The 288,358-nt window shown below is 44.0% G+C and overlaps 3 protein-coding genes and 2 long non-coding RNA genes across 5 annotated transcripts; 3 read left to right on the top strand and 2 right to left on the bottom strand.

Annotated features, from left to right (window-relative positions):
- Nucleotides 1-53,482: 53,482 nt before the first annotated feature.
- On the top strand, nucleotides 53,483-179,036 carry TMEFF2 (transmembrane protein with EGF like and two follistatin like domains 2). The gene is made up of 11 exons (XM_048309739.1): nucleotides 53,483-53,745; nucleotides 55,127-55,236; nucleotides 61,024-61,153; nucleotides 63,944-63,970; nucleotides 126,196-126,292; nucleotides 145,971-146,119; nucleotides 147,240-147,299; nucleotides 170,673-170,796; nucleotides 172,316-172,474; nucleotides 177,281-177,367; nucleotides 177,770-179,036. The coding sequence occupies exons 1-11, from the start codon at nucleotides 53,562-53,564 to the stop codon at nucleotides 177,864-177,866; spliced, it is 1,224 nt and encodes a 407-aa protein (XP_048165696.1). The 5' UTR covers nucleotides 53,483-53,561; the 3' UTR covers nucleotides 177,867-179,036.
- Nucleotides 179,037-205,332: 26,296 nt separating this feature from the next.
- Nucleotides 205,333-215,912, top strand: CAVIN2 (caveolae associated protein 2). Its single transcript, XM_048309738.1, has 2 exons — nucleotides 205,333-205,744; nucleotides 213,311-215,912. The coding sequence occupies exons 1-2, from the start codon at nucleotides 205,352-205,354 to the stop codon at nucleotides 214,103-214,105; spliced, it is 1,188 nt and encodes a 395-aa protein (XP_048165695.1). The 5' UTR covers nucleotides 205,333-205,351; the 3' UTR covers nucleotides 214,106-215,912.
- Nucleotides 205,739-230,703, bottom strand: LOC125328694. Its single transcript, XR_007204805.1, has 3 exons — nucleotides 230,454-230,703; nucleotides 227,572-227,732; nucleotides 205,739-208,362 (listed from the first exon to the last, which is right to left on the bottom strand). It is a non-coding gene; the product is annotated as an uncharacterized LOC125328694 (long non-coding RNA).
- A 27,763-nt stretch (nucleotides 230,704-258,466) lies between these two features.
- NABP1 (nucleic acid binding protein 1) lies at nucleotides 258,467-268,038 on the bottom strand. The gene is made up of 6 exons (XM_048309740.1): nucleotides 267,727-268,038; nucleotides 267,482-267,620; nucleotides 264,369-264,440; nucleotides 262,940-263,012; nucleotides 262,603-262,669; nucleotides 258,467-261,794 (listed from the first exon to the last, which is right to left on the bottom strand). Exons 1-6 carry the CDS (start codon nucleotides 267,815-267,817, stop codon nucleotides 261,607-261,609), a joined length of 630 nt encoding a protein of 209 aa, XP_048165697.1. The 5' UTR covers nucleotides 267,818-268,038; the 3' UTR covers nucleotides 258,467-261,606.
- A 12,514-nt stretch (nucleotides 268,039-280,552) lies between these two features.
- LOC125328776 lies at nucleotides 280,553-286,196 on the top strand. The gene is made up of 3 exons (XR_007204858.1): nucleotides 280,553-280,698; nucleotides 283,037-283,175; nucleotides 284,313-286,196. It is a non-coding gene; the product is annotated as an uncharacterized LOC125328776 (long non-coding RNA).
- The last annotated feature ends 2,162 nt before the right edge of the window (nucleotides 286,197-288,358 follow it).

Here is a 288,358-nt window from a genome sequence, read left to right as displayed (position 1 = left end):
CCCCCAAAAAACAACCCGCTCTCAAACAACCCAACCAACTAAAAGACCCACCAAATAGCCTGCTGATCAGTCACTTTCTAAAACTGTTTTACATCTGATTGCTCTAATTAATTGAAAAATGGAAACATGTTCTTAGCTTTGGGAAGCTATAATGCAGCAAGGAAAGTGGCTATAAAATCATATGCTCAAAATGCTTACACAAAGTAGCTGGCCCTTGTTAAATAGAAATTTTTGGGGTGGGTATGATAATATGATCTGAAAGGCAGATAATGACATAACCAGAGTAAAAAAGCCAGTCTGCAGAAAAGTGGCACAACAGGAAGGGTGACAGAGGGTGGCATAACACTTAGTTCACTGGGAAAGGAAAGGACAGAGGAGGAAAAAGGGATCAAGTGTCTGTATTTCCTACTACACTGTGACTCAGGGTGGGATTTAAGCCAAATGACCAGATTTAATGCTTCTAATCACTTTTTTATTCTGCGGTTCTTTTTTTCTCCTCCATGACTAGCACCATTTAAGAAAAGACTTAACAGGCCAATGTTCATCTTAATTATGCTCTTTCAGGTTTGTGCACACTCACAATGCCAAGTATTCAAGGCAATCCAAATTTTTCCTGCCTTTGGCAGAGGGAATTAGATGCCTGCTCCTAACACTTATATCCTATGTGCTGTATGTCACAGCCCCATTGAAGTAAGAGTGGAAATGTTAAAATGAGATTATGGCTTCTGAATATTCTAGATGTTTAGAATCACAAATAGAGGAAGGTAAAGCAGAGTTTGGCTGCCAGTTGAAAACTACTGATATGGATCCCTTCTATTTGAGAGTTGCTGGTTCTTGGCATGGTGGGTGCACAACTGCAGTGAGTCCTAAACACGCACACCTGTGTTATCTGCATTCAGAATTACACCAGGTGCCTCTTACAAAATAATTTTTAAATGAGCATCAATGCAAAGTGACAGCCACTGTTGTATTTGTTTGCTTTTAGAGTGTTCTAGGGACTTGGAGGTTTTTGTTGTAATGTGGTTCCCAAGAATTGAAGCTGCTGTTAGACCAATCACTGGCTCCTGTTATTTCTTTGCCTACCTGATTGGAAGACCCTTCCTCTGTTGTGTGCTTTGAGAGCTCTTTATTTGTGGCTTTTATGAACAGCAAACATAAAAATCCTAAAATTTTGCCACTAAAATTTGAATTAATTAAATAACTGGGCAATGTAATTAAAATATCCTAGGGTTTGTTGGGTTTTTTGTCACTGACTTTTATGATTTACTGTTATTTCCATATTCCTGAACTATGGCTAAACTGGAATGCAATATTTAGAAATATATTTCCCTTGCATGCCACTCAAGAGGACATAAGCCCCACTTATGTGCTTGAGCTCCTCTTGAACAAGTTAACTCTGATCCTTAAACACTCTAACTCATTTCATAGTTCCAGCCAGGATTTTTTTCCATATGGTTGTATTAAACATATTCTTGGATTATTGCCAGTTTACCAGGTCACTGTACTATCACCAGTTTACCTACTCACTTTTTCATCTTACTGCCGAAATAATCTTTGTGTGCGCAGCACTTTCACAAGTGTTTCCAGCTATACATGCCTCGTTATTGAATTGCATCAAACCTGATCCCTTCAGGACCCCACTGATTCAGATCTGGTTTGCTGATGTTGCCTATATCTGGTAGAAGCTGTACAACTGTTAAGTCTTTAAATTTAGAAAGGAATTGTTGAGTAGTTCATTAATGTGTCCATTATAAAGATCTTTAATTATGTTGTGAACATCTGAGTTGAGATAATCCCATGGCAAAAGGCTAGCTTGTATCATTATTTTTGCCCTTATTGGTCAGGTCTTTGGCCTTCTGTGCTTGAAAAGCAGAGGGAGATTTTTTCCAGCTCAAATGCACTTGTTATCAAATACTTTGATAATCCCATACTAACTTTGAAGTTATTTTGTCTTATGTTTATGTCAGACAATTACTTCCACAGGATCGTGGGATAATTCAGCTTCAAAGGGACCCGCTACTCCAACCTGCTCCAAGCAGTGTTAGATGTGAGACAAGGCTGCTCAGGGCATTAACCAGGCAGACCTTGAAAACTTTCAAGTGTGGAAACTGCACAGCCTGTCTGGGGCCCCCTTCCTCCATCTTCATGGTGAAAAGACTTCTCTTATCCCTTTCACCTTCACACAGTTTCTATAAATTTCTGCAGTGTTTGAAGTTAAGGGAATTTTTTCATAGTCTTTATTAAACTGCCCTAAGTTATTACTTTAAAAATTTTAGTAAGTGATGGGACAACATATAGTTATTAAATCAATGCAAATCTGAGCAGGAATGGTTCTGTACAAACTTTCTGCTTTGACACAGAAAAGAGTTTTGTTGCGAAAACATTTTCCATTCAAAACTGAAGAACTGTGATGTTTTCCAGATAAATGAAATGTTGTAATTGTTCTGTAACAAGATAATGTTCTGTATCTTCAGAACAGACATCTGAGTGGCTGAAGGTTGCTGCTGCTGCTGCTGGAAGTTGTCACTGTGCAGTGGGTAGATGCTCCAAGTCTAGTTATCACAAAAAGCATGCTGGGTTAGACAGCATGAGTTTGTGCTTCAGTTGGCAGAAAAGCTGTGCTGTCCCTGGGGACCCTGATCCAAGGCAGAAGGAAAGCTTTTCCAGAGCTGAGCTCTTTCTGTAGAGGAAATGGGATCTGCTTGCATTGTTTTATACCTGTTTTGAGAGTCTCTGCTGAACAGGCGTTTGCATTGGCATCTGAGGCTGCCAACCCAATGTGCCTCACAAGCACTGCAATTTCGCTGTGATCCCTCCCATGTGAATTGAGGTATACTCTGGGTGAATTACTGGGAAGAAGGATGGGAATTGTGTTGTTCTAGTGGAAGCACTTTAGGAGCAGACACCGAGTGTGGGGAATGATTCCTGCACTGATCATAACACAGTGCTCTAAAGTGCTGTCCCTTTGTCTCCCAGAGCAGACTTAAGGGAGTGCTTTGGTTTATTAAATGTCATTTATCCCTCAGCTCTTTTAGTTCTTCTCAATCTTCTCTTCCTTGTAGTGCTGAGGAAAACATAAATCCACACTGGACAATACTTGGTAGGTCATTTACTCAGCAAAAGTCCAGCAAAGTCACTAAGAGAGAGGGAGCCAAATTCCAAATAGCAGACAAGTGTTCATAATGATGGACTTCACGCTATTCAAGCTTCAAATTGCAATTACTATTTATAGCAACTTTAAATAACTGGTGTCCACATTTAAAACCCCAGCCCCACCTTAGGGTAGACAAGAGGTATTTCAATGTGGGCCTTTGTTAGGATATATGATGTCATAAGGATGGCTGAAATGGATCTGTAGGTTTGCTAGCTTGAGCACTCTGAAAGTCTTGGTGTAAAGCTCAGTGTCTTTTTTTGAAAACATGTGATTCCCAGCGCTGTTGCTGCACTTGGTCGGGTGAAGTGTCCATCCAACTTGTGTCTTCTTTCAAACTGTAGGCATTTGAGACTACTTAAGGAAAGAGCATTAAAAAAGGTGTGAAGCAGAGGTTGATATTTTTCCTAGTACACCTTCAATTTAAAGACTCCCTGAGGCAGTATGCATTAGCAAGTGTTCTGGAAGGTGGCAAGATGGCACACTGATGTGCCTAGGCTCATTTTGATCACTAGTTAGATAAATACGGTGTTAAAACTGAACTAGCATTTGTCATCTCTTCTACCCTAATAATTTCTTTCAAAATCTATCTGATAAATTGCATTCAATCTGGGAAATTCAGCCTGACAGTCAAACTGTAAAAATCACAAGAATGGGAGTGTTCACCTAAGTGGCACACATAACCTAAACCCAGTCCTTTGCCAACAGTACACATGAATTATTATTTAAGTACTTAAATATGGTCCTTGCTTGAATTAGCTGCAAAAAAATGCAGCTTGTTTTTGGAAGACTCATCCAGTTGTTCTTTTTTATTGTTTCCATCACTATAGGGCAGAGTTAAGGCTGTTTGGATGCCCTCAACTGTAATTATGCTATTGCAAGCAATTTATGAAATGTTTACATGCATATAATGCATTGTATATTAACTTCATTAACCCTAATGCGCTTTGGATCAGGTCCAACGTTGATGTGTTGCTGAATTTGTAAAATGCTTTGGGATACTTCAGATAAAAGGCACTGTGATAAAGTGGGAGTTAGTAATTACCATAAGCATGAGGAAGTGGTTATATTTGACTCTAGCCATTGACCCATAACTCTTGGAAAGAAATTGAAAACGAAATGATAGATACTGCAGAGTAGCATCCCATCAGAAAAGCTGTGCAATTTCCTAGGCTCTAATCTAACTACCCATTTCTGAAGGCAGAGGGTGAGACATTTTCTTCTGGTTACAGTTAAACAAACTGCTGGATGCTTCTTTTTCCAGCCTGCTCTTTGTGCTGAGCTGTAGGCTCGCCTGAAGTGTGTCGCAGCCTCCAAAGCATCAGCATGGCCAGCTGCACTGTTCTGAAGACAATTCCTTTCCACAGTGCCCTCCTTCCTCTCAGCTGTCGTGACCATCCTTTCCTGTATTGCCTTGGCACCGTGACACACGATGCACACGGCGCACAGTCTCTGTGATCAATCACCTTCTGGTGATCTGGTATTGGTGTTTACCTTCATGAAATTGCCCTGCTGAGTGTTGGCAAGGCTGCAGATCAACACGGTCAGATACCCAGCAGAACAGGAATCTGCCACGCTCCAGATCTCATGAAATCTGGGCATCATCCTTTTGGCTGCCAGAAGTGAAACTTGGTTAGCAAGAGACAAGGAGCAAATATCTGTGAATTTACAGTACAGCACGTCTCACTGAAGCCAGATTAGGAGGAATACAAGTGGTTGTAGTAAGTGTGTGCTTGCTGCAGCTGAGGGGGGACCTCATCCCAGTCTCCAACTTCCTCACGAGGGAAAGCAGAGGGGCAGGCACTGAGCTCTTCTCTGTGGTGACCAGTGACAGGCCCCAAGGGAATGGCCTGGAGCTGTGTCAGGGGAGGGTTAGGCTGGATATTAGGAAGAGGTGGATTTTTGGAGCTGTTCTGTGCAGAACCAGGATCTGAACTTTGATCCTAGTTGAGTCCCTTCCAGCCCAGGATATTCTGTGATGTCAGCATAAGGAGGGTGAGCACATTCCTTCTGAGGTGAGGTAAGGAAGGCAGCTTGCCTGTCTAGTTTGTACAGTCAGCAACTACTAAGCCCATCTTGTCCTTTTCTTGGGATTTATATTTGGGGGTTTAAGTTGTCTTTTTTTGCTTTTTGAACAGAAGATTGTTCAATCCCTGTATGTTTATATAGAAAATCCTATTGGAAGTGATCCCAGTGCTAACTGTCAATCACCAAATGTCACTATAGCATGGCCAAGAGCTCTCTGGGCAGTATGAAAAACATGGAAACATTTACAGAGACTTACATGAAAAAGATAAATAACTTTAAAACAATCATTGACTCTTCTATTGACAACAGATAATGGTGAAAGGAACTTGGGGATGAGGGCATGACCTCCAAGACTTGAGGAGGGCAGTGCACTTTCAAATGTAAAGTGAAACGTGCTACTGAAATCAGTCTATCTCTGCAAAGCCTGAAAATAAGGTCCTGGGGTGAGGTTTAGTTTTCATCCCTCTTGAAAGAATCATGCTATCCATGGCTCAGGAACATGAATTCATCAGCAGTGTGTTCTTTGTCCTGCTGAGGGGTGCCCCTCTTCTGGCAAGTGGTGGTTGGTATCCTGTGGATTGTAGTTCAGCTGTAGTGCTGTGTAGGGGCCTGAAGGCACGACAGACAAAAGGGCTGAACTTCCTCTCCATTTTCTGGTATTTAATGACTTTCACATTGTATTAGAAATATTATTTATTGTATTTCCTACATTGCATGGTAAATATTTGTCATGGTGAGTAATTAGCTTGTGTGTCATAGAAAAGGTCACAAAAAGTGTACCATTTGACAACAGAGTTGCAAACCATCGCTTTCTTCTGGTGCCAGTTTTTGTGTACAAAAGCTACTTCTCTCTGCTGCAGAGAGCACAGTGGAAGTCCCAAAAATGCAAATATCCTTAGAAGATGGATGTCAGAACCATCCCCATCATTTAGAGGGCAGCTTTGTTTCTGGACAGAAAACGTCCTTGATGTATTTAAAAACAAAATTAAAAAAACTCCTGGCAGCAAGGAGTCCAAACCCTCCTCTCCCAATGAGAAAGAAGTTACGTGTGCTGTGAGGCACTAGATATAATCTGCTTACAAAGAAGGCATATTTTTGCCAGTAAAGCAATTTATTTAGAAAAACAGACATATCAATCTAAGGTAATTACAAATTGCAACTGGAAAATTAAAGTAAGTACCTCAGAGGCACTTGTTGTGGAAGGAATTTTCAAATAGAAACATACTGGGTGGAAAAATACAATATGTATTGTTTCTGTCCACAGTCTAGATTAGTTGCTGCATTAATATGCACTAATGTACATTTATGCACTCCTGCTAATCATATCCAGAGCACTTCTGAAGTAAATAGACTCGCTGTGTTCCAGCTAGTCCTGTTGTACAAAGCACAGCACTAATCAAGCAAGTTATCTGTGCAATTAGGGAATAGAAATCACTGGGGACATCATGTATTATGATTTGTCTGCTCTATTTTTAAGATCCTGAAATGAAAATAGATAATAAATTGTGTTAGTGGTAAATTTTTATTATTCTGTCTTGAAATTAGTGTTAGACAGGCACCCAAATGGCACATGTTGTCAGAAATTGCTGCCTTCTTTCATCCCTTCCCCCCTCCCACTCCCCATGCATGACATGTTGTTGAAGCACCTAACTCTCCTTCCTTGCCAGAAAGGCAAGAATGGGGCTACTGTTAGGTCCTGAGCTATCCTAGAGGCAGATGCTTTTCTCTGCCTTGCAATACAGGGAAGGAAGGGACAGAGGGGAGAAATCAGAGGGAGTCAGGGAAGCAAGTGCTCTGATCTGTGCAAAACACTCTGAAATGCCCCTTCTGACAGAGAGTATCTTGGAGTCTGGGGGAGGGGAGGATGTCCTTGGGCTGGGCAGCAGGAACCAAGAATTTGCTCTTTTTGTTTGACTAATTACCATCAGGAAATTTCTGGCAGCCTGAGTGTGGACATTCCTGTTGGAGCTCCAAAAGCAGTGTCAAAAAAGACTGTGGCAGTGGATGCCATCAGTGCAGACTGAGCACACCCTGGCTCGGGTGGGCCAGGAGAGTGACAGCAGCCAAACAAACTGATTTTTACAAAGTAGGAAAGGCTTTGCACATAGGGAGCAATCATCTCTTCCACACGTTTGCCTGAAACATTCATATTTTGGCTCAAATTCCTGAAATTACTTGTTGTGGCTTCTTCTGCATTTCCATTTATAGCCTCAGAAAACTGCTGTTATAAAACCACGACTAAGGTATGTCATTTGGGAGGGTGCAGCACCACACTGGTTCTGGAAGTCAGTAACCAAAGATGGTCCATGAATATAGGAGCAGAGGAGATATGGTCTGAACCAGGAAGGAAACTCAGAGTTAATATTTTTTCAAGCAGAAGTTACTTAATGAAGAAATTTAATCAAACATCCTTGGTCCTTCGGACAAGTCAGTGCAAAGCTGTGATGGAAAAGTTGCAAATAGGATCGGAGGTCCTTTACCAAAGTCTTAGAGGAAGGTAAATGTACAAGCTGAGAAGGATATATTCAGGTTTTCTTTATCATAACATATCATTTCTTTCCCATAAAATAATGTGAAATTGTGTCAAGGGATAGGTGACCACTAGTAGTTTTTAACCTAAATGTTAGTATGAGGATGCAGATTGTACTGAGTTAACTGTTCCATCCCTCTGGAGAGTGGGGTAAATTTCTAAATATGAATAGTTTTGAAGACTGGATACATCCCACTTGTTTTTACAAGTTGAAAAATAACCTAAATATATTTGAAGGCACTTTATTTTCTCTGACTTGGTTGTTTATGTCCAAGTGATATAAGCCAAGCACATGTGAGGTCTTTCTGGGGGGCGGTGGAGGATTGGTGTCAGTGTGCCATAAATAGAGCTCTCAAATAGTCAGGCCTAGGGGCTCTGAATAAAGGGCAGTTGTTAGAGGGTGCCGAGGTGGATGTGGACAGCAGGAATTTATCCACAGTTAGCTCTGAAAGAAAGCACTCCTTGCACATGTGTATTGACCAGTGCATCCCAGGGGTGCCTGCTGCCAGGTAATCTATCGATTGCAGATGGATTGCAGCAAGATGTACAGCAGCTGGAGCTGACCAAAATTGTTAACTGCCAAAAAAGTAGCTGGCATGTTTGATCATCTCCCTCCACGCCTTCCTCAGATTCCTGAATATATGTGTATTCACATCTGGCTTTTTCAGGGTGTTTGAATAAAGCAGGTTTGTTTTTTACAGACTTGCAGTAGCAGATAAATCAATAGTTGTAGTCCTGAGGGGCAAGGAGGTGACACTGCCAGCCAGCCACGGGACCTGAGCCACAGCCTGTGGAAATCATCTCTTGAGAAAGGTAAAACACATTCAAGCTGCAGAGAAAGGGAAAATTGAGCAAAGAAACAAAGTTTAGTAAACTTAGTAGAAACCAGAAAGGAGGAAGGGCTGCAGATATTGGGCAGACTGAACAGGACAAACCATGCTGTCTGTTCAGTGCTTCTGTCTCTCCATATTTCTCATGTTTGCTGGTCTTTGGAATTTTATGGGAGGTTTGAATTCATTTTCTTACAAGATTTTATTTTCAAAATTAAAATCCTGGGGTTTGTTAAAATGAAAGGAAATAAATTTATTATTGGGTTTTCAATATTCCAGTGTTTTTGTTATTGAGGTGCTATAATTTATAACCAGCAACTTTTCTAGGCATCTCTTCATTGTTTGATGTTAACTAGATGAAAAATTCAAATTGCAAATATGGATCTGAATCACAGATGTTTTGAAAAGAGAAAAGACTTCCACGTTCCACATACAGACCTTATAGGTGGAATATCTTGTTTTGGAGGGAGGGAAATAAAAAAAACTAAAAACAAACCAACAACATAAAGCAAAAGCAAGCAAAAGCCAACCAACCCCCAAAAACTAAACCCACACCCTCCAGAGGGTTTCAAAAAAGTGTGCCCAGAGGCCCTGGCTCAGTGAAGTAGTGCAGTACCTGCTTGGTTTCCAGGAGCGGTGCCTCTTTCAGCATCAATAACAGAGCACTTAGAGCACTGATCAAGCAACTTGCTCATTTGGAGACAAGATTAGCTTCAGCTGATCATATCTGTACCAGCTTCTGTCTCCTTCAGACCTTTCTCCACTCCCTTGAACAGAAAACAAAAAGAATGTGTTTCTATACCTCCGTGGAAAATGGATTTGAGCTTCTCTGGAAATGTTACCCTTCTGTTTATACAGGACCCGCTTGCAGATGGGGCAATCAACAGCACTTTTGTGTGTGCTATTCTAATCATCAGTGTCAGAAGGTCATGTTCTTTTCTCTTAAAAAAGAGAGGAGGGGTTTTTAATAACTCTTAATTTTAAAAAAATCTGCTTTAGGAAACATCTACCAGTCAGTGTTGCTTTGTTATACAGTTCAGTATGCCCCTATAAAACTCAGTGCCAAAGCAAAAAATGGGATGGTGAAATCCTTTCAGTCCAGAAACACAGCTGGACTGCAGCTCTGGTGCTTTGCAGAGAATCTGAGCTCTCTGGAATACACACTTGAATTCTCATGTAGTCCCAAATACATGCCTTGGATGTGGGCCTCCATTTGATGGGATAAGCTTGGTAATTGTGGGTGAGAACATGGTGCCATCTGAGTGCTTGTCTGAATAGCACCTGCTCTGTCAAGGGGATCGTGTAAAATCTGTCTGGACCTTGGCGACTCCAGTGTTTCGGTACTCTGTCACAACATCAGAGCACATCCAGGTCCTCTGGGTCCCACTTTTGTTAATAGAATAACTTCACTTTTAATCTTCTTCTCACATCCTCTTCCTCCAGTTACCAGGTGAAAAGTTGCAAGGCTAATGAGGCATCCCTTTCCATGCTGGGCCCTCCCTGGTGTGTGTCAGTTTTGGTGTTAAGGGTAGAGGATAGAGGCCAGGGCAGGGTTCAGTGCCCAAGATTGCCTCAGGATCACTGTCAGTGTACTGCTAGTTCAAAAAAAAACTAAAAAAAGGGGCACTTTTTTGAGTAGCTGACAACAACTTATTTTTGCCAAAAACCTGTCTGTTCAGGCATTGAAGTCAATGGAAGTTTACAGGTGCTGTGGCTAAGTAAGTGCATTCCTTCCCACCTGAATCCAAACAATGTGGATCCCCATGTTCAAAAGCATGAAATATAATTGTAGGTAATGCTCACACAACACCTTGGATGCAGAAGGACAGCAATTTTTAGGTTCTGAGACACCTGGAGATGCGACTTTTGTCCCTGTAGTTGCCGAAGTTGTCTGTCTTATTTCTTGGATCCTCCCAGTACAATATTTCTAAATAAGCATCAGAGGATTTGCAAGGCAATGCAAAATGACATTGGAGATACCGGTCCCAAACAAAGACAGGTGAATATATGATAGATACCAAAAGGTCAAATTCTGCACTGACATTTACCAAGACGTCTCTGTAGGTCTTGATATTTTTTTCTATTATCCCTGTGCTTATGTTTTATATTCATGCTGTCTAGATTCTACAGTTCTGACCTCCAAGCACACCTCTTATTTTAACCATCTCTTTATACCTGTCCTCCTCTATGTGTGTCTAGATGTTAAAATAATTGCTATGTACCTTGCTATGCATTTATATGAAGTTATTTAAGTGTGATAAATTGGAGTGCTGCAAAAGCATGAATATGTTTATAGAATATAGGCTAAAACCCTGGTTTTCTAAGAAAACAAATCCAGTAAAGGTCTAGTATATAATTTGGGAGACCTTGAAAGAGGAAACTGTTGGGAGAATCCTACATTCCAGGCACAGCAAGTTACTAAATGCTAACAGTCATAGCTGTGGAGCAGAGAACAACATGATGGGAGAATTGCTGAGTTTAGGTTGCAATAGGAAGAAAGCATAGAAAGGTAGAGAACCTTTAAGTCTAGACTTGGTAGGAGCAATTTAAAAGTTCTTTGCAGGGCTTGTTTTACTTAAAGGCAAACAATAGAAGCAGAAGTAGGTGGTCTCATAAGTCTCATGTTACGGCCCTTTGTGGATACCATGAAGTTAAATGAAGTTTTGCCCCATTTTCTACGAGTAGCTAGGTAAAACCAAGATAATAACTGCAAAATAACCAGAAGACCAAACTTACCCTTAAATGAAGAATTTCTGAAGGCCAGGAAATAGTTGGTCTGAATCCTGAACTTTGCTCTTTGGATTTGTGAATGCATCAGTAACTTACATTTCTCATTGCTGCCTGCAGATCATGGGATGTGACAGTTTTGAGGGTCTCCATGTCCAGTGTGGTCTCATAGTGACTGTAACTTAAAAGGTGGTGTTTGAAGAACTTAAAGATGACAAAGTTAAGGTCTAATTTGTTTGGAAATGCTAAAGTTCTTTGTGCCACCTCGGTTCAACATCCTTGTTCATGCTCTAAAATACAATTTTAAGTACTTGATAATTTATATCAATGTGCTGCTTCTCTTTCTTTCTGAATTTGAGCATCTGCCATGGGTTGTAAAAGGATCTTGCAAAATAGAAGGGATTTCAGACTTAAAACTCTGTGCTGTTTAAGGTTGTGGAGGGGCACTCACCTTGTCAAAGCTTCCTCGGTGATGGGCAATTGCTTAACAGGGTCTTTTGTACAGGCAGTGTGTTGGAAGCATTGCTGTCACCTCGTGTATCTTCCCTTAAGTTAAATCAGAAGGACATAGCTGGCCATTAAAATGTAACATCTAAAAAAATGGTGTGAACTGCTTGTGAAGTTCCCTGTGAAGCAACTTCAGTTAAAGGTATTTCTGAGCTTTTTTCCTCTATTGTAAGCCCTAAGCCCTAACCCGCAACCAGAACATGATTGTAAATTAAATGTATTCATAGACGCTGCAAGACAAGACAATGCAAGACAAGACAATGAAGTGGGAATAATCCTGTGGTAATTGCATGGCTCATAGCAAGAAACTCAAATTTTCGTTTTTTTCTTTTCTACCCTTTTATACGTTAGTTGCTTCATCAGCAAAAATCTGGGTCACACGGGGTGGGTGTTCATGGGACTTTTAAAAACGTTCCAGAATTAACAGAGCCATAGAAATGTGAAGCATTCTTCTTGTAGTAATATTGCTAATCATAAAATGATATGTGATTAAGCGCAAATTAAGTAGTAAAACAAAATAACTGACTGAGTAAAAAGATCATTAAACTGAACAGAAGGTGATATTAGGAGCATAAAACCACTGAGAAACAAGTTTATATCAGAGTAACAAATAGGTTCTCTAATCTGAGATCTGTATCTCAGCTTGTACTCAAAAAGCACTTCCTCTCTTCTAAGGGAAACGGGTCTTTAAGTACTCAGAATGCAGGAGCAAGTTTCCCTTCTTGTCTGTCTGCATGAGGCAAACACGATCGGGAAAGAGATTACAAAGAAATAAAAGGACATTTGAAGTGTCAGTGATGACAAAGTATGATCCAATTCTGCTGCTGCTCTTTTTAAGTAGGGTGGTAAAACTGCATTTTTATGTAAAGTGACTTTCCCCTTTTGGTTCATCTCCCTATTTAAAGTGCATATGGAGAATAACTTGTTCCACTGCTGTTGCCTCCTTTCACGGGTGAGTTTTGATCAGAACTAAGCTTTTGATGTCAGGTAACGTTTATTCTATTTCATTGGAAACAGTTACGTGATCTCTGTCAAAGAGCAAGTGCTTTGCTTATCCTCCATCTGCAACCTTCCTTTTAGAATTAGCCCTGGGCGCTCACGAGTCACATCTCTGAACTGCTGCATCCCAACACGCTTTTTGTTTCACTGGTGAATTGTGCAAGTGCAAGCCTTTGTGTGCATAGAGCAGTTCTGTAGTTTTGTCTCCTGCTTCAGTGGATTCTTCGTGCCATTCCCAGGTTGCCTATTTTTTGTTGCTTTTGTGTGCAGTGCAGCTCGCTTCACTTGCAACATGCTGCAGCTTGTGTGTGTTTGCTGCTGGTTGGGAGAGTCAACATTTCTCTGATTTTAGTTTTCCGTGACTCCACATCATTCTTAAATAAGACTTTATTTGGCATGACACTGCATTTATTGTAAAAGGAAGAATAGGACAGGTAACACTCTTTAAAATTAGAAGTAACAAACTGTAATACAGAAAAGAAAAAAATGCAAGGTTGTTTAGGTATTTCAGTGAAACCAACAGTAGACTTTCCCAGTGATAACATATCAAATGTAAAAGTTGTGGACCAGTATTTTAGAGGAAAACTCTATTTTAGACTTTGGGTCACTAAAGAATATTATTGCTGAGGATTAGATTTGCAACAAAAAGGTACTAGAGTCCTGATGAGGGAAACAGAACTATAAAGCTCAAGTAGCTGTTAGCTACAGCACACTTCTGATCTAACCACTCAGCCAACATCCATATTGGAAATAGAAATAGTTTTCAGGAGAGGAATGAGGTTCATCCATTCTCTCTGAATAAACACAGTTGTCTTTGCTTGTCTCCCTCATTGTCCTCATCCTATGAACTTATATGTATGAGGCCCAGATTTTTTTTCTCTGTGTACAGAAGCAAGGCTTATTGCTGGCTTCTCTAACTTGGAAGCTTCTGTCTGTAACAATTTCACCAACAATGAGGATGTTTATTGAGTAGAAACCCACTAGAGGTTGGGCATTTCAATTAGAGAACCTCACTCCTTGCCAGGGCCTACCATAGCAGATGTCTCATTTTCTAATACAGTACTGAATTCTTCCTGACATTTAAATTTTTGTCATGGCAATGCTGTTCTGCAGATATGGAGGCAAACTAAATTAATCTGCTGTGCTTTAAGGGGAGGAGAAAGGGTTTGAGTCTTTGTGCATGTGTGTGTGAAGAAATGCCATGACAACTAGCAAAACTCTTGATGGCTTTGTTACGGCTGTTGTTTGTTTTTTAAGTAGTAGAAAAGTATTCTGAAGACATATGGAAATGCAAAACAGCCTAAGAAATGAGAACTATCTGATGGGATACATGACGAAAAGCAGGTGTACTGTGTGGGAGGGCAGTGGAATAGCCTCCAGGACTTTATTTATGAGAATGTCCTTTATCTCTGTCTTCCTACAGCAGACATGTGGCAAAACTGTCTTTTCAAAAGTGGATCAAAGAATGCTACCCATACATTCTTCTCATCTCCCATTTATCCTTCCATGTCTGTCATACAACCCATTTATTTTAGGCTCCAAGGAAAGTGGAGAATTAAATTTTCTGCCAACTTGATTTCAATGCCATCTTCCTTTGTTTCAGATTAATTGGTGCACAGTGTGATGTTCTTAAATAAGCTGTTCTCTAGCACAGTGAAAGTGATGGAGAGGCAAGGGGATACGTGATAGTGACAGTACAGCTGCTCCCTTATAGGAGTGCTGTGGCTTTTCAGAGGTGACTTGTGGTCTTCAGGTTCTCTTCAGTAAATCACTGATGGTCCCAAGACCAGATAAGTTCAGTGGATGTAGGCACAGAAACATAATGTCACTTCATACTAAAATTTGCCCAGAGTCATCAGAAAGACTAGTAACTTGCCAAGTACTGCTTAGGTGCCCTGTGCACCTTTAGGGTTATTTTCTCATGTCATGAGCATGCTGAGATGCATCTTGCAAATGAGTTGAGATGTGGGTTGTCCTTTCCTGAAGCTATTCAAGCACTGCCCTAAATGTTTCTTTTCTGATAATTTTTTCTAATAGAAGCATGTTAGAAAACGATTGGCTTCTGTTTACTTGAAGGTGAAGAGAAACAGCCATTAATTGGACATTTTCCCTCAAAAAGGAAACAGTCTCTTTTTTAAAATCACAATTAAAGCAGCCTTGCTATTATTAGCTCCTTTGGGCAAAACCTCAATTACCCTGTCTCTAGGAGGAACAGTGAGGGCGAGTCAGGGAGGAGAAGGGGGAAAGTAATGATGAGAGAACAGCTGGAAATTAAGGCCCACAGAAATGTGGGAGCTTAGTCTCATCCAGCTCTGCCTTTGGATCCATCTCTGTTCTCGCTGAAATCAGTGGCATGGCTCCCACTTCCTGCAAAGGCATGAGAAGCACTGCTGAACCCACAGTGCTGTTTTCTTAGGATACGTATTTTGGAGATGAAGAGAAATGGAAAATCATCAAACACACTGTCAGCAGTTGCATAATTGACTGTTTGTCCACTGCTGTGTGATAGCTGCAGATAAGAACATGGGGCCTAAGCTCACTGTAGGTCCATCACTGCCCTTCTGCACACCCCTTGGTAAAGATGTGGCGTGACTTTCCAAGACAGGTGTGCTAAAAGAAACAGAATAACTGGGATCATCTATATCCATGGATTTCATGAATGGTGTATTGGAAAGAACATTAAATACCAACACAAGTCCAAGTAAGAAGCTTGCATTCTGTTCCAAGCTCGCAGATGGATAATTCACTATGCAAGAGATTTTCATGACCAACATTTCAAGCAATCCTGTTTGGCTTGGACCAGCTTTCTTTAAAAAGGGAAAAAAAAAATCTTAACTTTTTGTGTCTGGAAGTTTTGATTTCTTTTGGATAGAGTGTAAAGAGAGGAAGCAAAGAAAAAAGCTGCCTGCGGATTCCGCCCCCCCACCCCCCACCCCCCTTTAAGCGACTGAGAGAACACAGGAATCTTTGTTAAATCCAGTTAAACTGGAAAGTGGTAACTGAAGGTTGGATGGCAATGAGTCTTTCATAAGATGTGTGCTATGCTATGAAAGGCAGTGCCACAAGATTTCATTCTAGCTAGAAATTTAATAAGAACCATGAAAGTGGTTGAAGTATTAATAATATTTTAAATACTTATTCAAAAGAGAAAGCTTTAAAAGACATCTAAGTCTTTGTGGTATAAGCTCTTTCTTAGACCATAGTGAAAGAACTTCTTGTACCATCCTTACTTCTCTCTTCCCTTCCTCTATTGCTTCCATCAGTTATCCTGCTTGCATTCTGAATCACAGAACTCTGTACCAAAATACTCTGGTTTTTCCCACTTTGAACAAACTGAGCCTGCTCATTATGAACAGCAGTCTCAAGCACATTGCTCCAGGAGACAGTGTTAAGTACTGCTCTCTGTTTGGCAAGCAACAAGCTGTGAGTTAATGCTCCTGGGTGCCCACCCTCCTATTTTTGTCTGATTTCTGTGTTTAGCACAGTGAAAGCAGAGTGCTGGTGATGATGATTTTGGTACAATTCATTGCACTGAGTTACAGTAACTGTCTGGCTAGAAGGATTCTACCTTAGCATGCTTGCTGATGCTCCCCTCACCTTACTGGGCAAAATTCCCTCTTGTAATTGGGCAAATGAGCCTTCCTAAGGGATGGTGCTTCGCCTGGTGCTTCAATGCCTGCGAAGCTGATGAGGACTTCTCATGTTCAATATCTGTGTGCGTGCACAAGTGCATACTGCTTTTTAGGTCTTAAAATGCAAGGCCACTCTGGGGAATGTTTTCCTTTCTCCCAGAGGGAAGCTTTTAAATATCTATATTTAAATAAATGTAAAAACCTCTGCTAATTAGCTCACAGTAATAAGTTTTACACGTTCATTTTCTTACCCATGTCCACTTAACATTGTGGATAATGAAGACAGGTGATGTGAGCAGCACTAAAATGTCTATCTAATCAACACCAAGATGAGGTGTATGCTTGCAAGAGTGAGGCAAAACACTGGCGTAAACACACACAAGATACCTTAAGCATTTTTCCCTCCAATTGCAAATGTTGTTGCAACAGAAAAGCAAATATTTTGCCCTCTATTTTGTCCCACAGTCATCACTGCTAAAGTTTAGAGGTTGCTTGCCCCTTTCAGCTGCAGCTTCCACATGCGAAAATGCAACATTGCTATGGTAACAAGCTGCTTCTCCCATCCATAAAAATAAAGGGCCAGCTTTTCTTCCCCAGTGATAACATCTTCTGTTTAACTGCCTTGAGCAATGCTGACAGGGGCAATCCCTGTTACAATAGCTGGTCCTTCTTGGTCAAACAAATTAGAAAGTACCTGCGGGAACGGACTGTGATGGACCCAGTCATAAATCCTTAACTCTGACTGATATTTAGTGCTCTAAACAAATGGATGAAGTATCTCTCTGGCCCTCCTTCCCTGCAAGGTGCAGAGCACTCGTGTTGGTTTCTTATTTGGAATAATATATGATGTTGAATTCCAAGTATTTTGTTGTTTGATTTTTAAAATAAGGTTTCAACCCAGAGTGCTTTAGGTTAGACACAGTCTGGTAACGAGTACCAGGGACTGCCATCTAAGACACTTCACAGGAGTAGAGGTAAAATATGGTAATTACAAAAATGTACACAGCCCCCTGGCCTAGGAGATCATTGTACTGTGTCCTCTGCTAGGATTCCTGGCCACCTCTTGCCAGCCTTTCTGCTGCTGTACCCACATGCCTCTCACGTGCCCTCTTGAAGGACAACACCGTTCTCAACATACAGTTGAAAAATGAAATGCAGAACAGGAAAGAAGAGTATTTTTACTCAAATGTATTTTCATATATTTATGATATATTATTTCTAGCCTGTGCTAGAAATTACAGGCAGATGCCTCACTGGGTTGTCGAATTTAGTCAAAGGTGTGGAGCTGAAAATCCAAGTGATCATACCTCTAAGTACCTAAATATACTAAGCTGGGGAGAAGGATGGTAGGACCTGTGCTGAAGTGACTTGCCACAATAGCCCAAGAAACTTATCCCACAGCAGTGAGATGGGCAAGGAGGGCAAATTGCTCCCACAAAGGGGAGAGGAAGATGGAGGAAAGGCATGGCATGGACATCCAGGGACTCAGGAGAAGTTTTGAGGGTTTTCTCTTTCCGTGGCTTGTAGGTGTGAACGGATGTGCCTGAGGCCAGACTGTGTTTCCTGGCATGCAGAGCTCAGCAGAACATGTACAGGGAAGGGTGCTGCCCCCCAACAGGACCATGCAGCCACACAGGCTCCAAGAGTCCACCTTTTTCATCCCTGCATAGGAAGTGACTCTCCATCCAATATCTTGAATGATGGAGCCAGGCATAGAAGACCAAAAAAGTCTTCAGGGTGATATTATTTGCTTTCGTAATAGAAGGAAACGAACAGCTGAGGGGGGCAGAACAGCAGTAAGTAATGAAGAATCAAGGGTACGCCTGTGTTTGATGGATTGTGTTGAGAATGAGCAATACCAGCTCAGTGCACTAGGGTCTGACTTTAGGAACATTTTCCTGATGAGCTCCCTGGTGGTAAAACTGTGTGTAGCTGTCATTTAGGGGCTTGTACTCCTAAAGTCAGTAAATGCAGTCTCATGGTTAGTGCAATGAGGCATTATATTCCTCTATTTTTTTAGCATTATCATTTTATTCCATTTGTTTCAGATTTCAAGGCATCCTAGTGTTCAGTTTTCCTTACTCTGAAATGTTTTCTCTGTTATTCAGGTGAAGTTGGGTACAGCAGGCTTAAAACTTGGTCCTCCCCAGCAGAGATGCTGTTTGGGATAAGGATGGTTTCGAAGTGTTGTCTGAAGTGACAGTACTTTGGAACTTGAGTGTACATCAATACCTGTTGCAATCTGTGTGTATTGCTCTTAAAACATAAACTATGAACAGACATCTAGAGCCTGAGACAGACTCCATAAAAGAAAATAATTACACTTAATGCTGAATATTCCCTGCAGGGCCTGCCACTGTGGGAAAATGTAAAGAATTGATACTTTAGGAGTGAACCAGAGTGTTCCAGTAATGTTCTAAAATGCATGTGTTGCCAATATGTCTGTATTTCACAGTGAAAGCTAATCCTTCCTAAGGTCTGAGGGCGTGAAGCCCTGTTACTCATTGGCTAATAGCAGGCTTCAGCCACTGACAAGTCAGCCCACTGATACACAGCATGGACTGGTAGCTGTTGCTGCAAATGGACAAAAAAATGTAGGTTTAAATAACTTACATGGCTTTTTGTGCACTTGGCGTACAAGCAATATCTTGTGCAAAGGTTATTCAGGGCCATTCCATCCCTTTCTGTACTTTGCTTAATTGGAGTCCAAAAGCATTTCATAGATAAAAAGATGCTTCTGCAAGCACATTTGAATTGAGGTCTTTGAGGTTTCAGAGAATTTTCCCCTGCCTTCACCAGTTTATAAGAGAAAGCACCTGGGGAGCAGTTTTCATTCCTGTAGCCATAGCTCGTGGGCTTGCTCAGCGGTGGGAGGGCAGGTCAGACAGTGTCTCCTCACGTTCGGCACAGCTCCCTTTGAAGCAATGATGTGATGCCATTCCGGGGTGATGGCAGTCCTTAGGAAGCCTATATTCTTCTCCCTTTTAAGAGACCAAAGGAAATAATTGGTTTGTAATGGTTGCCAACAGCGCAAACGCTGCGAGAGGGCTGGTATGTGTTTCTCTGCTAAGTGATCACTCCATGGGACCTCCTTTACCGATCCTGAACACACCCGAGGCAGCTCCGTACTCCTCCAAGGCACCCCTCTGCGTGTGCTCTGCTCAAGCTAAAAGGCACCATATCACTGCTAAAAAAACCTTGCAAAGTCTTAAGGCTGCGGCACTGCAGATGTGTGATGAGGGTCCACAATTTGTGTATCTGATCTGTGCGTCTCTTCTGCACTGACTGAGGGATTGACAATTGATTCTTAACTGTTAATATTGTTAGAAGTTTTTTTTCTTCAATGATGTTCAAGTAGAAAAGTCCACCAAACACTATCTTTTCTTAATATGAACGTTTTAAATAATATTGGTTACTTTCTCCCTCCTTGCTTTCTTACCTTGCTCAGTAAAAGCCTTTTCTCCAGTAGACAACACTGAAGCAGTGTATCTAAGTATAATTTTTGCCTTTGAATACAACAAATAATTAAAGAAAACTGCTCACTGCTGCATGTGCTACTTCCTGGAACTTTACCATCATTATCAGTTTGGAGTATAATTGCCTCTTTTTTTTTTTTTCCTGAGGAGGGAAGGAGGCATGCAGAAGTTTGATCAAATACTGTTAAGATTTAGGTGTTTGTTCTTGGTGTCCTCAATTTCATCACCCTGTAAAATTAGTCCTCCTCTACCCTTTCCTTGTTTGGTTTTTTTTCCTCCCTTACTGTTTTTGGTTTTGTTTTGGGTTTTCTTTTCCCTTTTTTTAAGGTAGTGGCAATATCTGTAAAATGACCCAACAGTACAGACTGCTTGAAGAAAGCTCTCAATCTTTATAGATCAGTCTTGAGAATTTGTGATAAATTTTATCACCCTTTAAATGAAAATGTTCTTCACTTCTGTGTGTTTCTTGCTCTTGTTGAAGTTTTAGTGTGAAACCCCAAAGACCTCAATGGGTGAATTCAGGCCAAGTACAATGGGTAGAGGAGTGTGTTTATCTTGGAACATTTCTCACTGTGGAGAAGAAGAGAAAAGGAAAGGGAGAATGACCTTTCCAACCCTGTCTTGGGCCTTACTTCTTGGAGACAGAATGAAAAAAAAGAAAAAGACATCTAGGTTTGCCAAAGAGCATTATTAGAATGAAAACAGGCAAAACTCAATAAACAAATGATCTTCCTGTAACTAGTCAGCTACAGGTGTAAATTTAGATCAAATCGTGCTTCTCTTAGGGCAGCAACATAGTTTGTGACAGTACAAAGTAATTTTGCTATTTAGATCATTTAATTGGAAATAGAGGGGGTTTGAGACTATGAGCAAAGCTCTGGGGGCTCCTTTTGTGCTTCTGGGGCATGGTGGCTTTTTGCCTGGGGGTCCTGTTCCTCTGCTGTAGAAGCACAGGACTGAAGATTTCGCCTCCCTGCCTGGCACTGCTGCGTTAAAACACAAAAGGAAAAAAAGATAATGAGGGTTTTTTCAGTTTATATCTGAAGGATGTGGAAGGTGGTGCAGAAGATAAATGCAAAATCAGGCTTCCTGTCCGTATAAAACAAGTAATAATTTATGCACTTTTAACTGGCTGCACCTCATTACACAGTAGTAAATGTTGATGCCAATATCTTACAGCTGGCTTGCATTTGAAAGCCCTGCACATTTAGTTGTAGGGTACCATTTAGAAGGGAAACTCTCCTCAATGACCACACAGGCATTACTGGAAAGGATATTGTGGTGTGCAAGAGACCCAGTGGTAGGCATCCAATGGTTTGCTTCTACCTGAACTTAATGGATGGTAATGCATCTTTTATGTCATGTATAATGATAAATCTACTACACTAATAGGTCCATATGCCATAAGAATAGACCACTTCTCCAGTAAGTTCCTCTCTTCTATGAAAAATTGCTTGTGTATTGAGAAGAGGTTGACAGGTAAATTGCTGGATGCTACCATCTTTGGTACAATGATGAACTATGTCTCCAACAAAAACTATTAAATCAAAGTCTGTTAATGAAAGAAGGAGGGGAAAACAAGAAATTAGGTAAGGAAGAGAATCACTTCAATTCTCTTAAGTAAACATACATAGAATAGGACTGCTTTAAAGAAGGGCTCTGCTGGACTGCTGAGCTGCAAAATAATTCTTTAAAATATTCAAATATTAACTTCAAGCAATATACTTCCAAGGCAGTTGCCAATCCTTTCTTTTTCTTATTACCTCAGCATTCAAAAAATATATGCAACTATCTATTCAAAATTTATTGAACTATCAATATATTGAACTATCAATCAAAAGATATTAAAATACTTTGGCTTTTTTTACAAATTCAGAATTACTTGGAAGAAATCTGTCACATACCTAAGATCTTTTTAAGTTCCCTCCTTTCTCTCCCCCATTTCCCTTTCTCCCTCCTACTCTCATCCTTCGTTTTACTTTCATCCCCAGTGTGCAGTATGACCTCAGCTTAGTGGCAACAGGGAAATACATTACAGAAGAAGTTAAAATCACCTCTTTAGACCCTAGATGCAGATGGTCTCCCTTAAAATGGGGCAGTAGGGCAGCTAGGGGATGTGAGAGTGCTGGCAGACAGGTGTGTTTGTGTTTTTGAAGGCAAATCTCCACTGGGTAGGTGAAGGATCTCTAACAGACACCAGGTGTGTCTGCAGTGGGAGGATCTCAAGTGCATCATTAGCACCCATTATTTTGGTTTAACTTTAGCTGAAATATTTTAACATAAATTAAAGGTAGCATTTCTTACTGGCAATCTCTTCAGCAGTGAGAAAAGCATAGAAAAAAATTAAGATTGCCATATTTCAGCAGATTGTTGCAAATTTGGGCCGAGTGGAACTGTGTCATCTGATCCTGCTGGAGGTCATGGCTCAGGCCTTTCCACAATGGGACTGGATGGAGAATGGATGACATTTGCCCAGAATCAAAAATAAACACAATCATCATTATCATTACAGTCTCATTGTTTGCTGCACCAAAGCGTGAATGTCACAACTGTGGGGGTTTTGTAAGGGCTATTATTAGATCTTGACCCTGAAAACATGTGCCAGAACTCTGCTAAAAAGAAAAAAAAAAAGGACATTTTATTTGAAAGAAATTCATTCTCCTTAAGCAAAATAAAAGCATGAATTTAACAGTCAGCTATCATCTTTGAAAAGCCACAGTAGAATTTCTTTTCTGTGAATAATGAGAGAAAATGGACAATTGCAAGCCAGTTTCTGCTCTAGGGTCTTAAAATCATCTCTGCCAGTGTCATAGAAAAAAATCCAATTAACTCCAGGAAGCATGGGGTCAGGCCCATATTTTGTAGGGTATCTTGCTAGTAGAGTCTATCCCAACGGTTCCAAACTCGTGGGGCAAAACAATTATCAGTGTCAGGCTGCAGTCTACAAGGGCTGCATATGCTTGCATCAAAACTCAATATGATCCCCCCTTTACTACTGCAGAAACATGTCAGCCTTCATTGTGCTGCTTTCCTGCACATTTGATTAAAGAATCATATAAAGTGAAGCTGTTTGAAAAAACACATATGGTACTTGAAGGATCTCAGATTTTTAATTATTAGTTTATCATGCCTTAAGTAACAGAGGGAAGAGTTGTGGTCAGGGCTGCGTGCATCTTGGATTTCCTTTCTAAGCAACTTCAGACAATGCTCTTGTACTCCATTAGCAGTGCAGATTTCTTCTCTGCTGAGGCCCAGGAAATGAAACCTTAAACGGGCCCAAGAGCTGGTAAACCAGTAACCCCAACGTCTTCATTGATTGGAAACCTCCGTAAGCAGAATGACCAGATTCATTATTTTCCCTTTGCTATTGACATGGCTGTAGTAGTAAGGCTACAACACAACAGCTCCTATGCAAACAGATTTTTTGGAGGCAGACCCAGCTCATAGTGATGACAAGTAAAGGCTTTTTGAGCTGCCGGGCCCAGTGCAGCACTCAGACTCTTGAGTGAGCTCCAACCTAGATACCCTGGGTACCAAAAGAAATGGTTTAGTGGCCGTAGTGTGAAGCCACCTTGCATTTTCTCTTTGGGTTTGAAGCCTGTTTTATTAGCCTAATTTTCGGTGACTCTGCCAATGGAATAAACACGTAAGGAAGAAAGCAAATATAAAAGCGAATGTTTATGAGATAGAGGTTGCACCCAGATCATTGTGAAGAGTAGAGACCTGCTGGAGGCTATTTCAGCACAGGACATTTTCTGGAGTGCACTTCTGGTCTCGGAAGCCTGTACTTTCAGTCCTCAGGCTTCCTCCATCAGCTCCTCTACATGTTTACTCTTTGCTTTTCCATCCATTACTCCAGCCTTTTGATGACCAAAATGACTCACTCTACCCTTCACAATCTGGGCAAATTTCACCTGTAACTGGGTTCTCACTCTGATATGTTATTTATCATTTGGAGTAATGCAAAATTCATCTCTTGGTTTTAAGCTGTGTTTACGTAACAGGGACACAGTTCCCAGTCATAACTGAGTTTTTATGATTATTGTGGCTATCCACTCCTACAGAGTGCTGGAACAGTAGCCAATGCACGTATTATTAAATGCATAGCCATTTCCCAAACATTTTCTGGCAAATCCCACTAAAATACTCTTGAAAATAAAAAGCTTAATTAATTATGCTGAATGTTTGGGCGTTGGATCCAAAATACCACAATAGAGAATTTAAGGGAGGAAAAATATTTGAAAAGAAATCTTGTTACGTTCCTGTTTATGCCAAAAGCCATATAATTTTTCAGCTTTATTTGTGAATATAAAAATGGAAGTTTTATCCCCATGATCATTTTAGCAAGGAAAATACAGATACTATTTGTCAACCGTAAACAACTAGTTCTAATGGGAAGTAAAGACTCTAAATTGATGAAGAAACGAGCATGAGATAGGAGTTTATCAAGGAATTGCAGGGGATCCTGTCTGGGACAACACAGAGAATTAATTTCACAGTGTCATTGCTAGCTAAAACAAACTGATGATTTAAAGAAAAAAAAAGAAAAAATAATTCCCACCTCAAAATATCTTACCAGTATTTCCTTAACTGTCTTGCTTTCAAGAAAATACTGTCCTCCTTTTCCCCTTCGGCTTGTACTCAGTTTCACGACATTTTCTCATGGCAGCCTCTCTTAGTTCTCTACCTGTGGCCTGATGCTACTGGAGCTGATGGTCACCAATATTCAGAATGTCTTGGTGGGAGTTTTTGGGTTCAGACAGCCATTTCTTCTGCAGTCCTTCCCTGTAAAAAGGCTGCTTTTCATGTAAGCAAAGAAACCTAATTGAAGTACAGGAGATCCTATTTTATGCTGTCTTCTAATTTATCCAGAAGAATAATCTCCTTGAGAAATGTAATAGTCCTTTAGTAGTTGTTCAGATTCTATCTAACATTTAAATATTATATCAGCATGGAAGCTTACATATCCATTGGTTTGACTCTTATATTAATAACACCAAGTCTCCAGTGTTTCCCATTAATTTTCTTTGGAAAGAACTTAGGCCGGATGCAGCTACTACACTGCATCTAGAGCAGACCTGGATGCCATATCTGCCTATATGATCCAGGCATCCACACTTGGAGACATGGAGGGAAAAAAAAACAATGAATCTTGCTATTAATAATAGAGTGATATTGTATTTTGTGGCCCTAGCTGAGGAGCAAGTATGTCACAGAAGAGTGAAATTTTTGTGTGAGTTAAAGTTCAAACCCATTCTTGAAAACAAACAGTGCTAAATTTAGCATGCTTTATCTACTCTGTTTCAAGCTCCCTCATTGCCACTTTTCACCCATTAGGCTGTGACATCCATCATCCTCTCAGTCCAAAGAGGCGAGGGATCTGATCACTTCAGCTGGAGGTGAGCAGAGAGTGCCCACCCAGGCAGAGTGCTCTGATCTCACTCCACTTTGAAATATTCAATTAAAATATGTGTAAAGGATTGACAAGACCCACCAAAAGTGGCTCAATATTTCAAAGAGAAGAACTTGTCATGCTGGGCTGCAGGGTGTGAGAATCTACATAGGAGGGCAAAGAGAAAAAGATTTTTAGTTATAAAATATTCAGGAATATCTTGGCTCAGCTGGGGAAAGAGGATAGGCATTTGCTGCTGGAAGATAAAGCTCACAAGAAGAGTATTTCAAATTTAAACATATCTGTATTATTCATCCTAGCTTGAAAGAGATCGGGCAGTCCCTGTGCTTGGAGAAGTTGATTTTTGTTCTTTTAAATCCTGGGTTTAAGTTATGGCCACTGTGGCCATTGTGACACCACTGGTTAGGCTGTTGTGAGATGGGTGCAAAGCCCCTTGAGTTTAAAAATGTGAATTTGCAACCCTAGTACAAAAAACACAACCAGCCTTTGCATTCTGTTTGGGCTAATTGCTGGCTTTTCAGCTATATTTTTCCACAGTGACTGGAGATTTGCTTTACTCAGGTTGAGTTTGAAATCTGGTTTACTCTGACAAAAGGAGGAATACTTTCTCCTCCTTTCTCAGCAGACTCACTGCAGGCTGATGCCTGGTTTTATGCTTCTGACTCCTTCCACTAAGAGTAAAACTGGATTGATAGCGAGCTTTTAATTACTCTTGTCACAAAATTATGCTTAATTCTCTCTGAGCCCACTAAAAATGCATTTAAAGTTTTGCAGATTTTGAGTAGGTGATGACAATTTCCTGAAACGACAAGAATCATGAATTTACAATCAACTTGGTATTCAGAGGAACAGCCACGAGCTGTGCTTGCTCTTGTGAAACGTAAGCGACGGCACTATGAGGATTCCCTTCAAATCTCAGTTCTCCTGGTGGTGCTTGAGCATCCTGAAGCAGTTATCTGTTTGTGACTTCCAGCAGCAGCTGCTCTTTTCTTACATACTGCAGGGGACAAGTTACTGTGAGAGAGGAGTGAGGAATAACCGGAGAATCCATGAGGAAGGGGATCCAGGAATGCAGCCCAGAAATGTCAGCAAGAGAACAGTGAGGATATGCTGTAGGTCCAGCATTCTCCTTCCTCACTGGCACAGCTCATAACTGAACAGACCCAGGCAGCTTCCTGGAGAGAAGTCTCAGCAAATGCAGCAGCTCTTCCTCACATCCCAACAAATCCACAAGGCTTGTTTCCTCCATAATTCTCCTGTCTAGTCTCACATGGAGAGCTCTGCTGCATTTACAAGGTGTTCAAGTTACCTTTTCTCCACCCAGCTCTATTCCAGGCCCCACCTCAAGTGCCAGCCCAGGGAGGTGAAATGTTGTTTCTTGATTACTTGCTCACAGCCAGCATGTACATGTCCTGCCGTAGAAATGATTTGCAGGAATTTTTTTGAAAATGTCATACACACATAAATCTTGAGATAATTCCTACTTGTGCTGGTTTGTGGGGCTTGTCTTTGTGAATTTATAGTTTACAGGAAACCAAATGTGCACTCTACTAGAAATTACAGGAAGAAAATGCTAGTCTTATTTAACTGGAATGGGGAAAGCAGTTTTTCTAGCACTTTTGCAGATACTCCTAAAAAAGCAGTAGGAAAATTATTGGTACTGTATTTCTTTCTTCTTCCCTCTGCATGTGGAGCACACAGCCTGCAGCCTCTGGAAATCTGTGATTTCTGGCTTCTCTTGTAAGAAGTGCTGGTCATCTCCAGCTTGGGCATCTTTCTGCGGGTTTGCATTTTAGGGGCTCCAGTGTTCTACACTAGGGAATTCAGGTACCCTCCACAGTCCAGTGGTGGGAATTTCAGGAAATCCCACACCTGTGGGTGTTCCTGTCACTTCTTTGAGTCACTTTGCTGAAAAACCACAGTGGCTGGAGGCTGTTGCCTCCTCCAGGAGGGCGGTTCCCTGTTCAGTGCCCCATGTGTCCGTAAACACCTCCACCTTCAGACAGTGTCCCTTAAGGCTGTACAATTCAAGATGCAGTGTGGAAACAAGGGGAGGGATCTGCTGGACACCTCCACTTAAGAGGAATATTAGGGATGTGCTGGTCCAAGCTTTCTCCTCAGACACCTTTCTGGCTGTGCTCCATATTAGGCTTAGCTGAGCTCAACTGAGTTCTTGTGATAGCCCTGCAGTGCTCTCCTTCCCTTTGTCCTTTTAGCATGAGGGCCAAAGGTAGCTCTCTTCCCCCTCTCAGGGAGGAACAGGCTGAGGGGGATCACTTGGTAAAATGCTGCAGCCCCTTCAATTCTGGAACAGGTAACTGTTCAAGAAAAGGTTCAGGCAAGACCTGAGGCTACTCTTTGGAGGGGAGAAGGTCAGTGAAGGAGAAGGTTGTGAACACGAGTTCACAAACATTGTCTCCCTCTGTTAGTTTTTTGCCTGTTGTTATATTCAGATCACAAACCCTCAAGTAACTGCATCTTTCCTTTTAATGAATGCTTTTTCACTCCAAAAATGTACACTGTTTAACAGCTGAAATACTTGAAGAATGTGTTCCTGCTATTTCTAAAGCACTCATATTTTGGCACCCCAATAGTCTTTGGGATGTTGCTAGCACTGTTCTGGGTGGGTCTGAGGGGTTTGGTGTTCATCACAGATCTGTGCCTGGCTTCCTCCCTATGGCTCATTCATAGAGTGGACACAAAGTAGATCTAAAGCTCTTGTTTTCTGTGGTAATTCAGAACGGCTTTATTCTTGACTATCCAGTGGAATTTGCAAATAAAGGAGCCTTACCCAGCTTTACAATCTAAACCTTTTGTATTTCCCAATATTAAGTGGAGGGCTTTGTTTCATTTTGCTGTTCGAAGAAGAAATGAGGTCTGGCATTCCATTAAGTGACAGATGAATTCATCCTGGACACATTTCCTTGTGTTTCAGGATGGAAAACAAGCAGCATGAATTGAACTCTGTGCCCACCCTCTCACCCTGAAATGTGTGTGGTGCCAGTGTGGTCTCCTGCAGCCCAGCAGTAGGGTTGTGGCTACTGCAGGGTCTAGAAAGAGTCTAGACCTTTGTTACTGCACAGAAAAAGAGATCCTGGTATTCTGGAAACCTTGGCAAAAACTGACATAAGGGGAGAAACAATTGCGTCATGGCAACTTCCTTGTCCAATAGTTAATAGTGGGAGTTCACACTCCTCAGCTCAACCCTGTCTCCTGGCAGGGACAAGAGATGACAGCTGGTCATATTCTGAAGTTCAAGATGGAATTTATTAGAGACTGCTGTTATTAGCTCTGGTATTTCCATTGACAAACAGGTATGGGAGTCTCTCTTGCCACCTCACTCTGTCACAGGAGAGCATTAAGTGTAATTAAGTCTTGAAGATAATTGTTAATTACAGTTGTGCCACATCTCAGAAAGTGCCAGTTACTCCTCTGCTGTGGAGCTGGTCTGTGCTCTGAGCACACAGCCCTGTTGCCTGAGGTGGATAAGGCTGTGTTCTGAGCTGGGGTAGCTGGCTCAGCTCCACCAAAGCAAGCAGAATAAGGGGATGCACATCCACTGATGTTCTGACGTTTACACAGGTCATTCCAAGTCTGGTCCCAAACGTGCCAGCTTCAGTGGACTTTGGCGCAGGCCATATAAGTACAAGAACATTGTTCTGTAACACAGAGTAATTTCCATAATGGTAAATTCCCGGGGAAGAAACAGGTTCTGTTTTCGTTACATTCACAGTTGTGTTTCAGTCCTAACAGCAAACTAGAAAAGTCTCAGAAATATTCCAGTCAATCTCATAGCATCTTAAAATATCTCTCCCTAATTAAACAATATCCAATTCATTCCTTGTGTGGAAACAGAATGAAGCAATTCATCTGTGTCATGGTTTTGAGGCCACGATAGACAGTGTTTTTTGCTATGTGGATTGAATAAAGACCTATGAAATAAATTATTTCAATTCTTCAAGCTTAATCCTTGCCAGCCTCTCAAAATGCAAAATTATGCAGTATTAAACATTGAACCCTTGTTTAGACTGCTGTATTTGCTATCATGCTGCTTTATTTTGATGGCTTTTGCTGCAATCTTGTGCAACTCTTTCAGAAACTTTTAGTATTGTCTGACACGTGATCTAACTTGACCAAGAAGATGCATATTCAACAATATAGATTCCACCAGGACAATCAGTATATTGGCATCAAATAAGGTTTGATCAGTATTTTGCTATCGAATCTAAGGATGAAGATGGCAACATAGACTAGTTTGCTGAAGCTGCATGCAACTCCACCAGAATGTATTCATACTGTAACAGTCTATGTTGTAATATTAATTATTTATCTTACTTTACAATTGTTGGAAATGATCATAAATCAGGAAACTATGAGGAAAAGTAGAGGAATTCCATATAACTACCCTTTCCTGACTTTTCTTCAAGATCTTTCTCCATCCTACTTGGTTCTGCAAGCAGTGCCTTAAAGTGAGCTTAGATTGCTACTAAACCCTCAGTGCTCCCCAGCTCTTATGGAAGCCAAATTTAAGGTAGTTTTCAAAACGTGTTCCGTAGCATTCACTTACATCAGGACAGTGGTGTTAAATTAAGCAAGACATAATATTTGAAAGGGTTTATTAGGTATGTATGACCGCTCCAGGAAATGCCAGGTGCAAAGATGCCATCTGGGGAAGTTCCTACCTACGTCTGAATGGGATGTGAGCAGTGAAGGTCACGAACAGAGTGGGGAAGAGGCACTAAACCTAAAGTGACTCCCTAACTCTATGATCCTTCAAAACTTGAGCTCTCCAGCAGCATTCAATTGAGCAGTTGTGTTAAATATAGTGTTCAGCTTCAGCTTTGCGTTTTGGCTGTGACTGTTTGAATTCTCATCCAGCCTCCTCCACTCTGTCTGTCTTGGTAGTTTTCCTGCTTCCTTTTCCCTGCTCTTGGCACTCTGTTCCCTGGCTCCCTTGCCAGCTTTCTTCCCTACCCACCTTGCCACGGAGCCTGAGAAGGAACTTGCTCCCCACCGTGGCCCTGTGAAATGGGACAGCAGGACCCTTCTCCCTGTGAGGCGTCAGACACGGCACAGGCTGCATCAGGTGCTTTCTCTTCGGATGGCTAAAGAGCAGCTCCTTCACAGCCTGCTTCATAGATTTGGGAAAGAGAGCAGAGAATGATAAGGGCTGCTGCTTTTTTCATTTTTTTCAGTCCTTCATCTCACAATGCACCTGCCTCCTATTTCTTTAAATCTGCAGCAGAAAGATAGGCAGGAGGCTGGAGGGGAAAAAAAAAGAAAGTTTTAAAACCATAACAACAGATCTCTAAGAAAAAGGCAAGTTTTATCTGCTTCAGCTGAGGCAGCCTGTGAGTTGAATTCTGCCAAATTCTTTGTCCATCTCCCTTTCCAATGCCCTTGTCTGCCCTGAGCACAGTCCTCACCTTCTCTTTTCTTTGACTATCCCCACACGTCAGAGAAATTCATGTTCTCATTTAAAATGCTAGTGTTGCTGGCTCTGACTTCTCATATTTTCTTTTCTTCAGACTCCTGTGATACTTGGATGTATTTTTCTAGACAGAGCTCAAGAATCTAAGGGTTATGTAAAAAGCTGTTTTTGTTTAAAGGAAGTATTTCTCTGGACTTCTTTTTGAATATGAAGAAAAGTTTGCAAGATAACTAAAATATTCTCTAGAGGTTTGAAAGTCGGCAAGAGTGCAATTCTCTGTTTATTGATATATTTTTGTTCAGCCTTTGTGGTTTTAGGCAATGTGACACAGGCTGGTTTAGAGCTGGAGGTCAGTAAAGCTGGATGAAGGGGCTGTTGTCTACGTCTACAAAGAACAAAATCAAGATCCCATGTCCAAACCTGCTGGAGTTAGGTGTGGATTCACTTTCCTGTGCAGAGCCACCTCTCACCTCAGTATCTATGTGATCTGAGGTACCACACATGTCCCTTGAAAATATGCATTTAGTCAAGGCTTCGTGTTCACTTTTGTGGGTCAAAGCCCAGAAAAGGCCAAAAAAATAATATTCCCTGTAGCAATATTCTCTTCCCATGGCAGTGCCTTAACTCTGCAGTAACAAGGACTAAAAGTAATCACCCCAATATAATAATTTCCCTTCTCTGGTAAGAAACAAAAGCTCTGACACATAGAACAGCTTTGCTGCTATTTAGGAGAGAAGCACGAGTATGGTGTTATGACATTTGTGCTGGGGAAACTGAAAAGAATGAAGACAGTATTCTTATTTTTATTGCCCTGACAGTTCTACATCAGTGGACTATATGAGTACATATTGAGCGGTGTTGTCAAGAGCTCCAGCAGTTTCTCTCCAAAGGGAGCTCACTGCTAGTGCTGTTGGTAGATTCTAACGTGGCCTCAGAGGTCACATAACATCATCCTGAAGACTTTCATGTCTCTGCCCTCTTCGTGATGGGTGGGAAATGGAAATCTCCAGGCAACGTGTATTCTCTGCATCTGAACTCAGGAAAGAACCAGAAAGATCTAGCTTTACTATCCCATCACAGAAGCTGAGGGACCAGAGTCACCACTGCTCTGTCTGAGCAGCACCACTGATCCACAGACTCAGTTCCCTCACAGCTAAAACGCAGCTTGATCCCATGACATTCAGGTGGATGGGGACACAGAGCACTTTACCTTCATGTCCTCCAGCAGTTTTCTGCGGAATGGTAAAAGCACATTGCTCTAGACCTGCCCAGGCCCCTTCTCACCACCCAGATCTTCACCCTAGCAGTGAAGATCAGTGGCAGTTCAGTCAGTACTGTGGAAGGGCTGAAGGGGGGCAGTGTGTTTTATTCTGTTTTAGAGGGTTTATGATGATCTTGGACCGAAAATTTTGAACTTTCCAGGCAATCTATTTAGTGATTGGTGTTGAAACAGTTACCCAATATTTTTACCTCAAAGCAGAGGTTGTGTATTTCTTTTTTATAACAGATTTGTGTAGACCTTAGGAAACAGAACCCAGATCTTTAGTTGCATTAATTCAGTGACTGACTTTTTTTTTTTAAATTTTGAGTACTCATAGTGGTTTGATGTACTAAGTCAGTCCAATGTTTATTAATAGCTTTCACTTTATATTTGCTTCCTTATCTTTTTAATAAAATGAGAATATTACTGAATAAACATGGTACAGTTTCACTGATATCACCAAAAATGGATGTGATGACTGAATCATGACCACAATTAAAAGAGAACAGATAAATCTGGAGACTCAACTGAGCAAATCACCAGATTAATATGGCAGATAACTTGTCAAGGGTTATGCAAAATGTATTTGCTTTGTGGTACTTTGGCATGAGGGGAAGTTGAAAGGGACTATTTTGTTTCAATCCAGGGCTCGAGCCTGTCCTAGGCAGCATGGTGTGGTGACCTAGACAGCAAAGACAACACCAGTCCCTTCTGGCCTTAGGCCCTTGCCAAGTGACACTGCCCAAAACAGATGGCAATCCATCCTGGTTTGTTTAATTTGCCCTCGGCAGCTCTCTGTGAATGCGCTCTCGTTAAATCTCACTGTTGTTGCAAGTTTCTAATTTATTGTTGGTTTTTGTTACTCCCTTCTGCACAGTAAGACAGAATCTGTCAGCCACATAAATGCTATTTAAATCCTATACATTAGCAGTTTTTAAATGACATTCCTCACTGACTGTGGACTGTACAGAACTGATGGTGGCAGACCCAGAAAGGGGCGCTTTTGGAAAATGAGAATAGCTAAGGAGTAAATATTATTAAAAGTTTCCTAAAATGTGTGTGTTCACATTCATTACTGGAACATGAAGACATTTTTTCATCATGATAAAAATAAAATGCCTTTGAAGTTTCTCAGCTGGTCCTTTTTTTACTTCAGTGTATGAATGTCCTGTGGTTGCTAGTAGCACCACAGCCAGTCTCTGCGGGAAGCTGTCTGTCAGGTTTTTGGGTGGCTTGACCAGGCAGGAGAGAAGTGGCAGGTGACATTGATGCTGGCCAGAGAACTGGTGCTTTTCCTTCCTTCTGCCCTGCCGTTTCCCACAGTCATTTCCCAATAAAGTGGTTTTGGGATCCTTTGTGTCCTGAGCAGTCTGGTGGGAAGGAGAGGACACACTCCCCTTGCACCCATCATGGGTGGACTCCATATCACAGTGGAAAATCCCATAGCCATTTGGATTAATAAGCATGGATGCTGCCTTTCTGCCTAGTTTGTCTGGTGTTTTTTTCCTGGAATTGCCTCACTCTCTTGTAGCCAGGTGTTCTTCCAGAAAAGCAGATTAGGGGGAGGTAGGGGTTTGGTGCCAGGAAGAAGGGTGTTAATGCTGCCACTTAGGTTAATGGACATTAGTTCTGCTGACTGTGGGTCTAATGATCTAATCTTCACAGTCACTGCCTTTTCCTTACAGTTGCTATTCCTCGATCTAAATTAGGAAATTAATAGTTGTAAGATCATAACTTGCTCTGATGACTTTTAACCTAGAATCAGAAGTTGCTTTCTCACGCCTCCAAATAGATTGCTTTTCTAACTAAACAATTAAAATTTTCCCAGCTCAGCTGGAAGCTGAGCCTGTGTCCCTCATGTGTAGTCTAAATTGTACGTAATTGCTATTTAATTTCCATTAGAATATGAAACAGCAGCCTAAGGTTCAAAAGAGACAAGACAAATCCTGTAACCTTTACAGGAGCAGCATTAGTTCCGTGTTTGGGTGGTATCAGATTGTGGTCACAAGGGCAATTCGTTAAGAAGTAGTTTTGCTGCTCTTTGCAAGGACTCCAACTTCTGCTTTTTCTCCAGAATAATTCCCATTTGCACAGAGTCGATCCTTGCTGCTGATGTAGAGGAAAAAAGCAACAGTAGGTGTCGGAGAGCAGAAACCATTCTGAAAGCAGGCAGGAGCTGAGCATGTACCCATCTGTAACGTGTGGGTTTCTATCACTGGAAAAATCCTTTTGCTTCAAGAAAAAACTCTCCCTTCCACTCCCACCTCCTTTGCCTCATCTCCTTACTGGGAGCAGTGCTTTAAAGTGCCACACCAGGGAGGGCAGATGGGCGAGGACAGCAGGTCACCAGCCCATTTCTCAGTTGTGGAGGCTGAGCCCAGGGAAGGGGCAGACCTGTCCCCAAGGCCATGTACAACTTCTTAGAAATATTTTCCTGTTTCACATCTTCCATCAAGAATTGCTGATTGGCAGTGCCCTGGGAGAAGAGTCGATCCAGTTTTTGTAGGTGTTGTGCTTGCCCTACATTATATTAATATTTGTCCCTCTCCTTAGCCAAGGAGAATTGGGGAATGGCTCATGTGTTGGCTCCTGTATTCAGCTTTTTACTGCAATTAAGTGTTTAAAATGTCTCCTTGTCTCCTGGTACTATAAATATTTAGATAGCTTATTGTATGATTATATTTGTGCATGCCTCCTGTGATACAGGCTGATGAGAATTTAAAGAAAAACAGAAAAAACAACTCTGAGAAAGTGGGGAAAACTGAAAAGGTCCATTTCTAGGCATATATTTGGGTTGTGTATAGCACTTTATGGCAGTTACTATAGAGCTAGAACATTTCAAAATTTTCTCTTCCTGCAACAATTAATAGCCTACTAATAGCCATTTTTCATTACTCAGACTGCAGTACCCTAGGTGTGCTATCTCTGTTCCAGAGACAGGAGCTGAGTCTCAGGGTCAGATAAAATCTGGAAAGAACAGAGGCACAGAAACACAAGACTGGGGGCAGGGGGGATGCAGAATCAAATGATCACAGCAAAGGCTGGGACAAATCTCATCATTTTAGATGCGTGATTGGTTTTCTGTGTTAAACACATTTATTTCCCCTTTTCCCATCACATAAAATCAAATCAGATAAATATACTGACAATTCATGCGGATTTATTAAACAGGCCTTAAAGTAATGTGAGCAAAAATACCTCTTCATGTCTCTCATAGGAAAAAGAATCCTGTTAAGGTTTTAGTTTAAGAAATATCAGTGGAGTGGTGTTGTTGGGGGTTTTTTTGCCATTTATTATTGTAGGGCCAGGATCCAAGTCAGCCCTTCATTTCAGAGTAAATATCATCCTTATTTAACTCCAAATATGGATACTGCATGTGTCTTGTATATTACTAGAAGCTCCAAACCAATAGCTCATGTTTTGCTATTTCAAAGCACTGGAGCTTTGTTTTGTCCCTGTTCTTCAGGGGACTGCCGGAATCATTTGACTGAGGTCAGGAGATACTGACACCAAGCCAGACTGAACGACAGATGACTCAAACCACATAGCTAACTCAGATATAGCTTATTCATTGCTTGAGTTGGGTATAGATTTTGTTTTTCTGATCTCTCTGCACACAGATGAAATTTGTTTCCAGCCGTCATCTGCTGGAAGAATAGAGATGCCGTATTTAGCACAATCTAACTCAAAGCTCAGTGAAGTGTGCTGAGACATTCCTGTTGATAGCTGAAATTTAGGTTGGACCCATACAGTTTTGAACAAAATTCACATTATATTGATTAATCAAACTTTCAAAAGCAAGTATGTTGTCACACCTTTCCAAATCACACAGCTGTTTGCAGAGGTGGCCTTCCAGCATTTGGGAAAAGTGGGATCTGTCCAGAATGCTCCTGCAAATGAATCACAAAGCCCAGAGATTGCCTCCAGTGAGCATCCTCTAACCAAGGAGAAGATAGCTAACTAAGAGCGCGTTTCCAGCTGACTCAGAGAAAACAGCTGCCACCAAAACAGCCCCGAGCACTCAGCACAACCTCAGCCAGGATTTTGAAGTGCTTTCTAGGTATAAAGCCAGAACTTAGCAACACAGCATTTGTAATTTGCAGGCATAGGTTTGTGTGTAAGGAATGGAGCCAGCGGGAAAGGGAAAAAAAAAAAAGAAAAAAAACCAACAAAATAGAACAAAACAAAGCAAAACCCCCCAAATTCAACATCAACAAAAAAAATCAAATTCTTCTTGCACAGTAGATGCAAAGAAGTGAGTTTATGTTCCAAGATGGGGAAGAAGCAGAATACCGCTTCTCGCTTTTGGGTGAGCATATATACAACAGCTGTTGTATCTGCAAAACTTTGTGAAAGATGTGGCCACTTTTCAGAAAGCAATTTACACCAGATGTCTTCAAGGAATGAGCAATTCAGAGGTGTAATTGGAACCAAGCTTTGTGAGCAGAGGAATGATCATTCAGTGGTCCATCTAGAGGTAGGTGATGTACTTTGTTTTGTCACCCAGAATTTTTCACTGGTTTGGTCTTCATTAATTTGGCAGTGTAATAGAGAGTGTTTCCCAGGGATAACACCAGGGAAGTTCTTCTAAGAACCACTTAGATATTTGGCATCTCTGTATTCTGTTGACCTGCTTAGGGATGAGATTGTGGGTAGTTCTATCATTGAGGATGCATTTAAGCAGAAGAAAAGTGATCTGGCAGTATGGGAGGGTCTTTGTTATCTTTCATCATCCTCTGCACAACAGTAAAATGACCCATGACTAGGCATAAAGAGATCTGTGGGAAGCCACTTAGTTTCTGGTTTTGTCCCAGAGTGCCTACTGTATATGAAATGGGTAATTTTCTTCTCATCTAGATAAAAGAAGTGACTTTACACTAGTATTTGACATGTCAGATTTGGGTGTTGTGGTTTTATGCTTGTTGCTTTTGGTGGGTGGTTTTTTTCCCCAGAAAGGGAGATGCTTTGAGAACCACAAAAAAAATCAAGAGAAAGTGAAATGATCCTAAGTAGAACAGAATTTCCACCAATTAAAAAAATGTGAGCTTTAAAGAAAAATTAAGTAATTAATTGGGAGGGGGAAAGAAAAACAAACCACCATGTGCACTATACTTATGAAAACGTAAGTTTGTAATGTGTGTGCCCCGTCAGAACGGCTACCTCTGTTCTGTTATTGTATTCCATCCCTGAAAAAAGAGTGCATGGAAAGTGAGTGTAGCTCTGAAAGGACACTGGGGCTTAGCTTGTCCACAAGTAATGACTTTTCTCCAGCTGTTGGGGATTAGTGGATTAGATGCCATTCCTTATGTCTGTGGCTCTTAATGGGTGATTACCACATATATATGTTTTTCCTACTTCTGATGCTTTTGTCTGGAGACCAGTCCAAATTTTTAAAATTTGGGATGCTAATTTTATAATTAAGTCTCAAGAGAAAAGTTACTGGGGATATATCATTGCAGTCAACAGAGGATGTAAATCAAACTGCAGGCAGAGTAGCAGTTCTCTGAAAATCCCAGCAATCCTGGAATGCTGCCTCTTCAGATGCTTTGGACTCTCTTCCTAAGGCCTCATTCTGAAGTTATGAGCAGTTCCTCTAGTGCTTCCCAGGCTGATTACATATTTTGAATCACTTGGAAGGAAACAGAGGGTGTCAGAGGGTAGGTGATCAGAAAAAAAAAAAAGTTACGAGAAACAAGGTATGTAAAAATAATGTGCCTAAAATCTAGAAGACAAGTTATGCATAAGTGTCAGAAAAGGAGGCCTTAATTTTCTCCAGGGTTAGGCATCTTGGTTTTGTCTTTGAGGTTCCCTCTTTGTGTCCCCACATTGTGTGAGTGCCTTACTATCTGTTGCATCTTTCTTTATAGAGACCACAGACATTATCCTCATTTTAGCATCATCATACAAATCCTCACCCATAATCACACAGAAGTGTGTGGCAGAGCACTAAGGTCTCTTCTAGTTTTAGGACAGTGTCCTAACTTTGGACTACACTTTCAACACATTGAGCATCCACGCCAATGCAAGGTATATGCAGCAGCTGATGGCAGCTGGCACAGATTCATCAGCACCACATTTGTGTCTACTGGTGTCTAATTTGTCTCTAAAGACCCTTTACACGGGTCAGAGTTTCACACAGATTTTACTTGTAGTCGGTATCATTAGTTGAATCTCCTCTTGAGGTCCTTTGGTGTCTATTAAAAAGGAGCTCAGTTCAGAGCATGTCTAGGGTCTCTGTCCTTTTCCTATTTGTCTGCTTCAATGAAACTTGTAGGAATTTAATTACTTTTGAGAAATCTGTGATTCTCTAGTTTGGCTGAAAGCAGCCAATTAAATAAATAATGTATGAGGGAGAAAAAAGTTGCATGCACATAATCAATGTAATCCCATAAGCCCTGTTTCCACTGGAAAGGAGGCTGGGACCTGACCTCCTCACCGTGCTGTGAAGCTTTTCACGTCTCTAACGGCGAGGATGTAGCAGGAGTTATCTGCACTAAAAATGAGCAATAACTGAAAATGATTAATACCTCCATAAAGAAAGCACACATAAGAACTTAGTACTTGGTTTTGTTTGAAGCTCTGTATGAAGCTTTTTTCCCCTAAAGTTTTCACAGTGAAGTTGTAGGAAATTATTTAGCCCAAATGGGCACATGCACTCAAAACAAAGGTTGCAGCTGCAGCCAGATTAAATAATTTCTCGTGACAAGTTAGTTTTGTTGTGGTTGTTCCTGTAGTTAGATGTGAACCAACTGTGATTTCATTAAGAGCTTGCAGTGTTCTTTTAGTTGTGGAAGTCCTGATCTAAGTGACTTAGCTTTTCGAGCAATAGAGAGATGATCTCATTATCATTCAATGAGCCAGGCAACTTTTGCTGGTTAGAACTGCTGAAACTGATGGGACAATGATTGTCACCGTTTTGAATGCTCCTGTGGTTGCTTCCGGAGGGTATTACCTGGGAAGACTCTCTTAACATCACACACCAGTGACTATTTTGTCCACTGTTGCATGATAAATAACAGCAAAGAGAAATCTGTAACCTTGCAAATCTACTCTTTGCCAAACCACACGTTTTATAAATAGGGCAAGAGGAAGACAAACCACTCCTTCCCATTTCTCAGCATAGATGAAGTGACAGAGTGGGAAGTGATTTCCTCTGTATTCCAAAGGTTTCATTACTTTTTATAAAATACCGTGTAGCCCATTAAGAGGAATGATAAATTATTAATTTTAAATTACAGTTCTCTAAATCAATACACAATATACATTTTGGTCACCGTATTTGTTTTCTCTCCTTCACTTACTTAGTAATTAACAAAATTCTGTAATGTGCTATGGGTCTCCTAGGTATTACTAACAGAGAGAGTATGTGGTAATTGCAGTTGAGAACCCCAAGCTGGCTATTTATTTAATGCTGATGTATCTCCATGCTTTGTCACTATCTATAGCAGTGCTGTAATTCTGTTTTTATTTCGTACATTTTCCAGAAGTTTTACTTCTAAGCCGTTTGAGGGTCTTTAGCAAACATATCATTTGCAGAATGCCGTTGAGCATTTGCCCCTGGAGCACCATCTCTCACGGGGGGGGGTTCTCTAGATGAGCAGTCTTGGCTCTGTCGCTGCTCCTCAGGCTCACACTTTCCCTTGGTTGTGGCTGGGCTGGGCACCCAGCCAGACACCAGCACCAGCCCTCATGGCCTTCACGCTGTGCTTGCTGCAGGACCTCCTGGCACAGGGGAGGGACAGGCCACATGCTCAATTCCTGCCGCAGTGGGAAGTCAGAAATACATTTGAACTCGGATTTGGGAAGCGCTCCTGAGCTTAGATCCAGCCACAGCTTCCCCACCTCTTTGGGTCAGCTGTAACCAGCAAATGTGCCTCGGGGGAGCCATGGTGGGCAGCTCAGGTCTGCCCTGGGCAGCTTTGCTAATCAGGCAGGGAGACTTTGTCTTTTAAGTCTGTACTGGGGCTGCTTTCCAGCACAGGACAAATTTCTGCAATAAAATGCTGGCATGTTGTCTTTAGGTACTGTATAGAAAGGTAGTAGTGCTTCTAAGAAACTGTTTTCTCTATATTTCAAGGTGCCAAGTTGGTTAAAAGTGCTTTTGAAGGTCAAACAAGAAAACGGTTGATTTTGATTCAGCAAAACAACCCAGATGCGTTTGTAACAAAAGTAAAGAGGATCTGACCAGGCAATCCAGAGCTTACTCCCCACATCTTCTGGGCCATTTTACATTCTCTGAATGACAGATATGTCATATGTATATTAGAACAGATTAATGTGACGGGGAGGAGGGTTTGGACTGGATCTGCCCCATCAGTATTACAGAAAAATGCGCTGTTATGGCAACACAAACCCTTAACAACAGCTAAGCCTGAGAGAAAAGAAACCAATATTATACACAAATAATCTGTGCTTGAAATAAGTATTATTGACACAAAAAAAGAGAAGCCCTCTTCTCTGGGAAAAAAAAGTTAATAGTTCTAACTAAAACTTGCTGCTTGAGGTGTGGAAAATCCCCAAGAGTGCCAGAAGGTCTGTGGTACCACACGTAGTACGTCACCTGGCCCTGAGCAGAGTTAGTCTCTGTTACAGCAAGAACATGTTCAGAATCCTCCATCTGGGTTCATGAGCTCCTGAGCGTTCACGTTTCCTCACAATGTGTAACGAACGGTGTGAGAGCAGCACTGCTGCTACCAATAGTTCTGCCTTTCTCACTCCTGAAAGCCTTGGATCTGGGATTATTTTGCTTCATTTGCTGAAGCCATTGGCACTAACCTTGACTCTGGAGACATGTGATGTTAAAGAATTTTGTATGCAGTGTTCACATCCAATCCAGATTGGTTTAGCTTTCTATTTGGACAGAGCTTGGAAGGTGCTAATCACCTTTCTATCTCCCAAATAGGGGCTTTGCCAGCACACAGCATTAACAGGCCCCACAGATTTGATTGTGCATGGTTGGAAAGCGTTCTGCCTCAGTATCAAAGAACATTTCAGGCAGCAGGCTATTAAGGCAGCCATAATTTAAATTGAAAAAGATGCTTTGGCTTAAGTGTGGGTAATAGACACTGTTCTCAAAACAAGGGCTGAAACTTCCTGATGCCACCTGGCAACAGAGATGGGGGCAATGTGAGGGAGTTCAAACCTCTCTGATCCCTAAACATTGCTCAAACAATTGTTTTCAAGTGTGTGAGGAATTTCTGCCTTCTGGTCACTCAAAAAGTGCTTGGGTTTTTTTTCCCCTCATGGTCCCATATCTGTTCAGGGGTGGATTCAGGAAGTACCAAGATAAATGAAAGGTTTTACTTGACTGCTTAGTAGGCTTTTCTAAATCTCCTATGCTGTACAGTTTGCATTAGTTTTAGATTAAGTTTATTTTTTAGATTATCCACACTGGTTCAGCAATCCCTTCTAAAGCCCAAACGATGTAATAAATAATAGCTGAGGAAATCGGGAACCAGGCTCCACGTGGAAGAATCTTTTTAAGGCACACCAGATGTTCAGAGTGGGAGATTGAATCAGGGCACAGGTCCATAAAAGGAGAAGCATAATAAGTGAAATTCATTTTATCAAATTTATCTTAAAAAATTTTCATCACCATTACCAGAACAGTTCTGTAGGGGAAGCCATGAATTCATTAGATAGCCTGTATTTGCAGAACCACCACCTTGTCTTCTACACTTCAAGGTGAGCTTTTCCTTAATAGTTTCTAGTGCCGTAATAAAAAGAAATGAGCACAAGATTCTCTAAAGTTCATAGGCAGATAATAGCATGTAAATCAAGGACTAACTATGTTAGTCATGAAAGCTGAGGGAAAAAAACCCCGGCTAACTAAAATAACTAACACACATTTATTTCAGTGGGATTGGAATGTTAGCCGACTTCTTTCCAATGCTAATACCAGCCTCCACTTCCTCATATGGGAGAAATATGGGGGGGGGGGGAAGAGGAATTATGACCTTGTGTGAGAATGGAAGCTTTTTTTACATGACTCATACAGCTTCTGGTACCCCTATTAATACCAGAAAGGTTACAGTTCACTGATGTAATTTATATTAACGTAGTTTAAGTTCAACAGTTCCTTCTCAAACCTGAGAGCAGAGTTCCATACCAGGCTTTGGAGAGTATCACAGATTGAGTGACACTCATCTTCTGTAAAGAGTTCAGGTTCATAAAACCAAAATAAAGCAGTATGTTCCCAGCTCAGCTCATCCCGACTTCTCAGTGAAAGTTCATCCTTTTTTATTTTTTTAAATAGTCTGAAATACTACATACTCTTCATGCAAAACAGGTAGCAGACCTAACTTACCTGACAAAACTTACCCAGCTACCTTCCTTAAATTCCCTCTGTAGCCTGTGGTTGGATTGGAGTGGGAGGAAGCAAGAGGAAAGACAAGAACACGCATGAACTCGGGAGCAGAGCTGGAAATTAGGAAGTGTTGTTCCACTGGAGGGCACGGAAGGAAGGCAGGTCACTCAGGACTCCTAACCTTTGCTGGTGCCAGTAAAAGCCCCCTGCCCTCACCCTTATTTTGCTTGTGGCTGGAAATGGTTTGGGCACACTGTGTATAACAATACTGTATTATGCTATTATCTTATTCTACCATATTACATAATACTGTAATATTCTACACGCTCACACTATTGCTTGATGGGGCTGAAATACTACAAGCCTGCATTTCTTCTTCCTATTATAATGGGAAGCAGCAGCTCTACACCTTCACTTCTACAGATGCCTTTATAGGGCAAGACTGAGAGAAAAAGGTATCATTAGTCTAATGAGTGTGTGAGATTCTAGCAATTACATTTTCTCCCTGCTTTGCTCCTGGAAACTGCCAGGTACCTATAGGGAAAGAGATTATGAAAGTTAGTTTTCTTTTCTCGCTAACCTAATGAGTATGGAAACACAGAGCTGGTGTTCCCTTGGCTAATTATTTAGTCAGAAATCACTCTGGCTGTCCCTGACATGAAACCAAGAAACAGAAGGAGTATAATAAATATAGACTGGGGTTGCTGACCAGGAAAATATATCACAGCTGAGTGGCTAAGGCCTCAGGACATGCTTTGTGAAAAAACTGCATTTAAAGTAACAATAAAATCAAATATAATTAAAATTTTAATAACATTTCCAGCAGAATTTCTAGTTTATATATTAAATGGCCAGGTGTGTGAATAAAGTTGTGGCGTACAAATCATCTTCCTTGTTTTAGGAGGGATTGAATAGCTAAAAGAATTTAACTGGTTTTGTTATCTACCTTTACTTAATTCACAAAATTTAGACTTGGGATATAAATCACTGCCTAAATTGACAATGAGATCTCTTCTCCTTCTCTTCTCTTCTCTTCTCTTCTCTTCTCTTCTCTTCTCTTCTCTTCTCTTCTCTTCTCTTCTCTTCTCTTCTCTTCTCTTCTCTCTTCTGCAATTAAATGTTATCTACTGTAGTTACACAGTACTAAAAATTCATTTCAATCCTCTGTAGAATTTCTAACTGTGAGCATCCCTCCTGGACCCCCTCCCCTTAGGGGTGTTAGTTCATGTATGCTTGAGAAAATCAACTCTAAATAGACATAGCTCAACTGTTTAGTTAAGAAAATCTGACTTATTAACTACATAACCCCGCTGGGACTGGCAGTACCTCTTCTTGCACGCTAACAGGGGTACTGCAGAAGCATAATCTCAGCTTTTCCCAGCCTACTTAAACAGCCCTTAAATCTCACTTAAAGAATTAAAGGGAGATTTCAAGCATGCTTTAGTGAGGAGTGCATTTTTGCCTTGAGTTATCAAAAACAACAAAGCTAAGAACTTTGCAATTTTTAGGCATGTCTGGGGAGAAGATGCCACAGTTCCATGCAATCCCTGTCCTGTCCCAAGGTGCAGTTGGAGGGGCTGCTTTGTTCCCGGCATGCAGCAGCAGCATTGCTCCCTAACCGAGAAGGTGTCTCAGCCCTGTGAAAGCCATAGGCCTCATATCTTGAGAGCCATCTACTGGCACCTTGTCTGTTATCAACCTATTGCATATCCACACACCCTGCTCGCTTTACAGAGCTGGCAGAGCACAGATTTTACATCCTCCTGCTATGACGGGAATAAGAACCATTTAGAGCAGTCTAAGCTCATAAATTACCTGCAGGGGATCTCTTGGAGTCCTTCTTGCACCAGACTCCTCCACGCCCTGTCTGCATCCTGCAGTGAGGCAGTGGCTAATGCAGGACAGGGGATTGCAGAGAACTTCTCATAATTTCTGTGTATTTCTCCTGCACAGAATTTAACGGTGATTGCCTTGCTCCAAAGCTGTGGCAAGTTCTAGGAAGTAAAGGAAAAACAAGTGGCAAGGCTCTGTTCTGGGCAGTGTGTGCCATTTCCATAGGAAGCCAAAGCCTTTGCCAGTCCTATCCTCATATCCTCACCCATCTGGGGTGGAGATCCTCCAGCAGAGCTGCAGCAGGAGGAGGGTAGACACTCAACCAAGACAACTTGTGCCAGAGGGTCCCACTTCTCCCAGCAGCGTGGGACTGCAGGAAAGCAGGGTGTGTGCTGTGCCTGGAAACCTCACTGCACAGCATCCGGGAGCAGAGTGGGGTCCGCAAAGACACGGATCACCAGCAGAGGAAAACACAGCTGGGTGGCTGTGGAGAGGGATGAGTAACTTTGTGGATGTCACAAGTGCAGAGGTGTCTTGCTCACCTTCAGTTTGGGTCTCCCAATATTAGATCCAAAATCCACTTCTCATGTATTGGGCAGCAAATACCCAGGATGCTTTCTGTTCATGTGTCACAGACCAATGAAAAATTACTCTGCCACTATTTGCAGAGTAGATGGGAGTGGTATTTAGGACTGCACTCTGCCTTTAATTCCTCTTTTTTTAAATGGAAGCTATTAAACTTTCTGGTTAAGGCAGCACGAGCTCTGTATTATTCCAGAGCTTTACTTGATGTACTTGACAAATGTTTTTTTTTTAATAAGTAACTATTTATATATATAATTTGACATCAATGTTTTAGCTAGTGAAGAATCTTCATTTGCATTTTTTACTGTTTGGAGTTGATATGCCTTCAAATAAAGGTAACTATTATTTAGAAATTGTCTGATCATAAAAAATGTTTCTATCATACACAAGCAATGACATTTTAAATTAAAATTTAATTACATGGAGTGAACTGTTTTCAAGTTTCAACAATATTTCACTGCATTGCTGTTTTGTTTCATTTAAGGTAAAGTTAAATACATGTGTGATAGCTTGCAAATCAGATAGGAGATTAGTGTGGCTTACTAAGATACTCTACCTGACTACTCCACCTGAAATATTGGTGGCATACATTAAACGGGAAGCAGCATTCGCTTCCCTTAGAACACCATCTCTGTGCGTGCTGTTGGTAGTCTGTTGTGTACAATGTCAGTATTGCCAAAACACCCCTTTCAGATCCTGAGATAGAAAGTGCCAAATGATGTTTTACAAAACTGCAGCTCTTCTGGGCCTCTCCCTTCTCAGATGTGGAATCTGATTTCATAATATCTAAAGCATCATGTTTCGTGCATGCGTGTGGGTATGAGTGTGTGTGTGTGTGTGTATGCAAAAATTTCTACGGATTTTGACTTCTGATCCAGGTGCAAATCCTTCTTATGAAAATCCTTCAAGAGCTTTTTCTGTTATACTTGATTTTCATTGATGCTCCGTTCCCAAGGACAACTGGAAATGCTCCCATGACCCTTCATTCTCTGACCTGAGACAGGCCAGCTGAAGGCTGTCCACCAGGCTCTCACTGAGTGCCACACAGAACCACACCACCACTCTGGTCACACTTTGGCATGATACCACGACAGAGCAGTTGAACTTATGCCTATATTTGCCTGGGGTGTACAAGTGCCCTTTAGATCCCAAACCCTTGTGTTTAACGGGTAGCAGTGTCTTTGGGCTCACACACTGTACCCATGCCATGTGCTCGGGACAGCAGGGACACTCTCAGGACTGTGGCAGGGACACGCATGCTGGCAATGCATGCAGTGGTCAGACACTGCCCATTGATGCCTCTCATGAGTAGGGGCACAGGTGCCAGGTCTCCATTCCTACGCAAAAGGAAAGCATGGGCAGGATGTTATCTGTTAGAATGATTTAGCAATATATCAGGAGGCACAGAGCAGAGCTTACAGATAAGGGCTGGCACAAGGTGCTGAATACAAAATGATTGTTTATTGTTTCATAATGCAAGAAGTAGGAGTATCAAATGATGTTAGCAGGTGCCAAGGTTAGGAAAGTTATCTTCTCACACAGCATGAAGCTTGTGACCAGAGGTCCTCCTGGCTGCCATATGTTTGCGTGGTTTGTGGGAAATTCATGGAAATAAAACCTATTGGGAACTATTAACCACAGAGACGCTCTCTGTCACCCCTGAGCAGTCCCATCTACCTGTCCTCAAGGCTCTGCTGGAGACAAGCCAGAAATGGCTCCAGTGACGAGCAGTGCTACATCTCTCCGTGGCTGGGCTCTCTGCTCTACAGACAGACACAGTTTCAGGTGTTTCTGTTGACAGTATTGCCAAGCAGAGACAGGACAGATAGGTCAGACTGCTTGGGATTTGTTCAGTTAAACTATGAATTCCCCTTGGTGGCTTGCAGGAATTGTATCTAGGTAGAAGGATCCTGTGTGGTCAGTTGAGGTGAGCTGAACTTAACTTCTGCAAGCTCCACTTTCATAGAGGGTGAAGCTAAAAGTTGACAGAGAAACACCATTTAAAAATGCTGGTTTATGTCTGAGTTGTTTTTCTTTTCCATTGAAACTGATTTATTACCTGCTAGGAAGAAAAGCAATCACTGCAATTCCAATGAGGTAAAGTAGCTAGAAAGACCAAAGATGTGCTAAGGCTGCACTTACTTTTACATTATAATTCTTTCAGGCCTGTTGTCTTAAAAACAACTCTGGGTAAAGGAGCCCAAAGATAGAAAATGAAAATAAGAAATTGGATGTTACATTTCATCAGACAGAAGAAATTGTTCACATGGCCAAGAAACTCATGTCACACAGAAATTATATCGGTGAATAGCTGCTCTGGGTTTTCTCCTTGCAGGCCCTGGTTCTGAATTTCCATTCAATACTGTGCTGGGAAAAGAGCTGCAAAAATAAAGCTCAAGTCTCTCTACAACAGTAAAGTTCTCACCATCCACCTCTTTCTCTATCTACTCTTTGAAAGGCTGTCAAACCATTGAATCCCTTGCAGTGCTGCCTGTCCTGAGAGAAGGAGGTGATTTCTACTGCTGGTAGCAAAATGTCCAGTGCTCCAAATGTGCTCATAAGAGTAAAGTTCTTTGTAAATTAATCATGAAAAAAGACTGTTAAGTTGGCTAACCCTGGTAGTAAACCAGAGTTATGAATTTCTTCTTCTCCCTTGAAGATGTTTTGTTGCTCTTCAGAAATAAACACTGCTGAATAACCATGACTTTTTATAAATAATACATCCCCTCCTACAAGCTGCATGAAACGTTAAAACTCCAGAATGGACTACAAACAGGTTCATAAACCTTTAGGATCCATGCATTTCAATCCATCTATTTAAAACTGAAGATAAAAGGATCACAGTATTTATTTGCGTTTTCCATGCCCATTGTGCACTTTTTCCTGACATCAATTTCATGTGTGGAACAGCACCAAATAGTGTTCCAGTATAAATTGCAATACTTTGTTCTGTCCCTTGGCATGTGCCAGCAAATTCAGTTGAAAGCAAAGAGTAACACAAGACAGCTTTTTTGGCACAACGGGTCACCGAAGTAGTGGAATGTTTCAGTCAAAACTCAAAGTGTGAGACATTGCTGAAAGGCAAGTTGTCTTTCAGGCAAAGCTGAGACCTTTCTTCATCTTTATACATGAGAAGTCTTGCTCTGAAGCAGTTAATTACAATGAAAAATGTGGCACTCTTTTCTCGTAAGTGTATATGAATTGCACTTGGATTCCATACTAGTTCCAGGGAACAACAAGCCATATTTCTCTCACAAGCAAGGGGGAGAAAAAGTCTGTCATGATATAGATGTATGTAATCTACTTGTTGTTTATAGACCCAAAGGATCCCTCAGAGCATTAAAAATCCATGTGATATCCAAGAGTGGCATACTTTGCATTGAGATATGTGATGTAGCTGAAAGCTGTATAAAATCTGTAAAACTGCATGTAGGTAAAGAGCTACTGCCTGTGCATTCGAGTGAAGCCATGTGTGCTTTTCCTGCACACATGAAAAATAGATGATCATAAAATCTGCTTGAGATTCACAAACTTCTGACAGAAACGCGTGTCTAGGCTAAGTATGCCAACTTTTGGTCAAAGCAGGCCTGAAAATATACAGAACTGGAATAAGCATTGTTTCTCCACAGTGAGGGGAGAAATTCCAGCTTCATACAGAGCAAGTGCATACAGGTTGTGTGTCCTTCACTGGTCTTTGCTGGAATAGGTAACATCCTTTCCTTCTGCGTTGGGTCTTTTGACTGGCAAGTGGGCTTCCAAGCCTTTTCTGGTGGGATCTTTTGAATCAGACCCATGCTTTTGTCAAGAGGCATTACCATTGAAAACAGGGGATCCCCGCACTCCATTCTCTTTAGGATTGGCTGGGACCATGTTTGGGCAAGTCTGTTGTAGGCTAAATAGATTTTTTCACTTTTTTTTCCTTAGGAACTGTAACTAGTGGCGGTAGCTTGCGTAGCCCACACACGTGTAGCTCTCAGTCTCTCAACAATTGTGCAGAGTGGGGTTTGGTTGGGGTTTTTTCAATTCTGTCAGTGTGTGTTTCATAAACAGGCTGTGATGTGGTGTCAGCAGGGAAGAGGCTAACTCAAATGTCCCTCGTACATTTGGTGGGATTTGTTCTTAGCAGCTGTGGAGCATTAGCCCATACTTTTAGTGCGGATTCAATGAAAACATTGTTTGTAAATATTAACTGAATGTAAAAACTTTTTTTTCACTGATATTCTTGGCCAAGGTTGCTTCCTAGGGCCTTCAGAGACATCAGAAACAGGCCATAAAGTGTTTTAAAGATAAGGATCCATGAACTTAGCTTCATAGTCTTTGGATAGACAGAGAAGAAAGAGAACGAGTGTTGTGTACCCAGAGCTTGTGTTTTTGAGGAGGTTTCGGTACACTCATCTTGTACCATTTGGCTTCTCCCAAGTTGTGGGAAACTTTTTGGAATCTGCAGCCTCCCAAGAGCAGCACAGCCAAGATATAACACAAGTGTGAATAACTGAGGTTGCGTAATTCCTCGCCAGTACAGCGTCTCCTGGCCAAGCACAGCAACAGAAGGCATTACTCACAGACCCGGCTACGTGGGACTGGGATCAGGTGCAGTCTGGCCCCTGGCCTCCTCTGCCAGCTGCTGCTGCCCAGTCCCAGCTCAAGGAGTGCAGTGCAGAGCCAGGACACACCCTGCCCTCGCTTTGAGATCTTTGAGGGCCTGAAACATCTCGAACAGCTGCTTGACAGCTGGGAGCTGATCTCCGAGCATGGGTACGCATGGCATGGCCACGTGTATTGGATAAATCTGCACCAGTATCAGCTGCCCTTGAAGCCTCTCATCGGCCTGTTTCTTGTAGCATAAGCACCTCAAAAATGTGCAGGCCTCAGTAAAGCTCTACAAGAGATGGGTCTAACACTCACGATGTAGCCTGCCCTCATCACTTTCTACAAGGGCTCTTCCAAGAAGGTTGATTATTTTTGCTGCTCATCTGGCATTAGAGTCAAACAGGTAGCTGCAAGGAACCCCACTGGTAGCTCAATAGCATGCCCTCAGTATTTCAGTGAGGAGATGCTGGTCACAATTTGTACCTCACACCAGCCTAGCGCTGCCTGCATGGTTTACAAGTAGTGGATTTTGTGCAGCGGTGAGATGGGATGGGCACATCAGGGAGTACAAGACTGTAGATGTCAACTAGCCTAAGTGTTGAAGTATAGCTGGGAATAATGTGTTACTGAGAGATGGTGTGTGCGGTGTCGCATTAAGAGGGTAGAATGCTTTGGAGCAAAGAACTACATGAAAAAATGATTGCATCTCAGTCTCCACAATTCAAAAAAAATTGCTAGAGAGCGTAATTGAGAAAAGGGGCTTGCGGGCCTAGCCATCCCTTTTGGAACAGACAGGCGTATTCTTCTCTTATAAAAATGTTTTTATAAGTAGAGTTTTCATATCAACAACAAAAATCTTTTTAAGGAGAGTACCAGTGCTAGTCAGAGCAAACACTGTTCTACTGTGCCGTAAGGAGATTGCCCTTCAGACAGTTTCAGGTTCACAGTTCAGGTGTCATGTTGCGGCAATTACAGGACCTCTGGTGAAACTTCCACATCCCAAAGTCTGAGAACCAGCATACAAACAGAGGGGCTTCTTCGTTGTTTCCAAGCAGTGCCTGTTGTGTGAGTAGCTGAAAATAAAGCAGGGTGATTGTTAGTCAGCACCGTGAGCCTGAAGCTCGGTGGCTGCAGTGTTATAAGGCACTCTGGGGACAACACGGGCCAGAGCCGGGTTCTGCTGCTGGATTTAATGGTACTCTGTGAAGGCTGGGTACACTCGTGGCATCATCTTGAGTGTGAGTTATTGTGGCAGGAGGGACACGTCAGAGAGGGTCTGGCTGCTCGTCTGGGAAAGACTGACCTAGCAGTTTCATTCCCTGTGTGGTCTGGCTAAAATGGTCCACAGATGAGGCCAGTGGTGCCTTTATGACCTGTAGCTACGTGGAAATGAAGGCAGGTTGGGGTGGAAGAAGGGAGGAGAGTAGAGGAAAAGAAGAAGAAGGGAATAGAAACTGCAGGCTTTGCTAATTGCAACCAGGAGAATGTAGAAAAGTGAGACCACACAGAAGAAGCAGGGAAGTGGGAAGAAGAAACAAGGGGGGAGCAGAAGGATAGGAAGGGAGAGAAGGACATTCCCCTGGAGAGGATGTGTGACTGTGATAACTGGCCAGCCAGGACATTTTTGATTTTTAAGCACCTCAGTGATCTGTCAAGCAGAAAGCTGAATTTTAGCAAGCAGTAATGAAAATGAGAAAGAAAAAAAAAAAAAAAGTTAAAAAGAAAGAGGGAAGAGGGGACAGGGGAAATAAAAGGAATGTGGTAGTATATGAAATAACCAAATGGCATAAAAAAGTGAAGTAAGGAGATAAAATGAAGGAAAAAAAATTATCTGGCACCAGGTGCTCAGCTGGCAGATGCTCTGTAAGCCCACAGAAGATGAAGCATAAGATTCAGTGCAACCACTAGCAGGCAGTAAAAATTAGTATTTTCTTTCTGCTTATGTCTTGATTAGTAAATAGGAAATTGTAGGCACGGATTTGTGTGAATCTTCATCAGAGTTTTAGAACACATTGGAATGTGCAAATTGATACCCTTTAATTGTAGCAAAGGCTTCTGGAGTACAGGTGGGCAGAAGAGGTCAGTACAGATAGCAGCAGGTGGGCAGAGCAGGGAGCAGACAGAGATGCACAGGGGAGAAAGGAGGCAGAAGAAAACCTGGTTTAGATCTTACAGAGAAGCTAGACGGGAATTAAAGGAGCATGAAGTATTCCTTGGCTCCCGCATACCATGCCCCTGTATGAAGGGATAACAAGCAGTAGTACTGGTGCAAGGATTTGTGTGGACTCATCAAAGCGTGGATGCATTGAACATGTCAGCCAGTGTTTTTAAGAAGTAAGTTCTAAATCTTTAACTTAGGGGTCGAAAAGGAGGTCATACTTTCGGGAACAGCAAATTTCCAGCAGAGTCTCCTCGGACACATTCGGGGGTCTCCAGGCCCAGAGGGAACCGTACCCTATTCCCGCCTGCAGCGCCCACTCTCGGGGCTCGGCCGTGCGCTGCCGGAGCCCTCGGAGATGCCGAGCTGCCCCCATGGGCGGAGGAGGGGCCGGAGGAGGGGCAGGAGCAGCCAGCCCAGCCCAGCCCGCCTGCCGAACGCCTGGCATCCTCCCGGCGGTCCTGCCCGGCCCGGCTGCTGCGCCGGCTGCTCCCACCGGCACGGGCGGCCGCGGGGTCCAGCGCCCGTGTTTAGAAAGCGCTCCCCTGCTGCCGTCTGCAGAAATCGATCCGATCTTTTTTTATTATTCTCCAGTCTAACGCGTCCTTGTCTCCCAAGCCGCCGGCCGCCCCATCCCGCCGGCAGCACGGCCGCACGTTAAGCGCCGGTCGGGGGGCAAGGGGTCCGATTTACCTGGCGGGTGTCTGTCGGCTTCGCTACGCCCGGGCGCCGATCGGCGACGGGCCCGGAGATGGGCGGAGGAGGGGGCGAACTTGGGCCGCCCCGAGCCCTGCGGCGGGGCCGGGGCAGGGGCTGGGCCGGCGGCTCCCAACACCGACCGCGGAGGGAGGGTGAGGGGGACACTGCTCCTGTGCTCCCGCCGCCCGGGGAGCGAGGGGAGTCCCCACCGACCGTCCTGGCAACCGCCTCCTAAAACTGAAGCCCCAGATAGGAGCAGGGGAGGAGGATCCGCGGCGCAGGGCGCAGCGGGGAGGCGGCTCCCGCAGCCCCGTGGCACATCGCCGGCTGGAGGCGGCGGGATGCTGCTACGGGGCTGCGCTCCGCCAGCGTGCCTGAGGTGTGGGGGGCAGAGCAGCCCTCCGTGCCAGCGTGATGGTGCATTTTCCTCCGGCTCCGTGGCGGGGATGGTGGGATGGTGCTGCAGCCCGAGAAAACCTTGGCCGCTGCCTGCCGAGGCTGGGCAAGATCTTTCCTCTCTCTCTTCTCCCTGTTTTCCCCGCAGTGCTCATTTCTTCCCCATGTCACCTCTCCGGCCCTCTGCCCTCTCCAGACCCTACAGCCGTGACCGCGTTTTATTTTCCTAACGTCGCATCCGCGCGTGATTAAATACCGGCACCCGGGCGCGCGGTTGGCAACTTCAGCAGCGCCCGAGCGTGTGCGGTGTGTGTGCGCGGAGGGTGTCACGGATGTCCCTGCCCGCGGGCGCGCTTGCCACCTGCGGCTCGGCGCCGGCCCGGGCCGTACGCGCACATGTCTGGGCGCGGAGGGGCGCGGAGAGGCGCGGAGAGGCGCGGCGCTGCCTGGCCCGCGCCCCGACGGGGCCGGCGCATCCCCGCAGCCGGCGGGACGGCGCCCCCGGGCGCAGGGGTGCGCAGCGCTGCCCGCGGCCCCGCTGGCCCGGCCCGGCCCGGCCCTGCCCCGGGCGCTGCCGCGGGGCGCAGCGGCACCGCCGGCCCCGCCCGCCGGGCCCCGCATCCCGCTCGGCCAATGGGGGCGGCGCGGCGGCGCACGTGACGCGGCGGGCCGGGACCTGCTGCTTCCCCCGCGCAGAGGGATGCGGGCGGCAGAGCGGGGCAGGCGGCGGCGGCGGCGGCTGCGCGGCGGCGGCCCCTCCGCGCCCTCCCCCCGCTCCCCGCCGCCCGGCCCCTATGGCAGCCGCTCCCCGCCCCGCCGCCGCCCGCACCCCCGCGCCGCCCCGCCGGGCTCCGCCGCTCGCCCCAGCGTAGCGCCCGGCCGCCGCTCGCTGACCCGCTGCCGCCGCCGGCCGGGGCCCCGGGATGCCCAGCGGCCCCGCCGCCCGTCCCTGCCGCCCGCCGCGCCGCCCGGGGGGCACGCCGCCGCCGGAGAGTTGAGTTAAGAAGTCATGGTGCCCTGGGAGCCCTCCCCGCCCCGGCAGTGCGGCGGCGGCGGCGGCTGGACGCTCTGCGACTGCTGCTGCTGGCTGCTGCTGCCCGCCGTGCTGCTCGTCCTCGCCCGCCCCGACAAGCTGGCGGCCTTCCCTACCTCCTTAAGTGACTGCCAGACGCCCACCGGCTGGAACTGCTCCGGTAAGCACCGGAGCACCCCGCGCCCGTCCCCGCCGAGCGTCCCGGCAGCCCCGCCGTGCCCCGCCGGGCGCTCGGAGTTGCGCGGACGAGCCCTGGGGAGGCAACTTCAGAGGGTGATGCCACGTCCCGTTGAATGCACGGGAGCAGCGAAGGCTAAAAGTCCCGGGCGTCGGGGCTCGCCGCCGCTCTCGGTGCGACCGCAGCCCCCGGGGCCCCGCTTGCCCCTCACTCCGCGGCGCCGGGCGCGGCAGCCGCGCCCTCCGCCGGTGCGGGCGGCTCCCCGGGCAGAGAGAGAGCCCCGGCTCTGCGCTGGAACGGGGCGCTCGGCTGCGGGAGCGGGGCGCGGGGATACGGCGCCGCGTGTGCGCAACCTGCGGGCGGCTGTTGCCGTGCGCACCGAACGGAGAGCGGATCGGGGTATGGGCGCCGCGACACCGGGAACCCGCTGCCTGTTCCTTAAAGTCGGGCTGACCTTTGTAACGGGTTTCCTATGTAGGTTAGGAGCTGGCCATTCTCCAGTGCGTAAATTAACTGGGAGATTAGACTGTAGTAGCCTTCTGAGGGGAAGAGCGTTATTTGGGGTACTGTGTGCATCGCACATGACGTGTTAGAGCGGGGGGAATTTGCGCTGTGAGCTCTTCGTTTTAAACATGTAGCGATATGGTTAAGAGCACTCGGATGTTTTTTAAAAAATCAATGGATTCAGATCTTAATGGGTTTGGAGTCGGATATAGCTGTTTTGTTTAGTGTCTTGCCACTCGCTGTTGGAGTGGGAAGTCAGCTAGCGAAATCTGAAATTCATGCTTGTATTCGTGAACTGAATCTTCAGTCAGATCTGTTGGTTTTTCCCGGAGAATATGAAGGCAAAGAGCTCGGTTCACTCATCGGCTCGTGGGGAACCTGGCACTTCTCCTGTTAACTTAGAGGTCATCAATCTTCATTGGGATCAGGCAGACCATCGCAGAAAACACACAGCCTGTTTGTCTTTATTATTGGGGGCTTTGTTGTGTCATGGGCTGGAGAAATTCCAATTTGGACTTTTGTCCAACAGATTTGTGATCGGATAGGGATAAGCTAATGACATTTCCAACCCAGAGCCATGAAATAGCATAATTACAGGGTGACTTTTGAGGAAACCCAATCTGTGAAATAGAAAAAAAAAGTCGGTGAGGTAGTGGGGAATAAGAACTGAGAGAAACACTGAGGGAGAAGCAAGAGGAAAAGTGAAAAGCTGAGGACAGGGAAGGACAAAAGAAAATCTGGACTCTATCACTTAATCAACAAGGTTGTTGTGCTATGTGCATTAAAATGCCATTATTCCGTATTGTTCCTCTTGCTAGACCAAAGCTGACTTTTTTTCTTTCCTCTCTTTACATTTGAGGTTACGATGACAGAGAAAATGATCTCTTTCTCTGCGACACCAATACCTGTAAATTTGATGGGGAGTGTTTAAGGATTGGAGACAGTGTGACTTGTGTCTGTCAGTTCAAGGTAAGAAGATTGATATTTCGTTCTCTAATTCACTAATGAGAATACAAAACAAGGGTCTCCCTTTATAACCTATCACTTGGCAATTTATTTCTCTATGTGCAGAGAAGTTAGAGGGAAAACCTGGCAGCGTGTATAAAAGCTGGCAGGAGAACCAACTGGTGTCAAGAAGACATAAGTTTCTCTGGGAAAATGCAGACGCTGTGGCTTTAAATGTCCATTCTGGTCTGCAGTTCCAGGTTGTACATTTCTGATTTTTCATCTCTGCCCTTTTAACAAGGATTTAGAGTCCTTTCTAAATTCATTTCTGATACAGATCATGGCTTATTGTGTTCGGAGTTCTGATCTAGTTAAAGAAATGGATCTGTAATGTGCTTATGCAATATTTTCAGGAAGGGCTGCATAGTGACAATGCTTCTGCCTGTTTATCTGCCCAGCTGATCAGATTAAGGAGCAATCCCTCTGTTCCAAAATAATGAACTTCCTTTAGGTTTTATATAGTTTTAGGAGAGCTATTACTGAGTAGTAGGGGGTTTTCCTTCTATTTCTTCTCTCTTTCTCTTGCAGCTACATCTAAACCTGAGCCATTCTCAAAGTCCGACGATTTCATTATGAACGATTCTATTTAATGTTTTAGCTAACTCTCAAAACAGCTGGTCTTTAAATAATGACCTGAATAGAAACCGCACAAATTAAAGGAGTTTAAAGCATGTACCAGCACAGGATTGTACGTGTGTTTACGCCCCAGTGTTTCTCTGCATTTTAATGTGGATTTGTGCAGTTGTGAAACTTAGAATGCTGATTTGAGTGTTTACAGTAGAGCAGGCCAAATAGTGCACAGCTCAAGATTGTGCACATCTGTAATGATTATGTTAATATTGAGCTTTGATAGACTATTCACTTTGAAGCATAGCAAGTATCGTTTATATTTCTGGAGCCAAATGTGCCTTCGGAGAAAAAACCCAAGTGATAATTTCCTTCATTTTAAACAAAGAAGGAATTTTCTCTAATGAGAGCAAGACAGTAGTTCCAAAATGCTTGTGTTTCCCATGTTGGAAGGGAATTCATATTGACCATGGGAGTCTTTTATTCCATTTGGAGTTTGCGTGCAATCAAAATTTCAGTGTGAGAATGCTGTTCTGAGCATTTGCCTTGGCTCAGCATATGCAATGGTATAAGGGTTATGGTCTGGTCTGTTTCCTCTTTCGAAGAAAAGTCTGTAAGGCAGTGAAACATCTGTGACTTGTCCCATTGCCTGGTGGTAAGCCAGGGCAGATGTTGTGCCATGAGCCTTGGGAACTTAGAGCAGCCACTGAGAGTGCTTGGGTCTTGTCTTTGGTCCCTGTGTGATGTTGCCATGTGGCATAAAGCAGTGAACTCATAGCCTGGAGGGTGCTAATTCAGATATTGCTGTCGGCGGGGAAGAAGGCATTGGGAGCACTGTTTTTCCAAGGCACGGTGCTGATGCCTGGTGATCTGGGGTAAATGAAGCTAAGTAAATCTCTCCAGGCTGTGTGGTCCCCTCTTTGAGAGGTGAACACTACAAGTATGCTGAGTTTAGCAGTTCTGTAGGGGGAAGTTGAAACAGATTTAAGGAAATCAGGTAGTTGGTATATGGATATGTAAATAAGATCAAAAGAATGAGTCAGGCAATTGTGGGCCCAATCACTGGGCAATAGGTTGAAATCAACAGCAATCTTTGGTTTCAGTGGCCTTTGGATCAGGCCCTGTAAACACTCAGAGCTCTTTGTCTTGCTGTGAGCCCTCTGTGGAGCCGCAGGGCTGACTGTGACCTTGGAGGGCAAATTACCTGTGGCTGATGCTGTGCCAGCGCTGCCCAGGGCGGTGTGGTGCCGGGCTTCTGTAGTCAAACTCGAGCACTTTGATACAGGCAGAGCTTGGGGGGATGTTAGCTTCTCTTGTAACATCAGTGGACAGTGTGACAAGCCAAAAAGATATGCCACTGGAGTAGAAAATTAATTTCTAGTGTGGTGTCTGAAGCTGGCTAAGTGAGGCAGAGCTGCGCAGGTAATTTATGTCATGAGTAAGGGGGCCCCCATCAGAATTCAGGGCTCCCATTTCAGTGACAACTCTTTGTGGTGATAGTGAGCAAATCAGTAGCAGACTCCTCATCACTGTAACTGTGTTTTGTTTTCTTCAGAAATTTGAGGGAATAGACAAGGATGGAGAGCTCATTTTGCTTCTGTACTGATGAAGAGTTCTGGGCTGACCAGCCTTTGCCTTGAGGGGCTGAGGAACACAAAAGTGGGGAGCAGAGCTTCTGCAGTCTTTCTTTGGGTTTGTTCAAACCAGAATCACAGATGCTTCATGTCTGTCCAAGTGGAGTTAAAATGAATTTGTTTTTATTTGAAGGGGTGAATATGATCAGACTGCTCCGGAACATCCAAGTTAGACTTCCAACTGGAGAGCCAGCAGGCATGTGCTGAGAAAGAGGTTCATATTGGCTGGTTCTCTTGTCACAGTCTGCTGTGACACCTCACAGCAGGACATGTATTTCATTGAGAAACACCATGTCCCACTCTGATCAGGAGATGCAGACCCATCCCCTGTGCAGGACAAGCCCAGACTTCGGTTCTGGCAGGCAGAGAAGGCACTGGCACAGTGCTGGCTCCAGCCGGAGGGCTGAGCGTGAGGGAAACCACCACCCCTCCCTCCCCTCAGGCTCAGTGGGTCCAACACAAGGTGTAGAGCTGTGCCAGCAGGCATGTGGTTGGAGACATGGCTTGGTGGGGTCTGTACCTCTTTGCCCAAAGCCACCAGTCTGGCAGCTGGGCTCTTCCCTCTTACATTTCATGAGCTATCAAAAAAATATTCCAGCTATTTCCATCAGTGTCTTTTCTCTTGAGTCAACGAGACTGTGGACAAGTCACTGTTTTTTATGGAAAGATGGAGTCCTGTTTTCATGCATGTTGAATCTTCCACGTGCTTCGGTGTTTGTGGAGCTGCAACATCACCTTTCTGACTTCCAGCTTTGTTATATTTCTGGAATATATTTTTGGGCTACTTGGTTCAAGAGTTGGGTGGCATTTTGGGAGTAGTTGATCCGTGAAAGTAGGAGAAGGTCAAGCTTTTAACGGTGTTACCAGGAGGACGAGTTACACAGGTTACCATTATCTTTAGGAAACAAATCACCTGCTTTCAGTGCTCAGTACTGGCCCAAAGGCTCCCAAAGCTGCTTTGTCCCTGGCTGTGGCAGTGGACACTCAAGGCTGCAGGTGCTGAGGAAGGCGGCAGCCTTTGCCTGACACTTGGCTGAATTGGATGGCATCTATTTCCCTGCTCTACAGCTGTATTTTAAAAACTGGCATGTATAAGAGAGAAGTGGACAGTGTGGCACTGTGCTGCTGGGTTTAGTTTTGACAGGGATTTCCCTAAGGGCTTGATCAGTCCTTACTTGGGGATGAAGAATCATTCCTACATCTAGGGCCTGGTCTATTGACCCCTAAACCAATGACAAAAGCATGTGTCTAGACTGAGGAAACTGACATTCAACACCTGATATTCTCCAGTAGTAGCAGCAAGTACTTTGTGATAGTGATGAGCTGTGAGTACAGGATTCAGCATGGGCAAGTACAAGAGTCTAGCTGTAGTGGGTTAGGAACCACCTGGTGACAAACATCACAACCCTCTCCTCAGTGGTCTTGTTTTCTTCCCTGGGTAACTTCCACTACAGTTTCCAGCTCAAAGCCAAGGCAGGATCCATCTGGAAGATAACCCTCCCTTGCTCCTTGTGGCTCCTGCCTTTTCCATCTGAATGCTAGTTTTTCAAAGGTGCTGGTGGGAAGAGTGGTCTCATACTTCCTGGGATTCTGGTGTCTCTCAAATGCATTTTAAAATTGCCAAGCTTTGGAAGAAGTTCCAGCCTAGCTCGTAGCACTCCTTTCCATGGATCAGGAATTCACCATTTATGTGGGGCTGTCTGGCCTTTCAGATCTGCAGCTGAGTCAGTGTGAAAGATCGTCCCCCACTCTGGGCAAAACCAGCAGAGGAGTTGCCTTTATGTTTCTCGGGCACAGAAGTTGCCGCTGTATTTCTTGGGCAAAGACTCCGACCTCGTTTCTGCATGTAACAAAGCCTGTTGAGATACTCCAGGCCAAATTCCTCACAAATCCTTGGGTGACAAGCAGATATTACACCTAAAGTAAGCATGATTTGACGCTTCATGCTTTAAAAAATAAGCACAATTGTGTTAATTGTCCTGGTTATGTATTCCAGATCGGCCTCCAGCAATTGCTGTTGAGCTTCTGGATGAAGTTGGCATTTTATGCTTGAAACATTGCTCAGATTTGGAACATAATGGTGAAAATAGCCTAGAAACATTTTTAATCAACAGTTTAAAATCTCTGCATGGAGCCCTTTGTGAGGAGCAGAAGGAGAGGATTTCTACTGTTGTGGCTGCTGTTTTTCTTCCTTGTTCTGAGGGAAGAGGGTGCTGGGGGTGGGCAACAGCTTGGGAAGATTTAAGAGAATACAATACAAAAGGAAAATGTCATTTGTTTTGGCCCAATCAAAATGTCACTCTGACCAACTATGAATAATTTCTTGGCAGCTGCTCTGTGTGGAGGCCTGCAATTAATGCAATCTATGCAATTGTTTGTGTTAATCACTTCTGTAGTCATTCAGTTTAAAGCATTTTTGACGTTAATATCCCTGATATTTCAGTTCTGTGTTTTACATTGTGCCCAACAAACACACCTCAGACTTTGTGGCATAATACAGCTAAATAGGATGTACGATTTCTTCTAAATTTTTACTTGGATTTAGGCAGAGGTGAGCATTTGTAAATAATAATTGTGATAATTCCATTTGTTCTAATTAAACAATGAGGCATACCAGGAGTAGGGTAATCACGAGATAATCATATCCCTGGTATAATTGCCATGTACAGGGCACATCCAAGTATTTCTAAGCCTCCAAGCATGATTATCTTGTGATAAATGCACCCGGTAGGTTGCCCAATTTCCAGTATAAAATGAAATGGTTATTTTTTTAAATGAACGAGAAGGGGAATAACTGTCTTCCAGTGGTAGAGGAAATCAAGCAGAGCTCAGCAGGAGTTTGAGCCAAAGCAGGAGTGCGTAGTGTGAGAAACTTGTGCACTGGCTGAGCTCTCTGCAGTGCTGCCGCCCCTGCCCACTGGCCACCGTGGGGAGAGCTTGGACCTTTGTGGAGCATCCCAGCTGCAGCTTGCCAGGAACGGGAATGTCTGTGCAGAAAGAGGGATGGACTTTGATCGTTGGTGTCTCAGAAATAATTTCCCTGTGTCCAGTCAGTACTTAAATAGCTAGACACACACTTGTATGTGTGCAGACCTCCGTAGCACTGAGGGCGTGTGTGTGCAGGAGGAGGGATGGAGAGAGCCTGTTCATGACCATTTGTCTGGAGCCGTCCGATGGAAACACAGGAGCTGTTACTGCAGATGTGAGGAGTCATTCACCTTGCCCATATTCCTTCCCTGGGAATGCCCCCTGCTCCTGCTGGCAGTGAGAGACCTCTCTGGGGTACTTACTGAACACTTTGCGCTGAACTTTCAGACTACCTTTCCCCTAATCTCTTCAAGTCTGATGTTTCTTTTTAAAAATACCCCTCCCTCTCTCTCTCTTAGTGGCTGTAAAGGTGAGGACAGGATTGTCAGTGTTTCCCTCTCAGTTGTTTTCCTAGGGTTTTAATGCTGGGAAGGAGCAGGGCGTGTGTGTGGGGACACCTGAATGGGCGCCATGCCCCCTGCTCGTGTGACTAACACTGCTGCTCTCTGTCCTTTCCCATCAGTGTAACAATGACTACGTGCCCGTGTGTGGCTCCAATGGTGACACCTACCAGAATGAGTGCTACTTGAAACAGGCTGCCTGCAAGCAGCAGAGTGAAATCCTGCTGGTGTCCGAGGGATCGTGTGCCACTGGTACGTATAACTCACTCCAGGCTGCCTGCCCACCTTGCCATGCCCCCCAGGAAAATGGCCTGTGGATGGCCATTTGAATTCTTGCTTTGGATTCATTACGGGTTAATTCTTTGCAGTTTGGGGCATGAGAAGTCGCTGCCATCATTCCCTTTAAAGTAACTTAATATAGGCTCACAGTCCATGATACACTGTACCCCTGGCACTGTTTGGAAGAGTTCAGCACAGAAGCAGATTTCTTTTTTAATTTGTATCTTGTGCTCCTGATCATCCTGTGCCCTGCGTACACTTCTGAGCTGTTATGACAAGTGAACTGGTAACAGATTAAGTGAGCAGATGTCTGATAAATGGGCATCTGGATTACCACAAACCTCTCCATAATCTGGAGAGAACTGGAGCATTATTGCCTGCAATCCAGTTTCTTAGGTTTTTCCTTAACCTTATAGGGCCAGATTCCTAGCTGGTACAGGAACCAGACCACTGGTTGTAATGAGTCCTCCCAATTTACACCAGCTGAAGATTTAGTCCAAAGCACACAAAACAAACAGGTCTGTGCCACCTTGTGAAAACTGACTGGCATATAAGGCAGCTTTGCTTAACTCTGAGCCTCGTGAGCTGTTTATATCTCAGCTTTTATGGAACAGGTAGAAAGGTGAATGAGCAAAATATGTCAGGAAAACCGAGTTGCTTATGTGCAGGAGTTCTTGATGTTTTTCTTTTGTGCTCAGTATCTGTTAGAGGTGGGCAGTGAAGTTGACTTGAAAAGAGCAGGAGTAAGCCTTTGTTCTTGAGAGAGTTCTTTAAACTTAAAGCAGAATTTTTTCTTGGCTGAGGATGGAGGAGTCAATAAAAAGTACATTAGACAAACTTTTTTCAGTTCAGTAATTTCATGTTTCATACACCTGAGAGAAAATAAACTCCTTTCCCTGGAAATGTTGTTCTTCTCTGAAGCTGTTACCTGACAATTTTCAAGAAGAAAAAAACATATGCTGCAATTTTTTTGTCCATAAATTGGTATTAAATGGAGTTCAGGCTGACAAAACCTACTGTGGTGTAGGATTTGTTCAACTTAGTAAATTCTCTCAGCACAGCAACTGGTCTTTTCTGGGTTCAAACGTTTTGATTAAAGGGATAATTTCCGCACATTGCTACAACTTTTCTGAAACTTGTTTGCCTGCTGGCAATGACTGTGTTGGCAGCATTCCTTTGAAATACATTGTGGATTTCAGAAACAGAGAAGGGAGAGGAAAAAAAGTTTTCCTGAAGTCTTGATCAAGGTCTTTGGCCTCTTTTTCCTTCTTTCAAGGAGGAGTTCAGTTGAGAGGGGAGCAGCCGTTTTCCTTAGGTTTTCCCTATGGGATGGGGCAGAGAGAGAGGGTGCTCAAGAACCTCCAGAAGAGACCTGGGCTTCTGGGAGAAGTGGCTGTGAGCAGCCCTTGTGGCCATGCCTGGCAGGGGTCTGGGCACTGAAGGGTGGGGCAGGAGGCAAAACACGAGGTCCTTTTCCTCCAGGGAGCCAGAGAACGTGGTTGCTCACTGTGGCAGGCAGGCGAGAGCAGATGTTCATTTCTTCTTCCATGCTGGGGAGATCTGTCACACCTGGAAAAGCAGCACTTCCCAGAGCCATGAGGGCTCTGCAATGCAGACACCTTTCTTTCCTCTTTCCTCAGCAGTTCATTTGGGAAGGAGCATCAGGACAAAAGATGAGATCGGGAAAATTCAGGACATGGTCGCTGGGAAAACACCATTATTTCTATTCCCCTTTTCAGCCACCTTTTGCATCTGTCCTTCGCAGCCTTGCTGGATAAATCTACCATTTGAAGCAATTCTTGCAACAAATTATTTAGCAAAGATTTTCTTTTTCTTTCTTAGTTTTGAGCAGTGATGGCATGTGCAAGTTCAGATCCACCAGACCTTGCTGTCAGTAAATGAGATCTAACAGTTCATCGGGTACTTTGATCCCAAAGCAGCTTTTCCAAACTCTTTCGCTTAATCGTGATGCTGATAAAGGCATAACTGTTGCACTAAGGGGAAGGATAGGATGGCAGCCACCCTCCCTTCCCTGCAGAAGAAACTACTCTTTGGTGTTATTTTTGGTAACCCTACATGAGTGCATTCCCTGCTTCGCCTTGCTTACAAAGTTTCTTACTGAAGCTCTGGCCTTGGCAATTTTGTGATGTTGCACTTTCTAAGTTTGTGACTCTCATCATTCCAGGCAACAAAATGTCGAGCAGAGGAAAAAGAAAGCACGCAGCAACAGTTTTGAAACTCAGCAACAACCTTGAGAAAAATGGCATTTTAATAATTTATCTGATGACTTTGAATAATAGTAATTTAATGGTTTATTCCAGCTAGTTATGATCTGATGTCACTGTTTTCTAAAGATAATGATATGAATTTACAATTGGTGTCTTCTCAAACAAATGGATTTTAAAATATTTCCTTGGTGAGGATTTGGTATTGACCAAGTGGAATAACTTTGCACAACTGTTGATAACAAAGATATATCGGTCTAAATACAACAAAACAAATTAGAGATTGCTAAGGACATTGCAGTATTCTATGGCTTACGTTATTTTCATCTGATACAGAGACTTTGAAGAAAAAAAAAGAAATGGAAACACGAGAAAGATGGCTTGAGTGAATTACATTCAGATTAGATCTCTATAATTTACCCAGGGATGCCATCTAACACGAGGTACACTGTAGTACACTTCACTGAAGCCTTGCTTTGCATGCTCACAGGACATACTGGAGCACATGAATGTAAATTTCTTTCTGTTCTTTTTTCAGATGCTGGCTCAGGATCTGGGGACGGAGGTAAGAGCCCTCTTTTAATATCTCTGTACTTTTGTGTACACACATTGTCTTCCACAATTTCAGATTCTGAGTGAATATGCTTTGCAATTTAGTTGTTGCACTACATATTGTCTTTCGTTCAGCTCTGTCTTTGAAAAAAGTGGTATTTTGCATTTCAGTCAAGCTGGAACCTAATCATGACATGCTGTTTTCTAGGGAAATTCAGAAAGCTGTGTTACTTCTAATAGGACTTGGAATTATTCATAGGTTGTGCTAGGAGCTCTATCTCCATCTACTGTTACAGTTGCACTCATTTGTTTTATGTTTAGGGTAATATTTCTTTTGTTTTTAAAACATGAGCCAAACCCTTGGCTCCTCCTCACTGGAGGATTCAAGCCAAATATTTTGTGGTAGCAGAGAGCATTGTTTCAAAGATATGAAGAAATGTCACAGGGAAGGAAGAATGTGTTTTTATAAGAACAGCAACAGCAAAACTGAATGTGGAAATAGCCTGAGCCCTTTGTGGCATATGGGGAATACTGTAAAATGTAGGTAAACTAGCATTTAAGTTGGGGTTTATTTTGGGTTTATTTTTTTTATTTCTTGCTGCAGTCATTAATGGATTTGCTTGCCTGACAGCAGTCCTTCTTGGAAGCACAAGTGTTGGGTCTGGGTAGTGCCCTGCCTCGGGGTAGGGAGTGTGACTTTTAGGGCTTGTAGGTCAGGCTTCCCTGGGAGGGCCAGGGCTAGTCTGGGTACCTGGGGAAGGTTGTCCTTGAGAGTTCCCTTCATTCTGCCCCAGCTCCCTGATAGGCTCAAGGAGCCCCATGGCAGGGCAAGGGCAAGGCCAGCATCAGGCGGGGAGGCTGCTGGGCTCCTCTGGCTGGGGCAGCCACCAGCAGCTGAGCCAGCTTTTGGCATGACACAGACAGCAGGGCTGGGCCCTGACCCAGTTTTGTGGCTGCTCCTGGTTGGGTTCAGGTTTTTCAAATGCAGTCACGTTACTTGGCAAAGTATCCCCTAGTCCTTGTTTAATTTTGGTAACCAGGATATCAGCAAGCACAATGTGCATGGAACATATTATTTTTACCTGTGAAAAGGTCAACAACATGAGCATGAGGCACTTCAAGGGGGCTGATTTTCTGACATCAGACTCAGGCTGTTTTCTGGAACTCAGGTCACTTCAAGATGCTTCAAGTCTGGCTCCCCAAAAACTGCAACATGAAATATTGCTAGTTTTTTCCAGCTATTCCTATTTTACTCTGATGTCCTTGTAAATTGTCTTTTTAAACCATTACACCAGAAAAATACCTTTTTCAGTGCTTATCAGAAATTTACAATTTGATTTATATGTATGATAGGATTTACACACCAATGGTCAATAAATTGGTTTTTGAATGAAGTTGTACGAAATTCATCACGCACGTATCAAGGAAGACAGATAAGGTTTTCACTTTGGTAACTGAGGAGGTGGGAAAACAAACTTGGCCACTTTCTGAAGGTAATGAATTCCATTCTCAGAAAGCATAGGAGTTAAAAAGCATGATTTCCAAACAGTTTCATTTTAGAAGTTAAGGTCGGCAGAAGATGAGCAGAGCAGGGCCTTGGGGCTGATTGCGCAGGTAGTAAGGAAGCAGATTTGTGAATGAGACGGAACCAAGTTGGGACATGTGTTTAAAGGTCTACAAAGCTGCCTTGTATTATTCAAGATTTAGTAGGCAGCTATGGCTGTTCTTGAAGTACAAAAGTATATTTATGTGCCCTAAGAAGCCAAAGAAGCTAAATCCAGACAAGTAAATACTGTCACTACATCACTCTTTACTAGACATGGTCTTGTTGTAAAAGCTGTAATAAATTTTGGATGTCATCACAGTAAGCCTTGTAAAATCCACTCCAGCAGTCATGAGTGGGGCATGTTCCCATAAGAAGCCTGAGGTCTTAGGCAATCTTGTGTTTCTGATTTTTCTTGAAAATTCTTTCTTTCTTGTGCTTCTCCAAGCAGTCTCAGTTAACAGAGTAACCAGTGCAGCATCTTTTTTATCAGAACTCCTGCCACAGGGACCCTGCCAGCCAGCCAGCTGGGAGATAAGGGAACCAAGTTTTCAACAGGCTTGTATCTCTTGGTTGGATTTCTTTGGTCTGATGAGGTACACATCCAGTAACAAATTAATTCAAGTTGTGTTTTTCTGGTTCTTAAAACATGGCAACTTTCCAGGTGGTTTCCCCCATGACTGACACCAGTTCAGCTCCCAATACTGCTGCTCCTTCAGTGGAGCTTTTCACATGAAGCTATAATTGCTAAAGGGCTCAGAAGAGCTGGAAAGGGGTTGGTGCAAGGGACAGATGCAGATAAGCACACCATGTGGTCATACAAGCCTCCTTTTCTCAGGACACTGGTCAGAGCATGAACAAAACAGCCAGAGGCTGTGTTTCCCATCTGGGTTTGCAGGGAAGTCTTCTCAATTTACTGTGTAGGATTTGGGGTTTTTTGCTCTCCTATCAGGGATGCTGACATCAGAGAGGTCCCAGCTTTTCAGCATTTTACTGATCTTGAGGGCTTTCCAGAGGTGATTTAATCCTCTTCTATGCAGCAATAACATATAAAAGTCCCCTTATTTGTAAAGTGATGAGGAGATCTTACTCTCATTTGATTACTGACCCTTCAGCATACACTTTTGGGGATACCCAGTAGATGGGTAGGACAGTAGGTGTTCGAGTTTCTTACTGCAGAAGACATTTTTCCCTGTAAATGAAGATGAAAAATGCAGAATCAAGAGCCATTTCAGTGTTTTGATTGCAGAAGCTGGGAGTATGGTGTGGAATTATTTAAAAACCCACATCCCAGAAAGATACTAATCAGAAAGCCAGAAAGGATGGATGTGAAAGACTTTATACAGAGAGTAATTTAAAGAGATTCCATTCATTTTCATCTATGCCGTTCTCTAGACAACTGGGTTTTTTTAGAACCCAATGATTCATGTTTTGGTCTTGAGCAGCTTTATAATGAATTCTTGCTCGTTTCCTGGCTTCCTTCTAACAGCAACAAACTCAAGATGCTGTATTTCATTATAGCTCTTAATGGGCTAAGAACATCTCTCCTTGGTTTCATTTTCACACTGAGCACTTCTTTGCCCTCCCTGCATTGTCTGCACTCCCAGCTCTGTTGACTGGCTTTCATTCACAGTCTGATGGATTCACTGGGGGTGACTGTCACAGTGGGTGTTGCTGTGACCCCCTCCATGGCAGTGCATAAGCACCTACCTTGAATTAGTTTCAGAATCTCCTTCAATTTCCGATCAAGTCCTGATGACTTCAGTGGGAATTCTATGGGGTCCTAGGTACACAGATCTTATCCTAGTTTGAATTTATGTTAATTCTTTATGATCTAGAATAAAGCAAAATTAAAATAAACCAACCAAACGAGTGATAATTCATCAATACCATCATCACCATTTATTTTACAGTAGCATCTAGATGCTAATTCTAAGATTAGGACTCCAGCATGGTACACCCTGACACTGTGAGGCACTTCTTCGCAGAGAGGGAGAGAAATAAAAACTGTGAAGCAGTCTGGATATCCAAGCTGGGCAAGGGCTGGAAGCTGCATCACGCTTCAGTGTCTGAATTGGGAATAGCACATGCTGCTTCAGAGCCAAGCCAGTGCTGGGGCTTTTGAACCCCAATGTTTGTCAGCAAACCCATATGACATCCAGAAAGATTCAGAGATTATACTGCTCTTAAATTTATTCCTGATCTGTTAGACAAACCTGAAAACCAACAACCTTACAAGCCACCTTCTTTTCCGCCTCTCTCTGCCTCTCTTGCTTTGTGTGTGTATTTTAAGGATGAGCGTGGCTTGTTTGTTTGTTCGTTCTTTCAATCTTAGCTGGAAAAAAAATGAAGTCCTGCAGCTCTTTGTAGGTGCCAACATGTAGATTTAATGATAGATTTGGTATTCTGGTCTGCCTTTCCTGTTGACTTAGAGATGTGTGAATAAACACATACATATTATAAATCTGTATGGAGCAGCAGTCATCTTGAGACACTAACCCAGAGAAAATAGGGAGGAAAAAATTAACACTTTGAAGCCTATGTTATTTTTTTTAAGGCAAACTGTAATGCAGCATGTATATACTTTTTTTTTCCTTTAATCAACAGGTAAATGGCTACTTTGACCCAGCTGCATTTGCATTTGTCTCCATGCTGTTTTTGTATGGCTTACTTGAATTCAGCAGCTCTGCTGCTTTTCCAGTGATTTCCCTTTCTGTTTTATTACAGTGTTGATTGATGGGCAGGCCTATGCAGAACACGGTGAATATTGCTGTAAACACTGTCCTAGCAATCACACTTGAGCCAAAATACACCATAAAACCTGGAGTGTATATTGGTTTGAATGAAGCACTATATAAAATGCAGTGCTGATAAACACACACATACACACATGTTCCCAATATACAGGAGAATACTCTGGCTGTTCTAGTTTAACCTTGGAAAGGTGTTCATATTTTGAGCTACAGATGCTTTTCCTGGGTTTAATAGGTGATTCAAGCTTCTCTCACGTGAATTTAGAATATTTGCTGACCCCATGTGCAATTGTCAACTGCAGTAAGGAAATAGGAAAGCTTCTTCTACCCTAATTTGATTTGGGAGATATAATTTAAAGCAGCATCAGAATGTCCAGAGTCAACTGTAAGCAACGTGCACTGACTGGGTAAATACCTCTGGAGGGAATGTTTAAATCTTAAATGATTGACCTAACTGTGGATGGTCAAATATGTCTCCTTTGTTAAACGGGTTTTTACCTTGTTAACCTCAGCATGGCACTGAGCCCAAACCAATAAGCTCTTTGAAAGGCCGGGTTTATTAGCTCAGGCTCTTCGCTGTCCTAACATGATTACATGACTTCCAGTTCAGGGCTGGTGCTCATCTGACCTATATAAGAGTTAGGTCAGGGAAAGGCAGTTCATGTCTCTTTGTGGCCTTTAAAAATCAGGAAAGGATGAAGTTCCCATATGTTTTTGTTGACTAGAAGAGAAGCACTTAGGCGTTCACAAGTGCCTGACTTCTAGACCCCTGCTCGGGGCATTTTGTGCTGGGTAGGGTGCAGTAACAGTTTCAGAAAATCCTAGGAAGGTATGGAGATGACCAGGATACCAGTTTTTGGGTTTCTCTTAGGCTCTCATTTGAGCTAAGTATTGAGCTCATTGACCCTGCTAGGCTGAGATGTTTGAGCAAATCCCCATATCTCCTAGAAGCTCTCCAAGGTTATAGATAATGTACCAGCCCTGGAAGATGTTGGGTTTGGATTTAGTTGCCTGGGTTCTTCCTGTGTTTTGCGTGCTGCTCCTGAAGCTAGAATGCAAAGACCCAATGAGAAGTCGTGCATTCTGTGCTTGCTGTGTTATTGATGGGCAGAAGTCCTTGCTGTGTTCCTGGTCCCATCAAGCAGGCTGTCGACACTGAGGAATGCCACGGGGAACAGCTGACGGGTAGTGAAAGAGTTGTGGCCCGTTTTCAGCCATTCATGCAAAACTGGAGAAAATGAATAGAAGATGCCATGAAGATCCCCAGACTTCTGTAGGCGAGAAGTATGAATGACGTTCATTCATAGCCTCTTTCCTGCATTATGCAATCCTTTAGGTTTTTGGCACTTTGTGTAAGTAGTTCAGAGCTACACAGGGATTCTATGAATGGAAGATGCTCACCTACATCAAAAAATACTGAGGATGCCCTGGTTTTGCTTTAGAAGTCAAAATTGCTTCTCTGCATAGAAACAGAGAAAAAAAATCCAAAATGTGCTGTCTAATCGCGCAATCTGTAAATCCATGAATAACTAAGTCATGAAATCATCAAACAAATCCTATGATACTCCAGCAAACAGATTAAAAAGGGAGCGCTCGATCACAAATACTCATTTATTGGTCTGTTCTTGTAAACACAGCAAGAGAGAGATGTCATGGTCTAGATTTGTCTGCTACATCTCTGTAAACCTGGATTAATTTTCCTTGTGACAACTGTGGAGTCACTAGAGATTAGCCATGATGACAGTGAGAGGCAAATCTAGCCCACTGTTCTGCTTTTTTATGCAGGGATTTCTTCCACAGAGAAAAGAAATTGGTTTTAACTTTCAAATGGCTCTTCCAAGCTTTCTACAAACACCTTATTTCATGGGGCAAGAGCATGTGTTCAAGCACGTGCCTCATTTCTATCACATGCTTAAATGCCATTGACTTTTGAATTTTCCTTCTGAATGTGGATGTTTTGCACAAGTGGGATCTGAGGCAGCCTAGGACTGACCAGAACCACTTCAGATCCTTATGCATCTCGTCATTATATATTCTGAGGTTTAGTGATTGAAGAAGCTGATTCACTGTGCACTTGCTTTGAACCGGTTTTGGTGTGACACGGGATTTTGTTAGATGCTCTCATGAGATCTTAAAAAATAACAAATGGGATGAGAACTGCCAAGTCTCTCTAAAGGTTCATGTATTTGCTTTCTGTGACTCCTGCATTTCAGACCTCAGCTGCATCTGGCAAATTTAATACATTCTGCACTGGATGTTTAAAATCCCTTTTGTCTAAGACGTTTTCTTTCCTTTCAGAGACTGGGAAATGAAACCAGAAATTTTGCCTGCTATTTTTGAAGTCAGTGGGAGCTTATCTGCAGGAAGGGCACAACTGATTCCTAGAGACTTAGCAAACTGGAGACAGCCACCTACTTTATGTAAATGCACACACACAGAGGACAAGCTTAATGAGTGTGGTGCAAGCCCAGGAATCCAGAGCAGCTCATAATCAAATCCAGATGAGTTAGAATTTTATGGGAGAGCATTACCAGTTCTTAAGATGTTGCCACGAGTCTTTTAGCCCAGGTTTTTTAATAGCTTTGTAGAAAATGCTTAGTTTCTAATTTAAAATAAACATTTTGCTTGTTGCTCAGGAGAATTCTTGAATAGAAGCCCAAAGTGTTTGACAGTAGGGAGATCTCTAAACTGAGGTACGAAAATGCCACAACTCAGGGAAGAAGAGTCAAAACCATTCCATGTTATTTCAGGTGAATTTTTTAATGCCTTGGACTTCTTGATCCCATTTGTTCTACCTGCATGAGAGTTAGATAATGATGGTGCCTATTTAAGCCCATTAAAAAAGCAGATACCAAAGCAGGTCTCTTTTTACCCCTGCAGCCCCATATATCTTGCAGGTAGCAGTGTAAAGAAAGCTAGTTGAGGAATTTTAATGTTGGTTATTCGTAAACCCAAGAACATGGGAAAGTTCTAAAGGTCTGAGAGAATGTACATGTGTAGATATTAAAAAGAGTAAAGGGGGGGAAAACGTCAGATATTTATAGGCCTGCCAATCTGACATTGATTGAGGTAGAACAGGGCATGCAGTCCCAGACCTGCTCAATAAAGAAATAAATGAGAATTAATGCTGAGCAATATGGGCTGATGTAATAGATTCTGTCAACTAATTGAAATGTTATTTATGAAGCTACAAGTTTGGTTGATATAGTGTACGTGGATGTCGGTGAAGCATTTGGCATGCTGCTACACGACACTATGATTAAGGAACAAGAATCATGCAAAATTGACGTGGTATGCAATTAGCGGAGTAAAAGCTGCCTTTCAGGATGTAATTACAAGTGGATTTATCATTGTTAGATGGACAGCAAAGCGATCAGCCTTATGCTCTTTATTTATTTGTTTGTTTTAGCAGTGGCCTAGGTGGGCACATACTTTTCTCACTGATCAGGTATCAAAAGGTATCTCTGGGGAAATAAGAAATGAGTGGTTCACTGTTTCAACCCGCTCTGATTTACACCACTTGTACTCTGGTACAAGTCCTTTAATGTGGCCAAACATAATGCCTCAACCACAGAGCAAAGACAAGAAAGCAGAAAGTGAGTGGGAAAACGCCACTGGGAACAGTGATGCTCCAAAGAAAGCTGAGTTTTGGTAGAGAGTGCTCTGCAAACGCAGCACGGCAAAGGGCCACTGGTATGTTTACGAATCAGACTCTTGAGCAGGAGTAAGGATGTCAGAGTACCTCCACCTTTACCAGAGGAGGTGGCTGCAGCTCCAAAGGCCCTGAGAAGGAGGGGAAGCAGGTGGTGTACAGTCAAGGGCGTGGCTGCCGAGCAAATGCAGCCCTGAAAGCTTTGATGCCTTAGGCTTTGTCAGGGGAAAGGAAAGGAAGGGGTTGCTTAGGTCACCATCAGTAAGTACCAGCATGGGGAACTCAAACGAGCAGCACGGCTCTTTAGGCTGACAGACAAAGGTCTAATGAGATGCTGGGCTGGCAATTAAAGCTAGACGAACTCTGAGTGAAGTTTATATGTGTGTTTTTAAAGGAAGGCAATAGCACAATGAAGTAAGTGATTAAAAGTTATGTAGGATTCTGCAGTGCTTGAGGTTTTGACCCTTGGATGTCTGCATTGCTCTGCTCAAATGAGAATGAATTTGAAAGTCCAGAGCCTCTGTCACATGGAAGAACATGCTCAGCAGACCCTTAGTTCTAGGTACCATAAATTAGTTTACACATGAAATAGGCAGAGTTTAGCCTATTTTGTTCAGCAGGATTGCTGTGCTAAGCAGTCCAGAAAGGGATTGATTATGTGGGCGTGTTTGCTCATTTCAGAATCCACACAAGTGTGTTTCTCTGCCCTCTCCCATCTCACTGTGTACATTTACATCTGCAGGTAGTGGAAGCAATGTGGGCTTTAGTAGCAAGTGGAAAACTTCATGCATAATGCTCTGCTAATTGCTCTGTATTAAAAAATAGGCCACACTACAGTGCATTTCATCCTAACACTTCTCTATGTTGCCAGGCACTGGATAACTTCAGTAGCTCCTGATCTCATCTGAGTTGTGATGGGCCCTTTTGGGCCTCTCTTTGTCCTGCACTGCTTCCCTGATTCCCAGTGTATTTACTGGTCTGCTCCAGCTGGTGCTTGGAGGGAGTCCTAAAGGGGAGGAGGATCACCAGATGTCTCTGGAGGATCTGTCCAGGATTTTTTTCCTCCTCATTTCTCCAGGGGAGGATCACACCCAAAGAGCTCTGAAGTTCCAACCAGTATTGATGATGATTAAATAGAATTTGATTTTTATCTGTTACTACAGAGAGCTTCCCTGTGTTTGATGTGGTGTGTGTGTGATTGGGAGGCAAGAGAGAAGGTACTGGGGCAGGCTGGAATTGCTTTGGCTCATATACCTTGTCCACTAGACTCAGACAGAGACATCTTCATATTTGTTATAATAGGGCCTTGATAAATAAATAGCTTATTCTTTTGTACAGTGCTTGAAATTTTCATCTAAAGAGGAGGAAGCCTCTTACATGAATCACAAGGCCAGTGCAGGACAGGTCTGTGCTGTAATTCATTTAGACAAATGTTGAAGTGATGTGATGGACTCAGGTTTGTTTAGATTAGTGGCCTTTTGAAAAATGAGTTGTCCCATGTATACAATTTTTCAATCTGTTTACATCTAATTAGCTGTTCAGATTGGCTAAAATTAAGCGGTGTCACTTGTAACGCATTCAGAGGTGAGGATATGATAAAAGAGGCTCTTTTATAATCTCTTCAAGTGGCTCGGAGCACTGGCGTAGTGTGAACTGAGGGCGTGTGGAAGATCAATCTGTAAGGTGGAAGCAAATATAATCAAGCTGCAATCTCACAAATGTAGTGAATTGTCTAAAGCACCCCTCTGGTACTGATTCAGAGAGAGAGCAAGTTTTCCTGTCATCCTCTCCCAGGACTTCTTTTTGGCAGATGTGCCTGGCTGGCTGGGGTGTGGTGTGGTGTTGGGGCGGCTGCCCTTGTACACTGGATCTTTACGTGTTCCACTATTGATTCCTGCATGCTGCATATTCCTCCCTGGAGACAAGTCATTTGAACAGCTTGAAATCTAAAAACTGATTGCTGCAATGTCAGGTTTCTAATTCTGCAGCGCAGCTGACAGCTCTGGAAAGTCCCTATCAAAGGCAGAAAATACAAAATTCTTCAGCAGACTTTGTTCTGCCACCATACGGCCCCAGTTCTATTTTACTGCTCCAAAGCCTACAGGCTTTCACGTGTTTCTGACCAAAAATTCTGCTATTAATATGGAAGCTTCTTGGCAATTAAGCTGTTCTTATTGCTGCATCAGTGCTTTTAGACCGTGACCAGCACGCAGCACCCTCTGCATGGCAGCAGCAATTCACTTCTCGTGCTTAGTAATGGATACACGTCCAAGGAGATTTTGGCACAGGTTCTCTCAAATATTTTTGAAAGATGTTGTTAGTCTTTTCTTTCTTCCTTGGCTCTCTGAAAGCTTTTGCTAGTAATGTGCAGAACAGTCCCCTGCCCTTGTATAGCAATCCCGGAGAAATGGAGCATTTGAGTGTTTGCAAAGCTGTGAGCTCTGCCATGGTGAGTATTGGGTGCTGTCACCTGGATCCTGCCTCCAGTGTCCTGTGGCATGGCAGAGCAGTGCTGTCCCCTCTCAGCTGGACACTCAGCCTCGTAGTACAGGACACCATGGGCTATGGACAAGTCTCCCCTGCCCCATTTGTGCAAGGAGTGTCCTGGTGTCCTGTCTCTCTTCGCAGGACCTGGTATGCTGGGATCAGTGGTGATGATGCACCTGTGTATCTGTGCTGGAAATGAAAGCTCAGCAAAGTGGCTCAGAACTTCAGGGGCAGGGTCCTGCCATTCCCTCAGATGGCACAGGAACAGCAGCAGGGGCCATTTAAAAGCTGGCAGGAGGAGTGCCCTGTGAAGCCTTTGCAGGCAGCACTGGAGAGGCTCAGCAGATGACACTGTGGCAGCACAGCTCATGGATAAGATGGCCTGGCTGAGCTGTCCGTGTGCCAGGGATCTACCTAGACAGCAGCATGGAAAAACTGACACTTGCCCAGGCACCTTTGTCATCACAAGCCCCTCCTGACCCAGCTCCCTTGGATACTGCCCATAGCTGCTTTTGCACCCCTTGTATTTCCCAAAAGGAGAGGGGAACTGAGGGCACCCAGCAAGTTACACAGTCAAAGCATGAGATGTCAGGGATCAGGCCCGTGCCGAGCCTGGCTCCATCCTTGCTGTTGGAGTTCTTTCTGGTTTCCTCCTGGGGTTTTTCTCCTCCTGCCCCTGTGGTGGTGACTGTTCCCTTGCTGTGGTAGCGTTTGGGCCAGGCCAGGTTCCATTGTGTCAACAGGGGAAGGTTGCATTTTCTTGTGGTGTGGGATCCTGGAAAAATGTGCTTCATCAGATCTGAGGCCCTCAATCTCAACGTTTCATCAATCTCCTAAAGGTAAGGGTGCCAAATGACTAAGCAGTGTCTATAGGCAGCAGCAATAATTTTGGGGTTTTTGTTGAAAAGAGAGCATTTTACACAGAGAGGAACTCTTTTAAAACCAGTAGAGTATATCTGTCTCTGAACCCATTAGTGTTACTTATGGGCTCAGGATACAAAGGTGCAGCATGCACTAGCACCTCTGCTATAAGGAACCCTTTTCTGGATGCTCTTAGCTGCATAACAGCTGCTTTTAGTCTGAAATTTTCCTTCTATTGTCAGGAAGATTTTCTTGGATTCCCTTTCTATTTGAAAACACTACCATGAGCCGCTTTTGAATTGACAATAATACGTATGAAGTAAAAAGTTTTGGGTTTTAGGCATTCATTCTTACTTGAAAAGAGCAGTTTTAACAGCCATGAGCTGGTACCGGGCAGTCTTCCACAGGATTTTCTGTTTTCTTTGTGCCTATCCATCTACCCTCTACCTGAGGTTTAGGTACCTCCTTTCCATCTCAACTCCTGTGCTACATTTGTTGGTTAAAAGAGAACCTCTTGATTTCCATGTGCAGTTATGTTAAGGTAAACCTGTTTTACAGAGATCAGCTACACTGAGAATAATCTAGGATTTGTTACAGTCCCAAGCCAGTGCTAGGGTGGACAAATAAATACTCTTAATTTGGAAGTAATGATGAGAAAATCTGTCAGTGATTTATGTATTGGAAAGAATATCTGAAGTAACTTTTGAGAGCATTACAGTTATCTGCAAACAATTACAAATGCAGAACACAAGAAGGCTTAAAGTTGATAAACAAATGGGAAGAAACCTCTACACATAGTACCCTGGGAATTCCCCAGGCTACTTCACCGTATTTTCCTGTCTTCATCTTTAGGTTTTCCTGCTAGATTGCTTTTCAACTTCATAGGAAGGAGGGATTTTGCTCTGTCTTAACTAGGGAATTAAACAGCTGCTAGGGGCAGAAAAAAATGGTGGCACAAGCAATCAATCTTTCATCGTATTACACAAGATGTATCTTCTTGAAGAGATTACTGGTGCAATCTATATAATTAGGAATATGCACCCCCATTTGTTTTAGATAATACGTGGTGGCTAGGCATATAATCTGCATTTTCTCCTTTCCCATAAAAGCGCTGTGCCTTCAGGATCAGGGCCTCAGTTGTCTCTGCTGTTTCTGTGTTTAATGGCATTGTAGAACTAACTGATGAAATGCTATTAATTTGGAGGGATGAAGAAGGAGCATAAGATCCCCAGCAGACTCTGATCTGACTGCAGTAAACTGCACAGGGAGCTGTCAGACTGCACAAGTTGCTAAGGTCAGGTTAAATTAGTGCCCGATTACTTGTACAATGGTAGTAGGTGCTAGCATGTATGGTACAAGTGTCACTGTATAAATCCCAGCAAATTCCAGTCTTAAATTAATGGCATGGAGAATTCATTTAGTCATGTCACTTGGCAGATGGCAGTGTCTCGGAGTGGGGCAGGCAGTGAAATTCTTTTTGTTTTTTAGGACTTAGTACAACTTTTAGCGTTATTCATAAGGGGTTGGACTGGCTCACCTTGGTGTCTCAGCTGAGCTTATAAGCAGTTCTCATCTTCCTTACCTCCCATGAGGGGGAAGAATGGTGGTGAAGGTGCCATCACCTTGTGGAGACAAAAGTAAGCGCACTGTCATGGTCATGTTTGTACATAAACAGGAGAGGCAGGGGACACTGCAGAGCACCCTGGCCTGGTGACCCTTTGGGACACATGCTGAATACATCCAAGAGAGGTGGTGAGGGAACACAGTGAAGCACAGAAGAAATAGCCAGTGGTGAGGAAGGGAAAGCTCTTCTGTTCTCATCCTTCTTGCTGTGGTTGCACTGTTATTGTCTGGAAAGATTTAGTGCCAGAGAGTTTCATAAAAGACAGTAATCCTGCAGGTTGTGTTACAGAACTTCTCTTCCTTTAAGGTAGGCGGTCACACAAGGCTGCTGGAACATGGCTCTCGGCAATAGCAGCCAGTTATGCCATAAACACCATTACGACAAATGTCTCGTTCACCAGAGGCAGCCACCAGATGATTTATCTAAACCTTAGTCTGCTGCTGGCCAGATTAATTTTTTGTATGTTTTACATTACACTGCCATTAAACAAATACTTTTAGAATTATAATCCTCTCCTAGCTTGAGTTTCATCAAAATGCTCAACAAAGATTCCCCTCTCTTTGGAGGAAGGACAAAATACGTGCTTTTTAAGAGCTCCTGTTGTAACCAGCGCCTCAATGTATAGTTTACAGGCATTGTAGAGGATTAGCTAGAGAGTACTCCAGAGGTGCTCTTCACTTGTCATCCTGCAGCTGACAATGTCAACTGAGGGAGAAGAATGTAGGTAAGAAATGCAAATAAGCCAAAGAGAGTGAAAATGTTGCTTTTTCCTTTAGCTTGTCTTTCAAAAACAGGTGGTGTAATTTCTGATCCTTTAAACCTACCCTTGAATGAAAGTGTGTTAGGGCGTGCTCCAAAACATTTCCCTACTAGTGCCTTCTGCGTAGAAACCATTCTGACTATGAAAAGCTGTGCCTCTGCTTTTACATTCAGAATTGCAATTTTGTAAAAAAAATTCAAGCTTTTAAGCCAACCACAGTATCCTTGTGAGAAAAAGAAGAGAAAGGTCAGTGAAGCCCATCCTTGATGAGAAGCAATCCCAACTGACATTCAGAAAACTGGGGTGGTAAACTGAGCCTAGCTCACGTGGGGCAAACATGATCAACCTTTTCACTCATTTCAGCTGCTGCTGGACAATAATTTTCATCTAGATTTAGTCTTCAGCTAGATTTAATTGAGAAGCTGGTTTTGCTAATGAATTTGTCGGAGTTTACTGGCCCTGGAAGTTTTTGCTGTAATGCAGTCAGTATATTAAAAATGTATACCACAACAGAAGCAGTTTTGTAAAACAAGCTTTAATGCAGCATCTGCTTATTTGTGCCTTGGGGATGTGAGACAACAGCAAACTGCTTACTGCTTGAGAAATCAGTACACCACCACAGGCGTTGCTCTGGTGTTAGAAGTCAGGGCAGTGCCTTAATCGGGATGCAGATCAAATTGCTGTGTTGATAATTAGAAGACAATAAGCTTGCATGAAATTGAACCAAGATGAATTGAAATCAGGTAGTAATTTTCCTTAATGCTGACTGGAAGTAAGCCATGTCAGAAGGTAACCAGGATGCAATATTGTTTGCTGTTATAAAAAGGTCCATTTAAATAGCTCTCTCTCACCGAAGGCTATTTAACCTTTTGTAGGTATGAGCATTACAAGGGAGCCTAATGCATATTTTGTGTGCATTATTCTGCCTAAATGCATGCCCACAATTTTTATGTTTCTATGTGCATATTCATCATGGATCAGGCTGGGGTCAGTGTATTTCCAAATCATGTCACTGGAGATAGCCAGGAGCAGCTGTTTCCAAAGAAGGTGAAAGAAGCTTCATCCTTGAGCTACCCTAGTGGGAAATGGCTCGCTGAAAACCACCAACAAATGCTTGGCTTGTGCACCAATATGGGAGTGTAAATGTGAACATGAGTGGTCTCATAAAAAATGTGTTTGTATGTGAGAACCAGCTGTGAATAAACGAAATGCTGGGGTCTGGTGATACGATAATGAGTTCAACAGCGATCCCCTTTGCTGGAGTGAAACCAATTTCACTGGATGTTCTGTTTTCCTTGGATTCTGAAAGCTGAACACAAGACCCTTCAGGATGCTGAGGACCTTTCCCTGTGCTGGCCCTTATCTTGTTTGCTTCTGTGTGCTCCTCTCAGCTTCAACTCCTTTGTAAAAGACATGTTGTTTTAGGGGAGCGCTGCTACTCTTGAGAGCATTTTCTTTCCCAGCATTTCAGCTTGTCCATTTCCTCCCCGTGCTCTTTGTGCACTGCTTTCTGTGCTAATAGGACATTACTAGTTATATCTTTATTGAGTTCTGTTACTAATTGTTTGGTGACTGACTGTGGCACATTCCCATAGCATGACATAACTGGTTTGTTGTATTTTTTCATAGCGCTTCTTTCAAAGCAGATGAGCTTGTGCTTATGTTGATCAGTAACTAAAAGGAAGGCAGCATTTGAAAGCTCATAGATACAGTACGGCTGTGAGCTTTGGCTTGCTCTCATCAGCAGCCTTATGGTGGGTTTAATTTGGAAATCATTATTTGGACAAAACTGGGGCAGAGCTGCATCTCAGCTGGTCCCGAATAACCTCGCAAACATCAGCCTCTCAGTGCCTGTGCAGCTCAGAGAGCAGATGCGCTGTTTATTTACAGACAGATGTAACTGGAAGCTCAGATCTACGCCTAATTTTGCACTGCTGCAGTGAGCAGTTCTAAAAAACTGTGTAGGCGCCTTGCCATCACTCAGGCAGCAGGACAGGAGACGTGCTGTGGAGCTTCGCCAAGGTAACATCCAGGAAACTTCCCATTGACTCCTCTCCTGCTCTCAGCTCCAGAGCACCACTTCAGGTGGTGATAGCAGTACAGAGCAGAGTATTAAGATGAAGTGTCGTTTCTGTGTATGGTGTTAATTCAACTATCAAAACCATCAGCAGAAGCCCTTGCTGAAACTGGAGGCATTACTATGCTGTTCATTTCGGCAGATATGAATAGGGAAGGGTTTTGATACCCTTTCTGCGCTCCATGCCGGAGCAGTCTGGGTGCAGGCAAGTAGAGATGACCAGTGACATTGGGTGGAGATTTATAATTCCCAAGACTGCAGCTGGAGGAGTGAATCTGGTGGTGGTATGGCTCTGCCTGAAGCCTGATAGCTAAATTAAACCATCCACGGCAGTGTGTAGGCATTTAATGCTTCCCCTAGTCATGTAATACTGCAGAAGGAAGTACAGGTGATCTGAAACTTTGCTTCCTGAAGTCTGGTGCCTCAGGAAGTGCCTTTGTTTCTGAAATGTCTGCCTCTAAGTATTTATTCAAGCACTTAAGGATTATTCAGTCAGATGCTTACAAAAGAAATAAATTCCTGAGAATACGTGAAATGTTTTTCATCTATCATGTCATGACAAAAAGCTGATGTAACTTCAGCAGATACAATGACTTGTGCCATTCCTGAAGGGGGTCAGGATTCAAAGAAGGTCTGAGTTTAGTGCCTTCTGCTTAAAGGCATTTAAATGGCCTTCAAGCCATTTTTAAGGATCATCCATCCTTTTTAAGGATCATTTTTAATGATCCTTTTCCTGCTTTGTTCTTTTGGAAGCTTGCTTTCTCTAAATCTGAAGGCATTTTGTGGCTATTCCTTAGACCAGAAAAGGAGAGAAGTGCTATGTGAGTGTCAGTGTTTGCATACGCATCATGTAATATATGGGCATATAATAAGCAAGAACAAGTTACTTATATTTTAAAAAAATCAAAATGATTGGTTCATTTATTTTTAAAGCCATGGAAAGCAGGATTGTCCCTTTTTTCTTTCTTTTTTTTTGAAAGGCCTGCAGCAGGCAGAGACTATGGAAACCTGCATTATTAAAATTGACAATCACAATAATGCTCTAAAATCCACAGGAAGAAGCTCTGATGATTGAAAAGCCAAGGAAATAATCAGTAGTCAAGGGCAGATAGGGTTCCTAAAGGGATTCCAGCTTGTAGAGAAGAAATAATACACCAGGAAGTAACAAATAGAATTAATTGGTTCTTCAAGTAGAACAGTTACAGAAGGAAGGAGGATTATACATATGTATTATTATTTAAATAAAGTGAATGAATAGAGGACTCCAGACCTGCGGGTAGCACACAAACACTACTAAGAGACCCTGGGCTGCAGAAATAAATCTGCATTACAGCTGAGCAAGGAAAGAGGATAACAAGGTGCAGCAGGTCCACTTGAACTTATTTTGGCGGGTGATGAATTTGTTAAAATGTTAGACTTTCAGGTTTTAAAATCACATTTTTGAACACCAAAAAGTTCCATTTGCTTTTCATTTGTTTGTATTTTCACGGGTCCTTGGTTGCTCCAAAATAAGCAGCTTCGGAGCTGGAATTCTGCAAGCCTGACATTTAAATGGCAGTTTCAGTTGTATGTAATTTTCTTCTTCAGTCCTTTTGGGAGTATTTTAGTGTCCTATTATGCAGTGACTGTACTACAAACTGGAGTTGTCTGTGTCCAGTGGATTGCATGTCCTCTTCCATTTCATCTCTGGCTCTAGGTGGGAGTTCTGTGTGGGAAGCTTACAAGATTTGAGAGATGTTGTTGTTTGTAGTTTGGCTGTGTGCTCTAAGTATGAAGGTACTGGATAAACATAAAATACTGTTCTAATTGTGAAGTGGAAAATCTTCAGCAAGTCTAAAGTCTGAAACTGGTCACAGCAGCTACACTGTTTCCATTAGTGGAAATCCCTATAGCATCTTTCAAATAGACTTCATGTGTTTCTCCTAAAAGGCATAAACCAACTTTTTGCTTTTCCCAGCTCTTATAATTACAAGGGATAAAAATGTTTAGGATTTCAACGAGCCTTTCTGCGTGAGTGCAGATGTGACTCTTGGTGACTCAACCATTTCCCAGAACTTAAGTCACCCTCTATGTAATTATTCCAAAGAATTATCCTTCCAAAATTAGAAGAAAAAAACATGTAATTACAACTGCAATATTAACATACTTAATGTCTGCCTAATGTCTGAGCATCAAGTCAGAGACCGTATTTTCAAGAAGTATATAAACTGTAAGCAAAATGAATTGGGCCCCGCAACATCTTCAACGACGATTCTAAATATATGAGCTCTGCGTCATTTATGCCATGATTGGCCATGGAAGCCAAAGAGAAACTGAGGAAAGTTACATTTCATTCTAAATGCTCTTTCTCTACCCTCTTTCTCCTTTACATATTGATCCGGCTGTTTTGTCAAGCGCAGCAATCTCAGCTCAGCTCGCCGTGGGCTGCCGAGGTCCTGCCCTGCCTTTTGCTGGCCTGGCGGTTTTCTCGGCCCCTTCCAGGACAACACCCAGCAGGGAACAGCTCCTGTGCCCGTGGCTTTGTCCTCTGCCGACTGTTGCAGTGCAGGGCCTCAGCAGAGGGCCAGGCATGGGCCAGGAGTGCCTCAGAGGAGGGACAGCAGAGGAGCTGGGGAGGATAAACCTCTGTGTGAAGCTACGTGGTTGGAGTGGTCCGCAAGGATCGTGGTTGTCAGTCCCACATTTCTCTTCCTTATGGAAGAATTCACTTTTTAAAAGGAGCGAGTGTCTGTTGTGGAAAATGGGGAGGAGGAGACAGATCAGGCCAGAGGTATGTGTGCAAGAGCAGTGGAAGAAGAGATGCTGTTGAAAGCCCTAGAGTTGTGTTTTGTTTAAGGGCTTAGTCAAATAGAAACACTAGAGCCTTAAGTAGAATCAGGTTGTGTGAAATGAGCATCATCTATGAGTTTTGGTGTTTGTTTTTTTCATAACACCTGGTTGAACTCCCTCTTTTTTTTCCAGAGGACTTTGTTTTGTGCTTTAGCAGCTGGTTTGACTCCACCTATTTAAAAAATGAGTTTTGAGATTTCTCACCCTGATTAAACCTTACTGGACTTCTGTTCACAAGGAGCTTTGAGAGCTGGAGTGTGGGAGAGGAAGGCAGCACTCTCACATAAGTGGTAGAAAATGTGACTTGCAGCACAGTGCTACATTTATGTGACGTGACATGCTCACGTGAATCAAATGTGCTATTTTTACGGCATGTATTAAATGTGAAATTGTGACTGGTGTTAGATCAGTGCCAGAACTCCTGCCAATGTGCCATGTAATTTTATTTTAAGAATGAAAGGTCTTGAATGAGAACGCTGTATTTCCAGCAAATTTATTCCATTTGTCTAGGGTCAGCTATGCCCATAGGTCGTTGCCCCCTTTATGTTTGATTTCTTCCTTACACGACATTTGATTTCATCTCAGAATATGAGCAGAGAAAGCCTAGGTGGCTTCTGCAGCTGTAAAATAATGTACAGTGCATGAGAACATCCCTTTTGTGTGAGGTGTGCTCCACATCTTCAGCCAATGTTGACTGAAGTCTCTGGAGCTGTGTTAGCACAGGTCAGCAGAGGAAGAGCATAACCCAAGAGGTGAAGAGTTGAAGCACCCTTGGCTGGGAAATAACCCCTCCCAAAAGTGGGGTGGAACACCAAAACCGTGGTACTATCTACAGCACAGACAGCCCAGGGGTCTGTTATTCATACAGAGATTATTCCAGAGCATGGTAAGTAGTTTGTGGATCCCTGGCTTGAGACATTTTGTTTTGCTACAAAAATGTGAGGTTTCAGAGGAGTTGGCTCCTTAAAGTCATGTCACGCTGTGCCAAGGAAAATGCCTGTCTGCTTTTAAAACATAGACGTGGCTTTGATCCCTCTGTGTCAGAAGGAGGTGATTAATGCCAGGGACAGACTGGCACTGGAGGAAAGGAGAGTCATGGTGGGCACCAGACTCCTGAGGAACCCCCCCAGCTGCAGCAGGGGCCTTTGAGGCGGTGGAAGAGCAGCAGTGAGTCACTGTTTTGGCTAATTGGGGTCTGTCAAGTTCAAGTACAACACTGGGGACAGAAGGAGGCAATACACAGATGAGTTTAGCAAAAATAAGAGTAGAGGGGGTTCTGATATTTACCTCTGAAGCGTTTCTCATCTCTCATTATGTTCAGCTAAGTTCACATCTCTAAAAATAAAATTAAAAAAAAAAAATCCCACAAATATAACATGATTTCAGGAAATTATTTTATAGTAATTATAGCTAATCCAATTAAAGGTGATTCGTAATGACTGCAAATTAATTACAGAAATACTGGATTTAATGAGTGGATTACTATTTGTTTTGATAAAAGAGAAAATGCAAATATCAAGCTAGACTATTTAGTTCACTTAGATCACACTGAGCTCAATACTGCTAGATTTACAGTACCATTTGTTTCCACAACGAGGGAGAGCATAGTCGCAGCTGAACACATGGAGACAAATATCAAGCCCTTTTCCTTTCAAGGAGTGTATTTGTACGACACGGTCAGACTTTCATGATTTTCCTATAATGGAAATCAGACGTGATGTCTGGGGTCAGAGCTTGGTGTGATGCATTGTTAAGTACAGAAGTATCTCTTTTTCTTTTTTCAGTCAGTTTCTATCTAATTTTCAGTATAAGCTTGCTGGCTTGTGCATGGGTTGCTGCTTGACAAGATGCTTCCACGTACACACAAGGTACGCACCACGTACCTGTTCTCCCATCCAGCAAGAAGCTGAGTCATTGCTGTCTTGGCTGATCCTGTAGTGGCCTGGTCCTGCAGCTGGGAGGATATGTGGAGAAATAAAGAGGTGTGTGTTTGTAGTCAGGCCAGGCAACTGGCAGCCTGGCAAACCCAGGGTGCGCTCAGGGGAACAGGCCTTGGTGGTACAATAAATGCATGGGCGTGGGAAGGGACGTGGGAGTGTTGCATCCTGCAGCTCTGAAGGGAAGCAAGGGCAAGTGCAGGGTTGAGATGTCCAGGGCTTTGATGGGTGGTGCTTTGTGTAGAGGTGCTGGCTGGGGGACACAAATCTGATACCACAGCTCTGCTTCTGCACCTTCCTGGTCACCAGTTGTGTGGTGTTATCCTGCTTGCCAGGGGTCTGAAACATGGGAGAATTTAAAAGCTGGCACCAAGGGCTGGCTGTGTGTGTTGAAGGTGGAAGAAACACGTGTTGATAAGGCTCAAGTCTTGGGAAGTCACCAGGTTTATAAAGCCAAGAGGACCTCCCATATCAGATAACGCAAGCGTCTTGAGGCTCTGATGGGGAACTTCCCAAGTTACCAAGCATTGCACGTGTAGAAATGCAGAGGCTTGTTCCAGAGAGGTGCACAGACCTTGGCCAGGTGGTTCCTTACTGGGCTTGCCACCTTCATCACTTCATAGAACTCTTCCTCTGCCTTTTTCTCATCTTGTCCAACCTGTCACTTCATTCTGACTGTCCATCAGCTTCTTATCTAAGTGCTACCACCATGCCAACCACTTGCTCCCCTGGACTCGCTGCATCATCGAAGATTTTGCAGCTCTAAGTCGCTCTTAAGGCCTTGATAATGCAGTTGTATTAGCAGTTTTTCTAAGAGTCTAACTCTGCTTTTGTCATCAAAGGTGATTGACTAAATAAATGGAAATGAGCTTCCTTCCCAGCAGCTCTTGCAGCAAATTAGCAATGGAACAAACTCTGGTTCCTAAGGAAGTCAGAAACTACTGAGCAACCTGTAATCAAGGTTCTCCTAATGTTGTGTTTTAAGTAGACCCATTATCATAGCAATGTCTTCCTGAAAGCATTTAGACTTCATTACCCTATTAGAGAAATTAACATATTTTAGCTGATAAGCTTCTGGCACATTCAAAAACTTGCAATAATGCTGGGTGTTGAAGCTACTCTAAAACATGCTTTCATTAACAGGGGCTTGTGCCACATAGGAAATGTATAAATAGAAAAACCACAATTAAAATGCCGCATTATCTTGTTCTAAACTTAGTGTGTCTTGAAATTTAAGTATACAACATTATCTTTAGAATTTTCCAGCAGAATTTTTCAATTTTATTAGTATCGAGGGAAAGAAACTGGATGTGGTTGGGGATTTTGTTGGTTGGTTGATTGTTTTGTTGGTTTTTTTTTTAAAAAGAGCTGAATTTCAAATATGACTGTAATAATTGTCTTTTTAATTAAAATTGGAATAAGTCTTTTTAGACCGGTCACTGATTCTAAGAGATAACTGATCATTGCTGTGGTATTCAGAGGAGAGATTGCACAGGAACACATCAGGAAGAAATGACAAGGAGGATCAGCAGGGTCAATGCAGAGCCCAGTGTGAGCATTGTGTGTAATTGCAAAGTCAACAGAGAAGAGCCGGTTTATGCCAGAATTTGATCTTGAACAAGAATGAAAAATAACAGAGTCCATAAATATGGATGGAAGGAGAGCTTCCTTTTTTGCTTCTTGCAAAAATAGCCAAAATTCAGATTTCTGAATGCTTTCATGGTCAGAAGAATGTATAAAGCCAGTTCCTGTGGTTTGGGTTCACAGCAACTCTCTCCTCCAAAGGTCCTTAATCCAGCATGATTTCCAGCACAGCCTTTCCATCAGTGGGAGCTCCGGCTGGGTATCTCATCTGAATGAAGCCGCTTATTCTCGTGAGGCTTGTAGGGAATTAGTATTCTTTTAAAATCTGATCCAAAAGTTGTGGGAGTCATGCAGAGATTGATGGAAAGAGAAAATCAAAAAGTTATTGTGCTTCTCTAGCAGTGATAGAAGTAGCATGTGATCTCTGGAGGGCAGATTTAACTATAGGAGAGCTAAAACATTTTTGTATTTGTGGTGCAGGGCTGCCCCACTCTGTTCCAAATCAGATTCAATCCCTGGCTGTAATGGAGTTGTGAAAGCTCAAGCTGCAGCCCATATGTAGAGCACTGCATGGGCCCTGGGGTAACAGGGAAAGCATCCAAGGAGAGGGGATCAATACAGCCACTTGATTAGCAGAAGGGTGATGCAGAGCGTAAGGCTGGATCAGTGGATGACTTCTGATTGTAATTACTGTCACCTCTTCCAGGTCATTTCATGGTCTTCCAGATCAGGGAGATTTTACAAGTTTTGTCTTTTCAAATAGTCTGTGTTTAAAACTAAAAATAAACAAACAAAAATTAAAAAGCCCTCCCTCATTCCTGGTTCATTCACAGAAATCTTAGACCCATTATTTTTTCACGTTTCCATAAGTTAGACGTTTTTCACCTTTTTAAGCGGGACTGCAAATGCATCCAAATGGGGGACTGAGAAATCTCACATGAGCAGGTGAAGGTTTGAGTGCTCATACTTCTTAATGGGCCCTGGATAATTGGCTGCCTTATTAGTCAATAAGTGACCTTCTGTATGCTTCTAGAAAATAATATCTTGATTGATTGTGGGCGTGTGTTTTTGTGTGTTTGTTTCTGCTGATGGGGAACACCCCAGCAGCGTGGTCAGAGGCAATCTAGGTGTCATTTCCTGGGCACAGCTTTGTGATATATTGGCCGAGCTCCACACAAAAGTAGCAAGCTCCCATTCATCAGACTGAGCTTCAAAAGCGTGGCAGGGAGAGAGGGTTGTCTCTGTACTAATGATCTAATACACACTGTTTGTATCAAAACTGTCATAGCAAGGACACTGGTGGGAGTAAGAATGCAGTCAACTCAAAGCTGTGCTTCTGGCGTTATCTGGCACATTTGCAAAATACATCCTCAAAAATGTAATTATGCAGCATTCACAGAGGTCTCATGGAAAATGTGTCAAGCTGGATGTTTATTCCGATGGTAAACCAACTCTGACATTGCTCTCTATGATGAAATGTGATCATGTGTGGGTGTGTAATGATGTGTATTCATGCACACATAGGTATCTGCATATTATATGCAGGCAGAACTTGCATGGCATTGCCTGGGTGCATATTTATGTATTTGCTCTCACACATGCAGCAAACGGGTGATTAGATGCCAAAAAAGGTACATTTTCACAGTAACGTTGTAAGGCCAACATGTAATTCTCTGATGCGGTGCCTTACATAAAAGTTGCCATGTGGCTTAGGCTTAAATCTGTCTTCCTCCTGTGCTCTAAAAGTAAGTTCTGTATTTCAAGTGGGGTTTTGAGGTCATGGGAGCCGCCTCACAAATGCATGGCTGCTGCGTTTCCTGTGGCGGGCAGGTCAGTGGGCAGCAGGGGCTCATCTCCTGCCCACGCCGGCAGTGCTGCACTGGGCAGGGAGCAGTCTGGGAACGTCCCAGATACAGCCAAGACACAGGTACAGGTAGTACAGGGACCAGGGAGTGCTTCCAAATGCTGCCTTTGGCCTCCCTCTCCCTGACTTTTAGCACAGCATTTGACTTTCATGGCCTCTGCTAAATTTATAGAGGTGGTTATGCCAGGAAACTCTGCTCTAAAAACGCTTATGGGCTCCGCAGAGAAGACAAGCAAGCGGGCAAGGAAAAAGTAGTAGCTCTCCTTCCATTTTACTGCTAAAGAACTGAGATGCAAGAGATTAATGGATGTGCCCAAGGTCATACTGGAAAGCTGCAGCAGAGCCAGGCGCTGAATCTAGATACTCTGCATCCTAGCCCAGTGCCGTAGCCATATTTTTTTTTCTGATAGTATTTAAAAGAAATACTGTTCCTGGAGAGTGGAACAAATCAGAAAAATAAGCTGCTGGTGTGCGAATGAGAAAAGGTCATTTGTTCTGTTTCATCACTTTGTTGTCCAAAGATCTAATTACTTTGGGAATTACCTCAATGGCTTTCAATCAGTGCCTGTCTGTCTTAGGTCATTCCACACACCTCACCTTGTCAGTTTAAGGTGCTTTGTAAAGATTTTTTTTCCCTCTTAATTAAAAAATAATGCTTCTGGCCAGCTCTTCTGCACATGTTTTTCAAACCTATGCATGAGGCTGAATACCAGTAGAGCCAAGCACTTGTACTCCTGACACCTCCTGATTGCCGTGTAAGAAGCGAAGTGCTTTTACCTGTAATATATCAGAGCTTTCCACAGATTGGAGATGACTTATAAATTGCATTGTGGAGCTTCTTCACCTGCAATTGAAAAGTAATCGCCGGGGTGCTGGGAGGTGTGGGCCATTCAAGAACACAGAATTTCTACACTGTGCAGTCCCTCACAGCACATTTTAAAATTAGGAATGACTCTAAATCAGCTTGTTTTAAAGTGTGTTTCAGTTCTGTTATTGCTTTTCAGTTTCAGGATCTTTAATGGGGCACTTATATTTTCGAGGTTTTTCTTCATTGCAGTCAGAGAGTCGGGCAAGACATCTCCTCAAACCTTCCCCCACCCACTCCATGGAATCACTTCTGTGTTTTCTTGGTTCCAACACCCAAGGCCTGAACAAAACGAGCAGGTATCATACGTATCACAGCAGAACCATGACAATAAGTGGGTCTCTGCAGATAGCAGGTTATGCCAGCACTGACCTGGAAGAAATAGAAAATCAAAAAGAATGTGCTCATTCTCAGTGAACAGCACTTTCAGCCTGAAAGATACTTGGGATCAGTCCCCGAGAGGTCCTCTCCCACTCAACTTTGTAACTCTTCCAATTCTTTTTTACACTGACCCAGATTCTGGATGACTGATTTTAGGGAGGACTGCAAGTATATCCCTGAGTTCTCAGGAAAAGCTTTTCCTGGCCTGGCTTCTGGTTCAGCTGATCTTTGCATGGAGAGGATGGTTGCCTATGCTAACGCCAGAGAAGCTGTGCTTTCATGGGAAGACTTGAGTGTTAGATTGAGGAGCCTTTCTCTCTTCTTTCCACTATAGCTCACAAATTTCAAAACCACATTTTGCCAGCTGCTAATTTCAAGGGAGAGGTCCAGAGGTCCTTCAGCAGCAGGCACAGCTCCTGGCACATGTCCAGTCAAGGCTGGCTCACCTTCATGCCATGGAGGATTAATATACTGGGGTCCAGGAGCTCTGGTCAGGGACACAGTCTGCATTTTGCAAGACAGGCAAGTACTGAGAATAAGTCTCTGCCCCTAGAAGTTTGAAATCTAAGTAGGCCAAATCTCAGTTAATGGCTTGAAAATAATTTTTACAAAGCTATAATTAGGTTAGATTGTACCTTACCTTACCCTCTTCTCTTTCCCCCTTCTATGAATGGAGACAGTGACCTAAAAGCTTTGTGCCTGACTCCATCCCTTTGCTTCTATAATTAACACTGTTTGCTTAGTATTTTCCTCACTGCTGAGAGGGACAAAAGCTTTTTTTGTTCCCCTTAGATGCAATTTGTATGATACTGTATTTATTTAGAATTAATGACAATAACCATGTCCATTCTGGACACTTACGCAATCAATCAATCTCCCTCAAATTCTGCACGCATTAATGAGCTCACTTGGGTGGCAGAGAAAACACAAGAGTGAAGTAGCCTCATTTCACAGCTTCCCCAAAAGTGTACCCTCGTTTTCTCTTCTCCTCTTCCTCCTCTCTCTGCCTTCTCTTGCTCCTTGTCAGTGCAGTCTGCTGAATCTGATCAGTGTAGTACAACCTGATCTTTACCTGAGAGCATAGTTGCAAATTCAACCCAGAATAAGCTTAAAGTGGCTTCTGAAAGGAAAGTAGAGAACAAGACACTTTTTCAGCTACATCTTACAGCATTTGTTCATCTGGAGACACAGAAGAATAAACTCTTCAATGGAAAAGGTTTGGCTGTTTTCTCAGACTTTTTTAGTGTTAGGACATTGGCTTTCATCAAAGATCTTGAAAGCAATGGACAAGCCAGTTCAGTGGTGACTAAGTAAAAGAGCAGCAGGTGAAGTGCAGCATTTTTGTAACAGCTTCTGTGGCTGTGAGAGGCCACAGATCTTTACTGCCCTTATTGTAGAGGTAAGCACCGTGGGCTAGGTTTTACAAGGCAGCACCCAGTTCACCTGAGCAAAAGAAATCGAAGAAAGGTCAGCCTGTGAAATGGAAGTCCACTCTTTGCAGAGCTCTGCAGAGTGCCATACACCTGTTATCACCCCAATGGGAGTTACCATGAAATGCTCGCACCGTTGGGGACAAAAGGTGTAAATCAGGGATTTTGGTAGTGCTCTGCTGAGGTTCTCTTATTTGCTGGCAGTGGTGGATCAGATTTACATCAAGTCCTAAACTAGCAAGCCCCAAATTGAATAAAGCTGTGTTACTCTGCAATTCCTTTTTCATGTCAGCAGCTAATCCAAGTTACTGTTGACCAAAAGTCCTTTCACAGTCACCTGGCAACTTCTACTGAATCACATTAATCATCCTCATAAAGATGTGCGAAGGTGAAAAAGCTTTTACCAGTTTCAGACTGAAAGTGTCTTTTGAAAGAATAAATGGAATAATTTTGTGGCATTTAAAATGCCACTGTGCCACATTTCAGTCTGCACATCCTTGGGTGAGTTTAAAATTGCCCTTGCGTTAAGCACAGCGAAAGGGTCTCTCCAATGTGCTTGTAACGCTCTGCTGCAGGTCACACAAAGGATTGCTTCTTTTCCCCAATGGCACAGGAGTAGCAACATCAGTTTTGAAACTTTTGGACTGATCCGTCAGCTTAGTCCATTACTCAGCATGACCTTTATCATCTCATATCTTGTTAGAGACAGAGATTAGTGATTTGTCTTTTGAAAGATCAAACTCATCATTTCTAGATGCTGTTTCATATCTGTATATTTTTATCATACTCTTCCTTGGCACTTCAGCACATGGTATGAAGCATTGGGTTTTAGCTCTAACAATTCTGAGAGGGGAAGAACGAGAACACTAGTGAAATGTCAGTATTATTATGGCTTAAAGAAGAATATTACAGTATTTGCAGTCAGTGTATGTCTTCTTGTGATGAAGCTAAGTTCCTCTCTGAGAAGAGTACAGTTTTTTTCATTTTACAGATAAGCAACTGAGATATAAATAAGCATAATAGTTTTACTAAGATCATAGAAGGAGCTTTGAGAGAGGCAGTTCATCTCTCAGAAATCTGACCAAATCAGCTGATGGAGAAAGATTTATGCAAGAACAGAGAAGACAGAAATCTCTGGGTGTGTGTAAGAAAACATCCACAACCACTCCAGACTTGTGCTTTTAGAATTGTTATTCTTTGTACCTGGAATTTGGTTTCTAAGTATTTCCTACAGTGAAGTAGAAAGCATTGGTGTTCATTAATGCTCTTCCTTGGTCAAAACTGAATGCTCAGCACAGTTATTCTCACAGTATATGGGGTAATATTTCAGTCAAGTGGTAAACCTAAAGACTGATAGGGAAAACCTATTTTGTTTTCCTTTTTGAGATTATGTTTTTTTTTAGCAAGAACCAAACTTTGTAGTATTTATTGAACAAAATGCATGAAAGTTTATTAAGCAAAATAAATAGAGGAAAATCAAAATATTTAATCATACAACTACAAAGGGAGGAATGAAACAGCTTGGCAAATTGCATTTGCAGCACAGTAAAATGTGTACTGTGTCTGCATAAGTAGTAAATCAGCATTTTTATAACACTGCTATGGGAAGCCTCAAACTAGAGATATGTAAATATTACAAAGTACAGATATGTTTGAATATGAGAATGAAAATACACCAAACCATAGACCAAAATTAGGCAATCACCTCCTAATAATTATTTGTAAACATCCTGTTAATCTTAGAACTCTGCATTTGATGTTTCAGTACTCTGCTCAGGGATGATACATTGCATGTTAGGCCTCATTCAAATAGTCATTAGTTTGGAAGTTTCTGTTGTTAGCAGGATACTGGGAAGATAAATGATGAATTGTGGTTTCCTGATTCCATCTTTTCTTTGCTCCCCATAGGCCTCGTGCTGTCTCCTCTTGATTTATGCCAGAATCAGAACTTGCTTTCAGTCTGACTGGTCTAGTCCAAGTACAGGCTTCCTTCTGGGTCTGCATGAGGGAAATCAAACCCGTTGGGAGCTGCCACACATCTTGTCCCTGGGGCCTGAGAAAACCTCCATCTCCACACTGCTGGTTTTCTCTTCCGTGGCTCGCAGACTGGCTATCTCTGGAGGCCTGCTCTGGAGATGCTTAAAAGCATTGGGAATGCTGATGTTGGCTTAATGGCTCCAGGTGTAGCTATATTTTGTCAAGAGAGCTGTTAATAAATGCTTTGGGAAGATGGCTTCTTTCCCAACTGTGCATAGCAAGGGGTGGCACTTGCCACCAAGTTTTGTGGTTTCGTCATGGGCTCTGTGGTCTTTTGAATTTATACACAAGCTTAGGATCCTCTACATGTGATTTGTTGAAGATCTGAGATTTCTTTGATTGCTTTTGAGGAGTTTCTCTTGCCCCTCTGTGGTAGAAAGCAAGCTGGAAATGCAATCTAGAAACCAAAGGGGGGAAAAGTGTGCTTCAGATTTATTATTTTTGATGAAAAGCGTTTTTTAAGCTGGATTCATGGTTCCTGGGTCCTCTCTCATCAGTTTGAATGCTTGTCCTTGTTTGCTGAACCCTTGCTCTGCAGCCATGCTGCTTTGCTTTCTCACTCCTCTTAACAGTGCTGGGTATGAAGGTGTTTTATCCTGTTCAGCCAGTTTACAGCCATCCAAGGTAACTACAAAGAGTGAAAGCACAAAAGAGGCTTAAAGAAAGCCTGTGATTAAAATGGAGAAGAGTATGGAAAGGCAGGTCCAGGATTTGGTCCAAATATCCAGCTCAACAGAAATCTTTTAATTGCAGATCAGACCCCGAACACAGATGTGCTGTTCCTGTTCTTTGAGTCTGAACCTTGATAAAGCACTTTGACATGAATGGATCCCTGGGAATAAACAGCAGGTTGCCCGCACAAGGCAGTTGCTCCAGCACTGCCCGAGCAGTGGATGAGCTGCTTATTGCTCAGGGCCTCTGCCAGCACTTTGACAAGAGAGTACAAGAGAGATGAAGAGCCAAAGGAGGGTGGAACCTGAAGAGGAACTTGCTCCAATTAGCAGAAGGCATCTCATCAGCCCGAGCTGAGCACAGAGCACACTTGGGGTTAGCTCCAGTCTCGCCTTTCCCCTTGAACAGTTACATAAGTATTTGGAAAAATAACTTTGCTTGGCAGAACACGGTGTACGGAAAATGAGCTCATTTCTCATGATGATTTAGATGCCACCGAGATTATGAAGCTAAGCCTTCTGTTTTAAAGGGTTGCAGGCTTTTAACAGAGATCACAAGGAACATCATGCTTTGGGATTTAACATTTATTCATTCAGTTCATCAAGTGCTGATATGCACATAGTACTTTGTTGCAGGCATCACAGTGCTGATAGTAGCCCGAGGTTATGAGCAAGGAATCTCTAGACAGTACAGAAAAGGTTGGCCTTGTGTAGTTCTAACCCAGTTGTCATATAATTTTCCCTTAGATCTGACTTGCACGTTTTGTACTTTGAACAAATACAAGCAGTGCTTTAGCTCACCTCCCCCTGCTTTCTGTTGATAAAGGGCTTTACCAATTGATTCTCGAAGGAGCAGTGAAATGGGTGATTTTTCTTTCCAGTGAGTTTCAGCCATACTGGGACTGTGATAAAATCACTGGAGCCTGTCTACTCTGAACACCAAAGTAATCAAAATGAACATACTACTAAATTTTTGCAGAAGCCTTTGAGTTGAAATTATTAAACACCTTGCATTTCCTTTGAAAACATTAACACTGCCTGGATCTCATCTTGCAGAGATCATGCAGTAATCAGAGCAGGGTGTCACTGAGTTCATGTCAAAATTTCACTGGCCCCATTCGGGAGGAGGGAAGGGGACATGATAAATACAGTGTAATGTTATTAAATCCAGTGTCCATTGATTTCAGTAAGGAATGATATTTCCATGTGCATTTCCTTCTCTCTTGTGCTTCATTTTCCCCCCATTTTGAAAGATGTTATTGCAGGCTTTAAAAGCTTACAAAAATGCTGTAATTTTTTCCAGAGAGGTGAGAAGTTTAACCTATAAATTCCAACAGAATAGTTGGATCTCATGGTAATTCCTGGGTTTGAATCTTCTTATCAGGAAAGAAGTTGTCCAAATTGACAGTCCAAATCTCCTCTGATGAGAGTCAGCTGAGTAGCTACGTACCGAAGTGGCAGAGACCAAATGGCTCATTGATCCCAGTTCTTTCCACCTCCTGACACATGTCCTCTATCTCCAAACCGCAGTAGCCACTGCACTTCTTCTCAGCCTCTGTCTTAGGTCAAACAGGCCACAGTCTTGTGCACCTTTTTTATTTCCCCTTATCTGCAGAAATTAGATTGAGAAATCAGAATTCCTTGAGCATGGCTACCTAGAGCTTAGCACAGCACTCCAATATTAGCAATGACAGTTTTTGTTTCTCCTGGTGGTGAAAACATGTCATCTCAGAAATTCTAAGCTTTTGCGCCTTTCTCACGGTGCCGTCAGATCTCACAGTCTGTCCCTCACTGCCTCATTACCCCTGTGGCATTGCCATATCTGCAGTGTTTCTCCTGACTAAGGGAGTTCTGGTCATTGCTGCTGCCACCTAAGCTTGGCTCTAAAGTCTGGATGCTCGGGTGCCACTGGAAGTTGATGCTGCAGGTGACTTTCCTGTTGACTTCCTGGAGAGGGTTTTATGCTCAGATGGTGTGTAGCAAGTTTATTAGTGCCTATCTACCGCTTCAGCTCGTGGCAACTTATCCTTCTGCGTCTCTCCTCTCCAAGGAGGCAAGGAATGCAGGTCAGGCATAGGGTCACACGTGGCAGGGGGTCTAAATTTATTCACAGATCCTTCCTGATGGGTAACATGAACAGCATCTGTGACTCGCTCACAGGAGCTTTTTCAGCGTTTTGCTGACTTGGAGTAGAACGATGGAGATGATGTTGGTTTTTCTAGTCGAGAAACTGATGATAGTTGATGAGCTGGATGCCATGAGGCTTGTTCTCCATTAATGCTCCCTGTAACTGCACAGCACAGCGCCAGGACCTGCTGTACACAATGTGTTTTCATTTGCACTAAGATGTTTGGGGTTTTTTTCCTCAGAACTCAGATCTCTCTATACTCACAGTAACTGTTACCCTAGAAATCTTCATGAAAGGTTATTGCAGTTGTAAGACAATTTGATGAAACAGCATTCTTAATGCAATTATTTGTAACAATGATGACAGAAATGAAGAAAATACATGTTAAAAAAACTTATAAGAAAAGTGGTAAAAGCAATATTGCCCACACTGTTGATTAACAGCATTCAGTTGCTTTGCGTTGCTCGTTACAGTGAAATCAATGGCCTTGTTCACTAGTGCCTTTTTTTCTCCATTTGTGTAAATACAATCTGTGTTAATGAATATGATGTTTGAGCACATCCAAACTGTTTGTCTTGGGGACTACAACAGTTTATTTATAACCTCATCGGAATCAGATCAACATCCAGGCCAAGCTTTATATCTCTCTCTTTATTAAGAGCATGGAATAACTTTCATACAGTTATATATATGTTGCTAGAGCTGAACTCATGTAGTGCGGGGAAGCTCATAGCACTGGATTATTTGCCGTGTCACTAATGTTTTCAGTAGCTGCAAGCTAACCCTTTAGAAATCAGTCAATGCTTTTACTAAATGGTAACATCTAATTTTTGAGTGCTTTTACAAAATCCACACAGTTGATGAAAGCAGATTAAAGGAGCATGAAATTAGTGGGGCTTGCATCTCTTTATGGTTTGTGAGCTGAACTATTATTGGTCTCCAGACCTGATTCAGAATCTCAATAAATGAAGGCCAAAGTTTCTTATATTTAGGTTTCCTAAATAGAAGAGCTTTTAAATTACCTTCTTCACACCAGATGAACACCAAATCTCTTGTACATTTGTGTATGAAATTACCCTCTGTTCTTCTCTTTAAGCTGTAACAAAAAAGAGCAAAATGTTGAATGAACTAACACTTTGGCATGAATTTAAGGGCCGATGGTGATTACTAGGGCCTAGGGAGAAGTGTTCCCTGGGGCCACATTATTGCCTTGATATCTAATGATGGGCTGGCACTGACTGCATTTGGAAATCAAATAATGCATCAGACTGTTAAACTCCCATTAAAATGGTGGTGTCTAATACGTCTGTGGACCAGAGCTTGCATTATTATGTAAACCCCAGTCCAGAGTTAAAGAAGAAATGCTCTTTGGGAGCACCTGGAAAAGGTTGGGGCTTGTCTACTGGTCTGGATGACTGTATTATATGACTATTTTATTATTTACTATGATAATATACATAATGTGTTAAAATCCTTCTGGCTGAAAAAGAAGACCCAGAGAGTTCAAATTCTTCAAGCAGAAAGGTGAGTAAGCAGAGACTGTTATTGCAAAAAGACTGCAGGATGCAGGCAAAGCTGTAAAAATTGATTGTGGTCACACCTTAACGTAGTAACTTCCCTCTTCCTTTTATGCTGATTTTGTTTCCCTTTTTGAGTATGATTCATGTCAGAAAATGATGGTCAGGAAAGTGTCATGAAGGTTTATTGACTTAATAGGTCTTCTATAAAAGCAAGAAAGCAATGGATGTATGGGTTTGAAATGTTTAAAAGAGCCAGAGAGATGGGCTGGACATCAGGAAGGTGCCAGGGATTCAAACACATGGTGGGGGAAGCAAGGGAAAAGTGTCGTGCTGCTGGAGGAGATGTAATGTTAAAGCAATACTGCACTGCTGGAAAGAGGAAGGCTGGTCAAAACACTGTTCTGAGAATGTTTCTACTGGCAGAGAGTCTTGCGTGTATTTGCAAGGTGCAAGAGTTAGGCTGTAAGATGGCATGGAAAGGAATCAAATCCCAGCTAAGGCAGACACCTTTTAGAAGCAAGAAATGTCAGGTGGAGGAAGATCCCCACTGTGTGATGCAAGACAGCAAGAGCTCAGTGGTGGGCTTGGGCAGGTGGTTTCTTTCCTCTGGGGAAGTGAGACATCCCTGGGATTTATTAAATTCTCTGTAATCTTAGCTTTTCCTGAAGTTGGTGTCTGAAGAACTGTTTAGCCAACTGACAGCTCCTTTTTGCATGCTGTTCGTGTATTGGGAAGCTCAGTTGACATTTTGTCATATTAATCTCACTTTATACACATGAATGTAAGGTACACACCCCTCAGCTTCTTCAAGTGACTGCTCGGGACGTGAGGGGATGGGCCACAGCAATTCCAGCCACATGTCTGAAAAAAAGTGCAGTGACAAAAATTTCTTGTTTGTGATGAGGTTTAAAACTCATGCTGCCAAAACCACTTCACTGTTTAGATCATCTGCTTTCATGCCAACATTAAGAAGAAGAAAAAAAATAAATGTTTCTGATACAATCAGAAGCAGAACAATCTGTGATTCCTAGAAAGCTCTGCTAAGCAAGATTTCCACAAACGTGAGAGTCTATTGCTTAGAAAAAAAAGGGGGGAAAGGAAAAATATTTTCAAGATGTAAAGTTACACTTACACTTTGACTTTTGGTATGGTTTTCATTTAAAAAAAATTATTCCAGTGGCTTGGTCACAAAAAAACTGGTTTTACATTTGATGTTCTTAATGAACATGGGTTCTCAGCTGTCCCCAGATACTTTTATTTTCTAAATACAAAGACTTATTCTTCTGCCTTGCTGTACTTCACACTTGTGTAATTATTTTCTTTTTAAGATAGTAAATACTGCTTCATCTTCACAGTCTGTAGGGATACAGAAGTGCAAGCCCTACTGGCATTGCCACACTAGGATAACATGTAGCACGGAATTGGATCCAGGTATCTCTAATAGAAGAAAAATGCCCAGTGAATGGCAGCTTATGCCCGTTCACCTGCTCTTAGCACAGAATGAGTGTGTTGTGGCAGGGTCTGCTGCCCCTGAGGAGAGGCCCTATAACAGCCAGGTGTTTGCAGTGAGCCTGCACCACTGTGTAATGTACAGTTAGAGTCACTGAAATAAAAATACAAGCTTGAGTTCTTGCACAAAAAAAAACCTGAAGGTTTTCATTGAAAGCAGAAACTTTTGCACTGAATGCTGCATTTGGGTTAAGAAGGACATTTTTTATTGGAGAAACATTAAATTTTCAGTGAAATTTAGTTTCTTATGGTTTCGTTTTTATCCATCTATTCACCAAGCACGCTAGGTGTGTCTGTGCTGCCTTTGGTTGGTTTGTTCAGGTCTGGGTTTGAGCACAGAGAGCCAAATGCCTGAAGACAGCTGTCAGTGCTGCTTTTAATGGGCAGAGCCTGAGTGTGATCCGTTCCCTCTCCCAGGCCTTGCACAGAGCTGGAGGGGGAACCAGCAAAGCAGACAAGCAATCTGCACAGCAGAGAGTTTCACCCGGAGCCTTTTGTGTGCTCCTTTTTTATGTGCTGGGTTATTACTGAGTTATTGCTCTCATACCAAGGTACATAAACGTTGTGGGGCTTGGGTTTTTTCCTTCTCCAAATGCACAGCTGTAAAACCCTCCTTGCTGAGAGAAAAGGCAGTGCTAACAACTACGTTTTCTTCGATGTCTCTTTGTTTCTGTTTGGTGTCTCTAGCTGAAAAATATTTTAGTCATCAAAGGTTTGATCCAAGCTAAGAGAATATGCACATCCCTCTGTTTTCAGCAGAAGCTTACATTCATAAACCAGTTTTGATTAATATTAACGCCAGGTTAAGATTCTCAGTTCAGATGACAGAAGAGACCTTTGAATATAGCTTGGCTGCATTGCCTGCATACTTAAACATCTTTGCATATTTCAAGACTGAGCAAAATCAGCCCTGTGCCTACAGTGGTACTTTTGAGGTGAGGACTCAGAGAAGGGCCAAGCAGTGACCTCTGAAGACATCTCACAAAAGAGACAAGGCACCGTGATATTATGCAATATCACAGGGAAAGAAATCAGAATGAATCCTTTTAATCAAATAAAGATCAGAGTATTAGGACCAGAAGATAGCTTTTTCATCTACAGGAAATGAAATCCCAGATGAAAAATTCTCACCAGATACTCACAAATACATGCTCACTTCCAGCTAGCATAAGAGCAAAAATCAGGTTTGCCATTTCACCTGTAAACAATTAAAGAAGTGAGAACTCAAAGAACTGACTACCAGCAACCTTAAAATATGTCAGAACCTGAGCTTTCTGGCAAACTTGATGTGAATCTCAGTCTCATTAAGTTCTCACTAGGCCTCTAAGCTAATTGTTGGCACCAAGAAAAAATAACTGTTGGCAAATGATGGTACAGTGTGCTAGGTGTTAAAAATAACAGTGAAGCTATTGTGTGGTTTTCTTATAATGTAATGAATTAAAACAAGATAGATCCTCTAGGATAGGTGCCCAGTTCACTGATGGCAGTAGAGATCTTCATGGCTGGCAGAGATGCTCTCTGAGAAATTGCCCCAACTTCTCTGAGCTGGATTTGTTTTGCCTTTGTTTGATTTAGAATACCATTATTTTTGAGACCAGGCAATCACAGGCTATTATGATTTCTTTATCTAATATCCTGCACAAGAAAAGCGTAGCCCGAAACTTTCTAGAGATCCAGTCATAATATCTCATTTACCTAATCAGATCAACACTCAACAGAGGGGCATGAGCCAATGAGCTGTGCAAATGCTGTTCTGCAGCTGATAAGGTGTTGTAATCTGCTACGTGAGGGTCAGAGCACAGAGAAATCAACCTAAAAACCTCTCTTGATTTTGGTAGATCACACCCTAGGGCTTACTGACACGTGCAGTTTTTATATCTGGCAGAAGAGAATGTTATGTATGTTCACCAACAAGTGATACCTGATGTTTTGGTCTGCATGGGCAATGTTCAAGACATGAATGGAAGATTATAAAGGCCTTTGGGATTTCTAGTCTTTCCATTCCATTTGTTATCACAACTAATTTCTGCATTTTATTTTTAATTATTTGTCTAGCAAGCAATTGAAAAGACAGGTCACCTCTTGACTGAGTATGGTGTAAAAGATCATTTAAAAGAAATAGATTGACCAAGATAAATCCAAAGGCATGTGTGGCAAACTAAAAAGTGTACATAATTTATTTGCCACCTTTTTCAGCTGAAGATTTGTACACCAATATTAATATCTGAGGACAGGAAAATTGGTACAAACAACATAAAGTTTCTGTTGTGTTAATGCCGTATTTAAGTTGGCTCACCATGCATGATTTTCTGATAGTCCTCTTTGATTTATGTGTGTCGCTCTTTTTGTGATAGGTGCTAAGTTTATGGTGTTCAAAACTTTGAAGATGCAACAAACTTTCTTGAGTCACTATCAGAGATGTGATAGTACATGTGAACTTTCTTGTGATTCTAGAGAACTGGACCTAGTGGCTCACTGGGTCCCTTCCAAACCCATTTTTCTAAGAGAAGCAAATTTCTGATGTAGTAGGAATGGTAATTTGGGGTTTTCTCACTGGATCTGGTATCGGGCCATTGCTGTTAAATGATTGTAAAGGCCACTGTAAGGGGAGAGGTGCTGACTTTCAGACACAACATCATTAACTTGTGGTCATTACAAAAATCCCATGATACTTTTAGAAAAAGTAGAGTAGTTAACCTTGGTGGCTTGGCCAGACTCCAGCTTTTGTAATTGCATCCTGCCTAACTAAAATTGCATTGCACTAATTCGATTGGATGGCATATTCTTCACCTTTTACCCCAAGCTGCTGAGTAGTTCTGTTCAATATTTTCTATATTTCAACCCAGAAATATCTTAATTCAGCGTTATTTGTTTTGAATTATAGTTCTTAAAGTGCTTTGAAATACTTCTGGCTGAAAGTTGCTGTCAGCTGTAAATGTAAATTTTCTTTGTTGCCAGCTGTAAAATCATACAGGATTTGACATCAAACGATCTATGCCTTGCACCACTATGATTTGACTTGAAGAGCTCCTGAAAGCCCGGGCAGAGCGTGCCTTAAACACAGCTCTTTGCTGCAAGGATGCCAGGCAGGGAGCATGAATCTTTCAAAGCCAAGCAAGTAACATAATCTACCTATGGATCAATAGTGTGCCCTTCAGGGACACTGATACTCTGAGGCACTCGGGGAATTTGCTACGTGGTGTGCAAATACTGTGCTGGTAGTGATGGCTTTAGCTTTAAGAGCGCGTGGCTGTGCTCACAGCACTGCAAGAGGTTAAAATCCTGGTACACTACAGGCTTGTCTGAAGTGTGACTTTTGTAGGCAGCCAAGGGAAGCTTTTGCTTGTTTGCACTGAAACCTGTCAGGGGAGTTTGGAGTGGACTGTGGTCTAAATATAGTGATGATTGTTTTCGAAGCAAATCTTACATTTTTGTGACAAAAGTCTTCCATCCATGCATCAAAGCAATTGCACTTCAAGGGACTTTATCTCTGTAGATAAGGGTATGTGATACAGGAATTAGGAAAGGAATAAAGCTGGAATTAGTGCTAAATCCACAGTAATATTCTGCTGTGAGATACTTCAACCCACAGTTCTTTTCAAGTTGCACTGTGTGCACTGCCAGCCCACTGTATGTACTTGTAATGAAACATTAAAGGAAGTTTCAGGCACCTGAAGGTGAAAATCACCTGTTTATTGTTCTTTTGGTAGTATCTACTGTGAGAGTCAAAACCTGCCCATGTCCCCAGAAAGCAAGCAGAGAATTCAAGGGTGAACATGAAAGAGGAAAGAAAAAATTTACCTAGGGAGAGAGGTAATAAAGACAAAGCTTTGTGCTTTCCCCAAGTGTAAATTCAGCATTATTTTCCCTTCAGATAATTCTCTGTACTTCTTGATTTGTTTCTTGTGGGATGCAGGCAGACTGCACCAGCACAGGTAATTCTGCTCTTGGGATGGCTTTTGCTTGCATCTGTGGCTTGATCCAATGCTGACCAAAGGCAGCACAATGTTCCCTGTGGATTTAGGCGAGCTTGAGAGTAGAAAGCTCAAGTGCTCCAACAGTGTCTTTATTCTTCCAGTCTCTTCAGAGGGGAGATGCTTAAAGCCACCTTTCATCCAAAAAGTCTGAAAGTTTTCAGGCTTTCACGTGCTCAGACTGGGGAAGTTTTTTCCTTTTTCTACTGAGAGCCTGTGGCCCCTCTTCCTAGGCTGATAACCTGCCCAGTGCTTGATCTGTCTGAGCAGTGCATCTTTCTCTAGGCTTATGTGGAGCCCAGCAGAGCTGCTGCCTGCCAAAGAGGGCATTTTCCAGCCAGGCCTGTCTCCTGTCCTGCAGAGCACTGCCACTCAACAGGCAGTGTTATATTATCTGAGACACAGCTTATAAATGTCATTAGAGGGCCATGGGTGTAACAATTATGGCCCAAGGAGCAAGGATAATGATGACTTTGTGCTGAATGTGGCACTAATCAGGGACCCTTTGCACCAAACGTATTTTGTAGTTCCTTGTCCTGGCAGGAGTGACAGGCAGAGGTAACAGCCTGCCCACAGCCTCTGTTGCAGGGGTTTTTGGGAGCAGGGAGACCTTCTCCCATCCATCATGCTGCTTTCTGGTGAGGCTGGAGCAGGCAGGGAGAGGGGAAAACATTGGCAGTTTATAAAACAAACAGCTGACCTCTTCAGTCTCCTGGCAGCATGACCGCAAATCTGATTTCAGATCATGTTTCAATATATTCAGTAGCAGCCGGGTTTTATTCACACAGAGCCAACCCCCTCCCTTAGTGTGATGACTTTCCTTCCCTATCCAAGGAAATACTGTACCCACCCTTCTTCATTTCTACAAGTGGTTCAAATTGAGCCCACAAGGATTATTTACTCAACTACGTGCCTTGCTTCATGAAACACTGAAGTCTGCGAAAGGAATCATAGGCAGAGGTGTTGGGTTTTTTTTTTAAATACCAAGATTAACCCTTGCTTTTGGCTCTTTTAATATCCACTTGTATTCAGAGCATGCAGAACTGCTACCCAGACATTGTCACTACAGTAGGCCTGGGTGTACTTATTATAAATTTATTAAATCGCTGGTGGTATTCTGGACTCCCTTAGAAATGCAAAAGTCATAGAAATATGAACTTCATAGTTGAACTTAGTGAGTTGGCAGTTTTAACAGGTGAAGATGTGTGGTCTTACGTAGTTGGGCAGGCACAAATGTTGATGTAGTTAGCATTGCTCCTCCAAAGCCTGGTGATGGAGGCCCTGGTATTCTTTGTCATTTTATCCTGTGCTTTCCACGTGTTCTGACAGTACAGGCTGACTTTGTAGTTATCTACACACCCAGCTATTTTTCTCAGGTATTCTCCAGCTGTGAAGACAAGTTTACATTAGACCTTATGGAACATCCTGCTCTACTGGAAACAGCTCTTCCACCTCTGACGAAGACGTGTGGTGTTGCCATAGTAATTTCTTCATACCTGTCTTTGGAATGTCTACCCTGTTTCATCGCCGCAGGCCCTGTCTTCTTCAAAGCCTTCTGCTCCATACTGGGATGCTTCCAGAGGAACAGTGACTGGCAGTGAAAACATTAGCCTGGGCTTCTGCCAAGTTGAGTTCAGTCTTATTCCCAAAGACTGTGACGAGAGTGGCCATGTTCTGGTCCTATACAAGGATGGCATATAGTGCATAATCCCAGATCCTACCCTCAGCATGTGTAAAGTTAGAAAATCCAGGTTTGTGGCCCCAGGATGAGGCCAAGTCTGCCAGGCCGTGGCTGGGCAGTGGGAATGTACAGCTCTGCAGTGCCCATGCAGTGGGCAGCCTCAGCACAGACTCCCTGCTTAGGTCTCTCATGTGAAATGTGGAAAATGGTTTTCTCTCTAGGAAATGTTCCATGCATTTGACACATTGGAAAAGAAAGCTAGGGACTCAAAAGGGCGACTAAGAGCTAATGAGACACCGTAAATGTCCATCAAAACCATCCTGTCCCCTTCCATTGCCTTCAGCATCCAGCAACCACTATTCTCCTGTGCAAAGTCACCTTTTTTCTCTAGCTCAGGACTCACATGACTGCTCCTGCAGGTTAACGTGTGCTGGGAAGTAGATGTTTCCAGGATGATATTGGTGAGTTCTTCTGGGGCATTCAACAGCTTTGAGAGCAAGTGACAGGTAAAGGAGAATGTGGTAGCTATATTTTGGTTACTGTAATCTTCCCACCAGAACAAATGTCCTCGGGCTCAAAGGACAGCTCATCAGAGGATGACCTCTTTGGTGTGGGTCCATGGCACTTAATCTCTGGTATAATAATGGTGGGATTTGCTATCATGTGATCAACAGGTGACATCTTTATTTATCTTCTGAATTTTTCTAGCAGATTCTTCATCTAGTAACAGAGAGGTTAGCATTGCGGATGGCTGCGTAGTCCTAAGAGCAATAATTTCAACACCTGAAATCCCAAACCCAATTAAGGCATGAAGATGGATGCTAGAGTATCTAGAGAGAATAAAAATGTATTAGTAATAGCCTGAAAGCATTATCTGCACCCCTTAGCCTTTTCTGTGGAGCAGGGTACAAAATTGCTATGAATTCAAGTGTACTTAAAAGGTTTGAAAAACTAGATTGCAACAGTATTGTGATCTGAGTAGACAGCAGAGGTTGTGGTTCCCTCCTTCCCATCTAACTCCAAAGTAAGAGGCAATAGTGATGTTCAGAATTTGTGGAAGCAATTAAGGAAAAAGCCCTGGTGTCATGAGGCCTGTCCAGGATTTCAGGACTGGTTTATGGGCCAGCTGGAGAGCATGGACAGACAGGGTGACTGGCAGCTGCTCAGCCAGAGCAGCGTGGAAAGGGGGAGCATCAAGGACGTTTGGCCTTTTGCAAAGTACACACCAGGGGACACTGAAACATTATACAGGTGCTGGGGAATCCATTATGTAGGTGCTGGGGAATGCCTGAAATATTATATAAGTGCTGGGGAATGTCTGCTGGCACCAGACTGGTTGCAGAAGATAAATAAAAAAGGGAACAATGTTACCAAAGACTCCCTGGAAATAAATCACTGAACTCTGATTAAGTCTCAGGGATCTCAAGCCAAAAGAGTGTGAAGAAAGAATGCAGATAGGCTACAGGAAATTGAATGTCTCCAAGAATGACCTGTATCATTTTTTCCATTTGTTAATGATACCTTTGATGTGATTTAGAGCTCAGCTAGTTGGACTATTTAGATCCATCCATTTGGATGCTGGTAGCAAGAGAGAAGAGTAGCTCACAGAGACAAGGTGTTTATGGCCCTGGCAAGGATTTTTGAAGCTGACTGTAATGTTTTTCAACTGCTTAATGTCCTCATTGGCTTTGAAAGGGTTCTGAACCAAATACTGGAGAAGCAAGCATAAAGCAGGTGAACTGTTTTACCTTGGCAGTGGTGAAAGACCACAAATTATTTGCGATAGCATTTACTCAGATGCTTAGGTTTGCCACTGTTTTAGAAGGATGAGAAATAACAAGATTCAAAGCCAAACTTAAAGTAATAGTACTACTTGGTAAGTAGGAGCATATTTCAGCATCAGTATTTAAATAGGGGATTGCTTCAGAGCAATAAGAGCGTGTTCTGACCTGTCAGGGAGGCAGTGACAATCAGTACTTACAGATAGAACCAGGAAAAGACAGGTACCTGTCCCATAGGCATGTGTGACCACAGGCTGAGATGAAGCTTCTGATGCTGCGTGACTTCTGCTAATTTATATTGTAAATAAAAAGTAACCATTGAAAGGCCTGTAGTGGTTTAACCCCAGCCAGCCAAAATACAGCCCTCTGTGAGTCACTGTGAAGAAAATTAACTGTACCTCAGCCAAAATCAGCACAGAATCTTATGCTTCCAGAGGGAAAATAGATGGTCTGTAAATGTTAATATCCAGAGTCCAGTCTAAGTATGGAATTCTGTTTGTAAATGTATTTTGTAAAGGGGAGGAATAAAAAATGTAGGAGCTGACAGAAAAACATAGTGCTGTATATACCACTGAGATTAGCTCAGATGGTCAGAGCATGATGCTAATAACACCAAGGTTGTGCATTTGATCCCTGTATGGGCCATTCACTTAAGAGTTGGGCTCGATGATCCTTGTGGGTCCTTTCCAACTCAGAACATTCTGTAATTCAGTGACTGTATTTTTTTTTCTTTGTTTCAAATAATTGTAGTGTAGAATAGCTTAATGGATGTTTTTCCTTCAGCCGGATGCAAGTCCAAGAGCAAAATGGAATCCACTGAAGTAGGATATGTATATATGTCTTACAGGTCACGTACTGCGGGGGGTATTTTAGTAAACCTGACCACAAGTCCCTAGACGCTACTTCTGATAGCAAAGAGTGTCTAATGCACACTGTTCTTGAGGGTAATTACCAGGAAATGCAGAGGGATCAATCATACTTGATGCACTGAGCAATTATATTTATTCCCTGAAAAGTCTTTAATGTTCATGGGATGCAAAGTGTGTGAATTTCATTTTAGTACGGAAATATTGTTAGGAAAACAGCAGCATTAATGAAGCAGAGAGGCACAGTGTAAGACCATGAAGCTGCTCAGACATTAGGGAGATGATCCCCATAAAATAATCCCATTTTAGATACATGAACTAAGAAAGAAGTGGGAATTTGCAAGCTGGCTTGGGGTCTTTGAGAAGAACCATCCCTTATGTGCAGACCAAAACCGTACAGGAGCAGATGTTGTGCTTGTCAGTGAGGACTCTTGAGATGGGAAACAGTGAAGAAAGTGGACCCAGATCCAGACAAGAAGGTGGGATGAGATGAAGAAGGCTGTGCCTGATTTAAGAGTGATAAATACCAGGCTCTTTGAGATAAGAGAGAACCATGCTTTGTGCTCTGCTGCAGGGTTTTGGATATGCCGGTGGGCACTTGGAGCTCTTTGCAGGCTTAGCTCCTGGAAGTGGTCCACGGTGTTGGCAGAGCTGGGTCGCCTGCTTTGCAGCCAGCTCAGTCACCAACTGTCAGGTCACTGGAGGTTTCTGTTCCTCTAAAGCATCTTTCTTGGAGCCAGCACAATGCATGGCTGTGTCTTTACCACTTGCTTCATTAGCTCTTTGATTAAACTACCTGTGATAATAAGACTGGGAAAGGAGATCTGTGTTTTCCTTAGTAAAGTGGTAACTGGGAGTGAGACAGAGCATCTGGTGGATGGTTGTGTGGTGCAGCTGGGATCCTCTCAGATGGACTCCTGCTACCCTCCCCTGACTTCTGCAGCTGTCCATGATGTGCTGCTGATGCTCCCACCAAACGCTGGAGGGCAGAGGATGAGTTCTGCTCTACCAAAAAGCAAGGCCGTTAGCGAACTTCCTACAACCACGGTTATCTTAGGAAAGAAAGGGCCACCAGCTCTGGTTTGGACAGCTGGGATTTTCTGGCCTGTCCAGATTCTGGGCAGTGATGCAAAAGCCTGTGCTGGCCTCCGTGGGCGTTCAGATTCAAAAGAAACCTCGGAGCACAAATCAAAGCTGATAATTGTTTCGGGTTTGTTTGACCAATGTGATCAGAAAGGTGGTGCTGCCTGGAGCTGGGAGGGAGGCCGGAGCTGGTGGTGGGCAGTGGGGGTTTGCCACCGCCTTCCCGCGGTGCTGCAGGAACCACGCTGCCACCTGCCATGGAATGGGCAGGAGGAGCCAGCGCCTGGAGCTGCCTGTTTGAAATCCCAGAATAAGAGATGTGATGCAGACACCAAGTTTTGTTAAGCTGAGAGAAGGCTTTATCAGATGGTGGGTCTTTTATGAATCACCTCTGTCTGGAGGGCTGCAGCTCATCAGGGCTGCTGGCATTTTGAATAGTGATATTTTACCAATGCGTTTTCTCCTTTTCTTTCATTTTTGCTCTTTGAAGTGTCTTCCCGAGATTTGTGATGGGGCATCCCTAAACTTCCTCTACCCACTCAGCCAGGCCAGACTTGGGGGGGAGGGGGGGTGGTTTGTGTAGACCCTCCTGATGCAAAAGGATGAGAAAAGTCACAACCCCCATGGCAAGAGCTCACTGCAGTATGCCTGCAAAACATGCAGGCGCTAGGACATTAGGCAGGCACAGAGCCCCTGTGCATACTGTTAAAGGAAGAGTCATGCCTGGGGGAGGTATATAAACCAGATCACACACACCATGTAAAGTCCGAGCCTGCATTTGCTCTGCACCCTGTCAGTCCATTAACATGATTCTACTTGTACCCAAAATGGGAAAGCAGCTTAAAAAAGGCATTTGGAAAATAAAGCAGGCAAATAATCAGGCTACAGAGAAGATGCATCTGGTTTTTTTTAAGGTGTATTCACAAGTTAATTTAGGTAGGAAATTATTCTGACAGGTAGAGAGTAAAGTTTACTCCCGTAGGCTATTTGCGCTTTATTTAGGGCTTAAATGAAAGACAGAAAATTCTTCAACGTGGAAGACAAGCCTGTGGAGGTGAAATGTGGCTAATCCACTGCCACCTTCCCCCCGGTGTTCTCGGTTCCTGCCTGAGAGCGGTGCAAGGGGCTGGCAGCCCCCGTTTATCCCAGCCCGTGGCGTGCTCAGGGACTGGGGTCAGAAAGCTGATTTCTCCACTACCTCTCTCCACATGTAAATGGACTCTTTTAAGCTTGCCTGTGTATGCTTCAGGGTGCCAGGCTCCCAAGGAGGATAAAACACCCCTTGGAGACACACATGGTTGTTTTCAAAACTGTGCTGTCAGTGGGGTTATAAGCAGCCTGAACTGGGACAGCACCGGACCACTGGCAGCTGCCAGAGGGCTTTTTAAACCCCTCGAATGAGCAGTTTTCTGTTTTTCCTATGGCTGAAACACGGATACAAGCTATGCACCTTGCACTTACATTTTAATGTAGAAATGTTATTGCGGAGCCTGAGGTAATTACCTGGTTGTTCCTTTTACTGCATGTAATTACAACAAAATTCTATGGGGATAGTTTATAGCAACTCGGTGTGAAAATAAGGTACTTGAAAGCAATGGTTGGGTTAGATGGTGTTTACGCTTCTTTCGCTGTGAACAGGCTTTGAAAAGAAACGTACCCACATCTACCATATGCTAATTATCTTGTCCTAAGACATTTTCATGGTGAACATGCAGGGCTTGGTCCCAACATGTTAGGAGGCAGCTCTGCTCCCCTGAAGTCTGATGGGCACCCACCTGAGAGGAGCTGAAAGCTGACCTCCCATCCATGAACTAGGAGGCACATCCTCCTTCCTCATCGTGCTATATGTCTGGGGCCACATCAGTTCCTGCATTTTAGTCTGGCACATACCAGGTAGAATTTATCCTCAGGGGTTTTCCTGAAGCCAAATTTGCACAGTGTTTTGAGCAAGAACAACACTGCATCGTCTATTGCAAATACTTAATACGTGATAACTGAAGACTTTTCCCTACCACACTGGGCCACGTCCTTTTTTTCTGCCTCTCTGTATGGACACATTGGATTGCACTCCTTAGCTGTGTTTATATTGTGTGGCTATGCATGGAGAATCTGGCTGCCTTTCTCTCAGATTTATTTTTTGGTCCAGATCCCCTCATCCCATGTTTGGGGGGAAGGCACAAGGGGTTTTCTGTCTGCTGAAATAGCATCGATACCATGGGTATGTACTCTGTGTGTATTCATACACACAGCTTCACTGCAGGATGAGTTCAGGTGCCATATGTGGTGCTTAGCTGCCATTTCAGTGGCTAGGCTTTCTTGCTTCTTAGCTCTGTGCTCTATCTACTCAACCAGACATAAAGGGTTTAGTGGGATTGTTAGCAGAGGTAATGGAGAGAGTCCCGTTGATTAGAACAGGACCTGAATCAAACCCTTCATTTTTCCTGCCTGTCACATGGGACACATTTATTATTCTTGCCTTTCTTTTTTTTTCTTTCATCAGAATTCACTGCGGACATTTTTTCCATCATTATCTAAGAGTTTGTGGAAGGAAAAGTTGCATTTTAAAAAGTGCCTGCCTTGCTGCAATTTATTCAGCTCACTGTTTCCTGATTCTAGCTGTGCCCTCTTGCTCTAGCAGGGTTATAGAGGTTGAGTTTCCCCAGCGCTAAGTAGTGAGAAAATCTCAAGGTGATCAGGAACCGTGCATGTAATATTCTTAATTGTTCTGTGCATCATTAAAATGTTCACGCATTTCATGTACTTCGGGCTGAAAATTGCCCATTCAGCTTTAACAGGTAATTACAGGAGTGACCAGGCATTCACATGGCACCCGTGTGCTTATTTGAGATGACAGATGGATGTGCCTGCACCCGATCCATTATTTTGTATTTCCTTTCTGGAAGGCTGTGTTATCACTGTGCAAATAAACTGGGATCCTGCCTTGGGCCTGGCTGCTGTCAGAGGAAAAAGGAGGGGAGCAAAGCGCACCCCGTGTGCCCCTGGGCAGCTATGTGGAGTGGGCACTGGAGGCTGAGGAACCACCAGAGGCTGGCTTTGCTGTGGAAGGGCTGCTCACTGCTTGGAAACAGGAGCAGAGGGGACAGGCTTTGTGCTGTTCCTCTGGCAGGTGCAGTACAGAAAGTGCAGCCCCAGGGGACGCAGAACAAAGGTGGCTGCAAGCCCTCTGCGCTGCGTGGCTCTTGTCTCTCGCACGGGCCGCCGAGGCTCCTGACACGCATTCCGTCAGCCACAGGCTGCTCTGGTTGAAAGTAGGGCTCCCTGAGGTTCCCAGCTTTCCTGGCTGCAGATTTGGAGCTAGCATTAGGAGCTTCACTCTTACCATCACCTCCTGCCCTCCTCATCAGGGCGCAGTCACCACAGGTAGTGTCATTTTGGCGTGAGGGTGGCGAGGTGAGTGCTAACACTGGAAATTCATTGCTGACTGCTCTGGGAAATGCATTACCTGTATTTTTGTATTAACGTAGATTTTGCAGCCCATTTAACAATTTTTTTTAAGTGTCTTCATTTTAAAGAGGTCTATGCCTTTTCTCTAAAAGGTATTTTATTATAATGGAACAAAATCTTGGTCAGCTGGAACAGATATATTCAAATCACTGTGTCTAAGGAAATAACCATCTCTCCTGAGAGAGGAAGAAGATGTGGTTGGTTCCTCTACCTCTTCAGTATCAGATGAGCTGAAATCTTGTCCGCAAGGTCTTAGGTGTGACCAAATCCTCCAAATTTGCAGGAGTCAAAAACTTTTAGAGATCATGCAGAAATATATACTGGCCCCATTCGTGAGCAGACATCACACACCCAGATGACATGAAGATGTTTTAATTATGTTACCAAAAGATGCCCCGTGATTTCAGTGGGAATTTGTACAAGTAAAGATTTGAGTTGTGCCCAGTGTGGACCCCAGCCATCCACTGGCTTGCAGAAAAGCTGCAGTCATAGGCACATAGTTCTGGAAGTATCTTCAACTGATCATCTCATCCATCCTGCTCAAGTCTGATGGGAACAGCTATAGTTAGACTGTCCCTCACTCAGACCTTGCATGGACCAGTCTCGGAAGCCACCTCTGAGCACACTGGCTTCATTTCACTGCAGCCTGTTCCAGCCCACAGTAATTATTAGAAGTTGGGGGAACAGAATCTCCTAATACCTAACTTAAATCTCCTTTGCTGTAAATTATGTCAATTATTTCTTGTCTCAGGAATAATGGATGTGGAGAACAATTGATTATCCTTCTTTTTATAGCAGCCTTTTTTACATTCCTTTTCATATCAGATGAGTAGTCTCCTTCCAGTCTTCTCCAAAGTAAAAAATTTCCATTCCCCTAAGCTCACCACAGAACTGTGTTTTCTAGATCTTGTCATCCTTGCAGTTCCCCCTTGGACTCTGCAAAGGTGGCTGTCCCTTCTTAAATGCTCTGCTGGAGCATTTCTCTACATGAAACCAGAGTAGCATCAAACAGAGTGGGATAAGAATGTCTTATAAATGTGTGAAAATGTGAGGAAATAAATAGGCATTGGACTAGCCAAAATACTGATTTATTTTTTTTAAGCTCAGAATAAAACTGGAATTGAAGTTTCTAAATTTCTTCTGCATTACTCACTTTCTCTGCCAATTGTCCTGTTTTGACCTTTCCTGTCCCCAGGAGGTTTGTACTGGCAACTTCTATTGGATTATAACAATCTGGTCCTGGTTAATCAATGCACAAAGCTCTCGGTCTCTACTAGGCTATATGTCTGTGTTTTCTCCTCTAAATCATTCATGCTTTCTCTGTTTTGGTGTTCAGCCACTTCACTGCTAAAGCTTCTGAGAAAACTGCTTACCCTCTTCATCAAAGGGTAGTATCTTGCATGTTTCTGCATCTTGTGGGTCTGAGTTTCCTCTAAGTAATTGTTCTTACTCTTGCCTTGGATTTCAATTTTTAAAAGCTTTAACCCGATATTTAGTCAGCATTGGCAGCAACCGACCATTCATGGGGTTTTATGTCCTGAGGGTAAATAGCTCGTTCCCTTCATTGTTCATTAAAAACAAATACAGTTTGCACCCTTTATCTCTCCCCTTAAAAAAAAAAACAACAAACTTTACTATATTGCCCACCAGCGAATATTTCATTATTTATTGTTAAACTGCTGTTTCATACTTGGCATAAAAGATGTAAAATAGGATGGGAGGAATAGTTATTAGTGGTGAAGGGGAGAAGCAGACCCAAGCTATCAGCAGTTGTGGCAATGCCATTTGTCGCTTGGTGTCATTAGCCATGATAGCAAACCCTCTCAGCTGGCATGGTGAACCCTCACACCACAGAGCACTTGAAATCGCTCCTCTGTGGCACTGCACCACGGAGAGACACCATTTCCTAACTCATTTCTATTGTTTTGAAATGAGATCCACGGTCTGCAGACGCGACCTCTCAAAAGGAGCTCCGTGCTTGATCATCCTCGTCGTATTTAACTGGGGTTTACAGTGTCCACTTGAGTCTACTGACACAGTGGGTGAGAAAATAGAGAATTAATCTTCTATCACATTCCCTTCTGTAGAGAAATTTCCTAATTAAACATAGCAGAAAATTACTTTAAAAGTAGCAGGAGGAGGGGGGCGGGGAAAAATCCTTCCTCTATGTGAGCATGGGCAAAATTAATTGAAAAACTGTAATTTATTCATGTAAAGCTTCTAACTGCACCTCATGTCCACAGTGATTTTGGTAACGTGGAACCAGCTTTGCCCCTAACAAGGACTTGTGTTAGGAAAATAGAAGAATGTACTATAATTACTGTTTTGCTTCTGGTCGGTTTGCTTCGGCTTTTCTGTTCATATTTATCTGTGTTTCCAAATTTGAGAAAAATCCCTTGATAATTACCTCTTCTCTGAGATCTTCTCACTGTGGCAGTTGTCACACACACTGAGAATTTTCCATTTTAATATTCCGGTCTATTAGCTGCTAAGAGCACAGATAAGATAACGAGAAATGAAAGTCCCTTTTTTAAGCATTTTTGTTTAAAAATGACAACTTTAAATGTATTGCTCTGTTTAGAAAGAAAAATCTGAGTGGATGGCATGATGGGTAATGATATGTAAATGACCATTCATGCATGAAAATCAGGGCCACAGTTGAATGTATTAAGCAATGACTGATATAATCATTATTTTGGATTTTGCATCTGAAGAAGGAGGATTGCAGATATCAAGTGAATTGCATATTTAAAGAAAACATTAATGTGCATGTAGAATAAAGAATATTTATGACATTTTTGCATCAAGTATTCTAGTGTTATGCTGTTTGGACTTAAATAAGGTCAATATGCTGGGTTGATGCTTTTTATGCTATGTCTGGCTCTCGCTTTGGCAGATCCTCCCTTTCCCTGTTCGTACAGGATGCCATCAGAGTGCCAAGTTTGTAAAGTCAACCCTTGTCAGCTCCCTATAATGCATTTATCTACAGAAAGCTGCCTCTTGCTCACATGGGGGAGAGCTCAGGGAAAGCCAGTTGCTCACATTTTTTAAAAAGACCTAAAAATTCACCATGGCTGTGATGCCTTTGTCACTCTTGGGTTTACAGGCGCTTGCCACGTCAGTGGGATGGTGGGGGAAAGTTCATGCTGCAGGTCTGCCGGAGCTCTGGGGTTATTGCCCGGGAGGGGACAGTATAACTCACTCCCTTGCTTCCCAGCCAGGGCTCTGCAGCTGCTCCGCTTTCAAAGTGCTGCTTTCATGAGGAGACTGAAATAAGGAGAGGACGACTTGAGAGGGGGATGTTTTCCTGTCTCATCTCATTTTGTGCTAGGAACTTTAAAGGAAAAAGAAAATTCCATTTTGGAAAACAAGAAAAATAAGCTCCTTTTATGCAATATCTGCATTAACGGATTCCTTCTATCAAAGGCAGAAAATAGCTGTGGCACTAAATAAAATTAATGCATCTCGAGTTTGGAGAACATTATGCTGAATGTCCATGATACATTCTCTGTCCCCTTCGGCAGTAGCATATGATCAATTTTGCTACTCTGTCCTTACCTAATTATTGCTGTCGCTAATGAAGGGAAGTAGAGAAAAACATGTCTTAGTAGGTTAATAAGCCATCCAGAAAATTATATTAGCATGATCAATCCTTAATGATTATGGTTTCTCATAATATTAGATCACCTGAAAGGTGTTTTCTGTAGGAAATGTGAGGGGCAGTATGTATCATTTCACAGCCATTCTTCCAGGTGTGCTCAGTTGGTGTTCGGAGAGAAATTCAGACTGACTTTGGCTGAGGAGTTTTGACTGCTCTCACAAATACTGATTTACTTGGTGGAACTGCTTTATTTTATCATGCAAGGATCTGGACAGCAAGTACAGGGGGTTTTCTGCCTTCCCTCCATCCACAAATATTTGTGGGCAGGTGGTGTGCATGTTCTTTGTTTCTTTTCATAAGTTTTGGTGAATAAGCTGTCAGGCTCAGATCCATCTGACCACCTTCCAGCTGGCATTTCCCCCCTTTCTCTCTCCATGATGATACACCTTCATTTGCAATCTTGTATCTGGTTCAGCATCTGTCAGGATTTTTTTCATTTCTTTGGGGTTTTTGTCATTGTTGCTTCTCTAAGTATCGTGTAGCCACTACTGCAGCATACTCAGGACATGTTTGTTTTGAGGAAAGCATTGCTCTTAGAGCATGTCCAAGAAATTAAAGCAAATAGCAGAGGGTAACGATCCTCAGACATCAGACTCATCAGGCTCCTTTTTTTTATTTTATTTATTTAAAGATTTTCCCCAAATTAAACTGAATCACAGTCCTCCCTTTTAATTTGTTAATTACACTTCTGCAATGGTAATGCAATCAGTGAATATAGCTAAAGTGTTTGTGTGTGGGAATCAGTATTAATGAGAAAGAGCATATTTGCAAAGTGTGGTGTGTATCAGCTGTTTGCCTTGTGCCTGTCTGCTGGGGTAAGGCTGCTCTCAACTGGACCCAACTCAGCGATGCAAGGAGGCCCAGCTGCAGGAGGAGAAAGGCAAGAGTCCCTCCAGGTCATTTGTTCCCTGTAGTCCCTTTTGCACTTTGCATACTCAGGGAAGGTGGGGGCAGGGTGCACTGCCATTTGGGGCAGGGGAGTGCCCCCATTTTGGGCAGCAGAGCTCTTGCAGAGCTGAAGCTCAGCAGCTGTGGCCCCCTGGCCAAAGCAACAAGGCAGGGCCTTTGCAGCCTGCCTGCCCCGAGTGACTTCACAGGTGACAAAACTCCGAGCAAGCTCATAAAGGTTAATCATGACTAAGTGAGAATGAAATCTGGCATTTTCCTGCTGGGCTTCCAAATCTCTGTATATGCAGTGTATTGAAGCTAAGTGAGATTAAATGTTTAAACCTTTTGTGCCATATGGCTCTCCCTATATCATAAACACGTCTGTAAAATTATACTCAGAAGGGCAACATTGTTCTGGTGTGAATGGAGTCCAATCCACGCTTTCCTGCTGCTTCAAACTCAAGGCTGAGTTCGAAGTGTCACACTCAGCCTGTTTGTCCTGTTGGTGGAGGTCTGGGAGGCTTTTTCTCCCAGTCATTTAAATTCTGGGTGACAGCACAAAATCAGATCCCCTGTTTATTCAGAGACCTGGTGCATGGAGGCGCCTTCTCCTAAATCCTGGCCACCCTTGCAGGAGTGGCTGTGCTACTCCTTCATGAACTGCCCCGCCTTTCTGCTTAGGTTATCAGCAGTGCTGCCAGTGTTTCTCATGGCTTTTGTGCTGTGGACACAACTATTCCACTGCATAAACCATAAGCCAAGGAGTGCTTTAAGCCAGTAATGGTGCCACTCATGCACTGCCTCAACCTGCCCACTAATATTGGGAAGAAAAGGGAAAAACATGGCTTGATTGGGTTTTTTTCCCATTTGTCCTGAAAGATTGTCTTACTACCAAATATTTTCATGCAATTAACTGATGCCATATGTTTTCATGTTTGTTGAAGAGTAGGGTTATGTAAAAGATAGGATCTATGTTGCATAAATATTGTATCTCCTCCAGCAAGCCTTGGAGACTTTGCAGCTGCCCTCGTCGTAGCTTCTGGCAAGTTCTTTAGGTGCCAGCACTCCTGTGCACCCCAAGCTGCAGCAGAGACCCAAGGACTACCTACCTACAGCCTCAGGAAGGCAGAAACACCTTCACATATGTCAGCAGGGATGTCTTTGCAATTATCTCTGAGATGCATTTTCCTCTTTGTCTTTAAAGGGAATTCTCACAGGGGAAGGAGCAGACTCAGGGATGAGCCCTGGTTGTAAAAGTTCAGAAGATCACATCAGTGGTAGCAATTGCAGATCCGGGACTGCTGCTGTAGAAATATGAAATTCTGGTGTAGGAGCTGTGAAAGGGAATTGGGGATCCACTGGGTTGGTGGAGGAAGAGGCAGCTGAGGAGCCATCTCTCACGGCGCAGTCATGAGGTTACGGCCTGGCTGAACATGGGTTTTGACTGTCAGTTTTGGCCCCCTTCTGAGACCCCACTACTAAAAATGAGTTTGGCACACATCTGATGCTTTGGAGCCTCAGGGCAGCCTCAGCTCTGTTATGTGTGTGTGTAACCTGCATTAACACCACAGAAATCAAGAGGAAGGAGTATTACATGGAAGAAAAGTGGAGAGGGAGAAGAAAGCTGTGCTCCTCTTGTTGAATCCAGTGAAAGGTAGACCCAAGTCATTTTTACAGGGGATCCACTTTACACACTGCTGATTATGTAAATGGGACATAAACTAAATTGGACTTTCACTTGCTCTGGCACTCCCTTCCATTGCCAGAGTGATTTACAGAAGCTTTAGTGTAAATTAAAACCAGGACCAGTGTCTGCTGTCCACATTAAAACCCATCATTTCCCAAGATAATTGTGGTGCAGCCGAGACTAGGAGCAGCTTCCTAAGATTGGTTAATACCCAGATTTGGGCTTCTTCAGTGGCTTAAATGGAGTGGCATATTATCTCCTCTATAGTCTGCCTAAAAGATAGATTTGATGTCTGCAAGCAAAGACATGAAATTGCTATAGGCTTCCATTCTTATAGCCTGCCACCTATTTGATTTATGTGATAAGTGATCTCAGATGACCCTCCAAGGCACTGAACCATTAGAGAGTTATGTTGCACAGCGATAAGAAATCTTCAGAGATACCTAAATCTTCTTTTACCACTGGGAGTTTCATCTGTTCTGGAATAAAGAACATTTTTATGTATGATGTTGCTATCTTGCTAGCCATACTAATATTCAAAAGGATACACAGGCTTAAATCAATAGCAAAGTGACAAAGATCACTACTTAAGATAAAACTGAAGTAGTCACCACGTGGATGCCAGACAGCTCTTTTAGGTTTTATCTTTGTTCCTTTCATTCTCTTTCTTGAAAGATGAGTAGCTGTAAGGGTTCACATTTAAGACTTCTGTTAATCTTTCCACCAGGTAGGAAGCTGGCAAAAGCACCCTTTCAGTGTGGAAAACCCTGGAAAGTCACATCACCCATTTGGGACTTGCTTATTGTAGGCTTTGTGAAACCATGGGTTTGAATCTTTTTTTCCACTGAATTTCTGTAAACTCACATGCAAGTTCCTCTCTGCCTGGAGTGAATGAAAGTGCTCAGAACCTCAGGTGGGATGTGAATTCTTGGCAGAGGTCAGGGAAAGCACAGATGGGTAATTTCTGTGGTTTATGTCCAACTGTAGCATCTCCTCCTACAGAGGAAGGCAGTGCTGCCTTGTATTCCTCTAACTGAACCTACCTCTAATGCAGGGTTTCTTGACGGAATTTGCAAGTGCCATGTTAGAGCACGTATAGAGTCCATACATTCCATCTATGGAATTCCATCCTGGCCTGATCCGCTTCTTTCTGGCACACAGGACCAGCCAGCCAGAAGCAGCTCACACTTGACTCTGCTTCAGGGTAACCTGTGATGGCCATTTTCTGACAAATAAGAAAAGCGTTAAGATATTGGGCACTTTCCTGGACTGCAGCTTCCTACCTACCTTGACACAGTGCTGAGGCATAATGATCAGTGTGGCCAGGCAAGTCAACCTGAGAGAGGAATCAGACACCATCTTTTATTATTTCTCCTTGATCCTGAAAAATCTTCCAGTCCTTGCAATTAGGGCTACAGTAATTTCCTTCCAGGCTCTTTAATAATGGCCTTGATTGGTGACCCGTGGCATTGCATGCTCCCAGCTGTGGCCATGTCCACTTGGTTGTTTTGTTTGTGCTTTTGTGCATATTAAAATACATAAAAGCAGGGACTGATGCCAAAAAAGCTTTGGCAGCATTGCAGGCATGTTTTTACAAAAAGATGTATCTATTTCTTGAAAATTCTCCTCCAAGGAAGTGAGATTTCTCTTTAAATTAATGCAAGGCAGAGATGAATAGTCCCCATGTGCTATTTGGCTTTTTACTCAAAGCTGTTTATGAGGGGAAGCTCTTGGCAAAATTAAATGAGCCTACTCTTCCTCACGCTGGCAAATACTGTCAGTGCTGGTCATCGTACACCTTCATAAATCTGCAGTGCTGGCAGCCCACAGACACCAGGCAAACATCAAATTTTGTAGGGGCACCACACAATGGTGCAGTAACCACAGCTGTTTCTTGTCATCATTCAGAAAGCTTACAATAGGGTTTTATTCAATGAGCCATTCCTTTTGTAACGCCATTAGAGATATTCGCTAGGAGAAGCTGGCCTCAACTAATCGTGTTCAATTTTTTATCAAATGCACTGTGGGAGCTGCAGGAATATGCATGAGACAGCGACAAGCAAGTGGTGTTTATTTAGGATAAATACACTTTGAGTAAGAATTGAATCCGTTCCCTCCTGGCCACGGTGGTACAAATGCTGACAAGTCCCCGCAGAGGTCATGGCCTGGCTTCAGACACGGGTGCTGCGAGAGACCTCCAGCTGCGCCTGCCGAAAGGAGAGAGCTGCAGGCAGACACATGCAGAGGAGCAGCGCTGCTCCTGTGAAACCATGCCCATCACCTCCACTTTTAGCCACAAAAAGTGAGGTTTAGAGGGTGGGAATGCTGCCCATCTCGCCAGGGCAGACCCTCGAGCCCCCACGTTGGGTGACAGCTGGAGAAGGGTTCCGAGGTTTCCAAGATGTTGAGCTGTGCACATGAGCCCACACCTCCCCTCACAGCAGCACCTCCCCATCTGCAGGGCTGCCAGAGCTGCTCCGGGTGGGACCTCGGTTTGGGAAAGTGCCGCTGGAAAAGCAGGGGTGGTGGTGGGAAAACGAAAGAAGTGACAAGAGAAAGAGAAGGAAGGCATGAAAGGAAGCAAGACAAGAGGTACAAAGTAAAGACAGAGCAGCAGTGCTTAGTAAGTGTGAAACAATTTTTGTGCTAGTTATTCCCCGAACTCAGGGCATTCCCAGGCGGTTTTCTTGCTCTGATGAGACTCTGTATCCAGGCAGAAGCACAGCCTTCACCCACAAGGTGTGGGTGAGCTCACCACGGGGCTGTGCACAAGGGTGAGCTGCTCCAGAAGTGCTGCTTTCCTTTCCAGCATTGGCTCAGCGTTGGACTGAAAAATCGTGAATCAGCCCTATGAAAGTAGCTTTTAAAAATTGTAAATGTGAGAGTTCCTGGTATTGTTATACTCACAAGCTTTTTCTCCACTGCTCTAAAGCTTAGACATACCTTTCAAAGCAAATGTATACGTGGAAGCCAAGATCCTGATACACTGAGATAATCCACTGGTTATGATTTTTAAGAAAAAAAAAATATAATCTGAGAGTCACAATATAAATACGAGAGCTGAAAAATACTGCAAATGGAGTCTGACTGGCATCAAAGCAGTGCCAGGCTCTATCTACATGGTCTTCAGCAATAAGATAAGAGCACATTTTATCAGCAATCTGAGCTGGCTGGGTGCATCTAGTTCATCCTCCAAAACCCTGCTAGGTATTTGCATCATGCCAAAGTCATCCCATTAACCTTTTCCAGCACTTGGCTGAGAATGGCCAAGGTATCCAAAGATGGGACCTGAGGCAGTATAAACCCTGAGAAAGGGGATCTGATTCCTCAGGCAGCCAGCCTGGGTTTGGCACACCCCGGTGCTGTTTAAGTCACCTGGCCATATAGCAGAGAGGAGGTTTCAAGGAATCACCTGTGGTGCTCTGGAGAAACCATCAAAGGCACATTGGTGTGAAGGAGAGTATTTCAGGTCTCCTTAAGAAGTTCTGTGTTGGCTCCTGAGCTGGGTGGAGACACTGTTTTCCCCTGCAATAAGGTATTTCCCCAGAGTGTTTATGGGTGTGGGAGAGGGCAAATTTGTATTTACTGAGATGGAGCCAGCCAGCAGGAGTAAAGCAGAGCAAGGCACGTCAGAGTTTGAATTTATTACCAATACTGTAGGCCATTTTCCTTTCATTTTGACTGTAATGCTGTTCTGAGCCTCTGCCAGGTTTCGAGGGCAGAGTCATTGGCGAGTTGACCCCCTGCTTCGCACCCTTCATTTTTCTCACTTTGCAGGTTTTCACTGAGCTAATGCTTTCAGGAAAAAAAGGCTTATTGATTAGAGTGAAGTTGCTTGCAGGATCTGGGCTTTTTTTGGTGCAGTTTGTGAGGTGTTGTTAGCCGCCTGATAGAGGTGCAGGTAGTGCTTGTTCTCACACATTTAGTAAATTCTGCTGGCTTCTCTGCCCTGCTTGCTTAGAGCTTTCTCACTTCATCCACTCACCTTCTCACCTGCCCAGAGCACTCCTGTTAGGACTGAAGCATGTGGCAAGATCACCTCAGCTGTTCTGAAGAGCATCCTCCTCCACTACATTTTAATTTGCACATTGTCTTTCATTCCACAGTACAAAAATGGCCATCAACTCTCATCTCCATGTGATTTTTGTTATTACCTAGATTTTTATAGCTGAAAACAAGCATGTATCCTGTTAGGATGAGCTAGAGCAAGCCTTTTTTGAAGTTTTTCTTTCAACAGTACCAAAGGTATCCCACCATGAGGAGTCTAGTCAGAATCAGGGGTTGTGATGAGCACGTGTCTGATCACATCGATCAAAGGAAGACTACATCAGAGTAGTCATAATTCATAATTCATTATAGTCATATTTTGTATAGTCAAGTGTGTGGTGATGTTTTATATTGTTTCTTTGTTCTGTTCTCTAGTGTAGTTGAAATATATTGAATAAGGGTTATTATAATAGTCCTACAAAGCTATGTGAAAACTTAGCTGAGGCTTTCTTGAGTTTGCCCTGTTACCTTCAGAGGCATGTTAGCAAAGAGAGATTCAGAGATCTGTGTCTGGCCAGTGTTGCCACCTGATTGTCTCTCACTCTCGTGGCTCATCAGCTGCTCTTTCCTCTCCCATTTCCTCTTCACAGTCTGGACTGTGGGGCAAGGTGCATGCCCTGTGTCCCCTGTGGCCCTTTGTGTATCAGATCAAGATGCTGTGCATATTCCTAACCATCCCACTGGAGCTGCTTTTCTGGAAATTGCAAGGAATTTATTTCCATCCTGGCTTTGCCACTCATCAAGCACCTTCTCAAGACACTGATAAAGGGTTATTCAGAAGCTCTAGCACAGAGATTTTGATGTACATGTTTTAAAACCTCTAAACCACCAATTCAACTCCTAATAGAGCATGAGTCTGGGAAGCTATGTGGGTAAAGTCCTAGCATGATTTTTTGGGGTTGCAGCACCTGCAGGAGACTTGAATCAAAGAGATTAAGTGTAAAGAGAAACTAGAGATGTTTACAGTGGAAGTGGGCAGTTTTGGGCTTTTAGTTTCTCCTGATGTTACAGGAAATAAGCACAGGGTCAGACCAATCTAGCAATGATACTTTCAATCTGGTTTTTTTCAGCTAGGGAAACAGAGTAAAATGCCTCAGAAATGGTTTCTTTCTTGCGGGAGCTGCAAACAATACAGATATTCTTGAAATCACAGTTATCTGATCTGAGTGCTGTGAGAATGCCAGAGATGGACCAAACGATTAAAACAGGAGCTGTTGTGGTTACCACAGTCCATTGACTCTGTAAATTGTGTGTAGTGCCTTCACAGCTGAGAATTTATATTGCTTAGGAGATTGACGTAGTCTCTGAAGTGACTTTCAGATAATGTTAGTGACCTCCTAAACCTTGTTAGCACATTTCTTTGGACTCTCAAAGTTGATAATCTTGCTAATACAAATAAGAATTTTGCAGCTTAACACTTCTCAGTTGTGTGAGTAGTAAGTGGTGGGCTTCAGTGATTAACCTCCCTGGAGCCCTACTATGTCCCTGCAGGGCCTTGCTGTTAAAACCTCAACAGTTGCCAATATGAGAACTACCTAACATGCATGAGGAGAAGAATCATTCTCCTTTGTAGAAGAGGAATCCAGAAGCTAGATTATTTTTGCTAACAATTTTTTTCAGTTGGGTTAGGAAAGAAGTGCAAATCAGCAAGTGCAGTGAGGGGAAAAAAGGAAAAAAGAGTCACCTTAGAAAATAAGTATCCACTAGTCCTCAAGCTAGAAAGCAGCAGGATATATTGGGAAAATAACTCGTTGTAAGATGTCTGATTTATCAAAGCACTTATCTGCACAGCATGGAGAAAACAAGCCCTGTGTGTGTCAGTTCTGGGTGTGGGTGCATATGCCAGTGGGTATGTTTGTGTAGGGAGAGAAAACACACCTTTAAGAAATGTAAAGAATAATATTATCTGTGTTACTGACAACAGAAGGAGCATAAACAGATGAACAGCTGTCTTTTTTAGTAAGGACTGCTGCACATTTGCACATTTAATGACAACATGCACATTGACTATGGAAAGCTGGTCACAGAGCTTCTTCAGAAAAATATGAAGGAGTGACCTATTTCAAGTAGATATTCAGAACTGCAATGTGCCGTAGTGTGGATGATCTTCTCTAAATCAGTTACTTCTCTTCAATGTGCTCAGTCTTTCAAAGGCCTTTTTTAATGGCTTAAGTAGCAGTTTCACTTATTCTGTGATGTAGAGCCGTGTGAGGTCCCCGGTCAAACGACACGTGCTGGACAGTTACGAATAGAAACATTACAGGGAGGAAGAAAGCAGGGCATATGTTTTAAATTAAAAGGAAATGCATGGGAAGCGATTTGCAGAATAACAAAATAAAGAAATTAAAGCTCCATTCCATAAAGTATACATTCTCACCCTCCTGAACTGGAGCAATTGTCATATTTCCGATAGGTGAGGAATGCTTGGCTGTTGTAAGAAGTCTTCTGCCCATAGGTCCCCTCGTCACTCATTACATGCCCTGCGTAGTATCTTAACCACTGGAAATCCCCTGCCACAGCTGGCTGTCAAAGTTATCTCCTCAATAAAAGAGATTTCTATATTTAAAATGTAAATGCAACATTGCAGGCATGGGTGCAGCTGCAGGGAGGTGGGGAGGGTCATGAGTGGCGTGGTGATGTGGGGCCAGAATCACACAGGCAGCACTTGGAGATGCTGCTGGTGTGAGGATGTGGTGCTTGGACACCTTGTCCCCCATTGTACATTGGCTTTTATAACATGTGAGCCTACAGAGTTTCTCAGTCATTTTAGGAGACAGAAAAACCACAGCTCAGACCCTCCCTGTAAAGCCTGACGATGCAGTAGAACAAAAATCCAGAGTGTGTTTTTCCTGGTTTCCCCTTCGGTTTTTGTTACATGAATTTTAAGGATATAAAGGTGAGCAAGTTAGTACAAATAGAGCAAAACTCTCTTTTTTTTTCCTTTTGGCATAATCAGATAATCAGAATGCTTTTCATAGGTGATTTTTTTTCAGTTTAATATAGTCTAAATTCAAGCATGACTGATAGGAAATTAATGCAGCATAGTCCATACCTAAAAATACCAACACTTCCTTCAACTATATTAAGGCTTAGGAAAAACGCATTTTAGATAAGTCATCTACCTTTGGTATTTCTGTGATTTCTGTCACTGTAGTATCTAAGTATATCACAATATTTTAATATACTTGTTTCCACATTCTCTCTTGGTAGGAAATTACATTATTCCTGTTATCACATAGTGGGAAGCATGGCAGAGACATAACTTGTCCAGGATAGGGAAACAAGTTTGTTGAAAAACAGGCATTGGAGTCACACTTGCTCTTCAAGGGGCAAAAGCCCTTTCTCCTTGAACAGCTTTGTGAAAGTCTGGGATTCTTGTCCTTTTTTGAGTAAATAATAAAAGCAGCTTATTCAAAGTCAGAACACTCTGACACAAAAGCCTCTGGTAACCACCTGGATGTACATCAGGCAGATAATTTGTCCAGTGGATGTCACTGGGGCTACCAACACACGTCAACGTGTGCACCAGCTTTGGTGGGTTGCACCCAGGTGTGCAGAACCCTGCACCCAGGTGTGCAGAAGCCTGCACCACGGTGCTGACTCCAAGTGCAAGAGAGATGACACTGCAGAGGCTGTTAGTGCAGATAACAACATCAGTCAGAGCAGATTGATGCTTAAAGTCTGCGTTGGTTTAATAACTCTGCAACTGGCAGAATGATATCACTCGGTACAGTGTCTTGCTGGAGAGTGGTGTCTTTCAAAAGATATCAAAGGGTGTTTATACACTTCAGTAGAAACATAGATAATGTTTCCTTTGGGTCTTTTAACAAACTCTCTTCTTGGTGCCTACCTTAGTGGTCTCTTTCCGTCTTTCAATACTCAGCCATCAGTATTTTTTCTCAGTCCTCTTACACCCATATTTTTATTTTCCCTTTAGACCCTTCTTATTTTTGACTTAAGGGCCAGGTACAAACCTTACACAATTGCAGACATCAGCATTGACTTTCCCAGGTTTCAAATTTAACCTGTGCTGGAGATTGTCCTCTCCTCTGGACAGCACTAAATCTTTCCTGCCAGAGATAACTAGTCCTTGGGGCTCATAGCTGTGCTTCTGCAGAGAAAAATGTTTTGCCTTTGGAGTGGACTAGATTGCACCACATGGCAGGTAATTTCAAAACATTTTCGAGGAAAGCATCCCCTTGGGGCCATCTCAAGGCCTTCATGGGTAAGGACACGACGCAGCATGCGATGCTATCAGTGCCCCTCCATCATTTTCCCAGGGAACAAAGCAGTGAGGCTCAGTGGGGACATGACCTTCCTGGGCTGCAGCTTGAAGGGGTCATTGTATAAGGGGAGAGAGAAAAGGAAGGGTTTTTCTCTGGTTTTCCTTTTAGCTCTGTAATTGAGGGGATTTATCACAGGCCAGCATGGAAATCTCTGCGTTGGCCCGCTCAGGAGCACTGTTGGCCAGCCGTCGGCTTTGTGAGCAGCACATTAAGCTGATGCAGTGAATAGATTTTTCTAGAGAGAGAGAAGTGCTTTGCTACAGTGCTGTCTTTACTAATATACATTCTTCTGCTTTCCATCAAACAGTCAATGAAGGCTCAGGTGAAACCAATCAAAAAGAGACATCGACCTGTGACATTTGCCAGTTTGGGGCAGAGTGTGACGAAGATGCAGAGGATGTTTGGTACAGTAATTTGCTCTACTCTTCTATTTTAATGAATGTTGTATTATTTAAAGGTACTGTGGTTTAGAAAGCATTACAAATGTTAGATACTCAATTTTCTGCACCCAGAGCTTCATCTCAAAGTGACTGAGGTGGTTATTACTCTGAAAAAAATGTGTAGAACACTCTGGTTTATAATTTTGGAACATGCATAGTTTAGACCAAGTTTAGAAACACAGTTATCCATTTTGTTGCCATTATAACTTATGTTATTCCATCTGGGGTTTTACAGCTTCATACTTCAGTAAAAATAGAATTGGGAAAAATAATTGACCTAAAGCTTTTCCAGTTAAAAAGTATCATTAGTATTATCATCATGTTAATTCATGTGTGGCATTAGAAGTGCTGGGAAATCTGTCTCTCTTTTCCCTAGCTTGCTGAAGTTGAAAACCTTGCCCTCAATTGCTTGAAAAAATGAGAGTATACGTTTAGACATTTTCTCAATGGAAATGTTTTTAATTTTTATTTTTTTAAAAGGGGTTACAAAATTATTCAGATTTTTTTGCTATTTTAAACTTTAATTACATAAGCTGCGGGGAAATAATTCTATCAACTCAGACTTTTATTTTTCATTTTGCCTAGGAAATATGGAAACTTATATTAAGCCAACTGTGAGCTAATAATTTCATTGTGATTTTGGAACAGCCAATAGATCAAAAAGGTCACTATTCACAGAGCTATATTTCTAACACTGCCCTAGTGCCATGCCTCATGTTTCCCTCTAAGTAATTAAACCATATTTTGAGAGACAACAAAATAACCATGCAAACATTAGAGCTGTTGTCTGGATGGTGCTTCTGGAGCTATGGGCTAGTGGTAGCTAAAGAATGGATGCACAGACCAGGCAGTGAGATGTCAATAAAACAGTGAGGTCAATAAAACAGAGCTCTAACGTGGAGAATGAGAATGGAGCAGAGAGGAGTCAATAAATGAATGGTGAACGTGAGAGCTGGGCCCAGTGTTGGGCAGCTGTGACCCCGCCCAGGCAAGGAATCCGTGCACCCTTGGCCAGGCTTGGAATTAGGAACAGTTCTGTTCCGTGAAGAAGCTCAGGAATATGGTCATGGTTATCCACTGTGTTCATTTTGGTCTTGTCTTGCCAGCCTCTTAGTAATCAGTAATCTCCGGTTCTAGTTCTTAAAAAGCCCCAAGAAAACAAACCACCGAGTCCTTGCTCTGGCTCCAGTCATCAAAGGAAATTGTGGTGTTGAAAAACAGGAGCAAGGTGCATCATGGTTATAGGTTTCAGTAATGTAATGAAATTTGTGAGTAAGAAATTGCCTAATGTTGACTTTGCTTAAGAAAATTACCCCAGGTGTTATGATTTTCATTGTCTCCTTGACTGGTTGTCCTTGAGAGCTTTGGTGGCGCAGTGTAGAAACAAAACCGTGGTGAAATTAATATATCAAAATTCACAGTCTGGTGCTCATGTTTTCATAATTAAGTGTGCTTCCAAATTGGAAGGCAGGAGAAGAGAGGGGCAAGGAATAAAATTAGCTACAAGATAACATTATTAATCATAAGCACTGAGTAGCAGTGTTTATTTTTTTCCAGAAATAGCTTGGTAAAACTGCCTGATCCAACTTACCCCAGTGTTCCCACTGCAGCTTTTGCACAATCTAATTCCTCCCCTTTGAAACAACTTGGCTTTTACGGAGCAGCATAATGATGGCAGGAGCTGAGGTGCTCTGTCTTTACTGACTGGCACTCTTTCTGCAGGGGAAGGTGCTTCTTGGGGCAGGAGCAGGGAAGGGCTGGTGCTGGGAAGATGCTCCCAGACAAACTGTTAGGAGGCAGGAAAGCCGATTTCCAACCTGAAGTACAGAGACCATGTAAAGCCTGTTACGGTTCTGCTTTGAAGTAAGCAACCTCATGTGCTGTAACAGAGCCCTGTTTTCCTGTCTTTGCCCCCTGATTAGCCTTGGATAAGCATCTTTCTAAACAATGAGCCTTCTGCATGTCAGCTTTTCACTATTCTTATTTCTAGGATAAAAGTGCACTATGTACGGAGGTTCTAGATCCCTCTTTCAAATATATGTTAATTGAATTTTCATGTTTGGCACCAGAGATGCATATTGCCCCACTCTCCTTGACAAGAAATGCCAGTTTATTATTTAATCACTATTTTTCTGTGGATTGGGTATCAGATGTAAGCAGGGCTCCTTTACCTATCTCACCTGACTGATAAGGTTTGTAAAATCCAAACAGGGTCCCTGGTGGTCCTGGGACTGTTACTGCAGGATGATAATCCCAGCACCAGCAGCGAATCCCTATCAGTCAGGAACAGTTTGAGGGTGCAGGGTGAGTGCCTGATCCACTCCAGGTTGAGAGGAATGCAGGCTGGTAGCAGTGCCAGACTTCAGAGAGCTGGAAATGTGAGGCTGGCTATTCGCCTTCTATTTCTAGGGTGCCAGAGCAGATCAGAAAAGAGAGCACAGGTGTGATAGCAGATGTGGTTGGGCTGCTGATGATTTACAGTGACAATTGACATTATTCTGCGTTGTCACAGTCTATATTTTGTGGACCGTTATCTCTGGTTTAATTCTTTTTGTCCCTTTTTTTTTTTTGGTTATTCATTGCCATTTGTCACTCATTTAAATTGTGCTATTGTACTGTGTCACCTTTATTTTTAAATCTCTTTATTTGAGTTAAACGAATCTGTTAAGGGCTAGACTCCTGGGATTCTAATGGGGGATTGGCATCCAGAAGATTACTTGAAGGGGGAAGATTTGTGTGAACATTTTCTGGAAAGTACAGAGAAAAGGCAGGAAAGAAACCTCTGTAATAACAGGTTTTCCATGGCATGCAGAAGCACACATGTGTTATTATCCTATTCTGCAGTCAAGTAGCATGAGAGTGAATGCAATTTGGCATTCCATTAGTGAATCTCTTTCTCTAAGTTAAAAACAAAGACTGTTCACTTGAAAGTCTTTAACATCTTGCTGCTTTAATATGTGAAAGCTTCTTGTCACTAAGAGGATCGTGTATTACTGGCATTATTCCCACCTTTAATGCATTTTGCACCAGTGGGCTTCATGAATATTTAAAGCAGGGCAGTGGCTGCGCTCTTTAGCACGGGGTTGCAATCTATTGGTAAATCAGACATTTGGTGTTGCTTGCTTTGGGTTTTATTTCTGAGCTGGCTAAGGAATAATTGATTTTGTAAGACGGGGCTACTCAACATAACACCCCGAGAGATACACTTAAAAGGAATTGAAGAATGAGGCGTAACATTTTGAACAGTGGTGTATTGCTCAGATCTTCCAAAAACCCTCTACGAAACACTCTCTGTACATAAATAGTGCTCACCAAGTGGAGTGCCTGCTCTCTGCTGGAGTGGCTTAGTGTCAGTGCAGAACCACGTAAGAAACCTGGGTTCCAGCATTAATCTCCTCCTTATGGGCCACTGAGGAAATAAGAGCACTCCCTACACTGGACAAGCTGTGGTTTGGATAAATACTGGGCAGCTATTTCAGAGGTCCACCAATATGTCCAAAGTGGCAGGAGATATATAATAAGAAAGATCCTTTGGTTGAGTTTCCTGTTGGAAAATGCTGACAATGGAGAAGACAGGAGTATTTTCTTAAAACAAGATTAAATCCTGCAAACCTCTGACTTGCAGAGTTAATCAAAATCAAGATGATGAATTGGGGTTAAATATGCATACTTTCCCTTTGAATTCCAGTATCAGCAGGTCAGCCAGCAGCAGTGTGGAAGTGCAGCACTGCCCACAGTAAGATGCAGGTTGCTAGCTGGAAGGCAGACACACAGAGGTGTGTGGTGTGCTCTCAGAGTGCTTCCCCTGCAGCCTAGCAGTGTCCAAGGAGGTGAGGAGGCCACCTCCAGAGTGCTCCTCTGCCTGGCCCTTTCTCCCTGTGGGAGGCTGCAGGTGGAGGAGAGAGGCAGCAGTTCCCTGGCAGGAGGTTGCCTAGCCCTGAGACGGGTCGCTTGAGGGTTGTGACAAAAAAGTGGGGTCAGTGACAAAAGGGGTCTAAATGCCCCTGCTGCTTCCTGCAACATGGTCCCACTCACCCCAAGGACTCCTTCTTGGCTGGGTGTGAGATGTCATGCTCTGCAATAGACACCATAGTCATGGTAGGCAACTCTCCTCCCTCCTCATGAGCCTGGCCCACATTGGAGGGGCCTTTTCCTTCCTTGTGAGTGCACAAGGATCCCACTGGGCAGGTTCAGCTCAGGAGAAGATGCTGAAGCCCTTCTGCAAGGACACTGATGACCCCAGGCTGGGAGCTTGGAGGAAGGAGCTTGGCTTGTTCAGTGTGTGGGTCGGTGGGGAAGGAAGGAGCGCTGGCCCCAGTGCTGCGCGGCTGGGCGGCATTCCCGGGTGAGGTGGTGACACTGCAGCGTAATTACAGCAGGTCCCCTATGTCCTGTGCTTCTGTCCACACGGCTGGGACAATAAACTCCACTTACCCGCAGCAGGCAGGCACATACACATACAAAAGATATTACGAAGATGAACCATTTCAGTCCCTCATTTCATATTTTACTGCTAATCACCGGTGCATTTAGTGTGGGTAAATGCTCCTATAAGGCAAGCGAACAGTCAGCAGCACGAGGAGGGTGAAACTGCATTCTCATGCAAATAAGTGGCTCTGTACATGGGATTTATCTGTGCAAATCATGCAGCTGCCATCTGCAGCGACCCCTGCAATCCATACTGCCCTAACAATCAATATTTATCTTTATTATAGTATAGAAGGAAAACATGCAAAAGAAACTAATGATTTTGCCAGCTTCTCGATCCACACAGCAATTAGGTCAGTCAGCTTTGAGTCCCTTCCCCCTTCCATCAGTTGCTCTCAAGCAGAGGATTTGCAAACAAGATGCTGTACTGCTCTAAAAGTACTAAAAGGTAGTTTGAAGTCTCACATACATTACACGGGTATTGGCTGCTTGGTGTTCAGCAGTGTGTATAATAACTGTGTGTGACCTACTTGTTCCAGATGCAGAAACAATGAGCTGCTTTAACATCTGCAATGTCCCAAGCATTATACAGTAGATACATTGCTGTTTTCTGCTGCTTTTCTTTCTCTTCTAGAGAAAAAGTAGATCTTTGCTCATACCTAGGCATAACACTTAAACATAGACGTTGGACTTGTGCTTCAAATAAACAGAGGAATGGAGTCAAATCCTTAAAAATACACAATTCTGCAAAAACTTGAATTTCTCTCTTTAACTTGAGATCATACCTAAGGCATGAAGTGAAGATGCTGCTGCATAAATCTTCGCATGGAGCTCAGTAGTCATGTCTAGTAAGAGTCCAGGAAAGGGTTTGCAGAGGGAAGTAAAGGCACTGCAGCAATCTCTGCGCTGCACAGCAGCAGATGACCAAGCAGGTTGCACCTTCTCACACCCATATCACTTATCTTAGCCTCAACCTGATAGCAGAGCTACCTCCAGTGCCTGCCCAGAAATGAGCCCACTGCTGTCTCTGTTAACTGGTAATGTTTCATTTGGTGCATGTTCTATGGTTAAAAGATTTTGAAATAAAAGGAAAGCCGCTGACTTCCAGGGAAACTGTTGAGATGACATGTTGAGATAAGTGTAGAGACACTGTGCAGGGCTAGGAGTCAGCAATACTGGAAAAAGTGTAGCCTGAGCAACTGGAAATTAGTCAATGAAGGGTTTGCCATGAAAGACAAAACATGAGGAATGTTAGAAAAAGTGAGATGACGCCTACCTGTCTGTACGTTATGTTTTAATTACAAAGCCTTCTCTGAGAAAGGGCCAGGTTGGAGGCTTTTATAGGAGGCTGGTCAGCCAGATCCTGCTGCCTGGAGTATGAGAGCTGAACAGACAGCCCAGCCCTGTTTCTCCATTTGGGACTTGGAAAAAAAATGCCACATGGACGGACACAAAAGTGGGAAAACTAGCAAAATACAAAATTGTAGCTTGAGTTGCTGTCCACAGCACAAACGAGAACAATATTGCAGCAGCTCCAGCTTAGGTGAAAGATTTGGCTCATTAGAAACCAGTGTCTAGACATCATGTTAGGGTCAGGATATAAGGTCCCCAGGTAAGCATTGCACAAATGCCACGGTTCCTGTCAGGTTTCTCTCTGTCAAGCTGCTGAGATACTGTAGGACTCTTTCAGAGGGCAATTCCAACCTAAACTGGCCTAGGTGTAAAAGTGACTTTGTACCCAACCATAAACAGGGAAAGATCCCCGCAGACTTCAAAAAGACCCTAAGTCAATCCAAAAGTAAGTGAGTTCCTCTTTCTCAGGAGTCTGCAGAAGGAGCCAGGAAAGGTGTGGAAAAAACAGCTTTATCTTCAGCAGCTCCAAGAAAAGCTTGTGGTCCAGTTCTCCAGACGAGGATGAAGGAATGAGCACTTTGTGTTTCTAAACTGATTGCACTACTAGTGGCCATGCTAGAAAGTTAAAGCTTGGAAAAATGATGGCTTGTTTGGCCATCTGGTGAAGTTGTTTTACTCTCTCTCTCTCTATATATATATATTATTTGGGTTTAGTTAAAACCAGCCATTTTTCCCAGTCAGGTGAGTTTCACAGAATCACTTTACCATCTCTGCATCCTTCATCCTGTGCCAAAATAGGCTATTTAATTTTGAAGTGAGACTGATTCCCAACTCCTTTAGGATGATGGTTGGGAGACTTTGACCTTTCTACCCATTGAGTCAACACAATCCTTCAGAGGCTTATGTTCATTTGAGTAAGTCCTGCCTTTCCAGATTCTCAGGATTTATTTTCTTAATAACATTCTTTAAAAAAAAAAAAAGAAGAAAGGAAACTTGTTTTAACATAAGCCAAGATTGTCTGGAGTTACTTATACTTCATAGTGTTTTATTACCAGTACACTTTGGAACACTCTGGTAAATAATTCAGCCTACACAAAGAAATTGGCTATATTTTCTCTATACATCGAGGAAGTCTGTCGTGTAGACTATATATCATGGGTCTAAATGTTCTCAGATAAATGCAAACCCACATTGTATTCCATCTGTACTACTCACCCAAGTAGGTTTTTAAGGACCCCATACGACACATCCATCTCCTATCCAAAAACTAGAATCCCTAACATTTGGTTTTGTAATAAAAAAGGCATTTTTTATCTTTTGCAATTACAGAAAAACCTGCTGTGTGTCCAGGGAATAATACTCTATACAGTCATAAAGCTTACAGATTTTTTTTTTCCTTAAGCTCCTCTTTTCAGATGCTCGCCCAAACTTGGTTTTCAGTTCAGAAGGTGAACTTCCAACTTAGGGAAGTCAATGAAAGTTATCCCACTGACTTCAGTGAAACAAAAGTTCTCTCCCAGTTTGATAACTATGGAGTAACTTCTCAGTAGCCTGTGGAGCCTTTTGCTGGTAGAAGGGAGAACAAACTCAGTTGGAGTGTGAATGCTCTGTCAGTCACACAGTGCAAAGGAATAACTTGGAAATTGTGATGATAAAAGCAGAATTTGCCTTACTGACTGCTTCAATTGCTTCAGAGGAAATATTGATTTGTCAAAAGCCAAAAATAGCTTCTGAGATTTTGGGGGGTTTTCATGTCTTACCGTGCCATGCTCTTGTAGGAGCAAGGCACAAATTATTCTGAAATTCAGGGATAGGAAGGCTTGTAAGAGACACGGTCATCATTTGTCTTTGCAATTAGGAGTCAGTCAACATTAGAGTTGGGGGAAAAAAGCTCCAATAATTTTAAAAGCGTGTCTCAACATAGACCAATTTTCCTGTTAGGTTTCCATGGCCAAGATGCGTCTATGCAGTGTGTGGACAGGAGGCATGGAGGGATGGGTGGTCATGGCAGAGAAGGCTGGAGGGACAGAGGACTGTGGAAGCAGGGAGGAAATGTAAAGCTGACTTGCAGCTAGTCCAGTCGACTGTTTGCTGGAGAGTGGGGAGGAACTGCAGTGGCTGCCAACATTCAGGGGCTCGGGGAGGGTTTTGGGAACACTACCCAAGGGTGGGAGAGAGGTTATCCTCTCCTGCCTTCCTTCTGCCTGCTGGGAGGCTGGAAAGGCTCATCCAGCATGAACAGCTGAATTAAACGTTTATGTGACGAGGCAGCTGGAGGATGTGGCGCGGCGGCAGCATTGAGGTGGTGCGGCTGTGGGACTGCGTTAACACCGACCCGTACCTGTTTCAAGGGTGCACATGTGTGGCTCAGCGTTGTGTGGGACAGCAACAGCATCCCCCTGTCTTTTCAGGCAATGTCAGCATACAACACATACACGTGACAGCATGGTGGAGAGAACCATTCCATCACAGTTCAGCAGGGGAGCAAATGAACCCAGGGTCTGGGTTTTTTTTTTTTACTCCCTGGTGGTTTTCAGTCCTGGGTAGGAAAGTGTCCTAGCCTTCTGAGCACATGGCTTTATTTGCACTGGGAGGAATGGTTTTGGCACACTGTTTAGTGCTCTTGCTGTAATACAGAGTGTTGTAAAGATCATGCCCAGCTCCTGCTGCTTTGTGAGAGGGACACAGGAGGGTCCCTTTGGGCCCTGCAAGGTGCCTGCGCTGGTGCTCCCCAGAGCTGTGCGAGGCTGAGTTTGTACCCCCACAGTGACGTTGGTTGTGTAACCCCGTGGCTGGGAGAGCCTGGGCTCACCAGGCTGTGAAAGTGCACATAAGGGATGATAATATGGTAATGCACATCAGATATTAATGTGCATTGACACGTAATCGTCTGCGTACATCAAGGCATTACAGCGTGAAAGAGCAAGTGCAAAGGCCTTGCAGGGCAACATGCTTTTGCACCTTCTTTTTCCCCGTTTTCTCTTAGCCTTGTTATTTAAAAGTAAGCTTTCTCCCTCCCTGGCCCCCCATTTAGCCAAAGTCATCCCCTAGCAGTAAAGCGAGCGGTGCCTTCCTGACGGCCTATTTAGTGGCAATAAAAAGCCGATTGGCCTAATGCGCAATCAAGAAAGGAGTGACATTTATTGCTTCGGTTTTATGATGCTGTGAACTGAGCAAGATTTGGAGCCCGACAGTGCCTTCAGGGGGCAGGAGATCACCAGCAATGAATTGTATTTATACCTTTTCCAATTTCCTACTAGCGTTTTAGCAATAAATAGACTGTGTTGTTATTGAGTTTTATGTAAGTATGTTTACGAAAGCAGGAATACAACTTTGTAGCTCAGAATTACATGTGTTGGCTAAATAGATCAGCAGAGAGAATAACTATGTAAAACACTGGGAAAGCACTTACCAATTTATTATCAAATGTCTTAATAGAATGCTTCATCTCTTCCATCCCACTTTATGTTAACTATTAAAATAGAACTGCATCCACTGCAGAAGGTCGAAGGCTCCTTCACACACCCATGTAGGAACATCAAGGCCACGGTTTGTTCACACATCTAAACCATTAAAAATACATCCCATGCATTAAATATGAGCCTGAGGAAAACTCAATAGGAGCTGACGCACAGGGCTGACCTCAGCTCTCACAGCCCCTGCCAAGTGGCAGGTGTCCCTTCCTCACAGAGCCCATCTTCTGCCCCAGTCCCTTCCTGCGTGCAGGCTGCAGCTAAAAGCCTGTGTGAGATGTCCCCAGACGTACAGATTTAATTGCTATGTCTCAGCCTGCCCATTTTGTAACAGAGCTCTCTCCTGTGGAACAGCACAGGTGCCCCGGGGACACCTGTCCTGACCAGTGCACAGCACTTGCTCCTTTCAAGGAGCTGCAGATGCATTCCACTGATCTGTGTCCCAGACCTGAAGAAGATTATTCTCATCCCATTAGTTTGCTGGCAAGGACATGTCCTTGGGATGGCACATTGCAGTCATTTGTCTGTCTTCCTTTCCCTGGCAGTGGACTGTCCCTTGGGGCTTGATCCCAAAAGCAGGCAGCCACTGTGGTCAGCATGAGGCAGCAAGAGAAGAGGCAGATCCCCAGCCAGCACTAATGCCTAGTTTTGTACAGCAGCTTTCACCTACAGACCTGGATGCTTTGAGGAAAAGAGGGTTACTACTGCACCCTCCTTCTTGCAAATGCAGTGATTTGCTTGGGTCCCAGGCTCATACCGGGGGGCTGAGATCTCATTTCACTGCTCGGCAGGGTAACATGAGGTTATCCTGCCTTATTTCTGTGCAGGACGTGCCAACAATGAGTGAAGGAAAGCCTGGAAGTATCCCGCCAAAATTTCATTAAATAGCTAGACTGGATTTTGTTTTGTCATTGAAGGCAGCTGACCAAGCAGGGTAGCCTGGAGTATGTGGCCAGTTCAGATGGTGCTGCATCAGGCAGCTATCCCCAGTTAGAGCCTGGTGCTAACAGCACCAAGGCTGTGGGTCCAACCCCTGCGTGGGCTGTTTACTGAAGACGATCTTTGCGAGTCTCTTACACCTCAGAGTACCCGTGAATCTGTGAGGAAGCGGGAGGCACACATGTTTAAGGATGCAGAGAGGTTTGTGGGGAGAGCTGGTCTGGGTTTGCACATGTGGAGGCAGACTTTACATTGAGGAATCTCTTTACCGCCGTTTTCACTCATTTTAGAAAGGTCCCCACTTCCCTTCCCCACCAGCAGCGGATGGCTCATGTGCTGGAAGGGAGGGGGCTAGCAGCACACTGGTCTCTGCTAGCCAAAAAGCCATCATCCCTTTACTTTCACTGATAAATCAGTCCACTTTCCACTTTCAGGAATAACTTCTAGTGTTGTTAACAAAGGTTTTAGCAGAAATTTGCCATTGGTCCCAGAAAGTGCTGCAGTTTTTTATGAGCAGAAGTATCCTTCCTGCATGGCAGGTCCATGCCAGGACCTGCAGCTAGTTAGTGTCCCATGCTTCCCACTGGACATTGCAATATTCCCACTGGTTGTTCAGTCTGGGATGAAGCTCTGGGATTTGTGGAAACAATTTTCGTTCTTCTGCTGGCTTCAAGATAGGAGTGAACAATATCAGCAGTCTGAGGCACACAGCAATAAACCGTTCATGAAGGACAGCCTCACATGTTTACGCAAAGACTCAGCAAAGCTTTGTTTTAGCACAGACCACAGAGACGTAAAGGACACCAGCGGTAGGCAAACCATAAAAGGGCATGTATTTTATTCTATGAGTTTGAAATAAGCTTCACCCATTAGATACCTGCAGACACTTGAACTGGCATGTGCACAGAATTAGAATTTTCTTCTCTGGTCACACAGCTAGCAGGAGGGTTTTTCCATGGCTCTTCAAACCCAGTCATCAGCCTTGTGATTCTCTGTTTGGCTTTAAAGTGTCCAGTGTAGCAAAGATTGCTTTATACAACTTATTACTTTCTAAATAGAAATTATATTTAGAAGGACAGGAAAAAAAAAAAGAGACATTTGTTTTGCTCTGAAGTTGTTAGCATACAACTCAATGTACTGTTGAGGGCACCAGAGGCATTGGGAAGCTAGGTGAAGGTTGTACTATAATTGGTGCTGGGAATTGTAAGAAGGAAGCAAAGGAGAAGTTTGTTATGTTTTTTGTCAAAAATTTAGTAAAAAAAGGTACAGGTCAAAAATTAAAGGGGAATTAGGACTCAAGTTGCATTGTCCTGCACTGCAGATTAAAGCATTTTTCATGAGCTGCAGTCTCCAGGATGACTTCTTGAAAACTGGAGGAGCATGAGACAAGCTCCTCACTGAGCTCTGGGAAGCAGCCAGTGCCCAGGGACTCTCCTCATGGCGGTACAGCAAGGTGTCTCCAGGAGCAGTCCATGGTTTTGAAACATCCTCCCTGAGTTGCCATGAAAAACGTGCTCTGACAAATCCGTGTGTATTTTTAAGCACTGCCAGTCAGTCCCTGCTATGCAGCAGCAGCAGCGTGGCAGCTGTAGCCCAGGCTCCTGGCTCTGTCTCCAGCTACACTCCTAGAGTAGTGAATTTGGTATGCAAGGAAGGCCATCAGTAAATATATTCACCACTTTAGCGCATTTTAGCTTGACATATGTCCAGTAAACAATATTTTGGGCTCTTGCAGTAAAAAAAAAAAAAAAATCACCTGATTATTCAGTGCTTCCTTCTGTTATGATGCTTTGGGGTCCTTCAAATCATTTTCATTATGCACTACATAATAATAAAAATCTCCATGCAGTATGCTGATAATTCTGTGCATGGTCTCTGTGATTTCTAATTGTTTGAATAACAGGATGCTATTGAAATGCCATGCAGAAACATTGCATCACCCTGAGGGAATCAAGCTTTTCTCCTTTTACTCCTGGTGAAGATAAACATTTGAACAGTTGATAGAGGTAAAATATCCCAGGGAAGCCACTGTGCAAAGTAGACATGCTAAAGCCCTTAGTGCAGAAGCAGGGCTACAAAGGACAAAAAGGAAAAATAAATTAGATAAATAAATAAATAAATAACAACCAGTGAATGGAAGGCACTCAAAATAAGCCATGCTTTTCTTCTCTTGTGATCTTAAAGCAGAAGAGAAGCACTAGCAGGCCCAGAAAAGAAATACTGCATGCTATTTTTGTGCTGCCATTATAAAATATGTATTGTTTATTGTTCTGCACTGCAGCTAAAGTTTTGCATCAACCTCAAAAATTACAGCAAAATTTGTTTTGAAGGAGACACGCCGAGTCTCTATTCTTTAAGCCTCTTAATGATGTTCTTAAGAGTGCAGTGATAGGATTTCAGTCTCCTGGCAAGCACAGACAGGTTGTAGGGTATGATTCATAGAAAGTGTAAAACACTGTGTGCCAGTGTGCATGATGAATATATTTGATATATATGTATGGCAGCATACCTGATGTTCAGTGCATGCCAAAGCAGGCAATGATGCCAGGCAGTTTTGTCATCCGTTGGGTGCCATCCTCTTGGGCTGTGCTCCACGTGCTGCAGAGACCACCGTGGGGTACCTGAGTTTGGCCAGACTACCAAAAGTCTCTGTTGACCCTGCCTTGAGGGTGTCAGGACTTTGAAACATCTTGTTTAACTCTCTGTTAAAGGGGTGTAAAGATGCCAGGCCATTGCTGCTGTAGGGCTGTCTGAGATCACTGTAGAGCTCACTGGTGGGCTTGGAGATGGGCTGAGGGGCAGCGGCAGAAGCTCGGATTTATGGGGTCCTTTTGACACTCACATCAAAACAGAGGTGTGTCCAAGCCCCCTGGAGCAATCCAGTTTAGCTGCCTGTGTGTGCAGGTGGCTTTGTGGGTGGGTGGTGTGCTGAGGTGGGTACAGAGGTGGCTGTCACTGCTTGCCAGTGAAGGGCTATCACAGGCTGTGTGTTTGAACAAGGTGTGATGCTAGTCTGAACAGGCTACCTGAGCTCCCAGAGGCTCACTTTGCCCAGTCCCTGCCTAGGGCTTGTTCAAGTGTCTCTGCATGGTGTGTTTAGGCATTAAACACCCCCAAAGCTGCCTGGGTACATGAGAGCTCCCACCAGCCTCCTGACACACAGCTGAACCGTGCTACAATGCCTGTTCCAGTGTCAAGGCGTAATGTTAAGCCTGGCTTCATTTCAGCTTGCCTGCTGGTAGTGTCAACAAAGATGCCCTGTGTACCAGAAAGAAAAACCTTGCAGGAATCCAAATGATAGAGAAGGCATTTGGGACTGATTGCTAGGCTCTTTATGCAGGCGTATACTGCCAGGTTTGCTTTAAATGGGCACTTATTGTCCTACTCGGAGGGGCAGGGGGCTTGCAGAGGACTATGCTGACATCCAAAAATTTGAGTTTCTGATCACCATTTTCTAGTCAGAGCAGAGGAAGATAAGAAATGTCTCTGGTGGAAATACCATAAATGTACAACTGTGTTTTTATGTATACACTGTTTTGTGGCAAAGGAAAGGCTTTGGGCATTTTTATGCTGCAAAATGTTGTTGGGTTTTTCATTGCTTTTTTTATTTCTTTTTTTCCTGGAGAAAGTGTATAACGTTTAAAATGATTGCAGAATGGAACTTCACCTTCCCTGTAAAATAGTGCTCTCTGAAACATGGTGGGATCTCACACTTGACCAAATTAGCATATGAGCTCTGACTAGTAAAAATAACACTAGATTTGCATTTTCACATTTTTAGCTCTTGCTTCCCTGTCTCTTTGGTTTTATGCCTTTTTTCTTGACTGACAATTCTCTTTGTGGCAGATTTATTGCTGTTCTGCTGTTTGGACCCTGTAATCAACTAGACACTTGGCTGAAGACGTTAGTCATTTCATTAAGTACTTCTCATTCAGATATCTCAGGCACAATTTTCTGTTGCTCTGGTTCCAAAAAGCAAATGACCCATGGCCAGCAAAGTCTAAATATGAATCTTTAATAAACAGAGGTAGTACCAACAATGCTCTCAGGTTTCCAAACAGCAGAGGGCTAATTAAAAGACGCTGAATGGGGAAGAACTGCCATTGGCATCTCACAATGACAGAAATGTGCCTGCATCTGTTCCCAGTGAAACCACTCTTTTGGAAGCATTGTCTCATTTATCCTCGTTGCTTCCCATCAGAGCTACGTGGGAAACCTTCCTCATACTACGTGCAGATATTGCATAGTCTTTTTTTTTTTTAATTATTTTTCAGTAATACATTGCTGGAAACAAAGACCCAATAGTTGTTCTTATAGGAGTAAAGATAAAGCATGGAGTGCGTTTCTTTTTGTCATCACTGTGTCACTAATGATTATATTCTGTTCATGAACTAAGGAAATAGAATTACAGCATTCCCCTACCTTTCATGGGCAAAGAAGCATTCTCTCATTTTATTGAGACTCCTCCTTAAAATGCAGTTCCTCCTTCCAGGGACAGTTCTTCATAGCCATGACTCCTCTCTTCAGTATCTTGCTCTCTGCAGGCAAAGGTATTCTCTGTGCCCAGAAAATAGTACCATATGTTATTTGCAGAAGTGTAGGGACTTACGAGACTGTGCACTCACCTGTGCCTGGTTTATTGACCCCATTAATTTTTATGGAGACTGATTCAACAGAAAGCCCAGTTGGCTGTTCCAGCTTGGCCAAGCAGCCTGGTGCAGCCCATCACCACCACTGCTGGCACATAGACCAGACTGAGGGCTGGGCAGCATTTCTTCAGGATCTGGGCTGGAAAGGAGTTCTTTGTGCTTTTCTCTCATTTCTCTGGGGAGGGGAGAAGCATGTTAAACAGGTGAAATAGTGATGATCACTCCCAAAATGCCCGTGGGTTCCTTTGTGCTGTTGAGCACCCTCTTTGCAGTTCCTGCCTTGACAGAAGCTCCCAAAGCTCACAGACCGGAGTGCAGCAACACACAGCCCACAAGGAGGTGCCTGTCAGCATCTCACCTGCCTCAGGCTAAGCTCAGTTCTGCCAGCTCTCCCCCAGGCGTCCTCCTGGGCCTCTCCTGCATCTTATCTGCAGAGCTGCACCTCTTCCTGCAGACACCGTCTGGTTCATCCCGGGTGTGACATTCCTATGACAGGGTCCAGCAAAGTCATCAAGCAGTGCTGCAAAATGCACCATGGGGAGTTAGCCCAAAATCCCCTCAGGAGGTGCCCAGGCTTGCCCCTTGGACAGTCTTTTTAGTTTGCTTTGGTGTTTTTTGCTTCCATGATCCCCAAAGTAACCACACAGATTGCTGGATGTTCAGTTCCTCCAAGATTATCATCATATGAAATGAAATGGAATAAAATAAAGCCTATAAAATAAAGGGAATTCATTGGAGACTATCACAATGACCTGGAAGAAAGGACATAAGAAAATGAGCCTTGTTTAATGATTGTTTATAGTAGCAGCCCAAATTTTAATCAATTAGTGTGTGAGCCCATTACTTGAAGATGTGCAGGGCCTGTGGACCAGCATTTCTTCCTTTGTCAGAGCAACTGGGGTGTCTGCTGACGTCTTGGAGGCTCACCTTCCTCACAGAGGCTTTTAAAGCTGTGTTTCTGACTGCAGAAGGCATGGTTAAATCCTACACATGCATTTTGTCTATGTTCTTGGGTACAGTTTCATCCTGTGACCCCCCCTAGGAGACCTCATTGACCTTCCCACGGTATCTTGAGCCCCAGGAACACTGAGTCAGCCTTTCTATTGCCAGGCTTTCTTCAGTGCTACACTTGGGAACACAGAAACCAAATAGATTTATTGGTAGAACTATAATCAGAAGTCATAGGCAGGATGTTAACATGGTCAAATGGTCAAATTACTCAAAATTCGAGGCCTCCTGGAGTGCCTCAGGGACTGGGAAGCTGCAGGCAGCCAGCCAGCCCATTGGACACACGCATGGCAGTGGGATGGGTGCTGCCAGCCCTGTGCATGACAGGTGTCAGGGAAGGCTCTCTTCAGGGTAGGGGACTTCTGTGTCCCCCAAGAGCTGAAGTCTTGAACACCGTTGGTACTCTTGCCTAACATACACTGCGGGGCCAAGCGGGGATGTCACAGGGTGGTTCTTGTTTAATACAAGAGAGTCCCACTTCTGCATTTTATAATGCTTCAAAAAGTGAAGGCACCTTTACAGCATTTCATTCAATCAAATGTATTAAGTGCTGTTCATTATGTATTTATTACCTCACTGGTGGATCCCACTCAAGTCTGAGGCATTCTCAGAGGCTGCATTTGCCTAGGCACACACGTTTGGAGTACATGCCTCACCTCTTTCCCTGCAATTTGCCCTTCTGGAATTTGGTGGAGTGGTCCAAATGGCATACTGTTTCTTCCTCCAGTTTGAAAAAATGTGTTTGAATACCGTCATTTTCCCTGATAAGAGGAGCACTAGAAATTAAAGAGTCAGCAACACAGGCACATTAATCTTCCTGATGCAGTCCTACCTTTCACATTTCCTGACATTATATTTGATGTCAACTTAATTGTGCAGCCTTAAAGTAGGATTTGAGTATATAAGTGCAAAAGCAGTAATAAACTGCAGAAGCAAGCTAGAAGTTGTCTGCTGAAAACTGCAAGGGGTGGATGATGCACAGATCCTTGCAGCAAGGAGATTGGGGCAACAAGTTTGGTGTTTTTTCAGCATCCATCTAGTTGGCCCTGAGAATCAGGCTTCACACAGGAGATCCTATAAGGCTCTGGAACATACGGTGTCATCCTGGGGGTGTCCCTTTCTGCTCTCCCTGGCACACGAGCAATCTGACCCCAGCACAAGCCGCGTGTGGTTTGTGGTGCTCACGTGGCGCGTCCTCTTCGTGTGGCTGCTGCAGAGGTTTGCTTGGAAAGAAAGGCTGGTCTTGCAGTAGAGATTTTAAAATGAGGTTCAGAAAAACATTAGTTCTCTTCTCACTTCTGCTGGAACAGGTCAGGAAAGTAATTTTGGATCTTTGTGTTTTGGAAGGTATCAAAAGATGTAAATAAATGCCTGGTGGGCTCGGAAGCTCTTTGAAATCAGTGGGAGATAGGTCTCAGAGATACCAAAAATCCCACACAAAGTGTTTGCATGCATCCTTAAGCATTTAAACACCTTTAAAAATATGTCTCTAAAGCGTCTAACTCTGAGCATAGGTTCCTGCATCCCCTAGGTATTTTTGAAATTGCATCCAAAGTTGCTAAGATTTCCCCTAAAGAGCACCCTTTGGTTGTAATTTTCCTGTTGGCTTAATTTTCTCTTGACTTGAGACATAATATATATTAACCTTCACTCATTTTTTGTAGCAAAATGTAGAGAAGTGAAGCTGTTTCTTAACTGGTTTATTACAAAAAAAGGGAGCATATGGCTGATTGTGTCCCATCTGAAATGCAAATGGTGGAGCTACGTGGAAAGAATTGCTATTACTTGAGCAGTAAATGTTTCCTAATGAAGTGAGTTTGACTAAGGTGGGAAGCTGGAAATGGCTGCGGAAAGAAATGATGATGGTTAATATTTCAGTGGAGCAGAACATTCTTATTCTGCTGATAAGGAGATTCTTAGGAAATGTGCTGGAGTTTTTTTCTTATATTCTGTATGTTTATCAGTGCGGGGAAATTGCTACACACAGGGAGCTAGACGCTTTTCTTCGGGTTATGAAATCATGTAATTTAATTTATAACCACAGCTTTTCACCACTGGCCTCTTTTTGAACTGAAGATTCCTGTGTTTTGTGAACATTTGGGGTAAATAGACCTACCCAGTGTAAAAAAAAATTCTGAAAGAGCACAACTACTGGTTCCACTGTCTCCCATCACCCTGGTCACATTCCTGGACGCCAGAGGCCAGACGGGGTGATAGAGGGATTTGACCCACACTCTAATTTCCTTCTTCCTCTTTCCACCAAAGTTTTGTGTATATCCCTCTACACCTCCAGTAGTCAAAGGTGTCCAGATGTCTGCTGAAAATGGGAGGTGGACTGACTTTTAAACACTTTCTTAAATCAAGCAGCGAGGCTAGAGGCTTGACATTTCCATTAGTTAGCTTTCCAAAGGGAGAGCTGTGGAAGCTGGCGCCGTGAGGTTCAGCACAACCGGTGGGCTGGAGATAGAGCATCAATTGCATTACTTTGCCTGAATGTCAGAAGGAGCCGGGAAGAGTTTAGATAGCAGCATGTGCACAATTATGTGCTCAGAAGAGCTGGAGCAGCTGCCAGGTTAGACCTCTGGCTTTGTCCCCAAGCAAGATCACGTTGGGTTTTCTGAGGCTGAGCTGTCTGTTACACGGCACAGTTGGGGGACAGAAGATTAGCGTGCCTATGCTCTGCTGATGCCCAAGGGTCTCTGACATTGCTAATGATAATGAAATAGGAGAAACCTAAAGAAAAGAGTCTGCAGCCTGCTGTTGATGGAAATAATTAGGTTTCTCCATCTTAGAAGCAATGGCAAGGCTTGCTGGGATCAGTACATGTCCACATTAGTGCGTTAGTTCAGATCCAGAGCAGACTTCGGAAGTGAATCCCTCCCTGTGCTCTGGTTCACATCTCAGGGCAGCCCAGGAGTTCACAAGCTGTGGTCTCTGGAGGTGGCCCTAAGCAATCTGAGAACAGGGCTACCACTGCCCTGCCTGCATGTGCCCACACTGTGCTCTTGGACGTGGGAGCCTTCACCCTGCACAGAGCACGACACCCAGCCAGGAGTGGGCACTGACCTTCCTGAGTAACACCTGGGTAAGGCTTTTTGGTTGCTGAGTTATCCAAGTGCTTCAGAAAGTGCTTGTGCACACAACGTCTTCCCTAAAACAGCACTCTGCTGGTTTTAATAGTGAGTAGCCTCTCTGTGTCCAGGAGCTGGGGAGATCCCACCAGCCTGAGGCACAGAGAGAGTGTGGTCATATCCCTGCTTCAGTCTTGGTCTTGGCAGGTGGTTTTATTCCAGGGAGGTGAAGTGAGGCTTCAGTATCACATCTTCTGTTACAGTCAGAGTGCCTCTAGTCCCTGTAATTATTTTCAGAATCAAATCATAAATCAATATAAACCCACATTTATATGTTGTTACATACAATGGACAGCTCCTGAACAGAGGAGAATTTTGTGGCTCCCTTAGTTTGCAGGAAGGCTCAGCGGCTTGCTTTATCTGCGTATCTCTTTGGTTTACAAGAGATTACAAGTGGTAATGCTGTGGCACAGTTCTCCATGTAAAACACACTTCTTTTATCTTTCTTTTTGCTTGCTTTTATGTGCCTCTTCCCTCTCCCCACATCTCATTTCCATTGATAAATACAAATGACCTCTCAACAGAACTTTCCACTTTCCTTATATTGATTTGCATTGTACAGTCAGGATAATACAAACACATTTCTGAGATGTATTTATGATGTCATGAAAAAAGTTTCTCATATTAGCCTCTTCTTTTTTCTCTTTCTGTATCGTTTCAGGTGTGTGTGCAACATTGACTGTTCTCAAACCAACTTCAATCCTCTTTGTGCTTCCGATGGGAAATCTTATGATAATGCATGTCAAATCAAAGAGGCATCATGCCAGAAACAGGAGAAAATTGAAGTCATGTCTTTGGGTCGATGTCAAGGTAACTCTCATAACAAAACTCATTTCAAAGAATGTTTTCAGTTTTTGTTCAGGGAGAAAAAAAAGAACCAGGGCTGGGTTCTTACTTGGCAATTGTTACATTGCAGTTTATACTGTAGAGCACAGGCTGTGCGCAGAGGCAGAGCCCTCCATGGTGCAGATGCAGTGAAGCGTGAGGAGGGCACCACTCCTAACCCTGCCCTTGGCCTGCCCACAGCAGCAGCAGCAGGGGACTGCCCAGCCCTGCTCTGGTTTCAGCATCAGTCACCAGTCTCCACCCAGAGCAGCTTGCCCAGAGCTCTGTCTTCCAGGCAGCAGCTGGAGCCAGACAGCAGGAATGCCCCTCAGATACATTTTGCCACCCAGGGTGGATTTTTTGGTGCTCCCTTAACTGGAGCAGCATGAGGCAGTCTCGGGAGACTCCCCAAAGATGTGCTCCCAAACGCAGTGCTCGGGCTGGTTCTTTGAGTGACCTGCACTGAGCCCCATGATGCCCAAGGTGCCTAGAAAGAAGTTTTCAAATCGTAGCTCAAGGCTTTCCCTCTTTCCCCATAAATACAATGCTTCTCTGTGCCCAGCTCTTGAGCTACTACACCTGTAACCCTTGAGCTGACTTTAAAAACCCTGTTTTTCTCTAAAATAAAAATGAAGAAAATTTGCCTTTAAATAGCTCCTGTAAATAAAGTGTCTACTGAGGCTCAGACTCTCAATAGCTTTTTTCCTTAGCTTCTGACCCATAAATCCTCAGTACATCTACTTACAAGGCCATAGTATACAGGTGTATTAAACACATTCCAGTTTATTCCTAGCTCTTTAAAGTTAACCACCCTAAGTGGCAGTTCATTTCAGGGTACATATTAAAACTCCCCAATTACTTCAAGTAGAGCAGAAATGACAACTCCTGCTTCAGACTGATATATTTATCCCAGCTGCAATCTGTTACCACATATTGTTAGAAAAAAGATCCTGCTGTTTTCACCTGGCAGGCCTGGGAGAGCCTTGCAGCCAGCAGAGATGATGTGTGTGCAAGTGAAGTTAGCTCTGCCTGGGCACTGCGGCCAGGGCTTGGCTGTATCGAGTCCAGGCTCCCCAGGCAACTCAACACATTTCTTTTCACACAGACAATACCACAACAACTACAAAGTCAGAAGATGGGCATTATGCAAGAACAGATTATGCAGGTACGGTTCCTATTCTGTGAGAATCACAATTCACAGGATATGTGTAAGTCTCTTTTCTCCTTCATTTGCTAAGTTGAAGTGTCCTCATCTTCTAGTATGGTTTTCCTGGTTTACTTTAAGAAAACACTGTCTTTCCATTACTCTTTCTTTTGCTACAAACTCTCTTCTTAATAAATGGGCTGCTTCTATTTTTGTCAACCTACAGATTCTCTGGCCATAAAACACCTGTTCTGACAGAGGAAATAAGTACTGTAAATTATTTGCCAGAATTAGGAGACATTATTGAAAATTATAGAATCAGTGCACTAGATTGTGCATATTTTTGTCATGATATACAGGTTTAAGGACATGAAAATCCAGTGCATAGCACTGTTGGGATACCATGAAACACTGCCATAATAGATATTACCTGTCGGTGTTTAACTATGAAGTTAATCAGGTTCTTAAAGTGCGAGGGGTTTAAATGATAAATGGGTTTAATTTATTTAGAAGCTACAGTAAAATATAATGGCTGAATAGCCCTATATGGCACTTGAAATTAAAAACATGTAAATACTAGTGAGGTTTGGGAGACATTTTTTACACCCTTTGCCTGGGAGGATTGATTTAGAAATTGAATGTGTGTGTGCGCGCACACGTGCACGCAAACGTTCACAGCTCACACTGAGAATGAAACCCTCTGGGAAGGTCTGGTGAAAATGGGTCAGGTGATGCATTCATTGCTTCAGTTTCATGATATTTCTGTGGTTTTAAAGTGTTTGGAGAGAGTAGGTGTGGATCCCTGGGTTTGCCTGAGCTGCATGGCTTGGGTGAAATCTAGTTGATGGTTTCACAGGTGTTAACACTTCTTGCTGCGAGAGTCCTGAGGCAGTAGTTAATTCAGCTGGTCATCTTCTGTGAGGGTCCTCTGTGCCATCCCTGTGACAGTGGGGTACCCAGCCTTAGAAACAATTGTTCTGTTCCTACTTAAAACAGTGCATGACGATTGAAACGTAGAGCTCTGATTAAAACATAGAGCTCTGAATGAATGATGTCTCAGTGAGGCAGAACAGTGCGAGGTGTTAGAGGTTGCTGCAGCACGAAGCAGGGAGGGTAGAAGTTGCCATGGAAAGAAAATGCTGGGATGAATTTCTAAAATATCAAGGGTGAGCCATGGTCCAAGTATTTCCTACTGTCAAGGAGCCCTTCACTGGTGAAGACAGGGACATGCAAAGAGAAAACAGTCTTCAGTGTCTTTCCTCCAAACTCCTGATTACCCTCAGCTTTTTGTGGGAGGAAGTAGCCAGTTTTCTTAAAATGCTCGAAAGGCTGAGGTGGTATCTGGTGACGGGCAGGAGATAGGGCCAAGTAGGCAAAAATTACTTATTTTAAGTTAGAAACAAGGCCAAGTAATGTTATATTAAATCCCTTCTCTTTCTTGCTGGAGAGCTGAGAGTGCTGGCTTCCCCAAGCCAAGATGAAGGCCTGGAGCCCATTTTCAGTGTGCAGCCTGTTCTATGCTGCTGCTGCTGTCTGGTGGATTTGCTTTAGGATGGCAGTGACCCACGTCAGCGAGAGAGGAGACAGCACAGTTAAGCATGAAGCAACTGAGTTGTAACAAGAAGGGAGGAAAGGCAGGTTGGGGATTAGGGATGAGGAGGAGATTGCAGTGGTGACAAGAGAAAGCCACGTCATGGGTCATGGAGGAAGAGGAGCACAGAAGGCACCTTGAGCTCAAGTGAGCAGGAGGACGAGAACAGCTGTTGCTCGGGAGAGAGATGATATTTCAGCCCACACTCAAGAGGAGAGGTGGGATGAAGAAAATTGATTGCAGCAAAAGGTTGTCAGGGATTGGGAGCCAAGGAGGGAACTCAGGAGGGAACTGGGTTACTGGGCAGGGAGAGCAGAACCATGGCACAGAGGAGCAGGCCTGTAGTGGAGATGGTCTCCAAGTGCCAAGAGATCAGAAGGAGTGTGGGAATAGATGGTCCAGTGAGAGATGACAGAGACCTGTGGAAAGGAGACAGTGCACCTCCCTTCCCTACAGCCATGGGAGTGATGGAGGTATCCTGAATCAGCAGTGAAGTCCAGTAGGTACCTCTGGCACAGGAAGACACCATCATTGCACCTTAGAAAGCCACTTCTTGGGGCTTCTGGTGTGGCTCAGGCCCCAGTGGGCTTCTCAAGGGTGGTGACTGTGTCATCTGGGCGGGTCTCATCAGGTACTGTCCATTGACTGAACCTCAGCCACAGTCGCGTGTGCCAGCTGATGTCTTTTTTGTGCGTACCTAACTATTGCTCTGGCTTTATGTTTTCTTTTTTACATACAGTAACAGTATGTAGGGTGAAATTGCTAGTTCATGCGGGGCAATCTACATTCCTCCAGTGTCCCCAAAATGTTTGTGGCATAACCCCATCAAGAGACCCTAGGGGAAAGGGACTGCTGTATCAAAAAGCTGCAACAACTCCAGCCTTTCAGAATTAATCAGGGAAAAGGAAGACAGCAGTATAACTGAGGCTCAGTGAACATTCATGCATTTGCCACACAGGAAGCTCTGTGCCATCCTCATGTTCTTTCAGCTGCAGAAACATTTGATGGTGAAGGCTGTTATAAGAATGTGGCATGTGCTACTTTCTTCCCACCTTCTCATCTCCTCAGACAGGAAATGTTGCCCTAACCATGGGAAAAGCAACAGTTCCTCAGTCTCTGAAGCAATTTCCCTGAGCCTGCGGCTTTCTAGAGAATACCTTTGTTCTCTACCATTTAATGGCACTAAAAATCACCGAGACCGTGAACACCACACGCTTTTAAAAACATTGACTTGTATGGACGGACTTTCCCAGGGGAGAATATAGCAGTGGGCATAATTGATGTTGTCAATTACGCCAATGCAGCTGTGCCAAATGCTCTTTGCAGGGACTGTGGTGGCTGAGCAGTGCGGGTTTTTCCATAACCACCCCCGCACGCCCACCATGGGGGCCCGGGAAGGCGGCAGCTCTGCGAACAGCCACAAGTCCCAACACCCAGCTGAGTTTTTCCATACCAAACTATTCAAACCGTCTGTTCAATCAGCATCTCTGCTCCCTCCTGTTCTGGCAAGCCTGCTGATACTCACCAGCAATGCAGAATCTTTCCGTTTGCAAAGCTGAGGGTACTCGTTCCTTTGGGGGGGTAAATCTTTGCCTTAGGTTTGCATCGCTTCGGTTCTTAAGGGCTCTTGCTTTACACAGGCAAGATTTATGCCAGCACTGTAAATGCCTGACTAATATCAGAGGCCCCCAAAAAGCAGTACCCCTTTTTCAACAAAGCAAACCTGAGAAGAGTGAGCTGTAGGAGGCCCTTCTCTGACCCTGTCCCGCCTCTCCAGGGTCACCAGTCCGCCCTTGCCCTGGCTGCCTGTGCCATACACGTCAGCACGGTGTCTGCACACGTGTGCATTTGTGCCTCTGTGCAGTTCTGGCCTCTTCTTTTTCTGAAACCCCAAGGTATTTATCAGACTTGGGGAGATTTTCACTCTCCTCAACAAATGGCAGACTGTTGACCTTGATCAAGTTTGTGTGGTGAGATTTGGTTTTAGTGAATAAATGAATGGGTGCGATTTTTCCCTCAAATCCAATAGAAATACGCTTTACCTTGCAATTTCCATGAAAGAGCATTTTTGAGCATTTTAAGTGTAATGTATGTTTTAGAATGTAGTGTCTGAGCTGAAAGTCCTGTGATCGATGTTTTCTTGAATTTCCCCATTATATGCATAAATAAGGCTGTTTTGGTGGCATTTTGGAATTCAGAGTCCAGGCAATCAAGGAGTTCTCATCTTGTTAATCCACTTGCCTATTTATTTATATTCTTCAATATTTATATTCTCTTCTTAAGATCTGGATATTAGCAATTATCCCCCTAATGATTTTATCCTTTCTCATTATCAAATTACAGAGGTTTTTTTCCAAGCCATTTTGAGCACTATAAGGAGTAAGTCAGTATGGATGTGCCATATTTCAGTGTTATATATTCATGAAAATTGTCAGTGAAGACACTGACAAATTTGATAGACCTATTCCATAATATCATCTTCCAGGCCAGACAAACCTCCCCATATGAGCATTGATTAGATCAAGTCTCAGCAGCTGAATGCCAGCAGCGCAGAGAAGCTGATGGAAGAGGGAAGGAGGCATTTTCAGCCCAAATAGTCTCCTCTGGTGAAAAATGTGCATCCTCGAGTGGTCAGTTGGAGCTGTATTTTTGGGTTCTCAGTGGCAGTAAACTCTCCTGCAGGCAGTGTCTTGGCCTGTCTTGCCAGAGCTGTTTCTGTGCCCGGAACCGATAATGATCTCAAAATGCTGCACGTCTTCACATGGCTGCTCTGTTCCCTGCTCACCCTCCTGGGTTCCCATGGGATTTCAAACGTACATGACAGTCTTGGATCTTTTTCAGACCGCTTTCTGGCACCGGGGCTGCCCTGGCACTCCCAGGGGTGCTTGGGCGAGTAATCCGGCAGATGGCTGTGTTGCCCAAGCAAACTCAGAGCTCCACCAAAAACGGCAAAATCCATCTGTGTCAACACATCATCTTCCCTTGGCTGGGACATGGCTGTGGGATGAGGGCCATGAGAGCCATCGCACATTACAAGGATAAAGGAGAGTCTCGGACTCTTCAATGAGTCCCCTCAAAAGTCCAGGAGTCTTGGACTCCAAAATAAACGCAATTCAGTCACAGCCATCTTCGTTGTGTGTAACAGGCCTGGAGAGTGGCCAGGAATCAGAACAGCAGTGCTGAATTTCTATAGTGACTTGTTTTCTAATTTTCTTTTCCCCCCTGGACTAAAATATGAGAACTTCAGACTAGATTCCTTCTCCCTATCATAATATTTTCAAAGTAGGTTCAGTTTGGAGTCTAAACCACTTGACATTGTCCGTTTAAATTAAATTTTGTGTCTACTACTATGTCAGCCATTTGCTGAACTGCTGAAGAATAATAAAGCCCCAGAGCTTAGCTATGGGATATAAACTATGGTGCATTTTTGCTATGCCTTTGTAAACCAGGCTTTCCTTTCTTCTTAATGGAATTAGCAAGTGAGACACAAAGCTGAACACTGTGCAACCATCACGGCTAGAGAGAAACTATTTCTCATCTGCCGCGTTGTAAGAACGTGGGGGAAATTACATCCTTGCATATGCAGATTTGCTTGGCTTTCGATTCCTCAGACTTGGAGTCAGAGTTTGTCACACTAAACAAATAGATTATATAGAAAGTGTTCCTGCTATTCCATCAAACCACTTTAAAATTGAAAAAAACTAGTTTTTAATATTTTGACAGCTGTGTGGCAGTATGAATGCTTTCTAGCTACGGCCTCCACCTGCGGTCACACGCACACAGACACACACACACTGACCTGTGGACAAACAAGAATGGTACAATTAGTACAGTTTTTTTTAAATGGGAAGCTTTTAAATGTTGCTTGAATTGTATTTGCATTTACAAATTGCTATCTGCATTTGTTTGCAAGGTTTTATGAAAATATATTTAAGGTCCTCAAAAGGTGGTAGATGAGCTCTGCAAAACACAGGAGAAAAAAGAGCCTAGATTCTTCTGAGAATTCTATCTCTCAAACACAAGAGATACTGTGTTCTGGTAGCCCGATGGTCTCCAGCCCTTCTGCTGCCTTGCATCTCCTCCAGTGTTTTTGATATACAGAAGAAAATCTAAAAGGCAGAGATAGATACCACCTGGTAAGTCAATAAATCTTACTGCCAGCTAATTCTGAACTCAAGTCTGAGTAGCCAACAGAGTCAGTCCCAATGACTCTCTTGGCCCTCACACACTCCACTTGTCCTGGGTGTTTTTGAAATGAAAATTTGCAGCTGCTTCTTTTTAACTCCAGGGCTGTAAAAGGTGGAGTGTGGAAAGTCCCACTCCAGCATTTTTCATGAGGAAGGCTGGATGCTTTATTTCTAAAATAGGAAAGACTGGGGCAATAATGCAGTTGTCTTGCAATGGGCACTGCAGCACAGGCTACCCCAAGTGCTTTTCTTCTGTAGAACCCTCTGAATTTTACCTTCAGATCCTGCTTGGCCCTATCTTGCTGAAATCGACATAATTTTTTTTTGAATGGGAGACAGACACTGTTGTAGGGGTCACATAATAGCCTCACAAACAAGCCCCCTGCCAGGAAGGAAGCTGCAGCACTCCAGAGCACTGTGCCATGTGATTTAACAGCACTTACTCCTAACAGTCTCTTCCTGAGGAGCATGCAAAATAAAAACAGGCTTATGGAGATTTTAAAAACAAGCAAGAGGGAGAGAGAAATATTGCTCATTTAATCTGCCAGCCTCAAGAGAATACCTCACTTTTTATGGGAGTTCTCTTCTAACTTCGAATTGCATGCACTAAGCTTGGTAAAACGTGCCTTGGTTATTTTGGATTTCTGGGGGGTTTGTGGTTTTATAATGAGATAAATTGTGCCTTTTCATTACTTATGATTTCCCAGTGTCATGTTCATGGAACCTGTAATTGTTAGCATTAAAACTTAAATTAGGTCTCAGGTGAACTGCTAGACATCTCTTTACGTAGAATGATGTAGCTCAAGGAGGAAGAACATTTCCATTTGTGCCTCTAAAGCTTAGCCCTTAATTCAGTCACTAATGAATGTGAATCAAAAGTTGCAGAATTTGTTTGTGCTTTCTTCCCATAATAAACAAATTCAGTATTGTTGCGAGTGAACATTATAAAGAAAGCCATTTGATTTGCATTAAAGCTTGGTAGCCTGAAAGTTCAGTAAATCCAGGCTAAGAATTTGATCTGTAGGAAACAAACGGGAAAAACAAGTTCCAACTTGCAACACCAGCATTGGCATGGGCAGCCTAAAAGATACAAAATCAGACCAGGCTGTTTTACAGTTGTCAGCATCTCTGAAGCATTTAACTCCTGGAAATGAATTCAGGTGTAAATCTTCCTTAAGATATGGGGTGAGGGTGGAAGTTGTAATCCAAGTATATTTTTTCATCTGGGATTTCCATCAGAACTGTGAGAAATTTATGAAACTTGCTCCAAACACTTCTTCTGCTTGCCCAAGACTGTGTGCCTTACTTGTTGGTTTTCCCCTTCTGCTGTCATGTTAGCAGTCTTCTGTAACATTTTGTTCTCTTAAAGGTTATGGATAAAAACAGAAATTCTAAGTGCAATAGAGATGAGCAGACCTGAGTTCATGTAGGCATTTCTACAGATTCTTCCATTTGTATCCCAGTCCATAAACACATAACGTTTCATTTACATAAGTTTGGTGTTATTTGGAGCACAAGAACCCATCTTCACGAGCAAACCTGAACCTTTCAGTACTTGCTGATCCTTTTGGTCCTCTGCTCTGTATCTGTGTTTTGATCAGAGGAATGGGTAAGCTCAAAAGCAGGTAAAGCTGGCAGAAAAGAAAGACACCTTCCTGCTTACACATAAAAATGTGATCCCCAAAACTCAGCACAAGCTGAATTGTGCCTGATTTCTCAAGCTGTCTTTAACCGGATACCTACTGCTTAAAAAGGACTTCTAATTGCAAGGGTAGGGACCCTTGGAAAATCACTTTTATGGTTTGTAATCATGCTAGTTGTCATGCTCTAGTTAAAGCAACTCCCAAAACTTGTTTTTGCTAACCTTTGTTTTCAGAGGTTTATGGGAATGAAGCAACATGATCTACAGCCAGTGTTCACCTGCCATGGATATATGGAATATGCACCATAATTCCTGGCTGCAGCCCCCACCACTGTGAAAGGGTTTACAGTTATCCAAAAAAGTCTTTTTATATCTGACTAAATCACATTGTAGCACCTAGTTAATACTGCGTCTTTGCCACTTTTCAGGCCCCTCCTTTGAGGTAGATCAGCATTAAAGAGGAAAGTTCAGTATGAACTCCATCTAACAATGCAGGCCACAAAGTGGCTTCACAGATCTGTACCTAAATTTACTGCAGACAGCCCCAGACCTACTGCACACCAGAAGTCACAGGGAAGCTTAAGTCCTTCTCCCTTTGGGATCTAGAAGGACTGTGCAGCCAGGTTCCTCTGTAGGGCCAACAATCTGACACTTAGGGTGACGCAGGGTGGTGGCACATGTGACTCCTGGGGGACTCTGCTGTGGTGCCTGTGTTTCACACTGTATCAGCTGTGCTGCTGTTCTAGGTACCAGTCTGTAATCCCCAGCACTTCATCCAGTGCCAGGAGGATGGTAGATACCAACTGTCTTTGGCATTCTGACACCCTGAAGGCGTTTCCCTCTTGATAGCATCTTCTTGCCTTTCTCAACTCCCCTGCTTCCCCTACAAGAAAAGAAAGTAAAAAAAAAAAAAAAAAAGGGAACTGAGACAAGACTCTATAAATCTTCCCCAAGGACTAGGGTGGAAAATTAATCCTGTTTTCTGGATTTGGGGAGGAATTTTCCTCACCCTTGGTTCCATCCTTCCTTTGGGCTCCAGGCACTTTGATATCTCAAGAGTCATCCTTGAAGGATACTGTTCAAGATGGTGCACAGCAGCTGTTTGCCATCCACTACACTAATTTGAATTAGTTGATAGATATTAAGGAGTACCACAGTGTATTTTTATGCCCAGCAGCTCTGTTTTAGGCCTAGTTTCTGTAAATTTGCTGTTAGGAATTACAGAACCTTTCCAAGGATTTGAGAGTTAAAAGTATAATGAGATGCTAGACTATCCATTTTCAGGAAACATCAACATTTAAATATTTGTGTTTGATCTAGTCTGAAATGTTAAAAAAAATTTATTTTGAAATATTCATAGAACTGAATTTCCTCAGAATTTTGTTTCATGGGATGTTTTGGCATTCTTTATGAAATGTTAGATATCAAAATACCATGAGATGAAAGCATATGACAGTTGTAATAAGTAAGTTGTAACCGTGAGGAAAGTTGCTACTTAGAGCTGACTGAAACATCCTCTTTTGTAGAAGGAGTATCATCATGTCAAATTGCAATACAAACACGAGATAATTTGATCACTTAGACACGTGCAGTGGTAACCTGAGCCTTAAGATAACAAAGGCTTTCACCTGGATTCAGGAGTATAAACACATCTGGTGGAATTAAAGGAAATATGGTTGGGGAGGAAAAGAAGGAACTGTGTATTTATTTTTAATAGACCTTCAGAATTAGGTTAGATGGAGACAAGGGGCAAATTTTGCCTGGTTTAGTAGATTTGAGTAAAGAAAGTAAACACAGACAAATATTTTGCCTCAAGTGTTTCACTTGGCTGATGGTTCCACTTCTTTCCATTGAATACACCTGCTAAATTGAATACACCTGCTAAAGGGTGTATTTACCTTTTCCATTGAACACACCTGCTAAAAGCCACACTGTGCACTGATTTTTCAAGCAATGCAACACAAGTATTCTTTTCATATTAACATTTAGTGTATGAAACCATGAGTGACAGAAACTTGTTTCTGAAGGAAAATGGAAAAGGTTTAGAGAAAGTATGAATTTTAGCATGAGATGCAGCATTTTGAATATAAGCTTTGCCTTCTCCCATACTTCTGTCCATAGAAACATTGCTCTGCATTCAGGATAAACCCAGCCTTGGCAGTTTAAGGAGCACCTCTGTATCACCGAGCAAGCAGAAGTGCTCTTAATAACTCAGGTTTGAAAAGCAACATTTACCTGCCTAGAAAGGTGACTTCTTACACACTTGGGCTGTCATATTACCTTGTACCCATGAGCTGTGAAACTCTCTTCTTGGAAATACAACGGCTGTAAACAAAATGTGCTATTAGAGTACCCGTGGCAGTGCATGTCAGAATATAATCAACACTGAATCAAAATGCACTGCTTTGCCTACTGCTGTTATCACAAGCCTTAGCCATTTTAGACAGCATTACATAATGGCAAAATATTTTTCAGGGGGAAAAAAAAATTAAAACTCTCCCTGTGGTTTTAGTCTTCCTCTTATTTTATCTGTGGTTTAAAGCTGTGTCAGGTATACATCAAAAACACCCCTTCCCTAGAGTATTTAGCTTACAATTTCATTTAATAATGGAAGTGTACTTCCATCCAGCTAGGATGGAAAAGGATTAAATGAAAAGCACTGTTCTAAAATCAAGTAACAGTAGTGTAGCTCTGCAAATGAAGTAGCCATGGAAAAGCTTGTTATTAGTCTATAATATCAAAACTGATAAACTATTAGTGTTTTGTCAGGCATGATAAATGCTAAACATTTTCCTCTACAGATTGCCTCAACAAGAACTGTGACTGTTTTTAGACACATCTGGCACTGCAGATTTTTTTCCATCCTGCATTTCAGTGATTTAAAAGGCCTTGGCTGGGCAGCAGGATGTCAGCTGTTTGGTTTAAAATACTGTTATAAGAGTCAATAAGATTTAAAGAGGCAGTAGGTAAAATTCCAGCCTTGCTGAAAGTAGTGGGAGAATGGCCATTGAGTTTAATGGCTTTGAGATTTCTCTGTATGGCTTTTTTGTCCATTTTTATTCTTAGTAAATTTTCCATTTCCCAGAATTGCCCTTTCTTTTCCATGCAGCTTCTCCCGCTTTCAATATTCGCTCTAGAAGTGAGTGCAGAGTTAAAATACCAAATCCTTTATTTTCACAAATGCCATCTTTATAGCTCACTTTTGTGGCACTGCTGTAAGACAATAATAACAGGTGTATAAAAATAGTAAACACAGGTATTCATTTATAAAAAAAAAAAAAGATGTTCTTAATAGACTTTTCTGTCTGTGCTTCAAAATGAGCTGTGTGACTGGTGATGACTCCCAAGACCTCTGTGGCGTAGAGAAGCTGTTCCACTCTTTATAGAAGGAAATTGCAGGGCGAGCTCTGTGCTTGCTTTCTGTCCCATCACACAGGGAGAGCCATGGGTCTGCATGGAAGGGTTTGGTGGGAGATAGGCAACCAGACCCAGTCTGCTGTTGGCATATTTCAGCAGGCAGAGTCTGGGCTGAGTCCATGGGGAAGTCAGCTCAAGGACACTGTGCTTGTGGAAGAGTTTGCAGTCAGCAGACAAGGAGAGGGACAGCTCCACAGCGGTGTCTTCAGCGTGAGTGTGCCCTGGAGGGGTCTTTCGCAGCCCCTCAGGCTGTGAGAGGCACTAAGTGTGTTCTGCAGCCTTGGGTGGGCTCCTCTCTGCAGCTCAGAGGTCAGCTACTGCCGGATAGACCTTTGGCACTGGAGTAATAGGCAAAAAGCTTAAATTGTGTGGTGACATTGAACCCTTTTGATGCAAACCCAAGAGCACGGAAAGGTATTGGCTCTGTCTCTCCATCGCAGGGTTTCATGACAGATTGGAAAGTGTATCTTTGGTAAAATAGGTAAAGGAATGTAACAGGTTTTGCTGCAGTGGCATTTTATATTGTTTTACCATTTTCTCCTACACTTAAAATTGGGAATAGTAAGGGATATCTCTCCAGCTCCAGGCATGGGAAAGGAAGCACACTGCTTGGTATGCTCCTGTTTTCCAGGTAGGAATTTCAAACATATAGTCTGCTTAAAGCCAACCCTCTGAGCAGCCACAAAAGATTTTAACAATACAGCTGGACTGATACAAAAAGCAAGGTTGTAGGCTGTGTGAACCCATTGCCATCACAGTTTTACAATGCAGGACTCAGGGCAGAGGGGTGAGTAAAAATAGCATCAAGCCACGCAGGATTCATCCCTCAGCAAGTGTAGCATTTGATTTGTACGGAGGAGTGATCACGAGTTGGCAACATGCCAATAAAATGTTTCTGAGCATAACAAAACTTTTCTGAATAGCCTGAACAAAACAGTGAAAAGTATGGCTGAAACCATGCTTTTAGCTAACAGCAGACATATCTCTGAGTAGTCACAGGCCATTCAGGGTCATGCTCTGGCAACTAAAATATCCAGGATATTCACAGGGGATTTGCCAGGCATGTGATTCAGGAAGTGTACAAAAATACCACATATAGGAGTCAAGTATTTTTATTTCAGTCTCCTATTTTCTCACACACACTCCCCCCAAATTCTGCAGCTCTTTCTTTAGTTTCCTGGATGAATCCTCTCAGGGAGCATGTTTTTACAAGCACAGATGCTACCTTGGAAAAAAAGAAAGGAGGGAAGGGAGCCAAATGGGTGTCACACTTCAGCTTGGCAGCATCTTGCCAACATGTGCCCCAAAAAAAAGGAAAAAGAAGGACTGCTTTTAGTAATCAAAACTGAATATAAAATCAGTGCAAAACTATGACTGTAAAACCCTCAGATTATCAAAAGGACTGAAGGAAACGCCTTGTAGCCAAAATGACATCCCTGACCTACTTGTCCGCGCTGTCACGTACCTTGGGTAACCTTTTCATTGCCGTGCCTTCCTTCAAACCTCTCTGACAATTTTGCCATTCATACTTGCTTTCAGTTGTAATTTTTTTAGTTTGTTTGAAGTGTGCAACCAGAAAGTAAAGTCTCATAATGCCATGCTGGCAGACATAAATATTAAGTCAGAGACCTTTTCAAACACTGCTTCTCTGTGGAAAACAATCCATTCAGACCTGGAGTTCCTACTGGAAATTAGGGGGCAGCCTGGTAATTGGATTAGGGTGTGCTTTTATGTGCAGCAGTTTCTCAAAAGGAAGTTCCTGCTTTGTTTCATTGATTGCCTGGCTGATCGTTCTGCCGGTAAAAGCTACGCACATAGCTGAAGGGGCAAGGATGGATGGAAAATGCAGCTCTGTGTTATGTAAGACGTGCCTGTTCTCTGGGTACGATCAAGTGGATACAGGTTGTAAATGTATCTCCATTCAAACTGGAAGCATGCTTTGTTAATCTGCAGTTTAATTGCTTAAAAGCGATTTCTATCAGTGTAGTCCTTAAAATCTGGAAGCGCTGCTAGTTGCACCAGTACTTAAATTCCTGGAGCCCACCTGCATAGGTGCCAAAGAAGGGGAAACCTCAGGACATCTGGGATTGGATGTGCAAATTGGAGAGCTTTGGAGTCTGTATTGTTCTGGAGACTGGAGGGAAGAGGAAGAAACTGTATTTGACTTCCACATTTCCAGAGGGGGGCTAGAAATACCAGATTAAATTTACAGCTGTGATCCCGGGAACACATCAGGCTCAATCATACATAGTACAGGAGTTAACCTGGCAGGAATTGCGAGGGCATAATTTAGGGCACAGCAAGGCTGCTCTGAGAGCACTTGCACCCCCTTTCTCCCATTTCATCATCCCCATGGAGGAAAAGATATGGCCTAGGTAGGCAGGATGAATCCTGTTTTATTTCTGGATCGGCTCCTATCTTTCTGCTTGAGCCCCTTCCAAGCACACCCTCAGCTGGGAGATGGAGACATCATTAGTCATGCGACTGTCCCCTGGGGCAACGCCAGCCAAACGATCCTGCTCCCTCCACACATCAATATTCCTGACACCCGTCTTAAAACTTAGGTCATGCATATCCATCTACTTTTCAAAAATGTCAGAAGGATACAAATATCCCTTCACTATTTTTAGAGCCATATCAAAAGTATTTATCAGCTTTCTGGCACCTCATCCCATTTGTCATAGTTGATGCTATCTACTAGTTGGCAGTGGAGGATGAGGTGCTCTGGAAATGCAGTGGAGGGTGGATGAAACTCCATAAGCTGAGACACAGTGAGGGTGACTCCTGGGAGTTGTTGTGCCTGATGTCACAGTCAGGAAGTGCCTCTCACGGTCTTCTGAGAGTAGACAGAGCCTCAGGGCTCACAGGAGCGGCTCACCCTCACCTCGGTGTTTCCCAGCCCAAGGGGATGTGGAGGGAGCAGGGAGCTCAGCCAGGGAGCAGGGCTGAGCTATGGGAGAGGAGGAGAGCTGATGTCTGGTGACCACCATCCACGATGCCGCCCACCAGCCCTCCCACACCGCCTGGTAATGGATGCCAAAGGGCTGCTTCCCTCAGCGCACACCCTGGCTGTGCATCCCAGCTCCAATGTGCACGAGGATGGGGCTGTCTGTGTGTTATGCATAATTCATACTGCACATGCAAGGTGGTACAGGAGAAGTGCTGAGAGCCGTGTTTTTCCATGCACACGTTGCTAACAGGAAACTCTTCCAGCTCCTCTGTAGCACATACCTCAAGGCCTGGCATCAGGCAGCTCTTTAATGTGCAGGTAACGTGTTCATCAGCCTCATGCCACAAAACTGGGCTGTTTTCATAGCACTGTTGGTTTTTAGAAGGCAATGTATTCAGGTTGAAACTTTGCCCACATACCATCTGCTTCAGCCTTATCTTCCCTTGACAAGAAAGCTGAATATATAATGTCCACTTGGCTTTCCTGGTGTTACATAAGGTTGTGGTTTTGTGTTAGGTCTGCAGTTTCGGAGCTCCTCAGCGGCTCCTGCAACATGCTCCTGCTCTTGTTTTCAAGTGGAGCATCAGTGACAAAAATCAATACCATCTTCATAGCTATAATGAATGTGACCCACAGGCTTTTTTAGGATGACCACAAGCTTCCATCATATGTCCGGAGCCTATTTGCAAATATTGATTGGTATTGCAGATTAGCTGTAGCCATTTCATATGAAATCTTAAGGTCTTGCAGTTCTGCTCTCCAAGCTTCGTTTGGTATCAAAGGTACAGCTATAAATCACAAGACCCACCCAGAGACACTACTGATAGCCAAGGTTGCCGAATTGTGAAAATTAGATGTTTCAGGGGTTTTTTAAGCTGCTTAAGGAGGATGGTTCTCAGTCAGCTCCGAGTGAGTGAAAGCACTGCTTTGGAATCGAAGCACTCTGTTTACTTGAAGTGGGGAAAAAAAAGTGGAACCTTCATATGCAAATGTATGGCATTTGGAAATGTCATATAGCCACATCTACATATAAATAAGCTGCTCTGGAGTGCTGCACTAGCCAGGCTGCTTTGATATAGAAATTGCATAGTAGCACACAAAGCAGAAACAGCAGGACGCCACTTGGTCAAGTTCGGGGAGTTTTGTTCCTTTATCATCACTTAACTAAGTTAACTAATATTGCTGTGTCACTGCTGTGCTAGGCTGGGAAGGGTTGTGAAGAGCTGCTGGTTAGTGAGAATCATGTGTGTGCGCTGCTGGGGCTGTGCAGTGTAGGGATGGTGATTTGTCTCCTGTGCCCCAAAAGATAGTGCTGCACACAGATATGTTCCTCTGGCAGCGTCCCTCCTAGCCACTCTCTGCCTCCTCTGCAGATCCATGCCTGCTTTCTCTGAAGTAGACACCATTTGGTTGTATAAAGAAGCATCTTGTGCTGCTAACATCCACATACTGGGGTGGTATTTCCATCTCTAATCTGGTATTAAACAGTAAATTGAAATTCTCAAGCGTACTTTTTCACAGGGGAGGACATAGAGGAGCCCTGATCTGGTTGTTCCTGTCCATTTTTTACCCCCTCCAGCACCAGCACTAATGAGTAGCTGGAGGAGAGGTGGATGGGAGAGAAAACAAGCCTTTGGCTCAGCTGTTGGGAGGAATTTCTCACAGAGGGTGACACCCGCTCCGCTCGAACAGTGCGCGTGTGATGGATCCAGCACTCGCCCCTCTGCCTTCAGGCACGCAGCCTAATTGGAGGGAACCTCACAAATCTCTAAACTGACATCAACTCTTTTTCAACACAGAATTACAATAATAATAAGGTTAACTCATCCTCTAAGGGCTCTGTCATGAGCTGCCTAGGGAGATCATATGCAAGGAGATAAACTATGACTTTATTTCTTTACACTGCTGGATTCTGAAGGGGAAGGATGCTGCTCCCACAGGGCTGGTGGCATCTCTCTTAGGCAGGAGAATCTGAGTGAAGGGAACGTCAGCAGCTTGCCAAAAACAAAGAGTAGCTGAGTTAGCACAAAGAGGGATTTAATCTATTCTAAGAATGGAGTTAGCACAGATTTATTCAATCCTGACACAAAAGAAGGCAGCACAAATTGTAAGGGCCTCTTTACCCAGGGCTTTGATAAATCCACAGTACAGCCCCACATCATTAAATCACAACCCTAGGAATGACTGCAGCCCTCAAGACCGGCCCCCGTAGTGGCTGCCTTAAAGAGCTATGTGTTATTTCATCCACAAAACTATGGAAAGATGGCTTGGGGACAGCTGACACAGAGACAGCACGAGGAGCCAGAGACCTCGCCAGTCTGCTGGCCTGGGAAGTGGCAGGTGCTGCTGGCACGTGGGGTGAGCTGCTCTGTGGAGCTGCTGGAGGGAGAGCTCAGTGCAGCATCCTCTTCTTGATGGCCTGGAATCAGCTGTGGAGAGCAGCATCCAAGAGCAGTGACTTCTGCTTTTAGGGGTGGCCTCAGTCAGGCTGAGAGGATGAAACGTGGTGGCAGGGAAGCAGAGGAGGCTGGACAAGGGGAGGCTGCAGCCTGCCTTACCTCCCTGAATGAAACAATCACCCCAGGGGGGAGTTGAGTCTAATGTGAGCACCTGGACATGGAGAAAATGCTGCTTTGGAGCAACACATTAGCTCCTGTGAGGTTTTTCCCCTTTCAGTTTAGCTTATATTGCTGGGTGTTCCCATTCAGAAGTGCGAGCAATGGTTGCTGCCATGTACTTGCATCACTGTGCAATTTTGGGTTGTATTGCACCTTGTGTTGCAGTAACTACTTGGTAGCACCTCCTTGTGTGTGCAGGAGCCTTGCTTTGAGGAGCCTGTACAATCTCTAGGGTAAGGCATGTGTGAATTCAAGGGGACAACAGATACTGTGAAAACAAGGGGAAAAAAAATAAGAAAAACAGTCCTGTTTAGTTTTGAGTAGACAGTCTTGTTATGTATGAAGGAAAATGATTAACAAGTTGCTTGATTTCAATCAGTTTTCTCAAAGAGGGAAGATATATTCACAGATGTTGTAAAAAAAAGTGCTTCTTGATTTCCAAAGTTCAGCAACAGCTTTAACATATATAGCATAGCCCCCATATATATGCTGACAAGCTGAAAGTATTTTGTTCTCCATTTGAACATCTGGGGATTATTAGTGTCTTAATTCATTGGTTTCTATTATTAATTATGGCAGCAGGCTGAATAATTACGATGCATTGCTGCAAAGACAGAGCACAGTATTTTTTTTCAAAGTGCACTAGGACATCTTGCCATCATCTCAAACATAAAAAGCCCTAGATTATTTTTAAAAAGGAAAGTGGATTTTATCTTATTCCAGGGAACTGATTTGCATAGGGACATTTAAAATTAATAAATTACTGTGTTCAGCAAGCCTATTTTGTGCCTGAGAAAAGAAGTGAATGTAATTTATTTCACCATGTTCCATCTCTTTTTTTCCCCTTGGTGAAGCAGCTAATATGGGAAGGGTATTTTTTGTGCAGTTGATGTAGAAAAACTAGCTTCAAGTTTGTACTTGGAGTGGCTGCAGGAGGAATTTAGGCTCAGGCTGCAGCATAGTGGTGCCAGACGTTTTCAGCTGACATTTGGTGTCTCATTTTCCACTTGCTCTCAGGGAGAGTGGGCTGGTGAGCTCCCTCTTGAGCAGCAGCAAGCACTTCCTTCGGAATTCTCACTCAACGCCCACCCAAACAGTGATTTTCAGGCAAGCTGCTTGCACACATTTTCTTTGTTGTTAAGAGGCGCTCTATAATTGTAAAAGCAAGGTTTCAGGGGAGGGAACATGCGGGGTGAAGGTGCTCCCCAGGCTGCCCTGAGCAGCTGGCAGCAGCACAGTGTGGCCGTGCAGCAGGGCAGGTTTGCCAAGGATGCTCTGCCTTGGAGCTGGTCAGCAAAGACCCAGGAGGAATCTCTTTTCTCTCATCAGAGCTGGGTCTGAACTGGGATTTATCATGGCAGTTCTTCATTACAAGTGATTAGGAAGCCTGCCTAAGGACTTCATCCCTAAGTTGCTGTGGGACCTCATTTACTGTTGGATGCTATTGAAGAGGGGGGAAAGTACCAGCAAACCTGCTAAAGCAATTCTGCACTTTTGGAGAGAACAGCACCATTACCATCCTCCTCCTGGGCCTTTGAACCACTCCTGCAGATGTTTGTGGCCTGAGAAAGTTCTGTTTTACATCAAAAGAGCAGCAGTTGCTGACTCTGTGAAGACTGAAGATGAGTAACATAAACTATCCCTAGGCTTATGCACAGGGTTCAGATTCCCACCTGTAGTCAATCAGCTGAAGCTCTTTCCCAAAAGGCAGGGCATCTCTGCCTTTGCTCCACAGGTGGATACTCTCTAGATGTTTGTTTTGATTTCAAGCAAGAATTGCACATGAAGCATCTTTCACTCAGAGCAGAAGAGCTTTCTTAAGAAAGTTTCTAATGCTATGCTCCGTAGCATCTCTTTGGGAGAGCCAGCAGGGAGGTGAAAGGAGTGAGGGGGGTATGCTTCCAAAAGGGGCTGAGAAGGTTAAAGACATACATCTGATCCAAGAAACCCTTTTTCCCTTCATATGTCCTCTGATAATGTGGTGTGTGAGGAGTCACTACTTCAATATCAGCAAGAGCTTCCGTCTGCAAGTTTGACTGACCTCAGCAGTATTAAAAGATTAAATTATTATGTAAGTCAATTCTCCTCAACCACTTTTTCAAATGAGATAGGTGTCAAAATAGCTTCTGCTGCACATCATTCACTGTCTCATCCCTTATTTGATGAAATATTTGTGTATATATGGATTTTCAGGACTTCCCTTGGTCTAGGGATGACTTTACACTAGGTGTTAACACTGTACACAAGCCAATATTTTCTCATATGGGCATAGCCTAATAGTTATTATTTCCAAAGCTCCCACATTACCTGCTGTACATCAGCTAAAATGCTAATATCAGAATTTACAGGCTGTGGCTCTCTACTTTGCTTGCTTGAAATCACCTAGAAAGTCTCACCGATTCACACATGAAGAATGACAGAATTATCAGCCCTGCAGAACTAATTGTTAAGTGCCTGGCAGTCAATTCTTGGATGCAAGAATCCTATTTTTGCCTAGATTTTTATTTTAATTCCTCTAAAGTGGATTGTAGGACCTTATGTCTGGAAAGAATTTTCTGGGCACTCCAGACAGTACTTCATATAATCCTCATCAAGGGCACTAATGGATTTATTCCTTTGTCAGCGGCACTACTGCACATGTTTGGTTGTGGAACAGAAGCTCCACATTAGCTCGGATGAGAGCTGGGGACCAGTGAGGGCTGCCCAGAGAAGAGTCTGGCTGCTTTGTTTTCATCACTTGCAGAGTCACATCCTGCAACCAGGCAGACTGTTCCAGATATCTGCTTTCACTGATATACTTACCTGAGGATCTGAAGGGTGTACATTCAACTTCCGAAGACTGAAGGAAAGCCATGTAGCCAAACTAGAAATGAAATTCAGAATGATACAAGATATATTTGAAATAATTCTTCTGCTCCTTCTTAATGAAAGACAGGAACAGGCACAGATATTAATTTAGACAAGATGGCTTTAAATAATTTATTGAACATTTCAGAAGACAATCCATCAAGAAATGCAAGATCACTGCGTGGGTGGTCAGTCACACTGGATATCTTTTTAGGATCCAGTTTATCCCAGAGAAATAGCTCATCATCTCAGCATCTCCCTGCCATCCACAGAGAGGTTGGAGAACAAGAGTTCAGCTGGGAGATTTTTTCCAGTAAGAGAGATGATAAACTGTTTCAGGCTACACAAAGTAGCATCTGGCCTCCACACACTTAAAAATAATGTGTTTTGACTAGTGTGTCTTATTTGATAGGCTATCATGTCATGTGCTGGCACTAACAAGAGATGTGAACAATATGAAATGTCATGTTAGGCTAAAGATGCAAAAAATGCTGCAGAAATGCAAAAGATGTTGGCTTCAGCAAAGTGACTTTTTCGATCAGAAAAGCGCCTCAAGATTTCTGAATGCAATTGTTCTGGAGGGTGAGGGTGTATTTCTTTTTTGAAATGAAAAGGACAAGCATTTTGAGAAACATGGCAGGAATTTCTTTTGTCCAGAGATAGGAGAGACTGATCCAGTCAGTCCAATTTTTACCTCTAGTCTTTACAGCTGGCTTCTGCCTCAAATCCTGTCCATCACAAAGAGGTACAAGTCTGTCCTTCTGGCACAAATAAAACTTTCCCACACTGTTGCCAATAACAATGCAGTAAGTCTAGTGTGTGAAGAGCAGCTACTGAATTTAACATTACTGAAACCTGAGTAACTTTGAATTTGGTCTTTGTCATTGCTTTATGCATACAGATCTGCTGTGCTTGGAAAAAAGTGGGTTACTCTGTATTTAGCTTTGCTCTCTGCAGGTGTGAGGTGGGTGTGGTAGAGGGGCTCCTTAGTATAGTGATACTGCAGTTTGATTAGTGCAATTGCATCCAATACTGAATTTATAAATAATCCAAAGTTATAATAAGGGTGGAAGTCTTAATTTATTTAATTCAGGTTTAATTTTTTAAGATATGTACAGTTCTTGTTTGCTTTATAACCTCAGCATGGTTTTATTTTTAGAATCAATTTATAGTTCTTGTTTCATGGTGATGTAAACCCTGTGATGCGTTCATAAGGCTTGGTATCTCATCAACAGCTGGATTGCTGAATGGTGCTCACGTCCTTCCAGAAATGGGAGCAGTCAGTTTTAACATGAACGGACTTTTCAAAGCATGCCTGGGTGTTTGGGTCTCTACATTGGCTCTGAAAAGATGGGTTTTGTAATGGGAAAAATAACCTGGTTTGAGGCGGGGAAATATTTTGTCTGCGTTCAAAATGTGCTGAGAGGGAGAACTTCTCAGTCTGAATGAAATGATGTTTTTATTGTGGTCTGTATTTTGAGTAACCAAAACGGCAGATCAAACTAAATATGAACTTTTCCCCCTCTCTGCCTTTATATTAAATCCCTGACTCTTTCAGAGGAGTCATCAGTCAAAATGAGATAGAGATACAGATAATTTGTGTCTAAGTTTTGTGGGCTCTTCTGAGCCAGGTGACAAGTGTTCCTGTATGAAGTGTTTACCCTATGAAGTGTTTATCCTACAAATGCTAGCAAAGCTTGGGCCGTCTCATTTTAGATTCAGTAAAGCATTTTCCATCACAACATTATGCTTAGAGGTGTAATTACAAGTTCTGCATGATCCTAGATTTACTTTAAAGTGTGCTAGAGACCTTGTTAAAGAAAACATGGTTTCTACCCACATGATTGCTAGGCCTACAGCCTACACACAGTGAGAGCATCTGCATGTCCAGATAGGTCCTGGTCCCCCTTTCAAGTCCTAGATTAGTCTGTTCTGAAAGTTACAATTCTCCTCCATCTTGAAGTGTGCCTTTAAAAAAAAAACAAAAAAAAACCACACAAATGATTTCGTACTGTTTTAACCACACTGCTGGCTGATCTGAGAGAGGAGGGATTCTTGCACTGAGTGGTGGTGCACAGACATGGCAGAGATACCTCAGTACCTGAGAAGGAACAATCAGAGATAAACACACACATGGGTGTGTGCACACAGAGCAGTCTCCTGTTCTTCAGAGAGGAAGCAAATTTCCTTTGGTAATGGAGGATTTGAAGGAAATGGCATTATGTTCTCCACAACAGAAAAAAATGTGTATTAATAAGGATCCCATATTTCTCGCTGCAGTTTCCTGGACAGAAATAGATTTGAATGTGGGCCATAGCAGAGGTCCAGCACACCCAGAATCCATCAGGCACAGTGCATAGGTGGTCACTATATGGGTATGGAGTCCCACAAGTCCTGAGCACATCGGGATCTGTGTGTGTGCCATGAGCAAGTCCACGGATAGCTGACACATCACACACGTTTATTCTGTCTGGGAGGATTTCCAGGGGCATAAAGGAACATGCATGGAGTCCTGGTGGGGTGATAACTCTGTGTATATATTTCATGTGTTGGTAGCCAGTGTCTCACTTAGAGGATGATAGGCAGCCAAAAATGTTTAGTGCCAGACCAAATGGACCTTGTGTTCCCACATTTTCTGATAGCACAAATTCCTGGGCAAGCTGTCAAAGGAGGTTATACCATACCTCTAACCTGCCTCCTGTCAGCACATCCTGTCTGTGCTGTCCCAGAGACAGCTGTCAGCCCCCAGCCCAGGAATTCTCCCTGCCCCTGATGCTTCTGCACTGCATGGTCCATAAGAGCCTCCCCCAGCCTCCAGGTATCCCAATGTAATCAGGGAACAGGGGGAGGCACACGGGCTTGTGTTCAGCATATGTGCATTTGAAAAGATGCAATAGGGATCCATAGTGAAAATCCTAAGGATGAAAGAGAAGCTAATGCTGTCAGCAGGGATGTAGAGGTTGCCTGTCATTCTCATTTGCTGGGAGCTGGTCCTCGCCTGTTTCCACATAAGGACAATATAACCAACTGTATTAGTGCAAGTGGTTAGAGACTCTTACAACTCTCCTTGGACAGCAGCGACAGAAAAGAAATTCATTATGAAAATCTGACTCTTGGATCTGCTGCACACACTTTTCCCAGAGGTGGGATAATACCTAAGCATGCCTGCTGCCGGCATGGCTGGCTTGGAGGCAGAACACAAATTGCAATTGTTTTATAACACTGGGGGACTTCCTTTGGAAGATAAAAATGCTTCAACTTATTTGTGTGCAAACTACATTTCCTCAGACATCCATCACAAGATTTCTTTCTTCTGTTTTTAATTAATCATGACTAGAAGATACTGTCACAGAAAAAGGAGTGTTACCATTTGAGGTATCATAAGTATTGGTTAAGTGGAAGAATTTGCCAAAATTACCCAGATTAATTAATACCTTGGTGGCCTACAAAATTCATGTGAGTTCATGGTGGTGACACTCTGCTTCATCCTGTGAAGTTGAGCACATACCTGTTTCAAAACTAAATGAAGCCTCCATTTGCATGGCTGCATGAAGGGATTTGCAGTCTCAGTGACTCTTTAACTGCTGCAGAAAGTCAAACTAGTTTAAAGTGCTGGATGCTGTGGGATGTGGAGGAGGCCACTGGGCTTTGGGGCACGGGCACACAGCACTGATGCTAAACTTCAGCTCTGGACTCCTGCTCTACTTCAGCCATAAAATTATCTTTCTGTATATGTTCTGTTGAATGACCTAAAGTACTGTAATGTGTATTACATGCAAATGTTTAGAGTCTCTCTCCTAACCTTGTCTCAGTTTGAGGAGACAGTCCATAAAGTATAACAGAATTAATCAGGTATTTTGCCTGTGCTATTCTGTCATAAGTTTTTGAATAGTCACGTTATTTTCTCTGGTATCTCATTTGCTGCAACTTGACAGGAATTATAAAAGAATGAGATAAAACCTTGCAAATCTTCACATCAACCAACCTGTTTGAAGGGGCAAACCCTTACTCTTGCTTCCCATGAACAACATCTTTCACATCTTGTTCTTCTGATTTTCCTTTCTTTCATATGTTGAGTTCTTCCCATCATTTCACCTTATCTTACGTGGCCCGGTTAACGTTCCCTTCACCTGTGTTCACAGAGAATGCAAACAAACTGGAAGAAAGTGCAAGAGGGATCTACATCCCTTGTCCAGAGCATTACAATGGCTTCTGCATGCATGGCAAGTGTGAGCACTCCACAAACATGCTGGAACCGTCTTGCAGGTAACCCTTCTCCTACCAGCAAGGGAAGGCTACACACAGGGAAATACTGACTTACAGAAACATTTTGTCTAGATCAGCTGTGGAAAATAATGGCAACCATGGCCCTTTGTGCTACAAAATCCATCAGACTTAAATTATTCAACGAAGTCCCAAAAGTGTTATTGAGTTATGAACAATGTTAATTGACTGTAAAGCCATCCAGTAAGCTCCAGTTCTATTTAGATGTGTTTTTAAAAGCCCTTCACAAAGCGCTCAGACCACGCTAGGTACCCTCCTCAGCCTGAGGGAGAGGATGTGTCCCTGCTGTGGCAGGAGTGATGCTCGTGGGGCAGCTGGCTGGGGCAGAGGTGGCTGCTTCAGCGGGGGGTGATTTTGGAGGAGGTTTGGGCAGACAGGAGGGATCTAGTGAAAGCACTGTAGTGCTCCCACAGTGAATGCCTCCCTGCACAGGTGCAGATATTACTTCTGAAGTCCACACAGTGGCCAGGTGGCTGGAAAAGGACTATTACACGTGAAGCACCATTTCCTGGGACACTGGAATGGGAGCACAAAGACAGAGAACAGACGTTCTCCCCAGGGCAGAACCTTAAGCCAGCTTCTCCGGGCTCACACAAACAGCCAGGGCACGTTTTGCTCTTTGCAGCTGCTGCATTTTAGGTGCTCCATTCAGCTGGAAAATGTCCTTTCCTCAAGGTGCTGGCAGCTGTGGGAATGCAGAAGAAAAGGGAGGAAGCTCAAGGCTTAACCAATCAGGATTAGTGCTCCACTAACACACATGAGAGGAACCCAGGCCGTCTGTCTCAGTACCTGACAGTTGCTGCTGCCACTGACCTGGATTTTCATATCTTGCTTGGCCAATTAAGGGGAAACAGGACAAGGGCTGAAACTGTAAAAACACTGCTTGGCCCCAAAATCACAGAGCAGAGTGGAGATGTCAGGCTGCAGGATGGGAACTGGTGAGCAGTGCAACAAGCAGGATCGGGGTGGATGGCTGCAGCATCAATAGAGGGGTTTTTTATAGCAACCAGATGAAATGTAAATGATGTATCCACTTTCAGGAGCATCTAATCACATTTCATATGGAGCCTGGATGATTGCTTATCACCTCCTTAGGGGTAATCTGCATAAGGAACCACAACTCGAGGGCTTTTCACCCTCCCCCACCTCCCCAAAGAAAGGGAGAAGTCTAAAGTATGTTGTGCAAGGAACTAAATGAGTTCTCATCACAACGTGCAACTAGTTCCACTTGAAGCCAGTTATGTCTCGGTCCCCTGGGCACCTCCTGGCACTCTCACAGTGTTGTTCACTCTCACAGACCTTGGTGACACTGAGGACCAGAAGTCTTCCCTCTGAGAGGTTGAGCACTCACTGGTACTCTCTCTGTGGAAGTCCATTCTGGAAAAAAAAAAAAAAAACACATAAGCTTATGCTTCAGCCACTAATTTTTTTCCAGATACAATTTTCCCAGCATTCCTTGAAAGCAGCAGGTGTAACGAGAAAAAAATATGTTTTGTTTCAGATGTGATGCCGGCTATACTGGACAACACTGTGAAAAAAAGGACTACAGCGTTTTATATGTGGTTCCAGGTCCAGTACGATTTCAGTATGTCTTAATAGCAGCTGTGATTGGAACTATCCAGATTGCTATCATCTGTGTTGTAGTCCTCTGTATTACAAGGTCAGTATCTCTGGTACTTTACAGTGGAAAGAGAAAAGACTTTTGTTTTTCCTGCAATGTGCGCTGATTATACCGATTTCTGCAGTGACACTACTGATAACAAATGCTATTTAATTCACCAACAAACACAAGATATCATCTGGTCCAGCCAGCCAGTGCTCCTTCGTTATTATGACTGAATTTTTACTTCCATCTTAATCAAACTTAGGGAGCAACAGTGCCTACAGCAAGCGAAGTTCTCTATTTTGCATTCAGATGCTTGGACAAATATTGTTCATATAAATAAGGGGAATATAAATACAGCAGCTGGATCAACACTTAATAAAACTAATCATATCTCCATCTGGTTTCCTTAAGGGCCCATTCCCTTAGTCCTAATCAGGCAAAGCAGACAAACTTTTAAGCCTGTTTGCAACCCTGCTGATTAAATGATTTCATTAGGCTTGAGTGCATGTTCAAAGGCACTGCACATGTTTTAAGGTCTTCCATATATGATGTACTTGGGGTTTTTTTCTTTAGTGAGGAGCAGAGGGTTGTGTGAATGGAAAAGACAGCCCCAGGGTAGTTCAGAATGAGAGGGGTAAATGCAATCCTTCCCCTCCATGTGTTGCTCTACTCCCCCACTTGACTGTGTTACTGTCTCTGGGAGAGCTTGGGGTAAATTCTGAAATGAACTTACCCCATGTCAAACATCTACGGGCTTCTCTTAGAAATCACAAGGTTAAATTAAGTCAGCTAGCAGCACCAATAAATCACTCTTTTACAAATTATTTTCTTTTTAAAATAAAAAAAAAAAAAGGCCAGGTATCATACCTCCATATAAAATAAAATCTACTTTATTTCAGTCCCTATGTTGCACTACTTGGCGGGAAAACAAGTGTAGAGCATTTGTTCCTGGAAAAGACAGAAAAAAAAAATTCATAAATCCTTCTCTGGCCTAAAGGCACAAAACAAAACCTATTTTGGCCAAACTGAGTTCATCACCTGAATGGCAACTACGGAATGAGTCAGGAGATTACAGGAGGTGGTATTCACAGAGGTAATTCAAAGGACCAAAAATATAGCATGTAATGAGGAAAGAAGGTGGTGAAGTAGCTGATAATGGAACAAATGGGTATTGTTTTGTGAAGTGACTGGTTTTGTCACCTTGATGCAGTGAGCAAAGTACTTTATTCTGAAGAATGAAGACAGGGAGCTCTGAGTGATCTGGTGCTGTAATGCAAATTACCCATCACACTGTTTTCATACAGAGACAGTACCTTTTCCCCCACACTTAGTAACCAAGTCAATTTATGATCTTTTGACTTTTTTCTGTAATGCATGTAATTACTGCAGAGCATCCTCCATCCCAGCATAATGATTTGAGATACATTTGCAAAAGGGTGCTCTTAAGTGGCCTAAGAGAAATCCTCATGACAAGGGAGTGTTGTGGCAGCATATGCATAAGCAATTGAGTTTATGAAGTTGTCTGCTTTGGAGAACCTGACTGTACTGGTTTGAACTCCACACCCTGAGTTCTTGAAAGTGCTGAAAACACCTTGCCAAGTTCCTGGGAGAAAGAAGGGAAACTTTACTCAGAGGCCACTGCGGCCAAATTCTTTGCTGCTCATTTCAGTGCAACTTCACCTAATTAATTTATCAAGTGAGTTTGGTGCACTGTGTTCATTTGAGCTGCACAAAACTACCACTGTAATCTTCCAACTATCATTACTATTGTTGCTCTTAAAATCTTACATGTACAAGTGGTGCAAATCTGTGGGGGTACCCTCCATTGCTTTTAGGGCCATTGTTGCACAGACACTTTAATTGAATAAATGGGCTGCTGACAGCTGAGGTTTGCCCCTTCCTCTGCCTCCTGGGCACTTGTCCCTCCAATGCTCTGTTGCCACCATTACCATTTCTTTAGCCACGCAAACAACGAAGTCAGGGGATGGACTCAGCTGAAAATGAAACCAACAGAAGTGATGATTGAGGTTTTACTGACTCAGTTCCTGGAAGAGGTCGGCTGCTTGACTACTCATCACTAGTGCCAGCAATGGGAATAAGCTTCTGGGGTGGAGGAGTAGAGAACCAGAGGCCAGGAGGTGAAACAGTGAGGCACAGTCTACCCAAGGACTTCTAGCTTGGAGATAAGGCAAAAAAGGAAGCAGTGATAAAAGTGAAGGAGGATGGCAAATAATATAGATATGGCCTAGTGTTATAATGATTCTCAGCAGTTTTCTTTACAGCTTTGCATTTCTAGTGCTTCCCTAATGTTTAGTCACAGCAGCTTATTTATGTGAAGAAATAACTTGATTAAAAATGAATGCATAACGTGTTTTACCTGCTATGAATCACATTGTGAGTAACTCGAGCTTTTGAGCAAAGCTTCAGTGGAGGGAGAGAGGGAGGGCAGCCTGTGCTCCAGTACTTGGTTTACATCGATGTAACTGCTGTGTTCGGAAATGAATGCATCCCCCACACAGTGCACTACAAAGGACTTGTGATTAAAGAGTTGAGGACCAAGGAAAACCTATCACTACGTTTTAGCAGATGATTAAGTCTAAAAAGCTGGTTAAATGCCAGTGCCCCTCTTAAGAATCCCTGCTGCACTTCAGACACGGCCCACCTGTAAATGCAATTGCACTGCATGTAAGCAGCCGCGGTGTTGGTGCTGGGCCCTGGGGCCTTCCCAAGCTCCCAGACATTGGTAATGTACAGTTGAAACATGGGCATTTTTGGTTCAAAGATGCTTTTTCATCATCTTAATTGGAGTAATCTCTACACTTGAATTGATTTCTCTCGACCTTGAAGTAAGCGACTGTGTAGATACTGTCGGTGTTGGTTTGAGGAAAGTGCCTGTTCATCTCCTTGCTTCCAGCTGGAGCAGTTAGTGTCCACCATGGGATTGCTGACCATCCTGATCATCCCCCAGCCACCTGGCTCCTCCGTGTTTCATAGAAAATCAGTCTGGTTGTGCCCACTGTGCCCTGGTTCCCTAATCCTGCTTCGCATGGCTGAGCACTGGGGCAAAGCAGGGCTGTAACTCCTGATGCTGGAGGCTCGGCAGGAGCCCTGGAAGCTGGGCTGCACTGTGTGGCCGCGGGCATTGGTGGGGCTGTCTCAGCTCGTGGAGGTGTCCCTGGCCGTGTCCTGCAGAGCCCACGGGGCCCCGCTGTGCATCCCTGGCCGGCCGGGCAGGAGAGGCCGCGCGGGGACAGCGGGCAGGAAGCGCTCGGTGCACATGGCACGCCGGCAGTGAATCAGCCCTGTGTTTGCTAACAACAGCTCCCTGACTCACTCCCAAAGTTTGAGCGCCTTTTCAGGGAACTCGCAGGGAATAATGAGTTTGTCATGAGATCACAGACCAGCTAAAGTCTGCCTTAGTTCTGTAATGAAAGCTCTGCCGTGACCCCTAAGAGCACAGGAGACACAGGCTGGTTTTTCCTGGAGTAATGATAGCAGCCTACTTCACTGCTTCCCAGGAAGGAACGAGGCAAAATATAGCCCACAGCCATACAGCTTCTCATGAGGGGGTGGTCCTGGTGGCTTAAAAGTGAGGCAAGTCAGGACAGTCTGACCCATATTTTGCTAGACACTTACATAATTGTATTCCAGCATTTTTTTAAATGCTTCCTAAGTTCTTAGGCTCTTGTTTAGCCTTTCAGTTGACGTCACAAAACTATAACATCACTTCCATTCAACGGGGGGGAAAATGACCTTTTTTACTTTAAGGGGTCAATAAAAATCTATTTCACTCTGTTGTGCTCTTAGTTATTTGACACAGAGCTTCAGGCAAGTGCTTTAAGCTCCCATTACACTGAGAAGGTGCATAACCCATAGGGTTTCACACGGTGTTGCTGGAAGCCCTCCTGTAACAGAAGAACAAGCCAGCCCCATACAAAGGGAATGTTTTTCCATATCAGCATGGTCTGGAGTACTCTGGGGCCTCTTCTTGTGGCACTCCAAGAGGGTGTTTCAGTCTCTGTTGTGCAGCTGCCCAGTTTCTACCATAACCACCCTTGGCTTCCAGCTGCTTAGGACTTCCTGTGGCCTCCACCCGGGATTAAACTTCTCTGTGCTTTCTGCCTGAGGGTGCCTTTCCATGGGAGGGAACCAGAAACACACCATTAGCTTTCCATTAGGGGGAAACGTGGCATCCCCACAGCTGGTGTTGCTGCAGGTGAAAGATTGAAATGTGCTCTCACTGAGGAGCACCATAGGTCCTGAGGACAGCCTCTGCAGCTGTCCAAAGAAATCTCAGATTTGGGGCTTTCCAGCACAGTTGCTTTCCACACCAAGCCAAGCAGCCATGGCATGGTGCAGGCACCTGTAAGTAAAGTAGCTGTTTGCTCATGGGCTGAAGCATGGAGCATTTCCATGGAGGCTAAGAGGGACTGCAGACACTTAGGGCCTTGGAAAGGCAGCCCCTGCAGCCACTTTGTAAACACATCACAGACCTGGGACGCTGACCAGGTGAGCATGAGACCGTCCTGGGTCTTCCACCTGTGCCTCGCTCAAAATAAATGCATTATTTAAAGCTGAGCAATGTGATGCAGTTGGGACCCTTGTGATGCAGCAAGAGTGGCCAGTGTTCAGGAATCTGAAAGTCTCCCTTGCCATAATTTTGTTCACAGTATGTTTTGGGGGGGTTGTGGCTTTTTTTGTGATGCCATTGCCATTAGCTTGCACAGTCCATTTCATTGAGGAGGAAGCACGCCGAGGGCTGGAGGATGCACCTCTCGCCCTCGCATCCCTGCTGCCCCCGCCACCTCTTGAGCAGATGTGTTGCTAAGAGCCGTGTATTCTCACAACTCTCTTTTCCAGGAAATGTCCCAGGAGCAACAGAATCCACAGACAGAAGCAAAACACAGGGCACTACAGTTCAGACAACACAACAAGAGCATCGACAAGGTTAATTTAAAGAGCGCATGTTTCCACAATGGCAAAACTAACTGCAGAGAGCTTGGACTACAAAATACAGTATTATAGACAAAAGATTAAGACAAGATCTACACATGTTGCCTTGCATTTGTGGTAATCTACACCAATGAGAACATGTACTACAGCTATATTTGATTATGTATGGATATATTTGAAATAGTATACATTGTCTTGATGTTTTTCTGTAATGTAAATAAACTATTTATATCACACAATATAGTTTTTTCTTTTTCATGTATTTGTTATATATAATAAATACTCAGTGATGAGAAAAAAATTGCCTTTCTTAAATTTGCTGTATCTCATAGCTGTGTATAGTCTTGGGATATTGTATATGGACACTAACAAATCTCTTTTTTTTTCTTTTTCCAGTTCTAGTGGCAATTTTGAGTCTACTGAACTCAGTAGTAGGGTTTTGAGTTGGTCCAAGATCAGCGACAATTATGGATGTGGGAAAGGTGAAGAATAATTTAACCTACATTGAGGAGGGATAAAATATTTCAGATCCGGAGTCAACTACATTTCATCAGCCTTCTTCTCCCATACCATCTATCTTTACTCTCCCGTAGTTTAGGAAGTCTTTGCCTTCTAAATTAAATCCTAACCGAAGGGGAAATGGAAATTCTCGGTAACCGCAATGAGAGTGTCGGGGGTAATGTTTCCATTTGGGATGGAATTAGGTGTCTGTCAAGGTGAACCCTACGAGAACACTTGGCAGAATCTCCAACTCTGGTCACTGGAGTGAGTGAAAATTGCTTCTCACTCTTGATTGAAAATTATTAGGTTAAAAAAGTTAATAACATAATAACAGCTGAAATGCCAGTCCCATTTGTACCTCGTGAACATGCTGATATAATTTATTTTTTCTAAGAGAAGGTGAAAACCACTCAGAAAATACCTTATGAATAACTTTATGGGTGACCCTACTCCATTAAATGTAATGAACCCAAATGTTGGCTATACCTCAGGAAAATAAGGGCATGTGTTTTGTCACATCCACATGATGGACAAGATGCAGAGTTATTTCCATGATAGCTGAAACTCTCCAAAACACACCCTTTCGAGAAGGTAATTCTGCTCTAGTTTGTGCTATGAATTTTGAAGACAGCAGAGCGAGACTGAAGGGCAGAGTGGGGTAACATCACTGCTGCTGCATAACATCCACTCCACTAATTGAGTGCCCCAGCTCTAGTCCCACTGAGTAGCACAACTGAGCTAAAGAGCCCTTGTAGCAGCAGTCCCTGTGCTGCTCCTCTCCAAAGAGACTTTGCCCAGGCAGAACATACCCAAGACAAGAGTTAGGAGTATTTTTCACTGTCATCACCATGTCAGAGTAAGACCTGGGCTTACCTGGGATGATGTCTCATGAGTGTGTTTCCATTTCCTACTTCAGCATCCGTCTGGTCACTCACAACAGTCACCACCAACCCCACCAATGACAGCCCACCCAGTCTGGCCTTCAGACACGGGTGCAGCGATACGTCTACTCTAACACGACTTTTGGTCTTCCCCCTCCCTACTCCAGCCTGCTTTGAAGTGAATCCATTGCATGATGTTCACACGGTCTCAGTTTTTGTCTTGTTCTGGGTTTCTTGGCTTTTTAAAGGTAATAAAAGGTGATTGGCAAGAGATGCTTCCAGACACCTGGTCTGTGCTGATTGATGGGAGTGGGAGTGTGGTGCTTGCACAGGCAGAGGGGCAGATGATTGCACAGGGCAGCTCTCTGGCACAGGGCAGCTCTCTGGTGCTGGCCTTGCAGGGACCTTCTGCTTCCTGGTGCCGTAGGCTGGGCCGAGGCAGAAGGAGAGGGGGCTGTACAGCCAGCCCCTGCTCCTCAGCCCTCGCCCCAGCTCTCCAATCTTGGAGCCTTGTTTTCAGATGGGAAGAGTGATGGTGTGGGGCAGGAGTGCACAGCAGAGGCTGCGAGCAGGTGTGATCCTGGCTGACTACACCACAGGGATGTTTCCATGCTCAAACCCACTGGAAAATACTCCTCTCTGTCCCAGTCCTTGCTGGATTTGTGTCCCACGCTCAGGCTCAGCAGTGGTGGTCTGATAGGGAGCGCAGCCCAGGCACAGCAGCGCTGCACAGTTTTGGTGGCACAAGATGCCCTCCAGGGAGACTTTGCAAGCTCTGGTAATTCATGCCCCAGTGGCATTACAATGTTCCCCCCTCAGACCCCTCCATTGCTACACCTGACACAGCGACAGCAGCGAGCTCCTCTGAGGAGCACTTCAGCAGCAGGTTGAGGATTAGGCTGAAGGAGGCAAACGTAGCCCTACCCTGCAGACACCTTCCCGTGCTTTGTGCTTCCTGAGAGAAGTGTTGGAGTCTAACAAGTGTCAAAAACGCATATTTTAAGCCAATTCCAAATGTCAGTCCCCCCACTGGGACTATCAGGTCTGGATTGTTTATTTCGGTCGCTTACGTTAGATACAAAAACAAACGTTAGCACATACACATCATCATGTAGCTAGAGCAGTAAACCTAATTAAAAAAGGCAAGGTTTGGCCTGGACAAAAATAGAACAAGAGTGAAAACAGGAGTCCGACACGCTGTCTCCAAACTTCCCGACATTATGAGCCTGGCTTTTACCGAGCAGTGGCACATTTAATCCCCAAACAGCCTGCGTTTGCCAGGTGTCATTAGCTGCATCCCCAGCGGCAGGGCCTGTCACAAAGCCTCACACCTCCCCAACAAGGCCAGTGCTTAAATACCTGCTGCAGATAGGAGGGCAGAGAGGGGAAAGGAGTTTTCGTTTTAACACACAGGGGGCAGGTCCCACCTCTTTAGGTGTTTAAAATTTAACCTTCAACATGCTGGCATGGGCACACCTTCTGACAGTAATGGCGTCCTCAGGTTGTACGTACAGAAACAGAGATTTCTACCAAAGACATTTGCAGAAATTGTACAAAATGCAGCAGCAAATTTGGAGACGTGGATTTGGGGTTGCTTTTTCCTTTTCGGAAGGGTCTGGAAAGTGCGTGTTTGTTAGATCCCTATGCTGGCCAGAACTGGAGACATGGCAATCTCTGTGCAGTTTAACAGAAGATGCAGGGAGGTGGACTGGGCACATAAGGACCCGGCCAGGCAAAGCCACAGCCGTGGGGATTGTGCCATGCACCAAGGCAAAGCCCAGCTCCTCCACCTGGAGTCACACAGAGGGGTGAAAATGTGTTGCTGTTTGTCCTCTTTTCAGTGCACACTTGCAGCAGCATGAGCAAGGTCCCTCATGATGCCCATGGAGATCGACTCAGTCCTTGGGGAGGGCAGTAATTCATCCATTTTGGCTGGTTTTTTGTCATGGCACTATAGCAACTGTAAATAATCTCAACTACCAGCGCTCACCTACTTTAAAAACCACACTAAATGAGCAAATGTACAAAAACCACTGAAAAGACCAGTAATACCACACTCAATGTGATTGCTTTGGGGCAGCAGACATTACCCAGCTGCCTGCAGTCACTTGCTGGCCTGGCTGTTGTTTTACCACAAGCCATACCAAAAGTATAAAAGGTAAGAAGAGGTAAAAATAGGACTGTTGGTACACCCCTTCCCTAAGGAACAGCCTGTAAGATTTCTGGAGCAAGAAACCATGTCCTTATTTTGTATATGATGCATTTATCACAACAGCATCCTGACCTCAGTCCTCAAAATACAGCCAGGCATGCTATTGGCAGAGCCCCTCACCCTCCCCCACCTGGGATAGGCAGATGCTGTCCAACACCTTTGTGCCTTCGGATGCTGGGCTGGATCTGTCACCTGTAGCTACCACCCTGATGGATTGCAGTGGTGGGCGTTGTGGAGGGGTGTGTGACACACATCTCACCTTTCCCCACCCCAAATGCTGTATTAGAGGACAGGCACAGCCCCACGCCTCACCATCATGATGCTTCTCCTTAAAATAAAGTCTGATCAGGTGTTCATTATCATTTCCTTTCATCCAAAGATAATGAGACATGATTTACGGAACATTATCATTACAAGTATATTATAATTAATGAAGGGAGGCTGCACACCCTATTCTAACTGCTTGTCTTGCTCTGCACACTGAGGAATGGGGATCACCTCAACAGCAAAGACACTGGGGCAGTTCCTCCTCCATCAGGATGTCACCAGCATGGGCAGCTCTGGGCAGCTCAGCTTTGCAAGAGTTCTCTGGGTGCCGGCTGTGGGGAACCTGTGCTGGTGCCAGGGATGCCCGGGTGTGTCCCGTGCACAGGTTAACCCAGCGGGCAGGTGGACGTGGGTGCCGTCTATCGCTGCCTCCTATTTTCCAGAAGCAGTCCTCAAAAAAGCCTCATCTTCAAAGAGCTTTCTAAAGCTTCTTTGAAAACAAAATGATTAAAGGCTATCTTCCTTCTCATCCAACATCAGACACATCGCACGCCGCATCCTTGCTTTCACCCCTGATTATGCATGCAGCTTTTCCCAGCTCCCAGTTTTGCGTCGGCATGGAAGTTACAACCCCGAATTAAAAGCGAAGTTCATTACTGCACATCAAAGCTGGCACTGTGCCTCAGCCAGCCTGGCCCTTTCTTTAATTTATGGGTGCATGGCCAGGCTGCAGCTCTGCTTGTAAGGCGTCTACAGCCCCCACAGGTTTGTTTTAAGGCAAGCTGAGGGTGTCTAGTGCTGCTGGGGGGGCTTTTCCAGATTATTCAACAACCTCAACTAAACTGTAAGGGAAATGAAGAAACACTGCGCCATTACACATTAAGCTTTTAGAGTAATTTAAAATTATTATTAATAATAATATTAATAATATTAATATTTTTTCTGTATTTCTGGTCTCAACGGGCCACAGCCTCTTACACTGTGCTCTGTCTGACATGGAAGCCAAAAATCTCTCTTTTTTTTGCCACCCCTGCCACACGGCACCTGGGGTGCTGCCCCCTGACAGTGCCACCAATGCAGCCTCTGCTGGCACCTGCAAGCAGGAGGGGCAGGGGGGCAGGAGGGGCAGAAGGAACGGGCACAGCAGCTCCTACCCTGCCAGCCCTTGGGCTGATGCTTTGCCTTCAAATGTTTGTCATATTAGGTGGGCTTAATTTATTTTAGTTTCAGTTTAATTAACAGTTTTGTCACAGCAGGAGGGCTGTTAAAAACAGAGATGCATGTAAAAAAAAGAAAAAAAAAAAAGGCAGGATTTTTGTCAACTTTTCCTCGTTGTTTTTTTTTTTATTTGCCGTATTGAATGCGAGCCACAAGGCAGTAAAATATTCCGCAGTCTCACACAGCAGCAGCCAAGCTGCAGAATAAAAAAAGCATGTGAGGAATCTGCTCTATAATGCTAACGAGGTGGCACCCGCCACCACCGCTTTGTCAATAAAATGGGAGGCCCATTTTGCTCAGTTCAGGGAGCACGGACACCCAGGGAGGAGCCTTGTGTCAGTCCCTCTTCCATTTGATATTCCCCGGGCTGTGGGAGCCATGGGCCAGCGCGGCGGGGTGTCATCCCAGCAGTGCCCCAGCCCCACGGACATCGAGGTGACCGCGGCCACCGCCACCTCCGCCTCGCTTTGCGGGGCTCACCGCCCCACCGTGAAGTCAAAACCATCGGAAGGTGAAAGATGTTAAGAAAATGTAGTAACACCTCATAAACTTGCCATGAGAGAAGCTTTAAAAGGGGCTTGGTTTACATGGGGTCACTCAGAAAAGAAGTGTAATTATTCAGGGTAAGATCCGGCCTCTAAATGCAAACGCGGCGACAGCCCATCAGCCCCGACGGCAGCGCTGGTTCTACGGCGGAGCTTTCAGCAGAGCAGGGATGAGCACAGGGGTGAGCGAGAGCCGTGTAATGTGACCTGAATTAGCGGCTATAGATAGTGCTTCCTGCATGTTTTACATTTTCAAATAAAAAAAGATCTTCTTGTTTAATGGTTAATAAAAATGATTAGTGCTCCCAGGGCATAGATCCTGACAGATGCAGACCATGCTGGAGGGACCAGCTACAAGACACGAGAGAAGATGAAACCGATGATTTTTTTTTTTTTTTTTTTTTGGTGGAGTACATCACCACCAGCATTTGCAAGTTAATTTGTAATATAATTATATGTTGCTTCTGTCACAGAAGCGTAGCACGTGTGTTGGGCCAGCGGCCTGCCAGTGCCACAGCCCAGCCAGCGCTGCTGCAGTGGGGAGCAGCCAAGAGCTCAGGGGCTCTGTGTGTGTGTGTACACACGGATATGGACACGTTGGGATCTATAAATGCATACATGGACACATATATGCACCTACGTGTGTGTATACACACGTGTGCCCTATATACACACTCATATACACACATGGATATACCTGCATACTCACACATGTAATAAATACACACACACACAAAAATATCATTTTATATAGAAAAACAAAATTATATTTGTGTGATGGATACTGTAGAGAAGAGCAAGCTGACTGCCCTGCAGCACGTGCTGCATCAAAGCCACAAAGAATAACAGGCCAGAGGAGCTGTGCCCTGCCCAGCTCCCTGTGCAGCTCCCAGCTCTGCCACCTTCCTAACAAAACCAAAACCTGCCATGCCAGCCTCATGGCAGCATTGCACCCTCACTCTGAAAGCTGGGGTGACTTTTTTTTAAATTTATTTATTATTAATATTATTTCTTTTCATGGCATGCCATGTGGAGGATTATGGTCAATAATAGTTTTCTAAGAAATAAAGTCTATGAAAGTAATTGTTAGGAACAAGCTGCAATAGCAAATTGCTGAGTGGTTGCCATAGTGCAGGAGCACAATTTGAGATTTAATATCATTACTAATGATATTTACTTGGCCTGCAGGAGAGAGTGAGACTTGTTCTCTCTAAATGTCATTTGACTGCTAATATGTCAGTGTGCACACCCAGCCCGGCTGTGGGGAGGGACCTGCAGTGACCAGGGCCAGCACTGCCCACAGACAGCGATCTGTGCTGGTGTCCCCTGCCCAGGCTGTGCCAAGGAGCCCCCATGTGACAGGGATGGGGGAACCCCAAAGAGCCACACACTCGTGTAGCAACAGTGCTGGGGCTCAGGTCCTCCCTGGGACACCTAAAACCAGCCCCAGCTTCCTGTTTACTGATCTTTTTAGGCTCATCTACACAGACTGAGAGCTCAGGCTTCCTCTCCTGTTGGGCTTCTCCATGGGGGGGCGAGACATATTGCCTTGCAGTAACGTGAGCCATTTAGCTTATTAAACGCTGTTCAGAGTGCCCTGAGGTCTGTGCACATGTGGGACCATCAAGAGGGAATCGTTATTATTATTGTTCTTATTAGTCATAGTCATTTTCCCAGCGATAAGTCTCGTGTCCAGATGTCTTCCCATCCATCGCCTAAATTTTCTGATGCCAACACAAAACTGTTGTGAAGACAGACTAGTCCAAGTCCCACTTCAAACAGTGCAGGAGCAGAACATCCACGCAAAAATAAATATATACATTTTTAAATTTAAAGACAAATGAAAGAAAGGGTCATAGTTGGCTAAAAATGAATTGCGCAGTGCGTAAAAGAGAAAACAGATTAGAGAAGATAACATTTTAGTTTAAGTGTTCCATCATTATTAATTCATTTGGTGCTCTTTATGATAATACCAATCATTTGGAATTCATTTGGTGTTTATGTGGATGTCATCTCGACTCCTGCGCAAATTCCAAAGTAATTCAGCATTAATGTGCTATTGAAAATGGTTACCAGCCACTACCTTCATTACTTCACCAGTACAGCCTAATCTTTCTTCTCTCATTCTCTAAATCCAAGTTCCAGTGTTTATTTTGCTTTTATCTTTATTAGGGTTTTAAAATGTAATGCTTCTATTTAAAAATTCTCCTTATGCTACGTGAGTATTGTCTTTTTTTTTGACAGCATCAAAATTATGCAAATAAAAGAGGGGGTTAATGGTGATTTTTCATTTTATTGCTGGCATGTGACTGAGAAACAATTAAAGAGGCTTCAGCTTATCATTTACAAGAGTGAATTTACCGAGCTGGTACTTGTGTGTGCAGCAGATAACAGTGAACCAAATCTGGATGAAAGAACACCTGTACCATGTGGAGATCTTTGGGTTTGGGCACTGCAGATGCCTCAGGGGAAGGGATGTGGCTGCCACAGCCCTCCCAAAGGTGCAGGGTCCCCAGGGGGACCAAGCTGCCACTGACGACCCTTGGAGCATCCCTCTACTTCCAGCTGGGAACAGTGGGGTGGCAGCTGCAGAAATGGATGTTCTGGGTCCAAATCCCACCAACAGAGGAAAAAAAGGCTGGACTTTCATGTAACATTAACAAAACAAAACAAAATAAATAAGGGAGATTAAATGCAAAAACCTTATATTAAAGGAATATTAATTAGCTTTTATAGTCAGAAGCTTGATGGTCAGAAAATGCCAGATTGCTGGGAAAATAAAAAGGAAAATCCCAAGGCTGGAGTGAGCCCCCAGCTGTGCCTGTCTTGTTGTGCAGCTCCCTAATTACATGATCCATACTATTTTCCCCCTGGATATCTGCCTCTTTGGACCACACACATACAATGGCACACTGGGGCAGAGTGAAGTCTGGGCTTGGCAGCTCTCAGCATCCACAACTGGAGTGTTGAGCTTGCAACCAAATGACGCTCTCTCAATGCTGTTTCTTACCAAATATCGCTTGTGCGAAACCAGACTGCCACAGCCCCGTGTGTGTGAGCAAAGGCACAGGGGTGGGGATTCTCAGTGCTCTTTGGCCCAGAGGGAGAGGAGGGCACACCACACAGCCAGCCCTCAGTCACTCTAAACACAGTTTTCATGGAGAGGAGAGAGGAGAGCTGAAGTCCCCCAGGTGAGCGACGGAGCAAACTCCATCAGCAGCGCCAGGTCAGTGCCCGGGTGGGAGAAGGGGAACAGCCAGGGCTGCTCATACCAGGGCTGACACTAAGTACCCCCAGCACTCACCTGGCCCCTGGTGATACCCCCATCCCACAACATGACCAGGTCCCACCTGAGCATCCTCCGCCTCTCACATGAGCGCAGAACACAGATTTACAAGGAGAATAAAGGCCGTTGCAGAGGAATTTTCCACTTAATCAAAATCCTGCAAAGAATATGAATGCTTATAGGTTAAAGGAACCTGGCAGCTCTAACTTGTCTGTCATGTCTTTAAGGATTGCCATTAAGTCATAAACGTGACAAAGATTAAAGAGTTTATTAATGTTATTAGAGAGTTGAGATAAAATGCTATGCCTTGCAGGGTCTCTCTCCCTCTCTCACTATTTAATGAAAACATTTTCATCACTTTCTGAGTCTATTATACCAAATATTCATTTCAGGAGTCCTAAGATGATTTTATTTTAATTAGAAAAGATGTGGCAACCACCTGAAAGTAATGCAGTTAAAATACCTTGCCACAGTTCCCCTTTGCACCGCTGCCGTCAGATTAGAGTTTCCTAAGCCTTGTCGTGGCAGCAGAGCGAGCCCAGGGTGACTGAAGGAGCACAGGCAAGTTCTGTGGCATGGCAAGACCAGCACTCCAGTCCCTCCTGGAGGCCCTGAGAGCCAGCAGCACCTCAGCCCAGGCCTTGCAAATGGCTTTGTGCATGTCCGAAGTCACCGTGCTGGCCAAGGTTAAGGGGTGAGGAGAGCTACTGCATCCACAGGTAGGACCAGGGGTATGTTCCTGGGGAGCAAGCAAGGGGTGGGATAATCTTTTTCAGCTCCAGGAGATAAAGTGAGGTGCTGGCTGGCGGGGAAAAGCAAGTGAAGGAAAAGATGCTTAAGAAAATGAAAAAGGGAGTTTGTGACGTCCCATGAAAAGAGCTCTATCGTCTGCAAATTTCTGGCAACTATTCACAAAACCAGAAGAAGACAAGAAGCCAAAAGCCTTTCTTGGTGTGGGTGCTTTGACTTTGGTCAGTGTTATACCGTGACTGAGTTTTAATCCATGTTTAGAGCAGGTCCAGTCTTTTGCTGATAAAGACTGGAAATCAAACAGCACTGGGACAGTTACATGTTTCTTTGTGAGTCTTCCCTTCCAGCTCAAGGTTTTGTATTTGTCAGGCAAGCAGCTCACAGATGCTCCTCGTTTTTAAACTTTCCAACTAACCCAATTTAATTTGTTAATTTATTCTGTAACCTGATTTACAGTTAATTTATTTTGGTGAGTAAGATATCCCAGCTTTAAGTTCCAGTTAATTAAAGGGGAGGGCTTAATGCTTTTGCTGCACAATATCTTCATGCCACATTGTATTCCATTTGAACACCACGCTGAAGCATTGCCAAAGTTTATTGCCACTAACTAATACAAATCCATACATCTGCAAATTAATTTCATGCACACAGCAGATTGCTCCTTGCAAACGTACCTTTAAGAGGGCAATATTGGCTATAGCAAGCATCACTTGTTGCTTAGCAACAGCCATAGCATTGCTTGGGGCAGGTTTATCCTAAACAGGAATGTAAAGCCCAGGGATGTGGCTGTCCACCACTCTCACCCATCCTTTCAAGTGCTGCTCACACCTGCTTAATAGAGCCAGGATTTTTTAATTTTCTTTTTTCTTTTTTTTCTTTTTTTTCTTTTTTTTCTTTTTTTTTTTTTCCCTCTGAGATGTGTTTCATTTTAGGGATCTTAAAAACAATCAAACAATCCTCAGCCATTAAACTGACTTTAAGCAGCAACCCAAAGCTTATTGTCCTATTCTGATCTTGTTGGCAATGACAACCCAAGTCAGCATGAGCATGAGCTGCTCAGGTTGTGCTGTGCTACTGCCAGCTCAGCATTCTGCACTGGAGACTTTTAAAAAATTTACACACAGTTTGTTGCAATCAACTCAAGATGACAAGAGGGAAATCAGATTATATTAAAACCATCGTGAGGATATCCTGAGGCTCTTCCAGTCTTCCTGAAGCCCAGGGAAGCCCCTAGAGCCAGAAGCTGTCAGCTCTCATCTCTTTTCTTGCGACCAGCCCCTGCTGTGACAAATGACCTTTGAGTGGCGCGTGCATTCCTGCGCCCACCCACTGTCTGTCCATCCATCCATCCATCCATCCTGCTGTTCCTCCTCCAGTTCCTCCCCTGGGCGCTCTGCCTGCCAAGCAGCTCTCCACCGTGACGCTCCTGCCTGCCCTCAGCCAGCGGTGGGTGCCAGCCAGCTGCCACCCTGGGATAAAAGACTGGCAAGTAAATAATGTAACAGCATCCATTAGCCCTGTCTTGGATGGCCCAAGCAGAGGGGCCCACAGGCTTGAGCCCAAGTTTTTTAAAGCCATTATGCCGTGACTGTAGGCACGGCTTACTCACAAAAGATGAATGCAGGGTTTGCAATCAAGGGGAAATTAGCATCTCCGCCAGCAGAGAGGGTGAAGATGTGAGCCAGCCAGCACTGCCAGCAACCTTGATTCTGTTTTTGGCAAAGCTGGCTGGCTTGGCAAACACAATGGTAATGAGATAAACTGAAATACCAGGCAACAGGGCTTCTCTTTGAAGTAATTATCCTCCAGGGCAACAAGGAACAAGACGAAAATGTTTTTAGAAACATGGTTTGGATGCACAGGGAACATTATTTGCATTCCTGAAGTCAGCCCTCTGCAAGGCTTGGGTGTGCTGATGCCAAGCAGGCAGAGGAAGGGCAGGAAAACCCGAGCAGCAGGTACAGCAACAAGGCAGTACAGAGAGAAGAGGAGCCCTGCAAGGAGCTTGGCAATGCTGATGTTAAACCCTTATTGGTCCTTAGAAATGCCCACTGGGGTGGCCACACTCTTCCCAGTGCACTGAGATACTTTGTTTCAAGCATTTAACATTCAAAAAATGCATCTCCATGTAAAGGGTAGGACCATGGACTAGAGACAAGATGAAGGGTTAAATAATACACTGTCAATTCCCTCAGTCAGGAAGTAAGGGGAAGCAGCGAGTGGGATTTCATCTGGCAGGATCTGCAATGTCATGGACACAGGAGAAGGAGGAAAGGCAAGGCAAGGAAAGGGCAATACATGGCACAACTTGCTCCCTGGGGTTTTTTGTGACTAACCTGGTAAGCTGCTGGCTTTTTCCTATGGGCACACTTGAGCCTAATCTAAATTTGAGGTCTTAAAATTATTTTCTGAGTAACACGTTGGCACCACCAGTTCCCCGTGCACAGTGTGCCATGAGGAGCAGGTTTCACCAGGAGAGGCTGCTCCGCCCTGGGCAGGCAGGTGGGACAGTGAGCATGTCCCCAGCCCAGAGGGAGGGGACAGGCTGGGCAGGGTGCAGGACACGGCCTGCAGCTCCTGGCTTCCCCTGCAGACAGCAGGGCCTGTGTCAACACCCCTCCAGCACTTAGGAATTAAAATATTTTTAAAAGTAATTACAAAGGCTAAGCAGGTGAAAGCTCTATTTTTTGCCCACAGTCCTGAGGAGGAGGGAGCCACCTGCCCAATTAGCCCAGTCATAGAGTCATAGAATGGTTTGAGTTGGAAGGGACCTTTTAAAGGTCATCTAGTTGAACCCCCTGCAATGAGCAGGAACATCCTCAACTAGACCAGACTCCAGAGGGTGAAGCCTAGGTGCATTCTCCAAATCCCTTAAAAAAATACAACATTTTTAAGAAAGATTGTGCAGGAACACATTCAGGGAGCTAGCCCAAGGCTCCTGCCCAGGCTGGATCCTTGCAAATGGAGATTTTGGAAACAAAAACTATTCTATCAAAAGCCCCACATTTTCCTCTGCACCAAAAATAGTCCCTCCCTCTTAGAGCAGAGCCAACTGAGGCAAAAATGTTTATTACATAGGAGAATTATAAGAGAGAAGTGCCTGAATCAGAACAAAATATAAAAGAGGGGAAACAATTGTAAAAAGCTCTATAAAAGTTTTAATGGATCCTTTCAGATGTGGAGTGGCATTTTAATGTGATACTTAAAATTATTTCTCTTTTTTTTTTTTTTCTTTTTAGCTTTTAGGCAGACCATTAATCTGAGGGGCTTTTTCTGCCTGCAGAGGAGTAATGCTTCAGAGCAAGCACCTACCAGATGCCGGCTGGTGGGCAAAGCACAGATGGGGTGGCAAAAGTCAGGGCCCTGAGCTCTGCAGCATGGGGAGGATGGTCTCCCAAATGCCACGCACCCAGTGAGATCTGGGAGCACCCGAGCCCGTGGGAGCTTTGCTGCAGGTTTGGTGTGGAGGGACAAACAGCCAGCACAAAATGGAGCGGGAACATCTCCTGCTGCTTACAAGCACACAGAGACACAGCAAGGCAGTCCTTGCTAGAAGATTCCTTCCTTATGCCAAGGACCTACTTTTAGGATTTGGCTCCAGCCTATGCATTTCCATTCCTTAAAATTCTCCAACTCTGTGCTTAAATATCTTTGGCCTATTGCTGACCTTTCCGAATCCCGGGAACAGCCATTTCTTCTTGCTGATGCAGATGCAGGAAATTCTTAACTAAATCCTAACTGAAAGCCAGAAAAGCAGATAAGCAGGCTAATCCCAACAGACCCCAGGCTCCCTGGGACTGCAGGTCGAGCCCTTGCTCTGCAGCCCAGCTCAGCAGTTTGCTCACCCCTCTCTTGGCTGTGCCATGTGTGCCTCTCCAGGGCTGGGAAGGAAAGCATCCCCACTTTCCAAGGAGGGAAATATTTTGCTGCCCTAGATTGACTTCCTGACATTTGTGGTGCATGAAGCCAGTCTCTGGCTACTGCTCCCTTCACAACAGACCTTGCAGAAGTCTGTGGAAAATGCATTCAAAGAAACACATGTAGTTCAGGTGGTGGGGTTTGTGTGTATTAGGTTCTGGGAGCATAAAGCCCTCCCCTCCTCAAAATCCAAATTCTCCCTAGAAATATGTGATAATACTCAATCAGGAATAACCATGACTTTTAAAGATATGTTAATGTTAGTTAATAGGGGCAAATAGTTTCAAATGCAGTAGCACTGTATATGCAAAAAGTATCAATTTTGATACCTTCAGAGACTCTGCTCTGGTTTAGAGGAAATCAGAAAGAAAACAATGGAAGTAACTTAATCTAGAAAACTGTAGTGTCGCTTTTGTCTGAATTTGGTCTGCTTTCTCAAGAAGGGGTCTGGAAAACCAGTACAGGGGGAAAATGAAATCCCAGCCATTCACTCATTAATGAAACAGCAACAAACTCATTAAGAGCAGCGACTGCTGCCGAGGATGCCCCGTCTGCACCAGCTGCTCCACGCAGCAGAGCCCTGCCGGGAGCCCCAATTAGGCTGATGGAGCTGGCGGGGCCGGCGGGGGGCCAGCCTGCCCCAGCGATTTGGAGAAGCAGGGCCCATGCGGGACTGCCACAATGACAGAGACCCCACCGATGTTAAAAACAACACCGGCGTTCACCGCAAGGGCTGCTGCGGAGGAAACCCCCACAGAGGAATGGTCGGGAGGGCGAGGGTGAGCGTGCTCGGCGCTGATCTGCAGTGCTTTTTCATAGCTCACACACACCGACCGCTGTGCCCTCCACCAACAAAGGCTGGAGGGCTCAGATCTCCTCTTTTCGCCTTTATTTCACACCCTCTCTGCTTCTGGGCAATTATCCCTGAGACTGCAGGCAGGCAGCATTAAAATCACAGGCAGCACAAAGAGAGTGAGGAAACAATGTTGGTTGGAAATAGCATAAAGAAATTAAACCCCGGAGGTTAGATTTATCCCCTTGCCTTTCAGGTTTGTGTAGGACCGCTCTTACCGAGCCTGCTCATCAACAAGAGCCCTGTGGTCTCTGCAAACCCCAGCCATCACTTGGTTTGCCTGTGCTGCAGTTGCTGGAGCCCAGCCCTAACTCGAAGGACAGCCTAGCACGAGATCAAAAGACGAGTGGGCAGCCTTTCAGCTTGGAGCTGTCTACAGCCCATGTCCCAGAAGACGACAAGTCTTGTTGTGCTGGAGGTGGAAGCCTGAAGGTCAAAAAACAATCCCATGCCTAAAAGTGAAAAAGTAATTTCAGAAGAGGGTGAGTGGCATTTAGGGCGTGCTGCAGAGAGCACGCGGGGCTGGGGCCATGCCTGTAGGACAGCTGTGTGGGTTGGCCCTGCTCTCCTCAAAGTTGGGAGAAAAATGATCCTTGGAGGACAGGAATACAATATCTACACCTCTGTTGTTTCAAAAATATTATTTTTTAAAAGCACTTCTTCTACCAAATGGCACTTAAATGCCTGGCTGCAAGTGATCAATGCCATTTCTCCCCCAGGGAGCCGAATTTCTTCATCTCAACACACACCACCTGCTGAGGCAGCCACAGCTGCTGTGCCAGAGGCCACACGAGGAACACAGGGCCCCTCACACCAGGGCACATGAAAGGTCCAGCCAGCCCAGCTCCTGGCCCCTGGCTGCAGTCAATAGCAGAGGAAGGTTGTGTCTCTCAGCACGCTGTGTCCCTCAGCAGGGCTGCCCTGATGAACATGCACTGCTGCTGCCTTCTAGCAGTCACCTGCAGGCCCTCTTCCATCAATGCCAATGGATCAACACTGGGGAAGGGCAGCCTGGGGACTTTGGGGTGGACAAATGCTGCACTGGATGGCCCACCCTGCTTTGTGCAGTAACAGCAAGGGGGACCTCATCTCCCCTCTCTCTTCCTCCCATGTCTTCACAAATGGTACATGTTTAGTCAGTATTAAAATTGGGGTATATTGATGTTGTAATTAGTATTTGAATAAAGTAAGAAAAAACGAGAATACTAAGAAATAGTAAGCTCAAAACCAGGAGTTCAGCAACCAAGCTGAAGTACTTCCAACCCTCTCCTGTCAAAAATAGGAAGAGAGTGAAGGAACCTCTTGACCATGTCCTTATCTCACCCTTGTGAGGACTCCAGGGACTAGAGGGCTGGGGGAGAGTTGTGTGCTTTACACGGCAGATCATTAAAGGCTGGTCTAATGGATGCAGAATGTATTTGTATGTCACCTATTACACAGGTACTCTGTGTTACACTGCCACAACTTCCACATCATCACATTCACCCACATCACTGGAAACAGCATCACCTCCCTGTGAGTCACTGGAACCCCCAAAGCCCCCACAAGTGCTAGATATGATCCTCTCACTGGTTTCACCTGCTCTCCCATGTCCCCATACCTTTGGTTGCTCCATGTATGTGTTTAGTGTTTCTAGATGAGATTTTCTTTTCTTGGGCATATCAACAAATCCTGATGACAAAACATGTCAATCATAGCAGGGTGAAGCAGCAAAACCAACAGTGTCACACAGCACTATCCTTCACCAATCCAATAGGACTACCCTCCTATGTGAAACCTCTGGTCCCACCAGAAGAGTCTCAAACATGGATTATCCCCATTTCTGTGGCCTTTTTTGCAGTCGTTCTCTGAAGGGAGTGGCAGAAAGACAGCAGCTCACAAAGAGCAAATATGTCAGAAGATGTTTTGTGACAGCAACGATGCTCTGGCCATCAGCCAGGGTTTGGTGTCCTGCCCCTAACTGAGCACCACTGACTGCACCACACTGCTCCCCAGTGCTCCTGGCACAAAGAAAATTAATAATACTAACACTGCAGGACAAGGATTTGCAAAGGAAGAACACATCACTGCCCCTGATTTTGCTGGACAGAATTTGGGGACAGCAAATAGCCTTTGGTGACATCTAAGACTGATCTGGTCAACTGGTGACATCATGCTGAATTTGGTAAATACTTTTGATGAGGAAAGAAAACCCTGGATCCAGAAATAAATATTTTGAAAGAGGCCTTGACATTTTCTCAAACTTGGTTTTCTCACCTTGAATTTTTCCAGAAGGGCACACACAATAGATTTTAGACATTTTGTCCCTACCTGGTATTCTCTCTTTGTAACTAAAGGAGAGATTTATTTAAGCTGCTCTTAAAATTAGCTGCTGAAAAGCCTCTGCAGACAACCATCATCCTCCACAAAGAAAGTGTCAAGGGACACCAGCTAGCACTTCTAGACACTGCTGATGGTGAAACTTCTCCTCCCACTGTGTTTGGAAATTCCCACGTGTCTTAATGCACCTGGAAAGACTGCTGAAAACTGTTGTTTGCCCTTTAAAAGCAAAAACCCTTCAAACCTAAAAAATAATTACATGGATTGCACATGAAGTGACACCGGTAATATGCTGTTAAATAGAGATGTGCAAGGCAACAGACAAAAATGCCAAGATCAGAAACCGACTAATCCTAAAAAGCCAGTCTTACAGGAGAGACAGAGGAAAGAGGGAGAAAGGGAAAATAACCACGGTCTGAATAATATTGGAGAGTAAGTTCTGGAAGGCTCAGAATTAACCTTTTCCTAATTAATTTCCAGTTGCAAGGCAAAGGAAATCAGCCAGTTGAGAGCAATTTCAGTGAGATGGGGATTTCAGCCCTTGAAATACTTTAGCTGTCCTTTAAAAGCAGCAGGAGAGGAGGGACAGGAGCTGATGTCAGGAGAGGGGGTGAGGCGGAGCTGGGACACCGCCCCGGCACACGGGGCACAGCCCCGGAGCCTGCCCGGCCCAGAAGCACCGCGCTCCGAGCGACAGCGGCAGGGAAGGTCCATTACAGGGTGTGAGCCCGCGGGATGACGATCAGCAAACGCATCCTGAACAGGGTTGTTTGAAAGGCAATCAATTTTTTGCAAGAGGAAGATTATTCGGGAAGTTGGACTTCAAAAGACTTCTTTAACCTCCCACAACCTTCTACTTCATATGCTCCTATGATCAGCTCTTAATACTTTAAATATTACCATATTTAGTAACAGGAGAAGATGTGAAATGATTTGCTGAAGGTATAAAGTGAAGAAAATTTGATTTTTTTTTTTTTTAAATTTTTTTTTTTAGTCTGGATCTTCTTTTCTCAAATCATCCAACAACTCACTGCAAACATCCTGCATCATCCCTATGGCACATACCTTGAGTGCAACTTGGCCAGAAGCAGGGGGTTTTTTCCTCTTTTTTATTTTTAAACCACTTCCTTTTTATTAACACCCACACTCTTACATCTCAAGATGGAGAGTTCTCATGGACACAGGACTCTCACAAATGCGGATCTGGCAAATGACGTAGAGAGGATTCAGGTGGAGAGCAACACTCTGTTCTGTCTGCCTGGTCCTCTCAAAGCTCATTAGAGCATCAGAAGGTGCAGCCCTGCTGTCTGGCACAACGATGTTGAATCTGGGAAAATACACAGCTTTAAAGAATGCTGCTTGCTCCCTTGAACTACGTGCTGTCACACTACACAAAGCCGTTGATTGATGTGATGATAAACAGGGGAAAAATATTTATCAGCATTAAAAAGAAAAAAGAGAGGATGGAAAGAGTGCTGTGTTTTAATGCACAATTTAGCATTAAATTCACCTCCCATTCAGCTGGGTGTTGTCCAAGAGGACAAGATATTTTTCTGAGTCAGTTAGATGGTACTTTTCAACTCAAGTCAACTACAGAAGCCAGGATCCCCGTTCATATTAGTCCTTGGATTTACATGTAGCTCATTTAGAGCAGCCAGCTTTTTTCTATCTGTGCATGAAGGTTAAAAGCATCTTGCTTGCCCTAACCCCGTGCTTGCCTTAACTCAGAAACAAACAAACCAACCCACTGTAGCACTGTATAGTACACTGTAGAATAGTTGCTGTGATGTCTAGTGCTAAGAAACAGAGTTATTAGTGAAGCTCTGAGGTTGGGCAAACATGTTTGGCAGTGAGGGACCAGGCTTGTTTTGTTCTTCTGTACTTTTTAGGACAAATTTTATTAAAGCAAAATGCCAATGGAAAAAATATTTATTGGGGGGGGCCTATATGTTTTATGAAAGGGAGTTTATCTAAGGAAAAGAAAACCACCAAAAGCAAAAACATGCTGCTTTATTTCTTCGATTACAGCTTTCCCCTGCTATGGCGTTCCTTGCTCCCATTCAGTATTGGATTTGTGCCTACTGCTCCTGGCAGGCAATGAAGAATCTGGAAAGGGAGATTCCACGGAAAAAGCATGCTAGGAGAAAAAGCCCTTCCCGGATGAAGATTGATTTTCTCAACCCTTCTTTCAGCAATCTGCAATGCTGTAAGAAGATTGTCAGAGAGAAAAATACTTTGGTGTTTGTTTTGGGTTGCTTTTTTGAGAGATGAGGTGCCTTTACAATAGGTTTGCATTACCAAAAATCAAAATCCTATGCTGAGGAAAACTCTAAGGTATGTGAGATTCCCATGTACTCTTCCTGTGCCCTAAATCCCCAAGCTCCCCCTGTCCTCCCTTTCTAAGAGATGAAGAGCAGAAGAGATGAATCTCCACTCACGGGGGAAGCTGGGGGACCCGGGGACCTGCCTGCAGCTGGCATTGTGCAGACAGGGATAAGTACAGTTGCCACAGATTTATTTGTGCGTCACTTAAGAGAATTTTTAGTGAAATGATTCAAGTAGCACCATGTGAGTATGAGATCAAGGTGAGAGCCAGTTGAAAAGCAATGGCCCAGCAGCTGCTTGGTTTGGAGGAGTAATTATGGGACAGAGTCTTACACATCTGGGTCATGGTTTCACATCCATCTCAGCTGCATACTAGCAACAAGGTCATTACTCTTTGATAGCTCCTTGGTGGCAGACAGGAAATGCTCTGCAGGTCCAGACCAGTTTGTAGGGCACTGGGCTGCTCCTTGGGGTACCCTGCATGGCAGGGACTAATTGATCTTTGCGTTGGCAGTGTAATCAGAGATCTCAGGGCTGATTTGATGCACAGCAAGAGGCCAGCCTGGATGATAGGCTACCCCACCAGCTTCCCTGCCACCCAGAGAACAGAATCCTCTTCCACGAGCTTGCTCAAACACATTCAACACTGCAAAACAGAATGGACTGTGGCAAAGGATCAAGAGTAGCAGGGTGCACCCACTGCAACCCCTTCACCATCCTTTCTCACAGCAGGAATAACCTTTATGTGGCTGCAATGAATTGTCTGAGAGAACTCCAGAAAGGCTGGCAAGACAGCCTGGAGCCAGCGGACAGAGTCAGGCTTTAGTAGTTAAAGACCCATGAGCTAATATAAAACCAAGACATACATACACCCGTTCGAGGGCTGCAGCAGCCTCCGGGTGCACCTGGTGCAGGCAATGGGAGATTCTCTCAGATGGCAGAGGAGGAGGTTCACAGCTCTGGGGTGGGTTACAGGCTGCTGCAGGGCACCAGCAAGCGGTCATCTGAAACCCTGAGCAGCACCACGGGTTCAGTTCTGCAGCCAGCACATGTAAATAACTCCTGGTGAACTGTGCTTGGGTTAAAAACCAAGTTCAGGCCACTCGTGGCTGTGATTTGAAAGCGGGTTCACCGCCTGTAACCCAGAGCATGGCAGCACGCAAGAGAGCAAGTGTGAAACCCTCAGTGCTTGCTGCGTAAACAAACTCATTTGCAGCCTGACATTTTAGCCGTGTCCTATGTAGATGACTTTCTGCTTATTCAATACTTCAGAATAAAAATGCTTAATGCCTGTCAAGTAATAAATAAGCTATTAATACTGTGCACCATGGATGCTCAGTATCTGATTTAACCTTCTTTTTCTTCTTCTAATCTCAACAGGGGCTCTGAGAAATATGCAATTTTTTTTATAACTAAGTTGGTAAGTTGTAGGTTAGGGTTCAGGGTCCAGTCGTAGACGGTGACGAGAGATCTCTATAGGCAGGTCTTGGGACACATGGGGTTTATTGCAAAGGGCGTGGGTATTGGGGCACTGCTCAGAGCTGCCAGACTCAGCTCTGAGCAGGCCCAAGAGAGCAAGAGAGTAAACGGGTGAGAGAGAGAGAGAGAGAGTGTAGGAGCAAGAGTGGAAGTGAGAGCAGGAGTGGAAGAGGTAGTAAGGAATGTCTGAAGTCCTGGTTACAATACAATAAATCATCTTCTGTACTGAATATTCTAATTGTCACTAACCAATCTAATACAAGATACAAATCCTATAGCATTTACATACAGCCTATAAGAGTTCTTATATTACTATAGAGTGTTACATCTTAACTTCTAAAAACTACTCTTTGGACCCCTTCTGCTGAGCTAGTAGGGTCTGCTCTGACCCTTAGACCTGCTTGCAAGCAGAGGGTATTGTTCCATCAAGAGGGGATTACCTTCAGTCGGCCATACCATTGTTTTCTAGTTGTTCAGTAACTAAGACTTGGTATTTCAAAAGTGGCTTTCATTTCAATGTTGCCTGTAGTTTTCATATTCCCAAAATCTTTTGTCAGGCAATCATATTTATAAGGCTTTCCTGTTTCATCTTCCCCAACAGTAAGTCTTTTCAATCACTGAAAGTAACTAGTATCATGAACAGACAGTAGTATGCATAGGGCATATAAAAGCCAGCAAGGGGAGAGTGCAGGTTAGAGAGAGGGAGAACAAGAGAGAAGATACTGTCAAATACCTCAGATTCTTCCAGTCTAGATTTCTGCTTTTCACATATAAGAATAAACAGGTTTCAAAATATTCCTCTGTGAAGAGGAAGTAACACTGGAGGTCCAGGATGCACTCCACTTTTTGGAGGGTCTCTGACCCTGTTTCTCCCAGGGAGCTGGGGCTGGCTTCTCCCCGGAGCCCTGTCAGGTCACACTGATGCAGCTTGCATGACAAACTGGCTGGGCAAGATTTACGTCCAACTTTGGGTTTTAATAATTTTATTTTAGTTCTTCATTTAACCAGTTCACACAATTTTCCATATTTTTGGGGAGTTTCACTTCTTTCCTTCTTCTTTCACTACCTTAATATAGGCATGCTACTGGTGACCTCTGTAAAAGGATAAATTAAAACCCAAAGTGCTGTGGTGGGCAGAGGCTGTCATTGTCACTGAGGCCAGCTGGCCTGTGACAGATCCTGTCCGACTCTTTCTCACTGTTGTCATGCCCAGTCCCGTGAACCTGGCCCTGACCAGGTACTCAGGATTGAGCTCTGGGATGTGCACCCAGAGCCTGCTGCTCTTTCATCCTTTTCAAGCCATCATGTCCCATCAGCACTGCTCGTCACAAACAGTAACTCAGGTTGACATCATTCCTACCAGAGATGGGAGCTATTGAATTATCTGAGGACAAACCTAACTACTAGCTTTTAAAGGATAACTGATCTACTAAAAGCTAGTATTGTTTTGGACATGCCATGTCATATTTGTCATGCTTGGCTTTGCACTGCACTGTTATCTTCTGCCATGTCATCAGAACAACATGAAGCCGCATGGCACAACATGACAGATGCCTCAGCAATGAAGGAAAGACACTCTCTAGATTCCAAGTCCATTATAGCTCCTCTCAAATAAAAGATTCAAAGGATATGAATGATGGTGTGTCTGCAGGCCAAAAGTGACTCAAGTCTCCCCAGTTATCTGCAGAAAACAGATCTCTGTTCACCTGCTTTCCGCATAATTAATGCTCTATTTTCTTCCTTTAAATGTTATTTCATTATCATCTTATTCCAAACAACCTGATTACAAAGTAGGGAAATCTGTTCTTTCAGCTTTTTAGCAACAATAAAAATTGTGGATAAAGGCACAATTCCTTTTAAGCACAATACTCATCATAATCCCTTATTTACTGCTAGAAAATCTCCCCTCTGCTACAAAGAGGCATCACCTCAAGTAATCTCCATAGAGCAACACTCTATGGAGAACATTCTGTCAGTCTTCACAGGAGCAGCCCATTCTTGTCCTTTTGAAGAAGGTTGTTTTCTTAAATGTTCCTCAAGAAATTTCAGAAAACAATAAATCATTGAGAACACATTGTAATGAAAAGCATCCTAGAAGAAAGCATCGGTATGTATTCAGTTTCAAGTTATTAAAAGCTTTCTCATTTTTACTCTCTTTTATTGAAGATGGAAAGAAAAAGAAGACAGGTTATCCTGCCTTTCACTGAAAACTATGTCCCCTTTTTCCAGAAATATCCAAAAATGAAAGGGAAAAGTACCTCTGTTTCCATATATAGCTTCTGATCTGAAACTGGGAAAAACAAATAGCATTTTCTTCCAATGAACATAGCACTTTTGAAGGAAGTTAAAACATTGGTGAGCATTTCAATCACACTTCCTAAAAGCCCATCTTCCATTTGGAAAGGGCTTTTACCAAAAACAACAAAACCCCTTCCCTGAAGCTCCGGCTGCCTGGTCTCTGCGACCTTGCAGATCCTCACAGCCACCACAAAGGCTTGGCTGAGGGAGCAGGTGTCGAGGATGAAGCCGGTTCTCCGCTCCAAAAGCAGAGCTTGTTCCCTGTAGGTAACCACGGGCCAACCTGCAGATCCTGCCATTTTTCACATCCTTTTAATATCACCTCTGTATCATTTTTTAATGGAGCTGCTCCTCCTGCTCCGTGCCCCACATATCCGCTAGAGGAATACAATGCACTGGCAGGTCCGGGCTGAGCGGCCATATGCTCTTCAATTTGTAACTGCTGGTGTCCTGACCTCGCTTTTGTCCGAGCTGCAGAAAAGTCCAACTGAGCAGCTGAAATATTCTCTTTTATCTGAAGCTAAGGAAACTATTTTCCCCCCTTCACAAAACTTAATTTGCTTTTCAAAGGAAAAAAAAAAAAAAAAGCAAGTAGTTTATTATTGTGCTCCTCGAAGGTCTGAGGAAATACACAGAAAATGCCTGGCACATATGGTATTTTTATGTGGGTTATTTTTTTCCCTTGTCTGCAAGTATGCAAAGAATCATTACTATTTGGCACACAGCAAAAGGAAGTCTCCTGTGCACAACTTGATTTAGTCTGGCCGATAAAGTGGAAGTGGATTTCTTCATTGCATATTAAGTTCTGCTGGATACCATTTGCACAAGAGAGCAAAATTGCAGTTTCATGATCTTCTATGCTGATACATTTCCTGTCAGACAGCTACATCTCTCTCTTTCCCCAAATATTAAAATTTCTCCCAGCAGCGACTCTCCAAATTTCCCGTTCTTGCATATTGGCTCTCCAAAGACAGTTACTCTTGTGAGCACAGAGGTGCCAGCTGGGAGCCAGGCGCTGGGGTTCCCTCCTGCAGGGAGCAGGCTGGGTGGCCGTGGGACAAACAGATCCCTTGCAGGGCGGGCCCAACGCCCTGCTGCCCTGCACACCCCAGGGACAGTGCTGCAGGAGAGCTGGTGTCTTCCCAGAGCCTCTTCCCAGAGTCTCTCTCTGCTTCTCAAAGGCTCTCACTGCTGGTGTGCCAAGGATGCTGCTGCATCCTCCTTCTACAGCTCCTGTTTCACCAACCTCCCTCCCTTCCAGCAGAAGCCCCAGGGCCCACATGCTGCCCAGATCCCAACCCACCTTGTACATGGGTGGTGGGATTCCCCTTGCTCACCTCATGCTAATTCCATGTACCTGCCAGGCTGTGTGCAGCCTCCTGGGTTGAATCCCTTGCCTCGGGAGCTGTGGAGCAGTGAGAGGTTTCTCCTCCCCAGCTCAGTGCTTGCTCCTCTACACAAAATACTACATCACATCTGAGATACTGATACCTTCCCAAAATGTAAGGGCTAGTAACTGCTGCTAAAGGAAAGCCCGTCCACAATCCACTGCAGTTACTGGCACCCATCAGCACGGTTGGGTGAGTTGTACTTGCCCAGACTGGCTGCTCAGTGCCAACAACAATGCAGGAAATCAGTCTCTGCTTCTCTAACCCATTATATTTCTTCTCTAATGCTTTCAGAGCACAACACAAACTGTGACTGACTCATAACAAACATAATACTTTTTTTTTAAAAAAGCATCAAAAGGCAACATTAGTTCATGCACTAATTTCTCTGGGCTGTGTCCCTGGAAGGAGCAACCTGTGCTGAGAGGGGAAATGCCTTCCACTGGAATAAGTCCCATCAACATTGCTAGTCTCCCTGCCTAACAACACAAACCCCACTCAGTCATCACACGTTTAACAAACCAGCCAGTCCAGCCTCCCTTTCCCCAGAAGCTTCTGACCAGTGTCAAACAGCCCTGGCTGAGTGGCAGAGGTGGCAACGGCACGACAAGCGTCACTGTGACAGATGGAGCAGGCTGACAGGAGGGAAATGTCACTGTAACCCAGTCATCAGAGAAGCTCTTCAGCAACAGGCAACCAGATTTCATGTCTTCAGCCCTCGCTGGGTGCAGACACTGCTGGCCCTGGTGCATTAGATGCAGCATCACTTCCTCCTGACCCATGTCCCATCCATATTCTCTTTTCTCCCCTGTCTGACTAGAGCCAACAACAGCCCCCACGAGGCACCAGCCCTCCCATGCTGGGCTCTCCTCCCACGCCCTCCACAGCTCTTCCCATTAGCCAGCCCTTCACCTTAGCAGTTAGATGGCCTCACACCTTCTCTTTAAAGTCACTGGCAGCTTGGACACAAAATTCAGTAAGATGATGATGACCTGTATGGTCCCTGATGTTCTTCCCTCCCCTATTAATTCCCTTCTCCATCCTTTCCTGCCATATTGTTTTACCTATTACTCCATGCCTAATAAATTATCAGTAATGCTCCAGCATCAAACATTTATTATCCAGAGCACCACGTGAGTAATGAGTGAGTTAACCTCCAAGTTTTGTCCGTATAATTCACACATACTGATTTTACATGAAAAGAACTCTTGACTTACATCGGATGACCCTGATAAATTTAATCTCTTTAATGCTTCTTCTTTCTAAATAAATGCAAAATATTTTCCTCTGGAAAGTTTCTCACCAGTAAAATCTGTATCGAAACTTGGCAAAAAACCTCCTCCACTACTCTGCCAAATTAATCGATAAAATTAAAAAAAAAACAAACCTGAATAAAAATTCTCCAATTCCTCCAAGCACTGGCAGCCCAGCAACCTGACAGTGTTGTTACAAAAGTGACAGGTAATCAGAGCTAACAGCTGGTGTCAAAACCCACAGCTGGAATTTAGCAGCAGACTGGGAGAGGTACCAGTTTGGGGCCATCTTTTCTCCCGTTCTCATCACCCCTCTTTTCCCCACAGCATTGCCTCAGGCTTTCACACAACCCAGCAAAACTGAAGAAAAAATTAATTTACAAAATTAAAAAGATGTTTTGCCACAGGAAAGATATGTAGCTGGGCACGGACACTAGTTGCTCCCTGCCAGGGCAAGGTGAGCTACTGCTCCCTGCAAAAATTCCTCCTCCTTGCCTCAGCTCCATGGCCCCAGCCAAAATGAAGTGAGGGAGAGAGGAAGCAAGGTGGGCAGGATCCTGTGCTGAGAGGGGCAGACACTGGCAGCCCTCTGGAAACACAAACACGTCCTTCCTAGGGAAGGGCGTATCAGGTAGTGCTGCCAGGGAGAGCTCATGGAAACAGAACGGTTTTGTTTAGGTTGTGCATTAAAATATGTCCACTCCCCTCTCAGCCTGCATATTTTACAGTCTCAGCATAGTTTCCCCTGTGGATAGCTCTGGCAGACTCGGTGATTTTTTTTTCTGAAGTGAACTCACTCACAAATGCATTTTTCAAGCTCCCACAACTTGAAGAATAGAAGTTGCAGCCTGAGGAAAAAAAAAAGCAAGGATCTAAAAAAGGTAACATTGCAGAGCATTCAGGGGCTCAAGCACACAGTGTTTGAAACATGTAACTCATTTGCATAGTTCTTCAGTTATTAATTTTTATTCCTTTTCATGGTAAAATGCTTTTTTTTCTTTCTGTGTACAAAGGAAAGGGTAGGGATCATGGTCACTTGGACTCCAAATAGTTGTTTTTAATCTGCAGGATGCAGGGAAATAATGAAGTATACTTGGCCAAATATTATAAAATGTTATATTTCAGCTACCCAAATATTAGAATTTTATAAACCAAAGCATTAGAAACATCTGTGTTGCAGCAAGAAGTCCTGTTTCCAAGCAAATGTAAAGGACAGAAGACAGACATTGACTGCTTGAGAACATCAGTACAGGATGAGCCACCCAAGTCCATGGAACTTTGCAACATTTTCTGTGGTGATAACAGCTTTGGGTCCGTCCTGGGAACAGTTATGCACTAATTCTAAATAAACAGCTTGGTACTTCTTCCTGCCACATAGCTCCTTTTGGTGCTTGGGAACAGAGTGCCTTTGCCACCACACCCAGTTTATCACTATTCCCCCAAAACAGCTATGCTAAACCTTATCATTCTTTCTTACTGAAGAAACACAGGAGAATCCAGACAGGACAACTAGAGTGCCCAGCTAACCTCCACATCCCAAGCAGTGAATCCAAGCTCCTGGCACTCCTTCCACCAAGTAAGCACCCCATGCAACACCATACTGTTCTTTATTTGGAATTTTTTACTAACAAAACCAAGAAGAATAGAATAGAATAGAATAGAATAGAATAGAATAGAATAGAATAGAATAGAATAGAATAGAATAATCATCACCTAAATTACTTTTAGAAGCCCTGTAATAATAACAATAATAACAATGAGGAGGAAAAACATGAACATTATTAGTAAAAAAAACCCCAAACCCCAGTCTAGTGTTGCATAGGGTGTTCACTTGGTGGAAGGAGTTATCGGAGATTTGATGTATTACATGTGAATGTTTTGTGTGTTAATTATTATGACAATTATAAATCATCATCAGGATACTAATATAATAATAAATTTACTGATACTATATCATTGTATGTTGTCAGAGCACATCAATACGTGATTAATGTAATAATTGATGTATTTATTACAGCAGTAATTTACTTTTTAAAAGCATGTCAATATACAATTGTTATAATTGTGATATTAATTATAGCAATAATTTAAACACTTTTAATTATTCTTATTAATTTAAGGCCGCCAGATTATACGACAGGCTTGAACTGCAGTCTACACCCACAATCTCTCTCCCGGACCATCACCAACACATTTTCCTTCTCTTTCTTTCGCCAGCCCCTTCTGAGGGGCTGCATTCCGCGGTATCTCCTGCCATCTACTGATGCTTGCGAGGAGGCAACGAGCGCGTTTGGCCGAGCGCGGGGCGAGAATTCCCCGCCGGCTGCTCCAGACGGGGTGGGGAGAGGCACCGCCGTCCCGGGGCGGTCACAGCCTGCTGCCCGGGGCGGGCCGGGGCCGGGCTCTGCCCGAAACCTCCCCGGGGGAGGGGGGAGGCGCAGCCCTTAATAGCGGCCCCGCAGCGCGGTGCCGTCCCGGTGCAGCCATGGGGGAGGCGGCGGGAGGCAGCGCGGTGCCCCCGCTCCCGGCCGCGGAGGCGGGCGGCGGGCAGGTGAACGCGCTGACCGTGCTGGCCCTGCTGGAGAAGCTGGTCTCCATGCTGGAGGCGGTGGAAGGCCACCAGCGGCAGATGGATCAGAGGCAGCGGGGCTTGGAAGGGGCCGTGCGGAGCATTCAGGGAGACCTGGTAAAGCTGTGCCGCAGCCACGGCGCCACGGGGGAGGCGGTGGAGAAGCTGCTGGAGAAGTCGCGGAAGGTGTGCGCCAACACCCGCGCCGTGCGGGAGCGCCTGGACAGGCAGTGCGACCAGGTGCGGCGCCTGGAGCAGCACCACGCCCAGCTGCTCCGCCGGGACCGCTTCAAGGTGCTCATCTTCCAGGTGAGAGCCCTGCGCACCACCCTCTCCCGGCCACCCGAGCCTGCTCCCGACCCCGAGGGAACAGCACCCTTGCTGCTAACTCCTCGCGAACTCGGGAAAAGAGCTCGCTGGTTACTAACTCTTAGCAAACTTGGAAACCAGAAATATCTCTTTGTTAACTTGGCAAATGTGGAAGAAAAACCTTTTCACCTTAGCAAACTTGGGGAAAGAGTAGTCTTTTGCTAACTCTTAAGCTTGAGGAAAGTGCCCTCTTTTACTTCTAGCAAATTCAGGAGTAACGCCCACTTTTCCTCTCGGTGGACGTGGGGAAAACATGTTTTCTAACTTTTAGGAAACTTAGGAAAAGAGCTGTCTTTCTTTTTTACTCTTGCAAACTTGAGGGAAAAGCCCTTCTTTTTTTTTTTTTTTGAAACTTTTAGCAAACGTTGGGAAAGAGCCCTCCTTAACTCCTGCAATCTTAGAGATAAAGGTGTCTTTTAACTCTTAGTGAACCTGAGGAAAGAGACCTTGTTTTGCTAACTCTTAGCATGCCTGAGAAAACTGCCACCTTTTATTCTCTGCAAACAAGGGGAAAGAGCCATATTTTACTAACTAGCATATGTGGGGAAAGGTTTGCTCCATTGTGTGTTTTGGGGGTTTTTTTAAGTAAACTTGAAGGGCCCTTGTGTTTTTCCAAACTCTTGGCAAACTTGAGGAAAGAGTCCATTTTGCAAAACTGCAGTAGAAATGTCCCTAAAAACTGCCACTGCATCTGCCCTGGGACGCAGGAGAGGGGCAGGGCTGCAGCTCCCTGTCTCCTCGTGCCCTGCTTCGCTCTGCAGGGCGGATTTGGCCCATTCAGGGATGAGCTGAAAATTGAGCTTAAAAACGCAGCTTGCCGGGAGTCCATCCAGTGATAGCAGCAGTTTGCATATTTTCCCCTTTTTAAGCAATGGTCTGGCTAGAACACGCCGTGAGCTTTAACTAAACACAGGACGTGAGTTTCACATATTTAAAAAAATACAGGCCTCCACAAATCACTGAGGGAGGGCAGGAGAGCAAATGCTGGGCTGGGGTAGTCACAGCTCAGGCACTTCACCAGTGCCTCATGCTGAACTTGGCAGCTGGGCGTTACCTCTGTCAGCCACTAACTCTGCTCCTTGGGTTGTTGGGGTTTCTTCCTATTTAAACCATCCCAAAATAAGAGAGTGGTACTTGATTCTAAAAAGCTAGCAGGCCTGGTTAGTGCACAGGCAATTCCCCCAGAAAGGAAACCCCCACCTCCGTGCTTATTGTTGTCCCAAATTACAGTCCAGGCTTGTCAGGCCAGAAGAGGAGGAGCTGCGGCATGTTTCCACCCCAGAAGGAATGTGGAAATTATTCCAGAGACTGGGTAAATTAAAAGACACATGTTCTCTGCAGTTCTGCAAGTAATTTAAGATCCATTACTGTATGTCAAAACAGTGCCATCTCCCAGGCCCTGTTAGATAATGACTGGCTCCTGCCTCCAGGCTCAGACCTAGACCTAGAAAACGTCCTGTGGGGTGGGTGCATCAGCAAGGCCTGGGGGAAGGTAATTTTTAACATTGCTCATACCTCTGAGCATGAGAATTAAGGCCTTGCTGTTGCAACAAGCGTCTTCCTCCAGAGAACTCAATATTTACTATTTTAGGATGACATAATGCAGAGAGGAAAGACAAACAGAGCTCTTTGTGTGCAGGACAGTTGACATTACCTCGGGCGGGGATCTTCCACTGGCAGTAATTTGCAGGGACTGGGTGAAAGCAACAGTGAAAATCACCAAGTTTGAGGGGTAAAGCAGTGTCCTGCTGGCTCATTTCCTGACACTAAATAGTGTTGTAAAGCTAAGGCCTGTTTAAACCTCTGAACCTTTCCTTAACACTGCACAAAACAAAAGCAAACAATGCAGCTCCATGTCCCCGTACAACAGATAAGCAAAATCCACTGCCTGTCACTGGGCTGGTGCCTTTGGACAGCAGGTCTGTTCTCCACAGCTTTTACAGGGATTTAGTTGACTCTGTTCCTATCTCTCACCAGAAAATATGTCACCACAGTGCAGGATGATGAACTTAACCAGTCCCAAGCCTATGCAGATCAGGAACACAAAACTTAAAAAAGAAAAACTGCAGTTAAAAAAATCACTAAAAAAAAAAAAAAAAATCAGCTGTCAGCTGGGAATTGCTCCTGGCAGGAGCCTGCAGTTAAATGGCAGCGTGGCTGCCTGGAAAGCCGGGATGGTCATCAGAGCTCCTTGGGGGCATGAGAAGGTGAGTGGGGCAGGCAGCACCCAGGGCTTTCTCCAGTGGAGTTTGGCAGGAGCTGGGATTTTCCACTGAGAAGTGGCTGCAGCCAGAGGGGTGGCCAGGCTGTGCCCACACAGGCTGTGCCCAGGCTGTACCTGCATGCCCACCTGCTTGAAATCTCCCAGCAGGATCTTCTTTCAGGCTGGAGGAGGGACAATCTGGTAGTCAGCAGGGCCAGTGCCTTGCTAGGATAATTGTACAAGGGAAAAAACAGCAGGCTGGCTGGCTTTCTGTCCTGCCTTGCACAGGAATCCATGGAAAAACAATTGCAGGAAGGAGAAGTCACAGTAATGAAGCCGTATTGACGCCAGATTTCTGTGAAAACAAAGGGAAACCTGGATGTATGAGACTCCTCTTCAGCTGGGGGATCCTTCTTTTCCACTGAAAAAAGCAATGCCAAACTTCAGGGAGCATGTTTCTCATTAGAACCAGCTTCTCCAGCTTAGGGAGACAGCTCAATATGAAAACAATAATTCACATTTGTGATTCAGTTCTGCTTTCACCACATACCCTAAACTCCCTAATACTTGGTGGGAGCACTGAGCACAGCCAAAACACACGACTGAGCTCCAGCTCTGCATTTTATGAAATTGTGCTGCCACTCGCCAGCACCAGCTTTCCCCCTGCATATGCACTGAGAATGAACTGTGTTTAGAAAAGTTCAGTTATTTACATATTTTCCATTAAAATGCTCTTAGTTTTCTCTCTCTAGAATGTCTGCATATATTTCTTTAATTGGTGGCATATTTTAAGGGAGCTCCATTCCAAGAATTTAGGGATGCAAAAGTTGTTATGAATGACACAGCAATTCAGCAAAACACTGAAGTGACTGTTTCAAAAATCCTTGTTAAGCTTTGACATTGTTCCCCTCTTATTTTGTTCTTGCCCCATGACCAGCTTTTTGGTTCTGGTTTGGTGGGGGTTTTGTTTGCTTTTTTAGCTGCAAAAGCAAAATGGAAGATAAAAAAAGGCTCATGTTTAATTTTTCAATTAAATGTCATGTTTACTGGTTAAATGTCATGCAAATAGGACAGATAAAATAAGTCAGAATTGCAGCTTGGGGTCAAGCACACTAATATTCAAGTCTCTTTCAGATGCTGCTGTCGGTAAATCCTTCATCCTAAAATGAAGCAAGAGGAGGGCACAGAAAATTAGCCATTTGATTGTATCTTCTTGTATGGATCACTGCAGTAATCTTTGAAAAAGCAACTTCAAACTCAAAAACGAACGAGTGAGGGAACCAGAAGAATTACAAGTCAATAATGCTGTATTTCCCACTGGAGCCTTGCAGAGAGAATACTCTTATATTAATGACAAAAATACCTCCCACAGCTCTTTGGACTTGGACCAGCTGTGCTGGGGGAGGTCAGGGGGACGGCGCAGTCACCGCCCCAGCCTGCACACGACGGGCAAATGGGTAGGTGGCACTTTCCTGCTCCCTGCCCTCCCTCCCCACGGTGACATCCAAGTCTGAAGAGCACGTATTTGTGAGAAAGGAAAGTAGGTGGAGCTGGAGCTGGCTTCAGAAGGATTTGTCATGTTTTTACCTATTTTGTGTAGCAAAGCAAGTTTTAGGCTAGTGATCATTTAGGCATATAACAGCAACGTACAAGAGGAGCCTGGACTGGGAAAATGCCATCTCTCCTTCTTGAAGGTCATGGCCTCATACAGCAAATGTAACAAAAAACCAAACCAAAGCAGATTGATTTCCCTCCTGCAGCATCAGAGATTCAGCAGGTCTTAAGTAAATTAACTACCTGTTCACTCAGGCCACCCAGTTTGGTAGTACACTGTTACAGATCTTACTCCTTTTTGTAAAAGATAAGGATGAAATTACAACCTACAGAAAGTTATGAAGAATGGCTGATCAAAGCCACAAGGAAGGCACTGATTTTAACTATGCAAGTATTACTAGTGTTAGCAAGAGCTGTTTTATGCACAGAACTTCCCCTATTCTATTCATCTCCTACATGGAAAAATAAAATTCAGAGGAGCTAGCTACCTACAGTCAAGCCCATCTGAGAAAAAAATGCAAGGGGTGTTTTTGAACTCAGATGTGGAAAATACAAAGATGTATTGCTTTCTTAGAATTTTAGATTAGATCAAGAAGAAAAGATCAAAGTTTTACTTCTTTTGGCATGGAAAATAGTTATGCAGTTTGTAGCAGCTGGTATTTTTCAGTGTATTGTTCTAGTCTTCCTAAATGAAATAGCAGACTGCTTAAAAATGTATCAAAACAAAATATAGCTGTCATATAAACTTGTAAGACCAAAAAGTTATCAATAGCCCACTTAAAATGTGTTATCACTAACCATGTTTGAAATAGAAATGTCTGCTCCACCACAGAGCATTCCTGCTATACCACCCTCGTGTTTTCAAAGCATTTTACTTAATTTATTTTCATTTGCATTTTAATAGTTCCTGTAATCCTGAGGTCTTTCGGAAACATGACATAGGAAAGCGTGTCATTCCCCTTTTATAAGCACACAAATAGATGCCCAGAGGCTGATGTTTTCCAGAGCCATGCAGGAAGCTTAGACAGAGGGGTGATCACTTGAATGCCAGTACTGCCTGATAGCCAAACACCACCAAGGACGTGCTTTTAATTGAATCCTTAGCTCATTATTATATGCAGTATATTTTTGTTTGGAGGTGGTTTTTTTTCTTTCTAAATATGGGTAGTTTGACAGTCTCTCTTCTACTCAGAAATTTGATAAAAATTGAAATCAAATCTATGTCTACATTCTTCTAGGGATTGCATGCAGTACTTCAGTTTAATATGAATACTGTAGCCAGAGCTAAACTGACCTTGAGAAGGACCTCTCAGACCCATCTCTGGCTCACACTGTGCTGTGATCAAACTCATATGACACCACTTTCCTAGATAAAATACTTAAAAAGTAACAACCCACCTCGCTACTCATTAAAATCAGAGTTTTCTATACCGTTCAGGCACTTAGACCTGAAAGTTCAGATGTCTAAAACTGTGTGTGATTACCTAGGTTTGGAAAGAATTAACTAGACATGAAAACTGTGCTTTATACTGAGTTCTCATGCTCTAGGGAATAATTCAATGCTGCACCCACTCATGTAATCCACATTTCATTAACTGCAGTGGAGAGAAAATACAAATATTTGTACAGCAGTTAATAGTTGGTTTCACTTAAAGCTGGTGCAGGTTTCCTTTGTTTTGTTATCTTGGTCACTGTTGCTGATAGTTGCAACAACATTACAGGAGTCAGGAGAAGAGTGTGGGCTTTATGAAATGTTCACTGCAGGCAGAGGGCTTGTAAAGCTTTGTGGCAGTGTATCTGACTGAGGCCACTGGGCCAGAAAGGTGTGCAGAAACTGTAGGAATAAAGCATATACAAACTGTCAAACCGGCATCCATTTCTTTTATACTTCCCATTTTTATATCCTCAAGGGATATTAACCAGCATACCTGAATCACTGTATAGACACAGTATAAAATTATTCTGCCCTTCTATATGGCATATTCTTGAGTTCCAGGAGGGCTACAAAGTAGCCCTTGTTTTTAATAGAATCACAGAATAACAGAAACAATTAGGTTGGAAATGACCCCTTGAGATCATTGAGTCCAACCTATGACCCAACACCACCGTGTCAACCAGATCATGGCACTAAGTGTCATGTCCAGTCTTCTCTTAAGCACCTCCAGGGACAGTGACTCCACCACCTTCCTGGGCAGCCCATTCCAGTGTCTAATCACTCTTCCTGTGAAGAAATTCTTCCTAATGTCCAACCTCAACCTCCCTGACACACAGTTTAAGTGTCCTCTTGTCCTATCACTGGTTGCCTGGGAGAAGAGCCTGACCCTCACCTGGCCACAACCTCCTTTCAGGGAGTTGTAGAGAACAATAAGGTCAGCCCTGAGCCTCCTCTTCTCCAGGCTAAACAACAACCATGTACAACAGCCTCGACAGCAAATTTAACCCAAGGCACTATTCTCTGCAGTGATCACAACTGTATGCTCAGTCCTGAAATAATGAGCATGAACTTGGAAGTGTATGTGGCCTTTTTTCCCCTTAACTGTGCACTCAGGCCCACTAGGGACAGATCTGAGACTATTACAACCATTTCACTCAGCACTTACTGCTTTTTTGTATCTTAAGATAAATATGGAGGGAAGAGGGAAAGGAAAATCCTTCCAATGCATGTGAGGAAGTGCAATTGCATGTACTCTGTCTGGAAGTGATAAAAAAGGTAATTAATAGAGACTATGCAGATTTAAGGTTCAAAGTGCTGAGAGGAGAAGGGAGTGTGCAAGGAGCCTCATTTTCTTTGCAGGGGTAGATGCCTGCAAAACCTCCCACAGAACAGAATGTTCATTGTGCTGCCTCTGAGCTGCTCGGGGTTGCAGAGCTTCTGCGCTCAGTGGTCACAGACATCCCTCGTTACGACCTGCAGCTTTTGCCCTTGCTCAGCCTGTTTTGTTTTCAGATACCTTCTTTCTTTCTGTGTCCTTTCTTGGTTTTGTTTCTAAAAAGCAATACTTTTCCTTTTAGCTAGAAGCTCCTCTCTTCTATGCAGTATAATGTCTTTTTATTTTTGTATGCCATGAATTTTTATTCTTACATTTCAAGGAGTTGTCCTGTCCACATTTTAATATTTACCAACCAAATTTATTAGGGTTTTTTTTCTGTATAGCTGTAAAACAGGATATACTCTAACCATCATGAACTGCATGGTTTCTCAACACCAACAATCCGTTTTTAACAGCAATATACATTTTCCAGGAATACGGCGGAAGTGCTAACTGCATTTGCCATTTGAGATACTTCCCAGCTGCAACCAACACCTCTGCAGGGATATTCTCAGTCTTTGGCTCAAGAAACTGAGAGCTCTGTGAGGTTCTGTGACTTCTGGAGGTCTGCACAGTGGTCTGCAGTACAACCTCCCTCCCCACCACACTCTGCTTTCTCCCCAGCTGTACAACCTAACAGCTAGACTCTCATTCAAGAGTATCTAAAATAAATGACAAAGAACAGGATTTCCATTCTGCATACATTCCAAGTCACTTTGAAAGAGTAGTCTTACAGCTGACAGCTCATAAGTCTTAAACTTTACCAGATAATGGTTCAGTGGTCTTTGAGTGGTTTGTTACTGGTTAAGTGTATTGAATAAAACAATAAACATTCATCTCATCATTGGGGGGGAAAGAAATAATTGTTCAGGGTTGTGCTTTGTTTATTAAATTTGTGTCCTGTGAACTATGAAACTCAAATATTGTCAATTCTTTCAGGAGGAAAATGAGATCCCTGCCAGTGTTTTCGCAAAAGAGCCCATTCCCAGCATTACAGAAGGAAAAGAGGAGCCTGTGGATGAGAACAAAACACTGGAAGAAACCTTACACACAGTGGAGTTGGGTTCAGATGATGAAATGTTTCATGAGGGAGATGACTTGGATGACAGTGCAGAGGAGAAAACAGAAGAATCAAGAGCTGAGAAACTTAAAAGATCCAGCCTCAAGAAGGTGGACAGCCTCAAAAAAGCATTTTCCCGCCAAAATATTGAGAAGAAGATGAACAAGATCAGCACAAAGATTGTGTCACCTGAACGGAGAGAAAAGATCAAGAAATCACTTACTGTGCATCACCAGAAATCCTCCTCTTCAAAGGGCTCAGGTTTCAAAGTTTCTCCCCTCACATTCAGCACAAAGAAAGGCCGTGAAGGAGAAAGCCCTGCAGAAGCTGAGGACAGACCATCAGAAACTGCAAGCAACGAGCAGGCTGAGAACGAGGATGAAATGTCCTTCACCGACATGCATTCAGATATGACACCCAGCACCTCCCTGACCGAGGAGGGCAAAGCAGCTGTCGACTCTCTAGAGAAGGAGGCCAAAGTGGAAGGGAAGGCCATGATAAACAACAATATTGAGCTATCCATTGTGGAAGATGATGAAGAGTACGGGATGCCTCTAGAAGTTTCTAGCCAGAAACTGTACGATGAGAGAAACAACCCAGTTGGTGGGGAAATGGAACAGTCTGATGAAGAAACGACCCAAGCAGCCGTCCTGCAGGTGGACCAAACCGCGTAAGCATCCCAAGCCCTCCTTCGCCTGCCAGACACGCACGGTTTTCCTTAGGCAAGGAACTGGTTTCAGCTGCACAGGCAGGAAAAGCGACTAAGCCTCTTTCATCCTTTGCTCTGCAGTGATAATTTATTGCATCGTGTTGGAATGCAGAGTGGACAAGGTCAATGACTTAGGCTGCAGCGTGCTCTGGTTTAGGCCAAGTCACTGGTGGTCATGAATTTTAGAGATGCTGCCAACTGGTGTAAGAGACTAGCAGGAAGAGAGTACGTCTGGTAGAAGCAAGCTGGTCAGCTGGCTTTCTTAGGTCAGAGGAATGCATGGAGAGTAGTCAAGACACCCAAGCATTTCTGTTGTCTTTTCTTCCCCCAGCATTTCACAGCACTGTGAGTAGTTCTGTATGTAAATGTAGGAATACCAATGAGAACATTTGATCTCAGTTGCCTTGCCATGCTCCATGAATAATAACAGCCTCAGTAACTCTGCACACATGTATAGTTTGTTTGGGGCTTTGCTCCACAGCGCTGTAGGACTAAAAGAGCAGAGTAGTTAGAGAGCGAAGCTGAAAACTCAGTTCCATCCATTTCAGTGGGGGAAAGATTTTTGCCAGTAGTCACTTGCTATTCATTTAGAAGAAATGACTGTGTTTAGGTTGGGGGGGCGGGGAGGGAAAGGTATTTTTCAATCTAACAGAGTTATGGAAATATATTAATGACAAGCATGAATGTGTGATCAGTTACTGCACCTTTAAGGGTTCAGAAATTGAAAAGGAAAAAATAGGTGTTTCATAGGAACATGAAGGTAGCCTGAAGAAAATATGAAATGCTATGAAATGTAAAAAAAGCAAAAATAACCCCCCACAATATTCAATCTATACTCCCAGCTTAAAGTATATATACTCAGATAACACAAATTAATTCATAGTCTTTATAGCAATATACTATCAAACTTTGCACCTGCACAACTTTGTATCTCAGAGTATTTTGCAAATAGCATAATTTATCTTTTTACAGATTATTTCATATATAGAGCTATATCTACACAGAGTTAGATAATTACAGGGATGTAAGGACAATTTCTTTAAAAAGGTGAAATACTCTTTCAGGCATGTCCAAAGGGAACAATGTGTTGTGCATTGAACTTCATGGCAGGGATGAGTTTACGTAAGTATGCGCCTGCAAAGCCACAGGATTTGGTTCTCTGCTAATAACTTTGATCAAAGTCACCTACCTGCTCTCAAAATTAGTAGTCTGTAATTTTTCAAAATTAATTGAAAATGAGAGGTTACAAGGTAGTTTGTTCACTATGAATGTTCATTCCTGTCACTTAACAAAGGTAAGGGGCAAGGGAGGAAAGGGAAGCACAATACCCACAACAGTTCCCTTACATCCTTGGTTGTTTATGCAGTGGGTTATTTTTATTTTTTTATATATATATATAAATTCTACTGATACTTAACATTGCACTAAAAGGTTGCTTCCTTTTGTGTTTAGAATCACAAATTACAGGGGAAATAAAAGCTACAGCAGAAGTACCATTATGAAATAATTAACAGGTATTACTCCACAGGGATAATATCTGTAACCAGCAAATCACACTGGAAGTTAGTTAGTCAGAGCTTAGTGTAGGCGAGTACTATTAAGAGTTAAGCTCTTAAGTGCATGGTATCATATAGAAGATACTGTTTCTAAGAAAAATCATGGCATAACTCGTGCAGCTATATTTTTATTTTGTATTAACTACAATGGATTTCAATAATTTTTACTTGTAACTAACTATGAATATGACAAATAAAAGCATAATATAAAACACAGCCATGTCAGTCTTTGGGAGAAGCAGTCTGAGAAGCTGGCAAAGATGAAATTTAAAGGTCAAGTGTTTATTACTTCAGTTCATGTCCCTGTTGTACCTATACCATTTTCTTTCTCATCCTGTGCTGTTATTTAGCAATGCAAACACCAGTGCTTTACTTTCCAGATACTTGTCAGATTTCTAGCCCATCTAAATGTACTCAGGCACTTTCCAAAATCTGCTGGCTCAATCTGCATCTTTTTATTGGACTGCGGCATACTCCTAATACTCTAAATAGTCCTGAAAGCATATTTATATTGAAGTCTGTGTTCTGTTTATGCACACAGATAAACTCGTGTCTTCTGGAGTGCCACATAGTCTTTAGCAGGCTTAATTTTACTGACAGACCAAAGAAAGCACTTTTAACCTTTATGTAGCAGCTGTCAACCTCCCACAGTCACCAAGTGCTAACCAGGAGCCCCAGCATCATGTTTACATTTTGCTTTCGGATATGCTGGTTTGTTTGTCCTGCTAAGCTTTAATTCAAACAATACCCCTGGCCGTGCTTTATCCAGTTTTAGAGATGCTGAAATGAATCCCATGCACACTGTTCTAAGAGCATTACAATGCTATCCAGTAAAACCATTGGAAATGCAGATACTGAGCATCTGGGAGAATTAACTCAAATACCCACTTCAGAATATGGCACGCACACGGCCATCAGTTGCAGGACAAGAATTAAATGTTTTCTCCATCACAATTGCACATTTGCAGGGACAGGTGGGTCTGTAATCCTAAGAAACAAAAGAAAGCATGCTTTACACGAGAGGAAAATGTTTACTCAAGTTGTGAATGTCTGCTCTTGTGCTGTTTTATAAACCAGAGGAGGAAGCAAGCTCAGCCTCTCAAGATGTCCCCCAAGCTGTTTCTTCCCCTTGCCTTCCATTCTCAAGGCCTGACTGAAAACATCAGCCTGCAGAACTTACTGTTTGAGGGAGGAGACAGACTGTGGGACCAGCAGCACTGTATTCTTTCAAGTATCTCAAGTATGTGCCTGGATCTTGTCAGGCTGGCAGATGTCAAGCATATGCACGAGTATTCCACGATTGTGCTGACAGGTTTGCCTACATAATTACTGTTTTTAAAAACTGCTTGTTTACACTTCCTGACACAGTAACAGTGAGCTCCACTTGTACCATTATTCCTTTGAACACCTGACCTGTGAGCTGCTGCACAGATTCAGAGTTTGACCTCCACCGGAATCGGTGGGAGCTTTGCACAAAGAAAAAGGGTGTGATAAAGCCCTTATGGTATAAATATTTAAACTAGCAGCACTCAGCAGCTGCTGATACTCCATTTTCAATGACAGAAAACCAGCTGACATTTCTGTCCCCTTTTAGGGGAAAGAGCAAAGAGCATCCCGTTGACCCCCACGTGCTAATCCACGAGCCGGCTCCTCTGTGAAAAGGCACAGATACGGGTTTTCTGGACCATTTCACTGTTAAATAAGAGAGTGTAGTGAAAGCCATCACACAGGCCTGACTGAAGTGTGTTCTGTCTCTTTAACAGACAGAAGAAAGCAGAGAAGAAAAGGATCAGAAGGTAAAATACACCTGATAGCCCTTTACACTGATGCAGTGAAAACCCTTTGTTGTAGGTTGTAATGCCAAACAGCCACACAACTGATGACTGATAGTCACACACTTAAAAAAGAGGTAAGCTCAGAAGAATTAGTGAAGTAATGGCAATTTGTTAGAGGTCAAACTGTTCACAAGGGGCCAGTCCAACCCTGAAAGTCAGTGAAAAGCCTTCATCTGGCTCAAAAGACCCTTTGAGCCGTACAATGATTTTGGGCCACACGTACAGCTCCTGTGATCATCAGTAAGCTGTGTGCACAGATGCAGGACATGAGATCCGTGTATCTCCCCTATCCTATCTGCTTAGCTCATCACCCGAACAAAAAGTTTTCCTGCCATCAGCACAGCAGATGCAGCGGTGTGGCAGAAAGGAAGGCTCTGCCCTGCTTTGCAGGGTGCATTGTGAGCAAAATGTCAAGCTAAGTTCTGACTGCAAGGTCTTTGCTGTCGGGCTCTGCCTGTGAGGGAGTGGGTGTAGCTACAACTCCTGGAAACGTCACGCAGGCAGGTGGAAAAGTTTTACTGTGACCCACTAAGACACACACCCACTCTGGGTGTCAAGGGGAAGGTGTCACGTCGTCTTCCTGCAGGCAGAGGGAAAGATTCACCCATAGCAAAGCAAAGCAAGCACGCAGCTGTTTGGCCCTGCTATTAGTCAGGGTTTTGCCTCGGCAAGGAAACAAGGGGCAGGGAACAACTGGCAGAGCCCTGGAGGTGCTGACTCAGCACCCAAGTATCCACCGCTCCCTGACTCACGGCCCTGGCTTTCCCAAATAAACGGAAAAAGACTGAGAGCCGCTTTCCACCACTCCAAACTGCCCGTTGCCAGGGTTTTGTTTCAGGATTTACATTTGAACCAGCATCCACCCCGGGCTGAGTCTAACTGCATGCATAAAGAAATTTTAATCAGCATACTTGCAGCTGTCATTGGTGGCTGATCTTTCCTGCCCTCATTTTGATCAAAATGCCTTTTTCCCCTTCCTCTCACTCCACCAAGTCATTTGCAGGAGTCTGAAGTGCACACTAATTCCCATAAGGAACTCTCCCTAACTGCATGTTGAGAACTGATAATCAATGTCATCTTTAATTTTTCTTACATGGTTATCTCCTTTAATGGAGTGTGCTGCAGTAACTGAGAATAAATCTGCTTTGAGTTGAGCAAGAGATTGTTATTTATTTTTCTTTCAGATCAGAGATTAATATTGCTGTATGACCATTGGCAATAACCTCTTTTTCCATAGCAACACTAAAGAGAACATAAACTATGACTCATAATTTCTCTCTGGAGGACTTTTTTGTAATTATGATCATTCCACAGTTCCTAAAATACGTTAGCTGATATATAGCTCTGGTATAACAGCTTTGATTTTCCTTCATTTTAACACCCAGGCAGAAAGAAGAGACTTCCATTATTTTCTCTCTCTCAGGCTGAGCTAAACACCACACAAAGTATCATATATTCATTATTCATTATAACTGTGTGGCTCCTAAAAACTCCACAGCAATATTTTCTTAATAAAGGTGGAACAGGTTTACTCACTTTCAATAACCTTAAATAATACTGACCTTCTAAAAGAAAACTCATGTCCTTCCCACCATGGTTAGTAAATTGGGGTCTGAGAGCTGGAATTGATCCAAACTGGAAACAGTATTATTCTGGGTGGCAGCAATGTTGCACACTAGCATTGCGCTCCTCTGGCAGTCAATGGGTTTAAAATCTCCAACATTTCCTCTCCTTCAGAACACAGCTGCAATACACTGTCCAAATTCAGTAATAATGGTGATACCTTTACTCCCTTCAGTGAAAATCTGGCTTTGGAACAACTTATCCATACAGCTCCCCAGAATATCTCAGCAGATAATCACATTGGTTCATCACAAGAGATTACATGACTTTGTGTGTGTGTGTGGCTGTCCTACATTTCCCTTACTACGCAGTCTGCTGTGTACTGGTGCAAAGTGCTCAGGAAACCTGTAGTGCCTGTTGCAGGAGAATAATTAGAAAAACACAATTAGCAAATTCAAGGACACACACATTCAGTCAACAGCCATAAACCACAGTGGAGAGACAGAACAAGCTTGCATCTCTCCCTGCTCCGCAGTGTGATCCCCAGCAGCTAAACCAAGCCCAGATTGCACCAACAGAAGGGACACGTGGTTTGCTCTTGGCCTTTCCAGTACGAAGCTGCACATGCAGGCTCAGGCTTGTGCAGGCACACCGTGAAAGAGCAGAACATCAACTAATATAGCATCAATCACACTACAGGCTCCTCTACTCCTCCCTGAAGGTTTATGGAAAAACACCGTGAACCTTCAAATTTCTGAACATAGGGAGCAGAAAGTCACTGTAACCTCTATGCCATTATCTGCAGTGAGGAGACTCTGGCTTTGCCTTCTTTACTCCTTCCCATCAGGCTTGAGCTGTGTAGAAGTGCAGGTGATGTGAACTGTGATGGATACTGGAAATGTGCAAGACAGTGTTAGGAACAAATAGCACACGAGGGATGTCTACACTGCACACCACATACACATACTCGTTTAGATCAAGTACCAAGCACAGCCTAACTACAGAAACACAGCACTGTTAAAGAAAATTTATCTTATTCCTCAGCTACTTAGCTCCTGATGTCCTACACTAGTCATTTCAAGGGAGTTTCAGCATCTTTTCAGTACGCTGCCAGCTACAGTTATATATACCCTTATATTACTTGTTCCTTCTGACATGCCTGTAGGCAAACGAGCCCCGTGAGGGTGGCAACATGAGCTGCATTAACCAGCTGCCTGGTCCCTGAATCACTGCAACTCAACACAGCGCTGCCAGAGACATGGAGGAAGGGACACTGAGAACATCTGAAGAGTGGTAAACAAATTATATGAACACATGGAAGTTGCCCAGATTTGCAGTCAATTGTCACTTCCACACGGCCACAGTGAAAGCTATAAGCACTGTGTGGCTACTTCTAAGTAACCTTCATTTCCCTGCAAGGTTCACCATCCTACTGCTGGCAATAGCTGGAGATTGAAAGTCAGAGAGCAGGTTATGACTGAGAGCTGAAGGGTGATACGTCATTCAAGACCTGTGTAAATAGGTCCCGAGTAAAATTGAAAAGAAGGAGGTTTCTTTTGGCATATTCAGGCATAAGCTCTTTAGAAGAATACCTATGTCACTGACCAACTCTTCAAAGGAAATAAAACTGCAGGACATGGAAATATATGCACTCCTGGGTTATGCTGAACAGCACAGAGATCGCAATTGAAACGAGATCACGTTATGCTGTAGCTATTAAACATTATGTATGTCATAGATATGTAATATATATGACAAGCAGTTTCAAATAAGGTGAAAACCTGGAAAGGTTTTGATGGATTTTGAAGTGGCTGTATATTCTTTTGCTAAAAAGGAAATAGACTCATAGGATCCTACAAATCTAGTCCTAAAAAACAATGCACCACAGATTTTTTTTTTTTAATTAGTTCTCAGTACTTCTTAATGGTACAATAGTTGACGTGCAGCCAGAAGTGGAGAGAGGCATTAAACAAGAAGTGTGTAGGAGGAGGAAGAAGTAGGAAAATGTGGATAAGAAATGAACAGTGGGGTGTGCATGAGAGAAGGGAATGTGTGAGGGAAGGAGTCACTAGGAAGGGTGGGGAACTGGAGGAAGGAGCTGAAAGGCTACTGAGAAACACCAGCAGAGTGCCCAGAACAAAGGCTGGGACAGAACCAAGAAGCACCAACAAAAATGGGAAAAAGGAAAAACAAGGATCAATAAGGTCTATTGTTCAAAAGGATGGAAGAGAGAGTAGGGAATCAGAAATTACTGTGGGACAGCTGCCATGTAAGAGACAGCAACAGAGCAAAGAGCTCAATATTTATCATCTCTCTACCTGCCAAAATGTATTGCAGAGGCAATGCCCAGGATTAGGTCTAGAAGTGATTTTTACTGTGCAATGTGGTCAATCATTTTTATTTTGCTTAGCATTTTTGTTTTTTGTTTTGGATGAGAAAAGTTAGTCTGGAATAGGCAAATGCAACATCTTACACACATCAAAATAGCTCAGCCTGAGCCTGCAGAAACCCATGATGTTGATAGCACCGTGTCAGGCCTGCAGTGCAAGCTCCCAGACCACGTTTGCCATGTCTACTTGCTTCCAAGGCTTGGGGGAGAGAGGTCAGGGGGAAGAGGAGAGGTGCTGCAAACAGCAGGATGGGGTCTCCCCATGTCCAGACATTTAGGTAATTCCCCACTGAGTACAGACCTCCTGCAGACAAGGGGCAGGCAGGATGTGCTGGAAGCACTGAGGAATGCACCCCCAACAGCTGGATTTCACTGGCAGATCGCTGAATCCCAATGCGTCACTGTAACACAGCCAGCGGGATTTCTTTCCTATTGCAAACAGGTTTTTGGGAAAGGAAACCCAGCTCTCCTCCTCCACCAGGCCTCACCCCCTAGCTTTGCCAAGAAGCTGGGCTATATTAAGATATGAGGCAGCCATGCTGGCTGGGCCATTTTTCCTTCATGGTTGGCCTCCCATGGGAGTTGCTCCATTCTCACGTATCTGCTGAGAAACAGCTTGTTCTTTCTGGCTTTCCTCAGTTTCTTTATTTAGTGCTGCCACTTCACACAGTGGAAGCCAGGTTCTGCTCCAACTCCAGAACAGACCTGCCCAAGTCCCCTTCCTACCTTGCATTCCTCAAAAAATAAAGCAGCTGCTCTCTCCTGCTCCACTCCTAACATCTCCTAGGTTGTTGCCCAACATTTTATTGTACTTTTTCAGAAACTCTCAGTTTGCTATATAACTCTTTCATAAAATGGAAGGCTGTACTATGAATTCTTGTTAATGGCTTACAGGATGCAGGTTAACAGATACAGGGGTTTTCATAATTGCCATACATGGATCATTTCCTGTGCAGAAGAAGACATGGGGACAAAACAATGACAAGCTTTGGAAACAACAGAAGGAAAAACCTGGATTAGGGTTCTAATCTTCAAGTGGAAAATGTCTTCTCACACCTATTTGTTTGCTGCTGTCAAATTTCAGTGCCTGAAAGTCCTCTTCTACAGAAGAGAGGAAGGGGAAGATACCTCTATATGCTCACCTTCATATCCATCCTTACTATTTAATACAATGTTTAATGTTCTAAACCCTACAAAAAATATTTGGCATCCAGGTCTCCTTAATTTTGAAGACATCTGCACACTTATACCTCCTTCTATAAACTAGTAAAGACAAAGTCCCCCAAAAGTTTTCCTCCTGATATTTTTTAAAAGTACCTATGCTATCTCAGTATTCAGCATCCAGCCTGAAAATGAAACTATTTCAGACAGTTCCCTTTTGCACAATGTAACAGCAGTCAAAATCTATGCCAGCATTGGAAGACTAACAAAATCAGTGTTTATAGAAAATCAGGGACAAGAGAACTTGAATTGGTCTTCTTGATCATATATAACCTACTCAAGCTGCAGCTCTAATAGGAGTAATTTCATATTACTGAGAGTGTTTCACTTTATAACGATTTCACAAAATCACTTTGCAAGTCTTTCACGCCCAGTTTTGCGTAATATTTTTCAGGCAGAGACAATGTTCACACTGAGGCAGACACCAGCTCGCTCTGCCCATGCTTCAAGCCAACTGGAAGACATGGTAAATGTCAGATGTTGCCCCAAGCTAATATGCCACGTCTCTCGTTAGGGCACTGCACTAACTGCATCCATATGGTGCCTGGTCAGCTCAAAATGCAGACGGGGTGAGATCATCTCTGCCTCTGCAATACTCCTAGGCAATGCAGACAGGGAGTTTTGCCTGCATGAACAATGCAGTTGCAGGGGGTGTTAATCCACTGTTGCTTGGTTAATGCCTCATCTACCCCAAGTATTGGACTAAAACGAATCTTCAGACTATAATTTAAAATAAAACAAAGAAATCTGGTAAATGTAGTAAGTACTGAAGCCAGAGGTAAAAATGTCTACTCAGAACTCAGCTGATTTGCTTGTTATAGCAGAAAGCGTAGCAAAAATCCCTCTCTGATGCCATCCTACTGGAGCAAACTGAAACATTATTTTGGTTCTGTAGATCCTAATCATCACCCTACAATCAGCACTTGGTGTCTGCTCTCATTTCTTTGTACAAGGCTTAATATGAGAGTAAGGGAGGGATCAGCTAAACTCTGCAGGGGTTTTCTTCTAGCCTAAATCCTCCAGGGAAAGTCACATGAAATATTGCCTGTGGACTCAGTAGCAAGGCATGTGCCTGCCCCTCCGTGGCACACAGCCCCATCCTCTGGGGCCCTGAGCAAAGCTCACAGTCACATTTATCACCAGCAGCAGCTCTCCTGCTGTGGCTCTGCCATCCACAGGAACACAGGGGCCTGAGGTGGAAGAAATGGAAAGATGCTTTTCTGACATTCCCGAGATCCACAGAATAATTACTTTATGTAGGTAATGAAGAGACTTTAGCCTACTCCTGTATCCCCACTGGGATGGAGACAATTTATTCTTTAAGGTTGTATATTATTCATTGCATTCTGCTGTCTTTCTCCAAATATTATTTTCACTCAACAGTGCAGCTGGCCAAAAACTGCAAGAAAAGCATTAGCTGAAAAAGTTATTTGTCAGGAAACAAGGTTTCCTCTTCTCCACCTAATGCATTCTAGCAAGTTCCAGCTACGTTGCTTCCTCCCAGCATTTAGCTTGACAAAGCATGTGGTGAGATGGCAAGAATCTGAAAACCTCAAATGTTCATGATTATAAGCATTAACAGTTGCTATTGTTCTTATCTCAATAGTTAAACTTGCCCTTAGTATGAAATGCTATTTTTCCTCATTACTACAAATTTCTTTTTGCACAAGAATCTTCCTTCCATAGCATCACGATATTTTCAGATTTTCCTGTTCAGCTTTGAATACTACATGAATACTGCCTGGTGAAGAAAAACATACTACATATTATTTTAATACAGTGATCATTTGTTGTTGTTCCTTTGCCCAGTTGCATTGCTGTGACTCTGTCTTCTAAGTTCCTCACTCTTTTCCCCCCCTATCCACGTTTCACTACCATTACCACCAGGATTTGCAGTACCAGATGGTTTTTCATAGGCTTCTACAGAGTGGTGCTGCAGCCACCCACCTGGTTTTTTTGAAGGGGCGGTAATGGGGAAGGTGGGGTCCTGACATGGATCAGCAACAGCATCCAGGAATCATTTGTTTTACCATCCACTTATTTACCTTTACCCTGACCAGTCAAATAAGAGTCCTCATGTTGCTGCTTGTCTTCAAATCTGAGTTTGTATGGGGAGATTAATTCTACTTTTGTATACATGGATGCAGTTTTGGAATGAATGCGCTGAAAGCAAGGGGGGCTGTGTAAGCTCTGCCTGTGCTGTGTAGCAGAGGAGATAAACATGAACCAGATTTCCCTGCACAGCCAGGCTGGGATTGCAGAACTTCTCTTTGCAGGAATACAGGAGTCCTGTTCGAGTTTCTTCAAAATACCATCTCTTTACTACCTTCAGGACTAAAAGCTTGACCTGGAAGGCAGTTGATGGATTCAAACCAACTCAGGAAGGCTTTGCATTTGATGAAAACCAAGATCTCCCTCATTGCTATGCCCTCCCCAAATACTTTAACTACATAAACTAGCTTTAAAGGGAGCCTGCTCTGAACACAGAGTGAATACACATCCACAGGACATTTCTTTGGATTCAAGGTAAAGTACCCAGATACAGCTCTGAGGAGTATGATACACAATATCTTAATTCTGACTCAAACAGTTCCTGTTTATCTTCATAGAGGACTAATGCAAATATTAGCTTTGGGATTTGATAAGGGACACATTAAACAAACACTGATGCCTGTATCATAAAAAACTGGCTCTCAGCCAGGTAAGTGAAGCTCTGCCTACAAATTAAGTATTACTATATTCAGGGTATGCTTGCAGTGGTATTTTCTTCCACCGCCTGCATCTTTTTCAGTAGTGCATAAGCATATTTAATAGAGTAGCTTGCAGGGAGATTTCAATCACCCCCAGCACACAAGAAATGAGACATTTCTGGTGCCAGCTCAGCTGCACACAGTACTCATCTCCCTCCCAAGAACTCTGGTAAGAGCTACGGGTCTGAGGCGCCGTTTTGTTACTCCATTATCATGCAGTCATGAAGGAAACAACACTTTAATTGTTTTCTATCTGTAAGATAATTAATTACTCCTCTCTCTAAAACAGAGAGGCAGCAAAAGAAGGAACATGAACACTCATTTCCTTTTCCAGTAAACAATTAAAACACTTGTCAAAAAATATGACAGTTGGAAAAATCGATGTAAAATTTGGTAAAAGCTTGGCACTTTCAATATTGCACAAACTCTCACCTAATAATCTCAACTAATAGCCTTACTAAAGCTGATTGGCTCATGAAAATTAATGGTGCTTCCTGTGGGCTACACTACTTCTCAGCATGAATTAGACAAGCAAAATTATCCAGTGTTTTACAAAGGAATTTTGAAGAAGATCTACAGCAATTCCCAGGGAGTTCTTTTGATTTAAAAACAAAAACAAATCCAAACTCAGCCAACAAAATAAAATAGAAAAAGGAGGGTAAGTAAAGGTCACACTTAACAGAAAACAATGAAAGTTTCCACAGGCATTTACCAGCTTCCTTACTCTGCACCATGCAAATGTTTAAACACATTCTTACCAGATCTTCTAACAGATAGCAAACAGTCTCCCCCTTGAAGATGACTCCTACATCTTCTCAAACCTGTTTTTTGCCTCAGATTTTTCTGAAAACACTGGTACTGCCTAAAAATGCCAGAACTTGCCACCAAAACGTGCCACCTGAATTCAACAACACTTTTGGAATTTGGCTTACAGACTCCTTTTCCCAGGTCTCAGCCTTCTGCTGCTCACATCATGAAGGAAAATGCTGAAAGGGGTTATATTGCTCAGATTGGCCATAAATACCAACAGCTCCACCACTCATCTAAGAACAAATGTGTTTTTCCATAAAATTTGAGAAAAATACCAAACTTCAGCCAGTCCCTGAGGAACTGTCGCCTTTCATCCCAGTCCTGCTCATAATCAATTCCCTGCACAAGGGGGCTCTGAACTGTGACTGTGGCTCTTAGATACTACCACAATAAAGAGTAAATAGTGGAAACAACACCAGGTTTCCCCCGGGAGGATTGCATCCAGGCACTTGCCTCACAGCGATAAGCGATGATCCAAACAATCAGAGGCACAGACAGTGCTGCTCTCAGAAGAGTTCCTGTGTTCCCCAGTCTCAGGAGAGGTAAAGGAGAAGATTTCCCTCTCAAGAGCCACAGTTAGGAACGCACACTTCCCTGAGCCCTGGCTCGCCCCTGGCCCTGGTCGCTCAGTCTGCCCTGCCCTCAAACAATTCAAAGGAGAAAGCGCCAGAGTAGGAAACAGCACAGCTCACTTGTGCACCGTTTGCCATAGATTTGATGTGCGCTCTCTCTCTCTCTCTCTAACCAGCCCCAGGTTCAACAGCATTAGCTGTACCTGGGCATTGCTGTCTACTCAGGTCATTGCTGAGGTGATCAAACAAAAGTGTTTCAGAAAGACTGGCACTAACTGGAGCCTAAAGCAGTGAGAAAGCAAGGATGAGTACTGGCTTTTCCCCAGGCAGGCAAGCATCCATTAGAAAGCTATTTCCAAAGGTTTAGGATAGACGGTGATACCTTCCAGGTGATATAAAGCCCCAAGCATCCTCAGCAGCTCTTGTTCCACAAGCAGGTAAATAAGCTTCCCACAGCTGAAGCGACACAACACCCAGCTTTTGGCTCCCATCGAACAGAATCACCCAGGAAGCAAAATCTATTTTGCTCAAGGGTAAAGAAGGTCTGTTCCCACAGGAGAGCTTCACTTCCTGCTTTGGGAAAACAAAATAGGTTGATTATGTCTGCTACAGGCTCATAAATCCACATCAGCTGCTGCCTCAGGGACAACCATTGCTCCTCTGGGTGACTTTCTTCCCCACTTAGAGAAGATGAACAGCTGCTTACGTATATCACAGCTCCAGCAACACACTTACCCGTAGCCTTATGCCACTGAAGGAGCAGGTTTCTGTCATTGAGACCACAGGAAAGCAGGAGGCAAGCAGAGGCAGCTTATTTTCTTTTACACCGGCTTTTTCAGGTCAGAGGACAAAATGGCAGTCAGAGTGTGCATTGGTGGCTGGCTTCCCAAATGGAACTAGAAGCAGACCAAAGAAGACAAATTTTAAGCCTGCATATGTAATTTTAATTTTTAAAATGACCGTGATTTGCACACATAGTAAAATAAACTTACGTACTAAAAAACAGCACGAGCCTAGGTAAGACAGATTCTGCACTGTGGAGAGAGGGTTGGTGCACAGATGTGCCTCACAACACACAAGCTTCCCCTGAGTTACACGAGGTTCCAGTGCCAGGGCCATGTCACAGAGCCAACGCTGTTGCTCAGGATGAACTTTAGCCTGGCTATGGCATGGCACACCCTGTAACCCACCCCAGCCTGTACCAGCTGCGGGGAGGCAGCACCACCCTGGGCAGTTCTTTCACTAAGCCACTGCCTGTGTTCACTCATCTGGCTCCCACATTGTCCAGTGGGGCTTCTGACCCCAGAGTTTTGTCTCCAGGGACAGCCCTTGTGATACAGACAGGCAAAAAGATTAATCATCAGGAGCAGATTTAGTAAAACCAGGTCATCATAAAGCTCCAGGAACTCTGCAGCTCTGAATTTTTCTCGAAAAGCACATACAGCTCCACTGATACATCAGCTCATACCCACTGAAAATCAAGCACAAAATGAATTGGGGTAACACTGGCATTGAATAACTTGGTGCTTGTAAGAATTTTTTAAGACACACTGCTTTACGTGCATATGGCAAGTTTGCAAAGAACATAAAGTTCCTTTGTACCGAGGCAGAAGTATTATCACACGAGTTCTCAACAGTCTGTTTTTCCTTTCATAGCTGGACGTGTCAAACAGACCACAGCCAGCAGATAAGAAATGCCTACAGAACCAAAGTGCAGATTAGAGAGGCAGCGGCAGCAGCTGAGAGAACCATCTACCGCAGCTGTGAGACAGATCAAGGGAGCTGAGAAAAGCTAAGTGCAGATTCAAACTTTACATGACATTCAATCTATTACATAAATAAATAGGGCATTACAAGGCTGTGAAAACACTGATTTTTCTTTCCTGCTCGTTAGCCATGGACTCTGTGACATTAGTTGTGGCCAGCAGTGCTGCTCATGACGCCAAAAGGCACGAACACAAAGCAAAAATAAATTGGCCCCTTTCCTCAGCTTACAGCAGAGTTTTCATGTATCAGTGTTCGTGAGGATACATGCATCTGTTTTCAGCAAACTGTCACAGCAACATTAAAACCTGGAACTATCGATATTGGGGTGCTCTGTGATTCAAAGATGTGCCTGACATGTAAATCACTCCCTGCAATATACACGCTACCTAGAGCTAGCACAAGGACAGAGTTTGCATGTCCAGGAACAAATTTATGTCACACAGTATCAATGTAAGGAATGCAATAAACCATGCATGGATAAGGCCTGCAGTATTTTCCAGTGCTTTAGAGCTCCAAGTCAACTCTTATTAGGAATCCTGTCCTAACACTTTGTGTAAAGGAAGCTACGCAATATGAAGGGGTCGCTAGTAGAGACCCAAAAAAGGCGAGGAGATCATGAATTTCCCTAATTCAGACAAATAGGGCTCTGATCAGGCATCCTTCACCCACAGTGGTGAGCACCTGAGGCAGCAGCATCTCCCACCAGATGATAATCAGCATTTATGGGTACTCTGGGGGCTTCAGGCAAGCAAAAATGCTGCATCTGTGGCAAAACCAAAGACAAGCATCTGCTGTCTGGGGTAATATGGGCAGAAAGCAGCACCAGCTAGGGGAACTTAATTCTCTTTAATAATGTATTGCTTGTTAAGACAATTGATTTGTGTTTGCAAGGGAGGAAAATTAGCTTATTAGGCATCAGGTAGTTTGGTTTAATTGTCCTGAATTTCCAGGTGGGAACTCCAACAAGCATTTAACAACAAATCCCTCTCTGTTTAATCTGGGTCCGTGAGCTGGATGCCAGTCGGATTCTGGCAGGTGCTTATCACATCTATGACAATGAGAATATCACCTGACAAACAACGCTCTGTGACCCCAGCTAACATTAAAAAAACTTATGACAGCCATTGAGATTTCTTAGCTGCTCCCCAGAAGAAAGGGCACAGAGCCTTCCTATTTTATCTGGGCTTTTTTCTGTTTAGGGACAAGAGCACCCTGAATACAAATGGCAGAAATCAGACTATGCAATTTTTTACTTTAGTGTCAAAAATATTGTTTAACAAAAACATATTAAAGACCATCTTCCTCTTCTTCAATATTACAGTCCTTTGATCTACAGCAATCCCACCCTCTGAAATTCACTGTTTCCAAAGCACATTCTTCTTGGTATGAGAACATCAATTCAAAATGAAAACATCGCATGAATGCAACTGTGTCCCTGATGTCAAAACAGGAACAGCATCTAAGAGTAAACACACAAGAGGTACATGTCATTTGTCCTTTCCTGAAAAAAGGAGTGGTATGAGGCTCTGAAGTCCATAATGCTCCTTGCAGCACAGCATCTTTTTGTATGGCTTGAACCACTCTCAAGGACATTTTTTACCCACTCACAATAAGACAAATAAAATGGTTTGAAATGAAATTGCCAAACTTAACAAAAAATCATTGTGGCAGCTTCAAACCTCCTCCCCCCCATTTCCTACTCCATCTCAATGTGGCTGCAGATACGTTTATGTTGTGATGATGAAACTCCTACAATGTACAGACAGTACAAGAGCTAAGAAAAACATCCAGGGTGCTATTGAATTTCAATTGAAAATGTTACAGCACTTAAAGTATCCAGTTATTTTTACCTGGGGTTCTGGTGATTAACAAGCTGTGAATGTCAGATCCATCTAACTCACCCTGAAAGCACTGGAGAGGGCACCAAGGAACAGGTCCTTCGCACCACTTACTGAAACAATACAAAAGCAAGAATTATTATTATTGCTAGTTCCACTATTGCACTTCAATTCAACTGAAAATCTGCCCTCCCATAACACAAAGGTAACTCGGGTGCCTCGGGAGATGAAACAACTAGCATTTTCTCCAGCTTAGCTTGTATCATACCCCACAGGATGAAACTATAAGAAATCAACTTTCTCTATATGCCTCACATACACAGGTGTTTTAAGTCACAGCTCTGTCTTCTCCTCCCCTTCCCATGAAAGTGTCAGAGTGTTATGAATTTCAATTAAGATAAGACTGTGGTACTAAAGGCTTAACATGCCTCACTACCTAATATCACTGCACTGCATGCCTGCATGGCTAAGCATCAGGCCAAAGCAGGAGACAGCGTCTGCTTCAGGAAAAAGTGTGTAGTTGGGAATTACCTTCCAGTGGAAAATATTTAACCAGATGGGACTGTTATTTATATATGATGCGTCCCATTAGCAGTGACTAACATTTACGGTATGAAATATCTCCTTATTACAGCACCAGAGTTATGACATGTTTTTAATACTTAGCACTGGGGTTTTTTTTCCTTCCCCAGCCCATACTTTCAAGTCATCTATGCAAGAATTACTGAACTATTATGGTCTGGTGACCTGCTTAGCACAAAGCAAGGCAGCAGCCAGAAGATAAGGAAGGGAAGAGAGGTAGTGGCGGGGACTGGAGTTTGTCACTGTGTTATGATTCATCACTAATTTATGTAGGATGCCGCGTAGCACAGGCGAAACCCAAGGACACACAGACGCATTTTCTGTTCTGCATATAGGTGGGGCTCAGTTCACAGGATTTCCCCTTCCTCTGACATTATAGATCTTCAAGGTTGCTTATCCGACAGGGAACGTGGTTTGGAAATGCTCTGGGAAAACCCACAGTTCACCCCAGCTGAGGGCGGGTCAGTGCTATCTCCTCAGGACAGCTCAGGCTGCAAACGCCTCAGGACAGGAATTTTCCGGACCCGCAAAATTTAGCATGAGTCAGTGTGTGTTCACGCAAAAGCTGTATTTTCCTTCCACAAGATCTTGTGCTTAAAGTTACAGTATGTCCAGTGCATGCGTCTTTTTTAAAGAATATTTATTGCATGCCCAGCAGCACAAAGTCCTGGTGCAGCCATTTTGCAGGCAGGCAGTGCCCAGCTCCCACACCTGGGATAGCCTGGCCCCCATGAGGCCACTCCTCGCCCAGCTCCAGGCTGGCCAGCACTGCCATCTCTCCTCCTGAGCCCACGGACTCCGGCAGAAGCCAGCCTGCTCAAACGCAAGCTCCCCATGCCGTGACATTGAGGGGTGGCAGCCACGGCTGTGCCTCAGGACCGGCACTCGCTCTGTCCCCACAGCGATGGGAGCCCAAACATGGCCGCTCTGTTGCAAAGCGTGGAATATGTAAAAGCTTTCTCAAGAATGTTCTTTGTTGTTTGAGCTTTGTATACTTTCAAGCCCAATCAACAAGAAGGGAGATATAATCTCTGTGAGACAGCAGCTAGCAGGCAAGCTCTGGGTGATGCCCAAGTGTTAGAAAGACAAATTACTTGTGGGCAGAATTGCCCTGTTAAGGTTTAGGGCTTCACATGTTTCAATGATCTCCGACCCAGGCAGAGGTTACCAAAGCTTGGGAAGAAGGATGTATCCTTGATAGTGCACACAAAAAATGCAGAATTTACAGGCCACAAGGACATCTGGCAGAACCCCTAAGATAAGGATGAAAATAAAAAAGCCACCACAGAACTGGGCTGAATCAGCTCCAGCTGCCTAAAAGGTAGTTCTTGCAGGGACACATCACAACCACCAACTCATGGCCACTCACCCAAAAAATGCCCCAAGCCAAAAGAAGAGAAAGACTGAGCATATGGACCAATTAGCATGGGAAGCAAGAGATTAATGAATCAATGGAAGATATAATACTAATTAATAAGAGAACTAGGTAAGTTGTAGCCAATGAACATTGAGGCTTTTGTTTGCTAAAGTGTATAAATAGTGAAAAGTTTCGGTAGTTGTGCTGGCTTTGGGGATCTGCCACCCAGCTCCTCTTTCTGTGCAGAACTGCAAATAAATCAAGTATCTCAAATCTCTGTGTGGATTGGCCTCTTGCTCACCGGGGGAAAGAATCTAATTTGGGAGAACATCTCCACAGCACCAGGCTGCTTGCTCCCATTGCCCAAGCCTTCCCCAACAACAGCTGCCCTTACAGGCTGGCACAACCCCAGAGAGGGGCCAGGGCAGATCACCCAGCTGCATTCCACTCAGGATCTCTTCCTCAGCCCTCCCTGTCTCCCTCAGGCTGCAGTCTGGCAGGGCAGAAGCCCCTCTTACCATGGCAGGCGCTAAAAGGGCACAAACCAGCTCTCCAGCACCCATCTACCCATCTGCATTCCCCTCATTAAGCCTCCTGTCAACACAGCCCTGCTGAGACAGTAGCTTTCAGAGCTGGTTCGTTTTCTGGCTGCACCTCAAGCCCTGGTTGAAAGCAATTAAAGCTGGTGCTGTGGTGCTGTGGTCCCGAGGGCCAGCCCGTGTTCGGGAGGTCAGGGCTGGCAGGGCGAAGCGAGAGCATGTCCAGCCAGCACGTCCGTGCAGGGGGTGTGTGCAGGCAGCCTGGCCAGGAGGCAGCGCAGGACCACACCGAAGGAACCTGTCTACGCTCGGGTCATCCAGATCCCAGAGAGCTCAGAGGAAAATAAAGATGGAAAGGAAATTCCCCTGTGTCCATTTCTTCCTCCTTGGCCTGTCCATCAAGTTTGTCCCTGCTTTAACAGGATCGTATAGTAGGACTGGACAAAACTTGCATGAGTATCCATGATCATCTGGTGCTTCTTTTTAAAATAGGGGTGATGATACATATTTTGCCTTCAGGAAGGCTTTCTTTGCAGACATAATCATTAAAAAAAAGGAGGAAACACGACCTAGACTACAGAAGAAATTCTGTTCTCAGAAAGCAACATCAGTGGTTCACTGTTAAATTGAAAGGATATTTTCCATGATGATCTGTCTTGGGTGACTTGAACACTTTCACAAATAATCTGGATGATGGAAAAGAGCATGCTTACTAATCCTGCAGATGACAAAAGCTTTAAGGAAATTTGACAACAGAATGAACATGATTTTGATAAAGCAGAAGAACAAATAGTTTTAAAAATGTAATCCAGTGAAGAAAAATGCAGTGGTCTACATTTAGTAAAGATAAGCACCTGTGTGAAATGAGGGCAAGGCAACAGCACAGGAATGTTTCTGGGATGTTTGTAAGGAATCTTTAAGATGTGTCAAAGTTATATTAATTCAAAAAGACTTAGATCATAAAATGCAGTATCTGTAAGAAATCCCTATGGAGCAAAAATAACAGAAGAGCCAACAGTCCTTAGCCCTTGGCTGAAATACCGCCCTTACAGAGCCACAGGCCAGATGGAGAGAGCCAAGAGTATCAAAGGAACAGAAACTATGACAATGATGCATTTGTCATAATTCTTTCAGCCATCCTGCACAAAGTGCAGATTGAATGAAAACATAACTAGCTGTCAGGTACAAGGAGAACCTTCCAAAACTAGGAAGGAATCATCTAGGTATTACCTCCCAAAAGCAAGGGGGAAAAGTAATGACTTAAGATGTCAGTAGTGAGAGTTAGAGTGAACATCAGAAGAGGTGAGGGGATGCTCTTTAGCCGCAGCCACCACGAAGCTCTAGTGAGATTGCTTGGGGAGGCTGAGGAGCCACCATCATCAGCTGCTAGTTAAAGCACGTTGGACAAACCTCCGCTAGGAATGACGTACTTGTAGCTGGCCGAGGTGGTGAGACCAGACCCTTGCAGCACTGAGGCTCCAGTTCTGTTCTCTGGCAAGGGTGGAAGTGAGGGCGTTGCTGAGTCAAGCCTCCCCAAGTCACATCGAGCATCCACTCAGCTTTCTGCTACCCTCTACCTGCAGGAATGGAAACACCAGGCAGTTTTAAGAGACTAACCAGTCCTCCGAACAGCGCTGCTTAAAATACCTCCCTCCCTCCCGGGGCTATAAACAATCTCGACATATGAAATGTAAACCTGGAGTTAAGTCTCCGACTGGCCACAGGAAATACAAAATTGTATATTCTGACTTGAAGGGTTTATGCGAATCCAGTCAGAACTTTCTGAAGCGGATGCCTCAGATCAGGCCATTAAGTCCCTACACAGAAGCCTAAATCAGTGGCCTCATTTTCAAACACACACTGAGCACTCAGCAGCTCCTGGAGCATCTAAGAAGAGATGATGATTGCTTGTCACATCTGAGAACTCATGCCACTTTGGCTCTGAAATGTCGACCTGAAAGCAATTTTCTATGCAATTTTTCACAGTCCTAATCTTGGTGTTTTGTGAACACTTTCCCTAGATTTTTTTTTCCCCAAACCATTATTTTCTTTGTAATGTAAAAATAAATATTTCACATTAAAGCAACTCCAAAGCTCTAACTTTAGAAATCTTCAATAGGTGCAGAACTTCAGGCTGAGAACTACAGCACGCTGAAGATTTTACCATATCAAACAAGAGTTTGCACTCCCACATCCCCTCCTGCATTCGTAATTACATTCTGACTCACATTATAATCACATTCGGGTCCCAGCCCTGCTTTGGCAATTTCATGGCTGCAGGCAGGGACATATCTCCCAACGCACAGCACACATCTCTGGGTAAGCCGTGTGGAATCATTGCCACAGTCAAGGGACTGACTCCTCACCATCTGAATGCACCAGCTCCTGCACCTGGACTTCTGGCTGCAACAGACTGTGGTGCAGAATCCTCAACAGCCTCTTTAATTAATGGAGGTGCAAAAAAAGGAACAGTGTTCTAGCATCAAATGGAGAGATTTTGTTACTGTCTCTCTGAAAGAATGCTGGATTTTTCAGAGCTTAGGGATAGGACAACTATGCTCTAAGAGGGATAAGAATTTGTTACCTACTCTTCTAGTAGAACAGGAAAAATCAATTTTACACCCAAACTCTTCGTATTTTTTTTGACGCAAAATGCATCAAACACATGCTTCAAACTGGAATTCCCAATTTTTCCCAGAGTTCATCCTCCACAAACTGTAAGAGCACATTTTGGGAATTTAGCCAGGAGGATGCACAGCCAGTAACAGATGCTTGCAATATTAATTAATGCTCAAAAATAGGAGAAAGGGACTCACTAAAAATGTTACCCTATTACTATGGGGCACATGCATTGGGCCAGCTTACCCAGGGTAGCAGCATGTCCACAGCAGGAAAAGGAAGAGCTCCCGCTTGCTTTAATGACTGGTTTTCCTTGGATTATCAGTTGGCTTTCCTTAGTCTACTGAGTTTATCTCAGGTGGTTTATTTTAGAGGGCTGCAATTCATACAGCATCAAGTTTGCTCTCCTTTCCCTCATTCATCTTCATAAACCTTACAAACAGTTAAGAGATCTATAGGGAACCACACACGTACCAGAGAATAAAAACCCTTACCTGACCTAAGCTACTTAGATTTCAGCTATTTTAAATGAAGTACAAGTTAATTACAAACCCATTTATAGTATAGTAAAGATGTATTTCTTAAGAAAGCTTTATTTTATGTGTGTTTATGCTGTCCTCTCATTTCTCCACCTAGAAATCAAAATATCCCAAGGATATCCATGAACCATGCTGAAACTGGAAACACAGCCAGTGAGTACCTGCTGAGCCCTCCTAGGGCAGATGCAAACGTCAACAGCTTCCCTTATTTCAGTAATTTTCTCTTCACAACTATTAAAACATGGGGGGTTTTGTCTTCACTTTAAAAATCCTACCTGACAATGAGAAAAAATCCCCTTCCAGTGAGTAAAGTCACCTTGACATGCAACAGCTCTAAATTCGGAAGCCGTTTCCCACTGTCACACGTGACACCTCCAGTTTCTCAGAATGAAGTCAAACACCATCCTGCAGCCCCAGCTGCTCCACCTGAGACAGGAGATGGCCCCCCATGCCTGTGTGAGACAGGTGGGGAGAGCCACGTGCCAGCACACGAGGTGCTGCACTGCCACACATCTGCCCAGGCCACCCTGCACGCTGCTGACACAGCCTGCCTCTGCAGTGCCTGAGAAGGCAACAACGCGCAGAGCCAGTAAACATTTCCCCAGTCTTAGCCCTCCCTATACATATTTTAGTACCTTCTGAAAACAAATCGGGAGCTGAAAATAAACCAACAAAGGAATCAACGCCAACAGGCTGAAGTAGCCACAGGTCTGAAGATGCAACAGTTCTGCAGGAGGCTAATAATATGAATATTATTTTAAATTTTTATTAATTATATATTTCAGGAAGTGATTTTGAATGCTTCATCTCTTACCAAAAAAGCTTTTGTTACTGTGAATTCTTTTGTCTGAAGTTATAATTATTTGGATCCAGACAAAGAAGAACCAGCAGTGCACTTCTCTTTTTAAAAATTTGGTTGTATTTCAGGGTGAATAAATAAATCCTAAACCGGACATATCTATTAGCTAGTCCAGTCAGAGATGTTCAAAACAATATAGGCAATGATAAGACATTTGAGTTTGCCCTTAAAAACAAGTCCTAAACACTGAGCACCATCATCAAGGAGCTGCTTTGAGCAGAAGGGTTGGCTTGTGGGTAAGTCCAGCCTGATGGCAGGGCTCAGTCTGCCCGGAGCAGCCACCGTACAGACCTCTTGAATATCTGCTGTCAGCCACAGGAGGGCAAAGCGAGCCTAACCAAACTACAGAGACCACAGTAAAGCAGCCAAACGGAGGCAGGATCACACGTGGGGAAGGGGAGAAGGTATCAAGACCAACTAAAGGAAATACAGACTCTTCCTAGACATCCTCCAGACCAAAGGTTTTTTCCCACTTCTCATTAGCAGCAGGAGCCAGCTCAGGAAGGGCCATCAGACAGTCCAGAGATGAGCAGCCAGTCACCAGCAAAGGGTTTTGAGGACCAGACCCACTTTGTGCAAGCCTGGTCCCAACTGGCAGCTCTCTGCACACCAGAAAATTAGGCCCAAAAACATCAATAGCTGTGGAGCCATTTGCCAATCAGAGCCCCGAGCACTGATTTCCAAGTAAACTTATTTGGCCATGGCAGAGACAGCAGCTATTCATAATTCACCCTCAATCAAAAACAATTTTGTGATTTGAAAGAATACTCGTTTTTCATAAGCACTGGCATCTCCCCAGCAATCAGTGAACTCCCTGGCAGCCAGCCAGCCACATCCACTGGTGGCAGCAGTAATTCCTTCTCATTATAATGTTTATTTGTGCATAGATGTGAGTCAGGTGAATTCGCAGTATGCATTAGAAAGACAAATGTATCACATACAGCAAAGGGTTAGGAAGGTGACTCTGGAGATTTATCTTTCTTTTTGTCACTAGATGAAAGCATGATCCAAATACACAGTTCTCAAGATTTCGGAGCTCCCAAATTTATTGCCAGAATTCTGCTAGACCTTAGCCTTTTACTTTGGCCATAGATTTCTTTCAGTTTTCATTAAATAGATGATAAAGGTAACCAGTGTGTGATTTGTTTTGTAACTCGGTTGAATTTTATTTTTTAATTTAAACACTCTAGAAACTTGTTTTAAAAGTAAATCTTATTTTTACCTTAGATAAGGCAGATCATTCCCAGCTTTGCTGCAGGACCTGAGAGAAATAAAGGGTGCTTTTTCTATGCGTTTTTCATCCTAATTTAGGGCTGCTATATACTGGTATATTTTTTCCCCTCACTTGGACACATTCTCTTTTCTTACTATCAAAAAATCAAGTCTTGAGGGGACCCAACAGAGCACAAAGGATGATGTGTTTTAATTTGTTCCTTGTGTGCTTACATCATCCAAAGGAAAAATTACTTCAGCACACACATGACCATGACCAGAAAGATAAAAGGCTGCCTTCCACCTTCACTGGTAGCACACTTTAACCAAGGTGAACTCTTCTCAATGTGCATGAGTCAACAGCCCTGGCCAAAACAGCTTGGCTAAAAATCCATGCCTTCTAGTCTAAAAAAAACCCCCAGTATTTAAAATGTAGAAGTCATACAAAACAAAAAGACTTTTTAGAATGGTCCTTTTCACCTTGAGCTATATCTCAAAGAGGCAAATCCAGGGGAAAACATTCCTTCATGTGCCACCTTAAAAATAAAAGACAGCTGGGAGTAGTTGCCAATAGCACTCCAATATTATCACTCTGGTTTCCTCCAAAGAAATCATGGCCTCTAAAGCCAAAAAGCTTTATAATGAGGGGTTATGTATCTTTGCCTTGTGGTTTTCAAGCCAGATGCCCACCCCCATTGAACACCCCCAGGCTTTCAGGCCAATTTTATTTGATGAAAGCAATCTGATCACAAGACTGGAATCTTGAGGCCTGAGGAAAATACTGACCATCATGAGACTGCCTTGCAATGGAAGAGGGGTGAATTGTGAAGGGGAGAGGTCTTTAAACATAGAGGCTGTGTTTCCTATCCATGCCACTTGCGTGTTTGTGCAGCAAGCACGTGCCCGGCTTCTCCCCTCGGGTGGCAGGCAGTTCAGCTTTCCATCTGAGAACTGAATTTGCAATTTCCAGGTGTATTTCAAAAGGAATTTGAAAGAGCCTCTGCTTGTCTGCAGGTATTTCAAACCCATCACTCGGAGAGGAGCTGAACAGCTGCTACATTAAAGGGAAAGCCTGCGCATCAGAAGCAGAAAAGAGGAAGATGCTACAAGCAGACCTCAGCAAAAGGCAGCTTATTATTTAGTCATGAGAACGTAATTAGGAGTGTAAGAGCACTGGAATATCCTAGCAGACACTTTCTTTGAGGCCTCCACCTTGGGAAGGCAAGAGGGTCTGCTGCAAATGTGTCCAGAATCGATGTCAGCTCTTCCTTGTCACAGATCCCTGCAAACTTCCAGGTCTCCCACACGGACACAGGCTAAAGTAGGACCTCCTGAAGTAAACTGGTGCCACCATGCAGATTTAGTGTCAAACTAAATCTGAAGAACAGTGAAAGTAATAGGGAGGACTGACTTTTACAACACCTGGGAAAAGGTATTGAACCTGAGGTAGCCTGTCCTGATGCATTCAGGCCTGCTATTAAATTGCCCCAGTTGCATCTTCCCAGGTGGGGATTTTTAGCTCACAGTTCAGTGGGGTTGCAGACAGGCAGGAGAAACGCCTAAGGCAAGAATGGAAAAGAGGGATGAGGCAGTAGCTGAGGAACCAGGAAAGTGCTACTGGACTGTGGGATGCAAGAACATGCACACAGGCAGAACAAAAGAGTATTATTTCAAAATGATGGGAGGGACAGGAACGGCTGAGCCAGAGATAACAGGAGTCAGCAGGGGAAGGAGCTCGGGTCAGACAGAAGCAGGAGGACTTCACCACTGGAAAGTTTAAGTGACAAAGAGAGATACTGGGGGTTAGCAAATACAGGAAAAGAAGGGAAAGTCAGAGTCTTTCTATGCAAGGCTGCTTTGAGGAAGGTCAAGCTCCTTGCATTTGGTGGGCGGGAGGGGGGGATGGATAAGAAATACTTCTTAAAATCCTTGAGCTGCTTTGTGATCTTTTGAGTTACCTCGGGTTGAATTTAATTCACTATTTGCTTATAATCAGTTTTTGCTGCTAGGCGGTCATATTTGCCATTTTGAGTCTAATTAATCATTAAGGCACCTGGAGTCTTTGTAATGACATTTGAGAGATTCAATATATAAAGGCAGGTTTGCTTTGGTGCTTTGGTTTGTGTCTTTGCTGAAAACAAAGCCGGGGCAGATCTAACATCATCCTGCATGCTTGTAACACTGCATGCTTATAACCTTCAAACCTTGACAATCAGGTATCTTTATAAGCATTTCATGTGTGCACTTCTAAGTCAAACTGTATACTCGGAACATCTTTCACTGTAACTACTCATCTATTTGGTGCAGAAATAGATTTTTAAAAGCCAAATACACTACAAAGGATGTGAGGGAGTAAAAATACTTTCCTGTCCATACATGCTTAATCAGGGAGCCTTCTCAGGCTGTCATAGCCAGTGAGATGGGCCTCTTCAGAGTAGGATTCAGCATCATCAGGGTGAGTTTTCTGAACATCTAAGACAGCAAACAAACCCTGGGGAATGTCATAACTCAGGGACCGACAGCAGGATAGAAAACCTTGGACTGTGTGCTCAGTTCTGCCCATTTTTACATGGAGCAGAATGTAGTGTCTGCTAAAGCAAGGTGTTCCCAGGGGGACAGGGTGCAGTCAGTACAAGGGGGAGGAGAAGGAAGAGGAGACTCAAACCCAGCTGGACTCAGACCAGCAGAAACCTTGAGGCCACACCCTTCACGAACTTTAAGTAGGTAATAAAGCATTTTGAATAAACACTTCGTCATCTAAGCAGACAAGAGGAATTAAAAGGGTAAAATTTGTAACAGAAGAGTCTGTGAATATCAAAACTCACAAAAATTTCAGTTCTCACTGAGTGAATCAGACAGAATAAATAAGGCACATTTCTAACACTGATTTACCAGAGCTGCACTTTGCATTTTTGCCATTACGATTATAGTAATAGTTTTGACTGACAGAAGCTCATTTTTAATTAGCCAGATCAACCAAGGCACAACATCAGCATTTCCGAAAGCATCTGAAAAAGCAGCCTACTTTTGCAAGAAAAGCTTATTTTCATTTGAAGATTACAGGTTCTAGACAGCTGTAATATGTTTCTATCTGCCATTTCAAAAGGAAGACTTGAAAACATCAGGCAGTAGCACATGAAAGATTAAAAGATACAAGAAGATAGCTCAGAACCAATCCTGCTTCTCACAGGTCTTTCTTCCTTAATCCTGTCCAGCGACAGCCTTTAACAAGAACAGTATGACCACATTAATCAAGGATTATTAGCAAGAGATCTCAGTGCAGTGTTTTCAGCCATCCATCTCAGATGAACTCTGTGTTTCACTGGAAAGTGAACCCCCGAAATCGGCAACCGGAGAATCACACAATATAAAGTGAAGAGACCCCTCCTGCTTGGCAGAGCAGGTTGTGTGGTGGGCCAGAGCCAGCAGAGAAGCTGGGGACCAGGGCAAGGTCTGCTCCTTGGCTACAGTGACTGGAGATCACTGCCACTTTTTCCTGTGGCTTGACTTCAACACTGTGCTGTGCAGGGAGGGAAGCTGGGAAGGGAGAGAACAAATGGCAGAAATACCAGATCTACCTTAACTTTTCTCTTCCAACCTGAGGAAGGCCTTGATTAATCCACAAACTTGGCAAAGTAATAGCATAGTAGAAAAGCTGTCCAAACCCCATTATCTCCACTTCTACCACAAGCAATGTTCTTGCTGCTTGAGACCTGTTTAACCAAGTGACATATTCCTGAAGCACACTGCTTTTCCAGAAAGCATTTCTGCTTGCAGATATACTGCTTTCAGTTAAAACTGCTCAGGAGAGCAGGCAGGAAGGCTGGACAGGGGGCAAGCAGGCACACACACACACTATGGGTTCAGCCAATCAGTGCCACAGTGACCATGGGGGAAGCTAGTGGTTGCACCTAATGCTCTTGCAGAACACGACAAGCAGAAGCAAAATGTGCTCTGCCTTGAGAACACCACACACCTGGCTATTTTTACACCCAAACCAGATGTTTCCACTTTGATGAAAACAGTCCAAAATAGTTTTTGCTTCAATGTGAAACAGACGCAGCTAAAAACTTTGAAAGCTGCAGCAAAGAGAAATCGTCATTCCCTGGACAGCTAGGACAGGGTGACTGCCAGCTAAAAGGCACGGAAACAAACCCTCATAGAAAATATTCCCGCAGCCAGACTGCACCACTTAAGTTTCTTGCTCCTCAGCTTCATAGTCTCCTTACATTGGGGTGCCTATAAGCATTAATTTCTTCTGTTGGGTGGACCTACTAACAACTACCCATAGGGACCTCTTTGGAAGAAAAAGCTAAGCCAAATACCTCCATATAATAAATTTAGACTCCACAACCACACAGTTAACCACTGGAAACACTAGGACAGAGTTCCTCTGGCAGTGGAGATCCTGATGGCCTTGTGCTCCTGCACACTATTAATTCTGCCTCTGATTTATACCAGATTTCCCCAACTGGCAACACAACCATTCACAAACCTTAAAGGATACATTTACAGTCTGATTGGCAAACTATGCTATTGTACATTCAGCATGCAAGGACTTGTTAGACACCCAGCTTTGGTTTAAATCCTCTTTTTCCTTTATTTTTAGCAGTCATAGCTCCTTTAGCTGACACCAGGGGCTTTGTCACTTCTGCTCAGCATGGGCAAGGTTTTCACTTTCCGTCATAACCATTTAATGGCATGCAGAACATGGAGACCAACAGTCTGATTGCTTTGCTGTCCTCCCCTGTTTTCTCCAGAGCTCATTTTGAGCGAGCACAGCTCACCCCTCTTGCAGCAAACCCGGGGCTCTCACCGACCTGGTCATTACCCTGGGGCATCCCTCTGCAACACAACCTCTCTAAATGCCACCTCCTGGGCACAACCTCGAGTGCCCATGGATGTGACACACATGACAGGACACTGCCTCTGTTGTTTTGGTACTAGCTAGATATTGAGAGCCATTATATTTAAGATTTAGCTTTTACTTCCAGCTGGAACAGGGCTCAGCTTTTCCTTCTCCGATCCCTGTAGCCTCACATGGACTGCAATCTTTGAAAAGCTGCTCCAGCTCTCCAGAAGCCGTAGCAAACTTGCACCACCTATCGACACAACAGAGCCGCTGGTTTGGGGCCGGAGAGGCAGCACAGAAATCCATGAGTGCTCCGTAGTACAGAAACTCATCACTGTACTCCCGGTATCCTACTTGAAATTAACCTTTTTTCCTCCTTCCCATGCATCCCAATAACCCAAAGGCAACATCTTCTCCGATTTAATTTATTCCTACTGTATCGCAAACTCAGTTTACTGCACGGACCCCGCAGGGAAGGGGTGCCCATCCCCTGTGCAGGTTGCAGACATCCCTGTGGCACCTCTCCTGCACACTTCACAGCAGGCACGGACAGATTGCTATGATCAGAAATACTACATTATATAAAATTTTCTCCCAGCATCATCTCTCCTCTCTGTGCAGCAGAGAGCTACAGATACTTTGGGAGGCTGTCCCAGGTGGTGACACCTGAGGTGACTTCTTTGAATACCAGTCACAGCTATGAGCACTGAACACAATAGCCACACAATGCCTGCCAGAAAACAAAGGATGCTATTTCTTCCTCACCTTTGACCACCACTCAGTGCCCTCAGGTCAGGGTCTCTGCAGAGGAGGAATCTCAGTGACCTGAGAACACAGCAGCCTCTCAAAGTACAGAGCTGGCGTGACCAAGATGGACATCCGTCCTGCCCAGGGCGCAGGAGCTGGGAAGCTTTTCTTTTGCTGCTCCTTGGAGCCGGAAGGGAGAGGACAAGCCCTCAGAACAAGAGCTCCACAGGAATACAGGGAGTCTGGCCAGGCTCTTCCCAGACGATTTAGCTGCTATTCAGCATGCCCCATGCTTTGACCACAGAAATGTACATTAATTCCACCGTAATGCGCTGAGCTTCCTACTGTGGGTATTGTGGATTTGTTCCATATTATAACTTGCAGGCTACAGCATTACCAGTGCACATTACATTTTTACTCCTTCAAAGCTCTGCGCTCCCTGGGAAAAGCTGGTTTTATTCCCATTTTTCCCCTTGTACTTGGCCCACGCTCTGCTTTCTTCCTGCTCCGAATTCTTTTCCAAGAATCAAATCAAAGCAATGGTGGTTTTCAGATTAGATTTTTCAGCATTTTCAGATTAGGTCTTTAGAAGGCATTAGATTTAGGTCATTAGATGTCTATGACCCTCAGGGATTGATTTCACCTTGTTCATAAAAGGAACATGGGGAAAATGTTACCATATGAACACCAAGGATTTGAACACCAAGCACCTCCCCATTCCTCATAATAAATCCTTTTCTCAGACACACATTAAGTCACATCAGTTCCTGTGGAGATAAAGAAACAGAGGCAACACCCAGCAGATGAGACTTTGCCCAACAATGATAAAATGTACAGAGCAGAGGGCAAAAACCAGCTGCTGTTTGCTCCTTTTGGTGGTGACACCATTCTCCACCCTCTGCAGTAACAGGGGGTTCCTTCAGCCCCTTCCAGGACTCATCCTTCTCTCCCACCCCTGCAGCATGAACCTGCTTTGATCTCCTTGCCAACGAGCCCTTTGGCTCCCGAGTCTTTTCCAAGCTCACTAACAACATCCTGAAGCACACGTAGCTGATGGAGGATAAATGCCTAAGTGGGCACTGCTGCCGTCAGCTCAGCCCGTGGGCTCGCAGCAGGCAGGATCCAGCTCCAAACCTCCAGCCCAGGAGAACAAAGCTCTGGCCACAGGGACCACATCTGAAGCCAGCCCAGAAGTGATGAGGAAGGGGAAAGACTGGAGAACTCTTTGTCTGAGTCCTGTTCCAGAGTCTAAACATCTCCAAGAGCCACAAAACATACACAGCAAACCTCAGAGACAACCAGAGAGGGGCCCCACGTGGCTTCAGAGTTGGTGCCATTTCAGAAATGCTCCAGTGGCCTCAAGCTCAGAAATTCTATGTTTTAGGTCATTTGGACACTTAGAAATAAGGTGGAGCTTCCTTTCCTGACTGAAATAACACACAAATTCCAGGACAATCAACACCTGGGGAAAAAAAACCAAAAAAACACTGACTTGGGAAAGCTTGGGATTTCAAAGTTTAAATTTGAAGTTTATTAAGGTGTAAAACTGCTTCAAACCTGTATCAAGTAGGAGGCAGCCTGCTGGAGAAAGCCAGAAGTACAATCCAGTTCTACTCAGCACAACGTCCAGCTGCCTCTTTAATATAACTGAGACCATTTCAGTGTTTATGTTACACTGATTCATCACATTAAACTATGATACAAGAGATGCAAAATTTAGAAACTCCTTTTTCTGGCAGTCTTCAAAGTCAGAAGGAGAAACCCCCTTTCACAACAGAGATTGTTGAAATGAATGAATGAATAAATGATTAAATAAAAAGCTATTTTAACCCTACTGGCCCGATCCATCAAACCTTTGAGACCCCAAGCACCTTATTTGTGTGTTTTATACACTTACACCCAGGGTATATTAGTCAGCACTTGGAAGAGAAACTGCTGGCATCCAGAGGCAAATGTATTTCTTTTTTGCTGAGACTCAGCTACATACCATCTTTGATGCTCAGTTTTACATAGTGCAGCATCTGCCAAATGACAGCAGTCTCCAAGCACAGGTAAGAACCTCATGCCAAGAAAATACAGCAGTTATTTCATCGACAGTTTTGAACAAACATGTCAGCTTTTCAACGTACCTGCTAGTATTACCCAGTCCATTACTCTGCATGCGCTCTACAGCTTAAAAGGTCTGTCAGATTTGAGGTATTTTAATCCATTTTTTTCCAACTCTTTGTTTGATATTTGGAAAAAACGACACCATTGTCTTTCCTCATATATTGTATATCACTAGTTAATTGCAGAATAACCTACTGTAACCTAGAAAACTTTATTATTATTATTATTATTGACTCCTTCTCGAATGTTCCTTGCCCAGGTCACTCCCTTGACTGGGATAAAGTAAGCACCAAGGAACTGCAGTGATCCAGAAAGTACTCACCAACTCACAAGGGCCAGATTCTCATCTTTATTATAATACTGTTTCTTTCCAAAAATTATGTATGAGACAAGTCTTTTGATATTCAATAACCTGTTTACGGGAAATGACTCTACACAAAACATCAAATGACTTGACAGCAGATTGAATTTAAAATATGATTTTTTAAAATGCTTATGAAATTCATATTGCTTTAAATATAAATTAGCAAGAGTGCCAGAAGAGATGAATGTATTTCCCTTCCTGACTGCAGATAATTTAAATGTACAGTTTTACCTACATTACCTCTATTCATTGTTCTTTCCTGTTAAGGGATGAACTAGCTACTCTGCTGCCTGGTCACATAGATTTCCTGGAAACATCAGGAGGTGAAAGGATGAAAGGAGAAGCCTTTCAACAAGCACACTGCCATACCAGTGCCAGATCAAACCTGGATATCCTAGATCCACAGGATCCCAAGAGGAAAACAACATGGCGTGAGGGGTGGTATCATTTTGCTTTTCCAACCAGATTGTCACCTTGGTTCCAAGAACATTAACTGCGCTACTGTGATGTGCCACACCCTTAAGGAGAAGGCAGAACCCAAGATTCCCAGATGCTTGTGGTTGAGAAGAATGACAAAAATCAGAGGGTCAGCAAAAGCTTACAAAGTTTTATTAGTAAATTACTCACTTGGCATGAAAATTGCTACAATAGCCCCTGACCACCTCTGTAGGTACACACTGTGGGGTTTGGATAAAGAGGGAGTGTGAAAGGGAAAAAAGACAGAGAAAGATTAATTAAAGAGGAGGAGAGAAAAAAAGATTACCAGCCCCAGCATGGATCCAGCTGATGGGGTGTCCAGGGTCCTTGGGGTACCCACACACCTGGGCTTGGTGGGGGTAAATTTTCATAGGTAGGCTTTCCCTGCCCTGGAAATTCTCTCATTTTCTATGGAAATTAGTTATCATGCACAGTCCATTCTTTCAAACCTTTCTGGAAACAGGTCAGAGGGTTTTGGTTGTCTTGATTCCCCCTACCCCCTATGCCCACTTCTCAGCCTCATGCCTGTGCTTGTGCTATGCTGGGTTGTGCTTCTCCCCAGGAGCCAGAACAAGGATGTTTGTCCCAGGAAAGTGCTGCCCTACCTCTGTAAGGCTCCTTCTCCAGCCACATCCTATTCTTTCTCACAGTGTGTTATTACCAACAACCCTTGGCTGTTACTACCAACAGTCTTTGGTTGGTTCCACAGCTCTCTGGCTATCAGTGTTTGAGACAAACACATTGGCCCCTTATCTTCTCGGTTACTGCAACTACCAAACATGCACACGTTCAAATTAAAAGTGAAAGCAGACCCTTATATCCTCTGACCAGTGTTCACCCTATAGTAACATCCCTCACCTAAAGCAGTATTGTGTTTCACAGGGCAAATTCCAAACCTAATAATTATAATATTCCAGTGTGAATTCTTCCCACAGCTTTAAATAGAGTTGATATTCTTTATTTTCTGCTCAAAAATACTCTGTGTTTTAAAGCTTTGCTGCCTGCTACTCCAAAGTGAAGCTAATGGTATATGTGCAAATTATTTTGAAAGGCCTCTGAGCTCTTAAGAGGAAATATGCTCAATCCTCAGAATCTTACTATCATTAACAAATTCATACAGGAAGTAACAACAATACACATTTGATAGTTCGTACTACTTTGACAGAAACCTTAATACTCACACAGATATACAGGCTTGCATAAAATCACACCCAAAATTTCACTTAATATTTGAATTCAACCTCATCCATGAAAAATAACCATCCCATTGGTTGCTTGTTTCCCATGCACTCAGCCAAACACCTCCGGATTTCTATTTTTGCAGTGGAAGTAAACCAGGAGGCAGCCAACATGATCAACCAAGGATAAACCTAACTGATCTCCACAGCCAGAATCCACATACTTGAGACAGAGTCCTCAAAATCCCAGCACCTGCACAGCCGTGTGCTATCTACACATCGGTTCCTGTTTCACTCTAAGTACAAAGTATTTAAAGACCTGGTAAAGTGCCACAGATGTGCAAAGATTAAGAGTGCTTCAACAGAGAGTGACAACTCAAATAAACCTCTCTGCATAAAATCAGCTCAGTGTATTTTTCTAGCCTCTATCAAGTTACAGCATCCCCAAATTATGTTAAGAGAAGCCCTGTCTAAAATGTGAGGTGCTGTATTTCATCAACTATCTGAGATGACTCAGGATTACAAGCACTGAAATAAAATGGACATCCTGTTCCAGTTCCTTTAACTAAATTTTCTCCCTCAAATAGCATCAACAAGTGACTCAGTACAATGTCATAACAAACAGTGCTTGTGCTGCAGCAATGTACTTGGCAAATAGCAACTCTCACAAATAAAACAGCCACATTTTACTGTAGTCACTAATCAAAAGATCTTCATTTTATCTTGGGAGGAAAAAAAAAAAGCAAATCATGTATAATAACCAGATGGCAAGTAAACAAATTATTTTCATAATAGTGGGAAAACTATTTGTCTGCATTTGGATGAACCTATAAACGATGTCTAGGACTGAATTTGACTCCAAATTGTGACACCAATTTTATAGTGAGAATGTACCCCTCATCAGTCTCACCAAGACCAGCAAAAGGGACATCCTTTTCTCTCTCAGATTTTGGTTGGAGTATTCCAAGCAACAGTGCCAGCTAGGCCAGGGAGAAAATGGTTCATGGCACAGCAGGACCAGCCTGCGTTAGATCAGAATCCCTTGTGCAGGGAATTAACATCATTTGGGGCTGCCCACAAGCTGCACCTGTACACTGTTCTGGGGCTTTCTGACACACTAGAGACACAGGGTATCTCTCCCACATGTCCAGCTTCCAAGCACTGACTTTATTGCCACATCACTGCTATCAAAGCATCAAATATCTCTATGCTAGTGTCTGCACTGTGAGTTTCTGACATTTGGGAATCCTAGTAGAACACTGGAAGCCTCTTCTCAAACAGCATTCTTCACTCCTGAGCAGTCAGCCAAGTTACCACACATACATTTTGCATTTTATCTGGAGAAAAAACAACAAAACAAACCACAACCTACATCACTAGAATACCCAGTTCTCAGTAAAAAATTCTGAATGCAAGAATAGGCCATTTGAAGAACCCACTTATTCCCATCAAACAAAAATCTCATTTAAAATAAACTTCTCACCTGTAGCTAGCTCAGTAATTAGGTGCAGATATATTCATTAGTTATAATTCAGAGATTACATGGGATAATAGCAAGCTCTAATAAGGAAAAATGACACTTGGCTTATGAACATGTGGGTTTGTGGCAATTTCCTTAAAGAGGAGCCTGCTTTATAAAAGCTATGGATACAAACAAAGTAGCAATTTTAATTGTTTACTGTGAGAAGTGAATATGAAAACAGTTCTCAGAAGCCCAGGAGACCAACCTCGCTGTTTCTTCCAAACATCAAGTAGTCATTTTGAAGCTTTTTTTTTTTGAGTAGTGGGAGCCCCAGGAGATCTGTGCTGCCCCAGCCCAGCGAGGAGAGAGGCTGCAGCCCTTGGGGAGAGACCAGAGTACCTGCTGAGGCAGAGCCTTCACAGCAGACAGGTGAGACCCGGGCAGCCAGCACCATCTGGCAAATTGTGGGTTTGTTTTCTCATCAAGGGTGCTGCAACCAAGTGGCAGGGCTATGACTGGGTGAAGGTTTCTTTTCTTGCTGCAGACTAGAAGAATCAAAACCCATTAGCTTGTGTTTGCCTTCTCTGCAGCCCTTAATAACCTCCCTGTGAACCTCCCACTGACAACCTTCAGCTGTCCCTTGCCTGTCAATTCATCTTCCTGATCTGCATATTGGGGTTAGCCCAGTCATACACACAAAATTCCAGAAATACACAAAATCTCCTGGTATTGAACACCTTGTTTCACCCTGACAAACAAAAGCAACATCAGTACTGCTTCCCCACATGACCCACCAGTTTTCTAGTAGATTTTTCAGCATCAGAGTTTCACCATGAGAGACAGACTGCACTGCAGCCTCCCTCAAAAATTAAACAGACAGCAGGGCATTGGATTTCACCACAAAACATAAAAGTACTAGCAATGAAAAGTGAGCACAGATTTCGGGGAGGGTGATGCCATATTTGAAGTGGATGGAGCTGCCTTTGTTAGGTAATAACCTATCCTTATGTGCCAGTGAAAAGCATATTGCCCCCTAGATTCACAACACTTATTTTTTTATATCTAAAATCACATGGTGGTGATGGTTCAGACATTCCCATGGATAACTACTTAAGTTTCAACCCAAGAAACAAAGTTGTAGTCTTCCAAATAGTTTTACAGTGACTTCATATTTAACTTGCTGCCCAGCAAGTCACAGAGCTTTTGGTCACCTCTAATACACTCATGTGGTCCAGATATGATGATATCAAAACAAAGGCAGTACTTGCAGAATGCCTTCCTCAAGTCACATGAAAGTTAGTTTTTTTAGCTCAAAAGAATTATTTGTTCAAACCCTCACAAACTTCATGCTACAGAACTACCAGAAGAAACATTGCGAACACGCACCAAGCAATTTATTCTACCACAATGCTACTGAAGTGAGGTGCTTTCTTAGCCAATTTTAGAAAGTCAGATGCATAGGAAAAAAACCCCAGATCTTTGTCTTGTAAAATTAAGTATTTTTCTGTTGGAGAGAGAGAAATACTGTTTTTAACGTAGATCTGTTATGAAAACAACACAGCTGTTGCTCATTCACTTACCCCCGCTGCTGCCATAGTCCCCAACAGCTGCAAAACCGGGCTCTGTCTTGGAACATTCCAATTTTGATTGTGACCCTCGAGTGGGAATGCCCATGAAAGGGGGACTGCTGCCAGGGCAGTTAGCAGCACACTAGGATGCCACCAGATTGCCCAAAACTTCCACATCAAGTGCACAGTCCAACTTTTTGACAGCTCAGATATTTCAAGCTACCCTAGAATAGCATTTGAGGTCCTAAATGCTGCTGTCAGCCCATTGTGCTATTTCTGAGTCTCACCCACCCCTGGGAGAGCCCAAGAACAACCCCCTACTCTGCTGTCTACTAAAGTCATGCTTTTAATGAGTTTCTGCAACAGCTCTTTCTGCTGAGTAGATAAAAAAGATCACCTGAGATTAATTACAGTAATAATGAAGAGCTGACCTTCTGGCAGTTAAGCCAGATACCTTCCCTTCTGAAAGGGCCCATCTCACAGGTGCAGGATGATGGGGTACTTCAGGGTTCTTCAGGGTAAGTTACTCTTCATCTGCTTAGAGATGTGCAATTTGCCTTATTTTATAGTTATAGTCTCAAAACAACTCAAACCACTCTCATTTTCCATTTGCAGGACTCAGTGCTTTTTCAGAAGTAGAAAAACATTTATTTCCATGGTAAAAGGAGAGCAGACTTTGTTTTCTCCAGTATTATGACTTCTGTCCTTGCAAAAAAAGATACAAATCTAGATGCTAGAGATAACCAGGAGAGGCAAAACTTACCCACCCTAGATTTAATTATTTTATAGCACAGATTAGGAAAAGATCCTGGAGTTGAAGTGAGACTGACATCCCCACTTCCCAGCAGAGACTCCTGGTGCCCTGGGCATGGTGAGGAGGAAGAACAGCAGGTGGCCTGACCCGTTGCCTCCTCTGCCCTGGCCACGCACTGCCTTTCTCCACAGGGCCTCACATACCCCATGAACATCTAAAAACCTTCTAAGTATCCAGCACCAGAGCACGATACGGTTTTTGGGATGGCAAACAGCCACTAGCACAAGCCACAAGTCCAGCAGTCGCTCCTTCTGCCTCCCTATCCATCACTTCCCTCAAAAATTGCGATAGGAATAGGTATTTCCAAATACAGCCAGTCTGGTGAAAAAGACTCCAGGCTTTGGTATTCAGAACAGCTCAGCCTTGGTTTAAGCAGATATTTTGTTGTTTGTTCAGCTCTTTTCCCTCATATCTTGGCACCTCATTGAAATGGGCTTTACTCCGCACTTACATAGCAGAGCTGTAAAGAAACCAGCTGGTTAATTTAAAAGAGTGCAGTCCTTACAGCTTTCCCCTCCGGGAATTTCTGGAAGCACACACACACAAAAAAATTTATATTGTAACACTTTTTCTACCACATCATAAGTTTTACTTCCAAAACCATACTCTGAGGGAAAAAAAGTCTCACTATCACTCTGCATTTTGCAGGGGCAAAAGGAGATCCTAAATTAAAACTAAAAAGCCATATAAGAGCAGGATTATGGTCTCACCTCCAATCCAAAGCCACAAAGAAGTTACTGTCTCTGCCAAGAGAACATTTTGTCACTAAAATAGTTGCTGCTGCAGGCCAGCGTTAGCCCAGATCGACCACAGATCAATAGAGAACACCTGACATTCAGCTGGACAGGCCTAGGCCACAGCCCCCTGGAAGGGACAGGGACAGGTGGTGCCAAGAAGTTTTTATGATAAGGGACAAGCTTTGGATAGGGCAAGGCACGGAGCTGACACAGGAGAGAAGGAACAGACAGGCAGGGTCCTGAAAGCCCTTGGAAATGGCAGAGTAACAAACAGCTGAACCGCTGGAGCCACAGAAGTTCAGACAAGCCACAGAGCAAGGCCAGAGGCTAAGGAAGGCAAAAATAATCTATAAACCTATTTCAGCTGAAGACATGAAAGCAAAAAGAATTTGAAGGAAGAAAGGGGAGTACTGCCCTGTGGGAACAATGCATATGCAGTCATACAGCTATTTTAGTGTTCCCTTTTTAGTAGGATCAGATATTGTTGTTTGTTGGACAGCAAATCCTTCCAAGGCCATGAAGCCAACCAAGAAATCCTTACCCAACCCTTGCTCCCACAAACTATCCATTAAAAGCTACTCCACAGCTCTCCCTCGGCATTCTGCACCCCACTGCCCAGTGCAAGGCATGACGGTGACATTCCAAAGAAATCCAGCTCCACGCAGGGCCAACCCACCAGATGCCAGAGGCACAGAGCTACCCCAGCAAGTCTGCAGAGTATTTACGAAGCCGTTTGCTAAATTATACAAAGGGAATAATTTGCAACGTAATGGTGTGTTTGCATTCTGAATATCTGATTTCCTGTTCAACAAATAACCTAAACACTCCCAACCAAATGAAATGTAGACAAGACTTTAAATGTTTGAAGAAAAGCACTCATCCAGAAAATTAAGGTCAACACAGAACAGATGGTGCCTCTGAAAAATGTGGCTTCAACATTTATCTTTATGTAAAATAAAAATCTTTTAAAAACCTCCGGCTGTTTGGTGACAGTCCTACTTGAAATATTGGATCTCGCACTCCATGGATAATAAAGAAGCACTAAAAAATGACTTCAAAATACTAAATCTAAATAAAGTTCTCTCAACTACTGTGCAATGAGATTTTTGTGGGCACGTAAATACATATCAATAAAATATAGATTCAAGCTCTTCTGTAACTGCCATAAATATTGCAACCGCTCTCCCCATTTCCATAAATATGACCCACAACTCCCAAGTGAGAAGCTTTTTCATTTGCAGCAGTCAGGAAAAAAATGATCCTTTCTTCTCTATCAAAGCCTTTTGAAAGGCTGAATTTGAAGCCGAGCACATGGGGAGCTGTGAACAACTCGTTACAGTGATGCATGAAACACCTCCTCCAGCCTCAGCAGATTCCATCAATGGGATTGCAGCAAGATCATGGTTATTCTTGAGGGCAGGCAATGTCACACCCAGCTGGGGAGGGAAACAGGGGCTCTAATTGGGCAGGGCTGTAAATTACTTTGGTAATACAGAAAGGAGCTGGAACAAGCAGAAATAATGAGACAGACCTGTCAAACACCCAAAGAGTAATAACATGTTAGAGACAAACGAGAAGAAGTCGAGCACTGGCACAAGCAACAGTGCAAGTACTCCCAAGGCAAGGTAAACAACAGGCAGAGAAGGCTCAGCAGGACACCAGGTGAGCACCTCCACTGAGAAGATCTTCTCAGGACAGGTAAAAAAGAAGACAAAGAAACCACAGAGCTGCACAGCAGGTAGCTCTCAACTTTACAAGAAACAAAAAAAAAAAAAAAAAAAAAAAAAAACCAAAAACCAAAACCAAACCCAGAGCCCTCATATCCTGAGAGAATCAAATATTTTTGGAAGATAAGACCTGTGGTACCTAAAAATACTTTCCTGTGGAGGCCTCCTCCTGTGCATCACCCTGCTGACAGCTGGGGCCCTCTGACAGGCTGTTACTTCTGGTCACAGGCTACACACAGCACCTGAAGATAATCCCTTAAGCTGATTCCTCAGGGGCCACCTGCGTGCCTGGACTGAAGAAGAACCCTTACCAGCTTTGGCCATCAAAGCAGCCACAGCCAGAGCCATTTGCTCATACCACCCAAACTAAATCACAATTAGCCCAGTGACAACAGACTGCTGAAGCATATCCCCAAAAACACAAGGTAATTACAGATCTACTATCAGTTCTTGTTTCCCAGTCACCAGACATCCAACAGAACAACCATGATCAATGCACCTCTTTTTTCCAGTGTGGCTTCCAGACATTTACATCTACTAGAAAGACTCAGATTTTTGTGCCTTATGCCTTCAGGTCCAACACTGATGAAGTTGCACAGAGAGCTCCCGCAAATCCTCTTGGCTAAAAAAACTACAGGAAGCTTATTGCAGCAATTTTCCCGAGCTGACACATCCTTCTAATTGGCTTCATGATACTGACTTACTGATGGTTTGGGTCCCACTTCATCTAGAAATTACCTCTGACTCCCCATACTACTGGGGAAAATAAGCTCAGCAAGAACATTTAGACTCACTGTCCCTAGCAATGGGCCCTGCCATCAGTAAAGCATAGCCAAAATGAAACCAGACTGGGCATTCTAGGGAAGCACTTGAAAGAATGGCTTTTGCACAGAAGTTTCTTACTTCAAGGTCATCCCAACCCACATCACAGACAGCTCTGATAAGCAACAGCACAACAGCTCACCAGAGACTTAAAAATAGTAGAGTTTATGAAGTTCTCTTTCTCTCCCTACCTAAGGCTTTTAAAAACTAAAATAGATATTTTATTTTCTTCTAGAAGAAGGTTGTGTTGATTTTGTTGGTCCTGTTGCATAGCCAAGCGCTGCTGCTGCACATAGAAATGTTTACCTGCATCAGGCCTCAACTCACTATTTCTAAAAATAAAGTAAGTCATATTAATTTGTTCCTCAGCACCTGGTGTTTAAAGTTATTTCTTGGCAACTTCTGCTCTCGGCATTTAAACATTTTTCATATTCACCTTAAGTCTGACAGCACTATTGGTTATCCTTCTCTGCCTCACTAATAATTTGGTTGATGGCATGCAGGTGGATTTCTCATAATTAAAAAACGCATTTGCAAAGTTTGCATTAGGTGATCTGAAAAAATAGAGCACTCCTTTCAAAGGTTAAATATAAGTAGGCTGCAGAGCTCCATGAAAATATTGCATAATTTAGAGATAAAAATAGTTTTGCTTTATTCAATCTAGGCTGGATAGGTAGATTTTTACTGCAATCAGCCTAAACCTCATCTCTCCAAGTTACATGCTCAAGTTGATTATAGAAAATTAAATTTAGTATTAATCAAGCTAGGAAGAAGGAAATTACAAAAATTAAGCTAATGCATAAATCATAGAAAAGAATGGTGGAGCCAGCTAGAGGAGGTCATTTAACGTATCTTCACACTTGTCCCACACCAGAATCAACTCCCCCTCTCCCTAAGCCACTCCAGACAGTTATTATCCAACTCTTTCAAAAATTTACCCACAACACAGGTACCAAAGTCACCAGTCAGAGCCCTGCTGGGCCCCACCAGCCCTTCTGCTACAGGCCTTGCCATGGCATCCTCCAGCTACCGGGATTTGGGGTATCCCCCACCCCTGCCCTGGCAGGCACGGCCCAAGAAAGCAGCAGCCCCTCCCAGTCGCACAGGTCACTTTTGCTGCAGTTTTGGGCACAGAACTGCAGCACTTGGCACCACTGAACAAAAAAAAGAGCAAATCCAAAAGGGCAAGCCCAATTACCTAACTACAAAGGATCCAGACTCAGAAACACATATTTTTAAGAGTTTCCTGATTTAGAAAGAAAGAACTCTACATACTGGGTGTGGTTTTCAGCTTTTCCACACCATCCAGCGTCTTCCTAAATTATTAATTTAGCATCTGACAGATCTGCACTACCACTTTATCCCAGTTTTACAGATGAGAAACTACTGCCTGCACAGGACCTGATCCAAATTATCCTTGAAGTTGATGGGATCTCCCACTGACCCCCATGGGACATAGGAAGAGCTGGACAAGCATGGTTCCAAATTTCCCAAATAGCTGTCCAGTACTTTGCAAAGCCATTTCACCCTCTGGACATGAACCCAAAGAAAGCTTGGCAGAGGGCTCTGCTGACACACTACAACTGTGCTCCTGTGGAGTCGCAGTTGATGGCGTATTAACCAATTTTGTCTTTTATATGCAAATATATTTAACATGTAGCAGGCAGTCAGCCCTATAATCCACTCTACACAGCAGATACCATCCCATTTAAACTTGTATAACAAGGAAACGTTTAGCTCTGAAGGTACATTTAGAGCACAAGAATTTTCTTCTCTGAGCTACATCCTGATGTTTTCCTCCTTCCTGTTGCTACATCCTGATGTTTTCCTCCTTCCTGTTGCAGTGGGGATACTGCAACACGCATATATCAAACCAGGAGTCCCGTGGAAAGGAAATATATATGGACAGACAGATTCTTGATAGCTGTTTCAGAGATGTTTATTTCTCCAGCCGCCTGGCCGGAGCTCTGCCCAGGAACTGTCCCAGTCACGGGCCCAAGGGTCCTTCTGCCCGCGCAGGGAACACAAACCAACCAATGGGAACGAGGCTGAGCAGGGACAGGGAAACCCCGTGTCTGTGCCCTCAGGGCCCCTCTCCCAGGGCTACACGGCGGGGGAGGGACCCCAACACCTTCCCTAATCTTACTTCCTAGGACAAGTACAAATCCAGACAGTCTTTATCAGCTGGGGGTGTGGGAGGGCAGTTTTAGATGAAGCTCTTACAACTGCATTGTTTTCTTTATGAGAAAAAAACCATCAGCAACTTTGAGAAATTAAAAACCCTAAATCAAGTCCTTAAGAGTTCCCCTTAGTCACTTCCAAAGTTTTTTCCTAATCCCTTTGAACTCTAGCAGTTTAATCAACAGCTTGTTTTGGATTAATCTTCTCATCCCAGTTACACACACACACACACACAAATGTCCATCACAGAATAAATTAAAAAGCAGAGTCCCTATAAAGAGCCATAACAATTTCACATTCTCTGGAATCAAGAATAAAGGACTTAGTAGCATGACTAAGGCTGAAGTCAGAAAGAGCATCTCTTAATGAACTCCTGGGACGCCTGGGGCCCCTGTGCTCCTCAGCAGGAAGGGCCAGGCTCACTCCGCAGCACTGCACAGCCAGGGGAGCACCTGGCTGGGGCACAGCTCCACTGGGGTCATCACCAGAGCTCATCAGCTCCGGGCTGGGCAGTCACAGCCCTGCAGCCTCCTCAGGAGCATGCACAGGTGCTGGACTGAGGGGTAATTCCCCAAATTAACGGACTGCAGCTCCTGAGCCAGCCACCAGCAAGGGCTGCAGGGAGACAAGGCACCTCCCGGGCTCCCGTGGGAAAGCAGCGCTGGACACCACACACGCAGTGCAAATAACTGCTTGGCTCAGGGGCTAAGAACAAAGAGTGTCTGACTGGGCAAAGCTACAAGCACTTGAGAAGCAAGGGAACAACCTGGCAGGTGAAAATACATGGGCCATGAAGGAGCCCAGGAGACTTCCCCAGGAACACTCCAAACCCCATTGCATTTACTAATTCCTAGTCCTATAAAAGCACTTCAGGAACTTCTGAAGAAAATTGCCTTCTGGTGGGGAAAAGATCCCTTGTTTTGGGAGTACGTACATGAGCTGCAGAAGACGGCCATAGCAGCCAGGTCATTACAAAACACAAGGTTTAATGTCTATGAAAAACAAGGGGTTTCAGCACCTGTCTACTGAACACTCCCCTTCCAGAGAACATGGTGTACAGCCCTGCAATGCTGCCAAGGGGGGTGTCTGTGCAGACACTGCACTGAGGTATAAAAGGTGTTTTGTACCACCCATCACAGCTTTGCAGAAGCAGCATTCACTGCAGACACCGCTCCTGTGATTTGTGATGCTGAAGAGCAGCATTATTTGGAGAGCACAGGACTGCAACCTGCCGGTTCCAAGTTATGGCCAAAGCTAATTAAACGAGTTGTGAAGGCAGATTACATTTCACATGCAGCACTTGGTCCAGCACTTATATTTGTTCTTACAGCACCTTCCCCTTTTCACCGTGGACACGGAGTGTATGACTTTCCCCTGTGCCCAAAGTTAGGACAGTATTTCACAGTACAAAACTGCTTTGCCACTTTTGAATCAGGGGAAAAGACTCATGCAGAGGATGGGCAGAAAAACTACATAGATGACAGCAGCAGAAATACAGCAGCACTCTTTCCACTGCCACTTTGCTGCAGTCTGCCATCAGTCCTGGTGCTGGGGCAGGTGAGAGAGGGGGAGCTGTTGGTGGGTGCTGAGAACCGGGCATCTCGTGATTCAGGTGTATGGGGGCTAGTCAGCTGCACTTCAGCACTGTGCACTTTGTGCCTGGATACATGAACACCTTCCAGTGTCCTCCTTCCTTTGGAAATTATCCAGAATGAGACTACCCTAAGTGCAGCCTAACCTTTAATAGGAAGACATCTGTGAAGAGACTCCCTTGACCTAACCCCTGGGCCCCTGTGAACTGCCTTTTAATGTCAGCTGTTCACCACTGCTTGTTTGCATAGAGAGATGCATGTGTGTCTCTGTGAACCGAGGTGGTATAATCCCAACAGCTGTAAGGCAGGCTCCCAGATTCCTCTGCAAGCTGAGAGCTCACTATCTTGACACTGACACCTCTGAGGGAAACAACTTTGTCATAGGTTCAGTGGAAGATCAGAGGACCTTGAAAAATTATTATATTTAAGTCCATGTCCATTTCAGGGCACAGATTTCCCCTGCAAAGAAGTAAAAATTTATTAATAAACTGCAACAGTTTCATATAAGAAACAGGAAAGCAGGAATGCTACTAACCTTGAGAACATGAAGACCAGTCTCTTGCTTTTTTCCTCCCGACTGCACATCAATCATCCACTTGACTGCAGGGTTTTAATTTTAGGCCACTTATTAGCATTAATCATCTCAATTTTCACTTGGAATTTGTGAACAAGTATTCTGTTTATTAGCTTAATAAAAGCTCAGATGCATAGAGCTACAAGTATCAGGCACCTCAGCACACACTAACACAGGGTTGCCCTTGATTTTAACTTCTTTATGCCACAGAGAAGACCACCAGGACTTGAGATCCACATGAGGGATAGTCCCCAACATGCAATCACCTGCACATATCACTTGCTAACTTTACAGCTACTACTGGGCAGCGTGGCTCTCACACCATACTTACATCTTATGTACCTCTGGAACACATCACAGGTACTTCCCAGGTCTAGAAGTCCTCTTGGCTTCCTTCTCACAAGCACATCAAATCTCTTAAAGCAACATTGCAGAAGAGGCTGTCCATGCATCTAGACTATACATCACATTTATTTAAACAAGTAAGCAATTTAAAAGTCCCTGAGTTACACGTCGCCTCCTTACACCATTTCCCCAGAAGTGACTGCACACTTTCTGCTTCACCAGTGAGCACTGTTCTTCCACAGCAGCACCCAGAGGGGAACTCCTGAAGCATGCCACCCTCTTGTGTCCAAAACAAGTTTCACTAGTTCCACCTGCAAGTACCAGGAAAGCACTTTACCAGATTAGAGACAAACAGCCCTCAGGTGTCTGGGCACACAGGTCTCTCTAAACCTCCCTTCAGAAGTTTGTTGTTGCTGATGCTTGCATTTCAAACGAACTTCAGTATTTCACACCAAGCAAGGAACTTGCACCAATTAGAAGCAAATTTAAACAAATCATGACAGAGTACCAAAAGCAAAAAGTATCAAATGTAAACAACTTGTAAACATTAGTAACACAGTGGTAGATTCAAACAACATGAATGACCACAGAGACAATTCACAATTCAGAAACAGCCTTTTGTCATGAAGTCTTTATGGCTTGACAGAAAGAAAGTTAGATTTGTTTTTGATGTGGTTAGTGCAATTTTTTTTTTATTTGAGAGGTCAGTTAAGAAGAGTTAAACAGATGAATCCAGTATGACACCTCAGTTTCTGAGTTGTTTTTGAACCTGATCTGAAATATGGCACTGGACTCTCATCTAGAGTCAAGGCATTTGTGATCTCAGAAATAAAACCAGCTATTTGCCCCCCAGGACACGGAGGTTGTGGGGCTCTTCAAGGGATAATTCATATTTCATATAAAACAGAGGAAGGAAAGCTTAACAGCATCAGAAGTGCAGCTGTGTGCTCAGCCAGTACCTCTGCGATCCACATACACAGCTTAATCTAATACATAATTCATTTAGAATGAAGTGAATGGAGGAAGGAGGAGTAGGCAGACTCACTGAAGAGATGGGTAATGCAGCATTTGAGAACAGTCCACTCCTGGAAATTCAGACTCCTGAAAAGTAACCTTGGGCTTTTACACAAGGAGTGACTACAAAAAGCATATTCCCAAACACTGTCTGAATTTAGGTCCTCCTATTCTGCTATCTCATGCAAAGCAAGAACAAATATCCAAGCTTCTATCCAAAGCAAAAATCAGTATCACTTTCCTTGACAGTGATAATGGTGTTTAGAGGATTTTTCAAGTAGTGTACACCCTCCTGGAACCAGAACCAAGCTTCAAGACACTCACCACATCTGCAGCTTTGTTCCAAGTTACCCCTTCCCTGATTCCAGAGACACCACTAGTCTGGCACCACCATTTCCTTACACTTATTGCTTTTACAAGCCATATTCATTCCCAGGACACCTGGCTCACCAGAGTTTTTGCTCTTCCCCTTTGTTTCTCTTCCAATAGGAAGAGCTCCCATTTTCCCTAATGGAAGTCAATGCACACGTGCACAGGACAGAGTAGACCTATTAAGGCTACATGGCTGACCAACAGAAACAGAAATACATGTACGTAACTGAAATTTTCTTCTGTTTAGCAAAGGGCACGAAGTTTTAACTGAGACACTTCCACATGTGACTCTTACTTCCTTGTATCCACCTTCTCCCCCTACCCCCTTTACGTATGGGGAAGACTCACTGTGCTTCCCTGACACAAAACAAGAAATAGATCACATCAAGTTTGCTCCATACACCAAAAGGTAAAAAAAAACCCAAAGGACAAACTGGTTCACAGTTAACTATAAATAAAAGTGCAGTAAGTGTTCAAGTAGAGTGTAGAGTTTAAGCAAGCTGTACAACCACATTTGGCATAGTCATCTTTTAAAGGCCCTGCGTGGGTCCCTCCCATTACTGACAGCAGGGGGAAGAGGCTGAACACTATTAGCTGGTGCTGGATTTACAGGTCCTCGTCCATTGCCTCTCCCACTACCTGCATAAATGTGGCCGTGGTTATACGTGAACGGAAATCCACTTGCTTCAGGTCCAGTTTGTAAACCATTTCCTAAAAAGACAGAAGAAAGGTTATCACGAGTTCCATGGGTTGAAATCACCGATTCCTTACATAAGTTTAGCAATAGGGAATACATGGAGTTTGCAGTAACCACCAAACCCTGAAGACCAGAAAGAAAAGCCTCTCTGACACTGCAAGACCCCAAACCACAGCTTACCCTTCCTCTCCTAAACTACCTTCCCTTCATTCCTACACCACTTTCTCAGCTAAAGCAAGAAGGGTCACAATAGTAGCTTTAGAACACCAGCTACTGAGTACGGGCATTGTGTAGCCAGGCCAGAACTAAGGTTCCCTCTCAGCTTAACCTGTTCAAGGCCTTGAAGCATTTTCATATTTAAGATTCTATGTTTAAATACAGCACAAAATTATCTGGATAAGTCAAATACTGGAATTCAGATTACCACCACTGCCGTTTTCGGGAGCTAACCTGGCAAGAAAGCCATGGTGTCTAGCAAGACTGAAGTCATTTTTAAAGCCAATGTCTCAGGAAGTTTAAAAAAGCAAAATTTCAAGTCGTGCAAAAACTTTTTGAAAGCATCAAAACAAAGGTTAGTCAAGACCCTTTACATGATATAGAGACCCCAAATATTCTCATGTCCTTCTCTCCTACCGAAGAAATCCTGAAAACAGTTTCAGGAGATGTTCATGCTTACATGCTTGAGGTTCAGGCCCTTGTTTGAATGACTTTTTAGAGCCTAGTACACTTTTTTATCCCAAGAATGGAGAACCCTTGAAATAAATTTCTATTCCCAGTAAGTGCTTCTTGTCTTTTCACATTTACAAACTGAAAAAAACTTACCCAGTGGCCCAAAAGTACAAGTACCCATACCACTTGACGCAGAAATATTATTCTGTTCACCCTGTGCCTTTAGAGAAAGTTAAAAAAAAAAACAAACAGAGACATGGATCAGAGAAAGAAAATTCTCATTTTTACAGAAAGGGGATGATTTTTCCCCCCCCATGTTCTTACAGTGGCTCCATATGGAATTTATCTACTACTTCAATTACTGGCTCATTTTAAGATATGTATCACTGAGTCCATTTTACCAGAAGAGTCACATCTGATCACAGACTAGTGTGAAATACTCAGAACAAAGAGCACTTTAGGCCAGAAGCTTCAGACAAGTTTAACGTACCAGTTTGTTCTGCCCGATGTGTTCCGAGTTGGGTTCGCTGTAGTTTGGCACTTCTGAGTACACCATGCAGAACCTGGGAAGAAATTAGGATTATTAGGAAGTTCTAAAGCCATTTTTTAACAGAGTTCTCAACTCCACAATTCACAGAGCATATGTTCTTGACACATCCCATCACCTAGAAGTAATTAATCCAGACCCCATGGTTCAGAGAATATCTGTAGGTATTAAAAGGCTCTTTGATCCCTTTATTGGCTTGTGGTGAGGCTGCCACATCTTCCTGGTGAGGGCATTTCAGTCAAGCAGAGGCAAGTATTCATTTACTCAAGGAGGTAAACTGGCCTAAATAAAACAGAAGGTGATGAAAGGGTTCCCTTTGTCTCTCTTCCAGCTGCACAATCTTGTCCAGCGCCCACTCACAAGGTCACCCAAGGCACTGAGTCATCCAGCCTGCTCCCAGACAGGGATTGCATTACACCTCTAGAGAAAACTCAAACACTCCCACATACATGCTCCCATGCTATGCAGTACCCCATTAACAATAACAGCACAGAGGAGTCCAAAACAGGCAATGAAATTCAAAGCATCCTTTTCCACTCAAGGAGACTATGGCAGAATAGGCCCATCAACTCACCACATGGAAATTATGGCATAGAGGAAGAAAGATCTGGATCATTGCACTGCTTGGAGTGGTTAAGCAGAAGTGGAGCTCCCATCTGCTGCTGGGAGGCACAACCCAGATAAGGACTCTCATCACTCCAGCCAGCTGGGTGACGCTCTGAGGTAAAGAATTCTGTACGAGAGAATCTGTAGATTTTTCTTTGTGTAATTCCATCTGAACACTGGGCATTTCTGAACCATACAGGAAGAGATGTAGCAACCCCAGAGCCCCACTTCCCTGATGACTGTAAGGTTTCCCACAGCACTTTGTGCAACAGTGGAAGTACTCTTCTGGTTAGAAAATGCTGCTATTTTTCCTGTTGCTCAAGTATGTTACTCATGTTTGTTCTTAGGCAGGAGCTGTTGCCCCAGTCTGTGGGCAGTTTAAAGCAGGCTTAATGAGGCTTGCTTCTGCTTGGATATGATTCACTGGAATGACCTTGCTCATCCTTCTCTGCATTGCCTGTCCCTCAAGGATGACACACATACAAAAGGCTTCCACCAAAATGAAGTGGTTAATCAAGATAAGGCCTAGGTAAGCAATGCAGATTCAGTCCCTTGTCATTTATCCACTTCCTCCTCCATGGTGCCAATGATGGAAGCTGATTTTCCTCAAAGTACCTACAGTCCAGAGAGGGTCAGAGCTCATTATATCCATGACCAACTGAGAACACACTTTTGCTGCCCTAAATTTCATTTCCTAAGAGCCACCAGGTCTCATACTTACCATGACACTCTGCTGAAAAGGGAAGTATGAACATGCAATACTTACTCCCCGATTTTATGCAGCTCCCCTCCTCGTCCCGTGTAAAGTGTCAGGCATCCTTTCCACAGAGATGCGTACCTGGGCAAAGAAAGGAGAAGTGAAGCAGTTTCCTAGTGAATGAGCTGACAGAGGAAGTGGAAGCATGCTATCTTCCAGGAAGTTGACAAGTATTACAGATCAGCATAGACTAAAAAAACTCCCAGGGCCCCCAATGTCACCAACACTAATGCTGTATAGATCCCCATGTACTACTTCTAGCAAAAGGTATCGGAAGCTCAGCAGACTCCCTTGACAATTCCAGGAAAGCAGCCAATTATTTTGAAATTGGATGATCTTTTGTTGACTGGAGCAACCCTTATGACTTGTCCTGCAGAGAACAGGCATTTTGCCAAAAGCAGTATCTGTGTTATATTCGGTGACAACTCCCAGTTCTGCTTTCAGCAGGAGCCAGGAAGAATCGCCTTTGCTTGCTGGAGAACTGCTACTGAATGCATATGATCAAAAGTGCTTCCATTCTTAATATAGGTCCTTACCAGATTGGGCTTTTCAAAGGCACGAGTTTGGCCACCAAACTCCAAGTGACATATAGAAACACACTGACATAGTTTTTTCAATTGCAGGAACATTCCCTTACAAAGACAGTGTGAGTGCACTCTATTCTTTATAGTGGCACTTGACTTCAAGCACTGAAATTTGAGCCACACAAAACTTTCTGTGTAATTGTTCCCTTCGGTGAGGGGCATCACATATGTGTAGAGAATGAGGAAAATGCAGACCAGAAACACAGGCACAGAGCAATGGAGTTAAAAGGAATATGTGTGTCTTCTAGCATAGGAACAGGGAGCCTCAGCAATTGCACTCGCGGAGTCACCAATCTGGACAAGTCACCACTTCCTTACGCTCCACGTTTATCTCTGGAACAGAGATAACAAACCTTCCTCTTGCCCTTTGCCTTATCTGCTGAGACTGGGAGACATCCAGCCACACACAGGGCCCTAAAGAGGCACCAGGGAGGAGGCAGGTTGGCAGGAGAGGACAGCACTGACAGTGCAGTGATAACCTTCTCCATACTTCAGCACCAGCAGGAAAGCACAGGCACTGTAACTGCACATACCACCTTGGGAGCTTTCCACCCAGAACCAGGATTAGTGTTCTTCACTTCATAGTGCTACCTTTCACTTTAAGGATTCCCTCACTGCCTAACCTTTAATCACCAGCTAGCTGGGCAGTCTTGTGGCAGAAAACAAAAGAAAAGCACTACCAAGCAATAAATGTAAGTCAAACATACATTTACTGGGAAAAGACCCAGCAAGTCATGTGACTAACAACCCCCAGCATAAAGTTATTCCACGTATGCAAGCATTTGTTTTTATCTCAAAAAGAGCTGGGCATAAAGCACTAAACTCCAACACTAGTTTCAAATTTACAAATATTAAGTATAACGGCTTCCTGTAAATGGGTTCACCACCCAGTGACAAAAGTAAGCATCAGTGTCTGCTTTTCCAGAAGAATGCATCTGCAGCTTGAAATTCAGCAAGGGGGGAAAAAAAGCATGTTTACATGGGGGGCCTGGATAAGCTTTTCTGCTTGTATCAGAGGGCATTCTGCACTATGAAGTCAGATTAGCCTACAGAGCTGAAATTCACCTGCCTTGCAATGGCAGCATCACACACTCAATTCTATTTAAATCTAAAATTGTGCTGGGAGAACCCTGTATGCCAGCATGAGGGCAGTTTTCTGAAGATGAGAGCCAAACCAGAATGCATTTAGCTTTAGCCATTTCACTCCCTCCGCAGTCCTAAGGGAGCATGCAATTCATGTAAATGAAGGCATGACTTTGCCACCCACCAGAAATAGTGATGTCAGCTCATAAATTTAATACATACAAGCCAAGCTCAGTTTTTCACATTAGAGGATGTCATGACTCCCCATTTGCTGCACAGAAACACCAGAGCAGCTACAGTAAGCCAGTCACAGAGGGGAGTACAGTAACGCTGCTGAACAGCATCGCTCTTAATTTGTTTCAATGTCATCTACACACAAGGCTTTGTGCTGGCCCAGAGCTCTGGTTTAGTTCCACCCATCCCTGCACTCCACGTGCTCTCCACGCAAGCAGCGTTCCCCAGAACCACCTCTGCTGAGGAGTCAGCCCATTTCGTGTAAAAGGACATTTGCATAGGAGGAAGCAGCTGTAGTTTTGGTGGCAAGGGTCATCCGATTTAAGTCCAGAACTGAGAATTACACTCAAATGAACAACTTAAGAGCAGCTCAGTTAGCAGCCTCACTGAGTCACCTTTCACCTACTTTTTCATAAAAACAAATTAACAGGACCTTATACACACTGCAGTTCCACCATGTCCTGGACTGCTGTAGGCCAAAGGATCAGTGTAATGGATTTCTAAAAGTGTAACCTAACAGGCATGGAGAACTCAAATCAAAGTGCCTGTAACTTTGCTACTGACAATTTAAATGACATGGAAAAGGATTTTCAGATTGACTCTAACATTCTTTCTCACAATAAGTTTGGAGTTGGGTTTGTTCCTTTTTCCTCATTAAGTTACCTCTGAGAAATTATTTGCACCTAACCAAATTAACACACTCTACAGTGTAGCCCTAGCATGAATTCTTACAGTGAAACTGAAAGGGTTCTCCTCTGCCTGTCATTTTTGTTAAACTCATTCCAATGAAAAGCAACTTTTCTGCGTGATATGTCATCATCCCTTCCATTCATTAAGGAGCTCACTGCCAGAGTAAAGAACTAGCTGGGAAAATAAGAACATGCTTTGGACTTCCCCTGCTCGATTTACAGACCAGGACTGACTGTTGCATTCCCCCCTGCCCCAGAAGTATTCTCCTAAGAAGCTATTCTAAAGCCAACCCAAATCTCTTCACCACCACGTCCTCAATACAAACCCAAGCCCCTCCTAGCCTGTACACTCACACTAGGCATGTTCTGGCCTGGGAAAGGTGGGTTCAATTTGGCGAGTGACCTTAGGGCGCTGGCTCGGTAACAGGGAGAGGGTCGGAGGGGGCAGCCGTGTGCCCCGTGGCCCTGGAGGGGCCCCGCGGGTGACAAAGGGCTGCGCGGCCCGGCGGGCGCGGGGCGGCCCCGTACGCACCCTTTGGTCAGGCGGATGATGTCCCCCGGCTGGATGAGGCCGCCGATCTCGTCCCACACGCAGATGGTGATGCTGCCCGTCTTGTCCGCCACCTTGCAGGACCTCACCTCGTGCCCGTCCTTCGTCTTGGTGACTCGCCCTGCGGGGAGAAGCGCGGCTCAGGGGGGGCACAGCGCCGCCGGCCCCCCCGCCCGCCGTGACACGCGTGGGCGGCCCGGGGGTGGGGCGTGCCGGGCGCCACTTACCGATCTCCAGCACAATAAAGATGACATTTAAGTTTTTCAGTCCCGGTTTTATGTCTTTTATGAGAAAATACGTGTCGCTCGCCGCGCTCATACTGCGGCCGGCGCGGGGGTGAGGGCTAGCGGGGCGGGCCGAGCCCGCATCCCGCGGGGGAGCAGAAGCAGCGCGGGGCCGGGCAGGGGGGCACCGGCGACCCTCACAGGGGACGGGGACACGAGCACAGAGGGGCTGTGCGGTGACTGTGCGGCACGCCCGACCCCCACCGCTCCCTCTCCACACCGACACTACCGGCACAGAACCCACCCCACCTCCCTCTCCCGCCAGCACTAAGGTGCACACGTGCGCCGCGCTCCACTTTATACCGGCTGGGCGCCACCAACGCGGGAGCTGGGAGGGGGTGCTTGCGGCGAATGGAACAGTCCGGGGCACGCGGAGCGCCAGGACTGGGTAACGGGCGGGCGCGAGCCGGCGCCGCCCGCTGATTGGCCAGCGCTGCCGCCGCCATCTTCTCCTTCTCTGGGCGCTGCCGCTGCTGAGCCGGGGCTGCCTCCTCGCGTGTCTTCCGCCAGCTCGCCTTGCCTCGCCTCACCCCTTCTGCCTCCCCTCACCCACTCTACCTTGCCTCACCCCCTCGCCCGCTGACTGACTTCCTTCCGAGGAACAGCCCCGCGGCGCCCCGAGTGCGGCTGGTGCGGCACAGCAGAGTAAGGGAGCGGCTCGCTGCCCTCCCACGCCATTTTAAGCGTCGGCTGTAACACCGAGAGGAGCGTTGTCTCAGGTGTCCCAGAGGGCGATCTCCCAGTAGTTCCGCCCTCCTTCACTGGGATTTAAAAAAAAATACAGATTTGTTAGGGAGAAGCTTTTCCGGGAGAAACTTGATCTCCACCAAGCAGAAAAGGCAGTTGTGGGGGCTGCGGGCACTTCAGGGCTTAGTAGGGCTGCTCCACATCATTCTGCTCCTGGGACCTAATGCTCGTGGCATGTAGGGGAAGCCAGGGATTGTGCAGTAGCCTGCCTTGAGCCTTCCCGTGCTTAAAACGTGAGCGTAAGTCCTGATGAGTACTAAAAAGTATCTAAAACATTCTGAATTCTGCTAGCAGCTTCTTGAGGAGATGTGTTATTCCCTTGAGCTTGGCTACGGGTACGGTGTAAAACATGAAGGAGGGGCAGCTTCTCCAAGTAGGAAGCCATCGAGGTGGTGGACAAGCCCGCACAGCCTTGTGACATCCTTGGCTGGCTGGTCCCAAGGAAACAGCTCCATGCCACAGAACAGCCCAAAGACGTGCAGGTGGTCCTGTAATTCACCTCTTCCCCTTAGGAAGGGTAGCGTATCAGTGTACGTGCACTTAGCTGCTCCTTGTCAGCGCCAAACCTAGCTAGCTGGGTTTTCTATTTGTGTGAGCAGAAATCCATAGATGACAGCAGTTGTGAAATGTCTGGCCACATGTTCTGCCACAGAGGAGCTCTGGCCCAAGGAATGTTGAGCAATGTTTGTGTGTAGGCAGCGGAGCAGCCTTGCTGGGTGCCACTCAGGGCTCGGAGTGAAATACACTGCCTGCAGGAATCTGAAGGGAGAGTTTGCTTAAAGCCCCTGAGAGCTTAATCCACTTCTGTCCCGAATCCTTCAGTGAGAGCAGATGAGGGGAGTGACAGACTTCCTCAGGGGCCTATTTCGTGGTAGCGTGAAAACTTTCATAGTCATCAACTGTATTTCAGTACATTAATGGCTTTAATTTAGTCACTTGGGAAGGATTTCAAACCAAATTCCAGGAATGACAGTGTCTCTGGCAAAGGTTGGGCAAAAATACTTTTATCTTTATTTAAAACAGGTAAAATTTTTTCATACATAGGTAGTTTTTCTGCCTTCACTTCTTCCTTTTGTCTGCCACATTTATTTAGAGCCGTTGGAAAGACTAATTTTGTATCCTGTGTTTTCAGCCCTGAGCACAGTAGATTTGGGGAGAACCCTTCCATTTTTCAAGAGGAAAAAGCACAAAACAACCAGTTAAGAAAGTTTATTCACCTCATGGCAAGCCTCGGGCAGAAAGGAAGTCACGAGGGTGATTAGCTGAAAAGCAGAAAACACAAAAACACTTCACCAAGAGCATGCTTCTGTCGTTTGTCACTGGTAAGATGGTTTCAGGTGAACATCTGTCCAGGAAGGCAAGTGCCAGTGCTCCAGAGCAGCTGGAGAGGTGCAGAGGACAACAGATGTGGGCTCCAAGCCACCTTGCAGCCAGTACACCTGGAAATGCTGCACCAGGCCTGCAGCAGGGAGCACAGGGACCAGCAGAGAGCATGGAGGGATTTATTTTGTACCAAGGTTCCTTTTGAAGCTGGTAGGAAGAGGTTTAAACTAGAAATGACAATACAGCAGGAGGGGCCCAAGCAATCTAGGTGAGTTCAAGAGCACACTGACAACTCCCTGGCGTGTTTGATTGAGGAACTAATAAGCAAGGGTGCTCTGTTGGACCTCAGAATCAAGGAAGAACTGGTTGGAAATGTGAAGGTGGGTCAGCATTCAGTGCAGTGCCTTTGAGATGGTGGAGTTCAGGATCCTGAGAGGGAACAGTAGCACAAAAGGCAAGACCACAACTCTGATTCTGAAGAGCAGACTTTGGCCTCTTTAGGGATCTGCTTGTGAGATGGTCCTGGAGATCACAGCGTCCAGAAAAGCTGCCTGGCTTTCAAAGATTGTCTGCAAGTGCTGCAAAGGTCCATCCCAAGCACATGCAACAAGAGGGAGGCAGACTCTTCAGTAGTGCTCTCTCACAGGGTAAGAGACACAAACTGAATCACCAGATTCCACCTGAACACAAAAATACTTTTTTTTTACTGTGAGAGTACTCATAAACAAGTCAGTTGTGCAGAAAGGTGATGGAATCTCACTCCATGGAGATACTCAAAACCCAACTGGTTCACCATCCTTGCCAACCTGCACTAGCTCACCAGCCAGTTTCATTGATTCTGTGATTCTGTGAAATACTTCCTGTTTTCTCAAATGCAGGACACAGCTGCAGAAAGCTTGATGTGTGTGATAGGAAGGCAAGGTTACAAACTCCTGTAAGGGGCTGGGACTGTGCTGGAAAGGCAGAGTTGGTCATCTCTTCCCTTACAAGATCCTTCCAGATTCATTAAATACATTGTTTACAGTGTCTATTCTACCACTGATGAACAATTTTGCTCTGTTTGTTTCTCAAAGAGACACTTAAAATCTTGCTCATATTTTTTTAATCATTCCAATTGCCAGCCTCTGAGAGTGCCCTTGGTATTATCTAGCAGTGACTGAAGGATTCCTGTTTGCTGTGAAGGTGACCTGCAAAGCAAAACAGTTTTCCCCGTCATGCTTCTTTATAATGTATAAAGAGAGCAGAATTATTATTATTTTATTTTGGTTTTCCAGCTCTTTTTTTCCTGTTTTGTTTTTGACCTCAGAACCATAAGGTTATGAAGTCACAGCTGTGGGTAATGGAAGCACCAGCTCTCTGACCTTGCTGGGGCTGTAGTCAGTCTTGCACAAACAGGAGTGCAGGGACTTTGATGCAGGTCTGTCTTCATCCTCAAGAGCTTCCAGCAAACACCCTGTAACAATGGATATGCCTGGAAAAGGAGCTGGGATGCCAGGACAGTGATATACACTGTAAAGGGAAGAGAGAGGTACATTGTCAATATCTTGGGTTCCCGACATTAAAAAAATGTTGATGAGTTCTGACTGCATGAATGGGTCACACTGAGAGCACCAAAGCTTTGCTCGTGCTGTTCACAGGAGTAACAGGGAGCACATCCAATGAACTGTGACTGCAGCCAAAGCAGGAGCCCTTCCATCTCTGAGGGAGATGGGTGTCTCTGAGGCACTCAGTGTCTTACCACACAAACCAAATTTAGCCTGCAGTGAATGTCTACAGCAAGGGTTCCACTGATGAAGTTAAAATAATTTCCAAGCTCGTTTGCTTGCTGCAGAACATTTTTCTTCTGTATGAAAGATGCAAGTGTTTCTAGGCTGAGATCCACAGGGAGGTTTCAGTCCAAAGCAAAATCAGGGTTGAGTTGCTAAAAGAGTTCTCAGCAGTTGAAGCCTGGCAGAAGTCCCGTGCATCTCAACAGGGCTGGGATTTCACCCTCTGGCTGCAATGGAGTTACGCCAGCAGAGACATTGGTCCAAACTCCCTATTTCTGTCAGTTGCTCAGTATTCAGTGCTACTGGAGTCCCAAAGTAGATCTTCCCACAAGAAATCTGCCAGCAAGAGCAAAAGCTAATGTGTAATATTTTATTGTATACAGAGATTAAAAATGTACAGATGCCTGCAAATGCCACCTTTAACCAAGCCTTACCCAGCCCATTACCATATGTCTGACAAGCCCCTAAATTAAGCTGCAGGTTCAGGTTTTTAACATTGATGACACTTCAGCTCCCTAATGGCACATCAGTGTGTGTTCAACAAGCTGGCAGCCAGTCTGGCAGTCTGGAGACTCCAGCAAACAGTAGTTTGGTGTCTTCAGCATCTCGAACACACCATATTCTGCCATCAGGGCCAGTATTTCCCCAGGGAAATATGGATGACGCCTGGGAATGCCACACAGGTTTGAGAGGAATTTCATCCAGAAGTCGGTGGGGCAGATGCATTGGGGAATCCCTGCTCTGTTGGGGTCCTGTTCCCAACACAAGAACTCATCCAAGCTGCCTGCTACCCTCCTGCCTCGAGGCAATGTACCTGCAAGATGCCTGAAGCAGGAAGGACTGTCAGGTGTCTGATGCCAGGATTCCAGGCAGCTCCATCTACCTCCCTAGCTGTTAGCTAAGAAAGCTGAATGAATACCAGGGCACTGTAAATACCGCAGGGAGGAAAAAAAAAGCGCAAGCAAGCAAAGCAAAGAATCAGAATTTGCAGCATTCTTATTCCTTCCAGAGGAGCCACATGCTTGTGCTGCTGCACTAATGTAGCCTTTTCTCCCTGGGTTCCACACATTTTAGCAGATGTGTTCTTCTGAGAACCCAGTCCTGCAAGGTGTTTTTGGAAGTTACTCATTTCCCTCTTTCGATGAATCCCACACACATCATTCAGATGACTTACATTAAATCGCTGATGTGGGGCAGTTCTAGGGCAACTTTCCTGCTCAGCTGTGAATCATCTTGAACCAGAAATTTGGGTCTAACTCTGCCCCATACAGATGGAGCGCATAGGAGCTAGTGCCTCTTCATCTTTTCCACTAGAGCTCCAAAGGACAAGTCTCAAAGCCCACCACCACTCAGCTGCTGTTTCTTGGGTCTCTGTTGAGTGCTGTAGCAAAACCCAGACCTCTCAGCCTCACACCTTCATCAGAGGGATCTTTAGTTAAAAGGTTAACAAGTACAGATGGGGAGATTAGCACTTTCCCACTGTAGCTGTGCCAGAATAACCCACACTCTGTTCACAGGGACTCCAGTCACAGTCACCTAAACCAGTTCAGTAACTCCTGCTTACATAGGGAAAATAGATAGCAGCTTTACGCCAACAAAAACATGGAGTGATCCCTTAAACTGCCCCTGCCATGGCTGATAGAAGAGACAAACGCTTCAAGTTGGAGGATGAGGGCAGTTCCAGTGGAACGCCAGGCTCTGACAGACCTCTGCCTTCCTGCGTGAGCTGAGTCCCTTGTTTCACACACACGAGGCTCACACAGGACGGTCGGCACTGGGGAGTTGTCTGAAGTGGCTCAGATATATACCATTCAAATACCAGCAAGGCGAGCCCTTGCCTATCAGTTTAGCCAGGGGAGGCAACATTTCAGAAGGCTTTGCAAATGCCTTCTCCTTTTGCCAGCCCTGTCTCTGCTAGGAGTGATTCCTGCAGTCCATGAGCTTGTCCCATGGCAGCCCTGTGACAGCAGCACGTTCCCTTGGAGATGAGAAGGATCTTGTAACTCCTTCCACTGCAAGAAGGGTTTTGTTTCTCACCTCTTCTCCAGTGCCTGGGGGAGGTATGCAGACACACCACATCACCCTGTCTGCCGCCTGGCTCCGCAGAGCCTAATGGGCTGGAAGTTCAGCCTTGTTCTTGCATCATCTAATGCTGACCTTCAAAAGAAAACTAGAGGATTTATGTCCAGGAAGGAGGCTTTGAAAATTTAATTTGGTTTGGATTTACTTTTTGAGATAGGGATTTGTGTTTCTTTTCTATATTTTTATTCCTTTTTTTTTTCCTGTAGCAGTGTTGGCTTCTTTCTGAAAATTTGGTGGAGGTCTTAACAATATGAACTTCCACCTTTTGCAAATCTAAATAAGCAATAAGGGTGTGTTAAAGATGGAAAAAACCCCAGCTTTCCCACAGATGTGTTCCCTAGGCAGAGGAACCACTTTGTTCACACTGCCACAGAGCTGGATGAAGATGCCATGACCCCCACCCTGCCCAAGGCTGTCACCAGCCCTGCCCCCGGCCTGCGAGCAGTGCTCCGTGTGTGACAGCTGCATTCCTGTGCGGCAGACAGCGTGCCAGCCCTTCGCCAGCAAGGCAGAGGCAGCTACAGCACCTGGTGGGGGAAGGGGGTTCGGTGCTGGGATGAGTAACTGTGGGAATATTAACCCTCCCCTCGGTGCGGTGCAAACAAGGCAGCTGTGCTGCCGGGGATGTGGCTCACAGCTGACAGGCACCAGGCACGGAGCAAGCTCCTATCTGCAGAAGAGCATGTAGACACAGCCTCGCTTGTTTAGCTCTGTGTTAACAGCGAAAAACAAATCCTAAGTGGACTAAACAAATCTCATAGTGGCAAAGTGCTTCATCAATTACTGATTCAGCCTCTGGCAGACTAATAGGGAATAAAGCTGTTTACCTCAGAGTATGACACATTTTTCTTTCTTGCCTTCTCCCTGTGGCACCTGTAGATAGATTCTGCTGTGCAAAGCTTTGTGTCAGTGACTAATGAGTAACAATTGCTGCAGATTTCTATAAGCTGCATATCATCATTGCTATTTAAGACATTAGGAAAAGACCTAAGAATCATCTACTTGGGCCAAAAAGGGTCAGTAGGTTAAAAAAAATGTCCTTTCAGAGCATTTAACCTGATGATGCAGCACATTTCAAGTACCACTGGCAACAAGAAGAGGTTTTGTACCACAGCTTTTGTATTTTCACTTCCGTTTTCTGACCATATATAACAACATTCCTGTCCAGGTGGGATAACAAAGGAAACTGTTCCTTCTGAAAGCCGTGAATATATGTGATATAAAATGGGGACTCCAAGTGGTCCTTTGGAATGAGCACCTCTGGGAAGGTACTGTTTGAAACAAAGTTGTAGTTTGGGATCTTTTAAAAGAGGAATTAAAAAGCCTTACTCACAGTGATAATATCTCTGTAGGAGCCATTTGACTGCATTCTGTGGTGTTGTCCCATATTATGTGAGGTGTGGGAGGGAATGGAAAAATAAACGGAGTACAGTCAAAGCTTCCTAGGACTTTCCAGCTCTTGCTGATAACAGACAGTTCAGGAACACAGGTTCCCAGATATTCCTGAATAATGCAGACAGGGCAGCACAGAATAGGAGCATGCAGCCAGTGAGTTACTGGGAAACAGGCATTGCACATTGAATTCAAACACAACTGAAAGGCTCAGGAGGGGCAGCACGGCCGAGTGACGTGGGCATGGCACACACGGGACAGAGCTGACATGGGCATGGCACACACGGGACAGAGCTGGCGTGGGCATGGCACACACAGGGACAGAGCTGGTGTGGTCATGGCACACACAGGGACAGAGCTGGCGTGGTCATGGCACACACGGGACAGAGCTGGCGTGGGCATGGCACACACGGGGACAGAGCTGACATGGGCATGGCACACACAGGGACAGAGCTGGCGTGGGCATGGCACACACAGGGACAGAGCTGACATGGGCATGGCACACACAGGGACAGAGCTGGCGTGGTCATGGCACACACAGGGACAGAGCTGGCGTGGGCATGGCACACACGGGGACAGAGCTGGTGTGGGCATGGCACACACAGGGACAGAGCTGGCGTGGTCATGGCACACACAGGGACAGAGCTGGCGTGGGCATGGCACACACGGGGACAGAGCTGGCGTGGGCATGGCACACACGGGACAGAGCTGGCGTGGTCATGGCACACACAGGGACAGAGCTGGTGTGGGCATGGCACACACAGGGACAGAGCTGGTGTGGGCATGGCACACACAGAGCTGGCGTGGGCATGGCACACACGGGACAGAGCTGGCGTGGTCATGGCACACACAGGGACAGAGCTGACATGGGCATGGCACACATGGGGACAGAGCTGGCATGGGCATGGCACACACAGGGACAGAGCTGGCGTGGTCATGGCACACACAGGGACAGAGCTGGTGTGGGCATGGCACACACAGAGCTGGCGTGGGCATGGCACACACGGGACAGAGCTGGCGTGGTCATGGCACACACAGGGACAGAGCTGACATGGGCATGGCACACATGGGGACAGAGCTGGCATGGGCATGGCACACACAGGGACAGAGCTGGCGTGGTCATGGCACACACAGGGACAGAGCTGGCGTGGTCATGGCACACATGGGGACAGAGCTGGCGTGGTCATGGCACACACATGGGGACAGAGCTGACATGGGCATGGCACACACGGGGACAGAGCTGGCGTGGTCATGGCACACATGGGGACAGAGCTGGCGTGGGCATGGCACACACAGGGACAGAGCTGGCGTGGGCATGGCACACATGGGACAGAGCTGGCGTGGGCATGGCACACACAGGGACAGAGCTGGCGTGGTCATGGCACACACGGGACAGAGCTGACATGGGCATGGCACACACAGGGACAGAGCTGGCGTGGGCATGGCACACACGGGACAGAGCTGACATGGGCATGGCACACACAGGGACAGAGCTGGTGTGGGCATGGCACACACAGGGACAGAGCTGGCGTGGGCATGGCACACATGGGACAGAGCTGGCGTGGGCATGGCACACACAGGGACAGAGCTGGCGTGGGCATGGCACACACGGGACAGAGCTGACATGGGCATGGCACACATGGGGACAGAGCTGGTGTGGGCATGGCACACACAGGGGCAGAGCTGGCATGGGCATGGCACACACAGGGGCAGAGCTGGCATGGGCATGGCACACACGGGACAGAGCTGGCGTGGGCATGGCACACACGGGACAGAGGTGACATGGGCATGGCACACACAGGGACAGAGCTGGCGTGGGCATGGCACACACAGGGGCAGAGCCAGCCAGGTCCGCATGATCCCACAGCAACCCCAGGCAAAACAGCTGTGCAACAGGCTTTCGGGTTACCATTGCATGTCATCAGCCTCAGACCAGCTGCATGAACATTCCCTCCTGGCATCCTACATCTACCTGCAGGTTAACCTTTAGAAGCCTCATTTAGGTCTCCAGGAGCTCCTCCACGAAAAGAGTGGAGTAGCCCCCAGGTACTCAAAGGGGATTTTACGCACACCAAACAATCTGTATCCATTGTCTCAGTGAATGCAGCTTCATTTTAGGAAAGAGGAGCATGATTCCTCCCTGGCACTGCTGGGGAAATGGTTATCCCAAGCCATCAGATGCCTTCACTGATTTCATTTAAAGTGGTTTGCCAGCTGGGTGCATTTCCATTATTGTAAAACTAGTACTACAGGAATTAACTATTGTTCCTGTTCTGCTGGATCTCCTTGACCAATAAAAGGCTTTAGTAATAGTAAAATGTAAAATGTAGCAAGTCACTCCATTCCCTTCCTGTTGCTATTAGATATGTGCAAAGGAGAGCTTAAGATTCGGTTCTTGTATGGACTAAAGTTTTGTGTGTTTTTTGTGTATTTCTTGGTGCTGCCAAGAATACTTCTTGTCGAGGTTATATTTAGAGCTTTTCTAAGAGTGTCATCTTTGCTGCAGAGAGGTATTAGATAATACTTAATAGAACATATTTTCTGCAAAAGAATAATTAATTATTGCAATTTAGCTTAACAAGAAAACACAAATAAATTCTTATATAGCCAGAGGACCAAAAACTCCAGTTAATTCAGCTTGCAGTTGTATTATCTATTCGTTCCATAGTTTCATTGTGTTCTCCAGGCAAGCCAGACAATACCAAAATCTTAGCACACAAGAAAAGTATTTTGTATTGCAGGTATTTTATTACTGATAAAATGAATAGTATCTTATACCCATTTAGCATCTTCCATAGATGCTTCCACAGGAGGCACATCATCTGCGTGTTGTCATTTAGTCATCCATCTCTTACGACAGAGCTTCAGCTGCTGTGATGCAGAATTGAGAGACATCAACCCCTCAATAACACAGTTCAGTAACCCCCTAAGTTATATCCTGATTCTTGTCAGATGCCATGTAAAAGAAGATCCGTAGTGACACACATCATGAATATTTTTGTACAGGTTTTCCATATTCAGGCTCATTTTTATCTTGTGTTAGATCAAGAGTTTCTAAAAAGTTGCTATAAACCACACTTTAACCAGATGTTAATTTCAGAAGCTTGATGGCACCGTTCTGGTTTTGAAAACCAGCCCTATATTAGAACTATAATGAAACTCTTCAGTGTATATGTATTAAGAAACCTTCCCATGGCATTTGTCAGCCTAGCTACCAAGGTGAAATCATGGCCAGAGATGTACATCTGACCATCCCTGTACTTCTGCAATGCACAGGGACCGTGGGGCAATACCAAGATCTCATTGCTGATTTGAGTTTGTTTAGTCTGTCAGAGACCTTCTCAGCACAGCCCCTGCCATAGATGCTCAGCCCCAGAAAACCCAGCTGAATTCCCTGCAGTTCCCCTCAGCCTTCTCTGAAGCCTGCAGGGCAAGGGAGCTCCCTCCTGATGGCCTCCCTGCATGCCTGTGGAACTGTGGTGTCATTTCCCTTCTTGCTGTTTAATTTTCCAAAACGCATCTGTGCCAACACTACTGGGTTTCTTTTCCAGCCAGATAAGAAGAAGTGGCTTTTCCTACTGCAGTGTGTTCCCTTGAGTTAGAAACTGTGATCTTTACATACATTTATTTATCCCAGTCAATGTTGCTGTATTTCTGAACAGGAATATCAGTAAATCCTGAAGAAGGTTAAAAAACCCAAGCAACCACTATTGTATTGTACTGTATTGTCATGCCAGGTTCTCTCTCCCAGGTTTTTTATCCTTTACCTCTGCAGTCACTGAGTCAGGTGGTCACTACCCCAGAAAACACACATCTCAGCTTTGCAGCTTTCCTTAATTAGCAGGTGGCAGAGCAACACATAATTAGCCATGAGTGTTGTCTGTTTTCAGCCAAGTGATGCACCAGTGGAGGGTGCAGGGAGCTCACATGGAGCATATGTCACACAAGCCTCTCCATACTGGCATTACAACCATGCAGGCTCTTCCTGGGAGAGCTCACCAGCTTACCCAACACCTCAGCAGAGAGGTGTAAGACATTCAGAGCATCATTTTGATAGCCACCCTCTAATTTCATGGTCTGGATCTGGCATGGAAGTACCTGGGCTGCACATTGCAGACCAGGTGAAGGGCCATATCAGAAGACTCAGTCTTTGTATCAACCATCACTCCCCTCAGCCCAGTAGCAACACTAATACCATTGGCAGGACCCCCGTTGCTAAAGCTGCATCCCTCAACTGAAATCAGCAGTGGTGGATGATGCAAAACACTTGCTTTCTTTCATGTCAAGACCCAAGAGTGGGAAATACTAATTTTTACCACAGCTTGAGCAAAGATATGTCAAAACTAAACAGTTTCAGGTTTGTGGTAATTTAATCATATTCTTTCCATTTGTCAAATGGAATTTAAAAAAAAACCCAAAACAGTTGATTTTGGTTCATCTTGGAATTAACAGGTACCTACCCAAGCTGCCAGAGTACTTCATAGACACTATAGCTAAATTATTTCATGTCCCTTTTCTCCTACATGGACCATGTCCCCCCATCTAATTTTCCATCCCACTGTCCTCCCTCACCAGCGACAAGGCCTCATGTGATTTCCTTGGCTACGACACAGCACAGGAGTCACTGCCCTGCTGGAAGTCTCTGCCACGGAGGAAAATTGAGAACACACGGTATCCAAGCCACCAGTTCCCATGGACACTGTGCTGCTTGGGCAGGGGACTTCTCTTCCTGGCTGACCTGGCAAAAACAGCCTCAGCATTGCAGAGCCATGATCTTTTTCAGCAGGGAAAACACCTCACCTGGGGGAAAATGTGTCAAAGTACCACAGTTCTCCATGGGACAGAATTTGTTGTTACCAACTCTCCTGCCAAAAGCCCACTCTGCCCTGTCCAGAGAGGGTCAGCAGGGAGTGAAGGCTGCCCTGCATGTGCCATGCCAGCAGGGAAAGGGACATGCATCAGCAATGACCAGGAAAGCAGGGTAAAAACAAAATCCCCAAACACAGTCTGACATTGAATGCCAGAACACCATCAGTGGAGCTTTCCTGGGCTTCATTACCAGGCCTGACAGCTTTGCACAAACACTGCCAGCCTGTGCACTGCGTGGCAGTGTCCCCAGGACTGCCTGTCCCCCACGACACAGCTGTGCTGGCCCAGCACACACCTGAAGCCAGCAGCCAAAGGGTTCATTCTGCTCACAGGGGTATCACTTCTTTGAAGAATCAGTCACTGAACACCAGGTAGTTTCCACAGCTGGTAATTAAACCGATTTGGACATCCAAAGGGCAGTTCTCTTGCCAAAGTGCAGCAGCTCCTGGCAGCCAGCCCTCCCAGCTCTCCTGCATCCTGCTGTTGCTATGGCAGCATGCAGGATGTGCACCTCAGTGCTTATTAGACTCCAAGAAATATTTCCCATGTGAGTTGGGCTGCACAATCACAGGCACATAACTGTTGAGCCATCATGGTATGAAAATTAGCAATGGCCACAATTACCCAGAACTTGAAAAGCTGGAAGAGCACTCATCTTTGTGCATTGGCCGTCCCCATTTAAGGATTTATCTCTTGACTTGCAAAACACTCCAATAAGCACTGTCTGCTACAGGTAAGCAGACATCCTTTTTGTTTGACAAAGGAGCCCCCTTCCCTTCCCTTCCCTTCCCCTTCCCCTTCCCCTTCCCCTTCCCCTTCCCTTCCCTTCCTTTTCCCTTCCCTTCCTTTCCTTTCCCTTACCTTTCCCATTACTGTAATTCCTTTAATATTTACCCCACATGCAGTGTTTATTCTGCAGTTAGAAAGGAAATTCATCTGCTGTGGCTGTTCTAGCGAGCCCTTGGATTGCCAGCAGCAAATGTAAACTCCAGTGTGACCTCCTGGGTCTGTAAAGCCTGTTGCCCTCAATCGTACTCTGCCATTTTAGTTTTTTAGGATTCCAAAGATGCCAAAAGTAATCTTAGTTTACATTAAGTACAGGTCAGAGACACTCACTGAAGCCAAGAGAACTACTTGCACGAGTAGGGCCTACTTGCAGAGAAAGGATTACTGGTAGAAATGGGGATTAAAAGACTGAAGCCATCGGACTTTAAGTCTCTCTTTTGCTGTGTCAGGTCTTGATTATGTAAACTGGCCACTGGAGCTGAAAGACTCCCAGGATGACGTTGCCTGGAGATCACAGCCCCACCTACATTCCCCCAGGGTTACGCTTGGGGCTTTTCAAGTTTTTGTCATTTTGGAGGACACCCAAGCCTAATTACAGTAGGGACTGGGTGCTGCCAAAAGCACAGAAGCTGCTCAGAATGTCTTCATACTGTAATATTGCAAAAGTGGCTCGCTGAAGCCGAGCAGTTGGTCCAGGCTGTCTCCCCGCAGAGGGGAATATTAAGGAGTGAGGCAGTGACAGGCAGTGACACAGCACACATGGCAGCAACCCTTTCAGAGCTGTCACAACACCCCGCACCAGGATAGCGTGCACTAGCTGGCTGCCACGAGGGTCCTCCAAAACACATGGGGGGCAAGGTCACTAATAGGTGCAGGGTGACCCAGTGTGTTATCTGAGACATTTGCTGCAGAGGGGGAACACTGCGATGTTGAGTCATGTCACACAGCCACTGCTTTGGGCCAATGACTTGCCTACACTCTGGGATGCTGCCCTGCCTCCTGCTTGTTAGCTGCGGCACAGGGAATTTTGCCCAGACCATGGCCTGGGAGTGTGAAATAGAGTGGCTCTGATCTCTTTCTTTCTTTCCTTCCTAATTTCAACTGCAAGCTAATCTGTCTTTTACAATGCATCAGTCACCAGTGAACTCAGTGGTCTTCTGCATAGGGTGGACATCAGAGCTCTGATGTCTGTGCTGGATGGGGGCTGCCCCTGAGTAGGACTGTCCTGCACACATTGCCTCGGTCCTGGTTTCTCTCTGGCTATCCACAGTGCTCCAAGGGAGGACCTGCAGCCTGGTAAAAACTGCTGTGCTGGCAGAAGCCACAACTTGTGTGGGGTGAGGAGGAACAGTGGGGAAAAGGTCCACACAGGAGCAAAGCTGAGAGCCTTTTCCTAGGAGCCTCCAGCAACAGCAGTGTTTTAAACCCCCACGTAAGTGCAAGCCTATATTTCAATGCCTGCAGGTTGCTATGGACAACCAAAGATTTCTAAACTGTTGCAGAGCAGAGCCCCAACACTCTGTACACTGCAGAAACACTTGGCATTTCTGTTACCAAGAGCTCCATGTTGGAAAGTAAGGAATACTTTTATATAATAATCACTTTTCAACTGAAGATGTGGAATGTCCAATCACTCTGAGGTGAAACCGATCCCTCAGGTAACCCCCACCCATTTAAATGCTCTAACACCTGAAATCACCTCCTCAAACATGCAGCCCCTTCAGATAGCCCACACAACGGCAGGGGCAAACTATATGGAAGCAAGTTGCTGGGATAAGAGCAGGTTCTCGAGAATGACAGGGGAATTAATGGGGGGAAAGGTCCGTGGAGTCAAGTTTCGCCATGCATGTAGTCGTGGCTGCAGAAGCTGCAGCTCTGTGTAGAGAGCAGCCTCTGACTGCATGCACAGCACTGCACACCTGACCCACAGGTGGGATCTCTCCTTGCAAAGGGCCCACCACAGCATGCGCCAAGACCTGTGTTCCCTGGCCACCCCTTCCCTTGGGAAGAGGAGCGTCCTTCCCAGCTGGACAGGGCATAACAGGGCTACTCTTATGTGATTGCACACACAACAAGGGCTGTTCATAGAGCCATGACGAGTGAGCCAGGGACAGGATACAGAGCCTCTAAGACCCCTCATCCATCCAGATGGCATCCTTCATGTGCAGCACATCCTCATCTCACACGGTTTCAGGAATGAAGAAAACACACCCATAAGTTCTTTCTTTGGATCTATCTCACAAACATTAACACGGTGTTACTAATGCTGTGCCTTCTTGATGCAGGGGTGCTGTTGCCTGCAGTAAGAGTAGGGCAAACAAGGTAGAGCAAAATGATCTGCTAACATCCTGCAAGAGGTCTGTGGCAGATCTATGGCAGACTTGGGTCCCCAGAGCCTGCTGAAAGCATTGCAGTTTCTATCAGGTAAGATACCAAGGTATATCTATCAGGTATACCAAGATAACTATGAAATATAGTTACCCCATTTTAAGAGGGCGAAAGTGCCTGCAGAGTTTGCAGTCACAGAAACTCATCCCCCACAACCTCTTGCTGTAAGCACAGAAATGCACTTTCATTTGGTCTAAAGTGAAAACTGTGATACGGGAATATGCAGAATAGTTAGTAGAAGTACAATCTCTGAACAATTATTTGGCTTGGCACAGGGAAAATGTCAAGGAAAAAGATCTAGGAGTAGGTTTTGCTTATCCTACTCCATCTATACCCAATGCATGTCCTCCTCTCTTTCAGCAGATCTGCGAAGTGCCACCTAATTTATCTTCCCACCGACACAGGCACAGAGAGCACACCTCCATGATTAATGGACTTTTACACTCAAGGAGTTGGTTACATTGCAGCAGACAATGAGAAATTTGATTACCACTAATACGGTATTGACACAAATGTCAATGCTCTAAGATACACAATATCATTTTGAATCAAGGATCCCTTTCATCATTGTTATTTTTGTTTGCTTCTTCCACTTCAATAAGCTGTTGCTCTGTGTATTACCCAAATACTCCAGACTAAAACTACCTGGGGACACATCAGTTTTTATGTAACACTTCATTGAGTAGGAGGCACCCTTAACAAAAAGGTGTTTGTGCTCACATAGCCCCGTTATCATTTAAATACACAATACTCCAGCTGAAAACTGTGGTCAGCTGATGCCTTTACCTTAGTGATAACTAATCTGTTGTTTTATCAAAGTCAAATATAGCAGGAAGTGGAAATAATGGCTTTTTCTTTTTTGTCTCTGGAGAATTGTACTGATCAAATCAGCCAAATCTTGGCCAGTCAAAAATTAAATTAAGCTTGGCAATCACGTCATGTAGCCAAACAACCGAGGCAGTGAGATCCACAGGTGGGATCTCTCTTTGCAAAGGGCCCACACAGCATGAACAGAGGCTGCAGCTGGCCAAGGCTTGTGTTTCCCTGGCCACCTTCCTTCCCAGCTGGGCAGAGGCACAACCCTGCTGGGTTCTCTGTGGGACAGTGACTCAGTGAGAGGCTGAAGGGCTTTGGACTCAAATGTCTTTACTTGTTCTGGATTTCCTTTGCCAGGCTGCTGGTTTTGGACTGTGGGACCTGACCTGGGCTTTACCTCCTGTCTCCTGCTTCTGGCTTGGCCAATGGAAATGGGTCCATGAAGAAACCCAGTTACCCTCACCGAGCAGCTGTTAAATTTCCGTATCTTCAAGAAGGAATTAGCTTAGCTTCTGACACAAAATTTTGATAAGGACTGGAGAAATAGGCAGGGTAGGAGAAGAAGCAGAGTTTCTGGGGACGAGGGCTCTTAGTGGCACCCATGCAACCATTAAAGTTCTTAAACTCAGCATGGAGGCTGAAGTTATACCAAGCCTTGAAGCTGATCTTATTTCTATCCAGAACCTAGAGCAGAGCAGAGGAAGAGGAGCAGAAGGCAGGAGAGAGACAAGCCTTATGACCAAGTGGCAAAGTTCACTCATCACTTTAAAGTCTAAAGCTGTGCTTCAAGAAATGAAAGCAGAGCCCAGGCAAAATAAACACAACAGAGCTTACCTGGGAAAAAACCTGACTGGAAACCGGCAAAACCAAAACACTTTAAGAGCTAAAGAAATGTAAAAATAAACTCTCCATATTTTTTATTAATATATTAAGAGTTTAAAGTCTGTAAAACCATTTGTAACCATGTGAAAGGAGCAAAGTATGAGATAAAAATGCACTGTGAGGCTGCTAAATAATGTCCTTGTCTCTGTACTGCTGCAGGATGTGATGGGGTGGCATCTGCATCCAGCCTCCTTGGAGCAATGGACTGAAGTACTGTCCAGAGGGGGTGTGAAAGGAGGACACACAAGCTCAAACTGATAAATAAAACAGAAAAAACCTCCCATGATGTTTCTGCTGCTCATGCTGCCGGTATCAACTCCATTAACACAACCATTTTCTTTTCTCCTTCGGACATTATGGCCTTGTTTCATCTGGTAAACGTGTTACACCTTCTGGCCAATAATTACTTACATGGCCATTTCTTTCTTCCTCAAGAACTAGAAATTTTCACAACCCAGTGTTATCACAGATTTATTATTTACTGGTAACAGCATATTTAAAATCCAAAAAGAAGGAACTGAGTCACAAAGAAGAGCAATTTGATACTACCTTCAGGCTTGGGAGAGAGTCAGTTCTGTAAATCAGGAATACAGTCTAATAGAATATAGAGAAAAAGGCTGATTCTGAGTCTGCCCAGGTGCTCTCCGGCCATGGAAAGTCACAGGACAGCTCTGCTCTTCACCACCTCCTAAGGATTCCCAGATCATATTCCAACTCCCAGAACATTAAAAGGGAGGCAACAAAGATCACTACACAAATGGCTGGTCATTAGTTCAATCTATCAAACAACCAGAGACAAGAACTACAATTACACCAGTGAATATAAAAACTGTATGGAAATGCCATCCTTTTCACACTGCAGGCTATGAAACAGGCAACAGCTGTGACAAGGAAAAACATTCCCTTCCTCATCACTGGGGATTTAAAAGACCGAGTTAGACAAGAATCTGCCTGGTGAAGGCAAAGCCAGTCCTGCCCTGGGGCAGAGGGTAGCCTGAATGACTTAGAAACAATGATATCCAAGCCGTTTGCTACAGTCATAAAGGTGCAACACTTCCCCATTGCAGTACTGACTGTCCAGCAGTCTGTCTGCTGGCAGATGAGATCATGGTTACTACAGTAACCACGGTGGTTTTCTTTTCTAAGGGAGAGACAGAGGAGGTTTTTTCCGTCAAACTGTAAGTATGCTCAACTCAAATGCTTAAAAGCCTGCTGCTGCCAGGCTCTGCAGATTAGCCCTGAACCAGACAGTAAGAGCAAAGTTTGGTCCATGTGTGGGCACTGGTGGCATCCTCAGTACAGAGCTGAGCACTGCTCTCCCAAGAACTTTGGGGGAAATTTTTTTTTAAAAAATGCCCCCCCAAATCTCCTCCCTCCAGGTTTTAAAAATGGCACATTGAAACCTAAGTGAAATAGGTACAGAGACAGAGAGCCAGGATAACCAAGAGCATTAAGGGTTCTCCTTGGCAGGCTGGGAACAAGCTTGGTGTGAGACTGGGACTTGCTGTGCACCCTGTAAGTCAGATACATGGACTGCCCTCTGCAGTGTACATCAGACAGTGTGTGGGTGGCGTGTTCCTAAGTCACTGGGACTACTTTACAATTCAAGTTGCACGTGTAACTAACCCTGCCACTTACCCCTACTCTTTGAATCTAAGTGTGAGAGCTTGATCTGACACACTTATCCTTATTTGCTTTAAACATTTCTCCATTGCTTTACGTTTACCTTCTGTAACAGAGAGATAAATGTTATTCTTCCTTTGGTAACCTACTAGCGCTCTATTGGTACTCATATAGCTGACAGGGATAGTCTCTAATGCTCCTAATCCTCCAGTCCTTATTTGGGGAGCCATTACTTGAGAAAAATTCATTTTGAATCATCAGACCTGGCCTGAAATTGAACTGAAGGAGAATTTATTCACCCCAGATGAGCCTTAAATGCTCACCAGTAAGAGCAAAGGCTTTCTAAACTGGCCCTTACTATGCAAGTGGTACTTCACACCTCCCATCCCAGTGCCGATCAACTGCAGAGATCATCCCAAGGATATTTCTATTGCCAAGTAAATACGAAATTTTTATGAATTTATTGATGCCTGGGTTTATGCCTTGTATCCCATTTTCATTGCCATATGTAAAACTTGGGGATTTTCCCCCCTGCTCTGTGAAAGTCTTCCACTGGCATGTGGTTCTTTGTGCTGGGCACATCTAACAGCATCACAGTCCCTTTGTCCCCAGCACATAGTTTCCCATCCTATTATATTTATGTCTTTGCTTGACTTTCTCTGCCAGCACATTTGTTGTGAGAATAACAGCCCTTGGGGGCAGATAGTTCTTATATTTTCTTCATGCCTAAAATAATTGTACCTACTTATTAAAAACCTCACTGACGGTATGACAGTACTGACAGTATGATACAATAACCTTTGTGATTTATTTATCTTTCAGTGAGCTTTAGAGAGAGCTACTGCCTCTTTTCCAACTTTGTACTGTATAGTCCATCATCAAATGCAGTGCTGCGCTCTGATGTTTGCAACATCCTACAACAAGAAATTGGTCTTTGAACTACATTTATTCTACCCTTATCTAGTTGATTTACTGGTTCCTCAAATATTTGCTTCCTTACACTATCTTAATTGAAGATTCCTCCTGCCTGTATTTCCCTTCACTGCTATTCTACAGAGAGCAACACTCTCCAAACAGCACGTTTGTGCTGTCTTCCCCATCTTTGTGTACACCACCTTTCCTACTTTTTTCCATCACTTTAGCCTTTAAAAAACTCCAAGCAAAAGGTTTTAAAGGTACCAAACCAGCTGGATTCTGTGATACGTTTTTCCTTTTCCCCAAGGAAGGCCTGCCTTCTGAAGGCACAAGCAAAACATTTATAGGCAGTAAGGAACCTCGTTAAGGTCCCTTGTCCTTGTCTTTTTCTTGCCCAGTATTTTTCTGATAATTTGGCGTGCGAGGCAAGAAGGTGCTGCTGATTCCAGACCTCTGCCCTGCAGTGTCTCAGCTCTCACAGAGCCCAGCTTGGAAATCAGGAAGAGCTCCAGCAGACTGGGACAGCAGAAACAAGGTTTCTCCAGACAAACAATGAGGCTCTGCTAGCTCAGCCCTGCTATCAGGTGGATCTGTACCTGCGAATGAAAAGCAGATGAAAAGATGTACAAATTTAATCTGTTGGATGGTGTTTGTTTTTTCAGTCAGGTAACTGGAGTATGGGATCTTGCATCACAGAGCAGGCTAACAACCCAAGAGTATAAGTAAGCAGTAACAAAAAGCAAAACAGAAAAGGAAAGGTTCTTCCAGAAAAATACCAAACAGAAAAAGCAATTCTTAAATGTGTTAGAGGCAGACACATGCAGGGCTGGTACAACTCAAGGGCAGTGACTAACAACTTCACTTTATGATCTCTTCTGCACCATACCAACCTCTTACATAAAGTAGTATTTATTGGCAAGGATTTACATAAATCAGTTCTAAGCATTCCTTTGATTGATTTAACCCTTCTAGGTTTTTGCATC

The sequence above is a fragment of the Corvus hawaiiensis genome, chromosome 7 (genome assembly GCF_020740725.1).
Source record: "Corvus hawaiiensis isolate bCorHaw1 chromosome 7, bCorHaw1.pri.cur, whole genome shotgun sequence".
Lineage (NCBI taxonomy): Eukaryota > Metazoa > Chordata > Aves > Passeriformes > Corvidae > Corvus > Corvus hawaiiensis.
The sequence above is the reverse complement of the archived record's forward strand: the minus strand, read 5'-3'. Positions and strand labels throughout refer to the sequence as shown.

What these genes read in the sequence shown, in the direction of transcription:
- TMEFF2 (XM_048309739.1), top strand. Translation starts at nt 53,562, where the DNA reads ATGGTGCCCTGGGAGCCCTCCCCGCCCCGGCAGTGCGGCGGCGGCGGC. An exon ending in TGCAAGAACAGATTATGCAG is followed by an intron (nt 147,300 to 170,672) that starts GTACGGTTCCTA and finishes CTGTGTTCACAG; the next exon opens with AGAATGCAAACAAACTGGAA. An exon ending in ATGCTGGAACCGTCTTGCAG is followed by an intron (nt 170,797 to 172,315) that starts GTAACCCTTCTC and finishes GTTTTGTTTCAG; the next exon opens with ATGTGATGCCGGCTATACTG.
- CAVIN2 (XM_048309738.1), top strand. Translation starts at nt 205,352, where the DNA reads ATGGGGGAGGCGGCGGGAGGCAGCGCGGTGCCCCCGCTCCCGGCCGCG. An exon ending in TCAAGGTGCTCATCTTCCAG is followed by an intron (nt 205,745 to 213,310) that starts GTGAGAGCCCTG and finishes CAATTCTTTCAG; the next exon opens with GAGGAAAATGAGATCCCTGC.
- NABP1 (XM_048309740.1), bottom strand. Translation starts at nt 267,817, where the DNA reads ATGAGCGCGGCGAGCGACACGTATTTTCTCATAAAAGACATAAAACCG. An exon ending in GAGCTGCATAAAATCGGGGA is followed by an intron (nt 263,013 to 264,368) that starts GTAAGTATTGCA and finishes ATTTCTTCCCAG; the next exon opens with GTTCTGCATGGTGTACTCAG. An exon ending in ACATCGGGCAGAACAAACTG is followed by an intron (nt 262,670 to 262,939) that starts GTACGTTAAACT and finishes CTTTCTCTAAAG; the next exon opens with GCACAGGGTGAACAGAATAA.